Source organism: Pristis pectinata, chromosome 30 (assembly GCF_009764475.1).
Source record: "Pristis pectinata isolate sPriPec2 chromosome 30, sPriPec2.1.pri, whole genome shotgun sequence".
NCBI lineage: Eukaryota > Metazoa > Chordata > Chondrichthyes > Rhinopristiformes > Pristidae > Pristis > Pristis pectinata.
The window spans coordinates 11,234,482-11,522,839 of NC_067434.1; the positions used below are offsets into that span (position 1 = coordinate 11,234,482).

Consider the following 288,358-nt stretch of genomic DNA (forward strand, 5'->3'; position numbering starts at 1 on the left):
CATCTCGGGTTATTCTGCTTTCACCCTTGTTGCCATTTATCATAACTGCACTCAGAGTTGAGCCATTTTTGACAGTTGCATCTCTTGAGTGCAAAGCTGTTAACTTTGTGTTTTCATCAACCACTAGAGGGAACTGATGACAATATAATTACACCTCTTAAAGGGACTTGGCCCAATAAGGATTACCACACTGTCACACTTAAAATACCAGATTATCACACATGCATATATTCACACACATGCACACATACACACTATTCACTCACACAAATAAACATTAACACACACATGTACACACAGATACACACACAGCAGAGAGTTGTGGACACAGCCCAGTGCATTTACAGACACCAGTCTCCCCTCCTTGGACTCTGTCTTTACCTCTCATTGTCTTGGTGAAGCAGCCAGCATAATCAAAGACCCCACCCACCCGGGACATTCTCTCTTCTCTCCTCTTCCATCGGGTAAAAGATACAGGAGCCTGAGGGCACGTACCACCAGACTTAAGGACAGCTTCTACCCCACTGTGATAAGACTATTGAACAGTTCCCTTATATGATGAAATGGACTATGACCTCACGGTCTACCTTGTTGTGACCTTGCACCTTATTGCACTGCACTTTCTCTGTAGCTGTGACACTTTACTCTGTACTGTTATTGTTTTTACCTGTACTACCTCAATGCACTCTGTACTGACTCAATGTAACTGCACTGTGTAATGAATTGACCTGTATGATCGGTTTGTAAGACAAGCTTTTCACTGTACCTCGGTACAAGTGACAATAGTAAACCAATACAAGAACATACAGTAAGCACACAAACACATATGCACTCACAAACACACACACACACACACACCACTCTCAAACACCAGCTCACCAGCTCCTCCATCACCCACACACACAAAGCTGGACCGTGTTTGGGGATTTTCTCTCACTTCAATATGCAGCGAATGCAACGCCTGTCCAACTCATCTCAACACAACAGTTGAGAGAAGCTCTGCCCAGTCAGGAAAAGCATTTTCCATGCTTATCAGTGTCTAAGTGCCAATCTCATTTATCAGTAATCATCAAGCTCCCAGTGTTCCTTGTAGATACCCAGAGCAGAGAGGTCACTGTGCAGGAGGCAATGGGGTAAATTTCAACTCTGATGCCTGACTCTGAGCCTGGCCTGGGAGGCTTTGGTGACCGGAACTGTCTGATTTAAGTTTATGAAGGTGCATTGGGTGCCCCAGGCCATGCCTCTCCTGCAGACCATACTCCGGTCTATAGCAGTGAAGGGTGGAGCTGTGTGCAGCACTGATTGGTGGAGGTGAACATCCTTGTCCTGTTCCTGCTGTTGACATTAAGCTTTTCTGGCAAGTCAGGCTTGAAAACTGTGAAGGTAAATGCATGATTGTAGAAAAAAAATCCGTATGTCAATCCCCAGATCGTCTTATAAATTAATTCCATCTCTGCTTGTTGAGTTCCTGATGTATTTGTGTCTTGACCGTCAGAAGCTGACAGGAAATAAGGTGGTAACAAAATATGGAGGATTGGACAATCCCTGTCTCTGTAATCGTGCGGCGAACTCTGAGACAACAGTCAGACCACAGGAAGTTATGATGCTGATTGCTGACATTATCTCTCTCTCTCCCTCTCTCTTCCTTTCTTTTTCTCATCCTCTCCCTGAAATATCTTAATGCAGCAGAACATCTGGGAATAGAATTCATGGGTATGAACACTTGGCTCTGGCTATACTCTCTCTGTGTGCATGTCGGTCTTCTTATTTGCCGGTTTCTATCTTTGCATTTCTGTATGTTTTATCTGTGTCATTATCTGAGTTGCTGCATCTCTGCGTCTGGTCGGTGTGTCTCTGTGTCCGTGCGCTCTCTGCCCTTGTTTGGTCTGGTCGGTGTTCATGTCCGGATTCAGTCTGTGTCTCAGTTTCCGTCTGTTCCCTGTCTTCGTCTGGTCTGCGTCCAGCCTTGCTGCCCAATCCAACATTCATCCTGTGCGGCCAATACCCCACCCCCAGCTGTTTGTCTGCTGGTCTCTGCTCCAATTTCTATCAGTCAGTGGGATTCCTTCTCTCTGCAGATTGGCGAGTGTTTGATAGTTTCAGAAATGGCAGCACTGACAGCCAAGGCTGAGCTGGTATCACAGCCCCTCCACTCTGCTCAGTTCCCACCTCCCTGTCTTTGAAGCAGCAGGTTGCCCTGTGATGCTCAGTCATACAGCACAGAAACAGGCCCTTCCCTGCACACACACATTATACACGCACATTATACACACACACACATACACTATACACGCACACACTATACACACAGAGTAACCAAACATGAAACTGCAACTTTTAATAGCTCTCAAGGCCCTGCACAGCAGAATCAGCACAGAGGAGACAGTCCGTACTGACCATCCATTTACACCAATCCCATTTAATTCTTCCCACATACGCGTCAACTCCCCCAGATTCTACCACTCACCTACACAAATGGAGCAATTAGTGGCTAGTTAACCAACCAACACACACACACACCTCAGGGAGGTGGGAGGAAGCCAGAGTACAAAGAGGAAATCCGTCTGGTCACAGGGAAAACGTGCAAACTCCACACAGACAGCACCGCAGGACAGAACTGAACCCAGGTGACTGGAGCTATGAGGCAGCATCTCCACTAGCTGCACCATTGTTCTTGCCCTGTGTCCCTTTCACATTGTTGCACTCTTAAAATCCTGGGCATGAAGACACAACAATGTCCTCACTTGATCACTGCCGACCTCACCGGTGTTTGAACCTGTCAAGTATCCTCCAGTGTGCCCGGTTCCCGATCAGAACCCTGAACTGCAGCCCTCGATCCTTCACATATAATGTGGTCCATCTTCTCACTCAGTTCTTTCGCTCATCATTTGACCCCACCAACACTGACCCCGCACATTGACCCCACCAACACTGACCCCACCAGCACTGACCCTATCACACTGACCCCACCAGTGTTGACCCCACACACTGACCCCACTCCACACACTGACCCCACCAACACCGACCGCACACACAGACCCCACACACTGACCCCCACATACTGTCTCCGCCAACATTGACCCCACACACTGACCCCATCAGACTGTCCCCACACACTGACCCCACCAACACTGACCCCCAGACAAAGTGCAATCCAATCAATCCCACCCTTGCTCTGTATCACTGCTATTTTTTCTCCAAGTATTTATCCAATTCCGTCTCAAAGACTTCCATTGAATCTATTTCTTTTGGCCAATCACACAGTTCATTCCAAATCCCAACCACCTGCCATATTGACTTTTACTTCCTGCTGCCTCTTGTTCTTTTATTGGTCACCTTTAACCTGTGCCCATCAGTTAACAACCCTTCAGCCACTGAAACAATTTTTCTAAACTCTTCCTGATTTTGGAAGCAAAAACTCAATCAGATCTCCCCTTAACCCTGCCTGGAACAATCCCAGCCTCTCCAGTCGCCACATAACCGGTCCCATTTCTTTGCAACTATGCCAGTAAATCTCCAGTTCACCCTCTCTAAGGCCTTCATGTCCCTAAAGTCTGATGCCCAGAACTGGACACCATACTACAGCTGGTGACAAGCCAGTGTTCTATGTACATGCTTAGCATAACTTTCTGGACTGTGTACTCAATGCCTCAGTATATTAAGCCCAGAGTCCCATTCACTTTATAACCTGACGTGGCACCTTCAAAGATTTGACAGCAAACGCTCCCAAGTCTCTGGTTCTGCTGCCCATTTAGAATTGTATCATTCCAGTTGGTATAATGTCCCTCCTCACTCTGCCTACCAACACATACTGATGCACACCACTGCATTAAATTTCACCTATCACACCCGTCCATTCCACCTGCACTTCCCGGAAATCGTATCACTATCACAGAGTCATACAGCACAGAAACAGGCCCTTCGGCCCACCCTGTCCATACTGACCACCAAGTGTCTATCTGCACTAATCCCATTCACCAGAACTTGGTCCAATGCCTACTCTACCTGACTGTCCTCCTCAGTCTTTTACTACACGACCACATTGTGGTTCATCTGCAGATTTTGCAGTGGTTACCCTGCACACACAAATCCAAATGATTAATATTTACCAAGAGAGCAATGGTTCAGGTGCCAACTCTTAGAACATGGCTATCCACCTGTCTCCAGTCTGAGCAACAACTGACCATCATGACTCCCTGATTCCTTTTCCAAAGCCGATGATGTATCCATGCTCCTTTTACTCCCAGGGCTTCAGTTTTGCCAACAAGAAACATGATCAGATCCCTTCTGGAACCTCATGTACACAGCAGTTAGTGTCCACGTCAAGTTTCTCTGTGACCAATCAACAAGCTCAGTCAGGATTTGCCCATCATGTGTCTTTGCCTCCTCCCCTTCATTTGTTTGTGCTTCCCCAGTGGTAATTAACTTTTCCCCAGATTAATATTTTTGAAAGCTTGCAGTCATTGATTTAAACTGACTGTCCTGTAATTATTAGATTTGTCTCTGTCCCTCTCTGTGAACAAGTGTGTTACATTTGCAATCCTTCAAGTGGAAGGAAACATAACACTTAGTGCCTCAGCTATTCCTCTGCTTCCTCCAATAGATCAGAATTTCAGTCCCTAATCGGCCCTATCACCATCTGATAAGCATTTTATTGATTATGCTGTTGCACATTCGAATTCCTTTTTACGCAAACTGCTTATTTATTCCTGCACTGACTCTTTGCCTCTCTAATTTCCTTTTTCAATTCTGCCCTGTGATACTTTTATTCACCCTGATTCCCTCTTATATTATTGCCCGCACCCTTTGCCATCCAGATATCTCTGAGTCGTTCAGCACAGAAACAGGCCCTTCGGCCCACCAAGTCTGCGATAACTATCAAGCAACCATTTACACCAATCCCATTCTCCCCATATTCCCATCAACTCCCCCTAGGTTATCACACTAGGGGCAATCTCCAGCAGCCAATTAACCTACCAACCCGCACATTATTGGGATGTGGGAGGAAACCGGAGCACCCAGGGGAAACCCAGATGATCACAAGGAAAACGTGCAAACTCCACACGGCCAGCCCCAGAGGTCAGGGTCGAACCTGCATCACTGGGGCTATGAGGCAGCGGCTCTCCTAGCTGTGCCACTGCGCTGCCAATCTGGGTTTGCTTCCCCAACCTTTACCTATATGTAACTGTACCCAAACCAGTTCCTCTTTGGACCTTTCCCCATTGTTATCTTGCTCACAACCAATATTTAACCCTAATTATTGAGATCAAATCCTCACTGCTGTTAAGAGTTTCACTCTCAGTCCAGAACAAACCAAAGCCTTACAATGATACAGTCGATGTCCTCCCAACTGTGACATTGTCCACTTAAACCACTACGTTGTCTGTGACTAGATCCACCAATACCATCTGTATCGATAAGGGAAAACACATCCATCCATTAAGACAATTCCAAGAGCATACTAGATGCAGGATAAAGCTCCCTCTGCACTGCCCCATCAAATGTTACCAGAGTGGGTACAGCACAGGTTAGGTAGAGATTAAGGCTTCCTCTGCACTGCTCCATTCAACTCTCAGAGAATAGATACTGACTCAGTTTCTTATCCTTCCTGAGTTTGATTGCAGTACTCAGCTCTCCTTCCCCCAGGACACTGGTTCACCTCCTATCCTGACCTTGGAATCCTGTCAAAGCCCAAGTGTTTGCCTGATCTCACTCTGGACCCACAGGGCAACACTCCAGCAAAAGAATAAAGGCTGAATTTTAGTTTTAAGTTTCGTGAGCTCCTTTTGTAGATGTGTGATTTTTATCAAAAGACTCCTGTGGCTAGGATTTAAATTTGAACAGATTGAGCCCATTGTCTCAATCCATCAGTCACCAGGTTAAATCCATGGATTCCTGGGATACTGCAAAGGGGATCATCCCTGAGGGGATTCCATGTGGTGCTTTTGAGCCAATTGAAGCTAAACTTTGCAAGAAGCAGAAGATGAAACTGCAGGTTGGAGAGATTGCCCCATCAATTGATACACACGCACGCACGAGCGCGCGTGCACACACACACACGTGCACACACACACACGCGCGTGCACACACACATACACACACGCGCGCGTGCGCACACACACGCACACACACATATACACACACACAAACAAGCAGATGCAAATACACACACATCACACACACAGCAACATGGGCATATGCAAGCACACACATACATATGCACACATAAGCACACACGCATCCACACATACATACATACATACATACATGTACATGTGCACACACATGGATACACACAATGCAAGTACATATGCATGAACACACACAAATCTACATGTACACACATCCAAATGTGCACACGATGCACAAATAGTGCCCTCAGATGCACACACATGCACACGTGTGAAAACAGACCACAGATATATAAATGTGTATCCACACAAAACATCCATGTTAATGAACTACTCATGAAATCAAGTGTATATACAGGCGGACCTGCATGGTCACGAGCACACACTCAGACTAGTGTGATTAATGTTGATTCTCTCTACCTGTGCTTCTGCCCACAGAGAGCGAGGATATGTACCAGCGACAGATCATGTCAATAACCTGCATCACCATCGGACTGACAGTGGTCGGGATGCTCTGTGTGGTCCTTTACTTCAAAACAAAGTAAGGCCAGCCCCACTGAATTTCTGTTACTTAAACCTTGTCTCACATTCGCCTCACTTTCCATGAGCTCCAGCATAATTTCTTTCCGCAGGTTCCCATTTATTTTGATAGTCTGCTCCCTTGCTAATGCATTTGCTGTCTGCTTGCTCAGGGTGAACACTCTCACTGGCCTCAGTCCAAAGGTTGTGAGTTCAAGTCCCACTCCAGGACCCTGGGCTCAAAATCTAGGCTAGCACTCCAGGTGCAAAACTGCGAGGATGTTTGGTGTCAGATGGCCATTGTGAGGAAATGATACAAACATTGTGGTACCTCCACTGTCAGACTCAGTACTGAGGGATGACCTTACTGCTATCACGAGTCAGTTCTGGGCACAAAACACTGACCCTCACTGGGATGTCAAAGTCAAGTTTATTGTCATATACACAAGTATATGTATGCACAAGGAATGCTATGTGCCTGTGATGCTGCAGCAAGTAAGTTTTTCATTGCACCTGTGCACACACGTACCTGTACAGATGACAATAAACTTGACTTTTAGACATTTCTTTTTCAACAGGTGCAATGAAAAAGTTACTTGCAGCAGCATCACAGGCACATAGCATCAGATAAGCAGCATTCACAAGAAAAACATAAATTAAACATGAATTATACACAGTTTCTACAAGAAAGAACACAACTGGAAACAAAAAAAGTCATAGGTCATAGTGTTGCTAAACTCTAGTGATTTAGTGTTGTGCCGGTTGGTTCAAGAACCAAATGGTTGAAGGGAAGTAGCTGTTCTTGAACCTGGTGGTGTGGGACTTCAGGCTTCTGCACCTCCTGCCCAATGGTAGCTGTGAAAAGACGGCATGGCCTGGATGGTGGGGATCTTTGATGATGGATGTGGCCATCTTGAGGCAGTGACTCCTGTAGATACTCCCGATGGTAGGGAGGGATGTGCCCGTGATGTATTGGGCTGAGTCCACTACTCTCTGCAGCTTCTTACGTTCCTGCGCATTCGAATTGCCGTACCAGACCGTGATGCAACCAGTCTGGATATGCGTCCCAGAGACACTGACTCTTCACTGGGGAAGGGGTTTCTCAGTGGGCTGTGAGTTCCACAGGTAGTGACTCTCAACGGGGTAAAAGTTCCTTCGACACTGACTCTTCCTACAGTGTGGGTTACCTCTGATCCCTCACCCAAACATTGTGTAGACAGGCTGCACTCTCTCTCCCTGCTGCGCAGGGTTACACTTATCCAGCAGAGAGTCCTTCAGAATTTTCCCTCGCTAAGCCGGGCCACGTCTCAGTATGGCCGCCTTGGCTGAGCCAAGAGATATTCTTAACTATCCTGCTCCATCTACGGACTTGTCCCTGTGCCTTAGACCAGCATGAGATCAGTAGCAGGCACGATTAATTTTAAATATCCAGGCCATTTATTTGATAAACAATCAGATGGAAGGCGGCATTCGCTTGAAAGCACAGTTCTGACGAACTCACTTCTGTTTAGGCCAGGCCATCCATCGAAGCCGCTGTCATAACCAGTTTTACAGTTGGATGCCATAACAGGGAGAAAGATAATTAAATTTAATTAAAACATTGGCGTGCAGGTTACTGCGGTAGTAAAACTCCTCATTGAAACGAAAGGCGACGGCACTCTGTGGAAGGCTTGACGATATTTCCGTGCTGATTTGCTCTGTACACAAGATGAAAATTCCCTGGTCACATTCAAAGCACTTTCGCTCTGGGATTGAAGGACTTGGGGTTCATGAAATCTGAGTTCCGGAGTCCACAACTCGTCAGAATGACGACCGGTTTGGGATTGCTGTCATGGAAGATATCTTTAATGGATTCCGATTTGTCATCCTGTCAGGATCACTGGAGATTAGAAAATACGGCCAACCAAATCTGAACAGATGCTGCAGACCGACTAAAAGTATGCAGATCAGTTTCTCCATTAGATCAGAGCTAATCCGTTATCCCTGACCATTTGCTCTACACTCTGCGCAGAAATCCGTCTGATCTCCTCCATCCATGGAAACTAATCCAGTCTCCCCCAAACATGGAATCAATAATCTCTGCACACCTGGGAATTGGTTAACTTTCATCTTTCTGTGGGAATTAATCCAATCTCTCCATCCCTAGGGATAAGTCCGACCCTCTCCATCCCTGGAAGTTTGTCCAATATCCTCCATCCCTGGGAAGTGTCCGATCTCCTTCATCCCTAAGAATCTGTCCAAACTCCTCCAATCCCTGGATATTGTCTGGTCTCCTCTGCCCATGGGTCTTGATGCAACGATGAAGTGGCTGAGTTAGAAAGTCTCCCCATTAGTTGGTGGCCCCTGGTTTCCTGGCCAGTGTTATCCCTTTTACCTTCAGCCCAACTGCTTCCACCGCATGACCTCCTGTCTCCGCCTCTCCCGCTGCCATTCTGTGGCCATCCTTTGCCTGACTCAATTTTCCTCGTGGTGCCCCCTCTTCCCAGGCCCAGTAGATAATGAGTGGCCTCTTTGTCTCCTGATTCCATCACTCCTCAAACAGTCTAATCGCCCACATCCATTATGTTCATTGGAACTGTTCAAGAAGCATCTCCTAGGGGCTTACATTAAGGTTACCAGTAGTGTTATTTCCAAGCACTGTACTTTCATTACTTGCTTCATTAGCTGACTTGTTTTTGAAATTTTTGTCATCTGCAGAGTTGAATTTTGTCACTTTCTCTGCCTTTCATCAGCAATCAATGTAATATGAGCTGAGGTTCTCCCAACAGACCGTGACTAGGTGTAACCTGTAGTAAAACACTTTTATATTACAGCTCATGTTACAAATCACAGAGATATGATTTCACTTCAGGGTTGCTAGGAGCAACGTCCTTGAGGTTACTCCCAGTCTCCAGGGAAATCCGAAAGCCTTGGCAAGCCAGCACTCTGAGCCTTAATGCCACTCATTGTATGTGGTGCCAGGTTTGTGGGCAAGGATACTTTGCAGTGGGCTTGATCTCAGCCTATGCCAGCGGGGAGGCATTGACACTTCACACCTAGTGTTCAGTGCTCCAGGATTAGTAAGAAATAACGTTACATTTATCCAGGTCCCTTATTCGCAGTGAATTACATTTGGAGTGTAGTCACTGATATTATTGAGCCAAGCATAACAGAGGGCTGGCACATTTAATCTGGGCCCATCCCAGATGCCCCATTGGATTCCCTTCACTTTAAACTATTCTCACACCTGATGTTCTCACTAGCTGCTCTAAGAGGCTATTTACACACTTTTATTGGCCTGAATTTTGATACCATCAGAAAACCTTCACCAGTTTTAATTAACAAAATGGGGAAAGGCTCAGTCACGTCTGCAGAAAAGGTAAGGTGTGGGGGACACCATTTGGTCCTTTGCTCTCAGGAGGTGTGTTTGGAAGAGGTTGGAGCCTCTGCTATTGTTGGATCCTGGAAAGAACCTGCAGGCTTCAAGTCGGCAGTTGTTAGTGATGCTGGGGTAAAATAATGGTCTCTGAGAATGCTCTCCTTCAAGCCTGAAATGCACATGTTTTGAGTAGAAGGTATTTCTACAGGCTTGTGGCTTGTTGGAGTCAGATAGATGGGCAGAGTGAAGGCTGGGGACACCCTCAGCTGTTAAAACAGGAAATGAAAGCCTTATCCTCAACTGTCATCAAATAATCTCTGCCCCACCCTCCTGCCCCAGCACACCCAAGAGTTATTAAAGAATGACACTTTGCAGGTTTGTCTTTGCTGAGAGACAGCACGGGAAACAGGCCCTTCGGCACAATTGTCCTTGCCCAAATAAAAAAACATGCAAACTCCACACAGACAACACTGGAGGTCAGGATCGAACCTGGGTCGCCAGAGCAGTGAGGCAGCAGCCTTAAATGAGCCTATTGCCAGCCATATTTGAACCTGCTTCATTGCCCCAATCATCTGATAATCTTTGGCTTCATGGTCACAGGGCGAGTCTGAAGAGAGCCATTTTCATTGGGCAGTGCTGGTCAGGAAAAGCTCCATCTTACGTGCAGTGTGCTACACTAGTGCAGGAACTACACAGCCCGTGGTTTAGCAGACAGGGTGAGTGGCTCCCTGTTACCCAGTGTGAGTGTGCAGGACACATAGTAATCACTGCTTGAGGGCTAACTGCTGAAGTTTGCTGGGTGTGAAGATGATCTCTGTTTTATCAGAAAACAAAGGCAGAAGCTGCGTGATCAAGGCAAGGAGATCCGCTTTGCAAAAAGTTACAGTCTGAACACCACTGAAGTGAGCAGACCAGACAGTCCTCGTCAGAACGTACTACCCCTGGAAAAGGTAAGCAGCTGCCAGCTGGGCCAAGGCAGTCCCTTTGGACGTGACTGAGGCAAATAGACTTTGTTAGAACAGCGTCTCATCTTCCAACTGGGTACATTGCAGGCTTCCCAACTCAATATCAAATTCTCTGACTTCTGATCACTTCCTCGTGTCTGTCAATATCAGAACTGACTTTTTTTTTGTCAGTGATATTGGCTCAGCTTTTTTATTTCTCCTTTCCAATATCGCACTCTGATTTGCTATTTGCAAGCATCAGGTTTCTTTGTCACCCTCTAACTGCCCCATTGACAACCTGACCTCACCCTGTCAGAGAAAATCCCCTTGCTCCCTACCCCTCCTTCTCTGCCACCCTAAATCTAACTTGTTTTCTCACTTTCCCAGTTCTGAATAAGGGTCATCAACTCTCCCTCCACAGATGCTGCCTGTCCTGCTGAGAGTTTCCAGCATTTTCTGTTCTTGTTCCCAATTTCCGGCATCTTGTATTTCTTTTTTACTTTCGCTTGCTTGATTAGTGTTGAGTGGTAGGTTCAGTGAGGCGAACCAGAAGCAACACATCCTGTGAGTGCCAGCACATTTCATACCTGCTCACCTCCTACGTTCATTGAAGGAAGGGACTGTCTTACTGCTGCCACCTCTAGAACATTTATAAATGGAGCACCTGGCTCCATTTTATTCCAATATTTACGGAAGTGAGTACGGTCAGATGTACTCAGCCAGGCAACCTGCAAGACTGGAGTAGTCACTGGACTGTTTGTGGGACCATAGAAATGTATGGCAAAGAATGAGGCCATTCAGTCCATCATGGTCATGCTAGCACCTTTAAATATTTTGCATTTAATCCCATTAAAGGTAGATAAACATTTACGATTGAGGACTACACAGGGCGGAGGAGAATGGCACTAGGGTTGCAGGAAGGCTTAATGACCTTCTCCTATTGGGGAGTGGCTCCTTGGTGGTGCTAACGGAGGGCTCCTGGTACAGCGCAGTTCTCGGTGAGAACCTCCCAGACCCTGAGGTGATGTTTCTCTGTTTTTCAGTACACAAAGCCTGACAACAATATAGGGGAAGAACGGCGAAAAGTTCTGGAGTCACAGTTCTCAGCTGCCGGTTTGTCCCCAGCCAAGTCTTCACCATCGCAAAAATCAGTGGGGAAACCACAGAGGTAAATCGACGTTGAAGACATTCCAGACAAAATCGACTCAACTTATTGCCATCAAGGAAAGAGTGGAAAGTTCACGTGTTGATCAACAGGGATTTATGAAATGGGATTTCATACCCAAACCCTAATGCCTCCACTGTGAATCAAAGTCTTCCAGTAGCCAAGGAGGACCTTCTGAAAATCCAAATACACCATGTCTATTTTCTATTCTACCAGTTGCATCCTCAAAAATCAACAGTAGTTGATTTGTAAAATTGTAAAAACAAAGTCAAAGTCAGAGTTTATTGTCATGTGCACAAGTAGGTGTATGTACACATGCAATGAAAATCTTACTTGAAGCAGCATCACAGGCACATAGCATCAGATACACAATATTCACAAGAAAAACATAAATTATACATTTATTAATTAACATTAATGTTATAAATTATTCCCTTCCATAAATCCATGCAGTCTATCTATCTGATACTTTTTAAGTGTCCTGTTAACGGATCCTATATAATAGACTCTAGTATTTTAGCAGATCCTTTATAATGAATGTTAGTAAACCAGTCTGTACTTCCCTGTTTTCCCTCTCCCTCCTTTGTTAAATAGTAGAACTACAACTGTCACCCTCCGATCTGTAGGAAGGGTTCCATAATCTATAGAATGTTGGAAGATGACAACCAATGGATCAACTAATGCCATAGCTTCCTCTTTTAGTAAACTGCAATGCAGATTATCAGAACCTGGGGATTTATTTGCCTTCAGTGCGTCTAGTTTCTCCAGCACTATTTTTTCACACATACTCACTTTTTTCACCAATGTTGCTTTTCATTAGTCTCTTACTACTTGAGCATTTCTGGGAAGTTTATTTGTGTCCTCTTCCATGAAATCAGAACCAAAGTATTTGTTTAATTGCTCTGCCACTTCCTTGTTCCATTTCTCCCACTTCTGACGTAAGAGATCCGCTTGTTTTCACTTTTTTTTTGACGTATTTGTGGAATTTTATGCATAATGCTTTTACGTTCCTTACAAGTTTATTCTCACTCTTTCTGCCCCCTTTAATCAATACCTTGGTTCATCTTTTCTGAATTCTAAACTGCTCCCAGTTCTCAGGCCCCCTACTGTTTATGGCAACTTTGTACGTCTCCGGTTTGGATCAACACTCCCCTTGGGATGCTGACTGGACTGGAGGGCTGTAGTTATGAGGAGAGATTGGAGAGGCTGGGTTCATTCTCACTGGAACGCAGGAGGCTGGGGGGGGAGGGATGTGGTGACCATATAGGGGTTTATAAAATTAGGGGGGGCCTGGATGGGAGCTTCTTCCCAGGGCAGGGAAATCGAGAATTAGATGGCACAGGTTAAACTGAGATGAGAGAAATTTAAAGGAGATTTGAGGGGTGAGTTTTTCATAGAGAGGATGGTGGTTCTCTGGAACGAGCTGCCAGAGGAGGTGGTAGAAGCAGATACAATTACAACCTAAAATGCATTTGGACAGGTACGTGGATTGGAGAGGCATAGAAGGTCTAATGCAGGTAATTGGGATTAGTGTCGCTAGGCATCGAGATGGGCATGAGCAAGATGGGTCAAGAGGGCTCATTTCTATGCTGTGTGATTCTATGATTCTCATGATTCTTAACTCCTTTTGTTAGACACAATTGGGTTGTTTTCCCTTTTGTGTTTTTGCGCCACAATGGAATGTAAAACCAGTTCAATTCCTACAATCATTCCTTAAATGTTCATTGGATTAGTGCAATACGTATACTTCCCTTTATATTCCCATCGAGTCTAAGCAAGCGTCACCGGGAGAACCTCCCATTACGTTGATCTGAAAGTAACATGGTACGAAGTAATTACAGGAAAAAATTATTGCTTGAAAACATTGCATAAATTTATGTGGCTGTTAACAAAATAAGTAGGCAGATTAGTGGGGGCTGAGAAAGTTGAAACAACATTAAGAAAGATTTTGGAAAGGTTTAGCAGAAGAGAATCAAAACAGCAAAGATTCTAAGGTCAGGAAGTGCAAAGGAGGGGCAGTGGTATTTCGAGCATTTTTTGGCCTTTGATTCAGAAAATGGGATCACTGGCTGTGGTAAAAGCACTCCATTCTTAGGCAGTCCCTTGTGAACGAGGATGCTCAGTTTCTGCTCCAGTTTGGTGTGTTCTCAGGTGGTTATCGAGACCAAAGTGGGAACGACAGACACTTCCACAGATGGGCCAGGAGGTGACTGACAAGGAGGGCAGATTGTTGGTTCGTGAGGTACTGCACTTCTCCCACTGCTTCTGCACAGCCTTGAGGGTCTCAATAACGTCCTGAATGTTCCTTCTCTACTTTGAAGTTCCCAGGAGGCAGTGGGAATGTTGCATTTCTTTGAGCATATCTTTTTTCCTGCACACTCCTGTTAATCTACTCCCATGACAGAGCTCAGAATAAAGAGCCTGTTTTGGGAATCTGGTGTCGGGCATGCAGCCAATGTTGCCAGTCCAAAAGAGCCGTATAAATTTTGGGGCTGCTGACCTGGGAGAGGACACCAATGTCGGTTCACTTATCCTTCCAGTAAATGTGGAGGATTTTCTGGACACAGTGTCGACGATATTATTCCAGTGCCTTGGGGTGCCTGTTGTAGATAGTCCGGCTCTCAGAAGCATATAGTCAGAGAGTTATGCAGCACAGAAACAGGCCCTTCAGCCCAATTCATCCATGCTGACTGTGTTGCCCAGTGAGCTAGTCTCATCTGCCTACGTTTGGCCCATAGCCCTCTAAACCTCTCCTATCCATGTACTTATTCAGATGGCTTTTAAATATTGTTAATATGCCTGTCTCAACCACTATTTCTGGCAGCTCATTCCAAATATGCACCACCCTCTGCATGAAGAAGCTGCCCCTGATGTCCCTTTTAAATCTCTTGCCCCTGATCTTAAACCCATGCCCTCTTGTTTTCAGCACCCCCTCCCTGGAACAAAGACTATGTGCTTTCACACACAGAATGCTGGAGGAACTCAGCAGGTCAGGCAGTATCTACGGAGAGAGATAAACAGTCGACGTTTCGGGTTGAGACCCTTCATCAGGACTGGAAAGGAAGAGGGCAGAAGCCGGAATAAGAAGGTGGGGGGAGGGGGAGGAGCACAGGCTGGCAGATGACAGGTGAGTCCAGGTGAGAGGGGGAAGGTAGGTGGGTGGGGGAGGGGGGATGAGAGGGAGTGATGTAAGAAGCTGAGAGGTGATGGGTAGAAGAGGCAAAGGGCTGAAGAAGAGGGAATCCGGTTGGAAAGGGCAGTGGACCACGGCATAAAGGGAAGGAGGTGAGGAAAGGACAGGCAGGTCATGAGGGTGGGGGGAGGGGGGCCACAGGAATGAGAGAAGACAAAGAAGAGGAAATAAAACAAAGGGGGCGAGGAGAAGAGGGGAGGGGTTACCGGAAGTGAGAGGAACCCACGTTGAGGCTGCCAGGTTGGAGATTACCAGGGCGAAATATGAGGCGTTATTCCTGAGGTTGGAAGAACAACGCCTCATATTTCGCCTCGGTAATCTCCAACCTGACCTCCTCAACGTGGGTTCCTCTCACTTCCGGTAACCCCTCCCCTCCCTTTGAGTTTCTCCCTTGTCTTCCCTCATACCTGTGGCCCCCTCCCCACTTCTGTTTCCCCTCCCCCCGCCCTCATGTCCTGCCTATCCTTTCCCTGCCGCCTTCCCTTTATCCCATGGGCCACTGTCCTCTCCTAACGGATTCCTTCTTCAGCCCTTTGCCTCTTCTACCTATCACCTCTCAGCTTCTTACTTCCCCCCACTCCCCCACCCCCACCCTCCAACCTTCGCCCCCTCACCTGAACTCACCTATCACCTGCCTGCATGTGCTGCTCCCCCTCCCTCGACCTTCTTACTCCATCTTCTGCCCTCTTCCAGTCCTGATGAAGGGTCTCGACCCGAAACATCGACTGTTTATTTCCCTACGTAGATGCCGCCTGACCTGCTGAGTTCCTCCAGTATTTGTGTGCGTTGCTCCAGATTCCAGCATCTGCAGAATCTCTTGTGTCCCCTATGTGCTTTCCCCCTGTCTATGCCCCTCATGACCTTATATACCTCTATCAGGTCACCCCTCAGTCTCCTATATTCCAGGGAATAAAGTCCTAGTCTACACAACTTCTCGTGGTAACTCAGGCCCCCGAGTCCAGGCAATATCGTGGTAAATCTTTTCTGTATTCTTCCCAGTTTAATAACGTCTTTCCTATAACAGGGTGACCAAGTCCTGGCAACATTCTCAGAAATCTTCTTTGCACTCTTTCCAACTGAATGACCCCTTTCCTATAACAGGGTAACCAAAACTCTACACAGTACCCTATGTGTGGCTTCACCAATGCCTTGTACAGCTGCAACATAAAGTCCCAACTTCTGTACTCAGTGCCCTGACTGATGAAGGGCAGCGTGCCAAACACCTTTTTCACTATGCCATCTACCTGTGACGCGGCTTTCAGGGAACCATGTACTTGTACTCTTTGGAGGACAGGGATCTCTGCTGCCTGGTAGATGATGAGTTTTGTGCCAAGTCTGAAGTCTGGATCTTCAAACACTCTGTTCCTCAATTGACCAAAGGCTGTGCTGATGCATTGAAGAAGGTGGTGGATTTCATTATTGGTGCCTGCCTTCGCCAAGAGATAGCTCCTGAGCTATGGGAATTGTCCACACATTCCAGAGTCATGCCGTGAACCGATATTGTCTGTGGGCAGGGTGGTGCAGCAGGGGCAAGTTGGAAGAGGACCTTGCTTTTGTAGATGTTGTGTGTACAAGATGATAAGAGGCATAGATCGAGTGGACAGTCAGATACTTTTTCCCAGGGCGACAATGGCTAACACTAGGCGACATAATTTTAAGGTGATTGGAGGAAGGTATAAGGGGGATGTCAGGGGTAAGTTTTTTACACAGAGTGGTGGGTGTGTGGAACGCACTGCCTGCAGAGGTTGTGGGGGCAGATACATTAGAGACATTTAAGAGACTCTTAGATAGACACATGAGTGATAGAAAAATAGGGGGCTATGTGGGAGGGAAGGGTTAGATAGATCTTAGAGCAGGATAAAATGTCGGCACAACAGTGTGGGCTGAAGGGCCTGTACTGTGCTGTAGTGTTCTGTGTTCTATGTAAGTCCCATTCTCCGGTATATTGATAAGCTTGGGTGAATGATTCAGTGATGACTTGGAGCTCATCCTCTGACTTTTTGTCAGGAGCGGTAGCTAAGACTACCTGACTAGGTTGTGATGGGATGGAGTCAAGGGCGCTCATGTCAAGGGAGGACTTGTGGTTGAGGAGATCTTCAAAGTCTTCCTCCCAGCAGGTACTCAACTGCCTCTGTGTCCCTGAGGAGTTCACCCACTGTTCTTAGCTCTCCCTTGGGTGGAGCCTTGGGTGTTGGGGATGTTGACGGCTTTTGCCGCGTTGAAGAACCCACATTGTCAGTGAGCTGGTCAAAGGCAGCAATGACCCAAAACTGAGCAGAAAGTCACGAATAGCGTTAGAGCGCTCACAGGGGCTGTACAATGGATTGAACCAGAGTAGAAAGTAAAGACCATGGTGGGGAATAGGGGAGACCATGGAGCCTTACCACTCTCCAACCACCCACAGTCCCCATAATGGCCAGGGTTTAGATCCAGGATCAATCACTTGTCTCAGTATCGAGTAAACTTGCGACCACTGTAACAGACTCATTGGCCAACAGGTATTGCCCTTCCTCGTCTCTTAGCCCAAGACAGCTGGGCAGAATGTCGTCGAAGGTCAGCCCTCGTCCCTCGCCTCCTCTACTCCACAGTTCCAAGAGTTCAGTTGGAGAAGGACAAGCCTCAATGTCTCCCAGTACCAACAGCCAGATCCAAGATCAACTTTCTTCAGCCAATGACTCGTTAGACAGCAAACGGTAGGAGCTTGCACCAGGAATCCAGTCTGTGCAGTCAAGAGTTTGTGAATGTTGATATGTGTGGAAGTGTGTGTATGAGACTTTGTGTATTTGAATGTAAGTTTTTATGTGTGGGTAAGAAGATGTTTGAGAGTGTGTGTGTGTGTAGTGAATGCATACTGAGGTGAATGCACGTGGGTGTAGAGCGCCCTTGTGGCTGTGAGTGTGTGCATGTGTGTGTAAGTGTAATTCTGTGTGTGAATCTGTATGTCAGTGCCTGTGAATGTGTGTCTTTGATTGTATGAGTGTGTTTCTGTCCTTTGACTACATGTGGTTCTGTATATTGGTGTGTGTGAGTACATGCTTTCTGCCAGTGTGAAGTTTGATGTTGTGTATGACTGAGCATGAGTCCTGATGTATGTGAGAGTGTATATGCATGCATGTACATGCATGTGTGTGCATACATGTGCATGTGTTTATGTGTGTGCAGCTGAATGCCTCCCTTACATGTGAAGACGTTTTCTTCAAGGTCTGATTCCTTTTCCATGGATCCACCTTATTCCCTTTAGAGCTGCAACCACTTGCCGGAAATCCCCTGAAAGTTCCCGTGACGTGTGTCCTGCCACCTCGCACCGACCCGTCCAGCTGTGCACATTGGAGCTCAGAGATAAAGGTACGTCTCCGCAGTGCTGGACGGCCTCGGTCCCTGTCACCCCTTTGATGGGGGAGAAGAGTTGTGTCCAGGTACAAGTGGAGAGCCAGGAATGTGGCTGCACAGAGCACGGTCCGCACTCCTACCCGGCTGACCTGATGAGTGTGAGCGCGCCCAACACCCCACTCCACGCGGCCGAGGGTCAACAAGTGGAGATGCTTCTTCAGACGGTACAGCGACAGATCCAGATCCTGGCTTTAGCCAGCCGCAAGCCAGAGGACTATGAACTGATCAACGAGTGTGAAGAGGCAGCTGGAGAAAACACTGCTTTCCTGCCCGTGGCTTCAGCCGAAGAGGTGCCGTTTCTGCTGAAGAAGGAACAATGCAGAGACTGTGACCTAGGAAAGTGACATTCTGCTGTCTGTACCTTCATTGCATTGTGAACCTGGGCAAAAGAAAAGAATATGAAAAAAAGGAAAATAATTTATATGCATTTATTTAAAGCATTTAATTAGAAACCAAATAGTCTGTTGCCCCCATAGTGGTTTATGGAAACTATTTTGTATTGTTTTATCAGATAATGTTTCTTTATTTCTGGTGAAGATCTTAGTGCCTATTGTTCGCAGTGGGTGTATATTGGGATGTGCTGTGTTTCACCAACTCCCAGCACGTCCACCGCTGACACAGCCTCACATTCTGAACAGAGCCAAGTCCTGGGGGAGGTTTCCACTGGCAGAGACAAGGGGTACAGGGACTGGAGTGAGCTGGGCCTCAAGGGAGTGATGCGCCCACCGGATATGGGAACCCTAACCAGAAACGGTTGATGGCGAGCTACACGCACGCTGTACCGCTGGCGCCAGAATGGGATTAACCGCTGAGTCTTGTGGAACAGATTTCTAGAACAGCCATGTGCTGGATCTGAGCAATTAAACTGTTAACGAATGCCCCTGTTGTTGACCCTGGAAACCCCCGGTTAACAGCTGTGTGCTGCCCTTGTTGACCCTGGACACCCGTGCATCAGCTGTGTGCCCCTGCTTTGACCCTGGAAACCCAGCATTACAGCTGTGTCCTTTGCTGTTGATTCCAGGAACCAGGTTTAACAACTGTGTACCCTACTGTTGACCATGGTCACCCAGTGTACCAGCTGTGTTCCCTTCTGTTGACCTTGGTCACCCAGTGTACCAGCTGTGTTCCCTTCTGTTGACCATGGTCACCCAGTGTACCAGCTGTGTTCCCTTCTGTTGACCTTGGTCACCCAGTGTACCAGCTGTATTCCCTTCTGTTGACCTTGGTCACCCAGTGTACCAGCTGTGTTCCCTTCTGTTGACCTTGGTCAACCAGTGTACCAGCTGCGAGCCCCCTCTGTTGACCTTGGTCACCCAGTGTACCAGCTGTGTGCCCCTGCTGTTGTGCAGTTTAGTGTGATTATGGGGCTGTGGCTGGTGTAATAAGGAGGGACATTGGTACTGGTGCCCTAGATTCCTCAGCAATAGATACCCAACTCCAGCTACCAAGACATAACTCTCTCTAAATTGCCCCTCAATTGAGTAGAATTCAGAATGAGTCCAAGTGTACACCGCTGGATACGCTGCAGAGGACACAGAGGTCAAACAGCAGATTGTCATGCGGTTCTAATGTAGCATGGCTTGATTATCGGAATAATTCTACATAGTTCCAGTGCTGAGGCTCAGAGCAGTGAAATGATGGCACTCCCAGTGCACCCCACCCCTTCCCTCTGCTCCCCTTCTACTCCCCCTCCCCACTACTCCCCTCCACCACCTCTGTCCATTATACACACTACACAAGGCAAGGTGCCCTATGGAAGCGAGAGGCTACACACCTCACTAATGCCATGTCAGAGTTAATGTGACTGAAGCCGGTAATCAGGGCCCATTCATCACACAACCTGGTGGAACCCATGGTGTACGAATTAAAAAACAGTTTAAAAACTTCGTGGAGCCTCTTTGATTCTGCATTTTCCTAAGGTGTTGCAAAAACGTGTCCATCCTCCTTAATTGGCCTGGAGAAGCTGGGAGTGAGTTGCCCTTGTAAACCTCTGCAGTCCATGGGGTGAAGGTACCTCCAGAGTACCGTTGGGAAGGGAGTTCTAGGGTTTATAGGTATCAACGATGAAGGGACGGCAACAGTCAGTGTGCGACTTGGAGGGGAATCGACAGGTAACGGTGTTCCCATATTCTTCTCACTCCTTGGTTATAGAGGGTTATGAGTTTGGAGGAAGGGGCAGTGAGTTGCAGTCGGAGTAGCCAAGGCAAACATCATGCAGCATTTTGTTGGTACACATTGTATACACTGTGTGCAGTGGTCATAGAATCATTGGGTCATACAACGCAGAAACAGGACCTTCAGCCCACAATGTCCGTGCTGACCACTGGGTACCTGTCTATACTAATCCCATCTATCAGCATTTGGTTAATAGCCTGCCGGGCGTCGGCAATCCAAGTGCTCGTCCAGGTGCTTCTTAAAAGTTTTGTTGGAGTCTCTGCCACCTTGTCAGGCAGTTGTTCCAGATTGCAACCACCCTCTGAGTGAAAAAACTCTTCCTCACATCCCCTCTAAACCTCTCACTGCTCACCATAAAGCTATGACCATTGGTCTGAGACATCCCTGTCATGGGGAAAAGTTTCCTACTATCTACCTTATTTATGCCTCTCATCATTATGCATACATCAGGTCTCCCCCCCCAGGCTCCCCCGCTCCAAAGAAAACAAACCCGCCTCTCCAGTCTCTCCTTATAACTGAAGTGTTGGAACCAGGCAACGTTTTGGTGAATCTCCTCTGCACCGTCTCCAGTGCAATTACATCCTTCCTGTTGTATGGCGACCAGAACTGCACACAGTATAGTTGGACCAAGACTTCCCCGCCCTTATGTTCTATGGCCTGGCTAGTGATGGCAAGTATCCCTTACACCTTCTTCACCACCCTATCTACCTGTGCTGCTACTTCAGGGATCTTTGTATGTCGTGGTGCCTTTAATCATCCAAACTCCTGAGGACCCAGCCATTCATGGTATACGTCCTATCCTTATTTGGCCCCCCACCCCCCAAGGTGCAGCACCTCACAGTTGCCAGGCGAAGGGAATGCGTGTTTAGAATGGTGGATGGATTACCAATCTAGTGGGCTGCTCTGTCCTGGATGGCGTTAAACTTTATCTATTGTTGGTGCTGCACTCATCCAGGCCAGTGGAGGGTATTCTATCACACTCTGGACTTGGAGAGACTTTGGGAAATCACCAGCTTATTGCAAGGGGCTCAAACTCTGTCCTTCCCAGTAATTGTGCCGAATTTCTGAATAAGTTTTTGACTGATGGTAACCCCAGGTTCTGGGAATGTCATTGAATGGCATGGGGAGTTGGTGAAACTCTCTTTTGTTGGGGATGGTCATTGCCTGGCACTTGAAGAGTACAGATGTTAGTTGACATATCTCAACACATGCCTGAACATAGTCTAGTTCTCACTGGGTGCAGGCATGGACTGCTTCATTTTCCGAGGAAAGGAATTGAACCGTGCAGACGTCAGTGAACCTCCGGCTGCATGGTGGAAGGATGGTGATTGAATACACAGCTGGAGATGGTTGGGTCTAGGACACTCCTACCTGGGGCTGAGATGGCTGACCTTCAACCACATGTATCTGTAGATATTTATTTATTAGTCACATGTATATTGAAACACACAGTGAAATACGTCTTTTTGCGATACTGAGAATGTGCTGGGGGCAGCTCGCAAGTGTCGCCGCTCTTCCGGCGCCAACATAGCACGCCCACAGCTCCTAACCTGTACGTCTTTGGAATGTGGGAGGAAACCGGAGCACCCGAGGGATACCCACGCAGACACGGGGAGAACGTACAAACTCCTTACAGGCAGGGGCAGGAATTGAACCCGGGTCGCTGGCACTGTAATAGCGTTACGCTAACCGCTACGCTACCGTGCTGCCCACCTATGCCACCGTGCGGGAGGTATGATTCCTTGGTGCTGAGGACAATCACTCTTAGCTAGACAACTTCTGGTAAACTGCTCCTCCTCTGTCCCTTTCTCCTCCTGATCTACCCAGTCCTTCCTCCACTCACCCCAGCCCTCATCACCCTGTTTCTTTCCCCTCCTCCCCCCTCTCCATCTGCCCATCACCCACACACTCCACCCCCCCGGTTCCCCTCTCCGACTGTTTAAGCTCCCCTCCCCACCTCCCTCCCTCGGTCCCGTGCTCCCCTCCCCACCTCCCTCCCTCGGTCCCGTGCTCCCCTCCCCACCTCCCTCCCTCGGTCCCGTGCTCCCCTCCCCACCTCCCTCCCTCGGTCCCGTGCTCCCCTCCCCACCTCCCTCCCTCGGTCCCGTGCTCCCCTCCCCACCTCCCTCCCTCGGTCCCGTGCTCCCCTCCCCACCTCCCTCCCTCGGTCCCGTGCTCCACCTTCCTCTCCTTTCAGATTCCATCACCTTCAGCCCTTTGTCACCTCCACCTATCACCTCCCAGCTTCCGTCCCTGTCACCCCTCCTCACCTGGATCCACCTATCACTTGCCAGCTCTTGCTCCGCCCTTTCCTATCACCTCTTTGTCCTGGCTCTCTCTCCTCTGATAGTTCAGTCCAGATGAAGGGTCTCAACCTGAAACGTCAACTGTCCATTTCCCTCCACAGCTGCTGCCTGACCCGCTGAGTTCCTCCAGCATCTTGTGTGTTGCTCTCTTCTCCATGTTTGGACGAAGGCTGTGATGAGACTGGAGCTGAGTAATCCTGGCATAACCCACGATCATCAATGAGTGGATAATTGATGAGTAAGTGCTGCCTGACAGCTCCATCAATGACAGCTCCCATCACCTTCCCAATGAGTGAAAGTAGATTGATGGGTGCTAATTTGCCTGATTGGATTTCTCTTGCTTTTTATAAACGGGACATACCCAGACAATTTCCCATCTTGTCAGGTAGGTGCCAGAGACGTCATTGTACCGGAACAGTTTAACTCGAGGCATGGCTAGGTCCCCAGCAATGCAGCAGAATGTTTTCAGATCTCAACAACCTTTGCTGGATCCAGTGGTCACGGCCATTGCCTGATATCACATGGAGTGTATCATACTGGCTGAAGGTGTAGACCTGGAGAGAAGGCAAGGATCCAAACACCGCTTCTGGAGGAAGATTGTTGCAAATAATTCAGCCTTGCCTTTGCCATAAAATTCTTGGTTCCACTACAGTTGAGGGTGGGGTTATTCTCAAAACTTCTACATCCAATAATTGTCCACTACATCCATGACTAGCAGAGCTTTCGTTGGAGGAACACTCAGCTCTCGTATTGCATTCTGATCTGCTCTTAAACACACATGGAACCCAGAGTTTTAGCTTCACCATGTTGGCACCTCCTGAAGCATACCCAGTGCTACTCCTGGCACGCTGATCTATGCTCCTCATTGGCCCTGGCATGATGGTGGTAGGGTGAGGAGATATGCCAGGCTGTTAGCCTGTAGATTGGGGTGGGGTACTGGTGATGCCCACACCATCTCACTGATGCCCAGTGCCGAGTTGCCAGATCTGTTCCAAAAGTGATGGACGGTGTCTTCGGCGTGAAGACAGGAATAATTCCAGAGGAAGTGGTGAGGTGGGGAGGGGAGGGAAAGAGGGATGAGGAAGAGACGATGGGAGGCAGGCAAGGAGGGATGTTGAAGGAAGCAAGAAGAGGCGAGAATAGTTGGGTGAGGGAGGCGGAGGGGAGGCAGAGGAATTACTGAAGGAAGGGAGTAGAGTGAGGAGGGCCGGTGAGAGCGAGTGATGGTGAGGGATGGGTAATGGGGAAGGTGAGTGTTATGGAATGGAAGTGGAGAGGGGAGGCAGTGGTTGGTGTGAGGGGGAGGGAGGGAAGCAGAGGGTGAGGAATGGGGAGAGTGTGTGGGAGGGAGAGTGGGTGGTAGGAGGGTGATGGAAGAACAGCGGGATGGGCTGCATTGAGCCCGTGCCCAGGTTCCATGTCTCCATGTAGCCAATAACAGGGAAAAGAATATGAAAAATACAGCAAGAGGAAGCCACAGTGCCCAGTGAGCCTAACTTCAGGCCTCCGTTTCTTCTGCCAATTACCAATCGTTTCACCGTAACCCAAACATCTATTTTGGTTTTGACTCTACGTAATGCTTCACATCCATCGCCTTTCGGAGCAGTGGTTGCCAAATACTCAGAATTCCCAAAGAATAAATCCTTTCGCTCGGTCAAATGTACAGTTCCTTATCCTGAAACTACCCGCCCCCCCCCCCCAGTACTGGACACCCCTACCAGGGGAATCTTCCCCACAACACCTACACTGCCAAGCCACATTACATGTTCCAGTGTGGCCTCCAGTCATGTTATATCTTTAGACTAATCTGCTCAAATGACAACTTCTTCACCCAAGGAACCAACCTCAAGAATCTCTGCTGCATAAGAGGCAGATGTGGAGACTTCTTCATTGCATGGTGCACGAGATGGAATCTGGTAATCCATAGACAACGGACAATGTCTAAGAGGATGAGGAGAATGGAGCAGGACTGCTGAACAGAGAGGAAGAAGAGGTATCTATGGGAACGTCCTTACTCAGCCTCCACAGCCCCATCTCCCGGCTGGGTGGAGGGGCTTTAGGGGGCTGCCCGACAGAAAGGTCCTTCGCCACCAGAGCCTGCAAGATCGTAGTACTCGATGCAAGTCAAGTGGCTGTTCCACCCTCCGATCATTACCACCAACCAGGTGGGGGGATCCCAGATCACATGTAAGAACCACACACCCACACTGATTACAACTCATGGATGAGTCAATCCCTGCCCCCCTTTACTGTAACGGTTTGCTACAACATCTCTGCATTTCCTCATAAGTGGCATCGCGCTCAAATAAGTCAACTGAATAAAATGCACTTGCTAGTGAGGATCTTCAGTCCGCAGTGTAAAGTCATGCACACGTCACCCGGGCATATACAGTTCCTTGTGAAATTCCTTTCAGCTTCTCCTATTGTGCAGGGGTGATCACTCTTGGAGGAGATAACTGTCACCTCCAGACAGGTTCATCATTTAATGTCTCCTGGTCCCTTGATGGACTGGATCCTTCTGGCATCTGTCTCATTGACCAGGGATTGCATGTCCCTTTGTGAAAATACAGAAAACCTCTCCCTCTCCCTTACAGACTTTGGCCGTGGCAGTCACTGTGATGCTGGGATCTGACTGACGTGGGGATTGTCCATTTACGGACTGATGTCCGCCTCTGGTTGCAGTGAGGAATTGCCTGAAAGTGGCTGAGATCCCATCGGGAATTGTACAGGTCCTGTCTGAGTTTTTGTTTCTGAGTTAAAAACACGCGAAAGCTATTTCAAATGTCTTCTTAACCAATTTCATAACCGTTTTGCGGGGGAACAGGTTTGGACATTAGAGTATAATAAACAATGTTTGAGTGCATCAAAAATGGTTAAAATTTAAGGCAAATATGTTTCATCCTTTCATGCTTTTTCCTGCATATTATCGGACAGGGGTGACAACAGATAGAATAGATCCTGGTGGAATATACCCTGATGGGCTATGCCCTCATGTAGTATACCCCAATAACGTATATCGTGATGGCTTATACCTGGTTGAAGGAATCTCCCAGGATGGAATACACCTTGATGGAGTATACTCATCCCGATGGAGTAAATCCTAATGTGTTTGGGATTCTTATTTTAAATGGTGCAGGAATAACATCAATCACTGTTGGAGTATGGTGGTGGTGTAATGGTTAACCCAACAGACCAGTAATCCAGAGGCCTGGACCAACAATCCACAGACCTGAGTTTAAATCCCTCCACGGCATCTGTGGAATTCAAATTCAATCTGGAATTTGGAAAAGTAATAACTAGACATCAGTAACTTAAGATTGTGGTAAAAATCCATCGTGTTCACTAATGAACTTCAGGGGAGGAAATCAGTTATTCTTAACCAGTCTCTCCTGTATGTGACTCCAGACCCACCTCATGTGGTTGACTCTATGGCCAAGCAAACCCTTGACATGCACCATTACTGCTACAGAGGAAGAATAAAACCATGGTATCGACCTCAGCACCAAATTCAAACAGATCAAAAGCATTCCCAGCCAAACTTGCAAAGAACCCCTTATAAGCATCAGGGACCTGGAGACTAAAATGGGACAACTGCCCCATAGACTAACCAAGCGACATTCTGACAAGGTCATAATCACAGAATGATACCTGCTGACAATGTGTTAGACACTCCATCACAATCCCTGGGTATACCTTGTCAGGACAAACCCACCAGAGGTGTCAGTGCAGTGATATACAGTTGGGAAGGAAAAGCCCTTGGAGCCCTCAACATTAACTCCAGATCAGATGATGTCTCATGGTTTCAAATCATGGGCAAGGAAGCTACCACCTATCGTCCTCCTTCAACTGATGCACCAGTATTCCTTCATGGAAGACGACTTGGAAGAAGCCTTGACAGTAGCAAGGGCACAGAAATGCCTGGGCTACTCTCCCAAACCCCAACCTTTACCACCATGAAGGATGTCAAAAGGTGTCACTACCTGCAGGATCCTCTCCAAGTTACTCACAATCCTGATTTGGAAATATATTGCCAGCAACACCCAGATCCCAAAATATGAATAAATACCAAAAAAATAAGTGACATAGAGAATGGTCATCACGTGGGTATTGTTTATTCACCATCTCCAACTGTGTATGTATGCTAATATTATACAGATATCACACATTTACATACACTACAGACTGCACACATGATAGAAGTCAGCGTGATGGAGTTTTCTTTTTCATCCATGAGTTACAGATGTAACTGGCAATGGCACTAAACTGATGAGGAGGTTAATAGTCAACAACATTGGTGGGACTGGAGTCACACATAGACCAGACCAGTGAAGGACCATCGACTTCCTTCGCTGAAGGACATTCATGAAGTAAAATGGCTTTGACAACAATCCAGTAGTTCCATAATTGCTTTCACTATTGTAGGGACCAGATTTCTCTTTGAACTTCAGACTTTAATTATTTGAATTTAACTTCACCAGCTACTTTAGGGGGATTTGAACTCACGTTGCTGGATTAATGGTCAGGAATCTGGCTGCTCGTCCAGTGACTTAACCACTAGACCATTGTCTGCCCATGGTTAAACTGTGATGGAGCAAAACATGATGGAGTGCCAACCAGTCTCAGAACCTTTGGCAATAACCCAGGGTTAAAGATTAAACTGTCCATTCCAGTTCTATGAAAAGTGTATCCTCAAATCTTATTGAACTGCTGCTCCAAGTCATTAGTAACTGGTCTACGGCAGACTCTTCCACTTCAAACCCCCTACTTAAAGTCAACCTTCCCATGCCTAACAACCTAGCAGTTCACAACAGCCCCTCAATGCAGTGCTTCCCATTCCCACCAGCCCTTCCCAATCCCAGCAAGCTCTCCCATTACCAGCAGCCCCAAAGTGTGACAGGGTTAGAGCCATTGACGGAACAGAAGGATGATTATGGAACAACTTCTGTTCTTTCGAGAGTCCAATAATTCTGGGAGCTCACAGTACAAGTAGATGCCTGGAAATTCAATTGTAAAAGACTGTTTTTTCCTGTGTGATGCTGTTGAATTTCCAGAGATGTGCTCTTTCCATGAGAGGAAGCACAATTATAACTGGTTCCAGGTCAATTTGCGTCACTTGGAGAATCCAACCACCCTGTTGCAGGTCTCCTTTACGACCACATTACAATTCCTGCTTTAGGGATGCTCAGGATGACACTTTTCCCTGTGCAACGTTCTGAGGGAATGGAGCAGGGAGTCCGGCCCCTGACATTGGGCGCAGGCAGGACAACGTGGTCTTCACACTGCGTCCTCAGACTGGGAGTGAAATACTTCCCCACATTCTTGGCCACTCCTTCCTCTTTACCCGCCCCCGAAAACACACCCCATCTCTCGTTAAACACCCCGCCACAACCTGCAAGTCGGCCTTCGCCCTATTTGCTGCCAGTGCTGATTCACCCCCCACCAAAACTTTGCCATCTCCATGCCCACCTCTGAGCCCTTGGGGTGTGCTGATCATCCTCCCCTCCACCCCACTCCATCTCCCCTGTAGCGCGCAGTCCTCCCCCTGGCTGATCTCAGACCTCACCCTCCCCAACGTCTAGATGCCTGTGTGTGATGTACTTGTACGTGAGAAGGGAGGGGATATTGTACACCAGCACCACACGGCCTGAACAGAGTGAGGTCCTGTCCAATGAATGAGGGATCCAGGATGACTGGAGACCAGGCTCTGACGCACAGACTGAGCACACACACATATATGGACAGACAGGCACACACACATACACATATATGGACATACAAACACACACACATACGCACACGCGCGCACACACACACACACACTCATGCACACACGTGCGTACATACTCGCATGTATGTGGACAGACACACACACACATGCACACAAGTATATGGACAGACAAACACATGCATGCAAACACACGTGCACACATACACAAACAAATGTACACAAACATGCATGCATATAGGCACACACACATGTGCACACATGCACACACACATGCAGACACATGCATGCACGCACACAAGTATATGGACAGACACAAACATATATGCACAAACACATGCACACTCATGCATATACACAAACAAGTGTACACAAGCACACATGCATGCACATAGGCATGTACAAGTGTGCACACGCACACAACAAGCACATACACACATGCAACATTGAGTGCAGCAATGTGTTGGATACAGCAACAAGAAGTGGAAACAAGTGTATAGCAGAAGTTGTCGTACCGCAGCCTATAGATCAATGAAAGTGAAGTGAGAATTCTGATGATAATCGTTAATGGTCACCGTGGCAACACAGGAGGGCCCAGGATCCCACATAAAGGGCCAAAGGGAAATGAGCTGATTCCACACAGCAGTGCCTTACAGATAAGGCAGAAACCAGTGGAAGTGTCCAGTCCCAAGGAGCACGGCCCTAGGGGTCAGACACAGTCACGCAGGGCAGGGGTCTGACAGGGTAGGGGTCCAAGGGTATGGTCTCCAAGGAAATGGGTTGACAGGGAAAGATCAAAGGGGTACAGGAGACAGCAAAAGTTTCTCAATGAAAAAATTGGTAATTAGATAGATCAAAGGGCAGAGAGTGAGGAGAGAGAGTGGACGGGATGGTGGATGGGAGAAATTGGTGGGGGTGGAGAGTGGAGAGTATGGGAGCCAAGAGGAAAAAGCGGGAGGAGAGGAGAGAGACTGCAAGGGGAGAATGGGTGGGAGAGAGTTGGGGGAGGAGAAGATCCAGAGGAGAAGAATACACTGGATGAGGCACTGCACAAGAGCAGTGAAAGTACAAAGAGAAGGATCAGAGAACGAGAGGAAGTTTCAGTGAACCGAGAGCCTCCCATGGTGAGAGCAGTTGGAGAGCGAAGCTGGGAATTAGAGATAAAAAGGAGCCAACCACAGTATAAGGCAGCATGGAGATTATGTTTTCAGTGTGATCATTATATTAGAACATCACCATAGTAACCAGGTTATGTAAAATTGCCAGTGATAGGCATTCCTGGAAGTAACACCCAATAAAATTCCTGGCTGTGCATCCAATAATTCCAAAGTGGCAAGAGTTATTTAGTTAGCTATTTATTAAATTATTTCCTTTCTGTTTCCATGAGTCAGAGGGTCATAGTTTCATGCAGTTATGCGGCATGGAAACAGGCATCTCTCCTCCATGCCAACCAAGGAGACCTCCTCAGCTACTCCCATTTGTTAGGGTTTGACCCATCCCTCTTAACCTTTCCTACCCGTCTACCTGTCTGAATGTCTCTTAAATGTTTTGATCGTACCTGCCTCTACCACCTCCTCTGGCACCTCATTCCATACACCCACCACTCTCCGTGTAGAAAAGTTGCCTCTCAGGTCCCCTTTAAGTCTTCCCCTCTCACCTTAAGCCTACACCTTAATAGTTTCAGACTCCTCTACCCTCGGAAAAAGACTGTGATCATTCGCCTTATCTCTGCCCCTCGTGATTTTATAAACCTCTATAAGGTCACCCCTCAGCTTCCTCTGCTCCAGGGACACAAGTCCCAGCCTTACCAGTCTCTACTTATAACTCAAGCCCTCCATTCCCACTAATATCCTTGTGAATCTTTATTGCACCCGTTCCAGCTTAAGGACATCCTTCTTATAGCTAAGCGACCAGAACTGCACACAAAACTTGAATTGCAGTCTCACCAAGGTCTTGTACAACTGTCACACGATGTCCTAACTCTTGTACTCAAAGCCCTGACCAATGAAGGCAAGCATGCCAAACACCTTCTTCTCTGTCTTGTCTATCTGTGTCACATACTTTCAGGGAACGATGTACTTGTACCCCTACATCTCTCTGTTCTACACACTCTCCAGGGCCCTGCCATTTACCGTGTAAGTCCTGCCCTAGTTTAACTTACCAAAATGCAACACCTCACACTTGTCCAAGTTAAATTCCATCTGCCATTCTTTGGTCCACATTCCCAATTATCAAGATCCTCTTGTAATTTTAGATAACCACTGCCCACTAAACCACCAATTTTGGTGTCATCCGCAAACTTACTAACCATGCCAACTACATTAATAGTTAATATAGATGATGGACAGAGGACCCAGCACGGATCCCTGCGGCATACCACTGGTCACAGGCCTCCAATCTGGAAAACTACCCTCCATTACCACCCTCCGACTCCTACCACCAGGCCAATTTTGTATCCAATTGACCAGCTTACCTTGGTCCCATGTGATCTACCCTTCCAGACAAGCTTACCCATGCAGGACCTTGTCAAAGGCCTTACTACAGTCCATGTAGAGAACATCTACCACCCTGCCATCATCAGTCCTCTTGGTCACCTCTTCAAAAAAACTCTATCAAATTTGTGAGACATGATTTCACGTGCACAAAGCTACGGTGACGATTCCTTATAATTCCTTGCCTTTCCAAATGCTGTCTCTCAGAATCCCCTCCAGTAACTTTCCCACCACTGACGTTGGGTTCACCATCTGTAGTTCCCTGGCTTGTCCTTGCGGCTCTTCTTAAATATAGGCACAACATTAGCCACCCTCCAGTCTTCTGGTACCTCACCCGTGGCTGACAATGACACAAATATCTCCACCAGGGCTCCAGCAACTTCTTCCTGTGGACTGTGGGGAAGATGCTGGAAGATCTCAAGGGGATATGGACAGGTTAATTGAATTAAAGGAATGAGGTTTTGCCTTCTGAAACTGCACAGTCCCGGTGTGACTGGCATAAATCTTACAGTTTGGCCCAATGTACAGACTACCCCAGGGAGAGTGTCCATTGCAGGGTACAGTCTATCCTGGGGTCACAGTCAATCCTAGGGAAATAAAGTCTACCCTAGGTATACAGGCCATCCTGGTGAGGTACAGTCTATCCTGGTGGTACAGTTTACTTTGGAGTAGAGTCAGTTCCAGGGAAGTAAATTCTATTCCAGGTGTCACAGAAAATCTTGGGAAAGTACAGTCTATCCCAGTCTATCCCAGGGACACAGTTTATCCAGAGGAGATACAGGCAATCCCAGAGTACAGTCTATTCCAGGGTAGTACAGTGTTTACTAAGATGCTGTTCCACTCACCCTATTTGCCAGAGGATATTGCAATTCCCCAGGATAGACTATGCCCTAGGGATACACCGCACACTGGGAGAGATTCTACCTTCGTAGAATGGACCGATTATCTCTGGATAGACTAATGCTTGGGGTAAGGTCTCTCCCAGTGTATCCCAAGGGCACAGTCTATCCCAGGGAATTGCAATCTCCTCTGGCAAATGGGATGAGTGGAATAGCTTCTTGGTAATTACCTTGTATCTCCGGTTGCAGTCTATCCTGGAGCACACAGATCATCCCAATGCAGCCCAGTCTGGAACTGTGCAGTCGATTCTCTTTTCTTTCATTCATTACTACAGGATCTGGGAATTGCTGACAGGACCAGCATTCATCGCACATCCCCAGTTGCCCTTGGGCAGGTGGTTTTGAGTCACCTTGTCGATCCACTCAACTCCTTTTAATGTGATGGGGGTTTTGCAGGACCACTTTTCAGAGCAAGTAGGAGCCACCCTGTTGCTGACGGTCTCCAGTAACCTGGCCTGACTGGGAACAGGCAGCAGAACCCCTTTTCTGACGGACGTCAACCAGACATATTTTACAACAATTTGGCAGCTTTGTGATCACCAAGACCCATTTATCTATTTATTTACATGTTTTTTTTAAATTAAGCTCACTTAAGAATTGAATTTGAATCCCACAGCACCACGGTGGGACTTGAACATTCCTCCAGTTTGTAGTCCAGTCCACAAGATTACTTGTCCAATAACAACCCCTCTGCTACTGTACCCAATGTAATAGTGTGTATTTGGGTGCACAGTCAGTCCCAGGATTCAATCTATCCTACAAAACAATTCAATGATTGAATCATAGAGAGATACTGCACAGAAACAGGCCCTTCAGCCCATCGACTCTACACCGACCATCAAGCATCCATTTACACTAATCCTTTTAATTATTTATTCTTCTCACATTCTCATCAACTCCCCCCCAGATTCCACCACTCGCCAGCACACTACTGGACAATTGGGATGTGGGAGGAAACCAGAGCATCCGGGGGAATCACACCTGGTCTCAGGGAGAACGTGCAAACTCCACACAGACAGCAGCCGAGGTCTAGATCGAACCTGGGTCATTGGAGCTGTGAGGCAACAAGTCTACCAGCTGCTGAGGTGAACAATCTATCCCAGAGTAGACTATATCCCAGAGGTTTATAGCCTCTCCTGGGGGTACCCTATCACCGAGCTTGCTGTCTGTTTCAGACCACCAGACAGGGGCAAGTGTGGCGTGTGGCATCGAGCATAGAATTTCCAGAGCTAGTCAGAATTCCAGGCTGTGAGAGGGAGGAGAAGATTGTGTAAACTCGCTGAGAATTTTATCTGTGCTAAAACCATCATCCTATCACACACTATCCTTATCCGATAAACCACTCTCAGTAAATAATGCTCCTTTTCAACAACTTAATCTCTGCCTCAGCACGTTCCCGAGGGAGATGCTGGGAAGGAATAAAGTTTGGAGCAGGAATTATTTGGGGGAAGTCAGTCAAAGACCGTGCTTTCTGAATCAGCTTTCACATAGGTGCCTCAGTTGTTGTTGTCCAATCCCCATCGTCATGTGGTCCATCACCAATGTAAACAGTGGGTTAATGATGACATAGAGGATCACACAGCCAAGTTGGCTCCCATAGAAAGAAGCCAGCAAGGGTTTACGGGACAGCGATGGGATACCTGCTGTGGATGGGACACTGGGAACTGAACACTGGGGCACTGGGATGGGATGGAGGGGAAGGAGCCATCAGCACAAGGCCCTGAATCCAACTTCACCGGCTGAGTTGCACTATGGGAGAAGTGGCTGCTCTTGACAAAGCTCCTATATTTGGGATTTTGTTTAACTTTCGCCAATTCACCCCAGTACTAATGTGCTTTTGGTTGTGTTAGGTTACAGACAACATGTCTATGTGATCACTCAGACCACCACTGTAACATCAGCCAACACTACCCCCACCTCAGCTTGTTTGTGTGTGTGAATACGTGTGCAAGGGTGTATATGTATGTGTACGCGTTTTGTGTGCATGTGAGAGAGAACATATGTGTGTTTCTGTTTGTGCAAAGGTGATTAAGTGTGTGTGTACAAACATGCACATTCATGTGAAAGTTTGCAAGTGTCATGGGTCCGAGTGCTGGTTCTCGATTCTGCCCCTTATCCCCATTGATGGGGCCTTGTTGTGCAGTACATGGTTTCCATGCCCTACTATTTGCCTAATGACACACACCTGAGTGCCATCAGGAGACTAGTATAAGAACCCTCGTTCCACAAACATTGGTTGCCAGATTATTTGTCTATCTTTGGGTATGCTCTGGTTCTTGGCTGCTTAGAGCTGGTAACTCTAGAGCAGTCCTTGTTTCACTGTTTTTCCTGGAAAACCCTGTTTCTGTGTTGGGACTCAAGAGTCCTGAGGCAAGATTCCTTCTGTTTGCTCTTCTGTGTTTGGGACTGAGGTAGCATCCTGACTCCAGTCGTGTTCTGCATCTGATTTCTCTGTGATCTTGCTCTTTGTGTGACATTGTAACAGCAAGGGTGTGCATGAATGTGTTGGTGTGAGAAAATGAGTTTGCCTATAAGAGTTCTTTAATGTGCATGAGGGCATCAGCAAGTCCCTGGGTCCTTCCCATCATCCCATGGCTGATAAATCTTAGAGGTTTTTGAGTTATAATCAGCAGAGTAGACAAGGGGCAGGTGTTTAATGGGGTGTGTTTTGACTTTCAGCAAGTCTTCCATTGAGTGCCACACAAGATATTATTGTTATTAACATTAGAGCCCACAGGATTGGGAATGATGCACTGAACAAAGGCTTAGGATCAATGGACAGAAAGAAAGTAGGAATAAATGAGTCATCTTCTGTTTGGGAAGCTGTGGCTGGTGATAGCACCAATCCCTGTGGTAGGGGCCCAGATGTTCACCATCTGTATAGATGATTTGGATGAGGGAGCAGGTGTGGTACATCCAAGTTTGCTGATGTTAAAGCTGTATGCCAGTGTGGGCTGTGGGGAGGATGCAGGGAGACAAAGTGATATAGAAAGTGAATCAGCTAGGACATGGCAGCTGGAATAATATGTGGACAAATGTGAGGTCACTGACATTGGTTGAAAATATTTTCTAAACAGGAAGAGAATGAAAAGTGCTGATGATCAGACAGACCCAGCTACCATTGTACATGAAACACTGAAAGTTCTCATAGGTGCAATGAGTAATTAAAGGCAAGTGGTATGTCGGCCTTGATTATCCATCAGGATGGAGATACCTTGCTCCAATTATGTAGGGTCTTGGTGAGGACCACATCTGGAATATTGTCTATGGTCTGGTCTCCTTACCCAAAAAGGATGATTGCAATAGAGGGGACTTCATGAAGGCCAAATGGACATATTCCTGGCATGGGGAAAATTATCTCCCTGAGGAGAGATTAAGCAGTCAAGGCTTATCCTCTATGGAGTTTAGAAGGATGAGAGATCATGTCATTGAAATGTGTTGAATTCTTATGGGGCTTGGCATGGTAGATGCAGATATGTAGCGTTTTTAAGGTTTCAAATGCAAAGTTTCTCCTGGTTGAGGTTTTAGAACCATGTCTCAAAAGACCTCAGCCATTCAAGACTGAGGTGAGAATGGAGACAGACTGCAGATGCTAGAATCTGAAGAAAGAAAATGAACTGTTGGAGGAACTCAGTGGGTCAGACAGCATCTGTGGAGGGAAATAGATAGGTGACATTTTGGGTCAAGACTCCTCACTTGGACAGGCATCCATCCCTCCTTAATGGCTATCTCCCTTCTACTCTTTCATTCCCAAAAGTGTCCTGACCCGAAACATCAACTTTCCATTTCCCTCAACAGATGCTCAGTTCTTCCAGCAGCTTGGTCTTGAGATAAGAAATCTCTTCACTCAGAAGGTAGTGAGTCTTTGGGATTCTCCAGAGGTTCAAGGCAGACTGATAGTTATTACTGTGGGATGTGGGGTTAGTGCAGGAAAGTTGTTTTGAGGTGTAAGATGTTATTGAATGGCAGAGCAAGCATTGGGGGGGGACGATTGCCTCCCACCATCCATTTGTTCTTCCTATGTGAATGGTGTGATGTCCCTCCCTCAACCACAGCTCATTCCCCAAAGCCATGAGCCAGGCTTGGAAGAACATATCATAAGTCTGGCCAGGGAGTATTTGAAGGTGATGTCTGGGAGCCCATAATTCACTGGAATTTAGAATGGTTACCTGTTAATGACACCTTTCACATGACTGAGGTGGATGGAGGGTGTGAGTGAGACCTAATTAGGTCAATTTGGAATACAAATCATATTCACCTGCTTTGCAACCCAATTAGATATTTTCTTGGATTTATTAAATATGCTGTTGATAAATATTTTAACTGTGGGCATTAATATTCAATTCTTTGAAGGCTCTTGCAACATTCCCTCAGGGGTCCTTCAGGCAGATTGCTTTTTGCTGCAATTGTTAGGTTTCAGACCAGAAATATTAAGCTTCTGTCTGGGATTTTTCTTGCACTAAACTCAAGGCTCTTATAATCCCAGGTAGCACAGATCAAACAATCTTTAGATAGTGGCAGCATATCTAATCTGAAGGAGTTTATTAGAAGTACAGAAAAAGATGGGAAAAATCTGTAGATAGTTCACCAAAGCACTGACAGCAGAATCCCCAATGTATATCTCACAATGATAGGATTGGTTCTTATTCCTCTGTTTTCTTTTCCTTTCTGCTCCTGTTTCTGTTCATCCCCTTTTATTTACATCTCCTCCAGGCAAATTTTCTGCAATTAGCAAACCTTTACTTCTCTATCTTTTTGCTGACACCTGTGTCATTCAGTATCTCTAGCTCCACCCTATCACAGGTGCTGCCCTTGTTCTCTACACATCTCCCTCTTCTCTGCAGCTTAAAAGATGTTTGATATATAACCATGCTCTTAGTTCTGATGGAAGGCCATCAACTTAAAACTTTACGGAAACGCAAGAGACTGCAGATGCTGGAATCTGGAGCAAAAAATACTGTTGGAGGAACTCAGTGGGCCAGGCAGCATCTGTGAGGGAAATGGACAGACAACATTTCAGGTTGAGACCTTTCATCTGGACTGAAAGATAGTGGGGAGTGTACAAGATAAGAGGCATAGATCAAGTGGACAGTCAGACTTTTTCCCAGGTGACAATGGCTAGAACGAGGGGACATAATTTTAAGGTGACTGGAGGAAGGTATAAGGGGGATGTCAGGGGTAAGTTTTCAGAGTGGTGGGTGTATGAAATGCACTGCTGGCAGAGGTTGTGGGGGCAGATACATTAGGGACACTTAAGAGACTCTTAGACACATGAATGATAGAGAAATGGGGGGCTATGTGGTAGGGAAGGGTTAGATAGATCTTGGAGCAGGATAAAATGTCAGCACAACATTGTGGGCCTAAGGTCCTGTACTGTGCTGTAGTGTTCGATGTCTATGAGATAGCTGCTATCTAACAGTATAAAGCAGTGTGGAGCAAGAACTGCCAAGGGATAGTTGATATTTCAGGTTGAGACATTTTATTTTTTGTTTCTTTCCACAGATGCTGCCTGATCTATGAGCATTTCAAGCATTTTCAGGTTTTATTTCAGATCTCCAGCATCTGCTGTTTACTTCATTTTAAAATCTAAGCAGGTGGCTGGATACAACAGCCCACAGCTCAATGCAGCCAAACCCAGCTCCAGAACCAGTGAAGATGATCCTTCTTAATTTTCCTTTATGGTGCTGATAATGAAGCTGCAGGGCAGACATGTTAAGCACAACTCGTGGGGTTAGCAACAAGGAGCAGACTGGATTGCAAGCTGACTGCAAAACAGAATTATAGATTAGGTGTTAAATGAAGTTATTAAGATGGAAAATGCTTGGAAGCACTATTCCTTGGGGATCTATATTAGAGCACTGCTATTCACTATATGCATAAATCATTTGGACTCAGAAATTGAAATACTAATTTCATTATGCATTTCACACCAAATTGGGAGATTGTGGTTAATGCAGAGAGACTGACATAAAACAGGTGAACGTTAATAACTTTACTGGTCATTGTATCCAGCCAACTTTTCTTAAACAAGGAAGAACATTTTGAGCATCTATACTCCTAAACCGTCCAGCAGACAGATGGTATCCTGCTAGAAAGAATAGAAACCGCACATCATTTGGATAATGTCTAAATGGGGTAGACAAGCAAAATGTCAGAGTCGCTAATTAATGCAAGTCAGGCACATTAAATTAAGCCATCAAACCCAGCAGGCAAGAACTGGAGATCATTCTTCAAAGGAAATGGCTGATAAGTAGATGGGATATTAAACTTGTACCATATCTGGGTTAGAGGATAGTTGTGTCCTCTGGATGGTTCTGGTCACATTATACACAGAATTAAATTCACAGGAGCCAGGATAATAAAAAGGGGGATTATGACAGTCAGAAACAATTGACAGGCTGAGCCCTTCCCTCTAGAAAAATGAAGATGAGATGAGCTGATGGAGGTCTCTAGGGTGAAGGAAGTGTTTGATGGGATGGATGGAGAGATGTATTTCCATTTGCAGGTGGAACCAGAAACAGAGCGACTGAATATCAAGCAGTCACTGCTAAATCTGACAGGGAATTCAAGGAAAACCTCTTCTTCCACAGAGTGGTGAGAAGGTAGAGATACATTTAAGAGGAATCTTGAACACTCAGTGAGGGGGGAAGAAAACAGAAGGATTTGTTACTCATGAAATGAAGACAGGTGGGAGGTAACAGATTATAAACAGTGGATATTGGGCAGAATGAGCTGTTCCTTGACTAATTACTTTGCAATCTCATTGAACACATTAATGCATCCATAGCTTCACCACTTTATCTCTGAATGCTGCCCTCTTGATTTTCACTCAAATAAATTTCCAGGCCCCACAATCCCCTCCCCAACCTCAAATGCTGGTTGGTTTGGCCAATTGGCCTGGTACAAATAATTCCTGGACGCAGCTCCAAGGAGCACAGCAGCCTGAGAGACTGGCAGTGGGGAAACAGTTTCACTGTTCACTGGACAGGATACTGGCCCTTTTTAAACAGTCTGCACAGGGCGAGGTTAATTGCCAAAGATGTATTGTTAGCTGAGACTGTCATAATTATCATCCTCTCAGTCCTGCCTCTGTGTTCACAACCGTAGCTAAGTCGCTCTTTTGGATGTGTGCGACATTTAACTGTTAGAGATCTGGGCCCTCTAATCACACAGTGAAAGCAATGCCTTTTAAATTTTGAAATAAAAACAGCTAAGATAGGATGAAGGTTCTTGGACCTGAAACATTAACTGCTTCTCTTTCTACAGATGCTGCCTGACCCACTGAGTGTTTCCAGCATTTTCTGTTTTCATTTCAGATTTCCAACATCTGCAGATTCTTTTGGTTGACATTCAAAGTTTTAATCTGTTGGCATATGGTCTCTTTGATGAACAATTAACCTGCTATTTTAGATGTTCCTTCATTGTACCCTTCGCCACGATCAGTGATCCACTCCATGGTAGTGTAGGCACTTATAGCCTCTGGTGAGTGAGCCATCGTTATCTGCCCTCAAGCTTCCCTCTGGGAAAATCTGTTTATTTGGCAGTGTTTGATCAGCTGCACATTTAATGGTTCAGTAATGAGAGGAGTTAGATTTATCCAACAAAGTGTTAATCCCATCTGTAAATGTGTTTCAGTGAGAGGGCCCATCATGGGATCCAACAACTCCAATGCAAGGATGTGCAAGCTCAGACCAGCTGGGCAAATATTTCTGAGCTGACTTCCAGCGCAGAACACTCCTTAGGTGAGATCTGAATGAGGTTCTGGTGCAAGCTACAGATGAAAGAGTGGGTTATAGAGAGATAAGTGGGGGATGAGATGGATAGGATTGCTCTGAGAACCGGCAGAGGTTCAGTGGGCTGAATGGCCTCCTTTGTTGTAAGAAAGTGTAAGAGAATAAGACTTCCCAACCCTACAATGAATAAATCCCACCGGAGATTAGTGAAGTTTTGGCAGCAGGAAAAGACCTTCAGCTTGTGGAAGCTCATCCTGTTTTTTAACCTACCCTATCTTCCTACATTGCCTCTTGCTTTCGTTCCCACGTACACACACCCTCATTCTCTCTGTTCATGCCTCTGTCTAACTTTTTCACTCGCTCTGTCTGACTCGTGCTCCCTCTAACTCTTGCTGTCTCTAACACGCCCTCAGTGCCTGTCCCTTTCTCTGTCTCCCTCTGTTTCCAAACATTTAAATCCAATCAGACAAAAAAAACACATTAAAGGTTGAGTCACATTCCAGTATAGTACCATTGAAGAGTACCCAGCACTTGGTGATACAGGGTAGCTGTCAGCTCCAACCAATGGCAGACAGTGCCTTCAGGAGATCTGGGCTGAACATATCAGCATCCTTTTAGAACAGAGGCTGCCTGTGTGTGGCTGAGTTTCAGCATCTGACCAGCCATCGACTTAAAGTGAATAGCCACCAATGAACCTGCCAGTCAACATTGCTACCGTGGTAACTGCTACCTGCAGGCATGTTTCAAACATGCTTTTTCCAAAGTATTTTGTGAGCCAGATTTAAGGTGCTGCTTCAGTGAAAGTCTCTAATCAAAAGTTGTTTGCTCATTTCATGGCCTGTCAGATGAGATTTCAGTAGATGTTAAAAGATGAAGACTGGACCAATCCACACTGTGGAGAGAAAGAAGACGGCCTTCAACTCAGCCGTTAAAACTAAAACCAGGAATCAGACCTAAGGTTTTAGGATGATTCAGGTTATGTCATCAGATCCCCAATAAAAACATACCAGCTCATTTCGATTCCTACCCGACCCCAATCCCACCATCAATTCAAACCTAAACTGGTGTCTCCCATAGTTCTACCCACCTGAACTGCAATCCCAGACTCCAATCCAACCTTAATTCTAATCTGGATTCATGTTCCACCAGCCTTGTCCTAGATCCCAAACTTTCATATACTACAGCAATCCCACACTCAATCCAATCCCAATCGCCAAGCCACCCTCCGCCCTATCTGAGACATCTTTCACCCTCAGTTATATCTCAGACTCACGACTAAGTGCAAATCTGTCAAATCACAGGCATTATTCTGCATGAACATTTCCTTGGACCAGAAACGTTTGGTTCTGAATGAGCAAGTTCTTGTTTTATGTAAAGAAAACAGCATAAAATGTCCACTGACTCAGTGAATCTGAATTGTTTGGATGATAAGCAAACCAAAGTCGGTGTGTTCTCCCAGCCAACATGCCCCTCGTCGAGGTCCTCCTACCCTCAGCTGGCTCTGATAGTCACTCCGAGCTTATTTAGGGCAAGAGATCTCCAGGAGTGTGGGGAGAAAAGCATCAAAGATGTTCTTGATGCCTCCTTAAACAAAATGATTAAAAAGCAAAAAAACTACAGAAATCTGTAATCTGAAATAAAAACAGAAAAATACTGGAAATACTCGCCAGGTCAAGCAGCATCTGTGGAGAGAGAAGCAGAGTCAAGGGAAACCAGGCATGTTTTAGGTTGCAAGAAGGTGGAAGGGTTGGAAAGAATCGAAGGGAACATCTGTGACAGGGTGAAGAGGAAATGTCCGATGCAGAAGTGTGGACCGAGAGGGGGTGGTGAAGTCTTGTTCATGATAGCTCATTGACCTAGAGGACGTGTAAATAGTGGGAGAACAGAGGGGACAGTTAAAAATGCTTGGACAGAGAGTTGCTCTGAAATAAAAGAGAAAGTGAGAGAAGACCAACAGGTCCGGCAGTATCTCTGGAGGAAGCAAAACCGAGTTTACATTGCAGGTTGATGACCTTACACCAGAACGGTCTGTCCTCACACATACTTGCCTGGATGACTGCAGCTTCAACAGTACTCAATAAGCTCAACACCATACGGGATATAGCAGCCCATCCACTACCATTCATTCACTCCACCACTGACACGCAGTAGCAGCAGTTTGTATCGTCTACAGGATGCACTGCAGTAACTCACTAAGACTCCTTAGACAGTGCCTTCCAAACCCACCACCTCAACCAGCTAGAAGGACAAAGGCAGTGAGAACATGGGAACACCACCACCCAAGCAACACACCACCCTGACTTGGAATTATATCCTCGTTCCTTCACCGTCGCTGGGTCAAAATCCTGGAATTCTCTCCCTAACAGTACAGTGGGTACACCCACACCTCAGGGACTGCAGCGGTTCAAGAAGGCAGCTCACCACCACCTTCTCAAGGGCAACTAGGGATGGGCAACTAAATGCTGGCTCAGCCTGCGAAGCCCACATACCTTGAATAAATTTTTTAAAATACTGGTAAAGCTGGTCATCTGACATTGTTGAGAAAATGTATTTATGACTCCGGACCATTCAGCCCATTGGGTCCATGCTGGCTTCCAGCAGAATAATCCCATCAGTCCCATTGCCCCTCTCCTTATTTCCCTGTACCCCTGCAACTTATTCTCTCTCACATGTCCACCACCTGCCCTTTGATTCTTTTACCACTTCCCCACACTAAGAGGTAATTTCCGGCAACGAATTTAACCCAGAGCCACGGCTTTAGATGCAGTTACAGGGAGAATGTGTGCAAGCTGTGTATTAGCATCACCAGTGGTCAGGATCAAACAGAGGTCCTTGGAGCTGTGAGGCAGCAGCACTAACTGCTGCGCTACTGTGCCACTCTGTAACATCCCTGGCTCATGGGAAACTCTGAACTATTCGAAATGGAGAAGGAATGTGAAAAAGGAACGGAACACCTTGCTCCTCTTCCACAGAAGCCAAGGGAAAACAGCGGGAGAAGGATAAAGCCATCCACCGGCCCTTCAAGCACTTCTTGCCCCACTTGTGGCAGAGTCTGCAGATCCTACACATCAGCCGGAGAGCCCACCGAATTGTGGCAGAGCAGCACAGCCGAAGGAGACACTGGCTCACAGCATCAGAGACCCGGTTCAATCCTGACCTCCGGCACTGTCTGTGTGGAGTTTACACGTTCTCCCTGTGACCATGTGGGTTTCCTCCAGGTGCTCCGGTTTCCTCCCACAGCCCAAAGACATGTGGTAGATTAATGGGCTGCTGTAAATTATCCCTGGGGGGAATTGATGAGAATGTGTGGAGAATTAAAAGAGCATTTCTGTAGGGTGAGGGTAACTGAGCGGTTGATGGTCAACGTGGACGGTGAGCTGAAGAACCTGTTTCTGTGTTGTATCTCTCCATGACTGTGAGACTCTGACTGTGACTATTACTGTGCAAGGGACTGCCTAATGTGGAAGAGAGTTTACAATCCACACATTTCCCACCCTGTCTGACTCTCTTCCCATTCTCTTTTGTCATATATTCTTCTATTATTTCTTTTGATGAGAGAAAATGACGGCAAAATTCAGTACAACCAAGTCAGCAGAAGAGCACTTAGGATCAGTGTACTGGGCCCAGTCAGTGCACTGAGGATTAATCAGTGTGTTGTGGACCAGTCCATGTACTGGGGAATGGTCTGTATACTGAGGACCAGTCAATGTACGGTGCCCCTACCTCTGATCTCCAGAAGGACACTCCCTCTCCATACTGAAGCAAGAAACTGCAGATGCTGCAAATCTGAAGCAAGAACAGAAAATGTCAGGAACACTCAACAAGTTAGGCGGCATCTGTGGAAAGAGAAACAGAGTCAATGTTTCAACTGGTGTTCTGATGACCTGAAATGTTAACTATGTTTCTCTCTCCATAGATGCTGCCTGACATGCTGAGTGTTTCCAGCACTTCCCGTTTCTGTTTCAGCCTTTCCATATATTTGATTAAACAGAACGACGGGAGATCTGACCATTCCCTACAAGAACTTCCCCTGCTATAGTTCCATTACCATAAGGATCTGTCTCACATTTCTGGCCCTTACTCGGGCCCTTAGTCCAGCACTCAGTCGAGCCCACTGAGTCCGCGTAGTTCCTGAGGGACTGTATGTTTTCCCAGACCAGTGACTGTCAGGTTTTCACCCAAAATCAGCCCACTGAAGTCCTATCATCTTTTGGTTCAGCTTCACGAGGTTATTAAACCTTCTCTGCCTGTGTATGAAATGACATTGGCATAGAGGTGTGGGGACTATCCCTGTGAGTGACCACAAGAGATGATTCTCTGAGCGACTGTGGATTTCTGTGGTTGGGGCTAAGGTTTAAGATAACTTTTATTATCTAAAAGTTCCAGAATTCATTGGTCTTATCATTGGATCTTGACATCTTGAAAGTGTCAGAAGATTATATCGTCAATGCAAGTGAGTGAAGCTGTAACATACCAGGCCTATGTACTATGGGCTAGCACCCCTTTAAGAATTGTGTCATGTGCCCAGCAGCTCTCTGTGTTTTTGCTATGTTTTGTAGTATGGAACTTGCCAGGGAGCCTGTCTGCCTCTGTGGGGAAAGGCACTGCGGGTTTTCTCTTCATTTAATAAAGGTCATCTAGTTGCAGTTCTGATGCAGGGTTTTGACCCAAAACTTCAACAATTCCTTCCCTCCCACAGGTGCTGCTCGACCCGCTGAGTTCCTCCAGCAGATTGTTTCTTCCTCCAGATTCCAGCATCTGCAGTCGTACTCTCACTGTTGGTTTGCATTACCAACTACTTTATAATATCTTAGAGAGGCTGATACTGAGACATGGTGTCAGAAGTGCTGGTTGATGGAATGTAGGCGCTGTGCCTAAATCAGAATACAGAATGGCAGCTGTGATCCTTCTCTATTGAGACAACAGAAGGACACATGGCAGTGAGGCAGGGAACTGTGAATGAATAGACAGCCTGTCTTGAGAAGGAAGACAAGAGTTTACACTCTGTTTTGAGACACAAGAGATTCTGCAGATGCTGGAATCTGGAGCAACGCACACAAAGTGCTGGAGGAACTCAGCAGGTCAGGCAGCGTCCATGGAGGGAAATGGACAGTCGAAGTTTCGGGTCGAGACCCTTCATCAGGACTGGAAAGGAAGAGGGGCAGAAGCCAGAATAAAAAGGCAGGGGAAGGGGGAGGAGCACGAGCTGACAGGTGATAGGTGAGTCCAGGTGAGGGGGGAAGGTAGGTGGGTGCGGGAGGGGGGAGGAAAAGGAGTGACGTGACAAGCTGAGAGGTGATAGGTAGAAGAGGCAAAGGGCTAGAGAAGAAGGAATCCGATAGGAGAGGGCAGTGAACCATGGAATAATCCCTTTACACTCTGTATTGAGCTGACTATGCCAAATAAACCAGAGCAGAGGGAACAGAACCACAAAGCCCTCAACCAAGACCCCGGAGAAAGCATGGTATCCATTATAAGCACATTACCCACAGCTAGAAATGAAGCAGTTGACCATTATACACAACAGGAGAATCCCTTAATAATGAAGTTATCTGCAGCTTCACAGGTTTTCTCATCAAAAATCAGATTATTGGTGGGACCTGGAAGTCCAGACTGAGGGAACAGTTCCTGCCCAAGAGACCTAACTCTAGAAAAGTGAATGCAGATGTGGAGTTCTCCCAAGCTGGGCTAGAACTGTTGGATGGTCTGTAGCAGGAAAGGGAACATACAGTCAGGAAGAACAGTCTTGGCTGATGATGTGAATCCTGATGATGTCAGCATCTCAAACCTCCCGTCTATGGGAAAAGTACAGGGAATGGGGATTGGAAAATCAGTTCTACAGAAGGCAAACAAGAGTAAGAAACCATTACAGGTCCTCCCAGGTCTGTCCCCGTGAACCTTTCATAAACTGAAATTGGAAATGTGGCCGTGAATCGAGTTCCCATGTGGCAGAAGATGCCTGCAGCTCCACAGCAGCCAGCAAATCCACTCCGCCGGTCTCCCAAACACTCGTTCGTACGTATGGGCTGTAGATAAGTCGAGTGTTCGTAAGTTGGGGAGGACCTGCACTCTGTTAAGATTCTATATTTTGTTTCAACATAGGAGACCATTTGTCCCATCATGTCTATGCTGGCTATCAGAGCAGTCCCATTTCCATTTTATTTCCCTGTAACTTATATTCGTTTTCCCATTAACACCCCTCCTGTTCTCCTGCCACTCACCTACACACCAGGGGCAACTTACAGCAGCCAGTTAACCCATCAACCCGCTTGTCTGGAGTATTGTGTGCCCTTCTGGTCACCACACTACAGGAAGCATGTGACTGTGCTGGAGAGAGTGCAGAGAACACTGGGGTCATGTTCCCTGGAGTGGAGGAAGCTGAGAGATGACCTGACGGAGGTACATAATATGACAAGGGGGATAGATGGGGTAGAATGGTATCATTCCTTCTCCCATTGTAGGGGTGTCTAAGACAACAGGGAAAGGATTAAGGTGAGATGTACGAGGTTCAGTGGGGATCTGAGCAGGAACTTTTTCACACAGAAGGTGGTTGGAGTCTAGAACTTGCTGCCTGAAGAGGTGGAGGATGCAGATACTTTCATGACATTTAGGAGACATCGAGACAAGTACTTGAATTGACAAGGCATAGAAGGCCATGGAGCTAATGGGGGTAAGTGGGATTGCCACAGGTAAGTACAACAGCTGACATGGATGTGGTGGGGCCAAGGACCTGTTCCTGTGCTGGATGACTCCACGTCTTTGGGATGTGGGAGGAAACCAGAGCACCCGGGAGAGTCCCACGCAGTCACAGGGAGAACGTGCAGACTCCACACAGGCAGCACCAGCGGTCAGGATTGAACCTATGTCACTGGAGCTGTGAGGCAGCAGCTGTGCCACTGTGCTGGGGCTAAGATGGTTAGATGCTGTTTTGCCGGATATGAGCAGAGCAAACAGTTTCAGTGTGCTGGGTGAAAAGAATGGGTTCTGGCACTTGGAGCTTAATGAGGAGGACTGTTCAAACACATCATTCAGTGGGTAACACTGGAGAAGGACACTAGTTATAGTCCACACAGCACCAGAGGAAATGCAGGGTTGAAGATCTCCATTGGGTAACGACCACAGCAGTTGACATGTTGGTCTTTGCCAGAGAAGCAATGGAAGAGGCAGTGACAGACCTTGCCTGGAAGCCGGGAGACACACGGAGGATGAAGCCCACACTGGATGTGACAGATGGCAGTGGTGACTCAACACACCCCTCACCCCACCCCAGAGCACATGAGGTCAAGACAGAGGACTCATCCCACCTCAGAAGAATGTACCACCACAGGAAGACCTCTGAAGCAGATATCCAGGGTGCACCACGAACCCTGCAGAACAGGAACACCACTGCCAGATAAAAGGTCCTTGGAGAACCCAACTGGTTTTCTGAAGGGACATTCTATCGACCCATGTATCTGAAGGACTGCTGCTAAAGTAAATCTGGACAGCTATTTGGATGCAAGTTTTTCTCTCTGTTTTTCATTCTTTAAGTAGCGATGTATTATATATAGTATTGGTTGGTACCACTTTAAGAACTGTATAGAGTCATACAGCATGGAAGCAGGCCCTTCGGCCCAATTTGTCCATGCTGTGTTGCCCAGTGAGCTAGTCCCATCTGCCCGCGTTTGGCCCACAGCCCTCTCAAGCTCTCCTATCCATGGACTTTGTCCTGATGGCTTTTAAATGTTGCTAATGTGCCCGCCTCAACCGGTATTTCTGGCAGCTCATTCTGAACACGCACCACCCTTTGTGTGAAGAAGCTGCCCCTGATGTCCCTTTTAAATCTCTCGCCTTTGATCTTAAACCTATGCCTTCCTGGTTTTAGCTCCCCCTCCCTGGGAGAAAGACAATATGCTTTCACCCTGTCTATGCCGCTCATGATCTTATACACCTCTTTCAAGTCACCCCTCAATCTCCTACGTTCTGGGGAATAAAGTCCTAGTCTACACAACCTCTCCTTGTAACTCAGGCCCCCAAGTCCAGGCGGCATCCTGGTAAATCTTTTCTACACTCTTTCTAGTTTAATAATGTCTTCCTTATAATAGGGTGACCAAAACTGTATCATGTGACCAATTGCTTTCCATATTAAGTCCATAAGACATAGGAGCAGAATTAGGCCATTAGGCCCATCGAGTCTGCTCCGCCATTCGATCATGGCTCTCAACCCCTTTCTCCTGCCTTCTCCCCGTAACCTTTGACGCTCTTACTAATCAAGAACCTATCAACCTCCGCTTTAAATATACCCAATGACTTGGCCTCCACAGCCGTCCGTGGCAATGAATTCCACAGATTCACCACCCTCTGGTTAAAGAAATTCCTCCTCATCTCTGTTCTAAAGGGACATCCTTCTGTTCTGAGGCTGCGCCCCCTGGTTCTGGACTCTCCCACTACTGGAAACATCCTCTCCACGTCCACTCTATCCAGGCCTTTCAATATTCAGTAGATTTCAATCAGATATCCCCTCATCCTTCTAAACTTCAGTGAGTACAGGTCCAGAGCCATCAAACGCTCCTCATGTATTAACCCCTTCATCCCCAGGATCATTCTTGCAAACCTCCTCTGGACCGTCCCCAACACCAGCATATCCTTCCTTAGATATGGGGCCCAAAACCGCTCACAATACTCCAAATGTGGCCTTATAAAGCCTCAGCATTACATCCTTGCTTTTATATTCTTGTCTTTGTTGCAACATCGTGTAGTGAGATGGAGAGAGCCATTAGAAGCTTTCCCTGTATTTAATAAAGTACTTTGTTGTTATCTTGCATTAGCAACTATTCGTCAATTTTTCCAAATCAGAATCAGAATCAGGTTTATTATTACTAACATATGTCATGAAAATTGTTGCTTTGCGGCAGCAGTACAGTGCCACACATGAAGACAAATAAGTTACTATAAGTTACAAAAATAAATAAATAGTGAAAAAGAGGAATAACGAGGTAGTGTTCATGGGTTCATGGACTATTCAGAAATATGATGGCGGAGGGGAAGAAGCTGTTCCTGAAACGTTAAGTGTGGGTCTTCAGGCTCCTGTACCTCCTCCCCCATGGTAGTAACGTGAAGAGGACATGTCCCGGGTGCTGAGGGCCCTTAATGATGGATGCTGCCTTCTTCTAGAGAGAGAGGGAGAGGCTCAGCCTGCACTGCGTTCAGGCAATGCACGGGAATGGAGTCACGGAGAGTGAAAGGAATAAAGATATGGATCAGCCGTGATCGACCTGAACAGCAGGGATAGGCTCAGGGGGACTGAGGGGGCTCCTCCTGATCCCATGTTTGTGCAAAGCCCCTGAAATGACTTTATCTGTCATCTCCTGGGCTTTTTTCTGCATCGATCTAGAATAGTGGGGCTCTTTGCATCGACCTGGTTCGGCCCCTGACAGTCCTGCTTGTTCATTACTCTCTGAATCTCTCGACTGCTTCTCTCCCTCCTGTAATCTCTCTCTCTCTCTCTCTCTCTCTCTCTCTCTCTGGAGTTGGGTTTGAATGATGTTGATGAGCTGTCAGCGTTTTAGGAAACCGACCCTGAGCAAACAGATTGCAGCAGCTCGCTCCCTCTGCTGGAGTTACATAAAATATTCACCAAACCCTCTCCAACGTGGGAGCTGTGACCTGAGATCAGGAGCAGGGTCTGGGCTGTGATCAGGATCCCAACCCACCCCCCCCACCACCCCCCCCCCCCCCCGGCAATCGAAGCCTTCAACCAATCTCACAGAACCATGGAAGGCCAGGGGCAGATTCTCAACTGAATCCAATGTTAGTGACAGTGCAGAGCAAGGAAGTCATGGGGTGATATCCCCTCTCGTTCTACCAGCCCTCTGCTCTTCCTCCCTCCCTCTCACCATTCCTTCTTTCCACACCTTTTCTCCAACCCTTTTCCGTTCTTCCCTTCTTTCCCGACTCTGCACCTAGGTGTGCGATGCTAATAGTGCCCAGTGTAATATCGCATCAGTGATAGAGTGGCAGGGGGATAGACAGTAATGGAGGGGGGAGACTGCACCCCAGGTGCTGCAGTGACGGGGGTAACAGAGTGGTGGGTGATCATGCAATGTGAAAGAGTGATGGGTAATATTGCACTGGCTGTACAGTAATACTCTGATAATCTGCCATCTGATTGCTCAGAAATTGCTGATGGTCCAGAATCCACCACACTCTTAATTTGGAATGTGAGTTGGGGGTCCGGAGTGCAAGTGGTGTGCGTGTGACCAAAGGTAGGGGTCTGGAGAGTGACGGGGACGGGATTTCTGGTGTGTTTCCCATTCCCTTTTACACTCAACAGGTTCACTGATATTAATGTGCAACATGTGAAAAAAAAGTGGAACAAAAAGTGTTTGATATCAATAGGAGTAGCATCCGACAGTCGGCAAAATCTGCTCGTCTGGCACTACCTAAGACGCAAGGGTGCTGTATTATCAGTGATTTACTGTACAGCATAAAATTCAATCACAAGAAAGGCAGGTTAGTGTCTTTACTTTCTTAAAAGGTTAAGGAGGTTCGGCTTGTCACCGAACACTCTAACAAGCTTCTACAGATGTATTCTTGAAACTAAACTGACTGGTTGCATCATGGTCATGGCAATTCGAATGTGCAAGAACATAAGAAGCTGCAGAGAGTAGTGGACTCTGCCCAGTACATCACGGGAACATCCCTCCCCACCATTGCTAGTATCTACAGGAGATGCCACCTCAAGACAGCAACATCCATCATCAAAGATCCCCACCATCCGGGCCATGCCATCTTCTCGCAGCTATCATCGGGTAGGAGGTACAGAAGCCTGAAGTCCCACACCACCAAGTTCAAGAACAGCTACTTCCCTTCAACCATTTGGTTCTTGAACCAACCTGCACAATCCTAATCACTAGAGTTTATCAACACTATGACCACTTTGTTCACTTTGCACTAAAATGGATGGTTTTGTTTTGTTCTAATTGTGTTCTTTCTTGTAAAAATTGTGTTTAATTCCTGTTTAATTTGTGTTTTCCTTGTGAATGCTGATTATCTGATGCAATGTGCCTGTGATGCTGCTGCAAGTAAGTTTTTCATTGCACCTGTGCACACATGTACTTGTGCAAATGACAATAAACTTGACTTTGATTTATTACGTGTTAATATTGCACTAGGTAATATTTCACTGGGAAGCCGTGTGCTGGGTAATGTTATATTTAATGATAACACTGTCTCGACACTGTGGTAATGGAACCCCAACCTATTTCTTCCCCTTCCAATGCTGCAGAGCTGATGTTCCCAGGAGCTGAGACCTCAGGGAGTTCAGAGCACGGCCGCCTAATTGAGAGAGGCTTGATGTCACTTCCATCTTCAGGTTCAAGGTCAGCCGGAGCTCTGTGGGGACTGGTTAAAGGAACAGCGCCACGTTTGATGACTGAGGCAGATTTATCGGCACTCTTTAACCGATTCCTGGATGTCTGGAACGTCAGTGCTTCGCCTTGGGGGAAGGAAAAGCTTCAAATTCTGCAGAGATTAGAAATGTATCTCTACCCTGATCTCTCAGAGCTGGAGTCAATGACAATCTCAATAAATTGTGATGGATTTGCAGGCTTCCAAGGCCTATGTTCCAAACTGCATTTTATATCTCGGTTTTAATAGAGTACAGGAAATACAGGGGCATCAAGTGCTGATCGATGGCTCAGTTTGCTCACCAATCAAGAAAATCTGACTGACTGCTCGAAGATGGCATCTGGTGGCAAACGAGAACCGACATCACGTTAATAAGCTAAGGACAGGGCTATAACTCACATTTGCTCGCCCAGTGACGGAGACTCAGACGCACCCCGCCAGAATGATTCCAGTCCAGACAGTGCCTGTTACACAGGAGCAGACACTGGCCGAGGTCTGACCTGGGCGCTGTCAGTCTCCCTCTCAACTCTGGCAGCTGTTAACCATTGAAGCCTCAAGTCTTGTCAAACAGGCACCATCAGCTCTTTTCAGTGCATCTACACGCAGCTGATCACTATAAGAGACGTCAATTTGCTCAACAAATCATAACGATTTACAGTGAAGGTAACACAGGACACTGAAGGAGATTTACCCCTTGAGCCATAGGGTACTCTCCTGTCATTCCTTCACCATGTCAGCACTCAGTCTGGACACACAGAGAAAAAGCACAGCTAATATTAACAGTGTAATTCTCCAATGTTAACTCTTTAACCCTCGAATATTAGCTCCTTAATGCTGCATTATGCAACACTTCAATTATCTGGCTTTAAATCTTAAGCATATACTATTTAATAGTGTAAAACCAGCTTTGTAACACTCCAAAATAAGACTGCATTATAAATCCATTCAGTTCTCCATCACTAAGTATTCAAAACTGCAATGTTAAAGCTTTATAACATTAACACTGTAATGCTAATAGTTAAGTACTTCATTGCCCTTTCGTACTGGAATTCCATTCCTTTAGTTCAGTCGCATTAATACTGCAGTGCTAAATTTATAATTCCTTTGAAGGCTCCTATTGAATCTGTGTCCATCATTCTGTCAGGCAGTGAATGGTCCTGACCACTCAATGCTCGACTGCAATCCTGAAGCAATACTGCAAGGTTAACACTTTCGTTCTCCAAAATCAACCACTTAATCTAGCCCTTTAAACCCATACGACCTGAAAAGCTTCAACATTAACTCCAGGCTTAACATATGAGGGGCATTTGATGGTCCTGGGCCTGTACTCGATGGATTTCAGAAAGATGAGGGGGAATCTCATTGAAACCTATAGGATACCGAAAGTGGATGTGGAGAGGATGTTTCCATTAGCAGGAGAGTCTAGGATCCAAGGGCACAGCCTCAGAATAAAGGGACGTCCCTTTCGAACTGAGACGAGGAGGAATTTCTTCAGCCAGAGGGTGGTGAATCTGTGGAATTCGTTGCCACAGAGGGCTGTGGAGACCAAGTCATTGGCTGTATTTAAGGCAGAGATTGATAGGTTCTTGATTGATAAAGGCGTTAAGGGTTACGGGGACAAAGCGGGAGAATGGGTTTGAAAAAAATCAGCCATGATTGAATGGTGGAGAAGACTCGATGGACTGAATGGCCTAATTCTGTTCCCGATAATGGTCTTATTAATCATTTACTACTACCATGTTAATGCTTTAATGCTCTTTCAGTTATTTAATGTAGGACTAAAACTATTTAATTCTCCTGTAATTATAAAATCATGGAAAGAGACAGCTCAGAGGCAGATCCTTTGGGCCACGGTACTTGTACCAGCTCTGGTAGTGGGGCCGACTAAGGTCTGCTCCTCCTCGGCTCCTTCCCTCTATGATTCTTCTGCCATCCATCTTAAATTTGTGCCCTCTTCTTAGTGACCTTCCTGCCACTGGAAACCAGTCTAATAAATCTCCCCTTAACTTTCTCTACTGCAAGAACAACCGTCCTTGGGTCCTGATGAAGGGTCTTGGCCTGAAACCTGGACTGTTCATTTCCCTCCATAGATGCTGCCTGACCTGCTGAGTTCCTCTGACATTTTGTGTGCGTTGCTCCAGATTCCAGCATCTGCAGTCTTCCCTGTGTCTCCTTGTGTCCTCCCATTCCATCAGCCTGTGTTTGGCTTCCCGAAATCTGTGTTCATTTTCCTCAAATATTTACTATGTTTCTGAGTTCTGTGTCATCTTCAGACTTTGAAACTATGGCCGAGTCAAGGTCGAGTTTATTGTCATTTGACAATATGTTGGGGAGAGCAATGGTTCCCAACACCAAGGCCTGAGGAACATGATTCCTTGCTCCTGTTTGAGAATGACAATCAACTCTCTCTTTCTTCCCCTTTATGCCTGTGTTACCTCTGTCTCTTACACCCCATGGGTTACAGTAGTGCTGACAAGTCCACTGTGTGACACTTTGTTAAAGATTGCTTTGAAATTTCATTTACACATCATTGGCCACACCATTACTACATCAAATTCACTGGTTAGATCAAACACAAAGTGTCTTTAACATGACATACCCCTACCTGTACCTCACCACTGACAAGCATGGGCACTGAGGTTATTATTAACACGTAAGAAACATTGCAGCTCACTACTGCCACTGTGATGGATACTGGAGCTCACTATTGATTCTGTGACAATCCAGCTCACTATTGACACTGTGACAATCCAGCTCACTACTGATGCTGTGACAATCCAGCTCACTAGTGACACTGTGACAATCCAGCTCACTAGTGACTCTGTGACAATCCAGCTCACCATTGACACTGTGATAATCCAGCTCACTAGTGTCATTGTGACAATCCAGCTCACTAGTGACACTGTGACAATCCAGCTCACTAGTGACACTGTGATGAACACTAACACTCATCATTGTCACCATCACAGACACTGCGGCTCACTGTGGACACTATGAGGAGCAACGTGTATTTACTTACTGCAGCAACAAACAGTCTGCTGGAGGAACTCAGTGGGTCAAGCAGCACCTGTGGCAGGAATTGTCAATGTTTCAGGTCCACAGATGCTGCTCGACCCGCTGAGTTCCTCCAGCAGATTGCTTGTTGCTCCAGGTTCCAGCACCTGCCGTCTCCAGTGTTGACACTAACTTACTCCCTTGCCCCAAACCCCTCGATGATCCTTCTCACCCAGTCCTTCCTCTCCCTCTGCAGAGACCCACTGAAATCTCCCCCCATTCACCTGCCCCTGAGGGAATGCATGCTGGTTACTCCTTTTCGTGGGAAGGTTCCTTATTTCATCCTCCTGGCCTCTGAGCGTTTATGAACATTACCTCACTCAACAAGTTACCAGTGGGGGTCCCTCAACCTCCGCTACAACTGCCTCAGCTCAAAGCTGGCTGCCACACAAAACAATCCCCCTTTCCCCATAAACTGTGGCTCTCCATTCTATGGCCGGCATTGTACTCGAGTTACTGCACAGGGTTGTTGTGGAGGGTTAGGAAGTTGTGGGCACACTATGTTGGCGCCAGGAGCGTGGCGACACTTGTGGGCTGCCCCCAGAACACTCTACGCAAAAAGATGCATTTCACTGTGTGCTTCTATGTACATGTGACTAATAAAGATCTTATCTTAATACCTTTGTGAAGACATTACAAACCAGCCACGAGGAAGTGATTGCAGAAGGTTTTTCTTTGGGAGTGTTGAAAGACGTTGATGACTTAATTGGTCTGATGAGTTTGTGGCACCAAAATTTCTGCTTTCCAATGACTGCAGTCATTTGGCTAACACCTCCATGTGTATCTACAAAAGTGGTAATTGGTTTATTATTGTCACATGTACAGACATACAGTGAAAAGCTTTTGTTTGCACGCCATCCAGACAGATCATTCCTTACATAAGTACATTGAGGTAAAACTAAAGGAAAAAAAACAGAATGCAGCATATAGTGTTACAGTTACAGAGAAAGTGGAGAGCAAGAGAGAGAGAGAGAGAGAGAAAGAGAGCAAGAGAGAGAAAGAGAGAGAGAGAGAGAGAGATGGCTGGGGTTCCCTTCAGACCTGTGTAGATCAGTTCACTGTGGTTGATAAATATTCTTTGTATTCTATCATTCTGTACTTTTTGAAGTGGTTAATGAGTAGTTTTCATTTCATCCCAATAAAAGTAGTGTCTTTATAACTTTCAACACGTGCACAGTCTGTTGTGTTTGCAAATACCTCTTGCTGCTGAATCAGAAAAGAATAAGGAATAAATTTTAAAATATTTTTATTACAACATACCAAGTTTAACTTAGTAAAAGTGGGACAACATGCTGCCATGATTGGCCATATTGAGTCAAGGCCTGTATGACTGAGCACAGGAACAGTTTAGCATGTATGTCGAATAGATGGACGTGTTCTTTGAAGTAGAAGGTGATATTGTGACGGCCCAAGATGATGTGATATCTGAGCATTTACAAAAAGAAACGTTCCAGGGGCAAAAACAGAGGGCACATTGAGAAATCAAGTCAAAAGTTGTCTTGTTCGAGGATGTTGTGCTGAAGCAGCAAGGTAAATTTGATCATAAGTTGTCAGACAAAATTGAAAGCTTGGGACAAGAAGCCAACAGCAGGGTGAGATGATCAACAAAAACATTCGTTCATGAAAAACGTACACTGAAACTCCAGATCACTCAGTCTCTGCGCTGACAGGAGTCCTTCCTCTGCCTCAGATGGTTAATATAAAATCATTTGAAATATTAATAAACAACCATTAATCATCAGCAAATCCTTCCTGTCTGTTTGAAGAGTTTCTGTTCCCCTGGCAGTTTGATATTTTACCAAATCAATCTCAACTTTTAATTTCATGGCTATAAAAATGCAACAGACTGGTGACTCTGGAAGTCTGCTTGACGCTTACTGACTCTCCGGTTCTTCAACCTTACACAGTCCTTCGACTCATTTTAATCTCTTTCAATACCACGAAAGGAAAGCAAGTGATAAGTTGGTGGTGGTGAGACACATTCATGGGAAGCGCATCCACCTGAGTGTTTCATACAATCACGGCAACGTACAGCACAGAAGGGCACTTTGGCCCAGCCTGTCTATGCTGACCATAGTGGTTATCTACACTAATCCCATTTGTCCACGTTAGACCTGCAGCTCTCCACTCCTTCCCTATCTGTCCAAATATTGAAATAATAACTAGGTACATGGGTAGGAGAGGGAGACACAAGAGACTGCAGGTGCTGGGATTTGGAGCAACACACAAACTGCTGGTTTAGAGGGATGTGGACCAAACGCAGGCAAATGGGAGTAAGACAGGCCTTTTGGACGAGCTGGGCCTGTTTCTGTGCGATATGAATCTATGAATCGACCTCCCCTGGTAGCTCACTTCCTGTGCCTTCCTCTCCTGGGGCGCAAGTTTGGGATCTCTCCTCCGCCTGCACCCTGTAACCAGACCTTTGTTTGGAACCTTGACGTGCAGCAGCGTCTCGTTCCCAGCGGTGTGAATGTAAGCCAAGGCTGCCCAGCAACGTGAAGGCTCAGACTCCCCGACGCTCTGTTAACCTGGTCAGACGTTTCGCACCGTGAACCACACCAGCATTGAGGAGGTGCCTTCTGCCATGGACAGGTACGTAATTACATCACTCCCTGTGACACTTGTATCAGAGCCATCGAGTTATCCAGCATGGAAACAGGCCATTCAGCCCATCAGGTCCACGGCAAACATCAACCACCCATTTACCATAATCCGACACTAATCAAAGATCCCCACCTTCCGGGCCGTGCCATCTTCTCACAGCTACCATCGGGCAGGAGGTACAGAAGCCTGAAGTCCCCCACCACCAGGTTCAAGAGCAGCTACTTCCCTTCAACCATTCGGCTTTTGAACCAACCTGCACAACCCCAATCACTACCTCAGTGTAGTAACACTGTGATCACTCTGATCACTTTGCACTACAAAGGACTTTGTTTTCAGAATCAGAATCAGATTTATTATCACTGATTTACATGACATGAAATTTGTTGTTTTGCGGCAGCCGTACAGTTCAAAGACAGAACATTTTATTTTGTTCTATTTGTGTTCTTTCTTGTATAATTTACAGTATGTTGTTAATTTATGTTTTTCTTGTGAATGTTGTGTATCTGTTGTTCTGTGCCTGTGATGCTGCTGCAAGTAAGCTTTCCATTGCACCTGTGCACACATGTGACAATAAACTCCACTTTGACTAATCCCATTTTTTAATGGGAAGAAATGTAGTTGGGTTGATCCGACGTGTTTCTGTCATTGGCACACAGCCCAGCTAGCCTTGGTGCTAGAAGGCCCTTCTGCACCCCTAGAGAGGTGCCCACGTGGGCGGGGAACCTGGGTCAATCTGGCCCACCATCACCCAGCCCCCACTGGTTCTGAGCACACCTCCCGCATTCCCCTGCCTCCTCTCCTCCATCGGTCAGCCAACACGAGCTCACCCCACTGCCCATCAATACCCTCCCTCAACTGCCACGGGGTTACTGACCCCCTCCATCACCGCCCTGTCACCGCTTGTAGATATCCCTCACCCCAAACCCCGTCCCAGTCCATGACCCTCTCACCCAGCCCAGACCCTGCCCCCCCCACCCCCCTGCTGGACCCCAGCACTCACCCCCACCTCCCAGCCCATCCCAGCAGGTTTTGTGCAAAGCTTCCCCTGTGAGACAGATTCACCACACACAGCGTCGCGGGTGCTGCCGAATTTCCTGGCGGATAGCCAAGCTGGTCATGGACATGTTATGTAGCAAATGCCACACATTGTGGGGCTGAGGCCGTTCTCATTTCACAAGATCACAAGATCACAAGACAAGGGAGCAGAAGCAGGCCATTTGGCCCATCGGGTCTGCTCCAAGGAAAAGGGAAAAAATGAGAAATGAGAAATGGGGGGGAAGGAAGAAAAAAAAACTATTCTAATCCCAACTTCCGGCCTTATCCCCATATCCCTTGATACCCCAACTATTTAGATATCTATCTATCTCTTCCTTGAACGCCCCCAGTGATCTGGCCTCCACTGCTGTACCTGGCAAGGAATTCCAAAATTTGACCACCCTCTGGCTAAAGAAATTTCTCCTCATCTCTGTTTTGAAACTGTACCCTCTAATTCTAAGATTGTGCCCTCTGGTCCTGGACTCACCCACCGAGGGAAACAGCCTAGCCACATCTACTCTGTCCATTCCTTTCAGCATTTTAAATGTTTCAATGAGGTCCCCTCTCATTCTTCTACAGTCCAAGAGCTGACCATCTTTTGCGTAGAGTGTTGTGGGGGCAGCCCACAAGAGTCGCCACGCTTCCGACACCAACATAGCATGCCCACAACTTCCTAACCTGTACGTCTTTGGAATGTGGGAGGAAACCGGAGCACCCAGAGGAAACCCACGCAGTCACGGAGACAATGTACAAACTTCTTACAGACAGTGGCTGGAATTGAACCCGGGTCGCTGGCGCTGTAAAGCGTTACGCTAACCGCTACACTACCGTGCCTGCAAACACATCTCACAAACACATACACACAGATATACACACACACACACATATACACACATATACGTAAATATACACACATACATACACAGATACAAATGCACATACACACAGGTACACACATATACTCAAACACACACACACGTACACACGCATGCACATATTCAGACACAGACATCTCTCACACATGATACACACACACATATATACACACAACTCATAAGCACATTCCACTCTCTTGAATCAGTCCTATTCCTGGAAATTAGAGTCATTGAATGTCAGGGATAATACAACTTGCTCCATAATATAACTTCACCAATTTAACTTCGAATTATTTCTGTTCTTAGTTTGTAGATTTCACAGTGCAGCTGCAGTACTTTGCTTACCCACCAGATGGCATAACTGTGCATGAATTCCTGAAGCAGTGACACCCAATGGCTGGAGGATTGTTTGTGCGACCGTGCCCACTGACACGGACACAGCTGACACAGTGATGCTGTGCACACAGACACCAATGCTGCAGTCGTGCATCCAAACAAATAACACAGCAACTGTGTGCACACTGACACAAGTGCTCCAAGCCCAGGGTTTGGGAGCACGGGCAGGAACTGGTGTTACTGAGTGCATCCATGGGGCTGAGAGCTGTGTGGCTGGCTTTGCTCTGTGTGTGTGTGTGTGTGTGTGTGTGTGTGTGTGTGTGTGTGTGTGTGTGTGTGTGTGTGTGTGTGTGTGTGTGTGTACGAGTGTGTGTGTGTGGGTGTGTGTACGAGTGTGTGTGTGTGTGTGGAGGGAGGGAGGGGCGTGTGATTGTGCGTGTATGAGTGTGTGAGTATATGACTCTGTGTGAGTGCGTGTGTGTGTGTGCACACGCGCGCCAGTGTCTCAACACTCTAACAAACTCCTACAGATGTACCGTTGAAAGTATCCTGACTGGTTGCATCACGGCCTGGGACGGCAATTCGAATGCGCAGGAATGTAAGAAGCTGCAGAGAGCAGTGGACTCTGCCCAATCCAACACAGGCACATCCCTCCCCACCATCGGTGGTATCTACATGAGGCGCTGCCTCAAGAAGGTAACATCTATTATCAAAGATCCCCACCATCCAGACCGTGCCATCTTCTCGCAGCTACCATCGGGCAAGAGGTACAGAAGCCTGAAGTCCCCACACCACCAGGTTCCCTTCAACCATTTTGTTCTTGAACCAACTGGGCACAACCGTAATCACTGCAGTTCAGCAACACTGTGACCACTTTTCACTAAAAAGGACCTTTTTTTGTTCCAATTGTGTTCTTTCTGGTAAAAATTGTATATAATTTATGTTTAATTTGTTTTTCTTGTGAATGCTGCTTATATGATGCTATGTGCCTGTGATGCTGCTGCCGGTAAGTTTTTCATTGCATCTGTGCACACATGGACTTGTGCAGATGACAATAAACTCGACTCTGACCGGTCTCCAACCCAAGGGGACAATCCCCCAGGGGAGCACAGTCAGAGTGTGGTCCGTGGCAACACGACTGGCTGTATCGGCCAAGAGAAGGAAAGCAGGGAAAGCTACAGTGAGCAGGGGTTCAAGAGTTTGGAGGCAGAGGGTGTTACAGAGACACAAGAGGCTGCAGATGCTGGAACGAGGCGCAACACACAAAACGCTGAAGGAACTCAGCAGGTCAGGCAGCGTCTGTGGAGGGAAATAGACAGTCGACATTTTGGGTTGAGACGCTTCATCAGGACTGAAAGGTATAGAGGAGATAACCGGTATAAAAAGGTGCAGAGAAGGGCTGGAGCAAGATGAGATAAGATATTTATATATTAGTCACATGTACATCGAAACACACAGTGAAATGCTTCTTTTAGCATTACTGAGAATGTACTGGAGGCAGCCCGCAAGTGTCACCACTCTTCCGGCGCCAACATAGTGTGCCCTCAGCTCCTAACCCGTACGCCTTTGGAATGTGGGAGGAAACCGGAGCACCCGGAGGAAACCCACGCAGACACGGGGAGAACGTACAAACTCCTTAGAGACCGTGGCGGGAATTGAACCCGGGTCGCTGGCGCTGTAATAGCGTCACGCTAACGGCTACGCTACCGTGATAGGTGGATCCAGGTGAGGAGGGGAGGGGGGAGATAGGCAGATAGGAAGAACCAGCAGTTGACGGCGTGGATCTGGTGGAGGACGAAGTGGAGGAGAGGTGAGTGACGGGTGGTGGAGAGCGAGGCCCGGAGCTGTGGGAATGAGCACCAGAAGGTACCAGCGCACGGTGCAGAGGGTAGCACTGAGAATACAGAGGAAGTATTTCCATCTGCCAACCACTCCACTCACCTGCATCCACCTATCACATGGGTCGAGATCCTTTAACTCCCCACCGTTCCTTGTGAGAGGCAGATTCATCGCACCCAATGTTCTGGGTGCTACCGAATTTCCTGGTGGACGGCCCAAGCTGGTTACGGACACGCTGAGCAGCAAAAGCAAATCCCCACCCGACAGCAGTGTGGGAGCATCCTCACCAGCAGGACTGCAGTGGTTCAAGGAGGCAGCTCACCTCCGCCTTCTCCAGGGCAGTTACAGACGGGCAATAAACACAGGCATTGAAACATAGAACAGGACAGGAAGAGGCCCTTCAGCCCACAATGTCTGTGCCGACCATGATGCCAATTTAAACTGCATATCTGCCTGCACGTGGTCTATACCCCTCCATTCCCTGCCTGTTCATGTGTCTGTCTAAATGCCTCTTAAACATTGCTACCTTAGTGCATATGGTTGCTGGCAACATCTGGATCCTGAAAAATGAATAAATTAGAAAAGAATATTTCACTCTGGTCCAAAGATCCAGGTTCATTCCAGACCTCAGGTGCTGTTTGTATGGAATTTGCACGTTCTCCCTGTGGTCGTGTGAGTTTCTTCCAGGTGCTCCAGTTTCCTGAAGGCACTCTGGTTTGCAGTAAAATTTCCCACTGTAATTTGCATCTATGTAGGTGAATAGAAGCATCTGGGGAGTGTATGGGGCAGTGGGGGTGATGCTGATGTGACTGTCAGGAGAATAAAACATGATGAGTGCAAAAAGTTGCTTAATGATCAGCACTGGTGGTACTGAAGGGCCTGTTTCTATACTGCATGACTGTGTGACCTTCAAGGATTTACTCCTTGGCTGGTGCCAAGTTGAATGACTCTAAGACATTATTTACTTAGGAGCTACCAGCCAGAAACAAGCGCCCAGGATCCAGGCGTTAATAGCAAACAATATCCGCTCATAACTAACCTCTGAGTTCACTGAAATTTAATCTAATAACAATCCTACTACTAACTACTAAAAATCTGCTGGGAGTTTCTTGGTAAAATAAGCTCTGCTAACACCTTGCCCTTTACGTTTGAACTTCAGAGTTGCTGGCCCTTGATTCAGTGTCGGTGGCGTGGGACTTCAGTGCTGGTGGCATGGGACTTCAGTGTCGTGTGTCTTTTTTGCTACTAATGTCTTTTTTGCAGAGTCTTTTTTTCTTTGCTGTCTTGTATAATTTATGTTCCGTGTTGTCTGTACTTATGTGTTTGCGATGTTGCTGCAAGTATTTCATTGTACCTGCACCTCACCGTACATGTGCATAAGGACAGCTATCCTGCTGTTAATGGACTTCGTATGATAAAGGTGAACTCTTGACTTCACAATCTATCTTGTCATGACCTTGCACCTTATGTCTGCCTGCACTGCACTTTCTCTGTAACACTACATTCTGGATTCAGTTCTTGTTTTTCCCTTGTACTACCTCCATGTACTGATGTGGTGAAATGATCTGTATGGAAGGCATGCAAAACAAAGTGTTTCACTGCACCTCAGTACATGTGACAATAATATGACAATAAACTTGACTTGACACAGGTCAGGCTGGAGCAACACACACACAATGCTGGAGGAACTCAGTCCTGATGAAGGGTCTCAACCCGAAATGTTGACTGTTTATTTCCCTCCATGGACGCTGCCTGACCTGCTGAGTTCCTCCAGCATTTTGTGTGTGTTGCTCCAGATCCCAGCACCTGCAGAACCTCTTGAGTCGCAGGTCAGGCTGGGCTGGGTCATGAGCTACACAACCTCTCAGGCCACAGGGACACAAGAGATTCTGGTATTGGTTTACTATTGTCACTTGAACCAAGGTACAGTGAAAAACTTGCCTTGCATACTGATCGTACAGGTCAATTCATTACACAGTGCAGTAACATTGAGTTAGTACAGAGTGCATTGATGTAGTACAGGTAACAACAATAACAGTACAGAGTGAAGTGTCACAGCTACAGAGAAAGTGCAGTGCAATAAGGTGCAAGGCCACAACAAGGTAGATCGTGAGGTCAGAGTCCATCTTATTGTATAAGGGAACCATTCAATAGTCTTATCACAGTGGGGTAGAAGCTGTCCTTAAGTCTGGTGATATGTGCCCTCAGGCTCCTGTATCTTCTACCCAATGTAAGAGAAGAGAGAATGATCCGGGTGGGTGGGGTCTTTGATTATGCTGGCTGCTACACCAAGACAGCGAGAGGTAAAGACAGAGTCCAAGGAGGGGAGGCTGGTGTCCGTGATGCACTGGGCTGTGTCCACGACTCTCTGCGGTTTCTTGCGGTCCTGGGCAGAGCAGTTGCCGTACCAAGCCGTGATACATCCAGATAGGAAGCTTTCTATGGTGCATTGGTAAAAGTTGGTCAAACCGAATTTCTTTAGCGTCCTGAGGAAACATCCTGATAGGATGCGACCTGGAGCGACACCGGCACTGCTGGAGGAACGGCGGGTCGGGCAGCGTCTGTGGGGGGGGGGGGGGGGGGGGGGGGGTGAGGGACACACCTGGGGGGGGGGGAGGGGTTGGGGGGGGACTGGGGGAGACGGACCGGGGGCGCAGCAGCCAACAGGGGCCCCTCCCTCATGGGATCCTCCTGTGCCCCCCCTCCCCCTTCCTGAGCTGGGCGCCTGGCAACAGCTCACGTCACCGGCCGGCCGGTCCACGTGATCTCCCTGCGTCCGGACTACAATTCCCAGCAGGCGCCGGGGCCTCACGTGACTCACATACGGCTGCACTACAGCTCCCAGAGGGCATTGCGAGAGCGGCCGGGCGCCAGGCACCGATCACGTGTCCGTTTGCTGCCCGCTGATTGGACGGAATGTCTGACGGCCTCCTCCGGAGAGGCAGAGACCGGAACTGGAAATAGTCCCTTCCCCGGGCTGCCTACAACTTCCAGCAGCCTTTGCGCGCTCCGTCGCCGCAGTTTATCAATTTTATGAACGTTGCATCTCCCCCGTCCTCCCGCCGATTCCGAGCCCGGTCCTTCCGCCTTTCCAAACCTCGCTCTCCCCATCCGGAGCACTACAAGTCCCGGCAGGCTGCGCGGCCCGCTGCGCGGCACTTTGCGATAGGCGGGACGCGATTGGCTCCACGGCGCGGGGCGTGCGGCCAATCGGCGCGGCCCTCAGAGCCGGGTGGAGCGACGGGAGTAAAGGCGCCGCGGATTGGCGCGGCGGCGGTCAGGTGACCGGGCGGTTATGGCGGTGAGGTGTTTTTTCTGTTAGGCCCGAGCGGAGCAGCGAGGCCGCGGGCCGGCGTTTGACACGGAGCCGGGGCGGCGGTGAGTGCGGCCGGGGGCGGGGGCCCGGAGCCGGGGCGGCGGTGAGTGCGGCCGGGGGCGGGGGCCCGGAGCCGGGGCGGCGGTGAGTGGGGACGGAGCGGCCGTAGGGATCGGGCGGCTCCGGGCTCCGATCTCCGGCCGCCGGGGGCTCGGCTCCGGCGGTCACCGCGCCCGGGGGAGGGGAGAGCCCGGGGCCCGGCCCGGGCGAGGGGGGACCGGCACCGGAGGGCGGGGGCATCGGACACCGACCCCCGGTCCGGTCCGATCCGATCCACCACCCGGCGGCGGTGAAACGTGGGCGGCCGCTTCCCCCCTCCCGGCACCGTTCCCCGCTGCATTGCCTCCGCTCCCTCCCTCCCCCTCTCCCTTCCCCTCTCCCTCCCCCTCTCCCGTCCCCCCTCCCTCCCCCTCTCCCTTCCCCCCTCCCTCCCCCTCTCCCTTCCCCCCTCCCCCTCCCCCGCCCTCTCCCTCCCTCTCCCTCCCCCTCCCTCTCCCTCTCCCTCTCCCTCTCCCTCCCCCTCCCTCTCCCTCTCCCTCTCCCTCCCCCTCCCTCTCCCTCTCCCTCTCCCTCTCCCTCCCCCTCCCCCTCCCCCTCCCCCTCCCCCTCCCCCTCCCTCCCCCTCCCCCTCCCTTCCCCCCCTCTCTCCCCCCCCGGAGCTGTTGCAGGAGGTTTATCGCCGCGCTGCCCCCGCGGACACCCACCCCTGGGCCCGGGGGAGGGGGAGGACTTCCCCACCCGGAGCCCGGTGTCAGCCCCTCCCGACCAGGGACGGTGGGGGTGGGGGGGGGGTGTGGGGAACCGCTGAAACCTCCTGTCCTTAGATTGTTCACGGTTCACGGACGGAGGGTCTCCACCTGAAGCGTCCCTTCTCCTCCACAGATGCTGCAGGTTCCTCTTAAAGTTTGTTTCTTTGCTACAGGTTCCAGTATCTGTGCTCTCCTGTCTACTCAGTTTATTTGGTGCAGGGGTTGGCAGATGTGATTTATAGGTGGCTGGTTAAGCAATGCAGCAGGTAAAGTTGTTCAAAGGCCAAATTTACTGTGCTTTCCATGGCCAATTATGGTATAACCAGGATGAATTTTGATTCAACATCTGCCTGGTTATCGGACGGAGGAATGCTTGCTTTTGGCAAGACTGGGAGGTAATATTTGGCACAAGAGATTGGGTTGGAAAGGCCACCTAAACAAAGTTCTTCATGTTCTGATGTTGAATCCTGGATTCTCTTTTAATTGGCAAAGTACGACAGTGGCAATTATTCTTCCCCTTTGGAGAGATTCCACTTTTGGCTCGTTCTTGCTTGATTTGGAGATGTTTGTGTTCTGATGCTGTTATACATCCAAGTGGTCATCTGACGGTTACTTACAGTTACTACTCCTCTCCATCAGATTATATGTTGCAATAGTCAGGATTGTTATAGTTAGGATTGTCACTCATTGCTTACCACACACTGATTAGGGACCCGTGTTCTGATCTTACTGAAAAATATCAGAGACGTGGAATCATTGTAACGACAGCGTGCGTGAAGAGTCACAGTACTGAGGAACAATGTCTGTAGTAACTACTTAGAGTGGCAGTGTTGATGGCAGGTGCTTCAGTCGTACTTTGTCTTGTGTCGAGGCAGACTGGTGATAAGGGGCAAGCTAAAGTTTAACAACATGGCATTCTAAATTCAAATCTCAAACAGTAACTGGTCTTTTTATTACGTAAAAGAACCTCAGGAGCTGTGGATTTGAATTCTTGTGGTCTCTAATGTTACATAAAAACAACTCTGCAGGGTTTTCTTGCTATCTACTCTCACCTGTCCACCTCACCATTTACATGTGCTGATGATTGTATCTTAGAACTTTGGGCGATGTCATTGAAAGTTGTAAAATTTATCGGATGGCAAGTTTGTTGGATATTTGAAAAGATTAATCATATAAAATAGAAGCGTTGTCAGTATCAAGTATTTTTTTGTGCTTCTACCAAATTAGGGATTGTTTTATTCTCAGAACTCGTTTTCTACTCTTTGGGTTGGGCTGAAATTAAATCAGTGCCTTTTTTACGTAAGTGTGACCATAGAATCATGTGAAGGTTGCCCTGCTTCTTGTGTATTCCACCTTTCAGTATCTAGTTAGTCAAATCATGGCTCTCTGTACCTTCATATATGTAAGTAAGAACTCTGGAATCAAAGACCCATTGATCTGATTTCCTCAGCTGATGCCCTCTCTCCAGTCCCAGCAGCATTTTGAGGGTGAAATTGCGAGGTGGGTGGTGGGGTTCCAGATATCCTTGACTTTTTGTGTGGAGGAGTGTGGAATAAATGTTTCACTAGGCACAGAATTGCTCATAATTCAGTATGATCAGTCTGTTGGTATAGTGCGTTAACATTTAGTTCAGGAAAGGGGAAATGTCACACGGGTGCTGATTCACCTGAACTCAGCATGAAAGTATGACTGCACCTGCATTAACTTGGCAATTAAGGGCAGAGATGAAGCAGCAGCCTCATGTCTTATTGCTTTGTATTCCGTTACAGGGAATATGAAAGAAGTGCCAACATGACATCAAGATATGGGAAAACCTACAGCAAGAAGGGAAGTGCTGGCAATTCGAAGTTTGATGAGGTGTTCTCTGGTAAGCGAGCGAAAATCAGCACCAAATGGGGCGAGAGCACCTTTAAGGCGCAGCTGACCCAGAAGAGACCGAATGTGAAAGCAGAGGCAGTGGAGCAGCCCAAGCGGCAGAAGGTTGAAGACCAGTTGCCAGAGGACCCATTTGGGTTTGACAGTGACGATGATTCTCTCCCTGTGTCGTCGCGGAATCCAGCTCCTGCCAAGGCACCGCAGTCCACGGAGTCTCTGAAACCGGCCGATGGAGATGGTGTGACCCCGTTGGATGTGAACAGTAGGATGAGTCGGCCCATTGGCGGTGAGGCTGTTGTGTGCAACAGGTTTGCGTCCTTGGCTGATACAGTCCAGGAGAACAGTTCGGGTCGAGGTGTTGCCTTGTGTCCGGAGACCAAAGAAGACCAAGTCTCCGGCAACAAGTTGAACTCGCTGGGTGAGTCCGAGTTTGTCCATTCTGGAGACCAGTTCGCTGTGAACAGGATGTGTCAGTAACCATAACATTTACCAAGGCTGAATATGAAAGGGCAAGTGTGAGAAAGAGGGGTGCTGATTTCATTGTACGGGTTAGGGGGGTGGTGTGGGGAGGTGGTGGCCTGTTTGGGCTGGCATTGGGTGATGTCACTCAGGAGGAGAGGTGGGGTTAAGCAGTTTGGGGAGGTGTAGGTGTTGTCATGGTGCCACATGGGCAGTGTTGCTGCCCACAAGCTAGGAGCTGCAGTAAAGAATGCCAACATTATGTCCCAGTGATGAGGGTAGGTTTTGACTGTGGTTTGAGATGGGGCTTGTTGTAGGCAAGTCCACGACAAGTCCCTCTGAGTAACAGAGGATCTTGAGAGCTGAATGTGCAGAGTGTCAAATGTGTCTCCAACACAGTGGGCATGGTATGAAATGAGGGAAAAATATCATCATTGGGATCTTACCAATTATCCTGAAATCTGACTGCGATTTTGAAACCATTGGAGTCATCAATGTATGTCCATTCAGAGGTAGATTCTGCTGCAGTCCACCCTGATAAGTACTTAAAGACTAAGTATTATTTCTTCAAAAAGCATGCTGTTCATGGCTTTCTTTCAAAAGGCAATGATTTCCCATTCCATGTTGGGATCATAGAAGCCATCCATTTGGCATTAGCTGCAGTGACATACCCAGCTCTTTCAATGCGATACCCAGCATTACTTCACCTCAGTTTCTAGGGTGATAGAACTGTACCCATCAACACTGTAACCTGATGTTAATTGTTGATGTACTGCCCATCAGGACAGTGCTCCTGGGTCTGTAGTTAGATATAGACCTTGGTCTGGAGTTGGCCCTTAAGATTAGATGGTGCAGTTGGGTCTCTGGTGCTAGGCCCAGTCTGGGGCTGGTCAGCTTGGAGAGTTCCATTCTTTCCTTGAGTCTTTGGTAGTGGCTTCCATGGTCACCGCACAGTCGGAGTTGGACTGGTGATCAGGAGGCTCGAGTTAAATTTGTTACAAGTTTTTTATTCCAATAATGGCTGTCATGAAACTGACAGATTGTCATTAAAAACCCATCTGGTTCACTGGTGCCTTTTAGGGAAGGAAATCTGTCGTCCTTACCGATGTGCAAACCATCCAGCAGCAATGTACTGGACTTTTAATTGATGTTTGAAATGTCACTCAGTTGCACTGGACTCCTGCAGAAAATCAATAATGTCATTGAGACAGAACAGATCACCTGGCGTCGACAAAGGTGTCAGACGCACAGAGGCATGCTGAGCTCAGTTGATACTGCTGAGTCCTCCCATGAGCACCTGGAGATGTGCCTAAATTGGGAGTGCTGTCCAACAGATGAATTAAATAACAACCTGACAGAGTCCAGACATAGATTCATATCTTGCAGCCAGAATTTTCCATTACCATCCCTGACTCTATCCTGTCCCATTGGTGCATTGGGCTCACCAGAGGTGGTGCAGTCATATGCAGATAGGAGGGATGGGCCTGGAGGGATCCTCAGCATTGACTACAGACTTTTTTTTGTTTCAATGTATTGGGTCAAACATGGGTAAGGAAACTAAGTTGATCACCATCTCCAACTGGTGAGACACAATGCAGGAATTCAACCTGCTTAATCTTATCCTCGTGGATCTACCTTTGCAGATGAATCTGTCCCTGATACCATTGTGGAAGTGACCAGTGGCGAGAATTAGTGGTGATATAGTATTGTCTTCACTCTGAGGACAAGCTCGGTTGCATTACATGGCTGAGCACCCATGAAGCACTGAACCATCAGTGGCAGAATTGTATTCCACCACAATCTAACCTCATGGTCGGGAATATCCCTGAAATAAGGTGAAAAACCTCAGTTCAGTGAGGTGTAGAAAGCCAGACCCTGAGTGGCAGCAGGCGTAAATGAGCTCTGAACCATGTGAAGCTACAATCATTCACCTTCATGCCCATTGCGTTGGCCAGAAGCCTTCACCTCTGATGGTGAACCTTTCCATCTGTCTCCAGAATTCCCAATGCAACCAGATCCCAACTCCTGGCCTCTTGCCCTCACTAAATCTATTCATTGTTAACTGCCAATGTGACGTCGACCGTCTCAATTTTTTCCACTGCCTATACTCGCTGCCCATCTCTGAACTTGCAGCACTCTGCTATTCAGGACCAATCCTGACATCAACAAACCTTCTGACAAGGGCAAGGCTCTTGTGCTTTGAAGTAAGCTCTGCTTCACAGAAGTGTGTAAGCTCTCAGACATCTCATAACTCTCTCTGGACTATAACCATACTATTGATCCATCAGGCCCTTGTCTTCCAAGCAGTCACTGACCATATTTTCTGGGGCAATATTCCCTTTCCAGCCTTCAGTCTCATGGCTCCCCAATCCTGTGCAGCCCACTTCTACCTTCTCTGTAAGCAAGACTATGTGGGCAGACTCATGGTTTCAGTATGCTCTTGCTCCACCGAACTCATTTCTTGCCAACTTGATTCCATCCTTGCTACTCTAATCCAGTTCCTTTGCCAGAGTTACAACGTAAGGGGCCAGTCATTTAAAATCGGTGTTAACATTTCTTTCAATCATACCTACTGCATTTCCCGCACATCTGGGCTCAGCCCTCTTTTCTGGTTAGAACGCAGGTAGAGTTCCTCATCTTGCACTTCACCAGCTTCCATATTCAATGGATCATCCTCTACAGGATTCCCCCACCTGACAGATCCTTCATTCCTCCCCACTTTCTATATTCCAAAGACTTCCTGGTCCACGCTATCATCTCCACCAGCCACTTCCCTTTTCATGGCGCTCTCCCATGCAACTGGAAGAGATGCAATTTAGCCTTTTCCTTTCTGACATTCAGGAACCCAAGCAGTCCTTCCAGTGATTCACTTGTATTTGTTTCAATTTAGTTACTTAGGAGAAACCAAATATGGGTTGGGTGATTGCTTTGTAGAACACCTCCATTTGAGTTTAGTCTCCAGTCAGTTTAATTCTCTGTCCATTCCCACTCTGTTATCTGCCTTCAGCCTGCTAAATCGCTCTAGGATGTTCAATGTAAGCTTGAGGAATCACACCTTATTTTCCATGTAGGTATGTTGAAGCCTTGGGACTTAATATTGAATTGAACAATTTCAGGTAACCATTCCATTGTTATATTTTCTTCTCTACAAGTGTTGCTGAAATTCATTTCAATTTGTTTCTTTTCTGTCCTTTGGTTTTTAAAGTAATTGTTTCCATGTCAATTTCAGTCTGCATCCTATCACACACCTCCCCTCAGTTCGTTCCACCTTTTCCTCTCTGCAACCTGCTTGTTTTCTCACTTTCCCATTATAATGAAAAGTCTTTTGCCCGAAATGTTGACTTTTTTTTCCCTCCCAGCTGATGCGAGCTGAGTTGTTTCCAGCATTCTGTTTTGGTTGAGGTTTCTAACATAGTTTTCTGCTTCAGAAGCTGTGACCATGCTAAACAGCATTGAATGATAGCAAAGTGATCCCACCACCAAAGGAGCCAAGAAAACCTCTACAGTCCCTCCCATCACATCCACTCATGATTGGTGGTGATAATTAAGCTTAACAGGAGTAGTAGGCTCTGTTAAGGTGTGCACTTTGACAGTGGAGTCTGGTATGTAACTACCAAAAGCAAGACCAAAGCATTGGCAACCATCATCAGCTTCCTTCTGAGCTCCCTACAGTGACAGAAGCCAGTCCCCTGATAAATCAATTCACTACAAGTGAAATGGCATGCTTGTTACAGCAAAGGGACCCCAAGAGCATCCAGCTAAAGGGTGTGTTTGCCCAGAACTGGCAATGCCTCTAGCCAAGTTGTTCAGGTGCAACATGAGATTTGAGGCAGCTGTGGGAAAATTGCTGTGGTCTGTACTACTTACATATAGGACGGCAAATACCTTGTTGTCATTCATCAACTGAGTGACAGAAGAGATTGTCAACAGTGCCATCAAGCTGTCTTACTGCTGGGACCTCTTCAGGACAATTCATCTTAACTATTCACACTCTCCACCACTGGTGTGAACTAGCTACGATATGCACCATCTGCAAAGTTCAGTTCTGCATGATGTCTTCTACAGCACTTCCAGAACTGTGATATCTACCACATGGGAAGTCAAGGGTAGCAGGCGCAGAGGAATAGTGTCACCACTTGTGATTTTCCTCCAGCTTGTGCAGTATACTGACTTCACCATTTCTTCTGACTACATTTTGAAACTTGCTCCCACAGGGTGTGGTTGAGGAATGTTGCATAGTACTTTTAGGGGCGACAAGATAAAGATAGGTGAAATGAATCAAAGGATATGCTGATGGGGGTAAGATGTAAGGATAAGAACATGCCCATGTGGAGTATATGCATTGACTTGTTTTTATGAATTCCATGTTCTCTTTTTAAGAAATTTCTTATGAAGTACTTGATTTTGCACTAACCATATTGTATTGTCTTTGCATTTGATCTCTTCTAGAAGTAGAAACATTTTTTCAGTCTACTCTTATCAACCCTTTCATTATCTTAAATAACTCTACCAGGTTAACTTTCAACACATGGGTGTGAGTCATTCAGGAAAAAAGCTCCCTAACTTAATCTAACCTACCAGCAGCACTTCTTGCCTTGCAGTCAGTGTTTATTAAATGTGATGAGGGCTTTGCTTCTACCATCCTTTCAGGCTCTGAGCTCTAGGCACCTACCACTCTCCGGATTAAAAAAATCTTCCCTCCAGTTTTTCTATGTCTTAACTTTAAATCCATGCCCTCTGGTTTTTAACTCCTTCAAGGGATATGGAGCTTCCCAATTTACTTTTTCCTCTGCCTCTCATAATTTTATATAACTTGATTGTTTCCCCTCAATCTCTGTTGCAAATAACACTCAACATTCCAGTTTTTCCTCGTAGCTACAGTTTTCCAGTCCTGGCAGCATATTTGTAAATTATCTCTGCCTTTAGTGTATTTACACCTTTCCTGAAATACAGCGACTAGAAGTAGATATGCAGTATTCCAGCTGCAACCTCGCTCGAGTTGTATACAATTCCAGGATAGACTCCATTGTTTGCTTCAACTAATGAAGGAAAGCACTGTGTTCCTTTTGTGTGTGCCTTGTTATGTTCCCTTATATGGATCTGTGGACATGCACTTGCAGGGTGTCTCTGTTCCTCCATACTAAGCAATATCATCCCATTTGTTGTATATTCCCTTGTTTTTGTTTCAGTTGCCCAAATACATAATATCTCACTTCTGTAAAAAAAAAATTCAATTTGCTATTTTTCTGTCTATAGCCCTCTAGTCCAAAGCCAATCATGAGGCTGTTTTTTTTGGTATAATCTGCTAACTTATTTATCTTGTCCCCTAGCTAGAGGCCTAAATCATTAATAAACAAGAACCTTATCTTGTTTGTTTTTCCTAATGATAATTTCTAATTTTTGGACATGCTCCCATGCTTTTCTATTGTGTTTGGACATGGGATTTTTACAGGAGATCTTTGAGTATAAGATCAATGTCTCATCGTTCTCCCTTGATGCATTTCTTTGTTGCCAAAGAGCACCATAAATAGATGCCATGTGGTTTGGACCCGAAGCATGATGACTTGAGATACAAGGTCTCTGCATGTACTGTAGTGTTAGCAGTCAACGTTGGAGGCAGTTTTTTGATTGGCTGTGTGCTGTTGAAGCCGAACAGCATGATTATCTCCAAAATACAATTTCCAAGAGTCATTGCATTGGTAATGGTTTATTTTGTACAATTATAGTATTTAGTACTTAATTAAATATTATTTTAGTGTAATTTTGCCATGGAGGAATTTACTTGTCCTCTCCCTAATACTGAAAAGAGGCAAGTTCTTTTAATACATCATGTTCTTCGTTTAAATGCTCTTTATGGACCACGACAGCACTTGGTTGTACAGTTTTAGTTGCACTGGCCATGGATTTTTAAGTTCACAGGAGAGCAGGACACATTGCATTATCCCTGCTGGTGAGTAGTGCCTTCAAACTGTGTATAGTTTATACGAAGTGTATAACTTTTCGCAGTGTGCTCTTCCTTGTGGACTTGCCTCTAATTTGCACAAATTACTTTCTGTTAATGGTCTGCTTGGTTTCTACACATTCAATCTGTCAAACTTTCAGTGCATTAACAAATGTTTCATTTGGACTATAAGTTAAGAATTAATTGTTTTTGGTGTGCCCAAATCCCGATTGGTGCCTGGCCTCGGTGGTGTTTCACGCTTTGTCACGGGTCAGATGTTTTGAGGTGACCCCAGCATATTGACTCTCCATTTTAAAACAAAATGTTTGTGAGGTATTTTGTGCTAAGTGATAAGCACTTAGTGTTAAAACAAAGAATGTTGGGGCCTTTTTCAATAGGTGCAAAGGACTAGGATTACGTGATTAATTTTTCACTTGTCAAACTTCCTCCATTGCTAGTTTGGGGAAAGCAGCAAGAGGCAGAGAGTAATGTTGGCATGATATACTAGATCAGTTTGCATTTGAGGCGACAGATGGAAATTGAAATACATGACTGGCAAGGTTATACTGTTAGATGCAATTGGGTTATCTGAGGTAGAGTTGGGCACTTGAAAGTAATGGTAGACTTGTGATCTCATCTCTACACTAAGTGGTTGAAGCTAACAGCATTAGGATTTCCAACCAGGGCAGCCAAGTCTGAATGCATAGTGGTTCACCTGATAATTTGACAATGAGTGAGGAGGCATCCTGAGCTGCAGACAGTCTTGAAAACAAAAGAGAAACTGCAGATGCTGAAAATCTGAAATTTAAAATTAGGGAAAAAGTTGGAAGTACTTAACTAGTCAGGCATCTGCAGAGAGGAGAAAAAGAGGCAACTATTCCGGTTGACAACCTTTCATTAGAACTGATGAAATATTTGCTGTTTCTCTTAGATTTTGCCTGACCTGAGTTTGTTCAGCATTTTCTGTTTTTACTGCTGCAATTCCACTGCTTTGTTAATACCTTATGGTAAAGATGCTGAGAAGAGCAGCAAGAATTAATTCTGCCACAAACTGAGTGACTCATGAGAAAGCACTACAGAAATTCAAGCCTGTCACTGTAGAGAAAACAAGATTGCGGCATTCAGGTTTTGGCAAAATTCTGGAAGCACCCTTGGTTTATTTTCATCAAGTAAAAAGTAAACTTGCAATGCATATTCTGGATTTCTCCTTTGCTCTGTAAACTTGTAGGATGGTATTAGAATGACAGAATTCCAAATTTGTAGGATACAGATGTGAGTAGCTGTATTCTTGCTTGACTCTTATGTTGAAAGAGTGCCATTGGACAACTGAGCCTGGAGTTATTTTAGCTGTTAGTTCAGATAGACTTTTCCCCTTCCTGATTTTTGAAGTGGCCAATTGCTGACCAATTGAATACTGCTTGGAGCAGAGTCCATGTTGAGTGTAATATTAGCTGATGATGCTATGTAACATCTATAGTTCAAGTTTTGTTTGGTGGAATTATATCATTGGCTAAAGTTGATTTTGTACAATGGAGAAATTACATAAAATGCTGTCTGTGCTATGGAGTATGACATCCTGGGGTTTCATTGGTGACGTTACAATTCCTGATTACAAATAATCCCCTATCTTCATCTTGCATTTAATCACATGCTTTTGATTCATAGCATATAGAGTTAATGCCTGCATGCTCAGCAGAATAGGATCTTAAAGCTCCCATGTTCTATAGTGGGCTTGTGAAATCACTGCAGGAAACAGTTTCGGTTTCTCCCTGCAAAGACGAGCAAAAGGACTTAAATACAGGAAGTGAAACAAGCCGAGCCGCTTCCTGTTGGCTTTCGCCCTCCACATGAGCAAATAGACCTCAGCTTGTTTACCTGTTGCTTGTTTATCCCGTCACTTGCCTGTCCGATCCAATCTTAAATGTGTTGGATACTCCACTGCCAGACAGCTCAAGTTTCTCATGCTGTCTATTACCCCTCCATTTAATCTAATGTAGATTCTTGAGGTTCTTGATTCCTTTGTTTCTCTCTACTGTGTGCTTTCCTTTTATAGAACCATTCTTAGCTGGTGAAATACATTTCGAGTGTAATGTGGATGTGTACACCTATTTTGCAGACATTAATGTCCCACGGCAGCAGGAAGCAACAACCGACCACTTTGGTGCCTGAGGGATTAAAACTTGGCCAGGTTTTTAGGACTCTGCTCTTCAGAAACATGGAACTGTTTAAGGATATCATTTTTGATCATGTCTTATTCCTGATTTTGACAAGCATTGCCATTGAGAAAATCTGGGCACCTAAACGTGTTGAACTTTGAAAATAATCAGAATCCCGGAAATTCTGGTTCAGTGCTACGTTAACAAATACTGTTCATCCCTCATCCCTTCTCCCTCCCCTCCCCTTTCCTAGGTTTTATTGAAATAACATTCTCAGCTTCATTATCTTTTGTGGGGATACTTTGCTTTACACAGGAGGTTAGAGGGAGGTAATGGGGAATGATAGATAGGATACTGAGCTGAGTCATGGTGGATCTGGAAAATTTGGGAAGGGAGAAAGTAAAGGCGATTATGGTGTCTTGAAGGAAAGAGCCTGATTTGAGGATGAAGGTCAGGATTTTAAATTATTCCCCATGCACTGCAAGTACTGGGAATAAAGATAGATATCTTTATTTGTTACGTGTACATCGAAACACACAGTGAAATGCATCTTTTGCGTAGAGTGTTCTGGGGGCAGCCCGCAAGTGTTGCCACACTTCCGGTGCCAACATAGCATGCCCACAACTTCCTAACCCATACGTCTTTGGAATGTGGGAGGAAACCGGAGCACCTGGAGGAAACCCACACAGACGTGGGGAGAACGTACAAACTCCTTACAGACAGCAGCCGGAATTGAACCCAGGTCGCTGGCACTGTAAAGCGTTACGCTAACCGCTACATTGTGCGATAAACCGATAAAGTTCTGGAAAAAAAATAGAAAAGGAAAGCATTTAATGCTCTTACAAGTAGCATATCTGAGGTGGGAGAGGGACAGAGCAGGGGTCTGGTTCAATGACGGGTGGGGGGCTGCTGAACAAGGGCCTGCCCCAGACAGAGGAGGGATTCTTTGCCAAGAGTGGCGATAATTAGTGGGGATCTGAGAAAGAGGCAGCCTGCACTGGAAGGTAGGCTGTGAGCTGCAGCGCTAACAGCGGATGGGCTCCGTAAGTTTAATTAGCTCCGGAAAGCTGGCTTATTAATTTTATTGTTTGCAACATTGTTTGAGTTTATCCTCAAAGTTGTTTAGTAACTCTGCTATAACTTTTAAGAACTTGTGAGTGAGGTTAAAGGCGTAAATTGACTTTCATCCTGCCACTCTCTCAGACTGGACCAAGGTTTACCTGCAGTAGCTGCTCAGAAACTTGAAATTTACTTTGCCATGGATATTGGTGAATGCACTTGTAACAGTATACAAACAGAATAACATGATGGTCTACAGCTCAATTTTTGGATCCACTTGATACTGAAAAGGGCAGGCTGATGGGATCTAATTTGTAGATTTGTTCCTGACAACAGTTTTTGCATGAATTTATATACTAATTTGAATTACGCATCCAAGTGAAAATGTTACACTTTTTTTTTGCTATTTAACAATGTGACTGAAATGATTTTACTTTTAAGTAGACTAATCTTCAATTGAGATCTTGTCATTTTCACTTCCCTTTGTTCTGCTTGTTATTAGTGGAGCAAAGATCATCAATCAAGATTGCCAGACTGCAGTCAAGTGGTTCACCAGTAGTACCTCGAGGCTTGCAAGTTCCAAGTGGTGTGGGGTGTTGTACCATCAGCTGAAGAGTAGATACTGTTCAACTAATTCTCTCATGTAGGGCAGATTATTACTTGGCTTTGGAATGGTACTGTACAGTATCAACAGTAAGAAAACCTGGGGGAACCATTGCAGACCCACCATTTTCCCCCATCTCATCCAGCAATATTGCTTTGCTCTCCCCTTTTAAATTTTTTTTTATTTACAGTGTGGTAACAGGCCCTTCCGGCCCAATGAGTCCGCGCCACCCATTTTAAACCCAAATTAACCTACCTGTACGTCTTTGCAATGTGGGAGGAAACCGGAGCACCCGGAGGAAACCCACGCAGACGTGGGAGAATGTACAAACTCCTTACAGACAGCGACAGGAATCGAACCCCGATCGCTGGCACTGTAATAGCGTCGCGCTAACCGCTACGCTACCGTGTAGCCTCATTCTGGCTCATTTCTGTTTCCTATGACCTTTGTGTACAATTATCAAATATGACCTCGTATGCAGAAGTATAACATTTCCCTGTCATTTCCTATTACTCCCTTCCAGCAATCCAATCGTTTCATCATGGTCATTGTGTCAGCTGCTCACTGACCAGGGCCCTCTGGATCACTTGGTTTCAGATGCAGGGAGTGGCACTCTGCCTCCCTGTTCTCTCCTTCCCCCATCATCTATCTATTGGGTTGATGTATTCAGTAATCCTGCTCAGCGCTCCGTTTACCTGTCTCTGATCAATTATTGCATTTAGCTACTTGGGTGGAATTTTAAAAGAATACTGTAGTAAGACTGAGCCACTCAGAGGTGAGAAAGGTCAGTAATCAAAAATGTGCTTTTTGGCACAATGGTACCCCTTTAAAGTTGTGCAGTGTTCGTGGCTGATTAACTACCAGCTGAGGCTGATGTCTTGTGGCTGGCCTGACCGAATGTTTTTGCAAAGTCTGGAGTTGTAGGCTTTTGCATAGCAGACGTGAGAAGGTGTCAGACTTTCGTTTGTATACATAGTCATTTGGTTCACTTTCTATTTGAGTGGTGTTTTGGTGCAATTCTAGTGATTTCCTTCTTTATAAAGAGCAATTCCGATCAATTGGAAAGCATTTGCTCAGGATGTTGGAAAATTTAGGACAAATTGATGTGCTTAAAAAAACACTTGGAAAAGATAACTCAGTGCAGCAGTCTTTCAATATCTTGTATACTCATGGATAAATTTTCCTCTAAGAAATAACTTGAGAATTATTTGCATATTCCTGGTTTTTAATACAAATGCGGTTGTTGTTCTTGGTGTAAGCATGGTGAGATGCTACTCTTCAAAGATTAACTTTAGCCATTGGAGGTCTTGGATAGTCTTATACTCAACAAGCTGCTACCAGTGAAGATCTGAGATTTAAGGCAATCGGGGCGAGTACTCGAGGGCAATGTAGAGGGTCTGCTGCATTGACAGGTTTCACCTTTTGATTGGGGTATCGGATGGGTTACGGCTGCTAGGGGGCCACACAGTGGTGCAGCTGCCTATGTTCAATCCTGACCACCAGTCCTGTGTGTGTGTGCAGTTTGCACATTCTCCCTGTGACTACATAGGTTTCCTCAAATGTACCAGCTTCCATCCACATCCCAGAGGTGTGTGGGCTGGCAAGTTAATTGCCCCTAGTATGTAGGTGAGTGATAGAATTTGGGGAGTGTTGATGGAAATGTGGAGAGAATAAAATATGGGATTAGTGTAGGTTTAATGTAAGTGGATAGTTGACAGTTGGCATGGACTGCTTTGTGCTGAAGGGACTGTCTTTCTGTACGCACGCTAGCTTTATTTATTCAACATTAATTACATGGAAATTTGCTGTTGTGCCCTTCATTAAAGCAGTGACTACACTTTGGAAAGTACTTCATTGACCATCAAGCACATTGGAATTAGTTTATTATAGTCGCGTGTACAGAGATACAATGAAAAATTTAGTTTTGCGTGCCATCCATAAAGATCTTTTCAAAATAAGTACATTGAGGTAGTACAAGGGAAAAGCAATAACAGAATGCAGAATGTTACCCTTGCAGAGAAAGTGCAGTGCGGGTAGACAATAAGGTGCAAGGACCACAATGAGATATTTTGTGAGGTCAAGAGTTCATCTTTAACATACAAGGGGTCCATTCAAGAGTCTTATAACAGTGGGGTAGAAGCTGTCCTTGAGCCTGGTGATGTGCTTTTTCAAGCTTTTATATCTTTTGCCCAATGGAAGGTGGCAGAAGAGAGAACGTCTGGGGTGGGAGGGGTCTTTGTCGGCACTTCCGCTGCCTAAGAAGTGACACTTTAGCAGCCAGCCTAATCAGAGTCCATGGAGGGGAAGCTGTGTTTTGCAATGGACTGAGCTGTGTCCACAACTCCCTACAATTTCTTGCAATCTTGGGCAGAGCAGTTGCCATACCAAGCTGTGATGCATCCAGATAGGATGCTTTCTATGGTGAATCTTTTTTTTTAAATGGTGAAGGTCAATGGGGATATGCTGAATTTCCTTAGCTTTCTGAGGAAGTAGAGGTGCTGATGTGTCTTCTTGGCCATAACAGTCACATGGTTGGACCAAGACAAGCTATTGGTAATTTTACACCTAGGAGCTTGAGCTCTCAACCATCTCCACCTCAGCACCACTGATATATACATGTGCTCCGCACTGTTTCCCAAAGTCAATGACCAGCTCTTTTGCTGGCATTGAGGGAAAAGTTGTCATGACACCATGCCAGTAGGCTATCTCCTTCCTGCACTTGTTATTCGAGATCCAGCCCACTACAATGGTGTCATCTGCGAACTTGTCGATGGAGTTAGAGCAGAATCTAGCCACACAGTTGAGTGCATAGGGAGTAAAGTATGGGGCTGAGGATGTAGCCTTGCAGGGCACCGGTGTTGAGGATAATTGTGGTAGTTGGAATATCATGAAATTATGAAAACCTATACTATGACTTTTTTTAACTAGGGCTATTACCCAAAGCTTGCTGAGATCTCCAGCCATTGGTCCTTGTTTCAGTTGAGAGGTGGGAGTCACCTCTGAGCAAAACAAAATACTGAACCTTTTCTCTGCTGTGAGATAGTGGCATCTGCAATCCTCAGCATTTTCCCATACTGGGAATTGGAAGTGTTGGTTTTATGGGTCATGATTATGGAGTTTGGCTGATAATGCACTGGGAATTTTACCCATCAGAGAAAAGTTGGGAGCCATTGTTGTAATGTATTTGATGGGAAAGTATTTTGTCTTCACTCCTTTGTGCACCAGCCCAGGTGCTCTTTTGTAGCCAAACAGGTGCCATACTGCTACCTACTTAATTTTCCAATCAGTATTAATGCAGTGTGATGAAGAATGGGGATTATGCAAATATCAGAAGCAGGTGTATTAGCCTGCTCTCCAGTAATCTGCCAAGAGCCCATTTGAAGTATTGTTCTCTAGTTTCAACATCTTGTTTAATCTCTTCTATCATATGTCCATGTAAGCTTCTCTATCACTGGCATCCTTTCTGTCTGTGAACAGAAGTTAGAGTAGTGCAATTCATGGTATCAATATCTCTCAATGCACAATACAAGGTCCTCACCCAGTCACACATTAACAATTGCTATTTACGGCTTGACCAAGCAGTTCTGTACTGTAACCTGGTTAACTATATGACAGCTGCTGTTGAGTGATATACTATTCTACGGATGAATGTATACTGGAATGGAGTAATCTCTTTCAATAAGTTAAGTTTGAAATGGCATTGTGCTTTAAGTGGGACCATACCTGTGAATCTTCATGTGTGCTCTTCAATAACTTTATTTTGATATGCTTGGCAGGTCTACTTTTATTGGCTGTGCTTTATACAAGAAAGTAGTTTTATCTTGACTGTGTACATTAGCAGTTATGAAGATGTGCATATTGAGAGTAGTATTTAAAAGTTAATGAGATTATTCATTTCACAGGTGGTATGGAGTGGCCTTGGATGAAGGCAGAGATGGATTCTTTCTGGTAGTGAGCATTTAAATATGTAGTCTCCAAGGGAGGAAATTCATTTTAAAAAGTATGTTAGCAAAGTAAGTTGAAGTAGCATTTTGGGTGGTAGGACTGCTAGGTTTCATTTAAATGTCTGTTTTTTCAGTTGAAGTTTAATCTCCCAGGACTCTTGTTTCTTATTTATTTACTTCTATTGGATATGACCATTGCTGGAAAGACCAGGATTTGTATCCCATTGCTAAATTGCCCATGGGAAGGTTGGGGAGAGACGCTTTGAACTACTGTAATTCTTCTGGTGAAGCTATCGGCAGTGTTGTTGAGTTGGGAATTCCAAGATTTGAACCTAGAGATGGAAGAATAATCTATTTTCAAGTCGGGGTTATGTGTCATGGGGGAAAACCTGATCTCTCTGGTGTTAGAAGTCATAAGTTTGGGATATGCTTTAAGAATAGCCTAGGCAAGTAACTGCAGTGCATATTCCAGATGGTAGATATTTAAGCCACAGTGCAATAGGTGGAGAGAGTAAATGTTTAGAGTGGTGGTTGGGGAAATGATCAAGCTGACTGATTTGTCCTGAATGTGTTGAGTTTATTGGGTGTCTTTGGGAGTTGCACCCGTCCAGACGGATGGTAAGTGTTGTCACGCTCCTAACTTGTAGGTGGTGAAGTGACTTTGGACTAGGAAGTAAGTTGCTCACTGTAGATGCCAGCCTTTGATCTGCTCATGTAACTATATTATTAATGTGGTAGATCCAGTTTATCGATGGTGACCACCTAGGTGAAGTGGCCAGCAATGATCAAATATGTCTTTGGATATGGTCATTGTCTTTTATTTGTCACATGTTGTCTAGGTGTCCTTGCATGGAGGCCTATTGAATGGGTATGGGTAATATTGAATATTGTGTGATCAGTGAATGTCCCCACCTTGATTGAAGGGAGGTCACTGAAGATGGTTGGGCCTAGAACTCTGCCATGAGAAACTGCTGCAGTGATCCTCCTGCGACTGGGTTGATGAACCTTAAACATTCTGTCATGTAAGGTATGACTCCAGCCGTTGGAATGTTTTCCCTTGAGTTTTACAAGATTCCTCACAATAATCCCCAGTCCTTTGTGACATTGATGTAGTCAATGTTACTTTCCTCTGAAATGAAGTTCTTTGATCTGAATTTGTACCAAATCATTCGAGGTTTTGCACTAAGTAGTCCTGACAAAACCCAAATGTTACTTTGATGGGTAGGGCAGTGACATAATGGATAGGCAGAGATGGATGTAGTGTTGTGCTGTGTGTTGATTGTATTGAGGTTAAATATCATGCACACCATAGGGGATTGCTATTATTGGCAGGAGATACCTGGGAGTCTTTCCCTATGTAACCAGAATGAGGAGAGAGTTTAGGGGAAGGGAAGATGTTCCAGTTTCCTTGTCTTGATGATAAAATGGTGTTTATTTTCTTCCTTCTTTTCCCAAACTGGAACAGAGGTTAAGGGGTGATTATGTTTGCTGATTTGCAATCAAAAGGAGTGATATATCAACAATTCCATATCGTTTTACTTGTCGCAAACAGAACTAGAAGATTCTGCTTGTGCTTTCAGTCGTTGAGGACGTGGGGGGATGGTATATGGCTAGGGAAATGAAAACTAATTTCAGAAACAGTATTTCACTAAGAGAGTTGTCAGTTTATGGACAGGCACCCTGGAGAGATGGAGGAAGCAGAGAACATCAATTTAATTAAATGGAGACTTGATAGATTTCTCATTATTTTGGGATCCAATTTGAGTAATTCAAGATATCACATATTTGGAAGAACAGGAGAATTTTGGATCCTCTGATTCCTGAAGCTCCTCTGCACTTTTTTTTCCCACCTATTGTCGAAGTCTGATGTAGACTCATTAATGGCGATTGATCACTGATAGCGAAAAGCAGTTATACAGCACCTTTTAATGTAGCATGAACATCCCAAGGCTTTTCACAAGACCATTATAGACCAAAAATTGGTTTTTGCCTAGTCTTTGGAATTCTTCCCCTTCCGCACCCCCCCCCCCCCCCCCCCCAAAATAAACCGTCTACCACCTTCCTTAACCAAGTCTCTTTTTGAAACCTAAATATTAGGGTTCAAGAGAGTCTCAGTGAAGGAAAGTGATTGAGAGGTTTATGGAGGGAAATGCAAAGCCTTATCAACTGAAGGGAAGCCTGTGATGGTAGGGCCAGTGTCTGGAAATGGAGTGGTGCTGGTGGGGGTTAGGGTGGAGGTGGGGTGTTGGTGGCTGAAGGAGGTTTGAAATGTAGAGGGTGTGCTTTAGAGGGATTTAAACATTTTAAAAGAGCCAGTAGATCTTTGCATATATTGGTGGCAACCACTCTATGCAGTAAAGCTATCTCTGGCATGTTTGGGACTTTGGTGCTGGACTGGTGAACTTTCTAAACTATTGGATATTATTCCTATTAATACCTCACAAGATTTCACTTGGACTTTTTTTAGATTTACACTATTATAATTTTTTGATGAACCCAGTAAGTTTCAGGGGAGCACAGAAGACATCCACCTGGTGGATCAAGTGCAGATCAGGATATCCCAATAGTGAGATAGAGGGTTATTGGGATTTTACTGCACTACCAGAGTGGTAGAAGGCATATGGATCTTTAATCTTTTTGACCTAAGGCATCTATCTGTGATCAATGAGCCATGAAGCATGTAGAGATTTGGTATCTTATCTTCAGCTCTGATTGAGCAAGTGTTTGACATCTGTATTCTGACGTTTGCCAAAACAGTCACGTGGTCATCATGGAGAGGAAGGAAAGAAAAGCTCCAAACTTTGGGTTGGTGATTCAAGTTGTATGTAGGAATTTTCATTGACTAATCAAGTAGAAACCTTTCCTGCAATTTTTCAATTTACCAAATCATTCTTTACAGTGTGGTAATAACACAATTTTGCCCTCATCTCACTGAAACATTTAAATTAATGAAAGGTTCACACAGGTTAAACGTTATTAGTAGAAACTCCAGTGTTTTAAAATAATTGTCATTCTTCTAATGTATGAGTATGTGCATGTCATTATTAGTTGAAATGTAAAGCATGGAGTCATAGATTTTATCCTTCCAAAGTTGGTTGATTGGTATAATAGGATAAAGTACTAGAAATGCATTTGCTAAAGTGGTAGAAGAATTTTTTTAATAAGTGAATTAAGAGTATGATGCACAAAGAAAATAGCCTTTGGAACAATATGCTCTAAAACAGCTATGCCAGTTCCCTGAAAATTAGTGGGGCTATGGAGAAGTATTGAAGATCAATTCCAGAACTCTCTTCAGAATTTTTTTTTAAACCTAAAAAGAGAAACTCATTTGGGTTTTCAGCAGACTAACAAATTCTCTTTTACTTTAATCTCTTAGAGATCCATTGACTGTGCTTTTCACTTTGCATCTTTTTTCCTTTCCCCTCCTACTTGTTGCATGTGCCCTGTAAACATTTAAATACAATGCATCCATACAAATTGAGTTGTAGAACTATGGAATGAAGTCATGTTTTGTGAGCCTCCACAGTCATATTGAGTGGAGAACTAATCGAACGAAGTCCATCTTCCCAGAGCAAGAAGAGAGGACTTGTATTTCTTCAGTTTCTTTGTGCAATCCTGAATAGGTTGTTAAAGCATTTAACTGCTAATGAAGGACTAATCAAGTGTAGCCATTATTGTAATATAGGACATATAGCAACCAATTTATGCATTGTAAACTCCCATAATGTAATCATTTATAGTTTTGGGAGAATAAATATTGCAGCTCTCTCATCGCCCAGAGACTGTTGGCTGCTAGCCTCTCAACCACGTATTTTTGCCAGCAGTGCCTGACACTGTCTTCTGTTATGAGCTCATTGCACAGCATCACTGGGTGTAGCCTGGATGTATGAGCAGAAGTGGACAGCTACATTGACAGTGGTTTTGACAGCCAGTGGAGGTTCTGCATCCCCTTATGAGCTGCCAAAGCCACCATTGCTATTGGGGCTATTCAATGTAGGTGAATACTTATGACATTCACAGACATTCTATAGCACTTGGGATTGGTTTAAAACAAAAAGACTGTTTGAATTCAAACAATCTTAAACAAAAACCACTAAAATAAATTAAAAATAGAAATGAATTAAAATTGCTAGTCTTTCTTCCAACAACTAATATTTCCTATTTATTTCAATGGGATCTACTAATTTTGCCCAGGCAAAGGCTCAGCGGACAAATTTCCTAACCTGAGAGCTGGGAAGTCGTAAGTTTCCGTTGGCCTGTTGGAGTCTGAATAGTCTTCCTTTTCCTTTTGCTGTGTATGATGTTTTGAAATAGTTTTCTGCACTCAGGACAGTAACAAAGTTCCATTGAGCAGGTAGAATTCCAGGGGTTGTGCTTACTGCTTAATTTGGGTCAGTTTGTAAAGCCAAATATGTTTTAATGTGTAGCAGTTCAAGGAAGTGACTCGTGATCAAGGCGTGGATGATAGAAACTGAGTTTTGCTAGCAACGCCCATATCCCATAAAGAAATATGTCGTCTACAACTGTTTAATGCCCAGTTGTCCATTTCTAGTCTTGGAAGGATCTTTTTGGCCTGAATTTAAAAGTAATGGGCCTGGAATTGATTGACAGAGCTGAACTCTGGCGGTGCTGCTTTGTTGTAGATAATGGTGTGGTTTTTATTTTTAAATCAACTGAATTTTTAATTTTTTTTGAATGGACTTTTTTTCATTCCTTAGGGACAGGATGTGTGTTCTTCCATTTGGGAAGAGTGATTCTTTTAATGCAATTGCAAGTGTTAAGACTTCAGATTCCTGTTTCCAACAATGAAAGCTTAGTTTTAATCCACTGCCTATTTTGTTCTGTGCTGTGGCGTTTGCAGGCACAGTTGTGTCGTGACACAGTTCTCATTATCCAAGGCCCATCTCGAGTTGATTCATTCAATAAAAAAAAATTCAAATGGAGATACAAGCATCCATTTTCCTGCAAACAGTGTATGTGTGTGAAATGATGCATGTTCAAAGAACAATGGCGGCTTTTATAGACCATACCAGACTGATTCTGCTGTTTATGGCATGAAAGGAGACCATTCAGCCCTTTGTGTCTGTGCCATCTCCAGTCATTCATAGCCTTTGGTTCCAAAGTCAGCATAATAAACAGTACCTGGTATAAGCCATTAGGCACCCTGCAGGTGCTCCGCCATTCACAAGGTCGTGCCTGATCTTTACCTAACTACCACTTTCCTGTATTTCACCCACATCCTTTGATTTCCTTTAATATCCAAAAATCTATTCCCATATTTTGGATATACTCAGCATAACCCTTTGGTTAAAAAATACTTCAAAGATTTACTGATCTCTAATCTGAATGGCCAACCTCTTATTTTGAGATGGTGACCCCTGGTTCTACACATGCCAGACAGGTTAAACAGCATCCTTGCATTTAACCTATCAACTCCCTTAAACATTTTGCATGTTTCTCTGAGGTTACCTCTCATTTTTCCATCAATCCAGCCTCCGAACAGGTAATCCTGTCGTCATATGAATCAATCTGGCCACAAGAATATCTTTCCGAGGTTTGGGAATCCAGATCATTAGATGGTGTTTCAGATGCTATCCTTCCAGGGCCAATTTACTTGCAATAAGATGCCTGGACTTTTGTACTTGCCTACTTGTGCACCTACTACTTGCCAATATATCATTTGCCTTTCTAATTATTTATTGTACTTGCACATTAACTTTGTGATTCTTGTATTCCCAGATCTCTGAACACTAATACTTTTCAGTTGCTTGCCCTTTAAAAAATACTCTGCTTTTCTGCTTCTCATATCAGAATGGATGACTGCATTTTTTTTTCACAATGCCATGACCTCCCCAGTTCACTTAATCTGTCTTTAGCCTCTGAAGCCTCCCTGCATCCTCCTCTCAACTTTCACTGCTACGCAGATTTGTAACATCAGCTGGATATCTTGCACACTGTGCACCTCATCCAGGTACTGTGCACAGCTGTAGGAAAATCAGTCTCCTAACAAGAGTGTCCAAACTGAGAGTTGGATATGTTTTCCAATCTGTTGCCTCCATCTGTCCAGAAAACCCAACACATCCATTAACAGTCCTCTTCCAGCCAGTAACTGGAAAAAATTGTCCTTTAAAAACAGAAATGTTTTTTAAAAATGTATATATTCTCAAAATATAATACAGATGGGGCAGGATTTCTTTATCCATCTCTTATTCAGACAGAAGGCTTTGGATTTGTGTGAAATATTAGATTATATGATCCCTCTCTCCTTGAAGGACATCATTGAGTGAATTATGATATCTGACAGCCTTGAATGATAACCTTTCTAGCATCTGTCCAAGAGCCACCACTTGTCTTGAGGTCAGTTTTACAAACTACCACAACTGGATTTAAAGTTCTAACTTTTGAGTTGGATCCTTGTCATAGCTGCTAGGTTGCTGTTCCTTTGGAACATCATGCATAAACTTACTAAATGGATATCTCAGAACGTTACCATAAATGAGAGACAGATGGAAGCTTGCAAATCTTGTAGGTTCTTTCTTCCTTAGTATTGATCATCTCGAGCTCTGGATGAGATGGTGCTGAACGGAGCCCATTTTAAAGAAGGCATCCTTAGAACCTCGTCCAATTGCTCTGATATGTTGCTGTTCATCCTGCTTCAACATTGGTCAGATCAAAAACCTCCAGGACACTGAGAAGCACTGTAGTTTTATCACCTGTGCATTAATTGCTGTATTTTCTTCATCTAGGTCTTAAAGCATTGCTGGTTTTTAACTTGAGACTTTGAGCAATGTAATAAAAATTCAATCTGTGATTACACAATGCTTAATGTGGGAATTAGACTTACCAAGAATGGGGGAAACCAGCAATAAGAAATCTGCCATAGCATGAGTGTTGCATGCTTTGTTTGCATTTCTTTTTTGGGAGCTAAGTGTATTGATTTCCAGCAATGTTAGGTAACTGATAAGCCATTATCTTGCTCAGTTCCAAAATGAAATTAGCTCTATGCTGGCAATGGGGAAGTGGTCTCTGTGATGCAATGTGAAGGTAAAGAAAAATTCTAGATATTTCCTCTAATTTACAAAGGGAAATTAATTTTGCATGCTTAATTTTGTAATCCTTTGAAGTAACCAGTTCTGTTCTGAAGAACTTGGCAGCTGTGATCACTAAGCCCATGCCATGACTGTGAGTATAATTGTGCTTGAATGGCTCTCAAGCCAGTAGTGATGTTGGTACAAGTGAATGGTGGGTTTCCTAACCTTCTTTCAACCACTGGTGCACAACAGTTTTGTTGGGGAGGAGCAAATTAACAAATGAATCATTACTGAGAGCCACTTGTGTGATCATAGAAGCTCTGAATGTCTCGAGAGGTCCTAATGACTATAATTCTGACTTGGTGGTTCTGCTGGACTCCATGCTTTCAATGAAAGAATTGGTTGAATAGAAAAGGTCGTTTTGATTGGAGTCAGTCATGAAGTTATGTATTACAGCAGTGGGTCCTACTGCCCACGACATCCACGTTAAACCCATTTTCCCCACATTAGGTCCATATCCTTCTATGCCTTGCCCCTGCAGTTATATAATGCAGGCCCACCCTCTACTGTCTCCACACCAAATTTCTGCCCATCTGAAATGCCACTTCCCACATCAGGTCCGTACACCATAGAACAGTACAGCACAATACAGGCCCTTCGGCCCACAATGTTGTGCCAACCATTAAACCACGCCTAAGATGTTCTAACCCCTTCCTCCCACATTTCCCCCTATTTTAAATTCCTCCATATGCTTATCTAACAATCTCTTGAATTTGACCAATGTACCTGCCTCCACCACTACCCCAGGCAGCGCATTCCATGCACCAACCACTCTCTGGGTGAAAAACCTCCCTCTGATATCTCCCTTGAACTTCCCACCCATTTCTTTAAAGCCATGCCCTCTTGTATTGAGCATTGGTGCCCTGGGAAAGAGGCACTGGCTGTCTACTCTATCTATTCCTCTTAATATTTTGTATACCCCTATCATGTCTCCCCTCATCCTCCTCCTCTCCAATGATTAAAGCCCTAGCTCCCTTAGTCTCTTCTCATAATGCATACTCTCCAAACCAGGCAGCATCCTGGTAAATCTCCTCTGCACTCTTTCTGACACTTACACATCTTTCCTATAATGAGGTGACCAGAACTGGACACAGTACTCCAAGTGTGGCCTAACCAGAGTTTGTAGAGCTGCATCGTACCTCACGGCTCTTAAACTCGATCCCACGATTATGAACGCTAACATCTCATAAGCTTTCTTAACTACCCTATCCACCTGTGAGGCGACTTTCAGTGATCTGAGAATATGAACCCCCAGATCCCTCTGCTCCTCCACACTACCCAGAATCCTGCCATTAACCTTGTACTCCGCCTTGGAGTTAATCCTTCCAAAGTGTACTACCTTGCACTTCTCTGGATTGAACTCCATCTGCCACTTCTCAGCCCAGCTCTGCATCCTATAAGTATCCCTCTGCAATCTTCGACAATCCTCCACACTATCCACAACACCACCGACCTTTGTGTTGTCTGCAAACTTGCTAACCCACCCTTCTACCCCCTTATCCAAGTCATTAATAAATATTACGAAAAGTAGAGGTCCCAGAACCGATCCTTGTGGGACACCGCTAGTCACAGCCCTCCAATCTGAATTCACTCCCTCCACCACAACCCTCTGCTTTCAGCAGGCAAGCCAATTTTGAATCCACATGGCCAAGCCTCCCTGGATTCCATGCCCTCTGACCTTCTGAAGAAGCCTACCATGTGGAACCTTGTAAAACACCTTACTAAAATCCATGTAGACCACATTTTACTGCACTACCCTTGTTAATCTGCCTGGTCACCACCTCGAAGAATCCTATCAGGCTTGTGAGACATGATTTTCCCTTCACAAAGCCATGCTGGCTGTCCCTAATCAGTCCGTGATTCTCTAAATACTTTGATACCTTGCCCCATTTAAGTGCCTGTTAAATGTCTCTTAAATGTAGTAATTGTATCTAATTCCACCAACCCCTCTGGCAGCAAGTTCCAGGTATTAACCACTAATTGTGTAAAACAAAAATGTGGTCCTGTATCAAGATAAAGGATCAGTCATTTAAAACTGAGAACAGGAGATGCATGAAGGGAATCAAGGTATCAGTTATTGGGCAGGAAAGTGTGTTTTTAAAAAAAACATACTAAATGTATTTATTAACAAAACATCTATGTGTGTCCTAGTATTGTCTTAATAGTTCTATTTTAATAATCTTTATAATGCAATGATTTAATATTTAAAATATTTTTAAATGTTGAATATTCACATGTATTTCAATGTCTTTTACTCCTTTCATGGTAAAATGTCTGGGAGCACTTCTGGGAGTACTGTTTGTATTTCTGGTATAAAAGCTTTGTTCTACAATGCTTAGTTGATCGTGCTAAATTTAGAGAAACAATTTGCCATTATGGATGGGGAGAAATAAGCATGAATGGCTCAACACTGAGGCAGATCAGATTAATCGCAATCATCTTGGTGAGCTGTATGCTGTATACCACTGCTTTAATCTCTCCTTTCTCTTTAAATATTCAGTGTAGATGGGTGTGAAACTTAATGGCCAGATGTGATGTCAGGTTGAAATAAAGTTGCACTCCTCTGTTGTGGAGGTACATTCTATGCATATGTGCGTAAACTGCCTGCTGGGCTAAGGTGCTCTGGCACATTGTGTAAAGAACAAACTGTTCACAGTCGGAGATTTCGAAGACGCATGACTTTTTCTGCACTGTCGAACATTGGAACAAGTAAAATTTGGTTGAATATTTGCAATTTATAACTAAAACTACTGGAAGAAGTCTGCGGTGCAGTCAGCATTTGTACAAGGAAATGTGTGTTGATGGTTCTGTTGATGCTTTTATTGCAGGTTCTAATTGAGTCAGAGGTTCTAATTTATCCAAAGAATTTACAATGGGCTTGTAGACATTCAGCCCCACCAGCCAGGGAGTCCAGTTATCTGAAGACATTCCCTGTCTGGTGTCCTCTTCCCATGTTATGTTTTTATTTTTCTCATACCATCTATTTTTTTAATGTTGACGTTTAATGTTAAGGTCTTTGCTTTATTGACTATTCCGTTGCCTCCACAGCTTCAAAAACCTTGTTTCTGCTCTTGCCTATATCTCTCGAATTTAACTTGCTATGTTCCCTTGACTTTCAAAAACTTTTAAGCTACTCCTTTCAGTTTAAGTATCTGCTGAACAACCTGTTCTGTAAATGAAGTGAACCAGAAAATTTAGGGTAATTCTCTTCCAAGCGTTGCCCAGCTTCTCTCCCATTTTAATCATTCACAGTATAACCCCTTGTCAAAATCTATCACACCAAAATTATTGAACGTGAATTCTCATCTTTGTCCATTACACAGTAATATCAATGTCTAATTGCAACCTCTGATAGTTTTCAGAATCATTTACTTTTCTTGCGTTTTTGCACAACCTTCAAATTTAGAATCGGCTTCCTGTAGCCTTGTATCTAAATGATAGATGCATACAAAGCAGATACAGTTCCAGAACAGGATTCAGTACGTGCCCACTTTAGAAAAAATGTTCTCAGCTACTGTCTCTTTCCTCCCTTCCAACCAGCTTTTGATGCAGTTTGCTACCCTCTCATTTATATAATGCTTTACTCTGCAATGTGATATCTTGTGAAAAGATTTTCTTGGAATCAATACACCACATCTCAATGAAAGAACTCAAGGTTTATGGAGCATTGGAAAGAGCAACATTTATTGGCCATTCCTATTTGCCCTTGGGGCAGTGGTGTACCCAAGGGGTTGGTCCCTTTGACTTCCTAAATCGTGGAGGTTGTGTGCTTAAAAAGTGTTGAGCAAGCTTGTGAGTTGTGGCATTGCACACTACAGCCAGGATTTACCATTTTAAATTCTCATTGAGTGTGTACTGCCAGATACTGTGTATACATCGTGTGATGGCACATATCTGAGGTTCCCAAACTTTTAATGAAAGCCCCACTTTTTTTTACATTCAGTAAAATATGCTCCCTATCCCACTTTAAACGCCTGATATCATGGGCTACTGCTTTTAAGGTGTTTGGGATTCCAAATGACCACGGGCAGCCTCATTACTAGAGCAGCCAGCATGTTAAGTATATTTTTATATTTACATTTGTTTTCGTTAACTTTAAATCATTAACGTCTCAGACCACCTATAGTCTATGCCTCTCCCCATCCCCAAGAATGTTGCATCCCTAGGTTCAGGACCACTGGTGCAAATGATATTATCTTTTCTACTTTAAATAAAAACAATCTCTCTTTACAGCTCAACATTGGCCATGCTATTAATAATAAATGAGTAACATTTAATGCTAAGATTGCTGAAATTGTTCATGTTGCCAACTTCACAGGGTATGGAGAGATCCTCGGCAGGTATCTAGGATTTGTTCTTCAGATGCAAGTGAACTTTCCAAGCTGCAGATGAAATACTGATGCTAGGAATAATTGAGTACTGTGCCACATCAGAAGTAGTAGAATTTCTCTCTCGGCTATTTTGTCCAAGCTTCACACAATCTTGTGACCATTTGTCTTTAGTTATTTTTCAGTATGTGGGTCATGCAGGCTCCACTAGTATTTATTGACAATCCCTAATAGTCCTTGAGAGGGTAGTGGTGACGGTTTGCTGTCCACCTGAAGATGTTCCTACACTGGGGTTGGTTAGCGGGAGTTCTAGAATTTGGATCCGATGATGATGGTTTGGTGACTCATCTTCAAATCTAGGATGAGAGAATTTTGGAGGGAGATTTGCAGGTGGTGGTGTTTCCAAGCATCTTCTGCCTTTGTTTTCCTTGGTGGTAGAAGTTGGCAGGTGCTTTTGGAATAGGATTTGAGCCTCAGCAGTGCAGTAAATGGTACCACTTGTGGTCCAGTTGAGCCATTGTGCACCAGTGGTCAAAAGGAATGCATGTTTAGTGTGGTGGATCAGATGTGAGTCAAGTGGGCTTTTTCTTTAGATGGTGTTGAATTGCTTGACTGTTTTAAAGTTGTACTCATCTAGGCAAATGAAGACTATTCAATCACACTCCTGACTTCTGCCTTGTAGACAGATGTTTAAAAAGAGAGTTACTTGCCTTGGTTCCTGACCTTCCCCTTGCAACCACAGCATTTCTAACTGGTTCAGTAGGTTTTCTGGTCAGTGCTGACCCCTGGAAATTTGATGTAGGGTAACTCAGTGATGATGATGCCATTGAATACCAGTGATAGGTGGATAGCAGTTCTCTTATTGGAAGTGGTCATTGTCTGACACTTCCATGGCGTGAAAGTTAGTTGCCATTTACCAGTTTGTTGTCTAGGTTTTACTACATGTAGGTGTGCACTAGTTCATTTGCTGAAGGTTGGAGTTGAACTGAATGTGTAAACTTGGTGATCATTCCCATCAAAGTCAGAAAAGCAAGAGGTTACTGAAAATAGTTGGGCTTAGGAAACTGCTGTGAGGAATGTCTGCCATGATATCCTGGGACTCCCCTACAACAATCACAACCACTTTCCTTTTTGGGACATCTGATTCCAACCATTGGAGTGTTTTGATATCCATGGTCCAGCTTTACAAGGCCTCTAGATGCCACTCTCATTCAGGTACAACCTTGATGTCAAGGGTTAATCACTCTCACCTCTGGAATTCAGCTCTTTGGTCTCTTTGTGCCAGTGCCATGAAGAAGTCTGGAGCTGACTGGTCCTGGTGAAATCTGCTCGCCAGCACTCAGTTTGGGTTATTTAGTGCCAATTGATACCATCTTTCATCACTTTGCTCTTGATTGTGAGGGAGAAAACTGGATGGTACTAACCAAGCTAGATTGTCCTTCTTTTGTGTGAACATGAGATACTTGGCTAATTTTCCACATTGGTCGATGCATTGTTACTGTACAGGAACAGCTTAGAGATGCAATTAGTTCTGGAGCACTGATCTTCAGTACTACAGTCAGAGCATTGGCTGGTCCCATAATCTTTGCTATATCCACTACTTTTAGCTATTTCTTGATATTGCCTGGTGAATCAAATGGGTGGAATATTGTCTTCTGTGATGGTGGTTATCTTGGATGTAAGTGTGTTCGACAACAGTTAATGTTCAAAGGTATACGACTATATCCATAGGAGATTAGACAGTGATGCAGTTGCCTGCAGGGTGAGTAAATTCAAGAGGGGATTGTTCTTCTCGAGTTCCTTTACGTAGTACACATTGATGCATTGCTACACTTACATAGCCTTTCATAAAATCATACGGTCTGCCCTCAAGGATTTCAAAATGCAAGTTTATAATTAGGTGTCCAGTTTGAAAGGAAGTGGGTTGGTAGCACAGCATATTGTTCCTTCTTTGATACTTATTCAATTTTTTGGTGATGTCTGTGATCTTGTAGTTTGTTTCCAAAACTTGAGAAGCTGCAAAAATTTTCAGACTGTTGGATTTAATCGATAAGAATGCTCTTTTGCAAGTGCATTTTGACATTTGTGTTCAGTGATCATAGCTGAGGGATAATTTAGGTAAGTACAGAATTTACGTCTAGCTCTTAGTTCTCTTGAATGCAAGGATGACTCTACAAAATGCATTCTGTCTGCTTTGTTTTCTTGTGTTCTAAAATGAGGAATATTAGAAATAAGAAATGAGTAGGAGTAGGCCATTCAGTCCATCGTCTGTCATTCGGTAAAGTTATGTCATGGTTGACGTTTTGCCTCGGTGCTACTTTCCTGCACTAAGCCCATATCTCAATTTCATTAATATCTAAATATGTATTGGTATTGAATATACTGTCAAACTCTAATCTGCTATCCAACTATTTTGAAATCCAGATGGTTCAGCATCTGACTCGGTTGATGTTTCCCGTGCTCCTTTGAAACGCACTGGGGCCCCAGTTCCTGCGCTCTCTTCCCACTTACCTCGTGCACTAGAAAATTTCTTATAATGCGGTGTAACATCTAAAAGTGAATTAAGTGTGTTGGAATATTAATATGGAATGACATCCAGTAGTCTGGAAAATCTGCAGATATGACACCAGAAGACACGAGTGTGCCTATTATTGGAATTTTACTGTACCCAGTGACTGAGCCTGCTCGGCTGTCTTGGAGGTGTATTCCAAACAGTGGTGAAATTTCTTCTTGTGTACTAAATGGCTAATCCTTTGCTTTGAAGCTCTGACCCCTGTTTCTAGATACTTCAGTCAAGGGAAACATGAACTTTGCACTACCTTTGTCAGGTCCTGTAAGAATTTTGTACAGTTCAATGAGATCATCTCTCATTCTTCTGAACTCAAATATGGGCCCAGTTTGTTTGATGTCTTCTCGTATGCAATCCCAGGAACCGATCTGGTTAACCTTGTACTGCATTCCCTCTATCTCAAATACATCCTCCTTCATGCTGGAATCATGGCCATCTTCCGAAAATGAATCAAGTCAACAGTGTGAACTACAGAAAAGTCTCCCTGCTGTTTGCCACAGGGAGAGCCACCACCTCCCAGTGGCCAAGGAGCTGCTCCCGAATCTACCTCCTGGATTTCATCAGAGTAGAGGCACACTGGGCATGATCTTCACTGGACAACAGCTCCAAGAAAAATGTAGGGAGCAACATAGTCACTAGTGATGGCATTTTTTTTTATTTCTTCATTGGAAAGAGACATCCTCTTCAAATTCAGCTGCCCACAGAAATTCATCTCCACCTTATTGTTCCATGATGGCATGCAAGCCATGATATTAACCAGTAGGTCCTCAGCCACTGCTTCTGAAAGGTGCCAGACAAAGCTGCAACCCTGCTGTGTTGAGCAGACTGCATTGTTCATACGCCCAACACCGTACTCCCAAAACGCACCCTTTACTCTGAGATCTGTCATGGGATGAGATCACCAAGTGCACAGAGGAAAAGATTGTAGGGTGTGCTCAAAGCCACCCTGAAGAAATGAAATACCCATACTGACTCTTGGGAATCTCTGGCCCAAGCCCAACCTGTGGTGAAGGAGCATTTCAAATAGTTTTGAGAACCTTGAGGCCATGCATTGGGAGTGCACAAGCCCTGCATAAGCAGTGAAAGGAGCAGACCACTTCACAAACTATCCATGTGCCCAATCCATTGGCTGTCACCTGTCCATTTGTGGAAGTCTGTGGTTTCCACATTGGCCTTATTAGCCACTTCTAAACCACAAAACTAGAGGGGAAGACATAATTTTCAATACTGAGGAACTGCCCAAGAAGAAAATGTAATCACAACAGCAATTTTTACTCCTGAACTAAAATCCTTTTGCTTTCAAAGCAAGCATATCACTTGCCTTTAATTGCTTTGGTTCACCTTAACTGCCTTTTGTTTCTATCAAAGTGATGACCTCACATTTTTCCACATTATATTCCAACTGTCTTTTCCTGAACATATGTTTTGTAGCCTTTCTGCATTTTCCTCAACTTGCACTGCCACCTAGCTTGATACCATTAGCAAACTTAGATATTTTGCGCTTGTTCCCTTAATGTAAATTAATCTTACGGATTGTGAAAAGTTGAGCCATCATTTCTTGTGGCCACTCACTAGTCACAGCCTCCCAACCCAAAAATGCTCATTCCTACTGCTTTCTGTCCCTTAACCAATCCTCAATCCACATTAGTATATTCTCACAATTTTATTTCATTTCTGGGTCATCCCATTGAAGACCTCCTGAAAGTCCAAATGCATTTAGCTTTCATTTACTATTCACATACTCATGAAGTCAGCCCCAGGCTCTGTCTTGAATTTTTTCAAATATAATCTGTTCATGTACAGGTTGAGGAAAGAATTGTGTGTAAATACTGTGATCAGTTTCCAGACCACTTGTGTCAAGTGGCTGTGTGCTGTTTAATAGAGAGGGGTCTTTATTTACATAACTGTGTCTTGCAATTTCAAAATTCATGCTGGAAATATTTTAATATAGTTAGTAATGTGTGTTAGTGCTGTTGGGAATATTATAGAGCAGTTGTATTTTTTTGTGGGGGTATATTGGATACAAGGGAGAGAGCCTTAATATCACTTTAGGCTCTCTGCAGGAAGTTAGTGTCCCTAACCCTCGTGGATTACAAAGACCATGTATCTGTTCTGCTAGTAGCAAACCTCAAAAGAACTAATTAAATGTATCTGTTGGACATAACCAAAAGGGATTTATCAGATCATATTATTTCTTAAGTAGACTGTTGCTATTTCCTTAATGGATTCCAGCATTTTCCCTACTACTGATGTCAGTTTAATTGGTTGATACTTCCGTTTTTATCTCCCTCTCCCTTCTCAAGTTGCTACTGTCTAATCTGTATGAACTTTATAGAATTTATGGAATATTGGAAGATTCCGTCCATAGTCACCTCCTTTAACACACTGGGATGCAGTTCCTGATAATTTATTGCTTTTTCAGTCCCACTAATTCATCCAGTACTAATTATTTTTATTTATGGAGCAACACAAAATGCTGGAGGAACTCAGTGGGTCAGGCAGAATCTAGGGAGGGAAATGGAAAGTCAACGTTTTGGGTCAAGACCCTTCATCAGGGCTGGGATTTCAGTCATTGACTGTCCATTTCCCTCCCTAGATGCTGCCTGATCTGCTGAGTTCCTCCAGCATTTTGTGTGTTGCTCGAGATTTCCAGTATCTGCAATCTCTCATGTCTTTTATTTTTATCTGTAATTTCTTTGACCACCTCACTCAAGAGCTTTTTAATCCTCCATTATTTCTGGAAGGTTTTGTGCTCAATAGGGATACTCACAAAATGTGTCTAATTTCTCTGCCATTCCCTTATTTCCCAAGTCTGGCTCCTTTTGCCCAACTGCAAGCGCTATGCTGTGCAAATGGGAAGTGCATGGTCTTCCAGGACTAAGATGATTGAGCAGATAGCGAAAATAATTAAGTTGTGCATTTGAAAAATTGTATCATAACTCCAATGTTGCGTGGACTGCATTTAATTTTTGCCAACACATGGTTGTTTAAATGTACAAGAAGATTTTGTCAACGGACGTGGAATGTTGGTTACTCCCATGTTGTTGTGAAGTGGTGCCATGGGAGTTTTTAGATCTACCAGAGTGTCATAGAGTCATACAACATAGAAACAAGCCCTTCAGCCCAACTGGTCCATGCCGACCAAGATTCCATCTAAGCTAGTCCCATTTGCCCACGTTTGGCCCGTAGCCTCTAAACCTTTCCTGCCCATGTATCCAGGTGGAACCAGGTAGTGTAATGGGGGAAGGGAGAAAGCAGAGTTTAATGTCCTACCTGAAAACAGCAGCTCCCACAGTTACAGCATTCCCTCAGTAATGCACTGTTATTTCAACTTGGATTTTTGTGCACGAGTGTCTGAGATTTGAACCCCCAACTTGGTTGGGCAAGAGTGCTACCCACTAAGCCACAGCTGACACGTATTAAGTATTTTTGATAACAGTTGCTGCCTTCTATCAAGTGCTGATTTTCTAAGCTTTAGTTAATTCTAGTTGTGTTTGCACTGAAACTGTAAATATTTAATCCAAACTAGCAGTCAATGTTTGGTGGGGGGGGGGGGGGGCAGGGTATACCAGCTGCATGTTAAATAATACTAAATGTGAACAGTGTAATGAGCAATTATTATCTAACATGAGTTAGAATCGGTTTGAAAGATTGCATAAGGGGCTGGCTTTGTGCATTGTCATCTGTTTATATTCCATGTTCCATTTGTGATACTAATAAGTGATACAAATACATCTGGTAAACTGTCACAACATTCTCTACTTCAGCAATGTAAGGGAGCAGAACTAATGTTATTAAAAGTAGTCACTGGGAGGTTAATTTCCACAAAAGAAACGAGGCTATTTCTACCAATTTGATCAGTATATGTTTAATTAGCCATCATCGTTAAAGCAAGACATTTTATTTGTTTTTAAGGGGATATTATTGAAACTGCTTTAAGAACCAGTCTCTTTTAATCTGACTTAAAACTCTACCTCCCGCTGAAATCTAGGTCCTGATTATGTGCTTTTAAGGATTTGGCAGTACGACCATTTCTTCACCCTGTCCCTGCAGCAACTTTGGTAGATCTTGTATGAAAAGAAAGCCTGTAGGTGTCATGTGCAAAGATTGGGTCTCCGTGAATTCAAGTTTCTGAAGGCTGCAATCTCCTTTGTAGCCAACTCTCATTGTCCTTCTTTACAAGTGAATCTGGCTCATGGAGAGAATAAATGAATAATAGCTGACCTGCCCTTTCTTTGTTCAGTGGGTGGGATCTGAAACGACAGTGGTTTAAATTGTACAAAGGTTTGTCAAGGGGAGCAGTTTGAAATGTTACCTACCAATTATCTTCAACAGAAGTAGTGGGTGTTTCCCTCTGGAGTCTTGGAGGTGATTGAAGTTGAGAAAGGCAGATTTATTTTGGTTTTGATCAAGCCTAAAGGAGAGCAGTATTTTGGGTAAGACATACAGGAAATTATTATGTTCCACTCTTTTTAAAAAAAAATGCACTGTACTAAGTAGCATCTGGTTACATTGATGAAATTGGAGTGATGCATAAACACCATATTGATCTTTCACCATTGCCTTGAAATTAAGTGGGACCAGTCACAAACGTGCTGGCTACTAGAGCAAGACAGAAGTTGGGTATTCTGAGAGAATGATTTTTCTTCAAATCTGTTCCACAGTCTACAGAGTACAAGTCAGTAATGTGCAGGCATATGGAGAATATTTCAACACGAGTGCTCAGAATGATACAGTGCAAAGCAGGATGTTTGATTAGCACCAATCCACTTCACGCGTTCATTCCCTCCTGCTTGTGCATTCATTCCCTCCGCTTCAGGCATTGTGGCTGCAGGGTGCATTATCTCCAATCTGCATCATCTATAAAATGCACTGTGACAACTTGCCTTGTATTCCTGAAACCTATACATTCTGCAGTTGGGGGAAAAAAGAACAAGAAGAATGAGCATGTAGAACAGCACCACCTTATAAACTTCCTTCCACGATGCACACCATTCTCCCTTTGGAAATGTATCACCTTTCTTGCTTTGGGTCAGTATTCTGGAAGTCGCTACTCAACATCTTCATTGGATTACCTTTATAATGTGATCTGTAATGGATCTGTATCACTTTGTTTCTGAGGGTCATTCAGGATGTACGATCTTTCCGTCTTATAAATGAAAGAATTAAAACTATAACTTTGGTATGCTGGGTGTGGTGATATCTGAAGACCAATTAACTGGTTAGATTGGAGGAGGATGGAAGCACTGTACTTTGAAACCTTGCTGTTACTTTTTAAATGGGTTTGCTTTACTCCCAACTGGTGTTCATGGATTCTAGCATTATTGCCTGTCTAACATTTCTTGCCAAACTTATTTTCAGACTCTTGAAGTCTGTTTAATTGGGTGCTGGTAGTGATGCTAGAGTGAGACGAATTAGAGCTGAGTTCAGTTATTTCACTGTCCGTGCAAGGGCTGAATGTTACAGGACGGTTTTAATGCTTCATGCTGTCAGCTTTGATTTTAGATTGGATCATACTGTGAGCAAATGACTTTAAACTTTTCATTGCTAATTAAATGAGAGGCTGAATGCATGATGGGCTAGTGTGGGAATCTGCACTTGTCACTTTCAAATGCTAACAGATGTACCAAATGGTATGGTGTTACTCAGCATTGATGCAGGTTTGAGTGCAGCTGTAAACACACAACAGGGGGGGTTAGAGGTTAAAGGTATTCTGCAAAAGGTGTTGGAAAAATAAATGAGAAAATCTCTCCCACAGAGATAATGGATATTGTTTCCTAAGAAATTCAAATTTAATTTGGTACATCAGTTGAATTAAAAGTTATGACCTTGTGTAGGTTTTGCAGGGGCTTTCGCTTATGATCTTATGCATAAATTGCGGAACTTTAGTTTTGGCCCAATCCCCAAAACTGTCTACCCTCAACTTGTGAATTAATCACCTTTTGGGAGTCTCCACTAATTGAGGTTCATTTATCGGCATTCAAAGCGGCCTCTAAATTAAGCCTTTACAAAGGAAGGGTGTTAGTAGATTTTCAAGTTTTGTATCCTAATTTAATTAGAACTGACCACTGTATCCAATCAAGGGGATGGGGGAGTAGAACTTGCACAAAAGCAAAATGCTGCAAATATTGGAAGCTTTAAGTAGAACTGCAACGAGATCCAATGACTCAGTAGGTAATCATATTCTGGTCATTGACCTGCAAAGTTTCTCTTCAGCAATGTTGTTCAACCTGCTGAGTATTTCCTGCATTTTGTTTTTAATATTTTGAACAGTTCATATTTCAAGGTTATCTCCAGCCATTTAAAATTGGATCTCTTGCAGGTGAATTTACATATTTGAAATTATTATGCTTTTAAAAATAATTTAGGCTATTAACTTTGTTAACGTTTTCCCATATTAGAAGATCTCATTTAAAGCAAAATTTAAAGAGTACATTTCTGATTATGTTGGTTCTGTGGGAGTTTCAGCATTTACACTATATACAAGAGTAAGAATATTAGAATTAGGAGCAAGAGTAGATGGCTTGACCCTACTCTGCCATTCAATAAAACCAGGGCTGGCCTTTTTGTAACCTTACTTGACATTCCTGCACATCTCTGGTGTTCTTTCATCCTTTGTCGAGAATTTACCTACCATTTTAAAAAAAATTCAAAGATTGCTTTCACCACCCTTTGAGAAAGAGATTCCAAAGACTCATGACCCTCAAATAAAAAAAATTTGCTTCCTCTGTCTTAAATGGCCAACCCAGTATTTTTATAATTCTAGATTCTCCCACAAGAGGAAATAAACTCTCCACATAAATTGTCTCAAGACCCCTCAGAATCCTGTATGTTTAAATCAAGTTCTCTCTCACTCCTAAACTTTCAAGGATACAGGCCTAGCCTGTCCAATCTTTCCTCAAGTCAACCCATCCATTTTGGCTGGTCAGGGGATGGTCTGGCATTGGGTTACTGGCAGGTTGAAAGACCTTTCTCCTCAAAATGTTACTTTTTGCCCATCCTCGATGATTTGGAGTTCAGCCTCAGTGTGTATGTATAGAAATGTCATTACTTGCTGGAACTCTGCTTCCCACAAAATCAGGACATTTCCCAGGGGTTTCAACCAGTGAGGTACTTTAGAACAGTTTTCACTGATGAAAAAAATGTGGCAGCAGGTTTGCATATAGTGAGATTTCACATCAATAATGTTTTTAATGTTGATTGGAAATACAAAACAATTGCTGAGATGAGTACTCTGCTATATGGAAGAAAAATGTAATGGGATCTTTAATGTTACTGAGTTGCTGATTGATAAAGTGATCTTGGGTAGACTGCAGAGTTTTAGCGTTTTTGCTCTGATATTTGTATGGTTTGCTGACCAGGACCTTTACCAATTTCACCAGCTGTTTGATTTATCATAAGGTCATTTTTGGGCTAATTTATGTGTAACACTGCTACCTGAAGCAGCATTCCAGCGCTCAACATGGAATGATTTCCCTTCTCTCAGGTGAATGAGCACTTTGCTATCGCTGTACCCGATCTTGTGTGAAATCTTGAGCCTTGATGTTGTTCAGTGTCGTGTGAGCTGTAAGATTTGGAGTTTGTATCCTGTTTATATAATGGTTGTAAGAAGCATCATAACCCAAAAATTAATCCTCGAGCTCTTTTCGTTATCATACTCATCATCATTATGACTCGGGATGAAATGAACTATGAAAAGTTGACATTTGTTAAAGTGTAACTAGTCTTTTGTTGGAAGTAGTCTTATTAAACACTTAGAAGTGATTTAGGTGGGTGTGGGAAAGAGACAGTGTTTGCAGACTGCTAACCAGATTTCTTCTCACCTCATATTAACAGCTGATCCAGTAGCCTGTGGCTTGCGATAGCTGACTAGGTTTAACGTGATGTCTGTAACATTGTACAATATTCAAGGGCGGAAATAACTATTGGAGAAGAAAATGTATTGTGATAATTTATTGGTAGCCCTGACCTTGTGAATGTAGTGGATAGCATTACTGACCTTCAAAACTGTAACACAAACAAAGCTAAGAGTATTTGCTGACTCAGTGGTAAAGTATAAATTGCTGTTTGTTGCTCCAACTTCTCATTAATTTACCAATTTGCCACTGTGCACAAGTGTGAGGCCTTTGAACAGAATTAACCCCTTGATGGATACTGAGCTGTGGTGTGATTTAGGTGTAAATTGCTGGAACACATTCCTGATATTGAAATCCTGTTCACATTCGTGGTATGATGGCATGCGAGAGGGCAGAAAAAAAATGCATTAATTCCTAAACCTTGCCCTTCTAAATTACCAGACTAGAAACAAAGCCTGCATTAAAAATCCAGAGACCTGTACTCAAAACCCACCATGGCTTCTGTAGAATTTAAATTCAGCACCTTATCTGGAGTTCAGAAAGATGGCAACAGGTGACGATGACAGGAAACTATCCAGTTGCCTTAAGTGTCTGATTTACTAATATCCTTTGGGGGAGGAAACCTACTACCCTTGCCTAGTCGAGTTTATATGTGACTCTTGATTTGCCCCATGTGGTAGACTCTTAATGTTCTCTGAAGTGCCCAGCAAGCTACTCAGTTGGGCCATTAGCACCTGGTTCAAACGGAGACAAACCAGACAGATCACCTGGCTGCACTATAGTTGACCAATGGCCTCGTACTCAAAATCATAACCTTACGGGCAATGTGCCAAACATCTCCATCACAATTTCTGGGTACATCCTGTCCCACTGGATGGACAGACCAACCAGGTGTGACAGCGCAGTAGTACACAGTGAGCAGGAGTGGTTCTTGGAGTCCTCAATGTTAACTGCAGCCTCTATAAAGGGTCAAGGCATGAGCTTAAGCATGCGTAAGGAAACCTCCTGTTTACCACCTCCCATCCACATTGAGCTAATGAATCTGTGCTCTTCCATTTTGAACAACACCTGGAAGAAGCACTGAAAGTAGCAGGGGCACAGATTGTACTCTGGATGATGGACTTCATTATCTGTCACCGTGTGGCTTGGTAGCTTGATCAAGCAGGCTGAATCCTGAAGGGCTTTGGTGCCTGATTGGTACTGCAGCTGGTGGTGAGGAAATCAACATGTGGGATTAAACCATCAATCCCATCCTTGCCAATCTGCCTGTTCCAAATGCACCTGCTGAATATAGCATTAATACAAGGGTGGGAAATGGCTTCCCAGGGGAGAGCAGCAGCAACAGCCCAGTCTGTGACACTACTTTGGGCATTGCTGTATCGAAGGAGGGAGGGAGAAAGCAGGAAGAGCACAATAGGATAGAGGATTCTGCTGCGGGGGAGGGAGGGCAAAAGTGACTCCGGGTTGATATATTGCCTTCCTGGTTCTGGGGTCAAGGATGTCTTGGAGTGATTACAGGACAAGGGGAGGGTGACCACCCAGAGGTCATGGTGCCTGTAAGTACCAAAGACAGAGGTAGAAGGGATGAAGTCCTGCAATGTGAGTTTAGGGAAATAGGTAGCCATTTAAAGAGCTGGACCTCAAAGGTTGCAATCTCTGGATTGGTTCCAGTGCCACAAGCTAGTGAGTATAGGCGTAGAAGGATAGGTCAAATGAATGTGTGGCTGAAGAGATGGCGCAGGAGGATGGGATTTAAGTTCCTTGATCATTGGGGAAGATGGGACCTGTACAAGTGGGACAGGTTGCACGTTAACCATAGTGGGACCAGCATCCTTGTTGGGAGGTTTACTGGTGCTGTTGGGGAAGCTTCAAACGTTGGCAGGGTCGGGGGCTTAGATGGAGAGGTACAATCACCTAGAGGAGAAATAGCAAGTCCAGTGAGTACAACAAGGGAATTCAAGGCTAATTGCATGTATTTCAGTGCTATGAGAATAACTAGTAAAGTAGATGAACGCAAAGCTTTAACTAACATGGGAGTCTGCAGTATCTTTGCCGTCGTTGAGACATGGTCGAAAAATGGCCAGGACCAGCAGCTCAATATCCCAGAGTATAGAATTTTCAGTCAAGACCAAGGGGGGAGTGAAAGGATTGGAGGTATTGAACTGTTAGTCAAAGATTGCATTCCTTCAGTACTGAGGGAGGATATGGAGGATGCTCCTCAAATGAGGCCATATGGGTCGAAATGAGAAACAAAAAACGTAATGTCACTTTGCTGGGGGTGTATTACAGACCCCCAAAAGTCAACTAGTGATGGAGGAACAGAAATGTAAGCAAATTTTAGAGAAATGTAATAACAAAAAAAAATAGGGTTATAATACTGGTGGGGGGAGTTCAGTTTCTCGATTATTAACTGGGATTGCCGTAGCATTAAAGGATCGGGGTGGGAGAATTTTTGAGGCGTGTCCAGGAGAGCTTTTGATGCAATATGTAAATAAACCAATGAGGGAAGGAGCATTATGAGACCTCGGAGAATGCAGCTTAATGGGGTAGACTCAGAACAGATTTGACAACTGAAATCTGGGCATCCATGACCATCAGTAGCAGCAGAAATATATCCTGTAACCTCATGACCTGGCCTAACTCTCTGGCATTATTATTGGGCCAGACTATAAACCTTGGTTTAATGAACAGTTCAGAATGGTATGCTGAGAACAGCTCCCGATATACCAGAAACCTAGTGAGGCTGCAACACAAGACTTGTGTGTTGACCAGCAAGCAGTAAGTGCTCTCAGAAGCTAACAAGTGACAGAGGCTCCAAGGATATTCTCGATGATCAGCCATGATCTTGTGGAATGGCAGAGCAATCTCAAGGGGGTTGAGTGGCCTACTCCTGCTCCTAACTCGTGTGTTCGTAACTCAACAACACTGCGGAACTATCTTCACCAGAAAGATTGCAGTAGTTCCAGAAGGCAGCATCCTGCCACCTCCACGAAGACCAATGGGAATGAATGATGATTGCTGGCCTTGTCAGCAACCTAAACTCTGAGCCTTCACCAGTTTGATTTGAGACTGATAACTGCACAGGAAAGGTTTGGGTCTGTAGGATTATAAAAGCTCTGTGCACCTGATCACAGTTTCTGTGTTTGAGATTAACTCTTTCTGTGGATCCTAGCATATCAGTTTTGTACCCTTTTCTCAGTAACATTTAGTTTGCATCTGTCCATGTTCTAAACTTCAATACTTATCGACAGTCGTAGCAGTCTAATATTGGAAGTCAGACTAACTCCGTCATTTTAATACTTAACTCCATATATGTAGTCGAAGTACTGTAGAATTCACGCATAAGCGATCCTTTTGGTCTGTGCTTGTCCTTGTGCTCCATGAGCTCCCGTCATTCCCACTCCATTCTGTCAGAGTAACGTATTGACATTTATGTCACAATGGGAGGGATACCATGAGACTCATTAATGACCTGCCAGGCAATAAAATGGCTATTTAGGCTATTCCTGCATCCCTAGTCCTAGTTTGTGACCTTGTAGACCACAGCACATCAATTGCTCATCTAGATTTTTAATGGATTAAGTGTGTCTGCCTCCATTACGCTTTGAGTTTCAGACTTCCATTACTGGGTGAAAGCTGTACTTTCTCTAATCTTATTAATTGCCTTAAATTTTTGAGCCCTAGTTTTAGCTGAGGGATATAGACCCCGCCTGTCCAACATTTCTAGGTCTCAGTTTTATATGTTTCCCCTATTCCTTTCTCCCTCTTTGTACTTGGCTAGCTTCCTCTTCATTTTAGACTTGCAAAGAAAATACTCCCTTCCTCTGCCAAGTGGAGTAACTGATCTGCATGCTTGTACTGAGTTGGTTCCATTATCTAATTCGTAAACTGTTGAAGCTAGCATATTGTAACGATTTCTATTTCCACTCTTTAGTGGTTAATTTGTTTTACTGAGATTCATGTCACTTGTAAAGTTGGATTGCTTCTACAACAATGCCCAAACATGGTAGAAACTTGGGTATTCTTCAAAAGGCAGTGGAAATGCTTTAACATGGTAGTCTGGGATAAATTAATTAGAATTATAGCTTTGCCTGTTAATGGATTGCTTCAGTTGCCATCGCCTCTACAGGTTTGGTGATGGCATCTGAAGTGTGCCTATCTAGCTGTTAGAACACTAATATTATGGCAGTTTTATTGGTCTTGTTCATCTAGGACCCCATCAGTGCCAAAGCTTGAAAACACATGGAGTAGATGAGCATCTCAAGGTATTTCCTGGGAACTTAATGAGATGCAAATGTGACACTGAGCCAAAGTACCGGATTCCTCCTCCTTCAGCCCTCGGCCTCTTCTACCTATCACCTCTCAGCTTATTACATCTTCCCCCCTCCCCCACCCACTACCTTCCCCCTCTCACCTGGACTCGCCTATCCCCTGCCTGTGTGTGCTTCTCCCCACCACGCCCCCCCCCCCCCACCTCCTCCCACCTTCTTATTCTGGCTTCTGCCCTCTTCCTTTCCAGTCCTGATGAAGAGTCTCAGCCCAAAATGTTGACTGTTTATTTCTCTCCATGGATGCTGCCTGACCTACTGAGTTCCTCCAGCACTTTTTGTGTATTGCTCCAGATTCCAGCATCTGCAGAATGAAACATTAGGGCAGATTTCCTAATGCTCGTTTAAAGGTTGGCTTTAAGTTGGGTCACTTGTAGACCAAATGACAGTGGAAAAACAGTGAGCTTTGAGTGATGACTGAACAGGTTTATCCTGTACTTATAATATGGTTTATCGTTAGAATAGCCAACATATTCAAATAGATGGCATATCAGGCTGCCAAATATAGCACCTGAATGGTTGAGACAGTAGGTTACAGAAGCATGATTGAGTATTTCAGCAGAGGCAGAGTTGAGGATATTTCAGTGATCGGAAGAAGTGTTTCTTATGACATCGAATGAGATTGGAAACTTAAACTCGGGAGCAGCAAGGTTGCCAACAGTTCGACTTGAGCCACTGGGCAAAAAATTGAAAGTGGCTAAGGTTAGGAGTTGGTCATGGGAGCTAAATGACTTTATGAAAGGAAAATTGTATTTGACTAATCTGGAAGATGGATAAGGAGGACTCTATGCGAAATGAGAAAATGCAGTTGGGCCATGACTGGTCAAATGTCAATGCAGGCGGTAGAGGTGTTGAAAGACGTGATGAGGTACAACTATGCCGTCAATGGACATGCAGAGCCTGGTGTAGTTGTGTATTACCCCAAATGCCCCACTATAGTTTAGAAGCAAGAGACTCGCGATAGACACTTGAAAGATTGCTTCTCTAAATGTTCTAACAGATTAAGCAAAAGATCAGTGGAGTTTTTCTAAAATCAATTTAACATGATACAGAAGTGGTTTACCCATAACAACTCTGAGGAGCAACCTGCCCAAATTGAGGTGGTGAGATTAGTGTGCAAGTGATACACAAATGCAATTCCACCATTTAAGAAGGAGGGAAAGAGAAAATGGGAGACTATTTCAGACTACTCCAGAAATCTATCCATCTATTTTGAATGGATTCAGGTGACTGAGCCACTACAGACCTCCGGCATAGAGAATTCCACAGATTCACTGCCCTCAAGTTGTTCACAATTTCTCATTTCAGTCCTAAGCGGTGTATTCCATTATGAGATTATGAACCCTCATTCTAGATTCTTCATCAGTGGAATACCCTCCCAGCCTGGCAAGCCCAATAAGAAGTTTAGAAGTTCCAATGAGAGTCTCATTCTTAATTGTATAGAATAAGGCCTAGTCTCCTTGATCTTTCCTGCTTTCCCTGGAACCAATCCAGTGAATCTTCTGTGCACATCCCTCTATGACATCCTTTCTTATTTAGACATGGAGACTAAAATGGAACACACTGCGATTTCACTAGAGCTCCATACAATTGCTGTACGACTTCCTTATTCCTACATTCAACTTCTCTCATAAAGGTTAACATTCTATTTACTTTCCTAATTGCATTTGCTTTCTATGATTTGTGTATGAGAACTCCTAGGTTGTTTTGGGCAGAGAAAAACACTTCTCATTCTTCCACCATTTTTTTTAAAAGAAAGGATTGTCTTTTGAGATTTGACATTTTATTTCATCAGCCACGTCCTCACCCATTCACTCAACTTGTGTATATGCTGTTGAACCACTTTTACATCCTCCATAATCTCAATCCTACCTAGTTTAGTAACAACAACAAACATGGAAATTGTGGTCTTATTCCCCTCAGTGGAATCACTAATATAGATTGTGACAAGTTGGAGCCCATGCGACAATCCCTGCAGTACCGGACTAGTCACAGTCTGCCAGACTGATAAGGGTCTGTTTACTCCCAACACAGCTTTCTGTGTAACCAATTCTCAATCTTGGTGTATGATCCCCAATTGCACATGCGCTAAGTTTTTTGACCAACCTCCTGCATGGAACATTATAGAAAGCCTTCTGAAAATTCATTCACCACATCTACTGGCTCCTGCTGATCTATCCTCCAGATTAGTTAAATGATTTTTATTCGGTAAATCCTTGCTAACTCTTCTTGATCCCATCATTCCTTTCAAGGTATTGTGTTATTACATCCTTCTTTAGAGATTCCGGTAGTTTTCTTACTACTGATGACCAAACACGTTCTATAGATGTGTAAAAACGATGGACATAGGTTTTTAAGGGAACCAGGGACAGAGGTTAGATTTGAAGGGCAGTAGCTGAGGAATGAGCTATTTGGTTCAACTTATCTGAGGGCTTGGAAAATGCATTGGATAATCAGCGTTTTCTGGGACCAAGCAGCAATGACTGCTCGCACCATGATTATCTTGGAGCAGGTGCGCAACAAAATAGGAGGAAGAAAAATGAGACACAAGCAAGTTCGTGACAGTCCATATAAAGCCGGCAAAGTTGGAACACAAAATGTGTATGTCAGTGTTTCTGTTTGGGACACAGCGACATGTACCTTGTGCCTCCACAGATGCTGCTTGGCCAGCTGAGTTCTCCCAGCATTCTGTTTTTTTTTAAAAATTCTGGATTACAGCATCTGCAGTCTCTTGTCCGCTGGCAAGATTTGGAAGCACTTTGGGGCAAGAGGGTTGTAGAATCAATCCCCAGGAAAACTAGAGACACAAGAAACTAGATGCTGGAACCTGGAGCAACAAACAAAATGCTAGAAGAACTCAATGGGTTGAGCAGCATCTGTGGAAGGAAAGGAATTGTCAATATTTTGGGTCAAAACACTGCATCAGTCCTGAAACTTCAATAATTCCTTTCCTCCCAGATGCTGCACAACCTGCTGAGTTCTTCCAGCAGATCGTTTATTGCCCCAGGAAAAATAGATTTCTAACTCTGGTTGCATGAAAGAAGACAGTTTGGCATTAGAATGCCTTCAGTCATTTTTTCTGACTCTCAGGTTTGTAATTTTACTTATTGAGGATCTCTAAGTAAATCTCAGATTTGGCTGAAGAGTATTTTTGCAGTGTGTGGAGCATGTGATGGCTGATGGAATTCTGTGGGTTAACTCCCCAATGATCTTGAATGGTATTTATGATGGACTTTTCAAAAAAGAAATCCAGCTATTCTCGGGAAGCTTCTTCTGCAGACACTTAACTATTTGCCTGTAGCAAATGTTTGTGTATTTGAACCTTAGTGATGGCTTTCATGGCCTGTAGTGGGCCACTGATTTTCAGTGTGTCTGTTTCTGTGGAGGAATGGCCTTGCAGTTGTTTATGTCAAAGTCCAGCACTGTGACAACATTCACTGCTGCATGCTTATTCAAGCAGTTTGACATTGAGTGACATTTGGGTATGTGAGACACTGGCTCGATAATGGCTGTGGATATTTTTAACTTGGTGCTCAAAATAATTAGTAGTAGAAAGTTAGGGCAGGCAGCTGTTCCCCCAACTCCAGGATCTGCTGACAATGTAAATGAAGGTGATATAGCAGACACCGCCCTGAGTCATGAAAATAGTTGTGGAAAGCCCAAGATTAAAGTGGATCGTCTAGGTTAGTGGCATTTTGTGACAGTATTTTGTAGTTTATCTTGAGAATGTCATCAATTGCTTGATACTTCGCTGCCGATATACAACTGTGCAGAACAGTTTACAGTTTGATAACGAGCATCAGCTAATCAGCAATATTTGAATCTCCAGAACAGCTTCAGCCTGAGAGGTTACTGTTTCGTTCATCACAACTCTCTGAAGATCCTGAATGGATATCTTATTTATGACACACATTTGGGTTTAGCTGGGATGATCTTCGTGGTATTAAACAGACTTGATGAAAGGGCCCTGTACTTCTGTTGGGTTGCTTACACCAGACTAGCAACAGATCATTGATCTGGCATTGTTTGAATTCCACTGTAGCAGATGGGGCATTTAAATTTAAGAATTAAATAAATTTAGAACTTTTTTTTAATCCAGCTATTCTCCATAACATCCACGAAGCTATTGGATTGTTATAAACCCATCTGGTTTACTAGTGTCCTTTAAGAGTAAAAACTCTACTGTCCTTACTTGATCTAGCCTAAGTGACTCAATGTGGTTGACTCTTAACTGCCTCCATTTATGGAATAAATGTAAGTGTTACCAGTTACGTCAGTGAATGAATTTCCTCCTTGGCCATTTAATTTGAGTATAGCACGTTGGCTTTTATTCAGGTGCTAATTTGTACTCTGCTTGGAGAGTTAAGTGAGTGCAATCCTATTCTTGCCCAATATTGCCTTCAGAGTCAGCAAAATCACATCGCAGTGGTTGGTTACCAGGTCACTGACTTCACTATTTCATCTGGCCAAAAACCAGAGAGCAGGGCAAATTGTCACCCTGGCTCATTAGCATCAGGAATGTAATAGCCCACTTGCTCAGCTAACAACTGATCCAAGTTGCTCGTTCAATGGGAAATTTTGTGTTTTAACATGTGAAATGTCGATTTGTGGTCTCTTTGGTGAAGTGGCATAGTTTATGGAGAGTGACTTATCTGACTTCATGTAAACTGGGCTTGCATGCTCTGGCACCTGTTAGAGCTGTGATTTACCCTGCTTTTTTGTTTTTCCTGGTCCCAGAACATCCCAAAGCTTTTTTCAGCAACTAAATGATTTTTGAAGTTTTGTCCTTTTAAATGTGAGAATCACAGGAAAGTGTGCTAGTGGCTAAGAATGCAGGCTTCAGAGGGTCCTACTGCTGCAGGACATGTTCTTGCTGCCATTTTTGGATGTATCCTTGTGTAGAGGTAAACCAGGCACTTGGATTTTTCACTCTGTAAACTTTCCCATGCAATCACAGGAGAAGCAGCACTTGTCCTTTTCACCTCTTCTCTTTCCACCATCCAGGGACCTAAACAGTCCTTCCAGAAGAAGCAGTGATTTACTGCATTTGTTCACATCATGGTGCTGTCTACACACGATCACCAAAGATTGAGTGCCACTTTGCGGAGCACTTCCAATGAGTCCGCAGGGTCGACCTACAGCATCCTGTTGTCTGCTACTCTAATTTGTCCACTCCTACTCTGACTAGCCTGTCTTTCTGTGGCCTCCTGCACTGTGGTAATGACGCCCAAATTAAGCTTGAGGACAGCACCTCGCCTTCTGCCTGGGCACACCGCAGCCTTCCAGACTAGATATTCCTAGTATATCTAGATATTCTTGCCCAATATTACCTTGAGAGTCAGCAAAATCGCATCATTCTACAACTGCGGATAATTTGTTTTCTCAGTCTATAAGAAAGAGCTATTTCTGTTGTAAGTCATCTGTGTGTGATACTAGCTCACATTTTCTGTCCACTAGCATAGCCTGAAATGCTGGGCATGCCCTATGTCCCAGCATTTTGCAGTTTTACATGCTGCTTAGTATTCTCACTCCTATTGCTCTAGTTAATCCGTCGACTGGAATACTTCTCCGACTGTTCCCATAGCAGCCCTGATGTCACCCTATCACTGTAAATTCCTCCCCACCTTGTATGGAACTTGTTTTCTCTTTCTCATTCTTTGACCTGAAGCAATAACTCTGCACCTTTCCACAGATGTTTCCTGATGTACTGTGATCCCATCGTTTTCAGTTTTTATTTCTGAATTCCAGCATTTTTCGCTTTGTTTTATATAAATGAGTGACTACTTTGGAATTTAAACAGTACGACTTTAAATAGCACAATTCAAATTGTCTGCCCAAACCCAACTGGGTCATTTCCTCCTATTTTGGTGTAGGATAACTAATTTAAAAATCAAAACTTTTCTTTATCCTTTTTAAATTTGTGTTCAAAATAGGCACCAGCTATCCTCCAATTAATTGTTGTCTTGAATCGTTATAATACAGATTGACTAAAAAGCGGCATCTTCAGATAAGAATATCATGAGGATAATGGGATGCCACTTGTCTCCCTGCATTGCTGTTCTACATTTAAGTGTATAGCAGTTACATCTCTTTGAGAGTCTTTCAGATCAGAACACATCATTAAAAATAAAATCTATTGCCCAGTATTGTATAGGGAAAATGTGTTCTAATGTCATGAGTGCTCAGCTAAGAACAATCATAGCATTTCAGAGGTGGATAATCTATTGTCACCAGTCATCACTGCATGCTGAGCTGCTGGACATTATAAATGTGATTTTTAATTGGGAGACTGCACATTTTCCTTGAATTCTAAAACTAAAATAGTGGATGCAGGTTTGAATGTCATAATTTAAGTAAACAGTACAGCACATTCTGTTGCCAAAGGTGAACAATTTTGACAGTGATTCCGTGAGTGGAGCTAATTTCTCTTTGAAACTTCTTGTGAGGAAGTATGTATAAACACCATATCCCTCATCATTGTTTGTAACATCAGGTACATTGACTTTTCATGTGTGCTAACCGCAGGCTGATGTAGAACAGTACTTGTCAAAGCTAGGAGCAGGTCAATTAAATACACTCGAAGTTGTGAATCTACTTGTAGATTGTGCAGAGCAGAAATGGTGTACTTGGGAACAAGAGATTCATGTTCTGATGGTTGTGCCATTAGTGAAGAAAGTATAATCGGGCCAAAAGGTTAGAAAGTTGATTATTGAGCAGCCTGGTTAGGATGGAAAAGGACAATTCATGTAAGGTCAAGCATAGAAAAATATGTTGTATTTAGTTGTCTATTAAAATAACCTCTTCTTCTGATTTCAAAAAGATGCCTCCTCAATCCTCGTAGATAAAATAATCTCTCTGAATCCTGCGCAGTTGTTTCCTGCCTCTGCAACCTGACTGGTTGCAGGGTTTCTTGAGCTCTAGTATTGTTTTGACTGGATTAATAAAATGTAAGTCTATTTGGGTCTTGAGTTAACCAGTATTATGGTTTAGAGAGATTAATTCTATCAATATTTCTCCATTTTTTTTATCTGCTCCCCTGATTTTTCTAACTCTTGTGCTTTGAGTTGTTGCCAATCTCAGAAACCTGTAATATTAGATTGGCAGTTTTAAAGTACCACTTTTTCTCATAAATGATCACAAAGTAAAAGAACTTTGCTTAAATAAAAAGTGATCTCCATCTCAGAGTTATGGCAGGTATATAAAATTTTAAATATATGAATAAAACTTTTATTTCAATTATTTATTCATACTACTGTATCAAAGATAGCATGATTGGTTTTGCAGTGTGCTCTTTAATTGTGTCCTAGTTTGCATAGAATGACATGCAATTTGAACAGTGGGCCAAAGTAGGAATCTTGATTTTTTTTCAACAAGACTTCCCTCAAAACCTTTTGTGTTTCAGCATTAGTGGTGTGAAGGACCTCAGTGAGAAACAGCTTAATGGATGGGTTTTTGCCATGCTTCTTAACATGAGCAAGTTGTTATGATTCTTTCATCAGATATTCATAACACTGATAATATAGTGTGACTTCATACAGACAGTATTGAACCTCCAGCAAAATGGGGTAATAGGTATCTCTGTTCTGTTCTCCTGCCCCAAATGAACGTTGCCTACACATGTACCTGGTCCTGGAAACCATAATGGAAGTGCAAGAGCAGCTTGCGAAAGACTGCAGAAGCTGCTGTAAACTGGAAAATCTTCAAGTTGCTGGAAGAAGATATCCAGCACTAGTTGATGAAAAGATGAGTAGAAAGATTCCACAAATAAAAGGATGGAATTGAAGATCAACATGTATTCCAGCTATGATCCTCGTTCAACCTTTGGCTCAGAGATGGCAAGACGGTGAGGCTTCAGCCAGTGAGGATATTGGGTATCGGAAAGGTAAATCGTGTAGTGAGAGAATTGTCTACGTGTCTGAAATTACTGCTATGGTGGTTAACAATGTAGGGTGGAGAGCTGAGGTTGTGAAAGCTTGTTGTGTCATTAAACAGTGGAAAATACTTTTGGTTGAAATACTGTAACACTGAAATGAAAAAGGTGAGACCATGAATGTACTAATCACATTATTATGGTCTCCAGGACCAGCTGCATGTGTAGGTAACGTTCATTTGGGGCAGGAGAACAGAAGAGATACCTCATCTTACCCCATCTTGCTGGAGGTTCAATGCTCTGTGTATGAAGTCATCACTAAGGTGTAGTTGTGAGAAACATCAAGAACGTGCAAGGTTCATAAGCTATAAATTATTACTTTCAATATTGGCTCCCTCTCCCTGCTAATGTGGGAGTATTCAAACTGTGATCTATGGAATATATGTAATCCTCAAGACATTCTGCTTTATTTGTTGTTTTGGAAACTATAGATAGAAATGGCTTTCTGTTGGGGAAAGGGCTAAATATGGGAAAAGCTAATTACAAGTGTTAAGTAGGAGCTGAGGAGAGTTGATAAGAAGCGGTTGTTATTGGGCAAGTCCACATCTGACGTGCAGGAGTTGTTTAAAGGCCAGCTAGAATTCAAGACCAACATCTTTCTGTGAGGAAGAAAGGCGAGGATGCAAAGGTTTGGAAACCTTTGATGAGAGATGTTGCAAATTTACAAGATCACAAGATCACAAGATAAGGGAGCAGAAGCAGGCCATTCGGCCCATCGAGTCTGCTCCAAGGAAAAGGGAAAAAGAAATGGGGTGGGAAAAAAAGAGAGAGAAAAAAAAAAACTATTCTAATCCCATTTGCCAGCCTTATCCCCATATCCCTTGATACCCTGACTATTTAGATATCTGTCTATCTCCTCCTTGAACACCCCCACTGATCTGGCCTCCACTGCTGTGCGTGGCAAGGAGTTCCACAATTTCACCACCCTCTGGGTAAAGAAACTTCTCCTCATCTCTGTCTTGAAACTGTACCCTCTAATTCTAAGATTGTGCCCTCTGGTCCTGGACACGCCCACCAAGGGAAACAGCCTAGCCACATCTACTCTATCCTTACCTGTCAACATTTTAAATGTCGCTACGAGGTCCCCTCTCATCCTTCTGTACTCCAGCGAGTACAGTCCAAGAGCCGACAAACGCTCATCGTACTTAAGCCCTTTCATTCCTGGAATCATTCTCGTAAATCTCCTCTGAACCCTCTCCAACGTCAGCACATCCTTCCTAAGATGCGGGGCCCAAAACTGCGCACAGTATTCCAAATGAGGCCTCACTAGCGCCCCGTAGAGCCTCATCAACACTTCCTTACTTTTATACACTATACCTCTCGAGATGAATGCCAACATAGCATTCGCTTTCTTAACCACCGATCCAACCTGGTGGTTAACTTTTAAGGTATCTTGTATAAGTACCCCCAAGTCCCTTTGTACTACCGCACTATCAATCTTCTCTCCTTCTAGATAATAATCTACCCGCTTATTTCTACTTCCAAAGTGTACAACTGCACATTTCTCAACATTGAATCTCATCTGCCATTTTCTTGCCCATTCTCCTAAACTGTCTAGGTCCCTCTGCATTCTTTCTATTTCCTCTATGCTCCCTACTCCTCCACTTATCTTGGTGTCATCCGCAAACTTAGCCACACAACCATTTATTCCATCATCCAAATCATTGATGTACAAGGTAAAAAGGAGAGGCCCCAACACCGACCCTTGCGGCACACCACTAGTAACTTTAGTCAAAAAGAAAAGTGTATGTAAGGTTTAGGAAGCTGAAATCGGACAGGACCCTTGAGGAATATGAAAGAACTTAAACAGGGAATCAGGAGGGACTAAAATGGGCCATGAAGTATCCTTTATAAGTAGGATTGAGGAAAATCCCAAGGCATTTTGCACATACATTAAAAATGAGGGAAACCAGGGAGAGGGTGGGACCAGAGCGAGTGGGTGAGGTACTAAATGAGTACTTCGCATAAGTATACTGAGGAGAAGGATTTGGAGGATAGTGAGATCAGGAAGAAGTATGCTGATATTCTAGGATTTCTAGAAAGAGGAAGTGTTGCGCCTCTTGAACACTTAAGGTGGATAAGACCCCAGGGGCTGATGGGATGTATCCCAGCTTATTGAGAGAGGCAAGAGAGGAATTCTCTGGAGCTTTAACAGAGATCTTTGTATCCTCTATAGCCACAAGTGAGGTCCCAGAGGACAGGAGAATAGCCAATGTTGTTCCTTTGTTTAAGGAGGACAGGAGGGATGAACCAGGAAGTCGTAGGCCAGTGGGCCTTGCATCGGTAGTAGGGAAATTATTGGATAAGATTCTTGGAGATAGGATCTACTCTCATCTGGAAAGCATGGCTTTGTGTGGGAAAGGTTATTTCTTAAAAATGTGCAAGTTTTTTTGAGGAGGAGACAAAGGTGTTTGAGGGTAAGGTATAGATGTTGTATTCATGGACTTCAGTAAAGCATTTGATAAAGTCCCTCATGGTAGGCTGATCCAAAAGATTAAGGCACATGGGATCTATGGTGACTTCATGGATTCAAAATTGGGCTCGTCCATAGAAGACGGTAGTGGTGGAGAGGTGTTATTCTGACTGGAGGTCTCTGACCAGTGGTGATCTGCAGGGATCAGTGCTGGGACCTCTTGTTTGTGATATGTATAAATGATTTGGTCAAAAATGTAGGTAGGTTGATTAGTAAGTCTGCAGATGACATAAAGACTCGCAGGGTTGTGGGCAGTGAGAGAGGTTGTCAAAAAGTACATAAGAATGCGGGCAGAGAAATGGCAGATGGAGTTTAATCTGGACAAGTGAGGTGTTGCACTTTGGGAGGTCAAATGTAAGAGGAAAGAACAGAGTAAATGGCAGGACCCTTGGGAGTATTCATGTACAGAGGGATCTTGGGGTGCAAGTCCATAGCTCCCTGAAAGTGGTGACATAAGTAGATAGTATGGTAGTGGTGGTGTATGGCATACTTCATCAGTTGGGGCATTGAGTTTAAAAGTTGGCCAGTCATTTTGCAGTTGTGTAAAACTTTGGTTAGGCCACATTTGGAGTATAGTTTACATTTCCTGTCACTGCATTACAGGAAGGATGTGGAGGCTTTGGAGAGGGTACAGAAGAGGTTCAGCAGGATATTGCCTGGATTGGAGAGTATTAGTTACAAGGAGGCATTGGACAAACTTGGATTGCATTCTCTGGGGAACTGGAGGTTGAAGGACAACCTAATAAAGTGTGTAAGAATTGAGAGGCGTAGAAAGTAGAGAGTTGGAGTTTTTTTCTAATAGTGTTAAATACAAGAGTGAATAGCTTTAAGGTGTGGGGGGAGTGGAGTTTAAAGCAGATTTAAGGCAATTTTTTTTACATAAGGTGATAGGTGCCTGGAGCGCGCTGTCAGGGAAGGTGGTGGAAGCAGATACCATAGAACGCTACAGCACAGAAAACAGGCCATTTGGCCCTTCTAGTCTGTGCTGAAACTTTATTCTGCTAGTCAAATTTACCTGCACCCAGTCCATAACCTTCCTGACCTCTCCCGTCCATGTATCTATCCAATTTATTCTTAAAACTTAAGAGTGAGCCCGCATTTACCACATCAGATGGCAGCCCGTTCCACACTCCCACCACTCTGAGTGAAGAAGTTCCCCCTAATGTTTCCCTTAAACCTTTCCCCTTTCACCCTAAAGCCATGTCCTCTCGTACTTATCTCTCCTAATCTAGATGGAAAGAGCCTACTCACGTTAACTCTGTCTATACCCCTCATAATTTTATAAACCTCTATCAAATCTCCCCTCATTCTTCTACACTCCAAGGAATAAAGTCCTAACCTGTTCAATCTTTCCCTGTAACTCAGCTCCTGAAGACCTGGCAACATTCTAGTAAATCTTCTCTGCACTCTTTCAATCTTACTGATATCCTTCCTATAGTTAGGTGACCAGAACTGCACAGAATAATCCAAATTTGGCCTCACCAATGTCTTATACAACCTCACCATAACATCCCAACTCCTCCACTCAGTACTTTGATTTATGAATGCCAGGATGCCAAAAGCCTTCTTTACAACCCTGCAATATTTAAGAGTCATTTAGACAGGCAGATAAACAAGCAGGGAATGGAGGGAGAAAGACCATGTGCAGGCAGATGTGCAGTTTAAATTGGCATCATGGTCGGCACAGTCATCATGTGCAGAAGGTCCTGTTCCTGTGCTGTACTGTTTTGTTCCACATTCTGACCCTGCCCCCACTTCTCTTCCACATACCCTGCCCAATCATTTACTGGTTTATCGGATGCATGCAAGTTACTGGAAGCATTGATCTAAACTTGGACCGCCAAGTCTGCAGCTTGTATCTCTGGTCTACAAAGGATGCTGGAATATCCCTTGACCATATTAACGATCGGGATGTACTAAGTACATAATATTCTGTTTTTGCCAGCTATTGATTCTGTTCTCCATTAAAGTTATCATTTGACCTTGAACCAAGTACAGCATGCAGGAAATCACTGGCATCATGGTCTGCTTTCACTTTACACCATTGTTTTTTTTGTGTGTGTGTATGTGTGTGTGTGTGTATATATATATATATATATATATATATATATATATATATAGACACACACACACACACACACACACACACCAATTTGATCTTGGAACTGGCAGGCATTATCAAATAAACATGGGACATAGAACAGGGACACTGTTAGTGATTGAAATCGCATGCACGTTAAGCTTGTTATGGGTGTTCTGTATTTCTTGAACCTTTGACCTTTTGTTTTGTGTGCTTTAGTCTTTTCCCCCCCACATGCATTTTATCTATCAGATCCTGAGAGTTGTAGATTTAGTGCGACTCTGGCCTGTGATGTTCAGCTGGGCACTGAGACAAAGGAAGAGTCGTGAACTTGAAGTGCACGGGGACAATAAAACAAAAAGTACCGGAGGGACTCAGCATGTCAGGCAGTATCTATGGAAAGAAACAAGCTGCATTTTAGACCACTGACTCTTCAGTCCTGATGAGTCCTTAAATGAAACTTTTCTTCTGTTCCTCCATAGATGCTGCTTGACATTCTAAGTCTCCCCTTTGTTTTCTGTATTTATTTCAGATTTCTGCCATCTGCACTTTTTGGGCTTTGAAATGCATAGACCTTAAGATACAGGAACAGAATTGGGCCATTCGGCCCATTGAGTCTGCTCTGCCATTCCGTCATGGCTGATTTTATTCAACCCCATTCTCTTGCCTTCTCCACGTGACCCTTAACCCCTTTACCAATCAAGAACCTATCAATCTTTGCCTTTAATACATTCAATGACTTCATCTCCATAGCCCTCTGTGGCAACAAATTCACCATCCTCTGGCCAAAGAAATTCCTCCTCGTCTCAATTCTAAAGGGATATCCCTTTTTATTCTGAGACTGTGCCCTCTGATCCTAGAATCCCCTAATGGAAATGTCCTCTCCACATCTACTCTATCCATGCCTTTTGTATCTGGTAAGTTTCAATGAGATTACCACCCCCCAATCCTTCTGAACTCCATCGAGTACAGGCTCAGAGGCATCAAGCACTCCTCATGTTAAGCCTTTCATTCCTGGGATCATTCTTATGAACTTCCTCTGAACTCTCTCCATAGCTAGCACATCTTTCTTTGGATACAGGGCCCAAAATTGCTCACTGTATTCCAAATGAGATCTGACCAATGCCTTAAAGCCTCAGCAATACATTCCTTGCTTTTGTGTTCTAGTCCTCTCAATGAATGCTAACATTGTATTTGCTGCCTTTACTACTGATTCAACCTCCAAGTTAACCTTAAGAGAATCCTGACCTAGGACTCCTAAGTCCCTTTGCATATCTGATTTCTGAATTCTCTCCCCATTTAGAAAACAGTCTACACTTTCATTCTTCCTAGACCTGTGGCAAACAACTACATAACCCCACACTTCCCTGCGCTGTATTCCATCTGCCACTTCTTTGCCCACTCTCCTGACCTGTCCAAATCCTTCTGCAGACTCCCTGCCTCTGTAACATTGCCTGTACCTCCACCTATCTTGGTATTGTCTGCAAACTTGGCCACAATGCCATCGGTTCCTTGGTTAGTTTAGTTAAACTTTGCAAACAGCAAAGTGGGCTGGGAGTGCGAGTTGTAATGAGAGATGTTGAGGCAATTTCAAAATTGTTTTGTGGAAGGGTTTTGATGGGTTTAATGGGGGAAAGTTGGCGGTGGTGGGTGATCGTCAAAGTCAGAACTTAGTAAAATGGTTAGGGGAAAATTCTCTCAGTGAGGATTGTTATTTTAAATTGGGTGATGGCTAACCTCCACCTTGAACTGTTGCAACCGGTGTAAAAGTTCTCATATTGCTGTTGGGTAAGGAGTTGCAGGAATGTAAAGGAACAGTAATGTATGTTCACATAGAATGGTATGCAACTTGAATGGGAACTTGATATGCTGAGCAACCTGCTGTCCTTGATGCTCCAGTTGGTAGGGGTCACAGATTTGAGAGGTGATGTATGTTGCTCCATTTCATCTTGTGCACGTTACATATTGTGGCAGCAATGTGCTTGTAGATGAATGTTAATAGCAGTAGATGGGCCATTGATCAAGGGGCCTGTTTGGGTGGCACCAAGCTATTTACGTGTGCTTTACACTTTTGATTTGTCTTGTAAATGGTGGAAAGGCTTTGGAGAGTTGAAAAGTCATTTGTAGCAGAGCATTCTATCTCTGGCCTGCACTAGTAGCCAAAGCTTTATTTGGTCCAGTCAAATTTGTATTCAGTCATAGTTTCCATTAGACTTTAGTGATAATGTCATGAAGAGATGGTTATGCTTGTTGGAGATTGCTGTTTGTTTTGTGTGGCATGAGTGTAACTTGCCACATATCAGTCCAGGTTTAGATGTCTTCCATGTGTTTTTTTTGTTAGTGCAGATGTACTGCTTAATAATCTGTGGAATTTCAAATGGAGCTGTACTCTTCAACTAGCCAGTTGTTTGCCACAGGCAGTATCCAGTGCACCTTTTAACCCAAAATTGGATATAAATTTCAAGCCACAATCCACGCAGAGCCAAAAAGAGATTACACATCAGTGATATTAACATTGGGCTACTTTAACAAAAAGATGTTATAGTCATAAATTAAATTTTTAATTTTATTTACAGCATGGTAACAGGCCCTTCTGGCCCAACGAGCCCGCGCCACCCATTTTAAACCCAATTAACCTACCTGTACATCTTTGCAATGTGGGAGGAAACCGGAGCACCCGGAGGAAACCCACGCAGACACGGGAGAACGTACAAGCTCCTTACAGACGGCGGGAACCGAACCCCCATCGCTGGAGCTGTAATAGCGTCGCGCTAACCGCTACTTTACCATGCCTGAATCGCCTCGTATCTTCTCACTATTATTCTTCAGTCCTAATTTTAGGTAGTTTAGCGGGCACTGGTGTTCCTGTATTTCCATAATTGGTTTTCTCCGCATAAATCAAAATCTAAATAAGAATAGAAAATTCTGAAAATACTCAGCAGGACAGGCTGCATCTGTGGGAAGAGAATCCCACAGATGTATCCTGACCTGACTATTTTCCAGCATCTTCTGTTTTTATAACTATTTTCCTCTGTTCGAATCTTTCGTTTTGAAGATCCCAGTATAGAACAGTACAGTGGAACTTTGTGTTAATTTACTTCTATCTGAAGCAATATGATGATATTTTACCCATACTTGTCTCATAATGTCTTTGCTTAAACTCTAATTTTAAACTGCTCTCAAGAATGCTGGTCTCTATTACATCTTGAATAAATAAGCAAGCCAGCAAAAGTGAAATTGTGGATTGCATCCAAAACCGAAAGCAACATGGCAGAATTTCAGTGTACCTAATAGTGGAATCAGTTCCATTGATCTCATTCATCAAGGAACTCATCAGCAACATCGTTTTGGTGAATAAACAAATACAAAAAGTATTATAACTTGAGAGAAAGGAGTAGAAGTAGATCATATGGTCCTTTGGATTGCTCCAGTGCTGAATAAGAACATAGCTGATCTGATCTTAGCCTTGCTCCAGTGTCCTGCTGGATCTCTATCACACTTGACTGCCCTTTGCACCAAACATCTCTGTCTTGGCTTTGGATATATTTGTGATTTCCAGCTGTGCAACTTTCTGGGCTGGAATATTCCAAAGATTCACAATTCTCTGAAAAGAAATTCCTCCTCATCTGTTTTAAATGGACAACCCATTATTCTTGATCTTTGTCCTCTAGTTAGATTCCTTTTCTTCCCTGCCTCGCACTCTGCCATCACCACAAGAGGAAACATCCTCTCAGCAGCCTTGTCAATCCTCCTCTAAATTTCACGGTATGTAAGTATTTTTTGTGTAGTTTTTTTTAATGTCATCAACGCTCTGAAGAGCTTCAAACAAAGCACAGATGGCATAACTGGGCCAAAGTAGGTTTTAAGCAGTGTCTTAAAGAGAAAAAGTAGGTTTGTTAATATGTACAGTGACCAAGCCACTACTATTGAGCACTTAAAGTTCTGGAAGATGAAATCTTTCTGACATCCATTTGCTCTGGATGCCAGGAAGTATTGACATGAAAGTGTGCTCACAATCCATTACAATAAAATTCAGTGAGGCTAATCAGAATACACTGATGCAGACTTGAGATTAGAAATGAGCAGAGATGTGAAATTTTCCGATTGCACAATGTTTGAAGTTTTGGGCTTTGCATCATCACTGCTTGGTTAACAGAACCTAATTTGAGCACAATTCTGTCTTGCCCTCTAGGAACACATTTTAGATTAATGTTTTGAGGAATCAAATCATTATTTGATTATTATTTTTTATTTGATTATTTGATTATTAGGGCTATGCTGCCCTAATAAGCCTCCAATAGCTACCACGATTTTTGGAAGGAAGACTTTAAGTTTAACCTTGGTCTTCACCCTGTCACAGACATTCACTTTGTTCTCTCTACTCTTTCCCCCTCAGCATCTTTAAAACATGCTTGTTTTCTCACTTTTCCAGTTCCACTGAAGTGTCTCCAGTGGGAAATGTCAACTGTTTCTCTCTGCAGAAGCTGCCTGACTTGCTGAGTATTTACATAATTTTCTGTTCATGTTTCAGATTCCCAACATTTTTTTTTGCTTTTTGTATATTTTGATTATTAGTTACATAATGTAATTGTGGTACTACTGTGCCATTGTAGCTGTTCATTCTTTGTATTTCCTGTATCAAACATTACATTACTGTCCAGAAAATTTCTCTGTATAGGCCATCCCTGCATTGAGTGGGAGGGTTGCATTCCTGGAAAGTGGGTCTTATCGTGATTTTCGGTAAAGCGTAGTCACGTCAACAGTGCATGCATCAAGAAACGAGTTGAAAAAAAAATTAGTTGACTTACTCCCCCGCAAATTTTGCAAGAGCAAATTTTATTCTGTATCTCAAGTTATTGGTTAATTTGTGAATCTTTGTAACTTGTATGTCCATAATGTGGTTGTCGCCTGTACTAATTAGCACAGAGTGAGTATGTAGGTTTGGTGCTGGTCCTGTTCCTCCATTAGAAGGTTGAGGGTTTGTCTCACTCAAGATCCAAGCAACTACAGTAAAGTGGGGGTGTGTTGCTGCTGGAGGAGTGGTGTTGATTGGGTGCTGTGTTGTTTATTTAAGTGGAGATTTTGCTGTCCTCTAATCCCCTGGCATTTTTTTTCAAAGAAGACTGTCATTCAGATTCTCCCAGTATTCATTTCATATATTATTTTATTTAAGTACTTTTATTGGTTGTTTTGGAATGTCATGGGGTCAGGATAGTTGCTGTGTGAATGCAACTTTCTTCCCCATAGTAGTTCAATCCACTCCCCCATCCTAAGGAATTGCTAATTTCACTTCCATTAATATGAGAGGTTTCTATGTAAGTACAGATATTTAAAGTAGTTTTGCTTTTGAAACCCTTAAAATGGTCATTGGTTGAGCATTTGTAATACTCCCATATGAATAAAGTTGAGAGTACAAGAGTGAATTACTTTGTAACTTAAGTGCTGCTTAGTCAGTTTTGGATATATAACATGTAACACTTTTTTTTCTGATTTTGATTGCTCTGCTGTGGCCTTGTGAATCAGTGAACAGTATACCTATAGTGTAATCTTGAAGGGTTTACCATGAAAACAAATGAGTTTTTTTTTCACTCACTCGCAGGTTGTAAATCATTAGCCCATCAGAGGGCAAATCAGCAATTAGTATTCAAGGCTGGGGTTGACAAGACTTTGAAATCCTGGGGATATGATGATCAAATGAAGAAAGAGTACAAGCCATAAGGGGATCAAGCATGATCTTATTGAATCCCAAAGTGGCTTCAGGATCTATATAATTGAGGATCTGTATAATCACCTCATGGTATCTTCTGATGAATAAGTTTAACTGATTTTTGTTGCTTTCTTGAAAAATGTATCTGATCATGTTGGCACCACTGACTAACATTCCAATACTGGAAATCCAAAAGTAAAAGGAAAAAGACTGCTGGAGATACTTCACTGGTGAGACAATGTCTGAGAGAGTTAATACTTTCAATCAAACTTCTGGTGGAGGTTATTGACCTGAGACATGAACATTTTGTCTCCGCAAGTGCTGCCTGACCAGCTGAACATATCTGGCATTTTGATTTTAATTCCACTATTTACTGAAATATCAGTTACGCCCAATGTGAAAGCTCCTCTTTTGATCCTTAATGAAAACTAAATGGATTTAGAACCATACTTTCTCAATAACATCATCTATGCTAATAGTTCTTTTGATACTATCTCTCCCTATCTCTTTTGAAATTTTCCCTATCTTTCCTGAATACGTTACAAGTTCCTAACCCTCCCTGAGGCAGGTCAGTATGTTATTGCCCCATGTGATTATTTGGGCTTGTATCTCTCAAACCTTGTTTCTGACTATTTCTGTGCATTCACTTCTCACCCATCCTGGATGACTTTGAATTTCTCCTGAGCGATTCTGAAGTATTATTACTGAAGTTCCAGCCTTCTAACATTTGGCTGCAAAGGGAAAAATGTAGATGAAATGCATTTATCAAGTAATTAAAGCAAATAGTTTGCATTGACATACAAGTGGTTTTCCTGGCTAACTGAACTTTTACTGAGTAATTAATATGGTTGATGTTTTATCAGGGAATGTTAAATTTGTGAAGGGCATTAACCTGGAAACTTAAGTGGCATCCAAGCCAACATCTGTGAACAGCCGGGTTTGAAATGTGTGTGCTTACAGATGAACAGTATGGTGTTTTGGGAAAGAATGAAAAGCAGGAAGGAGTAGCAACCTGGTGGTAACTTCATTCCAATTCCTTAACTTAATTAGAAATGCATATGCATCTTGAGCATAGAGTTGTAAAATGTCCTACAGATCATGCCTAAGAATTAATGTACCCCACAAGAACAATTTATCTTGGCTAAAAAATTCAAACTGTGATTTAAGAGTAACTTCACTGGGTACAGTTGCATTGTCACTGGTCAAACCATTTAAATCTGGATAAAATCCCTGTTGGAGAGAGAGACTCCATATCTGAGCAGAATGAAACGTGTTTGAATGTCCACTCTGTTGAAGTTCGTGGATTCGATATTTTACTGCAACGGTCAAAAATGTTGCATTTCGGATTGGTTATTAAGTGGTTACCATGTTACAGACCCATGGCTGAAGAATAGTTTTTTCTCACAGCCTAGTGTACTGAAAAGCAGTTAACTGGTTACTCATCTGTTTACCCAAGTCATTGGATTTGAAAAAAATTAATCACACTAGGGTTGAGAAATCTGGATTGACAAAAGCTGCAGTGTGGATGGAAGATCAAGTTGTTTTCGTGAATCGTGGATTAAGTCTCATTTTGACCTTTCACATATTGCCTTGGGAATTCATTGTAGTGTGGTACTGGTCTTCCAGCTGATAGTGATTTCAAAAGATAGGCTTGAGTGAGGGGTAATTTGAAATTGGAATTTAATGTCGGCTATAATTGAGAGGGGAAGTGTGGAGATAAGCTGCAACATGTTAATTGAAATGTGTTTCATTTTGCAGGGGGTAAGCACCAAGATCCATTGAGAGAAGGAATTGAAAAAAATAGTTTTCCCAAGAACAAGAATGCAACCGAAAACGAAAAGAAAGCTGAAGTGACCAGCACAAGACAGGCTGGTTTTAAAGCTGATGAATCGCCCTTGGATAGTTGGGATGAGATCATGAAGAGCTCAGGGTCACCCTCTGAAATGCATCAGAGGACAGAATTCCAGCCATGGGTTGGTGGACTTGGCCGGATGCCGTGTGTCAAAAATGAGGCTTCTGATGGAAGGCAAGGCAGACATGGAGATGCTTTATTAAACCCCGATAAGCCCCTGGAACTTAAAGGTAACCAAGGAATTTTTGAGCGGGCAGAATATTCCAGCTTCAAGGATGAGGAGATAGAGAATGACTCCCAGCCACTCAGGTCAAACTGCAGGACATACTGTCGCTCCAATAAAGGTAAATCAGGAAGTGCTGGCACAACAAATTTTGATAAAATAATTGATGGCACTGGGAGATCTGCTCAAGCTGACCTGATGGCCAAGGACAGCTTAAAACTAGACACCAAAACTTCAGGGACAACAGGCAAGCCATCTACAGCTCGGACTGCAAGAGACACCATTACCTTGCCCTCGTCTTATCTATCACCTTGCAATGTCACGCTTCAGGACACCACAGACAGGAGCATGGATGAATTCACCACCAGTCCAGCTGACCTGGGAGAAGCAGGCCGCTTGCGGAAAAAAACAGAAGCTGCGGCGGGTAAGACTGCTGTCAGATTTCGACCAACCCAGTCCAAATCCAAAAAAGATGCAAAGCTGGAGTTTTTTGGGTTTGATGAGCAGGAGGGAGAGGAAGGTGCCTTCCAATCAACTGGCGGTGCAGCCAACTATAAAATCAAGTACTTTGGTTTTGACGATCTGAGTGAAAGCTCTGATGAGGATGAAGATTCTGAATCAGAAGGCAGGCACCGGAAAAAATCTTCAGTCAGAATGGGTGATATTGGGGATCTTCTGTCGAACTCTGAATCAACAGACTCTCAAGGAAGCCAGTCGCAGTCTCAGCACAGCACAAATACAGGTGGGTGAGCACACTCAAAAGATGACAGCTTGGTAATTCCTCAGCATTTATGTTCAGTTCTGCTTGCTGCAAGGTAGCTGGATTCGGTTTAGTTTTGTGTCTGGGGGAAAAACCCAGTTATAAATTGGACATGGGTTCAGGAGTAGACAACTTAACACCTTCAGTTATTCCACTATTCGGTTGGAATTGGATTATGGCTAATGCATTTCTTAAAATTTAGTAAAAAGTGGAGAATACAAATACAGTAAAATACAGCTGCCACAAGATTCCACCACTGGCTACATCTCTTCCCCACCCCTTTCTGCCTTCTGCAGGGACCACCCCTTCTATGGCTCGCTGGTTCACTCATCCCTGCCTGCCCACTTCCCTGCCTCCTGGCACTTTTCCCTGCAACTGAAGGGGGTACAATACTTGTTCTTGTACCTCCTCCCTCGCCACTATCCAGAGACCTAAACAACCCTTCCAGGTGAGGCAAAAATTCACGTGCACATCGTCCAACCCGAATACTGTATTCGGTGCTCCCAAGTGGCCTTCTCTACATTGGCGACACCAAGCATGGACTAGGCAACAGTTTGCAGAGCACCTGTTCTCTGTCCACAATGGCCATCCTGAGCTCCCATTTGCATGGGTGAGGAACAACACCAACTAGACAAACAACATCTCATTCAGCCTCGATACCTTACAACCCAATGGTATTAACATTGAATTTTCTAATTTCAGGGAACTCTCACCTCCGGTGAGTTTTTTCCCCTGTTCTCCCATTTTTGTCCCTTCCCCCATACCCCTCTACCTGCCATTTTTCCATTTTTATGCTACCTACTATCGACACATTTTACCAATGATGCGTGTGCCCCCCCCCCCAAAATGAAGATTTGGTACCATCTGCCCTTCACTTCTCTCACTTCTCCCCCAGTGGTTCCTATTATCACCAGATTCCTGCACTGGCTATTGGTTATCACTGCATTCTTTCTTATCACTCTCCTAGCTGTTTCTGTCTTCACCCTCTCCATTCCTCACCTGGCTTCATCTGTCTTTTCTGTCTGCCTCCATCTATCATCCCCCTGCCTCCCTCTATTTCCACCCCTCCCCTGCTTTGCTCAATCTGCCCGTCATCCTTCACCCTTCCCTGGTCCACCAATTGTATCTGGCCTGTCTCACCACTCCCTCTCTCCTCTTTATACTGGCTATGTTCCATCTCCACTCTTAGTCCTGATGCAAGTTTTCAACCTGAAATGTTGACTCGCACACTCACCCATACCTGCATTTTCTTGTGTCTGCAGTACAAACCTGTTTTCCAGACTATCGCATGTTACTCCTATTGATACCCCAGTGTACTGCTATTTCACTTTCCCTAACGCTACAGAATAGTTTAACACATTTTCCAGTGAACCCAGTAAGTTTAAAGGGTGGGAAACTGAACCCTGGTAAATTTCAGCAGCTTAACTTCTAATTTGTACGTTTCAGCTTGTACTGACGAGCTGAAAAATAAAACGCTCAGGACCCCAACTCCAGCCACAAACTTATGTCTCTGGCCACACCCTGGCCCCCAATCCAGATCCCCAGATCACACTCCGGACTAATGTGCGAGCTAAATGCCAAACCATCAAGATTTACAGACAGTTGGATTCCAGATTAGCAGAGTTTCACTGTATTCAAAATACTGAGGCAATAATTGTTTAACAAATGTTCATTATAAGGAATCTAGAGCAGAACTAAGCACAAGAGGAAAATAATTAGCCTAGTTGCTGTAAAGTTTGCCTCATGTGAAATTGTATCCATGGAACTAATTAGTACTAAAATTATAGTCAAATGTTCAGTTTTTTTACTTGTGATGTCACACTTTTAAGCTTTTGCAATATTCTGGTCCATCCAGCAACATACACATGAAATCAGCTGCTGTGCGACATCAGAAAACATTTGTCGGGTTCCAAAGCACATTCAAAAATTCTTTTCTGGGTCTGCTGAGTGATTTTTAAATTAGCCTTGATTAATTGTGCAATTAAAGTTATTTGCAGTTTTGATTGCACTGTTAAACAAAAATGAAACACTGTGGGTGGCACAGTAGTTCAGCGAGAAGAGTGCCAGAAACCTGGGTTCAATCCTGTCCTTGGGTGCTAGGTTGGTAGTTTAAATAGCCATGGTAGATTGCCCCTCTTGTGTTGGTGAATGATATAATCTTGGGTTTGGTTTTGGGGGGGGTGGGGGGGTGGTGGTGATGGGAATGTGAGGAGAATTAAAAATGGGATTAATGTAGGGTTAGTGTGAGGGGTAGTTGATGATAATCTGCAAGGACAAGGTGGGCTTATTTCCATATAATATGCTTCTGTAACTCTGATACTTCTATAACTCTGATATTATTCTAATACTCTGATTATTGAGTATATGTGAGATTTTGGTGGAGCTGGGCTAACAGATTTTCTGGTCTATTCAATATTCTATTAATATCCCAATAGATTTTTAACTTTTTTTTTCCAGACGTTAGGCAGTATTATAAATTTTCCAGTGAACCAAGCAAGTTGAAAGAATGCAGGAGCCCAGGGCCAAGTGAGCCAGTAGCCAAACCATTAGGATTTCAAAGTAGTTGGATAGCAGATTATCTGAGTTTCATTCTTTGACTGGTCCATGGGAGGAAATTATGTCTTGATGATCCCCAAAGGTTATATTGTGGGCTTGCTCACTGGCTGAAACCTCCCTTGGGTCCTATATTGCACAGACCCCAGCATTCTCCAATTCTACTGTTTGGGCATCTCCAATTTCCCTTGCCCATCACTGGTGGTACCTTGGAGACATTAACCTCTAAGCTTACACAATAGTAATTTCATTTTAAATTCTGCCAGCATCCCAGAAAGAAAAGACCAGGTATGTCTGGGGTTACTTGCCCTTGCACTTCCAAGTGTTGATAACATGAAGGGGGGAAGAAGAGTAGTGCTGAGGGGTGGGGGAGTGTGAGTGAGAGGAGAAGCAAGTGAGAGATGGGAAAGGGGGACATGTTGGAAGAGGGAGTGAAGTCTGAGGGAGGTGATTAGGGTTGAAGCAAGGAAGAAAGTCCAATAATTTTGATGTTACTCTCCCTTTTGTAAATTTGGGCAATGTCTCAGTCTTTTAAACATGTTAGTCATGTAAATTTGTTGGCAGGTTTATGTACGTTAAGTCTCCCTGCTGTTTGTTTTCCAATTATTCTGAGTAACTGTAAATTCCACCTTTGGCCAAAGGTAATCTAGGCTTGCAAGCTGTGCAAGAATGTTTGGTACAGAGGAGTTCATATTTATGGACCCAACCACTTCCAAACATTTGGAGTATTATTATAAAACACACCCAGGACATTTAATGCATCAAATGACCAAACTGGATGAATTCTCTTTTCTTTTAATGTTGCCATGGGATCTTTTAAACATTTCAATTTATGTTTCATTCAAAAGGACCTTTTATACAAGATTAATTTTAATAAAGCTGTTATTTATAGTTTAAAATCTATAGCTGTTATAGTTTAAAACATGTTATTGAATGAAATTTGCTCAGAAAATGGAAGTGTAATCATATGCTTTCACAAATGAAAGAATACAGAAATTGCAATGTCAATAAGGCCTTAATTTGCATTTGTGCACGTGTCATCAAATTGCACACGCTCATTGTACTGTCAATGAGCACCACTAGTGATGCTCTTACTGGCAAATTAGGACGGAATGTGTCAGTTTGCTCAGCTGCTGGACCAATCGGGAGTTTGGTGGTGAAGCCCTTTCTTGCTGGGATTCTGAATTGTGTCTTAGATCCTCCTGGTACAGAATTGGTGACCTCCCAATGGGATTTTAGTGCAAAGATTGAGGAGGCAAGGTAAGTAGCATATTTTATTTTTGAAATGTTTAATCCTTAAAAGTCAGAATGTCAGACTAAAGAGAGGTTTTGAAATCAGCCTGCTAATTGCACACTGAGACTCATCTGCAACTTAGACCATGCCATTGGGCTATAAAAGGTCAACAAGATAAGTCCTGCATAGTATAACAGCCAGCAGAGCTGCTGCATCACAGCTCCAGCGATCATGTCCTTGGGTGCCATCTGCGTAGAGTTTGTGCATTCTCCCTGTGACTGCGCGTTTTCCCCCAGGTGCTCTAGTTTCCTTCCGTGTACCAAAGACGTACTTGTACGTTGATTGGTTACTGCGTTACCCCCTAGTGTAGGTAGGCAACAAGAAATTGGGGAGGGGGATGGTATTGGGGCATGTGGGAGAGAATAGGTGACAAAAATAGGTAGTGGGAATGGAATTGAAGGGATTGTACAGAGAACCGGCAGACACTAAATGGGCCTATGAGGTAAAACTGTGAAATAACCAGACAAGGCTCCTGCAAGGTTCTGACATGAGCCAGCAAGATCTGGTGTGTTTAATTTTCAGCAAAGCCGTTTAAGCTGTGACTTGGAATTTCTAAGTGTTGTAGACTTTGGTGCTCAGCTTAAAGAACACGCACAGTTTTTAAAAAAAAAAGTGTTTTTGAGGTCGATCCTGCTATTGACTTCAGTGAATTGATTTAAAGCAGGGCTCGTTGCATAAGTATATTTTTCAAGAAGATGCAACTCTATTTTATAATTGCTTATCCAGAAGGGGCATCTTTTAAGCCTCGTCACTTAAAGAGACTTCTCAAAATGCAGAGCTTCAGGTTATGAAGTCATAGTCGTACAGTTATACAGCACAGAAAAGGCCCCTTTGGCCCAACTTGCCCATACCACACAGGGGTCTTCCTGAGCTAGTCCCATTTGCTTGCGTTTGGCCGATGTCCCTCTAAACCTTTCCATGAACCTGTCCAAATGCCTTTTAAACTTTGCAACTGTACCCACCCCTACCACTTCCTTTGGCAGCTCGTTCCATATACCCATCACCCTCTGTTTGGAAAAACCTGTCCCTTGGGTCCTCTTTCCCCTTTTCATCTTAAACCTATTCCCTCTAGTTTTAGACTCCCCCACCCTGGGGAAAAAGACTGTGACCATCCCCTCATTGTATAAACCTCTAAGGTCACCCCTTGACTTCCTTCACTCTAGGGAAAACAGTCCCATCCTGTTTAGTCTCTCCTCGTAACCTGAGCCCTCCAGTTCTGGCAAATTCTTTGAATCTTTCTGGCGTCATCTAGCTTAATCCTATCCTTCCCATAGTATGGTGAGCAGAACTGCACACATTATTCCAGGTGCATTCTCACTAATGTCCTATACAGCTGTAATATGACGTCCCAACTCTTGTATTCAGTACCCCATCTGATGAAGGCAAGCACATTATGTGCCGCCTTCACCACTTTGTCTACCTGTGTTGCCCATTTTGGGGAACTTTGTACTTGTATCCCGAGATCGCTCTGTTCTGCAACACTCTCCAGGGCCCTACCATTTACTGTGGCTGCCCTGCCCTGGTTTAACTTCCCAAAATGCATCACTTCGCACTTGTTTGAGCCCTGAGTTAAATTCCAACTGCCATTCTTTTGCCCACTTTCTCAATTGTTCTAAATCTTGTCATCTTAAGCAGCTGCCTTCTTTTGGTGTCATCCACAAACGTACTAACCATGCCATCTATATTCTCACCCAAATCGTTAATATGTACGACAAACCAGAGGACCCAGCACTGATCCCTGCAGCACACCACTGGTCACAAGCCTCCACTACCATCCTTTGACTCCTTCCACCAAGCCAATTTTGTATCTAGTTGGAACCTGGAACCCAAGTGATCTCACCTTTCTGGTCAGCCTACCATGCAGAACTGTGTCAAAAGCTTTGTTAAAATCCTTGTAGGTGTTTACCGCCTTGCCCTCGTCAGTCCTCTTGTTTGTCTCTTCAAAAGAACAATTAAATTCATGGGACATTATTTACCACACGTAAAGCCATGCTGACTATCCCTAATCAGTCCTCGCCTTTCCAAATGCAGATAGATCCTGTCTCTCAGAATCTCCTGTAGTAACTTAACCAGCACTGATGTTAGGCTAACCAGTCGGTAGTTCACTGGCTTGTCCCTGCAGCTCTTAAATAAAGGCATAACATTAGCCACTGTCTAGTCTTCTGGTACCTCATCTATGGCTAAGGAAGACAAGGTTTCTGCTAGGACCCCAGCAATTTTTTTTCCCTTGCTTCCCACAATGTCCTAGGATACACTGAGTCAGGCCTGGAGATTTATCCACCAGCAGACCACCAGCACCTTCTCTTTTGTAATGTGGATGTTTCGAGACACCGCTGTTCTCTTTCCTGAATTCCTTAGCTTTCCTGAGCTTTTCCACCATTAATACAGACCAGAAGTATTCATTTAAGACCTCGTCTATCTCCCTCAGATTCTTATGCCATTAGCTTCCAATTGGATATTGGTCTGATCTGGTCAGGAAAGAGTTAATCAAATGGAAAAATGGCTCATTTAGTTATTCGATGGTTTTGCTGCAATATATTCTAAAATACATGGGTCAGCTTGCCCAACTGTTGCATACTAAGACAATGTGTAAAGAAGATTTGTTGAATTTCATTTGTGCCATGCAGTGATTTTGTGACCCCTATTAATCCTTGGTGTCTTTAGAAGAAAATCAGTCGTACTAAATTTTTCTCATTTCTAGATGTTTATTAGCATGGTCCTTTGTAGCCTCTTTTTAAACCCTGCTCACAGCTTATCTTCTCACTAGCCTTGTTCTTTTCAACAAACTTGGATAAATTCTACGGTTTGCCCAATTACCCCTCAAGCCAGCCCACATTCATAATCACTTTTATTGATCGTGAAAGATCAAGGCTCAACCATTCATCTTTGTGGTGACCCATTGGTTGCAGTATGTAAACCCACAAATTACCCATTTCTACTCTTTTATGGCTCGAGTTCCATGCTGACCCATTATTCCAAATTCAGATGCATAACTTTTTTCTCATATCTGGCCAATGTTGGCAAAGCAACATTTGTTGCTCGTTAGTACTTGCTTGGAGCTGATTTAAACCAATTCAGTTCTCTCCGATAGAAAGTAAGTCTATCAAATCTTAGGTGGGGAGTTCAAGAAAATCCTATTGGCTTTGATGAGGAATAATATACCTCCGTCAACAGTGCAGGAATTGTCCATTGACCTGACATTGGTTGTCCTTGCCAGCTGTTACTAAGTCTTTAGCTGTCCAACTCTTTTTGCCTACTAGATTAGTGGCTTGTCTGAGGCAAGAACAGAAGTCCACAATTGGGTCAACTTGCATCTTTCAGTGACTGATAATAGTTTTTCAGAAGTCACCAGAAATGTGTCTCTATAAAACTAGAAAACTGAAAACATGCAAATAATTTAAAACTTTTTTCTTGTACAGTCTCCAGATGCAGTGAATACTTAAATCAGAAGTTATACCATTTAAAATTTCCATCTGCCATGCTATCGAGCTGATGGTGGCATTCATTGTGATGTATATGATGGCATAAAGTTCTTTAGACAGTGAACTGAAATTAACCACCAGCAGATATCAGCTGTAGGCCATATAGAGATGGCACAGAACGTTTCTGACCTAATTTGAGCTCCACTTTAGAAGGTGGCATTTTCCCTAATGTCCTAGTCAATATTTACCCCTTAATGCCTGAAAGAAATCAGGCTTTCTTACAATTATCACATTGTTAGAACTTGTGCTGAAATTGGCTGTTGCAGTACTTACAAGAGGATGGTTTGGAAGGGTTTTGACTTTGGGATGTTTTAAGATTGTGAAAAGTGCTGCAAATATGTTGGACTTCGTTTTTTTTAAATACAATCTGAGGAATTTGTGTCAATATTTAACTGATATTCTAACAGAAATTGGAAACATTTTCATTTCCAAGCAATATTACCACAACCCACTTAAAATGTGCAGAAGAAAATTACTGCACATATAAGATGACCCCATCATATCCTATTTTCCTTAATTCAACGGAAGATCGGACGTAAGCCCTTGATGGTAAATAGCCGAAGAGCATATTTATCCTTTGGATCATGGCAATGTTCTTGAAAGTATTGTAAGACAATCAACAATGTGCTAAACTTGCTTCCTGATGTTGTAAATTTAAGTTACATGGGGAGATGGGAAAAATTTGGGCTTTTCACCCTTGAAAGAAGGGAAGAGGGGGTGATCCTGGAGAAACAAGTGTTAGCACAAGTCTTGGGTGTAGTACTGTGTAGCTTTAGGGTCGATAACAGGAAGTTATCATGATAGATGCTTCGTAAGGGTGGGTAGGGGAGAAAGCAAGGGTTGGCCAGATTGGCTTTCCTCATGCAGAAGTGTCCTGTTTTAAATTGGAGATTGTCCAAAGGTATTGCTAGCTAATCATATCCAGCCAAAAAATGTACACTTATGACAGAAGGAAACAATTCACCTATTTCAGTTGAAAAGAGCTACCAAGCTTCCACCATATGTCCAATAGGTCTCCAGCCCATGGCTCTTCAAGTACATATCAGTAACCTTCATTCAATCTTTGAGAGCCTGGTTGATGCTAATTGCCTGATTAATCTGACTTTGTTTGCAAATTGCCCTACGGTAAACTTCAGTAATTAATCAGAAAATCCATGGAGTTCAGAGCACTTTGACCTGCCACATTCAGTCTTGATGTACTGTGACTTGCTATGACGATAGGGACTGGAACATTCTTTACAACCCTGTATAAATCTGCATCATTGTCCATTAGAGACAAACCTGCAGTGCAACCTGTGACACATTTGACCACCTGCACTGGGAAAAACAGTTGCAGAAAGGTTTTGTGAACAGCGCACTGCTAGATCTACTCGTGACCCTCTGCAGAACCAAATTATGGTCCTCGGTCAAGAATGATCATACTTCTGGCAGGTCACAGACTCTATTCTGTGGATAAGAGGGAAGTCATTTGTCATCTAATTAAGAATCCTGGCCATTCATCCAGCCAAAAGTGATGAATTATCATGGAGTATATTTCTGATTAATTCTCAGTATGTCATTGGGTATTAGGATTTTTGACATGCAAAGATCCCTTGTTTTAAAAACACATTGTTAACCGAAGAAGCCTATCTCAACCTTGGGAGCCAATTTGCACACAAGAAGCACCCACGAATGACAATGCAGTCATGCCCAGTCAAATCGTTTCATTGAATTTGTTAAAAGAGATATTGGTCAGCAAGTGGAGGTCTCTCTCCTGCTTTCTGTATAATGCTTTGGGACATATCCTAGATCATCAGAAAGGAGTAAGGGATTTGAATAATGAGGCTGCAATTAATCTTTACAAATGACTGGCATCAGTGATCAGAAAGAAAATCTAAATGAATCGCAGTGAATTTCCTATAAAATAACTAGATAATGTTGACCTTACTACTATTTCAATATTTTATTGAAGTAGAATTTAATTTAAATTACCTTTTGGCGCATCAAAAAATTACTTGTATGAAAGTCTGCTAATCATAAACTACATATATTGGAATATGGCCAGTATTTTGCAGTGCTATACCCTAAAGTTACTGCATTATATTACATTGTTGATAAGAGTTATATAAGCAGCCTTTCTGTTTCATATTGATTGTGGTAATCTGCACTCTTTCAGATCCTCTGGAGTTCAGTGATGAGTCAAATCCCAACTTCCCTGATGTTGGTAGGAAACAAATGAACAGACAGGAAAAAGCCAAGGAAAATACCAGGAAAATCTTCCATGGACCTAAACGGGTAAGTATTCCAGATTGCTGGAATACTCAATAGGTTTTTCATTTGTACAATGCTTGGTCTTCATGCTTGGTGTCCTGCTTGGCTGAGTGGATATGCGCAATGCTTTAAGAACCACATTGTTTCAGTCACTGTTCCCATTCTTGAGAGCATAGATAGCAGGATGAGACCATTCTGACCTCTAAACCTGGTGTACCTTTGGATAAAATCATGCAGTTTCCAGCCTGACTACCTGATTTCCCAAACCGGCGAAGATTTCCCTTTTTAAAGTTCAAAAATCTATTAATGCCAACCTTGACTCAACAACTGAGTTACTTCAGCTCGCTGAGGTAGAGAAGTTCAAATAATGACAGGTATCAGAAGTATAATACAAGAAATAATAGAAGTGGCCCATTCAGTCCCTTGTCTGCTCAGCCATTCAGTAAGGTCGTGGCTGATCTTTTGTCTTAGTGCCACTTTCCTGCACTGTAACCCAGAAGTTCCCTTCGTGCATCTCCTTTTCTCAGTTTTAAATGGCTGATCCTTTATCTTGAGATAGAGCCCTTTTTTTTAACACAGATAGTGGTTGAAATCTGGAACTCGCTGCCAGAGGAAGTAGTGGAATTCGAAACAATCACTATATTTGAGAGACATTCAGACAGGCACTTAAATAAGGGCAAGGTATAGAAAGATATGGACCTGTTGCGGGCAAATGGGATTATTGTAGCTGGGCAAGAATTTGGCAGAGAGGGTGGCCCTGCGCTGTGCAACCCTATGGCGCTAGTTCAAGACTCATCCTCTTGGTAAACATCTTCATAGAATCTACCCTGTCAAAAAAAAATTTCAATGGGATGCCTTTTCATTATTCAAAGCTCTAGGGAGCATGGGGCTAACGTATTGAATTGCTCTTCCACACACTCACCAAGGTCTTGTATAATTAGAGTAAGGGTTTCTTATAGTTAAGTCCCTTTATATTAATGCCTAACAAACTATTTTCTTTCCTAATTGTTTGTTGTTCCAACGTGTTTGAGATTCACCTACGATGTCACCCAGCTTTCCTCTATCGTGTCAGCATTTCTTTGCCTCTCACCACTTAAGTATTAACTTTGCTTTTTCTATTTGTCTTGCAGACATGGATAAACCATACTATATTCCATCTTGCCTGCTTAACATGTTCCTTTGTAGCCTCTTTTTAAACCCTGCTCACAGCTTATCTTCTCACTAGCCTTGTTCTTTTCAACAAATTTGGATAAATTCCACAGTTTGCCCAATTACCCCTCAAGCCAGCCCACATTTATAATCACTTTTATTGATCGTGAAAGATCAAGGCTCAACCATTCACCTTTGTGGTGACCCATTGGTTGCAGTATGTAAACACACAGATTACCCATTTCTACTCTTTTATGGCTCGAGTTCCATGCTGACCCATTATTCCAAATTCAGGAGCCCTAATTTTCTTCACCAGCTTTCTGAAAATCCAAAAATTATTTTATCTGGGTTCCCTGTTATTTAGTCTGTTGCACTCTTAAAACTTGAAATAGATATATCAAACAGTTTTCCTTTCATAAGTGCCTACTCAAACGTCTGTACGCTGTAGTAATACTAATAACGTTACCAATAATAGACTCCTGGATCTTCACTAGTCAGGCTAGTTGATGATTCCCCATGTTCTATAGTCCTTCTCTCTTGAACAAGACTGTTTGCTATCTTTAATTCCATGGGGCCATTTAAAATATTTAGGGAATTCATCTACGTACCTCAACATTTGTAAGTAATCTGATGCCTCTAAATATTCAGTATCAATCCTCTACGTTCTAAGGTTCATGTAATGACACTTCACAGCATGGAGTCTTCTGCCAATTGGTGAGCGGGAGAACCTGTTAAACTGCTCTGCACATAAGTTTCTAATAGGATAGGTAATCTTACAATATCACATGTCTGCTCCATGACTAGCCCTTCAATCAATCAGTTACAGGTCATATTAGTTTTCGTACAGGAATCACTTGAACCGACATGAGAGCCTGCAGAAAGACAAGCCAGTAAGATTCCAAACCCAGCAGTGCAATTTCACTTTACATGTCGGGCTTCTGCGTTTGTTGTTCTAATATCCATGCCACAAACTGTTTTTTCTTGCATGCTGAGTCAGACTAATCAAATAGTATCCCTGTCCTGAGTCAGCAGCTCTTGTCTCTTGTTGAATACGTGATGAAAACTTAGACTGATGGAAACAGTTGTAATTTCCTGCGGCTATTTGAAATTCTTAACCACTTTTGCTTGCTCGTCAGTCCCCAGCTGGTGGAGCTGGTGCCTTCCCCCATGGCCCTGGTGCTGCTGCATAATGGGATCTGTGCTGGAGTATGAAGGAGCAGCAAGGATTAAGGAGGGATCAGTGTCTCGAGTCCACTATCAGTGACCTTTCTGAAATTGGCAACGAGATGGGATGGCAGGGAATAAACAGCTGTTGCTCTGGAGTCTGTTAATGATGGTTTTGATTTCAGATTTCTTCAGACAGCAGCAGATTCAGCTCTGCACTTGCCTGAATGAAGGCCTCTGTGGTTCTGCCAAGAAACCTTGTGTTGCTATGTAAACAAAGCTGCTTGCTACTGTCAGAGGATTAGCCTTAATTCTCATAGCGAGATCATGTATTCATTTGACTTCTGTTTGGATGCAGTAAAACTTCTGTTAAACCTCTTCCACTGACAAAGTGCCTTCAATGGGGGGCCCATCGATGCAGTGGATTCATCAGGTTTTTAGCATTGGAGGGATGAGGGAATGTGAAAACCTGAATGTTCATGGTAAGGGAAGAATTACTGAAGTTGTGGTTAAATGTAACTGGGCATTTGCAGACAACGAAAGTTTCCAAATATTTTTTAATAAATTACTCGTTCACCACTGCCTTTCATGGAAGGACCTGGACGTGTGGCCTTCCTCAGTTTGGCCTGCATGCCTTGAGTCACGTGCAACTGTCATATCAACTAAGGGTGGACCTTGTATACCAGTGTCCCACATCTTGCATAATAAAGGGAGATATGATTATGGAGCACACTTGAACAAACTTCATTCCAAGTGAGAAGGTAGAATCACATGCTGCATTTAGGCACTGGAAGCATCCTGTGGAGGCTGAGTTTTGTACTCTGCCAAGAGCCACTTCATTGATAAGTGCACAAAGTCCATTAGTAAATGGCTCTAGAGAGTTATAATATTAATTGCTGTTTGGGATGCTGGAACATTTTTTGAAATTCATTAAGGATTGAGTGCCCTGCACAGTTGTTCTGAGCTTTTTATATAAGTGGCTACAGTTAATGGAACATTGCAGTGCCAAATGTTGAATCTCCCTGGGCTGCAGACAAATAGAGTTGCACAAACAAAACTGTGGTATGCCCAGAAAGATTTAAGAACTATTCTGATATCTTTTCTACTCTAGTAATCTCATCATCCTGCTGCCATTGTGTGTTGCCCTCTGTGGCAAAGGCCATATATAGCAGAAGCTTTTCTCTGACTCGCCTATTGAAGGTGATGGAATATGTGATGCATGAGTATTGGGGGTGGGAATCAATATGATATGCCTCGGTTTTCCAAAGATCCTACTGACATTCCTTATTGAAAACAAACCTGGGGGTAGGGGTTGTGAAGAGTCAGAGCAAATGTCATTTGGAAGTACCAGCTGTGTGGTAAGATGCATTTTTATAGTCGCTTATTTAATCATGTAGATTCATGCCTTCACCAGCATTATCCCAGGGATGAAAGACCTCTGTGTGCCTAGTGCTTTTTACAATGCTGGGGCATCCATGGTACTTAACACTCACTGTTACATCATAGGAAGGAGCAAGGAAAGCTGGAGAAGAACACAGTCATGCCCTTTCACCTTCAGCTGCTAACGGCAGCAGTGAGGAGATGGAGAATAGACTGGCTGACAAACAAGAGTGTAGGCCTGGAGAAAGATGAATCAATGCATTTAAGAACCATGGTTAGGGAAAAACTGCATTAGGTACAGCATTTGGGAAAACTGTTTTTAGCCATATTGAGTTTTAAGGCTTTGACCCCGTACTACTTCTAGGGAGGAGAACACGAGTCAATATTTAGCATAGATTCAGGAAGACTTGTATATAGTGAAGTAGTCCAGATCTCTGGTGAAATGGAATAGGTTTCTTGAAGGACAGCTGGGAAGATACTTTGGTTGAGAATGTCTTTGTGCCCACTTCTGGGGCACACCCTAATGTTGTACAATATAGGAAATAACAATGGCAATTGGTGATTTTTAGATGCATGTGGTTTAGCAAAAAATTGTTCTGTTTCCAACCAAAATATTCCCGATAATGGAGTATCTGTGGGTTGTGCATGCATCCTTTTCAATTGGAGGCATTTGATGTGTGCAGATTGTTTCTGTATCACAATGCTAAGATTTTGTTTTCAGCTTTTGAATGTGAACCCTTTGCAATCCATTTTCAAGTGTTCATAGCCAGCTATGGAGATACTTGAGAATTTTGCTGAACATTTGGTGTTGGTTGTCAAGTGCTAATAAAAACACAAAATGCTGCAAGCTCTCAGCAGGTCAGCCAACATCGCTGGAAGGAAACTTTTTTTCTTTCTCTCTCCCAGTTCTGATGAAGGTTCCCAGACCTGAAACGTTGGCTGTTTTTCTTTCCACAGATGCTGCCTGATCTGTTGATTGTATCCATTATTGTTTATTATTTCAGTTTTTCAGCATTTGGGTAGTCATTTAATGTCAGGATGTAATACTGAGTCAACTGTCAGTGCAATTGAGACATCCAGAAATGCAGATGATACACACCCTGCTGCAACATTTATTTGACGTATTTGGAGGGATTAGAGATGCAAGTGAACAAATGTATTTCCCTTTTTGTTTTCACTGTAATCTTCAAGGTTTGAGAAAATTGGCAGGAGTTGGAAAGTTATTTGTATCCTTCAGCTCTTCAGAATTTGTGTGCGATTGACTGAAGCATCTTTGCAGAAATCCAGATAAATGCGGAGGTTGCTACTTCTGGAACATAACAAACTTCAATTATATACTAGTACAAGAGACCATTTGGCCCTCGATCAACCAAAACACCACTGCTGATGATTTGTTTTCTTCCCAGAGTCCTGCATCTTGGTCTGCTCATATGATTATACATTGTCAAGATCCAGACCTGACACATGCTTGGCAAATGGTCAAATAATTTCAGGTTGCTAAATTTCCATTTTAACATTTGTTCCTCCTCCAAGCTCTTGTCTACCATTGCAGCCAGCCAATGCTCATTGTTAAAACAATAATTCAGAACTTTGTACAGTAGTAAATGTACTAAATATTTTGAGCTATTTGCAGATCTGTTTTCGGTCTAATATGGAAGTTAATCAGTTAATTTCTAGTATCTTGCCTTTTGGGGTTAAGATAGAAGTTAAAACAGAATTTTAATAATGTCTCAAAGCAAAGAAATGTAAGGTCTATAATAAAGATGTAATTGCAAAGATTGTAAGGTTTCTGAGCTGTGGACAGGAGTCGTATTTTAATGTCAGGCTGATTTGTGTCCCATTTCCATCTGTATTCCATGTTAAAAGGAGAGTTTACATTGAAATGATCTATATATAAAATAGTGTCTGTACTAGTGCTACATGCATGTGTAAAGTTAATAGTTCACACCATCACAATGGCTACAATTAAGTCTTCATATGGATTGGTCTAAGAAAAACCTGTCAAAGAATGTTGCATATGCCAGCTTGTAATAAGGTTTGGCTGAAATAACAAGATAAGGGGCAGGTCACTTAAAACAGTTGTGTAGAATTTTCTTTTTGCAATGGGTGGTGAATCTCCGGAATTCTCTTGCCCAGAAGGTTGTGGAGGCATAGCTCATTAGAAGTATTTAAGGTAGAGGCAGATAGGACCAGGGAATTGACAGCTATGGGGAACTGGCACAGAAAAGGTGTTGAGGCCAGTGTAGATCAGCTGTGATTACATTCAATGAGGAGCCAGGTAGTCCACTCCTCTTATTGTGTTCTTGTGGGGACATGTTTCACAGTGGTTACTATTCAGCAAAGGAAACTAGGGACATCACACCCAGCTTTAAGTTCAGCTGCTGGTCGACGTGCTTCACACAAATTAAATCTTTCTGAAGTGCATCGCTCACTCTGGTAGCTGGTAATGACACAAAATCCCAAATACAGCAGTGGAATGAATGGCTAGTTAATTTATTTTTAGTGGTGTTGGCTGAGGGGGTTGTGATCAGGGTACAGAAAGAACTGCCCAGTAAGCTCATCTAATTTATGAGATATTTCAATATCCACCTAAACCAGCTTTCTTTTTTTTAAAGAAAAGAGATACAGCCATGTATCTGCAATATTGTCTGTAATTTGGTACTGTGCTGGGCTGTCAAAATGAACTGTTTAAAATCTCGGCGTATGACCCTGCAATTATTTGAACTTGGAACAGGGTCGAGCCACTCAGTGTCCGATGTGATAAGGGACTGGACAACTACATGTCTGTCTTTACCTCCCATACACACAGCAAGAACAATTGTTCAGAACACCACAAAGCTCAACTGCAATTTTCCCTCTAGTTCCTGTTTAGGAATTGTCGCCATTCCTGAGGAAGTGTTTATTAAACTATTTTGAAGACACCAATTTGTGATCTGAAGTTACTGAGCATTTCCTGAAGCACCCCCCAGATGGGCATTGGGGATTATATCTCTCCTTTGCTTTATAAGAGCATTGATATATTATCAGAATCAGATTTATCATCACTGACTTAAATAACATGAAATTTATTGCTTTTGTGGCAGCAGTACCATGCAAAGACATTAGCATAGATTACAAAATAAATAGTGTAAAAAAAAGAATAATGCGGTAGTGTTCATGGACCATTCAGAAATCTGATGGCAGAGGGGAAGAAGCTGTTTCTGAATTGTTGAGTATAGGTCTTCAGGCTCCGGTACCACCTCCCCGATGGTAGTAATGTGAAGAGGGCATATCCCGGATTGTGATGGATGTTGCTGCCTTGAGGCACTGCCTCTTGAAAATGTCCCAAATAGCATTAAAATAAGAGGTCACCAAGTAAACAAACTTATTTTGTTGAATCCTTATGTACCCTGTCCACTGAGCCACTGTAAATTAAGGATGTCAAATCAATATGAATGACTTTAGTTAACAACTGGAATAAGGAATATTAGGTTATATATTGCATTTAAGTGTTCCATGTTGCCCACCATCTACTCTGTACCAGTAAGTCTGAGACAGAGGAAGTGGGCAAGCAGTGGGTGAACACAGTCCAATCTTGCCATCTCCAAATTCCTCTCAAATTATAATCTGTAGACACATTATCCCCTTCTACCTCTGTCCAGCAAAGCTATGGCACCATGTAAAACTAATGCAATTACACCTATGGCACCATGTAAAACTAATGCAATTAATATGCTATTACTGTCCCCAATCACCAAGAAATTGAGTTGATGTTAAAAATCTCGACCCAGCACAAAGAACATGCTGCCCAAATTACAGGTGGTAGACAGACTAGTACAGGGCCTGTCACCCACTCGTTTACTTGCTGTAGCCACCAAATCAATCCCACAGCGATCACTTTAAAGCTGTCATTTAACTTCTTAAAGGAAAATAATGCACGTGCTGAAAATCTAGAATAAACTGAAGTAGAACGTAACAGGAAAAAAATCTTCCTGTAGTTTTGTTTTTAACACATCAACAGCTTTGAATAAAGTGTCAAAAGATAGTGATGTGGTTTCATGCTATTGTCTTTAGTGGCCATTAAATTTATAGTGACTAGGTTTTTTTTGCATGGCGATCTGAATTTTTTGCTATTATTTTGGGGGTCATTTTAAGTGCAGAGAGTTCTGGCTTTTGGTTTTCATGGGGAGGTTTTGCCTCTGAAGCACAGAAAATGCTGTTGCCCAATGGCAGAGTAACAAAATGTTATAGTCCCAGTCTTTCAATCAAGTTTTAGGATTGCATCCTACGATACCATTTGTTTAGGGCAATACTTTAAAGAATTTGTAAGTAAACTGGTAATTGAACAATAGTCTTCAAAGAGAAGAGTGTGGGTAGGAAAAGGAATAGGTTAGAAATTTGCATTTGTTTGGCTCTATCTTGATAGAGCATCCCAAAGCATTTTATAGTCAGCGAAGTCCTTTTGAAGTGTTGTCACATTGTAATATAAGAAAAGAAATGTGACGGCCAATTTGCACACCACAAGTGTGATAATGAACAGATTACTGTTTTTGTGATGATAATTTGAGGGTTCAATATTCCCCAGGACAACGGGTTCCCCCTGGGGCTTTTTAAAATGATGCCAAGGTGTTTTTGTGCGACTGGGGGCAGTGATGAGGATAACCAGACACATGGATACCAGAGAAAAGGAGATGCTTGGATGCAATGAAGGTGGCCAACATAGGCTAAATGGTACAATTTTTAAGGTGCAGGAATGGAGATAGTGGAGGGTGTATGTACCCAAAATGTTGATAGTGACGTATTGAGAGGGCATTGTAAAAACGTGTAGTACCTATAATATGGAAATGGAAGAAAGGAGATCCCAAATCTTTACAAAATCTTTATTAATACTTAGTTGGAGTATTATATCCAGCACTTTGAGGATGGCCAAAGTGTATAGAATGGTACCAAAGATGGCAGATTTTAATGATGGATTATTCTTCTTGGAGTTGAGAGATTTTCAGGGGAGATGTTAAAAATAATGTATGTTTTGATAAATTGTTTCCAATGATAGGATGATCTGGAATCAGAGGGAGTAGGTTCAAAGTGATTGGTTTTTCAAAGAAAAACACAGGTGACATGGGAGTACCTTTTGTTTTAAATACAGCAATATACACTCTAGTATGGATTAGCTGAAAAGGCAGAAAAAGCAATGAACGCAGAAAAATATTGTGATTTTCAAAAGAGAAATGAATAAAAACTTTTACACTGTTTTTGGAGAGAGCTCCGTGGGAAAGGTATACCCCTGCCTATTGTGTCTGAGATATCATTACATGAATTCAAACTTAATAATTCCATCATGTTAATAAAAATGGAAAAGTAGTGGTCTTGGTTGTTGAATTCAAGTTTTGCAGTTCTCATGGCTCATCAAATTTGGATTAAAATCATTTAATTATATCTTGTTACCTCTAACACAGGTCTATGTTGTCAGAATTTGATTTCTTGGAGTCACCTGATTTTGCTGAATGTCATCAATCTGGCCACATTATTGCTTGCATATTAGGTGGATAAAGACAAATGGCGAGGCAATGCTTGAAATGAACTGAAGTGGGGGAAAAAGTAATGTGATCCTCGGGATTACTGAATGTGCCAAAGAAGGCTGCAAAATTAACACACAGATCAGTTTCCTGCATAAATGAAGCAATGCAACATCAAAGCATGGCAGTTATTCTGAACCTTTTATAAAATTGGCATGGCCTCAGCTGAATTCTAGAACGGTACAGCATTGGCAATAGGCCCTTTGGCCCACGATGTTGTACTGAACTAATTAAATTAGTAATCAAATGCCCAACTAAACTAATCCCTTCTGTTTACATAATGTTCATCTCCTGCACATTCATGTACCTATCTAAGAGCCTCTTGAACGCCTCTATCATATTTGCTCTGTTAGTGCACTCCAGGCACCCACCACTCTGTTTTGTAAAAAAAAACTTGCCCCGCACATCTCCTTTGAACTTGCTTCCTCTCACCTTGCATGCATGCCCTCCGGTATTAGACATTTCAACCCTGGGAAAAAGATATCAGCTGTCTACTTTATCTTTGCCTCTCATAATCTTGTAAACCTCTATCAGAACTCCCCTCAGCCTCCACCACTCCAGAGGAAACAACCCAAGTTTGTCCAACCTCTCCTCTAATCCAGGCGACATCCTGGCAAACCTCTTCTGTACCCTCTCCAAAGCCTCCACAGCCTTCCTGTAATGGGGCGACCAGAAATGAATGCAGATGTGGCCTAACTAGAGTTTTATAAGCTGCAACGTAACTTCCCAACTCATTTGCGTGGGAAATCCAGAAATTGGGACTTTTTCTGGGACCAGAGAAATTTAAGTGGAGGCTTGGTAGAGGTGTTCTGAATTATGAATGGTTTTGAGCGGCTTTTGAGAAGTTGTTTCAGAAGTGTGGTTTATAATCAGAAGACAGATTTAATGTGATTGGCAAAAGAGAATGAGAAGTTTTTCCCCACAATATTATGATCTGATTAAAAGGGCAACAAAAGCAGATTCAATAGTGACTTTCTAAAGGAAATTAAACAAATACCTGAGAAATTTGCAGGCTCAGGAAATGGGATGATGAACTGAATGAACTCTACTTGTATTCTATAATAAAATACAAAATGTTCAGCGGAAATCTAGCTGATGATTGTATTTTAAGGTGAAGGGGAATTAATGTTTTCTCTTTTAGCCCATGCATGATGCCATTCAGCCTCAAGCCTGCTCCAAACTTTATTAGATCATGATTCATCTCTATCTTAATTAATCTGCCTTGATGCTATAATCCTTAAATCCCATACCCAACAAAAATCTATCCTTCTCAATTTTGAAATTTTTTATTAAATCATCCTCTCATTCCACATTCAGGAATACAAACCTAGTATTGATACCTATTCATCACAGTTTAACTCCTTTTAACCACAGAATTCGGGTATATCTGTGTGCAGACTGCCCTGCGTCTTCAAGGTCAGTGTTTATTTTGAAGTAGAGTGCTCAGAACAGAACACATCATTTCAGGCCTAACCAGAGCTTTATCCAGCTAACATGAGTTCCAGTCCTTTTGAGATGACAGCCAGTATTTCAATTGGGTTTGAAATAATTTCTAATCCCTCTGTAGGCTTTAATTTTATCTACGTGGTGCCCCTCTGTTCCTCCATAGTATCCAGATGTTCAGCATTTTGCATAATATTCTGCTATATCTTGGTTTTTAGTAGGTGGCCACATTTCTCAACAGAACTTCACCTGTCAGTTTGATCATGAGCAATCTACCCATATTCCTTTTGCAAATTGAGTTTAAGCATGTCAGTGGAACATTGTATTGTGTGATAAAGCTACAACCTAGCACTTTAATTGGATTCTCCATGACCACAGCTTTGCTGAGGTCAGTTATTCCTCTGGGCAACTGTTCCAGCTGTTGGAGCCTGTACTTGTGTGGTCATTTTCTCCAGGTTTTTGTCATCTCAAACACCTAAGAGTAACTTCATTTGCATCCATCACCCTTTGAAATGTGCTTGAACTGGCTACATTTTTTAGAGAGCAGTGAAGCTTCTTGTGCAGTTGCTGGTGGGGAGTTCTTTTGGGGTCACTGGGATTTTGGAGAAATATATTAATGTAAAACCAGACACCTATGCAATACTCTTAAAGTATAACTGCAGTTTTAAGATCTGCAGCATTGAGTGGTATTCCTCTAAAGCTGCATAGTGCAGAAAACGTACACCCCATTGCACAGATCCAAAAGCGGATTAATTTAAAGCAGACTTTCAAATTGCAAATGGTGCTTGGCACAATGCTCTGCGCGTGCATTAAAACTAAATCCCAGAATTTGGGAATTGGGAGTGAGGGCTTCAGCCAGCTAAGAAACACAGTATCTGTACTGCTGTACAAGTTCAGTGTGGAGCATTATTGACTTCTGAATGAAATGGTGGGCAGAAAAGGTGATCAAAGAACTCCACCTTTTTCCATCTCACCTGTTTTTAAAGCAAATGGTAATGTCACACGCTCGTGCTACGCACTCAGGTTTCCTGGCCCACATTGTCTTCTGTCTGACGTGCACTAACCCCTGGTTTGCTGTAGTATCTCAGGTGACTGAGGAGTTGAAGGTGAATTGAGCTTTTGAGTTTCTCAGTAATCTAGTGTGCCTTCCACTCTGGCATTTACTGTATTTACTTTTGTTTCAGTGCAAATGGCATGTGGGGGCAAACCAGCATGGACACGGTATGGAGGCTAATTGACTGCACACATTTAAACCCATTCTAACTGAGGATTAGGAGCAGCAGTAGACTACCTGGCCTTTCAAGCACGTACTTCCATTCATCATGATCATGGCTGATCTATTAGCTGGGCTCCATTTTCCTACACTATCCTTCCATTGATAATTTTTTAATATCCAGAAGTGAATTGATCAATCTCTTTTGAGTGCTGTGTACAGTTTTGGTCCTCATATTTAAGGAAGGATATACTTCTATTGGAACGGTACAGCAAAGGTTCAGTCGGTTGATTCCTGGGAAAAGAGGATGATGTTTGAAGGGGGTTGGAGCGGACAGGGCCTATCCAATGAATTTAGAATGACAAGTGATTTTACTGGTGTAAGATTCTACGGGGGTTTGACAAGTTGGATGCTGAGAGGATGTTTCCCCTAGTGGGGCATATCTGGAACTAAAGTACATAATTTCAGAATAAAGGATGACCCATTTAGATGGGAATTTCTTCTTTTAGAGTGGTGACTCCTTAGAATTCTCTACCCCAGAGCTGTTCAGTGGAGTCATTAAATATATTCAGGGTAGAGATTTGCAAACTTTTCAACAGGCGAGTTGAAGAATACGAGGAGAGAGCAAGAAAATGGTACTGAGGCTAACTTTGGATCAGCCTTAATCTTATTGGGTAACAAAAGGCTTGAGGAACCAATTATCTTCCTTTTGCTATTGGTTCTCGTGTTCACCAGGGCCCAATATGATTGCAGTACATCTTTAATGTGTTCCCTTTCTTTATCAATTTGTGCATCTATTTTGCTTGAACCTCAGTTCAAAGCAGTGATTTGTATTATATTTTGGCTTTGAAATAAATTTGAGTACATTTAAAAAAAAGTGAACTGGACTGCAAAAGCCAAGCAATAGATTGGCATTATTTGCTTTGAAGATGAACCTTTCTGGCCTTCTCACCAGCTCCTTTTTTTCTCTGAAGACCAGGCTTTTGTTTTTTGGCTTTAAAGGTAGTTGTATTTTCACACCAGTGCAGAATTTAAACATTGGTCTACTACTTCTAGTCTACTGGGGAAATAGTGTCACATGTAGTCCTGTGCTTGCTTATTATCCCTGTGTGTGGAATCTGCAGTGAGGTTCAGACTGCCAGCAAGGTCAGGTGAATTTTGGGCCTATTGCCACTTTTCACTCATGATCCAGATCTCTGTAGTCTTTAGTTAATTTGCTGTGTCATGGCTGGTGCAAGTTGGAGAACTTTTGGGATTCAAATAGCATCAAAGTGACTGGAAATGAATAAGTAGGTGGATGCTATAATACAGATTAGTCTGATCTAATGCATAATTAAAATCCAAAGCTATATTTTCTAATGCTATATTTTTGTCCCTTCTGCAGTCTCCTACTAAAGCTGTGTATAATGCCAGACACTGGAATCAGCCTGAGGCAGAGGAGCTCCCTTCAACACTGTCACAATCTCATAATGTAGCAGGGAGTGCCGCAAGTAAGCAGCCACTGGCGCAGTCTCAGACAACACCGGTGAGTAGTCTTCACTGCCAGAATCCATTATTGGCATGTGAGAAATGAAAACCTGCTTGTGTGTCAAGTGGATTTCTTAATAAACACAGCTACCCTCTACAGATGGTGCTGGAGAACATTTAAAAGCTAAACTTTGGTGTTGGTCTCTTCATGTAAGAATTGCACACCTTTTACTCAGTATCTTGCTCCTGCCTCCACAGTTCATGTGTAACTCCTAAAAAGCTATCTGTCAATCCTCCAGATGTTCCTTTGGCTCCTTCCTGCGGTTTTCTCCATTTCGTCTGCACCGCAACCTTCTGATGCACTCTTTCCTAAAGAGAAGACCATATTTTGCCTAAACCTCTCCAGTTACTGGGCAAAATCTGCTTTCTTCACTGTCACTGAAATCACCTAGTTTGTATGTGTGGAGGTTTCAATGCAAAATAAAATGCTGTTTAACCCAAACAATCCATGACATTTAATTTCTTCCCAGGCATCATAGCTATCTACCCACGTCCTTTTCCCGATATCTTCAATTCACCTCTCCAACCTATTTTTGAGTGTTGGCATAGTTTCAGCCTCGCCTTCTAGCCTAGGAAGCAAATTCTTCAACTCTAAAATAAATTTGTTCTGCTCTCTTATACTCTCATCTCTAGCCCCACATTTTGTTTTAGCCCCTCATTCGATCACTAGGAACCATCTACTTTTAACTACCCAGTACTGCATTCTGTATTCACATCATCCACTAAACCTGATTCTGAATTGTTGACTGGTCTCTCAAATGTTTGCTCAAATGGAATGGGGTTTGATAGTGTTTAACTTTAAAACTCTCACATCAACTACATCTAGCAGGGACGAAATTACTGTCCCTTCCTACATTGTCACTTTTTGACTAAGTTCGTACAATTTTTGTTTTAAAAAGAAGAATCCTTTCCTCTCGGCATTAAATTGCAGTCTTTGCTAGGTTTCTGAATAAAACACAATGCTGAAAATACTCAGCAGGTTCAAGCAGTAATTTTGCAAAACAAAACAGTTATAATGAGCTTTCAGTAGATGAAAGGCCATCAATTTGAAATGTCACCCCTCTGCTTCTGTCAACTGATTATTTGCAGAATTTCCTGTTTTTTCAGTTTACCAACATATGCAGTACTTTGCCTTCTCCATTCCAATATTAAGAGTTCTTACTCTTGCACTATTACCTCCTCACTCCATGTCCCAGCTCATACTCTTCCAACTTGTTCTATACCTTTGTAAATGTAGACCTGTTTCAGATGATCAGTCAGTCCCAACTGCAGAGTATCTGATTAACACCCAGCCGGTGACCTACTTACAGCTGAGTTATGGTTTGCTGCCATCTGACTCACAGTTACATAATCTAACACTGAACTTGAATTTCAGCTTGACTATCTGTCTGCACTGTCTTATCAGTCTCATTCCAGGCAGATATTTATTGTGATGATACTTGAAAAAAGTTAATTCTGTTAGCTTGCACCTTGTTTTAATTTGCCAGATGAGGGTATGCTGTCAGCATTTATTGTTCCTAATTGGAAGGAAGTGGTAAACTGCTGCCTTGAACTACAGTCTGGTGAAGGTACCCCTTCAGTATTGTTGCATAGAGAGTCCAGCTGATATGTTCCACATTGTCCATCCATTGAGTAGACTAGGCCTTTTTTTTTCAGTATCTGGGCATCACTGGCAAAGCCATCATTTATTGCCTATCCCTGATTGCTATTGATTGAGAACGTAACAGTGAGCCACCTGCAGTTGAATAGATTGCTAAACCATTTCAGAGGGCACTTAAGAGTCAACCAGATTGGTGTATCTGGAGTCGGGCTGGATAAGGATGGCAGATTTCCTCCTCCTAAAGTACATTAGCAAATCAGATGTTTTTTTCTTTTTCAATCTTTTTATTAATTTTCAAATTAATACAGATTAATACATATAACATCGGTAATTATACACGTAATACAAAGAGATCGGGAGGACAATCATGACATAGTCATAAAGAATAAAAGATATATTCTAGGCCCCACGGTTTCTTGGTAAACGAATATATTACAAAAAAAATCAAAAGGAGAAAGAAAAAGATTTATTATATTAAAAAAAACCCAAATTGGGGAAAAAAAATTGTAAGTAATAAAACGAAACAAACTTAAAAAAAAATTTTAAAAGAAAAAAACTGGATTGATATTTCTCGATGAACAAAGAGCATTATTATGTTGTCAACTCCACTCCTCTAAATTCAAAGATTATTGAAAAGGGATCTATGTCATATGAAAATATTGAATAAATGGACTCCGAACTTCCTCAAATTTAAGCAAAGAATCAACAGTGCCACTCCTAATTTTTTCAAAGTTTAAACATGATATAGTTTGAGAAAACCATTGAAAAGTGGTGGGAGGTATTGGATGCTTCCATTTAAACAAAATGGATCGCTTGGCCATTAATGTAACAAAGGCAATCATACGACAAGCAGCAGCAGATAGGTGGCCAGATTCCATCACTGGTAACACAAAAATTGCAGTGATTAGGTGAGGTTGTAAATCAATATTCAATACAGTTGAAATAATGTTAAAAATGACCTTCCAATTTTTTTCCAAGAGAGGACAGGACCAAAACATATGTGTCAGGGAGGCCACCTCCGAATTACATCTATCACATGTAGGATTTATATGGTGATTAAAAACGGGCTAGTTTGTCCTTCGACATATGGGTCCTGTGAACCAACTTAAATTGTGTAAAAGAGTGTCTGGCACACATTGAAAATGTATCAACTAATTGAAGAATTTTCTTCCATGTCTCTGTAGGTAAAAGTATCTGGAGTTCTCTTTCCCATTCATTCTTAATTTTATCAAGTGTCTCTGGACGTATTTTCATAATTAGATCATAAATTATTGCTATCAAGTCCTTCTGATAGGGATTAAAGCCTAAAATTTTTTCCGTAATTTCAATTTTATATGGAGTCGGAGAAGAAGGCATAGTAACTTTTAAATTTCTAATCTGTAAGTATCGAAAAAAGTGTGATTTAGGCAAATTGTATTTATTAGACAACGGTTCAAAAGATGAAAAAAAAAGTTATCAATGAATAGATCACGAAAATATGTTATTCCCTTCATTTTCCATAAAGTAAAAGCTAAATCGATTCTGGATGGTTGAAAGAAAAAATTAGATTGAATGGGGCTTGATAAATTTATTCAATCCAAAGAATTTACGGAATTGAAACCATATTCATATTGTATGTTTAACTATTGGGTTAGTCATATGTTTACTTAATTTAGTAAGTGCAAAAGGAAGTGAGGCTCCTAAAATAGAAACTAATGAAAATCCTTGCACTGATTCATACTCAAGGTATACTCATTTGGGACACTGAATTACATCTAAATCTTGTGCCCCAAAAAATTAAATATCTGATATTAATTGCCCAGTAATATAATCTAAGGTTAGGCAAAGCCATGCCACTATCCTTTTTTAATTTTTGTAAATATTTCTTACTTAACCTTGTGTTTTTATTGTGCCATATATATGAAAGAATTTTAGAATCAATAGTGTCAAAAAAAGATTTTGGGATGAAAATTAGAATCGCCTGAAATAGATATAGAAATTTTAGTAAAATATTCATCTTAACTGCATTAATTCGGCCTATCAATGATAGGGATAATGGGGAGTATTTCGTAAATAATTGTTTAACGTGATCAATTAAAGGTAAAAAGTTAACTTTAAACAGGTCCTTATGCTCCTTGGTAATTTTAACACCCAAATACATAAAATGGTCTGTTACTAATCTAAATGATAATTGCCTATAAATTGGAGTTTGCATATTTAATGGAAAGAGTTCACTCTTATTAAGATTTAATCTATAACCAGAAAAAACACTAAACTGAGCAAGCAGTGATAATACTGCAGGGATGGATTCCTCCAGGTTAGAAATATAAAGTAACAAGTCATCTGCATATGAATCCTCTGTCCGTGAGTGATACCAAATATATTAAAAGAATCCCGAAGGGCAATTGCCAAGGGTTCCAAAGCAATATCAAATAATAGAGGACTTAGAAGGCAACCCTGTCTAGTACCTCGAAAAAGCCTGAACAGAGGGGATCTCTGATTATTAGTAAGTATTGAAGCCATAGGTGTATGATAAATCAATTTGATCGCAGATATAAAATTGGGACCAAAATTAAATAAATATTCCCATTCGACTCTATCAAATGCCTTTTCAGCATCTAATGAAATAACACATCCTGGAATTTTAGATGAGGGGGTATATATAATATTCATTAACCTCCTAATGTTAAAATGCAAATAACGATTCTGGATAAATCCTGTCTGGTCATCAGAGATAATGTGTGGAAGAACCTTTTCCAATCTAGAAGCCAATATTTTGGAAAATATTTTGGAATCCACACTTAATAAAGAATTAGGTCTATAAGATGCACATTCAGTGGGATCTTTCTTCTTTTTAAGAATTAGATAGTAGCTTCATAAAAGGATTGTGGTAGTTTACCCACTGATAGGGCATCTTTAAAAATTTTTCCTAACCAGGGAGAAAGAAGATCAGAAAAAAAATTTTTTTAAATTCGACTGTATACCCATCAGGACCAGGTGTTTTACCCGAATTCATTGAAAAAATTGCCTTCTTTATTTCTTCCTCCAAAATGGGTGCATCTAATATTGAATGTTCATTACATGATAATTTCAGAGTCTTCAGGTCCCTTTAAAAATTCATGCATTAATGTAGAATCCTCAGAATTCTGATTGGTATAAAGAAGTATAAAATTCTTGAAAAGATTTATTAATTTGTTCATGGTCCACCGTATGGTTACCATCTGGTTTTATGAATTTTAATAATCTGATGTTTAGTTGAAGCAGCTTTCAATTGATTGGCAAGCAATCTACCAGATTTGTCACCATGTATATAAAACTGACTTCTGGTTTAAATAATTGATTTTCGATTGGAGATGTTAATAGTAAACTATGTTGTAATTGAAGTTCTGTTCTCTTTTTATTGCTATTGATTGAGAACGTAACAGTGAGCCACCTGCAGTTGAATAGATGGCTAAACCATTTCAGAGGGCGTTTAAGAGTCAACCAGATTGGTGTATCTGGAGTCGGGCTGGATAAGGATGGCAGATTTCCTCCTCCTGAAGGACATTAGTAAATCAGATGATTTTTTAGGCCAGTCCTTAGTTTTATGGTCATCATTGCTAAGGCTAATTGTTATTCCAGATAATTAACTGAATTTAAACTGTTAGTCTAGGCATCTGGATTATGAATTCAATGACTTAATCATCAGATCTGTTTCTTTTTGGAATGAATGACGGGTGATCTCATCAAAACTTAAGGCCCCACAGGACTCAACAGGTTGGATGCAGGGAAGATGTTTCCTCTGGCTGAGAGTCTATAACTGGGGTTTAGTCTTGAAATAAGAGAGAGGCTATTTAGGACTGGGATGAAGAGAAATTTCTTCGCTGACAATGGCAAACCTATAGACTTGTCTACCTCAGAGGGTTGTAAAGGCTGTTGCAACATCATTGCTGATCTTTTACCTCGCCACCCCTTCCCTGCATTAACCCCATGTCTCTTGATTCCTTTAATAGCCTCTTGAATTGCAAATTATGGTGCCACTTTGCTGCTGCTTCTATCCTGAATCATTGTATATTGCTTTGTGAGCAGCTAGCTAGGTATTGTTACGACATTTCACAAACTATTAAAAGAAAATCATGACATCAAATTAGCTAGTAAATATAAAAGAAAAACAGACTTCAAGATGCAATCTTCTCATCTTGGATTTTCACAAGGCAGTTATCTCAAACCCTACCACAATCCTTATCAGCAAATGCCATTTTAGTGTTATACCAAGTTTAAAAGGGACCTGAGAGGTAACTTCTTCCCACAGAGTGTAGTGGGAAGCTGGAATGAGCTGCCAGAGGGAGTGGTCAAGGTGGGTACAATTTCAACATTTCAGAGGCATTTAGATAGGTACATGGAGGGTAGGGGCTTGGAGGGTTGTGGGCTGAATGCGGGCAACTGGGAGGATGCTGTAGTCAGCATGGACCAGTTGGGCCAAAGGGCCTGTTTCCATGCTGTATTACTCTATGACTAAGCTCACTACTAGATTGCAGTCTTATTAGTGGCACATAGCCACTACTTCATTTGAGAGCATGTTTCTCAAAGCAGCAAACATTGTTATAAATTTATGTATAATGCAGCGTTCCAGGATTTTATTTACTTTTCAATTACTAACCAAGTAGGATGATGGCCACACCCTGGGCTTGATGCTCAGCATTTTCTGCAGGCCAACGATAATCCAATAGTGTTTCCAAATCTAAATGTATGTCATTTCTATTCATAATTGGGCATCTTTATGCCATGCGTGATTTTCCTGCATTCTGATTAAGGCTTGTGTATGGGGCAGAGGTAATAGTGGGCAGTATATTGCAGAGCAGATATTACTGCTGCCTTGCAGCTCCAGTGACCAGAGTTCAACCTGGAGCTTGCAGGATGCAGATATGCAGGTGCCTGTAGAAAGAGGCTGCCTGGGATCCCAGTGACCAACAACAAAAGAGAGGCCTCCCTTAATCGCAAAGGCATGCGGGCTGGTAGGTCATTTGGCTACTATAAAGTACCCCTAGTGTAGGAGAATTGGAAAAGGAGTGAAAAGGATTGGCAGTTACAAGAGAGGGAATAGATTGTAGGGAAATAAATGGGAGAATGTGATTACTCTGGGAGTCAGCGATGACTGAATAGACTACTCATTTCATAATGAAGTATGAAATATCATGAAAATTAATGTTAGAATAAGACAATATTGATTTAAAGGGATTTGTTGCGCTCTGTTTTTAACTGCATCTTCCTCTTTCTGACGTGCTATTGGTTTTCAGTTTCATCTTGTGTATGGTTAGATATTTACCATAGCATTCCCACTACTTACGACACTTGATGAGACCAGTTGCATAACTGTTGGGTAACATGTAGTAGTTGAAGCTTTCTCTGTTTGCAGCCATTTTGTCAGCAGCTTTGTCCTTGAACTGATTTTTTTTTTGGACTTTGCTCTTAGGTCATAGCCACCACAAAGGAAACTGCTCAGAAGGATGAAGGTGTCTTCAAAGCCCCTCCTCCTCCTCCCCGTGTGATCAAAACTGTAACCATACCAACCCAGCCATACCAAGACATTGTGACTGCACTGAAATGTAGGAAGGAGGATAAAGAGGTACTGGGCTCATCTCTCAGATCAACTTAGCTGATAAAATCATACTTGGAGGGAATTTCTGGAAAGCTTGTAGCTGTTGAACGTTTGTACACGCTGCTCTTTTAGCAGTACTGAAATACTGAAGGTGTTGCTGTGGTCAGTGCAGTTTACATTTTTTACCACTGCATTAACAGCATTGTCCCAAACATGTTGAATTCCTTGCTTTCTCTGTCCTCCTCATTGAAGCTGTAACTGACAATAACCTGATGTGGAAAGAAATGTACAGTTCCTCCAGAAGCAAAAAAAATGTGGCACATTAGTGCTGCTGTCTCACAGCTCCAGCAACTCTGATTTGATCCTGACATCTGGTGTTCTCTGTGTGGAGTTTGCACATTCTATTCATGACTGTGTGGGCTTTTGTTGGGTGCTCCCATTTCCTCCCACATTCCAAAGACGTGTCAGTAGGTTAATTGGCTACTGTAAAATGTATCACTTAGTGTAGGTCACCGATAGAAAAAGAATCAAAAGGTAGTTAATGGGCTTATGAAAGAATAAGTGTAGGAATATAGGAAAATAAGAAGTAAAGGGATGGAGTTGCTCTGCTAGGAGCCGGCATGGACCAAATGGCCTTGTATATGATAAGTAATGAGACCATTAAACTCATCACGTTTGTGCTGAGTTCAAAAAGAGCAGATTGGGCGATTCCCACATCCCCACTGGCACCCCCGAGGTGTCTGGGTTGCAGTGCATCATGCACATCAGGTACATGTTATGAGTCGGGAGTTTCTGCCCCCACAAACCTTTTAAGAAAGTGAACCTGCACTACTCTCTGGTTTTTAAAAAAAAAAGGTTCTCAACTCCCTTCTAATCCTTTTGCAAATTATTCTCCCCTTATTATTCCTTTCTCTATGAAAGGAGATGGGTCCTTTTTTCTCCTGTCTCCCTTTATAATTCAGTGTCCATTGCCACCTCCATTGTGCAAACTCTACTTTTTTGCTCTGGATCTCTGTGTCCCATAGGTTGGAGGTGTCTAAAGTAGAGCTGTATCCTCCTAGTATAACATCTTGTTCTGATGTGATGGTTTCCTAAAGACAGGCAGAGAGCTTGCAGGATATAGATCTACAGATGGGAGCCTGCAGAAAGAGGATTTGAGAAAGTAAAGATGGTCTACTACAATTATATAGGGGTTTGGTGTGACTACACCTGGTTGGTCCCTGTCCCTGTAAAAGGATATACTTGCTATAGAGAGAATGTGGCAAAGATTCACCAGACTGATTTCTGGGATGATGAGTTTGTCATGTGGGCAGAGATTGAATGGGCTGGACCTCGGTTCTTTAGTGTTTAGAAGAATGAGAGACTACCTCTTTGAAATGTACCCAATTCATAGAAGGCTTTGTGGGTAGATATGGGGTGGCTCTTTCTCCAGGCCAAAGATCCTAGAACTAGGGATCATTCTCAAAATAAGGGGTGGACCATTTAGACAAAATGTTTCTTCACACCTGTTGACTGTTTTACTGTTATTACTTACTGATTTGGGGGTGAAAGGATATCTACAGTGAATTGGAGTCAAAATTCTCCTGTAGTTGTAATATTTTATTAGGGCAGAAGGCTATTTTTAATTTCTATAACCCCAAGAGAAGAGTTTCCACAGCCGAGTTTAAGAACATAAGAAATAGGAGTGGGAGGAGGCCATTTGGCCCCTTGAGCCTGCTCCACCATTCAACAAGATCATGGCTGATTTTCCACAACACTTTTCCTGCTTTGTCCCATCTCTCGATTCCTTTAATGAGCAGAATTCTTTTCAAGTGGAGTTCATGTGCTTCACGGCACTGCATGCACAAATAGACAAGGCCCAAAGCCTTCAGATTACCTCAGTATTGTCTGCTTCCTTGCATTTGCCATGCCTGAAGATGATTAGTAGGGCCCCAAGGTTATTGTTTTAAGGGAAAGCTGCATGCAATAAGCCCTCTTTCTAGGTTAATTGGGTCAGTTAGCGTCATTACTGAGGTGTGGTGTACCAAGTTACCTCTTCCTTGCATTTAACTGATAAATCTGATGTTTTTTTTAAAATTTCAGTTGTACACTGTGGTCCAGCACGTGAAGCACTTCAATGATGTGGTGGAATTTGGCGAAAACCAAGAGTTTACAGATGACATTGAGTATTTGCTCAGTGGATTGAAGTGTTCTCAGCCTCTCAACACACGCTGCCTTAGGTATGCTATCGTGCGTGGTCTCTCTATGCTCAAATGTTCCTCAGGATTGGTTGATGTATTCTATATGATTGTTTGCAATATGGAACAGATTTGGCTTTGCTTTGTTGGAATCCCCACAGATTTTGCCTGTACTGTAAAAGTAATTCAGAAGGAAGGAGATTAGTGTACCCATTGTACAGAAGAACGGCAGTGGTTGTGACATGTGATTGGCTTTGGCAAAGCTTGGAATTTATTATTTCTCCAGTTTATCAAATGGTTTCACTCCTTTATTCTGGTCTTAGGTGGGTAAATATTTCACTAAATCAAATCATGAGTTCAAGCCCCACACCATATCTTAAGCAATAAATTGACGCTTCAGTGCAGCTGGAATGGGATTGCTGCACAAATTCACGTCTGCATGTTAGTGACACAGAGATCTGGTTGCTCAAACTGGAGTTTCCCTACTGTCCTGGCCAACATTCTTCCTTCAACCAACATTTGCAAAGTTACTAACTGCTCATTAATCTTGTTTGTGGAACCCAATGTGGTTAGGCCACTGGGATTAGGTGAATTACTTGTAAAGTGCTTGGAATACCCCAAGGATGGGAAAGGTGCTGCATAAATACAAGTACTTCATGTACCCACATCTTCTAACACATTTCAATATTGATTATTGCAGGTTATTTTTAAATTGTCTTGCACTGTACTTCAGGTTAAATTCTCTCTCCTATCTGAACTTCTAGCTGATGTTCCTTGTCAGACACTGCCTGGACCATTCTTTGTCTGAACTGTAGAAGTTGATGCAGCTTTTTCTAGCAAGCTGGCCACCAGCAAAATTACATGGTGGAGCATGATACCGTCACGAAGCTGAAATCATTTTTGTACTAATTATGCTGATTCATTGTTGGAAGCGGATTTCAGAGGAGGCAAGCCTGCACACAGTCATTGATGTGTCAGGGAAGCGCTGGATAGGAGGAGATTTAAACCAACTGTCATTGTTTAATCCACATAATTATGCTAAAACGTCACATGCTATGGGAACCTGTGATCGTTGTTCATGCTGTACTCTCTGTTACAGATCATTTACCACGTTGAAAGTCCAGATTCACGTGGACTGTGGTAACCAGTTACTCTTGTGGTTGTTTGCATTTCAGCATTCACCGATATGTTTGTGTATTAAACTGGCTGAAATCTGATATCACTGCGCTGAGCAAATCTCTGCTTAGTCATTGTGTACTAATTGAACACAGTACCTGGCAAATCCAGCTCAGTTATGACTAAAAAAAATAAAATTGGTGGTGGCAGTCGCACTGCAGCTGAGCGTGGAGTCCAGGCCTTTTGTTTATTGGGTTGCCAGGCAATGGTATTTAAGATGGTCTTATTTCACTGGGGAATTCATTTCTGGAAGGGAAGATGGAGTAGTTCAGCTTCAATCCACAATTTAGTACTATTAGTATATAAATGCAGTTAATATGTGTTTACCTATGTTATATCAGTGCCTGTCAGTATTTAATAGGCCATTGTCTGTCAGTGCCAGCGCCTTCTATCTTGAATATTGCTTTCTGTGATCTAGTATTTGTCATTAAACTGGAAAGGATACAAAAAAAAATTGAGGATATTACTGGGACAGGAGGGTTCGAGTTGTAAGAAGAGCATGTCTAGGCAAGGACTTCTTTCCCCTGGAGCATCGGAGGTCAAGGGGTGACCTTATTGAGGTTTATAAAATCATGAGGGGCACAGCTAAGGTGAACAGCCAGTCTTTTCCCCAGGGTAGGGGAGTCCAAATCTAGAGGGCAGAGGTTTAAAATGAGAGGGGAAAGATTTAAAAGGGACCTGAGGGACAACTTTTTCATACAGAGGGTGGTGTGTATATGGAACAAACTGCCAGAAGAAGTGACAGAAGCAGGTACAATTGTGACATTTAAAAGACATTCAGGCAAGTACATAGATAAGAAAGGTGTATAGGGATATAGGGCAAACACAGACAGATAGGATTAGCCTAGTCACACAACTTGGTCGATGTGAAAGTGTTGGGCTGAAGGGCTGTTTTCTGTGCTGTACAGCTCTGTGACTTTATGCTATACACTAGATTGAAAGAAGTACAAATGAATTGCTGCTTCCCTTTGGACTGTTTGGAGCCCCGGATGATGGGAAGGGAAGAGGTTTAAAGAGCAGATGTCGCACCTCCTATGGTTGCATGGGAAAATGGTATGAAAAGGGGAGCGGTTGTCGGATATGGAAGAGTGGAAGGAACAGCCCCTTTGAATGCTGAAGGGGGGGCAGCGTATAAGATGTGTTGGAATTCCATTGAAGGGAGAGGCCAAGGGGAACCCAGTTGTTCCAGCTGTAAGAGAAGAGATGAGAGCAGGAAATGAATGCACAGATGAAGGTTAAGGATAAAAGAAGACATCTTAAAGGCACTGCTGTGGAAAATCTCATCATCAGAGCAGATACAACAAAGATAAAGCTAGGGAATAAAATAAAGTTCTTGCAGGAAGCAAGATGGAAAGAGGGTTAATGGAGATAGCAGTGGGAGTCAGCAGGCTTATAATGGGTATTAGTCACAAATCTATTCACCAGAATATATACGGATAAATCAAAGGGAAGACTCTCAGACTCATAGTCCATGTGAAAATGAGAGTAGGTTGGATATTCCTTGCAAAGTTAATGAAATTTTCGCATTCTTTGTGTGTAGGAAGCAGCGGCAATACACCTGGTAATATAATAGATTTAGGGGAGAGCTGTTGAATGGGACAGAAACAAGGACTGTTTCACAAATACCTTGAGAGTTGCATAGCTTGGGCCCATAAACGTTCACATTGCTGTACCTTTTGTCCTGGAGAAAATAAGTAGGGTTGAAGGAGAGCTTGCTCAATGTAAGAGAGAGTTCAAGGGGTTAAGGAAAGTGGTGATCGAAGAGGACTGGTTGGACCTCTGTTCAAGAAAAGTGAAGGATCCTCAGACTATTCTGGTATGGGATGATGTAGAAAGATCAATATACATGGTGAAAATCAGCAGATTGGGGCCTGGAAACTATCCAAGTGGTGAAGGTCGTCAGAGGTATCATGGATGTAAGTGGGAAGGGACAAAACAAGGGAAGGAAGAATATTTGAGTTTTGTGGGGTGAGAGCAGGCTAAAACAATGGGTCTACCAGGATAGTCCTAACTGTGGATCTGGGGGAGGGGACAAAAACAGGCTCTGCGGGGTTGTGGGATGTTGATCTACTGGTGAAGTGAGGTCAGTCGATGGCCCCGTGTTCAGTGCTGAGGTCATGGTGTAGTACACAAGATATGAGGAAGTGTCTGAGAGCTGATACTCCTGTGAAAGAGGGGAGTTCACCAAACCACAACAGCACTGCCCTCAGTAAGCAGATTGCTCCAAGATTGGAATGGGGGGGCGGGACTCGGAATCCAAGAAATGGCATGGTGACAAAGCTCAACAATGTGTCAGGCTTGGACTTCTTTAAGATGGTGACATAGGGGCATAAGTGAAAACCCCTACTGAGGACTGAGTGTTCGAAACCAGAGAGGGAAAGAAGGGTTGGTGTAAACATAATGGGGTGTGACTGCAGGGAGAATGGGTCAAAGTAAAATGAAGGAGTAGACGGATCTGGGGGAGGACTACAATTCGGGAGCTGTTGGAGTTTGCAGTATTTGATGTCTGAAAGAGGAAAGATTTTTTGTTGAAACAATTTAGTATATTACATTTGGTGCTCAGTGTGGTCTCCGCATTGGAGAAACCAAAAGGAGATTACGCGATTCCCTTTGCTGAATCCTCCAAGGGAGATTTCAGTTGCCTATTATTTTTAATTCTCCATCTTTCTCCCACTTTAATCTCTCTGTCTTCAGCCTTCGACAATGCCCGGTGTAAGCTCAAGGAACAGTGCCTCATTCTCTGGGCAAGTTGCTGCCCTCAGGACTCTGAAAAACTGACTTCATTTATCTCTTCGCAGGTACTCTTTGTCCTGTGGAGTGCTTATGGGATTTTCTGGTATTTTTTGTCTCAGATTTCCAAGATCCACTGTTTTTTGCTTAAATTCGTAATGTGCTGATTTCTCCTGAAAGGGTTTGTGTCTCCCTTTTAAGTCTTGCATTTGCTTTGTCTTTCAGTATTATCAGCTTGGCCACCAAGTGTGCCATGCCCAGTTTCCGAATGCACCTGAGAGCTCATGGGATGGTAGCCATGGTCTTCAAGACACTGGATGATGCACAAAAGAACCAGGTAAAATCTTCTCAATATTTAGAGGAAGTGTCTATCAATAACAACTTTTGTGGCACATCATTTAAGTTCCAAAGTACTTTGAGTATTACAGACGTGAATTCACATGGTTAAATAGGCAAGGTTTCAGTAGGGACTTGAAAATAGAGAGACCAGGAAAGATTTAAAAGGGAGAATGCTAGAGCTTGTAGCTTTGGCAGCTGAAGGCATGACTGGCAACGGTGAAGCAATTAAAATCAGTGATGGGCACAATAAGTAGAACAGGAAGAGCACAACGATCTGTAGGTTAGAGGAGATTTTGGGGATGATGGGTGGTCAAGGATAGAGTAGAATTTAAACAATGTAGTATCAATGTTTTTGTTGTCATCTGTGGGAAGTCCGTGCCCCCAATGAGAATTTTTAGTGTACGTGCTTAATGTCCTACTTTTGTCAGTACGTGCCCGTTTGTTGAGTGTCTCTCACAGTTTTTGCATTGAATTGTCAGAATCTAGCTCTTTGCACGGCAGCACTAATGTACATCCTGAGCCGAGACCGACTGAACATGGATTTGGATCGAGCCAGTCTGGACTTGATGATTCGCCTCCTGGAGTTGGACCAGGACCCATGCTCACGTCAACTGAATGAGAAAGAAATGAAAAAGATAAAGGAGAAAATCCGCAAGCTCTGTGAGACTGTTCACAACAGGCATCTGGACTTGGAGAATATCACGGTAAGGAGATGCTGCCTCGTATCTGTCTGCTTTATCACAGTTTAAAAGAGGTGCTTCACAGTCAGTGGCTTATTGGTACTTCCTAAAGTCAAAATGTTGCTGAAGACAACTCTACTTGACCATTGTCATCGGGTGATTGTTCATGTTCTTGGCTCAGCTCCAACTGCTGTCCTATACCAATACTGTGAGGCTGCCTCCCAGGCCAGTAAAGTACAGTGACTATAATGTCCCACCCTGACCTTTTACAAACGTCTCTATACACCTTGTTACCTTTGAAGCTTTGCTGTTGAGACTCTGACTCGAGCATTGCAGCAAAGCCCAGCTAAAGCAGCATTATGGAAAGTCTGTCGTAAAATTTGCCCTGTTAATACAGCACAGTGGTGACGAGGCAGTTAAATTACTGGAGTAGTAGTCCAGAGGATAATCTCACCAAGGCAACTGTGGAATTTAAAATCACTTAGCAAGCTGGAATTCTGTGAAGAGATTCTTATTAGTGAAGATGTCAACAAAAGAAAAGCTACTGGGTAGCTTTAAAACTTCACCTGGTTCACTAATATCCTACTGGGTATGAAGTCTTACGATCCTTGCCTTGTCTGGCTTGTTTGTGACTCAAGACTCACCAATGTGGTTGGATGTTAAATACCCTCTGAAATGCAAGCCACTCAATTCAGGGACAATTGGGCGTGGACAATGGATGTTGTTAGTGACGACAAGATCACAAAAAAAGCACTTAAAATTGCATTTTTATAGTGCTTTGTCTCCTTTTGCTCTATACGCTGTTATCTTGGAAGACCCTTTACAGAAAAACCTCTTGACAAAGCATCAGTTAATCTAAGTGGACATTCTGCACTTGATGCTAAGGCTGGCTGACAGCTTGACAGCTGGCAGTTAAAGTTGCTAGTCTGTTTTAAAAATGGTATTCTAAGCTCAAGTGAAGAACTCGGTCAAAGATCTTTTCAGACATCCTTACCCAAGCCGAGCAAACTCGGCTTTGCGTGCCGGGGTGTAAAACCGTTGCTGGAGTCACATTGTGAATGGTGGGTGGAGGAGGAAGTAGAGCTTGGCGATGGAGAGGGAGGAGGAGGGTGCTCGCGATGGTGGAAAGAGGAGGGGAATGGTGGGTTTGATTTATAAGGTAAGTAGGGTTAGAGAGAGGCTGATTAGGATCTTTGAAGCAATTGTTATAGTGGACAGTGTGTGCGTTGTGGAAGAAATGGATTGAGGAAGAGGAGGGGGGCCCCCACAGGGAGGAGATGCTGGGGTGGAGGATGAAGCTGAAGGTGGGAGAAGGGATGAAGCTGAAGGTGGAAGGGGCGACAGATGCAAAACTGCTGGGGGAGGAGAGGGCCACAGGAGACTGATAGACTGAGCAACCACAGAGCTAAGTTGTGGGAGCGTGCAACTGTTCAGGAGCTGCAGCCTTTCTGTGATTTCCACTTCCAAATTTGAAACAAAATTGCTCCAATTCCACCTCTCTCCTCCATCTCTCCCTTTTTATCTGCCTGTTGTGTTCTTTTGAACGTGAGAAGTCATTTGAACTGGGTAGTTGAAGCTATTCATGCAACCATCCAACTGATTAGAGTTCTCTGCTTTGCCATCATTAAAGCAGCATGTTTCAGTAAGTCCACTGAGTTTTTATATCCAAAAGTTTTAACCCAAAACTGTTAATTATCCAGTTACAAATGATGGGTAAACTTGTACAATCAAACTGGAACAGGAGGGAAAAGGACAGGTTTATATTTTGGGTGCACTGCACTATTGCTGGCTTTGTGGATTCTGTCCCACTAGCATTTTCAATGTTTTGGGGCTATCACCTGTCTTGAGGGGGTTAAACAATACAAACCAAGGCTACTACATCAGGATTTGGCAAGGACTGGGAAAGGTAGTCTGAAATCAAGATTTTCTTAATCATTACCAGCACAGAAGGCCAGGTGAGAAGGGAATCAAATGAGGTTGGACTTCGGATGTTCATTGTTCATGTTCGCGGGTATCATACTCTCAAAGGTCAGGAAAAGATCGAAGTGTTAAGCTAGGAGAGGGGAGAAGAGACACAAGCTGTCTGCTGTAGAACAGTTAGGTGGTTGTGGATATCTGACTAATGTCTACTGCTAGTGTTGCCCAACAGAATGTTGTGTTATTTTGTGGGACCAGGTGCAATTGAAGAATTTGTGGGAATGTGCTGTGCCTTTCTTGCTTTTAGAGCTGAATCTGTTTTCTCTTGGACAGACGGGACATTTGGCAATGGAGACACTGCTTTCCCTCACGTCCAAACGGGCAGGAGACTGGTTTAAAGAGGAATTGAGACTCCTGGGAGGATTGGATCATATTGTGGACAAAGGTACATGCCTACATGTGTACATTTAGAGTGGATACTCGTAGATTTACGCAGAATCTCTCCAAATACGGGCAAAATTCTCCCTTTTATCATATGCCAGTGGTAGCAATGGTTATATATTAATGTCCAGGTTTTGAAGCTTGTTTATGGCATCTGTTGTAATTGAGTGGGCAGTGTTTGATAATGTGTTCCATTGACTTCTTTAGCAGTAATTAGGGTTTTTGAATTTTCATCAATTTCCTGATCCAGTTCAGGGGGTGTTCATGAGTTATGATTGAAAAGCGATAAAACGCAGATGCTGGAAATCTGAAATGTAAGCAGAAAATGCTGGAAATATTCACAGGCTGACAGCATTTGTGAAGAAAGATGCAATTCTGAAAGGTCATCAACCTCAAACATTAACTCTGTTTCTGTCATCAGTTGCTGCCTGGATATTTCTAGCCTTTTCTGGTTTTGTTCATAAATTTAGTAGTGGATATCTTGTCCAGGTACTGCTTCTGTCAGGTTGCTCCAGACATTTTTGCTCCATTGAGACTTCCATTCGTGTTTGGTATTAAACGTGGTGTATCCCTGGGATCTCCCACAATTTGAGCACGATGGTTGAACATTCAGCATCTTACTATAGTGGCTGTCTATCCATACAGGAATACAATATGCTCTGCAGTTGAGTATATCAAGGCCAATGTGGCCATCCTCCCTTATAGATGTGTCCATCTGAGTTAATGGTGCTGGGCATATCTACATGCTGGATGATTGCTTTCACTACTTTAGATGGTGGAAAATATTGCCAAGACTTGTTTTCTCCTCTTCATTTATGAACAATGGCTTTTAGTTCATTGGCAGCATACAACTCTGGATTAATCCCGGAGGAGTTCAGCTTCATTGTCCCTTGTGACTAGTATCTAATATGGACAGTATGAAGCAGACGTTGATGTCCTGGTGGAGAGGTGTGTGATCCTGGTCTCCCATGGTATTGGGGTGGTGGTTGGTCCAAGTGTTTTCTGGGTCTCGTGTCTAATATCAGTGAGCGAACAGAACGGCTCCAAAGGGTGGGTGTGGGTGGACAGTTGAATCATCCTTTGGGCACTCCTATGAAGTGGAATTGAGGGGAAACAACAGTAAAGGTGGTTCTGGTCTTGAGGTGAGCAGCTCTATTGTGAGGAGCTGGTTCAGGTTTCCCAGGTGGTCCTGGTCTCAATTGAAGCAGCCCTATTTCAGGGGGTCCTGGCTTCTCAGGCCTCCTTATTAAGGTAATCAGTTATGTAAAATTCATATTTTTGGATCTAATTTTATTTGCTTAAGAATTATCTGTTGGATGTGTTGCAAAGATTTTTCTTGTTATACAAATGTATCTTTACATGCCAGTTCAGTGGATTTTGATACGACTAGGGATTTCTGATCTTGTGCCCTTTGCCCTCCTAGTGGGAATTTTCATTCGGGTCATTTTTCTAGAATTGATGGTGTTCAGTTTTCTGATCAGTAACTTAAAGAGTTCAGTTAGTCTGAGAGGAGAACAAGTTTATCCTAACCAAGTTAAATCTTATTCTACATTAACAGTAAAAGAATGCGTGGATCAGTTAAGTGAAAATGAAGAGCAGGACAAACTGGTTGCATCATTATGGGGCGCGGAGCGCTGTTTACGTGTGTTGGAGAGTGTAAGTGTCAGTGATGCACAGCATCCCTTTTTAATTTGCATTTGGAACATAACTCAGAACAGTGTTTGACAGAATAGAAGAATGTTTCTTCCAGATATCCAAACAGCATCACTGAATATCATCCCTTGTCTGTAATTGGTACACAAGGACTCCATTTATACTGCTTTCTGATGTTAGAGGAGTTCACAGAATCAAAAGTTTACAGCGTAGAAGGAAGTAATTTGCCCCGTTCTAGGAAGCAGCAATCTATCTAGTCCCACTCCCCAATGACCTGTAAATTTTTTTCCTTCAAATTTTTACATAATTCCCTTTTGAACACACTAACTATATCCATCTCCACTACTCTTCTGAAAGCCTTTTGAGGTTCTAACTATTCCCATTTAAAAAAGTTTTCCCTCATCTATCTGCAGATCAAGTAAAGGTGATCACCTTTCCTAGGACTGGACTCCACACCCCATTTGTCACAGATCAAGAGTATTATAACAGTTCGTGACTTTCTCAATCTACACTGCCATTTATACATACACCCCCAGGTCCTGTTACTGTATACAGTAGAATTATGCCCCTTCATTTATATTGTTTCTTCTTGTTCTTCCTATCAAAATTAATACTTCACATTTTTCAGCATTAACTTCCAGCTGCCTCATGTGGCCTTTTCATTCCTACTAGTCTGTCCATTTTAGGCTCTGTTACTATTCTCTGTTACTACATTTCAAAATATTGTCAACTGCATATTTGAAAGTTATGCCCCTTGCACCCAAGTGTAAAGCATAAATATAGACTAAGAAAAGCAGTCTTCCTAGTACCAAACCTAAGGAAGATCACGGTATGCTTCCCACTAATCTGAAAAAACTGCCTCACTGCTACTGTTTCCTTTCTGTGTTACAATAGCCCTTTTAATTCCATAGATTTTAATCCTGATGGCAATTCAAACATTTTTTTAAATTTGTATACACGAGGTCAACTGCACTTTCCTCTTTGTCCTCTTTTAATATCAGTCTACACTTGTCCATGCGACTGTTAATTCTGTCCCTGATTATCATTTTTGAAGTTCTTCTTCCACTGAGGTTGACCTGCCTGGCCTATAGTGCTGGGTTTATTCTTACACGCTTTTTGTTTTGAGCAAATGTATTAATATTTGCAATTCATAGTCTTTAGCTACCAAACCTGTACCAGCAGATGTTTGGAAGATCACAGCCAATATTTCTGCAGTTTCTACACCTTCCTCAGTGACCTAGGATGCTTTCTATTGGACTGGGTGATTTATCCACTTCCGGGTACCTCTGCTTTATCAGTTTTTAACTCGTCCATGCCCTCTGCTTCCATGATTGCATTTTCTTTTTAGTTTCTGATTGGCCTCACCTCTCCCCTTTCAGCCCATTTCCTGTTTCCATGCCTCATGGTAGATTTTTTTGGATACTTTAAATATTGTGCCTGTTTATTCTAGTGCTATTTTTTTGACTTCTGAACTTGTTTAATTAAAGGCCTGGCTATTAACCTGACGTCTGCCATACCCTTTTATTTTAAAGTTTTATCTCCTCAGACGTCTAAGGAGCACAACTGCCCTATTCAGTCTCCCTCTTGAGAAATGATCTAGCAGAAACCTGGACCATCTGCAGTGCCTCCCTTGTTGAAATGTCCTTTTGCTTGCTAGTCTTTAATTCCAATTTATCCAGACCAGGTCCGCTCTCATTACATTACAATGGTCCCTTCTCCTGTTGCTGTATACCTTGGTGATCCATATCCTTTTCCGTTGTACGATTGCTCATTCTTAAATGTTTGTCCCCTGATATTTGTTCCACTTGATATGTTTCATTCGACAGAACCAAATCCTCCAATCTGTCCTTCCTTATTGTTTCCAAAACATATTGATCAAAAAAGCTTTCTGAACACTCCTCTTTACCCTCTTAATATTACCTTCTTGAAGTCCCCCATTATCACTATTCTATCATTGCACATCTGTAATTTTCATGCAGATAGATCCTACTATATCCTACCCATTCATTGAATTTAGTCCTTGCTATTTTACTGTAGCCAGATCTTTGCTATTGCTACATCATAATTCACATAGTTAACTGCCTGCAGCTCTTCAATCTTGTTTGTTTTGGGTGCCAATGTGCATCTGTCTTATACTTACCTTACACCCATATGTAATGTCTTTTTGTCTGGTCTAAAACCATTCTGTTTCTTCCTCTGGTGCTATTTCAGTCCTTTATTGCATCTTTTTTTTTCCTCTTCTTCTGTGTAACATCCCAGTGTCCATTCCATTCTTTCCTTCACCGTTCCCCCTCCCTCCAACAGCATGAGCAGATCTTCCCACAGACACCTTGACTGCAATTCTATTGAGGTTAGACCTGGCTGATCTGTACTGGCTCCAGCTCCCTCAGCTCTCCTGCTAATACCCTGGGAATCAGTCCCTCGTTTCTGTCGGCTCCTCAGTCATCTGTACCATCCCATTTCTGTACTTGCTTGTACATATAACGAAGGAAAGCCGATTCTGAACTTTATGGGGTGTCTCATTTGGCAAAACTGCCATCTCTGCCCCTACCGTAGTGGAGATGCATGCTGCACTCTTATCACTCATCCAACTGCATTTTCCAAAATCCAAGGTTTAGTTACGAGGCCAATCAGCTACACAAGTCAAATTGTGCTGAACTTTTCCAGGTCAAAAGTGGCCCTGTCCTTGAGGACTACAAGCTACTTCTCTGGACTGGGCATGTTGCCAGGTCTGATGCTGCTTCACAGCAATATTAGCAACTTAACCCAGTGTTGGGATGATGGATGAGATGTTTGAATTGGGTCCTTTCAAATGGTTCAGTATGTAACACCAGTATACGTACAATCCCAATTAGGGGTTCTGGGTTAGAAGATGATGGTTTCCCCCTCTTGACTGGAACAAAAACAATGAAGGGCAATGTTTCTATAAAGATTAAAATTCACAGGCTCTCTACACAGTGGAAACCAAGATGCCATGCACTTTGTAAGTGATTGGGCTGCTGATCTCTGTTACACTGTGTTGCATTTTGCTGTCCTGTTTTCCTTGATTTAGAAGTTGAATACTGAGATTGAATTTGTGGTCTGTAGACCATTTGCCAATATGGATGTTGTCTTGACTTCCCTCTAAAGGTTTGAATGTACCACCTAGGTAAATGTACTAACTCCCTTAACTTATTTGTTGAAACAGGTCACAGTTCACAATCCAGAAAACCAGGGTTACCTTATAGCGTACAAAGACTCCCAGCTCATCATCTCTTCTGCCAGGTGAGTGTGTGAAGGAAGAAACCCTCGACATGTTTGGGTGGAAGATGAAATTTACCTAGCTGCTGTTTGTGATAGAAATGAGATTTGTCTGTGCCTCGATCCAAGAGTTCTCTACCCTTATTTCTCAGATCATCTGAAGGTATATTTAGTTTTAGTTTTCCATCAGTACAACAGTTGTAATTAAAAGTTCCCAGAGGAGTTCAGAATTCCTCTAACTCCCTATGTTTCACTTGCAGAGCTTGAGAAAAAAATTGCCAAATGTCTGATTTGAAGTTTTTAGAATCCACTGATCAGAACCCCCTGCAACAGGATTTTTTTGGGGGCAAGAAGGGGGGGAGTGGGAAACCATTTTGCTTTCAATCTGCCAAGTGTGACGTTTACTGCTCAAAGTTTCAGACAGTAAATTGTACTGGGTAATGAGAGACGGTGGGCAACCAACTTCAGTTAATACAAAACCAGGAGATTTGCTCCTTGTTTATGTGTGTAGCCTTATCACAAGTATTTCCAGGACTTGCACCCAGCACTTCAGGTCTGTCTGTACAGGCTGATCTTGGGATCCAAGTCCATTGCACCCTGAAAGTTGCTGCACAGGTTGACAGGGTGGTAAAGAAGGCATATGGCTTGCTTGCCTTTATTAGTCTAGCCATTGAGTTCAAGAGTCAGCAAGTTATGTTGCCATCAGGAGGCAGATTTTGGAAAGGTGTAAAAAAAATATAACAGGGTTGTTGTCATGGGTGATTTCAACTTCCCTAATATTGATCGGCACCCCCTTAGTGTTAAGGGGATAGATGGGACGGAGTTTGTTAGGTGCGTCCATGAAGGATTCCTGACACAGTACGTGGACAGGCCGACTAGAAGAGAGGCTATATTCGACCTGGTACTAGGCAATGAGCCTGATCAGGTTTCAGATATCTCGGTGGGAGAGCATTTTGGAGACAGTGACCATAACTCCTTGACCTTTACCGTAGCCTTGGACAGGGATAGGACCAGACGATATGGGAAAGTATTTATTTGGGGGTGGGGGAATGATGATGCTATTGGGCAGGAACTTGGGAGTGTAAATTAGGAACAGATGTTCTTGGGGAAGTGCACAGCGGAAATGTGGAGGTTGTTTCGGGAGTACTTGCGTGGTGTTCTGGATAGGTTTGTCCCATTGAGGCAGGGTAAGGATGGTAGAGTGAAGGAACCGTGGTAGACAAGGGACATAGAATATCTTGTCAAGAGGAAGAAAGAAGCTTACCTAAGGTTTAGAAAGCAAGGATCAGACAGGGGTCTGGAGAGTTACAAGGTAGCCAGGAGGGAGCTTAAGAATGGACTTAAGAGAGCTAGAAGGGGACATGAGAAGTCCTTGGTGAGTAGGGTTAAGGAAAACACCAAGGCGTTCTACACGTATGTGAAGAACAGGAGAGTGATGAGTGAAGGTAAGACCAATCAGGGATAAAAGAGGAAGCATGTGCCTGGAGTCAGAAGAGGTAGGGGAGGTCCTTAATGAATACTTCAGTATTCAACAGTGAGAGAGAACTTGACGTTTGTGAGGATGGTGTACAACAGGCCGATACGCTAGAGCATGTCAACGTGAAGAAAGAGGATGTGCTGGAACTTTTGAGAAACATTAGGATGGATGTCACCAGGACCAGACGGGATATATCCAAGGTTCACAGGAAGTGAGGGAAGAAATTGCTGCGCCTTTGGCCATGACCTTTGCATGCTCACTGGCCACAGGACTAGTGCTGGATGGTTGGAGAGTGGTAAATGTTGTTCCTTTGTTCAAGAAAGGGAGTAGGGATAACCCTGGGAATCATAGGCCAGTGAGTCTTACTTCAGTGGTGGGCAAATTACTAGAGAAGATTCTTAGAGACAGGATTTATGAGCATTTGGAGAAGCACAGGCTGATTAGGGACAGTCGGCATGACTTTGTGATGGGCAGGTTGTGCCTCACGAGCCTGATTGAATTCTTTGAGGACATGACAAAGCACATTGATGAAGGTAGAGCAGTGGATGTGGTGTACATGGATTTTAGTAAGGTGTTTGATAAGGTTCCTCATGGAAAGCTTATTCAGAAAATCAGTAGGCATGGGATCCAGGGAGACTTGTCTGTGTGGATTCAGGGTTGGCTCGCCCATAGAAGACAGAGGGTGGTTGTAGGTGGAGCGTATTCTGCCTGGAGGTCGGTGACCAGTGGTGTTCTGCAGGAATCTGTTCTGGGACCCCTGCTCTTTGTGATTTTTAAATGACTTGGATGAGGATGTGGAAGGGTGGGTTAGTAAGTTTGCAGATGACATGAAGGTTGGTGATGTTGTAGATAGTGTAGAAGGTTGCTGTAGGTTACAACAGGACATTGATAGGATGCAGAGCTGGGCTGAGAAGTAGCAGATGGAGTTCAACCTGGAGAAGTGTGAAGTCATTCACTTTGACAGATCGAATTTGAAGGCAGAATAGAAGGTTAATGACAGGACTCTTAGCAGTGTGGAGGAACAGAGGGATCTTGGGTCCACGTCCATAGATCCCTCAAGGTTATCATGCAGGTTGATAGGGTTATTAAGAAGGCGTATGGTGTGTTGGCCTTCATTAGTTGGGGTATTGCATTCAAGAGCCACAAGGTAATGTTTCAGCTCTATAGTACTCTGGTCAGACCACACTCGGAGTATTGTGTTCAGTTCTGGTTGCCTCATTATAGGAAGAATGTGGAAGCTTTAGAGAGAGTGCAGAGGAGATTTGCCAGGATGCTGCCTGGATTGGAGAGCATGTCTTAGGAGGATAGGGCTTTTCTCTTTGGAGTGAAGGAGGATGAGAGGTGATTTGATAGAGGTGTATAAGATGATGAGGCATTGATCAAGTGTACAGTCAGAGACTTTTTTTTACCAGTGTGAAAACATGAGGGGGCATAATTTTAAGGTGATTAGGGGAGGGTATAGGGAAGATGTCAGAAGTTTTGTTTTACACGGAGTGGTGTGTGTGTGTACGCATAGGCAGATACATTAGGGACATTTAAGAGACTCTTAGATAGGCACATGAATGATAGAAAAATGGAGGGCTGTGTGGGAGGGAAGGGTTAGATAGATCTTGGAGCAGGATAAAATGTCAGCACGATATCATGGGCCGAAGGGCCTGTACTGTGCTGTAATGTTCTATGTTCTTTATAAAACTCTGGTTAGACCACATCTGGAGTATTGAATTCAATTCTGGTCACCCCATTATAGGAAGAATGTGGAGGCTTTGGAGAGGGTGTAGAAGAGGTTTATCAAGATCCTGCCTAGAAGGCATGTGCTATGAGGAGAAGTAGCACAAACTTGGGTTGTCTTCTCTGGCATGGTGGAGGCTGGAGGGAGACCTGATAAAAGTTTATAACATTGAGAGGCACAGACAAAGTAAACAGCTGGTATCTTTCACCCAGGGTCAAAATGTCTAATACTAGAGGGCATGCATTTAAGGTGAGAGGGGGCAAGTTCAGAGGAGTTGCAGAGGGCAAGTTTTTTTTCCCCACACAGTGGTGGGTGCCTGGAATGCGCTGCCGGGGGTGATGGTGGAGGCAAATATGATAGAGGTATTTAAGGGGCTTTTAGACAGGCACACGAATATGCAGAGAATGGAGGGATTTGGACCTTGTGCAGGCAGAGGGGACAAGTTTAGTTAGGCGTTTAATTACTAGTTAATTAGTTCAGTACAATGTTGTGGGCTGAAGGGCCTGTTCCTGTGCTGCACTGTTCTATGAATCAGAGTAGTAGTAAAAGGGCACCCAACATAACACCTTGTATTCCACCTTGGTAGTCTCCAACCTGACGGCCTCACCGTTGATTTCTCTAATTTCTGGTAACCCCTCCCCTCTTCACCCCCTCCCCTTTGTTTTCCATCATTCCTATGACCCCCCCCCCCCTCACCTCTTCTCTTTTCCTTCCCCTGCCCTTATGATCTGCCCTTCTATTCCCCTCCTTCCCTTTATTCAATGGTCTACTGTCCTCTCCTACCAGATTCTTCCTCCTTCAGCCCTTTGCCTCTTCTCCCTATCACTCCCTTTCATCCTCCCTTCCCCACCCACCTACCTTCCCCCTCTCACCTGGACTCGCGTATCACCTGCCACCCTGTACCCCTCCCCGACCTCCTTATTCTGGTTTCTGCCCTCTTCTTTTCCAGTCCTGTTGAAGGGTCTTGGCCCAAAACATCGACTGTTTATTTTCCTCCATAGACGCTGCCTGACCTGCTGAGTTCCTCCAGCACTTTGTGTGCGTTGCTCCAGATTCCAGCATCTGCAGAATCTCTTGTGTAACCTTAATTCATTACATACTGTGCACCTTATCAGAAGTTGGGTAAAGGTGGCCTTAGCCCCATTGTTCACCTTTGCATTTTTCTGCTCAAATCCTGGAATCTGCAATGCAGGAGGAAGCTATTCATCCCATTGCATCAGTGCTGGCTCTTGGGTATAACTATATGATTAATTCCATAGTCGTGTGAATACTTTTCTTTGAAAAATGTATGTAATAATTCTCTTTGGAATTTACTATTCAATCTGTTGCCACTACTTTTTAGGGTAATTTATTTCAGGTCACAACTCCATGTGTTCATTTTTTAAAAAAATCCTTGACGATGAAAATCAAACTGCAGATGCTGGATATCAGAAATAACAGAAAATGCTGGAAGCACTCAGTAGGTCAGGCAGAATTTGTGGAAAGAAAACAGTTGACATTCGAGTTGAAGACCCTTCAATTCTCTTGTTCTTTTGCTGGTCACCTTAAATCTGTTGCTAACCTTCCTGCCATTCCATTGAAACCATTCATGATTCTGAGCACCTCATTAAACAATCTGTCAACTCCTTTGCTGCGCGGAAAGACTGACTTAATTTTCCCTGGTCTTTCCATGTCTGTTGTATCACATCTCTGGAACAATTCTGGTAAATCTCTTCTGCACCCTCTCCCAAAACCTTCCCATTTCTACTAAAGTGCAGCAGCCAGAATTGAACAACTATGATCCATTCTAGTGTTTTAGAAAAATATTAAACATAAATTTCTTGCTTTCTCTTCTCTAAAAGACGTAGATCCATTGTGCTGTTTTAACAGCCGCCTCTGTGTGCTGCTGTCCTCTAAGATATTTGTGTACAACTTGAGGTGAACATGTTCATGTGCCCACTTTAAAGTTATACCATTTATTTACATTGCCTCTTCATCCTTCCTACTGAAATATCCAGGCGCAGATCTTCTACAAGAATGTAGATGAGTATCCCTGTAGAAATGCTAGCTGCCAGTACTGTGTTGGCATCTTGCGCCTTGTTGTCACCAGATGCGGCTGCCTCTTGCTGCTTCAGAGTCCACAAGGCAGCACTTTCTCAGGTTGGGAAGCCTGTTTGTCTGCTGAGCCTGCAGGCACAAGCACTATCCTCCCCATTCAGATCTCTTTGGATGCCATGCCTTTCTCCCTTCATACGACTGTCCAGTTTGTATCTGAATCATCTCTTTAAAGTACTCCCACTGTGTAATCACTTTTTGTTACCAATTTTTGATCATTATCTAACTGAGCCAAATCCTTTTGCAACGTGAAGTTAGCTGCCTTCCAATGAAGTAATTTCTTTAATCCAGAATTATTCTAAATTTACTCTGATTTTATGATCACCCAATAGTCTCCCACTGAATCACATCATGCCTACTTCATTGCCCAAAGCTAAATTTAGTAGCTGCTATAAGAAAAGCAGATAGTTGTTTTTTTTCTACTAGTTTTAGGTTGCTATTTCATGTGTGAATGTGTTCCTGTTTTAAATATGAAAAAATTTAATGTTTTTAAATTGTCCTGTGTTACTGAATGTTGAAAATGAAAAACATTCACAAGCCTTTGGTTTCCTAAATCTCTCAGCTTTGATGACCTGAGAGTCTGCGATCAGTGATTCACCAGCTGTCAATGGATTTATGAATGCAGCATAAAGCCAGTGCTGAGGCTAGCCCCTGTGCTTCAGTCAGCCAGACAAAAGTGTTAAACTGAGCCCTGGGGAGCACCACTGCATACTTCTCTCCATTTTGGGAAAATAATCATTCAACAAGAACGTCTGCCTTCTGACCCCAAGCAGATTTTGTATTCAGACCACCACTGTCCCTTTAATCCCATGGGCTTCAATTTCACAGACGTCCATTATAAAAGGCCATATTCACACCCATTTCTTGATCAAAGAACTCAATGAAGTTAGTCAAACACAATTTGCATCAAAAAATCTTGCTGGTTTTCATTTATTAGCCCATATTTTCCCAATTGGCAATCAATTTTGTCACAGATTTTGACTTTGTCCCATTAACAGCATTAATCTGAATGGTTTTCAATTGCTGGATCTGTTACTTTTTTTGTTAAATTTGTGTTTAACGTGTCTTCAATTGTATGGCACACAATGTATCTAAAGAACATTGCAAGACTCTGGTCAGAATCTCAGCAACACCCACACTTTTCCATAACTTGGGTTGCAACTCATTCAGATAGTGTGGCTTCTCTATTTTGAGGACTGCTTCATTCTTTTTATCTTGTGCACTGTCTCTAGTGCTTTTGTTATTCCTTCACAGGCAGAACTAGATACAAAGCCCTCATTTAGTACCTAAACCATACTACATCCTCCAGAAAATAGTCTCCTTTCATTCCCTAATTGAGTCTACCCTCCCCACTTGTGATTCCTCTTTTGTATATATTCATAAAATACTTTGGCTTTTCCATTTTCATTGGCCAGTAATTTGTTTTTTTATCCCCCTCTTCCATTTTTTAAAAAATCTCCTGTTTACTATTCACTTTCTTATGTACCGTGTGATTTTTACATTAGTTGCAAACTTACCTTTGATCTTCCAATCTCAACTATTCTTTAATCATCCAAGGAATTCTAGCTTTGGATGCCATGTCTTTCTCCCTCAAGAATTAATTTGTAACTGAATAATTTCTTTGAAAGACTAGTATTGTTCAACACTTGTTTTTACCTATCAATTTTTGACTTTTATCAAGCTGGGCTAAATCACTTTGCAATTTGAAATCAACTGCCTTCCAAAGAAGTAATTTTTTCTGCAATTCTATGATCTTATGATCACCCAGTTGTCCCCAAATGAAACATCTCTTGCCCCATTTCATTGCCCAGAACTAGATTTAGTTGTGTTGTTTTCTGTTTGGGCTGGAAACACACTAATTGGTAGAGTTTTCTTGTTTACATTCCAGGTAGCCCTGGCCCTCCGAACGTGCTCTGTTACTCTCCAAGTATATGTTTGGATAATTAATGTCCTCTTTTATACAACTCTAATTCTCACATCTTTCTGAGCTTTCCCTGCTAGCTTGTTTCTTTGTCTCCCACTTGTCAGCCTATTGAAGGCATCCAGCAGACTAATAGATTTTCTGTTGTTTCTTAATTCTACTTGGGCTCAATATTTTATTATTCGCCTCCCTTTCAACTACATTATTCTTCAGCGCTGTTATAGTTTGTTTGATGAATGCTCCATCCCTCTATTTTCCTTCCGTCTTTCCTGAACACCTATAGCCCAGACTATTAACTTCCTAGTCCCTTTTCTGGAATCATATTTCTATTATTGTCAGCGCAATAGTTCCTTTGGTGAACTGCAGACACAAGTGACCACATCTTATTTGCCATGCACTTTTGCACATACAGTCCTCTCTGTGTGTCACGTTGGATCTCCTTATTTCCGGATTTCTTTACTCTAGAGTATTTTTCCTCTAGTGTCCTATTTCTATTTCGTTCTGGTACCCATTCCCACCAACAAATTTACAAATCTATCCCTTAAGCACTGGGTAATCCTTCTGTGAGGGGGATCCTGTCCGTCCAGTCATGTTGTGATGCATACCATTCACCTTCAACAGGTCTGACCCAAAGTGAAGCTTTCCCACTTGTACCATTTGCCCAGCATATGTTAACAAGTTTTATTCTCCTTCTGTGCTCACTGTTCCCCTGTCTGCTGTAGCCTTTAATTTACTCATGACTATGTCAAAGAGCAGGATGTGATCAACGTCACACACAGCTCCATGTCCTGAAGTGGTGTGATATTCTCACTGTAAATCAACTGTACTGTAAGAATTCCATGGAGGTGGTTGAAGCCAGCACTGGTAGTGGTTGTAAAATTAGTTCTGTCTTTAACATGTATTTAACCATGCTCCATAACGTGAGTTTGGTAACTAATGACAAAGCTAAGTCAAGGGCCATATAATTGTGCAGGCTTTACTCGCATAAGTTGAATATAAGCTTCGATGAGCTTGAACCTGGAGAAGCAGGCCTTCAACGTTACCGCAGTGCAGGCGTCACAAATTAGAGGGTGTCATCAGCCTGTCTGCCCACCCCTCCCTTGGTTAAATTTTCATTGCCAGGTCAGTGAGTTTATTCCACTCCCATTAATCCAACAGGCTTTATAGTGGAGTAACAAGGGTCAAAAACAACTTGAGGCAAGGAAATGTTATTTATTTTTTCCTTTGCTGCTCATCACTCATGAGTTGGGGGGGGGGGGGGGGTGCGGAATCATTTAAAATCTTCAGTCTGGTCTTCTGCCAAAGACCTTGCTTCTGGGCAGTTACTCAAAGCTGTTCTGCTGGGCGACTTTTTATGCTGCGTTCCTGCTCTGATCAGTCGTGTTCATGTTTCCTTTTTTGAAACTGCTACTGTGTACAGCTGTTTTTTTTAAAGAAAAGGATATTTGTGTTGCCAACAAGTTTCTGGTTGCCCCAGACAGTTGGCTGAATCTAGTGGTTGTCAGCAGCTTTGAATGACCCTTGCTCAGTGAAGCATCATTTTACATCATTGTTCTCTGGTATCTGACCCGAGTCAGGTGTGGAGACTGCAGCTTACAGAAAACTTTAATTTTCTTGTTGCTTCTCTTTGCCTAAGTTTAGCTGTCCGTGTGCTCAGTGCCTCAGACAGACAGATATGAAAACCTGGTTTCTATTAATCTGCAGTGTTTTGTTCTGAATTTGGTGGCCTCTGCCTGCCCTCGCTTCCCCTCTCTGGCACACAAAAGGAAATATTTATCTGTCCCAATTGCCTGCCTTTGACCAAGAGGTGGTGCAGTTGGAACCTTGTGGGCTGTGTTTTCTCTACCAGTTCTGTCAGCTTTCTAGATGTAGCCACTGAGTGGCACTCCATCCAGTTGCAGGAAAAGACACCACGCAGGCATGCACTCTGAATTTCTTGGGAAAGGAACTGTCTGATAGACTAACGTATTAAATGGGCAAAAGTTAAATCGTGCATATGCACTGTGAAAGCTTACCTTTTTTCTATAACTTGCCATGTCAGATTGCAGTGCAGTTGCTTGAGTTTCTGATGCAAATTGCTGCATTTCACCGGCTATAATAAGTTGTAAGTTTCTCTATTGTATACAATTTAGTAGCTCTAAAATTATACTGCAGTCAAATTTTGTCTGGTGGGTATTTCTTCAGAAGATATTAAAATCCAAAGAAAAATAAAGAGCTTGCAATAATTACGGGATTCAGGCTTGGGTTAACTCAGAGCACTTTATGGCTAGGATATACTTTTAAAGGCTATTTAATTTGTAATATGGGAAACATCACAGTCAGTTTGCACAGATCAAACCCCCACAAATAGCAACCTGATATTTCCGCCAACATCCATTTCTGCCCACGCCTAAGATGTGCTGATGGTTAAATGGCTACTGCAAATTGCCCCTGGTGTTGATGGCTGGCAGAAACTGGGTGGGGAAGTTGATGGGTATGTGAAAGAGGATGGGGTGGGGGTTGGGGCTGAAATAAGTGGGGGGATGGGACTGATGGAAATGTTCTGAGAGCCAGTATAGATTCTTGGGCTGAATGCCTTTTGTGTCATGAAAAATAATGGCCAGGCACCCTGTTTATTGATTGTAGGATAAATAATTGGTCATGGGATAACTCCACTGCTCTTAAAAGTGGTGTCGTGGGAGCTTTTACACCCACCTGAGAGAGCAGGTGAAGCTTGGTTTAGCATCTCATCTTAGTCAGTACCCTGACAATGCATTGGCCCCACCAGTACCTCTCTGGGGCATCGGCTAAGATCATGGTGTTCAAATCTGAATGGAACTTAAATCCACAACCTTTTGACACAGGCAAAGGTGCTACCCATTTAACCATGGCTAACAAATTGCAAATTATTACCCGCGAAGGCATTAAGAAAGTACAAAAAATTTCTGGACGTTTCTGTTGAACCCTGGTGAGACCAAGCAATTGTACACAGGTTTAGCTTCAGTCATGTTAAGAATCGCTAGAGAAAGTGCTTTTTTTTAAAGTGCATGAAACAGAACTGAGAAATTATACCTGAAGAAAAATGAACAATCTGCGGTTCTTTTCTCGAGAAACAATGCTGTGTCATAACAGAGGTCTTTATCTACCAAATCAAACCTCTTAACTTTATTACTACTCCTGGGGAGTTCAGGAAAAACTTTTTATTCATTAGTTAGATGTTGGCACTAAGAGTGGTTGAGGCAAATAGCAGAGGTGCATGTACAGGGAAGCTTGATTAAACATGAGGGTGAGAATAGAATTTACCAATTAAAGGGAGGGAAGATGGCTTGTGTAGTGTGATTATAAGCATGCACTAGTTGAACAAAATGGCCTCTTTCTCTGCTGTAAAATTCTTTGAATAACTAATACTTAAAAGATAAGCTTCCATACAGCAAAGTAGCACAGATGCAGGTTATTTGCTGCACCTTCCTTTTGTCAGCAATTTAATAGTTATCCAATTAGTCCCATTCCTTTTTTGATAACACTGTAAAAGTTTCTCCTTTGAGTATTTATCCAGTGCCATTTTGAAGCTGTTACTGAATCTGCCACCTGTCCCCTTTCAGGCTCTGTGCTCCTGTTGCATGTGTCATTTCACTTTCAGTCTACTTGTCCTGACACAGTACAGATCAGCAACTTAATGTGAAGCCTTTCATGTGAAACTGTCATACTACTTCATAATGACTATCGGCATTAATACTTCATTGAGTCACCTGCGTGGAAACCTAGAAGTGCCTCTTCATTGCCTCTTCATGGAAACAGAAGTGTTGATTACTTTGTTTCTTTAGATTATTACATTAATTACTTGATGTCAGTACAGACCCACCAGAAGAATACATTCAAGAAGGTTTAGTCCTCAACATTGACAGGTATCTCATGGAGTCCGGCCAAACACTTGCAAGGAAACCTGATTACCACCGCCACCCTCCCTCAGCTGATGAATTAATACTTCTCCACATTAAGCACCAGTTGAAAGAAGCACTGAGGATATGCTTTGGGTAAGGTCATTGCTCAAAACCAAGGCCAAATACTGCAAGGTAAACAAGAGAAGCTGCCAGCAATAAATGTTCTCCAAAACAATCAGTACGGTAGCATGATCAGCCAATGTGGAAAATTGCCCTGATATGTTCTGTAATCCAATGCATGAGAAATCCAAATATTGCACTATTTATCTAATCTTAGATGCAAGTAAAGTGACAGTCAATACTGCTAAACAGTGCCACATACATGTTTTATAATCATTATAACTTTAGTCCAGATGTAAGGGGGGATAAAGGCAGAGTACCAAATGTGAAGAGTGAATAGTATTACGGGTGCATTGATAGCGTTAAGAAATCTTAACTAAAATCGAAGCCAATCATATACAGAAATAGGTTCATTATTGGAGGCCAGTGAGCTTGACCCCAGTTCATTGCTGCAGGATTTCATCAAGGCATTGTCCTTGGACAGTTGCATGCAGCTGCTTCAACAATAACCTTTGGGAAAGTTCACCATGCACAACTTGGATCATGAAATGAAACATGCTTGAACGGAGCAGGTTTCTGGACAACTTTCAGGTTTGGGCTGACGTGGCGATTAACTTCACCTGATTATTCACTCCTTCCACTGCTGGGGCACCCTGGTTGTTCTGTGAACGATCAACAAGATGCTCTACAAAATCTTGCTAAGCCTTTGGAAGCATCACCTCTCAAACCCGTGACTTGTACCATAAAGTTAGCTGGCATCTGGAAGTAGCAGCACTACTTCTAAGTCGTCGTTTTCACCACCAGTTCACGCACCATCAATTTCTTCTTTGTTAATGAGTGCAAGTCCTGGAACATCTACCCAACAGCACTGGGAGTACAATCACCACCCAGATTACAGTGGTTCAAGGTGATGGGTCACAACCACTTTCTTAACCAGTTAGGGACAGGTAATAAAATCTGACCTGAAAAACGAAGCTCGTGTCATTTAAATGAATTAAAAATGATCTATTAATTAGTTGATTGGTTTATTATTGTCACATGTACCTAAGTACAGTTAAAAACTTTGTTTTGTATGCCATCTGTACAGATCATTTCATAACATCAATGCATTGAGGTAGTACAAGGGAAAACACTAACAGATGCAGAATAAAGTTTTACAGTTACAGAGAAGGTGCTGTGCAAGCAGACAATAAGGTGCAAGGTCATATGAAGTAGATGCTATACATCTATGTAGATTTTGTAATTCTGCCTCTAGGGATGTCAGGCTTTGATTTCCAGCCTGAAGTGACTTGGTTATTCCCAATCTTAATATTGTTATTTGTTTTGTCAATTGTGGAAACTGAATTTGAGCAGTGTGGTAGCAGTTGCCTGTCTCAATCTCAGTAGATCAGTTTTCTGCTGAGATATCTTGCAAAGGCCACGGGGCTGGTGGAGAAATTCTAGATTTAATAAAAACATGGGAGACTTGAGTGTTAGTATTGAACCCAAGTGTTGCCACCTTCTGCTTTGAGGCCTCCAAGTATGTTCCTGAATTATTTTGTGCAGCATATATATTGGCCCATTGTGAATCTGCTTCTCTCTAATTTCATCAAAGACTGGAGCTCCTCCAGACACTGAAACAGATCTGACATAAAGAACCCTCCCTGTGCTTCCTATTTCAGTAACTGTGCCAACATTTATATTGAGAGGGGATTAGATTATCAGGAAGGTAAGGACCAGTAAAAAATAGTTAATCATATTCGTGTCACATTTTTAAAATTATTTCTATCTTAAACTATGTTGAGATTGTAAGTTAACTTCATTACTTGTCCACCAACTCTTCAATGAGCCTTTTTTTGCCTGGATGGCATGGATAGCATTTTGTTCTTTTATCTCCACTTCTAAGCTTATCTTCAAGTACATTGCTTATGTGCTCAGCTCTCATCATCGTCTCCTTCCCTACAATTCAAAAAACACTGTCGCTTGGTCTTTGGAGGATTGTGGCTGCCTCTTCCCTGTAGCAAGCACCTCCAAAGCAGCTCCACTACTGATTCATGAGACTGATTTATTGGGATGGTGGTAAAGCTAGCATGGTTGACATCTGTTGCCTAATCTTGGGTCCCTGGGTTGATACTGGCTGTATCCTTGAACTGCTTCAGTCTGTGGTAGTGATTCCTTTAGTGTATCACTCAAGTTGTGGTTATTCCCATAATACATTGCTTGACTTTCCTTGGTAGAAGTCCCAATGCATTAGGTGGTAGTGAAGAAATGCTCAGTGTGCTGGCATTCACCATGTAGGTTGTACACAATGTTCTGGTTGAGGAAGGGATAAATAGAGTCCGGTAGAATTGGTGATGATCCTACTTGTTGTCAGATTCATCAGGCAAGTAATGAATATTCCAACCTATTCCTAACGAGGTATGTGGTGGCGAGGCTATGTAGGTGAGCCAGCTGTCAGGGTACTCTGACTCTGCTTTTGAGGCTGAACCAGTTTAATAACTGATCAGTAACTACCATGATTCGACTTTTCATATCAACGTCTTTACTTATTACTTAGAGTGCTTGTTACTTGGGCATTTAACGAAATCGGATCATAGCAGTGAGAAAACCAAACTCACCTTTCTAAACTTGTTAGCTTAAACGGGGTTATTAGAAAGACTGGAGAAGCTGGGCATCCTCCTCCAAGCAGGGAACATTAAGTGGAGATGTAATAAAGTTGTTCAAAATTCTGAGGGATTTTCAATGAATAAGGAGAAACTGTTTTCCACAGTGCTAAGGTGATTAACCATAGAGCACAAGGTAAATAACAGAAGAACCTGCAGAGAGGTGTTATAATCTGGAATACACTGCATGAAAAGCTGATGGAAGTGGATTCAATATTAACTTTGAAAAGGAAATTGGATAAATGCATGACAGAAGAAAAAATTGCAAGGTTGTGGGTTAAGAGTAAAGTAATGGAACCAAGTGGATAGCTCCTTCAAAGAGCTGTCTGTGCTGAATACACTGGGAATAAATTATTATTGACTGTCAAACACTCATTCAGAAGGCCGCAGTGCTTTACGTTTGTGCAGTTTGTCATGTCTTTTTTAAAAATGCAGAATTATTGAGAATATGCAGGATGTTTTGGTAGTCATGTCATCTAGAGAATTAGACTAATGACCTCGACATACGGGTTCACACCACATCAGCAGTGCGGAAATTTAAATTGAGTTAATTAAATCCATGGTAAAAACTAGTATCAATTTTGGAAACCAGAAAGCTGAGACTATCTCAAACTTAGTTACTCGTGTTCTTTGGGTAAGGTGCTCTGTTATTTTTACATTGTCTGTCTGACCAGTATGTGATTCCATTTCCACAGCAATATAGTTAACTCTTAACTGGCCCAAGAAACTACCCCATATCATAACCCCAGTGCAAACTATTCAGGTCCAAGAGTTGGCATACCACCACCTGCCTGGGGACTATCAACGCTTGTCGATCATGTCCACATGGTCTGGCTGATTAAGAACACAGCTTGCTCTTCAGATTAGGTGTTTAAATAAGCATGGTGTGAATCCTTGATATTTGTAGATGCCAATTTGTTGTAATATTTTTCAATTTCCCTCCATCCTCTTTGAAAAGCTCATTCGTGTACATCCATTGAGCAATTACCTTGTAGGTGTGCTGCCAATTTATTTGGTCTGTTCCTATATCTTCCATGGAAGTGAATGGTTTTAGTTCACATAAACATGCTATGAACAATATGGAATCATTGTTATTTGCTCAGTGGCCAGCTGTCATGTACACTTAAGCTGATGAGCAATGGGCACTACAGTCCTATTGTTAGCCTGCCCTGCAGATTTTCATTCTTAGAGAATTGAAACAAAACCTATCTGCAAGTGGCTTATTTTTAAACAAGATGCATTCATTTATATTGGTGGTCGGAAGTGCAGTCAGACATGTACCTATGGATATCAGCATTAATTTGTAACTCCACTGGACCTGAGAATAACCATCTGCATATTCCAGGTTGTTGAAGCCAATTGGTAATATAACTTTGGTTACGTGCACAAAGGCCAGTGACCCCAAATTCTGCATTAACCAAAGCTGCAGTAGTCACCAACAAAATATACAAAAGGAAAAAATGAAAGTGGTGGCTGCAAGCTGGGTTTTGCAATAACCTAATCAGTCCAGGAGTTATGTTTTGACTCCAATCCTGCACTTCAACAGTCTCCAAATGTGGTATTGGCTTCCTTCAAGCTTACCACAACTCGAATGCCTCCAAGCCAGCATTTAATTTTTAAAACATGGCTTTAGCCTTTCAGTTTTGAACATGCATTCATATTTTCAGTATGTACAGACCTTTTCAAAGTCTTAAAATATGAAACTTTAACACATTTATTTAAAAAAAAGGAAATATTTTGCTCCGCTGATTGCAATATCCAGAGCTTATCATAGAGATGTCCCTACATTGGGGACACATTTCAGCTGAGGTCAGCCCTGTTAATCATTTGATCTGGTGCATACAATCTCTAATTATGCTTTAACACATCTTCCAATTCTCAGTGCTTGATGGACTATGAATTGTTTTACAGTGTAGTGACTGTAACAAAACCCAGTGCTGCATTTCGTGTAATTGAAATCTGGCATTTAAAAACATCTGTTGGTGTTTGCAAAAATCTGATTGTCTGTTCATTAACAAGCCCAGATTGTGACCAACAGTTTTCCTTCATGGCTTAATGCTTGTGGTTTTATAGGTTTTTATTACTGACCAGGATGTGTTTGCACCCTGTGACTGTGGACAGATGATTGCTGAATCAGTCAGTCTTCAAGCTTTGCCTAGATAGATAGCTTTGCCACAATAGAACACAGTGTATTTGTGTTCTGTTGTGGCATTGAAGCTAGTGTGTGGATTACTCGGTGCTTCAGATAGGAAGGCAACATTCAAGGCAATGCCAGTGGTAGTTCAGTTCATTGTAGCAATTAAGTTGTAGTGAGCAAATTGTTTTCAATGATGCAAGATGTGAGATTGCCAGGCTGGGTAATCTCTGGTTCAAGGTCTATAGGAAATAAATGTGTTTGAAGAGTGGAAACAAGTGTTCAAACTAATTCAACAGCTCACTCATCTGTGGAATTTGATGAGAATCATTTGTGGAGTGGAAGGAGAAGTGAGTTGACCTTGTTCCCTATATTTGCTGGTCTTATAATTTTGTTAATTGATTAAATTGTCAAATATTTGCAGTTTGTCAGGCTTTTACTTTGCCTTTTAAAGCTTTTAAAATGTAGAAATCTGCTGCAAGCAGTAAATGAAAAGGGAGCTGGGGTGTACATGTTAAGTGTGACTCTGAACCACACTGATCCATAGGGTGGAAAGTTGAATGTTGCAAAAAAGTTAGCCAAGGTCACTCTAGCATGCCTGCAGCTGCCTCATTGTTAGAACATGGTTACTTTAGATGTTGAAAAAGCCAAAAATAAACTTATTTACTAGTTAGTCAGTCCCTTGGGATTGGGGATGACTTGCTTCCTCTCCAATTTCATCAGTTCTATGCTGGTTAATGAGGCCAATGTGGGAACCACAGACTTTCAAACATATGGCATGAGGTAGCTGGTGGAAGAGTCAAGTAGGAGGTTTGTTAGATGGTGCACTCCATTTGCCACTTTATGCAGAACTTCTGTGTGCTCCCAGTGCATGCTCTCCAGGTTTCCAATACCACCCTGAGTGTTGCTTCTCCACTTTGAGCAGGAGCTGCTGGGGATGTTGCTCTTCAAGGAAGCTTTGAGTACGTGCTTGAATCTTTATCTCTATCTGCCTCTTAATCTCCTGTGACAGAGCTCAGAATAGAGCATCTGGTGTCGGCCACTTGAATGACGTGGCCGGCCCATTGTGGCAAAATGGAAGTAGCAGGCTTTAATATTGGCCGGGAGTGGATGCTGACATTGTTCGCTTAACCTTCCAGTGAATTTGAACAATTTTGCAGAGGTGCAATATTTTTCCAGAACGTTGACATGCATTGCATAGGTAATCCAGATCTCAGGAGAATATAGAAGGGCAGGGGTCACTGTTGCATGTTAGGCCATGAGTTGGAAATAAGGTTCTGATCTTCGAAGACCCTTCTCAATCAATCAAAGGCTGTACTGGCACATTGGTGGTGAAATTTATTGCTATCTGTCTTCGCCAAGAGGTATCTTCTGAGATATGGGAGGTGATCTATGTTTTTAGGAGTCTCACCATGAATCTTTTCTAAAGAGCACAGCTGTGGCAGGTTGGAAGAAGACCTGGGCCTTGTTGATGTTGACTGTAAGGTGCTTCCTCTTGTATACTTCAGTGAATAAACCAATGTTTTGAGCTTGGCCTCTGAGCAAGAGGACATTTTGTTGGAGGTGAGGCATAATTTTTGTGGTGAGAAAGATTGAGAAGAGTGTTGGAGCAATAACACAGCCTTGGTTGTCGCCAATCTTCACCGAGATTGGTTTTGTTATGGCCGGTTGGTTAACATCATGCTTGCATATCATCTTGGAGCAAATGTAAAATGGAGACAAATTTCTTTGGGCAGCCAAATTTAGGGAGATGTTCTCAATTGATGGAGCAGGATTCACTGAGGTCAAAGAAGCCTGTATATAGTGGCTGCTGCTCCCTGTATTTTTCTTGGTATTTCAACACATTGAAGAACTGTCCACCGTGCCCCTAGATGGATGGATGGACAGACAGTAGTGTAGCAGTTAGCGTAATGCTTTACAGCGCCAGTGACCCGGGTTCAAATCCGGCCACTGTCTGTAAGGAGTTTGTACGTTCTCCCCGTGTCTGCGTGGGTTTCCTCCGGGTGCTCCGGTTGCCTCCCACATTCTAAAGTCGTACGGGTTAGGAAGTTGTGGGCATGCTATGTTGGCGCCGGAAGCTTGGTGACCCCCCCCCCCCCCCCAGAACTCTATGCAAAAAAGATGCATTTCTGTGTGTTTGGATAAGAAACCTTAATTTAGGAGCAGCTCTTAGGAGGAGGCAATTGAGCAGAATCCTCTCAATGAACTTACCACAGTTGAACTTGTCTCCTTTCTTGAAGTTAGTCATGATTAATGCACATCTGAGGTCCCTTGGTATATCCTTCTCTTTTCCAGATGTGGAGAGGGAGAATGTGTATTTGTGACTGAAGCTCTTGCTGCCAAATATTAGAATTTCAGTGCAGGTGCCATCTGCTATTGAAGCCTTGTTATTTTTGAGTTAGGGTATGACTGCCTTGATGACTTGTCAGTCAGGAATGACAGCACAGCTGTGCCGGATAGGCTGCTGTAGGGTAGAGTCCACGGTGCTCACATCAATGTTAAGGAGGTCTTCGAAGTTTTCCTTCCAGTGGATTTTGACTGTCTCTCTGTCCATGGTAGTTCAGCTCCTTTTCTTGGTTTGCATTGGGTTGCGGCCTTGGGTGTTTAGACAGTAGATTGCATCTACAGCACTGAAGAACCCATGCATCTTGTGGCTGTCAGTGAGTTGCTGAGCTTGCATTTTCTCCATCCACTCCATCAGTTCTTTAGATCACAGGTTTTCTGCTGTATCTCTGCCCTCGTGCCTGTAGAGCTGTTTCATTTATCTTGAATAAATGTTGAAATTCCAATCCAGTAGGAGTTAATCAATCTGTTTACAGTTGATTAACTGCTCAATCTTGTTGTCATTCTCATCCTGGTTGTTCTTGGAAGAGAAGCCAAGAATTTCTTCACTGCTGCCAATTGTGGCAAACTTCAGTTAGCCCCAAGCCGTAGACACTGCAGTCCCTGTAGACAGAGTTGTCAGGTTGTGAGGCACTGATTGAGAAGTGCTGCCTTTGGGGTCCTTGAGCTTTGACGTTGCCACAAGAATGTCAATGCTTCTGTTGACGCTGATGTTTTGGAGCCAGATTGATGGATATATTGTAGTGTCTATTAGGCAGTAGTCAGTCCAGCAATCAATAATTCTTCTCATGCTGCATGCGATTGGGACATTTTTTGCAATCCCTTACTTGGATGATATCTAACGAGTGCCAGTGCTTGGACTGGCGGTGTTGCCTGGCGTCTTGTGCTTGTACCTCTGATAAAGTGAGTTTTATTACGATGCGGCCATGCTTCAAGCAGTTTGCTCAGTGAATGATCATCAGAAAGTTGGTCTCTTTCCCTCTGCTGCCATCCTCCCCTCCCCTTGCTGATGGCACTTTTGAAGTCACCAAAGAAGGTCACTTCATCTCTCTTTGGGATGCAGACCAGATTTTTGTTTTGCAAAATCAGAATAGAAATCCTCTGACCTCATCTGCTGTAGCTTCCAGGGTTAAGGTGTATGCCTCATAACTGTAGAGGGTTAGGTCTGTGTCAGTGAGCCAAAGGGGAGTCTCTGAAGTACTGATTTAATTTATTTTGGATAGAGAACTTCATTCCATGAAGATGGTATTCCTCTGGAAGTTAGTGTACCACTGTCTTGTTCTTTAAACTGGCACCTCCTGTTCAGTGTATCTCACTTTGCCCTGTTCCCAAGCCATGCCAGCATGGTGGCATTCAGGTCTGTTGCTGTTCAGGTTGTTCATGAGGGTTCTGATATTCCAGGTCTTATATTATGGAGTAGAAGATATCTGTACATTATTTCTTTTAGCATGGGTAGAAGACTAAGCAAAAAGGGAAAAGAGATTGCTTTGTAAATAAAGTTGAGTTGTGCTTAGAAGATCAAGATGTTAAACCAGCTTGGGTGAAGGTGATTTTAAAAAAAACAAGGATAAAGAAGTCACTGGTGAGAATAGTCTTTCGGGTGCCTAACTGTAGCTGTAATCCACAGTAGAATGTAAATTGAGAATTAGTGGAGGATTGTGAAAAAGTTACTGCAATAATTGTGGGTTTGTCCAATCTTTCTACCAAGTTTAAGTTTGCAAAGGCATCCTTAAGGGCAAGCTCAAAGTGAATTCAGGCCAGTTTATCAGAACAATAAGTTGTGGAATCAGAGTGCAGGCTATTTTAAATCTTGTCATGTATAATGAGATGGGATGAATTAATGATCTTATAGTACAAGATCCTCAGGGAAGGGCGATAACATTAGTACAATTTCACAAAACATCACCTTTTTAAGGAAACAGTGAAGAATTTCATTTCTCCGAGGGTCATGATTCTGTGGAATTCTGTCCCATGGATTTGTGGAGGCTGAATTATCAAGTACGTTCAAGGAAGTGATCAACAGGTTTTTTTTGACTCTAGAGGAGTAGCAGATTATGGGGGACAGGTGGCAGAATACAGCTGAGGCCATGAGCTTATAGAACAGGGGAATAAACACGAAGGGCTGTTGAGCCTACTTTTCTCATTTATGTTCACTACCCAAAAAGCAGCAGCTTTTAAACTTTCCTGATTTATATCCTTTGCAATAAAATGGTGTTTCCATACTTGATCATCAGATTTTAATTTTTTTGTTTCCAAGTACTGCAGCCTTCGATATATTGTCATCATTGTGTCATTTAGGTTTATTTTCAACGTGATATGGATCTACCAACACACAGCCCTTCCTCTCATAATATCTTGTTGGTGTGCTTTATCTGCAGGGCGTTACGACACTGTGAGCAGTTGATCACACGGTATAACCGGGAAGACAGCAAGATCTGCCTAGCAAACAGCAATTCTCTGCCAGAGTATAGTGCCTCTAGTCACATTGGCAAAGCAGTAGAGGACTGCATGAGAGCAATCTTTGGTGTCCTGCTAAACTTGACCAATGACAATGGTAAGTTTCTGTGGAAGAACCATGCCTGTTCCCCGCCAGCAAGTTGAATTAATAAATAGGAAATGCTGGGGCTTGAGACTGTATCTGTGATTTCCGTAGTGTATCACAGTAAACCACGTGTTGGGGTGAAAAGGGGTGGGTGCAATATTAAATTGAGAGGGACTCTAAAAGAGAAGTCGTGTTCAGCCTGTCCTCAATTCCTCCAAATTCTTTGAGATGTATTCATTCCATTCTTGGCCCCTTGCCTCAGTCCTTAGATTGAAAACTCGTCTTTAAATTGACCTAGCTGCCCAACAATTAACGAACGAGGAATCGGTATGCTTACGACCTTGGCAGGTTTGCCATTTTCAGTGCTGCTACATAAATAGCACTTTACAATAACAGAGACACCTGCCAAAGGCAGAAGTGAGCAGTCTGCAATTGTTCAGTGCTGTTCATTTCAACTTGGTGCTACCTGCATCAAATATCTGGTCTAGTTAGTGCAGCAGTCTGCTGCTGTCAGGGTCTTTGTGCTTCCCTCCATTGGAAGACCACGTCCATAAAGGTGATGGGGCAGGTTCCTGACAGGCTTACAGAAGCAATCTGGTAACATTTAACAGTGTGCTTTCAATAAAGCCACTTCCTCTCCTTGCTCTCACAAGTTACTCATTAGGGAAGGTTAAGTTTTCAGTCAGCAACCAGTTAAACGACTGAACCAGAATTTGTAATGTTGGAGATGTGTCCAGAATTTAATTAAAAGTACTGGCAAAATCTCTAGCTTGATCATGTTTATTGTGTTTGTGGGCAATTACTCTGGTGCTTCCCTACATCCGTGATGTAAAGTCAGATTTTACACACTTATTATTGGATTGATAACAAAAGGCAAACATGACTTAAAATTCACAGAACAAATAAAACTGCAGATGCTGGAATCTGAAACAAAAACAGAAATGCTGGAAGAACTCAGCCAGTCAAGTAGCATCTGTGAAAAGAGAAACCAGTTAGCATTTCAGGTCGAAGGCCCTTCATCAGAACTTAAGATTCTCGATGAAGCATAATAATTAGGTTTGCTGCAGGTATTCACAACACTGCTTTTATCTGATAGGTATTTTTGCCTCATTTATTTTTTTTAAGTTAGTTTAAATCACAGACTATTAGAGGGATCTTTATTGTTAACTGACAAAGTGTATTCTGATGAAGGTCTTGGACCTGAACTGTTAACTGTTTCTCTTTCCACAGATGCTGAATGTTTCTAAGGTTTTGTTTTTATTTCAGATTACTGGCATCTGCAATTTTTTGTTATGTATTTCCATCTATTGTTATCTGCAACTATTTGCCTTCCTTTCTCACTGGGTGGTAAAGCAAGGTGAAAATTCTTCTCAACTGTACTTGAGCCAGTTTTCAGCAGCCACTTATGTGACCTGGCGATTTCCCTCAATCCCACTTCCTGTGCTGTAATGTTTAACTGTTGGTGTAGTTGCTTCATTTAATGCATTGAAGAGGGGTCTGTGCTGGTAGGGATCAAACCTGCAAATTGCAAGATTAGCATCAGCATTGAAAAGAAAAAGACAGCAGATGCATAATATGCGTCCACAGTTTTGACTTATGGGAGTACCTTCCAAACCAGAATGATATAAAACATTTGTTCTGTTATTCAGTGGGGGAGTAACATCCACTTTTCTTAATTGTTTGGGCAGTGCTTGCAAAGCCTACAGTTATTGCCCATTGGTCTTGAGCAGCTGGTGGTAGGCTGTTTCCTTGAACTGCTTCTTGAGTGTTGTAGGGATTGTACTCATCCAGGTAAGCAAAGGGTATTCTGTCACACTGACCTGACCATTGTGGATGGTGACTTCTGATCTTAATAATGGTAGGTCATTGATGAAGCAGCTGGAGATGGTTGGGCAAAAGACACAGGCAAATTCCGGCAACAATGAGTTGGGACTTGGATGATTGCCCTCCCGCAACCATAAGCATCTCTCTGTGTGTGATGACTCCAACTATTTGATGGTTTTCTCTTTGTTCACTCCCAAAACAGTCACTCTGCCCATGACAGAGTCGGAATACCAGGCAGATGGGAAAAGATGCAATTCCTAGAAGAAACGTAACATCCCCAATGATTCCTGTAAATCTCTAGCCCTGAATGCCCAAAGTAGACAAGGAGCATTCAGATGGTATTGAGAAGCTAGAGTCCATGTATGAGGAACACAGAGGCCCTGTGAAGGAGCACTGCAACTCATAAACTACCCACCTAACCACCCTGTCGGGCATCCCTTGCCCCAACTCTGCAACTGTCTGGTTCCCACGTTGTCCTTGCAGGCATTCCTCAGGTTACGAGAAGGTTCTGTTCCTGAGAACTGTTTGTAACCTGAACTCAAACAGTGTGTGGGAGAGGATCACAGAAATATCTGTGACGGGAGAGCGGGAAGGTGTGGGAAGAGGGGCCGCCAGCTGACCTCACCGACTCGGTGAACGAGCGAGTGAGTCTGCTTAGTGCTCCCAGCTCTGCTCGGTTTGACGCAGCCCCCAATTGTTGTGGTTCCAGGGGTGCGGCTGCACTGGGGAGAGAAGGCATGCACAAATGTCCTGTTCCCACCTGGCAGAAGATGCCTGCAGCCCCACAACAGCCAGAAATCCATCCTGCCAGTCTCCCAAATGCTCGATCATGTGTGTGGGCTGTCCATAAGTCAGACGTTTGTAACCTGGAGAAGACCGGTATTAGTCATTTCAACCTACAACGCAAGAGTAGGAGCAAGTCATCCTTGATACTACAAGACTGTCTAAGATAAGATATTTATTTATTAGTCACTTGTACATCGAAACACACAGTGAAATGCATCTTTTGTGTAGTGTGTTCTGGGGGCAGCCCGCAAGTGTCGCCACGCTTCCAGTGCCAACATAGCATGCCCACAACTCCTTAACCTGTACGTCTTTGGAATGTGGGAGGAAACCGGAGCACCCGGAGGAAACCCACGCAGACACGGGGAGAACATACAAACTCCTTACAGACAGTGGCCGGAATTGAACCCGGGTCGCTGGCGCTGTAATAGCGTTATGCTAACTGGTTGTTCTACGCAACTACAGGACTCTTTCTCCACAAGGACCATGTGGTAGTCATTCCTATCAATGCTGTCATGAATAGATATTTCTGCTACAAGATTGGTGAGGAAGAGTTGAGATATGTTAATAGCTTATTTTAGTTCGCTCACCACAGTCTTGCAGCCATGAGCTGCTGCTGCTTTCGGTGCTTTTTCCCAAGTGGAGCACAGATTCATCAGCAGAAGGAGGACAATAGATTGGTTAGGTGGTGGTTTCTTGGCCCACGTTTGACCTGATGCCATGAGCTCTGGAGTCAATATTGATGATTTTCAGGGCTGCTTCCTCATTTCCTGCCACTCCACTGCCAACTGTGGAGAGTCTTTGCTGCTGGTGGGACAGGATGCACCTCGGGTTCATGATGGAGGCTGCATGTAGTCTGTCAAGTATGAATCTGTGAGTGTGACTATCTCAAGCTGTCGTGTAACAACTACAGTTCAGCTCTCCCAATTAAATCTGGAGCCCACAGATATTTTGTGAGGAGATTGACTGAGCTGGATGCATTTCTCCCATGTGTGAAGTTGGTGTTTGTCTTTTTGTATTCTCTTCAGCAGTTGTGATGCAACTAAATTGTACCCTAATGATTCAGAGAACATTTGAGAGCAGTGTTCAGCGGGCAGTGACTTGGGGCATCTGGAGTCACGGGCCAGACTGGGTTGGAGATTTTCTCCACTAACGGACATGAGTGAATCAGATTGTTTTTTACGAGGCTTTGGCAGCTTCATGGGTATAATTGTTGGCACTAGCATTTGTTTTAAAATTCTGAATTTATTTAATTACTCAAAAGCATACCACTATCTCAGTACATGTGACAAATATGTACTGAGATAGTGAAATTTAAAATGTCCAGCTACCACGTTGAAAAGTCCTGACCTGCCATCCTGCCTGTCTCTGTCAGGAGTTCTGGCTGCTGGCCAGTAACTTAACCTCTGCATTTCTGTGGGTACCCAAAGATGTCTCACTTACTAGTGAGTGCCATTTACTTGCCAATGACCTTAATTCAGATGTAAACCTATTGGTCATTTCTTGCTTGTTTTACTATTCATTATATTATTCCTTTGTCTCTTTAGAGTGGGGCAGCACAAAGACTGGTGAGCAGGACAACCTCATCAGTACAACCATGAACTGCGTGCTTCAGGTGCCACAGTACATACCTCAGGAACAGAGATTTGATATTCGAGTGCTGGTAAGAAAATTACATTATTTCCAGCTCAGTTTCTCTCTTCTTTAATAGAATTTTATTTACAAGCTAAGCTCATTCCTCAACGTCTCTTTCAATGTGAATATAATCAACTTCTTTAAACTACCTGATAATAGATCGCCTCTGTGGGCATAATGTCCACTCTTTGTAAAGGTCAGCAGTATCAGTGCTTTGCGGTGATCTTTATGGAACATAATATGCCAGATTGGACACCAGATTGTGTCTTAGTCAGTTGATATATTGTTTTGATATGAGTTATCTGCCAGCACAACACAGTAAATATGAATGTTTTGCTGAAGATTTACACTGGCTTACAGTTCACTGATTTTCCCCAATAACATGTTCACTTTCTGATCTGTAAATTGTTTTAGTCAAAAAAAACATGCATGTCGGTACACGATAGCAGCAGATGTGGTCTCCATCTGTACTCTCTTCCACTCCTTTTATGGCTTGCTGTTTCTTTTTCAAATTGAAAATCTTTAATTCTGCATGAAATTACTGCCCAATTTTGTTTTTCTTTGGGAATCTGAAGACTCTTTAAATCCCTTTCTTAGCATTAAGCCATATAATGACCCAGATTGTGCAGAAGATGTAGGGGAAGCATCCCCTTGGTTGAGGGTCTGCCTTTGTGTGAAGTGGGGCCCCAGGATAGGCAGTAAGGAAGCGCATAGGGTGAGGGGAAAATTCCAGATAAAAGGCTGAATTTGGTGTTTTGTCGTGCAATAGGTTAATTCGTAAATGGAGTATGGGCAGAGAGCGTGGAGATAGGCTTTTGAAGTTTCAGGAGACCCAGCTATATCTGCATACAATGTCAATGGAGGGTCAGAATTTGTGCAGCTAATTCCTCCCAGTCACAATGGTGTGTCTGGTAGGCTGGTTAACTATTATTCAGCTATCCAATGAACACTTCGACAGCAGAATCACTTCACCTGAAAGTATTTTACTTGGCATGCTTTCTGCCCATTGCCTTCACTGAGCCAGCCTAGTGATAACGGTGCACAATGGTATGGTCGAGCCATGACCACAACCAGCAGAACGAGCAATTTGTTGGTATCTATTAAGCATTACGACCAAGATCTGTATTCAGCCTAATCCTCTCAGTGCTCAATTTAAATGTGTGAAGAAGCAAAAGGTGGTCTGTCAGTAACAGGAGTAAAACGTGCCAAACCCTAACCATTAATAATCTCATTTTCCATATTTATGCTGTCTTTGAATTGATGCGCTGCTAAGTTCTCTCCTGGCTCTTGAAACCTAAAAGGAGGTATCCAGATCAGCACAAAACCAAGGTGACAAAACAGTGGATAGGGAGATTTTTTTTGTTTCAGATTTGTTGCTTATGTCCCATTCAGGTGTTGAACACCTACCTCTGACTTCAATGTTTCTATAATCCTCTGACTTACTACCTTCATCAACTTGTAGGATGGAATCACCAAGTGGGGTCTCAAAGAGCATGCATTGTCCTTGCTCATTAGACTAAACCTGCACTAATCAGGCAGGCTATCAGTATAGAAACCTCCAATGTGCTATGAAAGGTGCTAAGACTTTTGATGTGATGGCAAAATGACTAGTACACGAACCTAGACACTGAACTATAAACTTCATAATAATGTTAAAACAGAAAATGCTGGAAGTACTCGGGTTAGGCAGCATCTAGGAAGGAGAAACGGATAACTTTCAGGTCACTGATCTCGCGTGAATTCTGATGAAAGACCATCGATCTAAAATATCAACTCTCTTTCTCTTCACACAGGTGCGAGCTCGCCTTTGGCATATTTCATGTTTTCTGTTTTTACTAATATGGTTGATGTCATGACAACACATTTGCAATTTAAAAATCTAGTGACAGTAAAGGGCCAAAAGGTGGGGACGAGGTAGATCAGGAATTGCAAAGGCAAGATCAAGTTCACTGTTTGGGTGAAGACATTTGACCAAAGAAGGTGGTGGAGGCAGCATAATATTGAGCTTGAAATTCATTGAGTTGGGGATGCGCGGGATTGCTTGGGATCGGAAAGGTAAAGTCAGAAGGGTTGGTGAAATAAGAGTGAGATGAGGAGAGGAGTCAAGTGGTAGAAAAATTTGGAGGAGCATTTATATCCAAGAGTTGTTGAAGCCTGTGATTTTTTTGACACCTGAAAGAGAGCAGCCTTTTATTAAACCACCAAATGAGGCAAAAAATTAAAATGTACCTGCAAATCAGGACAATTTTAACAAAGGATTAATCAGTGCTGTCGTGAGAGGTCAAAGGCATGCATTTGCTGGTGCATGGTATGGAGTGTGGATCTTGGAATGTGGTGAGAACAGTGATATCTGTACACACCCAAAATATGCAGGGTGGCATTTCAATTGGGATCCATGTGCAGCAGGGGTCAGAAAAAGGGCTGTGGGCTTTGGCGGATAACCAAGACTTCAAGAGAAGCTGAGACTAGTTAAGGTGAACAAGGTAAAAATGGCAAATGGATGTTCCCTTGGAGATGGTGGGCAACAGGTACACCAGAGGCAGGGTTCCTGATGCCTCTGTCTCTGACGCCTTGGCCCGGTAGTGTGGGATATATCCTCAGCAGGTCTTGACAGTGGATTGGCCAGCTTTTGTGATCAATGGAAACCATTCCCAACTTGACTACACTAGCACTGCCCTTTAAGAGTCTCTTAGACCACCAGCTGGTTTAATTTCACATTTTGGTCACAGTGGGAGATATTGCCCCGTACCACATGGATTCCATTGCTGAGTTATAAGAATTATGCAGAGATAATTTGCCCTGTTAAATGGAGCTGATCTTGCCAGTAAATTGTTTTTTTTTATTATTTTACAGTATCTGTGTGCTGTGAAATGAGCTTTGTTGGTATGTGGGAGGAGTAGCGGGTGGAAAAAGAAGTCAGTTAACAGAAGGCCAGTGAGTCAGTGGTGTCAAATCAGGCTTCAGGAACAGCCTGCTGGAGTGTACGCAGCACTGACTCATTCAGCCTCCACGCAGTAGGATGTGCAAGCCAGCCCAAGGGTGAAAACTGTCTCCACATTGTTAAAGGAAATAAAGTACTTAAGGTCATCAGATCAGTTGCCTTCTCTTCTTCGTTGCCCTTGGCTTTTGTTCTCTAACCTGCAATAGATCTCAATTGTCACCTACCTTAGGGAAAAAGAATTCTCAGATCAGTTTTCCCTACCCACAAATGCTATACTAGCGGCTGATGGCTTTTGGATTTAATATTTTATTCAGTGTCATAACTACATTCCAGCCTCCAGTTCTAACATCTTTCTTGCATGTTTGAAAATGTGAATCGTGCATCAGACTGCACAGGTCTGACTGAAGCTTTGGTTGTTGCGACACTGGCAGTGTTTTTCTGCGCCTCTCACTCGGGACGTCAGTCTGAGTATTTGCTGCAGTTGTCGAAACTTAAAAGTACGGCTTTTAAATGAGATTTGATTAAAATTTAATGAGACTATACCTTTATCACTGCTTCAAGACCTTTGAATCCATACTCTGATGCCATAGGGTAGCACCCTGGTTCAGCTCTCTCCCAGCTCCAGCGACCTGGGTTTGATTCTGTCCTCCAGTGCTGTCTGCGAGGAGTACGCATGCTCTCTATGCATGCTATGATAGAAAAATAGGAGCTATGTGGGAGAGAAGGGTTAGATAGATCTTAGAGCAGGATAAAATGTCGGCACAACATTGTGGGCCGAAGGGCCTGTACTGTGCTGTAGTGTTCTATGTTCTCTCAGTGACTGCCTGGGTTTTCTCTGGGTGCTTTGATTTCCTTACAGATCACAAAGACATGCTGCTTGTTAGATTAATAGTCTTTGTAAATTATCCCTGGTGTAGGTGGCTGGTGTGGGAGAATCATAGGGGTGCAAATCGGCACATCAGACAGGCTAGGTTGGCCAAGTGCAAATACGAAAGGAATAATAGACGAAAGAAATGTCAGCACAGCTGCCTTCTCAAGGTGGTTTGATTACAAACGCAGCCACGTCCTGTGATCAATGCAATAGAAATACATTGATGTTGCAGTTTTACAATTTAAGCATTTTATACCACGTGCTCTGGTATCTTGGCTTTTATTGGTCCTGCTCTGTTTCAGTTCTCTTACTGCTGGCAGTTCACTGTCTCTTATTAGTAAAAGTGCTAACGACAAGCAGCATGTGCAGACCAAGACAGACAAATTTGCATTTACATAATGTCTTCCCAACCTCTGTTGCAAAGCATTTTACAGGCACTTGAAGCACTATTAATGTTCTGATGTAGTGGAATGCAGCCTGGTTTTTTTTGGGGGGGGGGGGGTGGTTGTTGCACGCACTGGGATAAGTTGTCTCTTTAAAGACTGCCATGGGATCTCTGAGCAAACTGGAGGCACTTGATTTTAAAATTCATTGCTACCAAGAGATGTTCCTGCAGGTGATTTCCCTGTGATCAGTTGTATGCTGTTTTACATCGAGCATTGAGGGTCATCTCTGTATGCTAGACTTGCTCTCAAATCCAAATATTGGACTCCTGTCAAACTCCACCTCCTGACTGCTTTACCCAAAGATAGACCTCTTGGCATTTTTGCATTCCCCTGACATTATAATGAAATGAATGAATAAAACAAAATTAAGGGTGTTTCGTTCAGTTTGGAAGCTTTCTAGCATTTTTTTAAAAATCTATGAATAACTCAACATTTTCCTTGCAGAAAGAACTAAATTCCAAAAAGATAATTCTCTCTGTGTTCGTAATCTCCTTAAAAACCAGTGGGAATCAAGTGGGATTGTTGCCCTTGAATTTAAGAGTGCCTAGTCCCCATTTCTTTTCCGTGTCCCCTAGAATTGGGTTGCCATAAGTTCTGCATCCCCAATCTTCACCAGTTTCGGATGGAAAAAATAAGCTGTGGGCCAATCAGATAATTAACTCAGAATTTCATGTGTTTGTATTCTCAGGGTCTAGGCCTGCTGATTAATCTCGTGGAACACAGTGCTCGCAACCGACATTGTCTTGTTGACATGGAAACACCGTGCTCCTTTGATTCATTCTGTGCTGTGGATGGAAACGATAGTTTGCGGATGGAAGGACAGGTGGGAGCTATCGAGGCCTTGGTGCAGGTGAGTGTCTGTTATATAAAGAATTTCTCTAAGTGAGCCATTTGATGAAGTACAATGTGACTTACATATTATGTAAGTATTGATATAATTAAGCCAAGATCATTGATCCTGATCAAAACGTAGACAATGAACACTTTCCCTGTAGAGCACTTTGTCATGCCTTTCCTGTACAGAAGATAAATGTGCCAGCTGGTGAGATATGCGGTCCAACTCACTGACCAATGGTCTTTTCTACAAGGTTAGATGAAGAGAAATGGAAGGAGGTTCATGTAGACCATAAACAACAGCACTGCGTAATTGGTCCAGATGATCTGTTTCTGAACTGTATATTTTGTGTTTTGGTCTCTGGTTTAGTTCATTTCTGGGCATGTCTAGATTTCTTGGTGGTGACAAAAATGAAAAAGGTAAGACATTTTACTCAAGAAAGGAATCAAAGCTTGGATCTGTCTGGGCCCAGGGTCCACATTGGCAAATTAACAGTCCTGTGCGTTTCAGCTCATCCAGTGGTACAGTGGCTCAGTTCTCTTGCTACCTGTTGCTGCTTGCATATTTGAGAGAGTTGAAACTCTAGAATTAACCTCCTCGTGGAGATGGTATCTGGTGCACTATACTCAGCATGTATACTTCATTGTTTAAAAACTCAATGCAGAATTGCATCCCCTAAGTATCTAATGTCCCAAACCCACTTCCTGGGCAAATGTCTGGCATGGGATCATCACAAGTTGATAGCTTCAAAGGTGGTCATTCAGACTACTGCAGTCCCCTAATGCTAGTTCTCAATCCTAGACTTGCAGGTTACAGTGCATCATCTTTTAAAGCAGGTGCTTTTCAAATGTGATGGTTTCTTTCTCAGCCACTCCTTCAGTCCTGTGGAGCTCCTCTGCAGGCAGCTTTTCATTCACCGCAACATCTTTCAATGTCTGCTTCCTGCACCTGGGTGATTTTGCATGTAATGTGGCAATTTCCCTTGGATCCCCTATCAGTCTGATAGCTGGAGCCTTGTAAAATGTCTTGTTAAATCTACGTGGACTACTACATTGTCCTATTATTGATCCATCATGTTAGCTGCTCAGAAAATTCAGGCAGGTTAGTCAGGCAATTTCACTTTATATATAAAAAGAAATAGACATCAATGTTGACTTTCCTTAATTAAGTAATAGTGAGAATGTTTCGTTTTCATTTCAACTTTTATTAAATTGCAACATTTTGAGAATGGATAATTATTTGGTATGCCTTTGTATAGGAACTCGAGCTGTTGTACTGAAGTGTACCAAATTTTCTTGGGTTGTTAGCTGTACATGTTTGATAACTGGTGTTTTATATACTCGTTATGAGGCACTGACTCATTCTTAATCACCTATTACTTCATTTGGTTTTTTGGCAAAAGTTTAATTTTCTTGCTCCTCCAGTTGTTTCTGCAGCGGGAGCGAGCTGCCCGCCTTGCTGAGACTGAGACTGACGATTTCATCAAAGACACACCAGCACCACCTCAGGACCAGAGTGGCCAGTGGCAGGAGACTGCTGGGTCATTGGAATGGGTACAGTCAGAAAATTGTACCAAGAATGACAGTGAAAAGAAGGAGGAGGAGGATGAAGAGATTGACCTGAATAAAGGTATGAAAGAGACATTCAGCAAGCAAATGGTTTTGATCAAAAGTGTGCCCTTCCCTCCCCTTTCCCCTATACTGTTCATGTTTCAAATAGTTATTTGTTATTACTCGTTCATTGGATTAGGGCACTGTGCTCACTTGAAAATTCTCAAGGCATCTTCACTGAGGTTTGTAATTGTTAACACGTTTAAGAATTTCTTGCCTCTTGTTCAAAATCCATTTCAGTGTTAGATTTGTTCAAAGAACATATCAGCCCTTCACTAATTGATGGTGGCTTGAACCACGTGCTGTAACTGGCATATATTGTGATGCTGGTCTCCGGTGGACTTCTATGAGGATAGGGGGCTTTCTTAAGATGTTGTACGAGATGTACAACACAAAAATAATTAAACAGGTTTTGGGGTTTTCTTGGTTTGTGCCCTTTACATTGTGAAGTCTCTATAATATCACAATTTTAATTTGTCCGTACTGCATAAAGGATCAGCCCACAATAAAACCATAGTTTATTTTGTAGGAAACTCATATTAGTGGGATGTCATGAGTCGTGGGATCGAGTTTAAGAGCCGCAAAGTAATGATGCAGCTTTACAAAACTCTGGTTAGACCACACTTAGAGTACTGTGTCCAGTTCTGGTCGCCTCATTATAGGAAGAATGTGGAGGCATTGGAGAGGGTGCAGAGGAGACTTACCAGGATGCTGCCTGGATTAGAGAGTATGGATTGTGAGGAGAGACTAAAGGAGCTAGGGCTTTACTCATTGGAGAGGAGGAGGATGAGGGGAGACATGGAGGAATAGATAGAGTGGACAGCCAGCGCCTCTTTCCCAGGGCACCAATGCTCAATACAAGAGGGCATGGCTTTAAGGTAATGGGTGGGAAGTTGAAGGGAGATGTCAGAGGGAGGTTTTTCACCCAGAGAGTGGTTGGTGCATGGAATGTGCTGTCTGGGGTGGTGGTGGAGGCTGATATGTTGGTCAAATTCAAGAGATTACTAGATAAGCATATGGAGGAATTTAAAATAGAGGGATATGTGGGAGGAAGGGGTTAGATAGTCTTAGGTGTGGTTTGAAGGTCGGCACAACATGGTGGGCCGAAGGGCCTGTATTATGCTGTATTCTATGGTTTTGTAAGAAAATCTCATTACAGCCTATTCTGCTGAACTATTTCAGAATGCTACTTTTTCCAGGATGTACAGCTCGTCTTGCCTTCATCGACCCTGCTTTGAGTAGACATTGCAGCCTACAACAGTCTGCTTACCCCATCCCAGCGACTGGCTGCTTTCTGACTACTTCCCACTGCACTGGTTGCTGAGCCACCTGATCAGATTCAATTAGTCATCAAGGGAGTGTAATAGGCATGTAACATAACAAGATAGGAAACTCTGTCCAAGTTTTACCGGTTTAAACTCTCTGCAACAAGCAGTAGAGGACTTGAATCCACTTAAGCCTGATTGGGGACTCTGGAGCAAGCACACCAAAGGCTGACATGGAGCAGGAGAATGTGTCAGAAAAGGTGAAGGAGAGATCACCCCAAAAAAAACACTTAATCAGATGGCTTGAACTGTTCAAGTAGGAAATATGACTGGAAATTTAGAACAGTGTGTATTTCTCAGATGTCTTAATCTCAAATTTTGTACATCTGTTTGCATTGCTGCTGAGAATTCTGACCACATCTGGAGGTCAGTGACAGAAATTCCCAGCCAGCAGCTTTACTTTGTGCTGTAGTTGTCAGAGACCCTCATTCACTACTCCTGCAAGCTGAATTACTGTGCTTTCATGCAGAACCTAAAGGGTCGAGTCCTTCCTGGTTGCTTCCTCCCATCTCTCTCCAGACTAGGAATAATTTGCACAACCACAGGTTCAGACAAATTCTGACTTCTGCCTGAAACCATCTGGCAGTTTAGCATTTCATTCTAATGAAATGGGAAGCATTGGGTATTTTCTGCTTATTTGTAAGATTTTATAATGAGCTTTGCTGTCTGTAACAGTGGCTGTTTGGAGCCAGTGTTCATTAAACAAAACTGCTTCTGTTTGTCACCAAGTGTGCATGTGCCCTTTTTGTTGTGCTGTAATTTCTGATGCAAACCAAAGGTGCCATTCCTGCATCATCATTTTGTTGTTTTTGATACAAAGAATTTTTTTCAGTAAATTAAGACTCAAAATATCTGTTAGTTTGCAAAATGTTGTTTCATGTTTATGGTATAATATACTTACCAAAACTGACTAAAATGCTGGAGAGCACTGCACAGTTTTTTGCTGGGGAATCTGACTCACTAAGAATTTTTTTGTTCTGTATCACACAGGGTAGTTGGAAAAGAACGACGGGTAATACGCCATTGTAAATCAATATGATTAAGGAAACCAAAGAGCTGGCTTAAGAGTTCAGAAAGAAAAGCCAGTCTGAGACCAAATATTTAATTGTACTTGTTGTAAATCTTCCTAACCAATAGAATCAGCATATGATAGAGAATCATAATTTGCTACAGAACAGAAACAAGGACTTTCGGCCCATTGAATCCATGCTGACCATTAAGCATCCATTTTTACACTAATCCTACCCTAACCCACTGTATTCTCCCCACATTCCCATCAACTAGCCCCAACGCACTGCTCTCTCGCCCAGATTCTACCACTCAACGCTTTACAGTGGCCAGTTAACCCACCAACCCTCACCTTTTTGAGGGATATGGGAGGAAACTGGAGCACCTAGTTTAAAATGTCCCTGAAATTGAAATCCAGTGTTCTGAGTCTACTCTCCTTTTCCACCCATCTTTCAGTCTGGTCTTGCCTTCAGACCCACCCCTCTGTACCAGGTGCACCATCGCTGATAATTTGTACCTTCTTTTGCAGCCCTGCAGCATGCTGGAAAGCACATGGAGGATTGCATTGTGGCCTCGTACACAGCACTGCTTCTGGGCTGCCTATGTCAAGAGAGTCCAGTGAGTAACTAAATTATGAATATGTCTTCTTGAAGATGAATTTTAATCAAAGCTTGTTTTGTGTGCATTTTTAATTGTTTCACTTCATCTTTGAATAACGTCTTCAGTCAGATGCTCTGTCTGCATGATTTGAGCAAGGCGTGTGTGAATCCATTCATTTTATCGAGGGAAGAAGTGTACAATTAATCTTGCAGCTCTCTGAACACAGTCTCTAACTGGGATTCAGTTCCAAGGCATTGGAAATGCTTCAGTTATCATTTGCTTGCCTGTGCATTGAGTGTCAACAAATATGTTGACACTCAGTGCACTTGCCGAAGTGAGTACAGCTCAGCGCCATCCAGGTTTAAATAACACCCCATCCACCACACTAAACAGTCATTCCCTTCACCACTGTTGCACTGTCACTAGTGTTTGTGACATTCACAAAGTGCACTGCAGTAAGTTGCCTGGGTTACTCTGACAACATCACTCAAATCCATTACCTCTGCCACCAGAAGGACAAAAGCCACAGGTGCATGGGAACACCACTACGAGCATATTCTCCTCTAAGTTGCACAACCTTGGCTTGGAAACACTGCCGTTCATTCACTGTCACTGGAGCTGAATCCCCCAAGCAGCACTTTGGCAGTGCCTTCACCAGAAAATGATTCAATACGTTGGTTCACCAGCAACTTCTCATTCCCAGCTAGGAAAGGGTAATAGATGCTCTCCTGAAAAATGAATAAACTAACCTCATTTGCAGAATATTGAGGCTGAGGTGTGTACATTCCAACAGGGATCTGCATCATACTGGGCTTCCCATAACTCATCCATTCTGAGATGCAAAGTCTATTTGTAGCTGATTAGATTGGATGCTGGCTGTGGGAAGGAGGGGCTAAAGCTAGTATTTTTGTTATCACTGCTAAATTGGGAGTCCCTGAATTGACTCACGTAGACAGTGATGCCAACTACACAAGTCTTATTGAGACTGAACACTAGGTCATTTACCTTGGCATTCTTGTTCTTTTAGGTGAATGTTACTACTGTGAGGGAGCTTTTACCCGAAGGAGACTTCTCCATAATGACTGAGATGTTGCAGAAGTTCTTGAATTTCATGAATCTCACTGTAAGTGTGCCACGTGCTCAAATAAAGCAAGTTGAGGATGTCTGTTTCAGTACTGGTGGGAAATTGCATTTATTACCACATGACTCTATCAAGTGGAGGGATGGAAGAATCTGTCAGGTGGTATGGGAGTGGTGGTCACGTTAGTCATTGAATCAGGAAGAGGTGGGATATATGGAAGACTCAGCTGGGGAAGAGAGGGCTCATCTGATGAGTGAATGGAGGAAGGGTAAGGACATCGGTAGGAGTTGGAGGTTCAGTAGTTGGGGTCAGTCAGTTACCTGTCACCACAGATGTTTTCCTCCAAATCTGGAGTGGTGGGATCCATTTCCAATTGAGGGACTGAAGCAAGATCCAAAGTCAATGTATAGAGCAGCAGGTAGTTTCTGCAGATACTGGACTGGGTGAGGTGGCACGATAATGACGTGAAACGTCAGTGAGGCTATGCTTGTGCAGAGGGTGAAAGTCGGGAGCTGAATCAGCTTGTCCTGTAAACCAGGGAGCTTGATTTATGAGTAGAATTGAAAATTAACGGTAGCTAAGTTGCTGGACTGGCAATCCAGAGCCTGGAGAAGTGAGTTCAAATCCCTGGAGAAGTGAACATAGATGTGGTTAATTCAGCCAAGTCCAATGGTGTTTGAAGCTACCAGATTGACACAAAAAAATTTGCTCCCTTGAAGTCTAACCTAAATGTGACTCCAGGCTCGTAGCAATTTGGTTGCCTCCAAACTTCTGTCTAAAATGGACCAACAAACTACTAAGTTCAAGTGGAATTTATATTGAACCTTGCCAATGGTTCTCATTTCAAAATGAAATTTAAAAAGTGAGGACGTGGAGTGGTTGCTGTCCATTTGTTTGCATCCAACATAGACACACAATCTTGTGAAATTTCAAATAGTGACCAAATATAGCAAGATCATGGGAGAGCAGTTGTTCCATAGGTTTAGCTTTTATCAGAATGTGCCTTTCCCTTTGGACTGGATATTGTAAAAGCCAGGGTTACAGGGGTAGACAGAAGCTCATCACTGGATGTAATGAAGAAAACCAATGCTGAGCTTCAGAAGCACTTGCCTGTGCTTCTAATTGAACTTGCCTCAATGGGTTTCCAAATCAGGGGGTCCTGAAAAGCGGAGGGATCTGCAGATTGAAACACTTAATGACCTAGCGCTCGAGAAAAACAAGTTTGTGGGTGAGCACAGCACGTTGTGTGGGAATTCTGCCAAAAACCACATCGCTGAACATTAAGAGATTCTACTTATTTTCTGAGATGCAATGCTTTATTCATGAGTTCTGACTAGTTGCTTCAAAATGACAAGGACAAAACAAAATCTCCAAATTAGCATCTTCAGGGATATTTTGTATGAAAATTGTTTTACTGAAGCTGATGCATTTTACCAAAAGTTGAATATGAATGGAATAGGCCCTTCACTTCGAGCAGTCGGTACTAGCTATAGTTAATTTATGTCATATAGACCAGGGTGCAATAAAATTCCTTGCTCACGTGAAGGTCATAGACTAAACAGTGGACATTGTAATAATAAATACAACAATCAAAACAGCAACTACAAAGCAACAAAATGGTACAAAGATTAGGAGTTTAATCATGTAGCGTTTCACAAGTTTTGATTTAGTGGAAGGATTGCCAGTGATGTTCCGTTTCCATGCATAAACCACCACGTTACTGTGTCTTGATCGGGCTTGCAGCTTGCTTTCATTAATGACTCCAAGACGGGAGTTAGAGTTGCATTCGTGTGAAACTGGTGCAGAAAAAAAAGGTTATTGACCTTGAAAGGAAGACATCAATTGTGCAGAAATGTCCTTGGGTGACTGTGATATACAACTGGTAGTGGACCAAGTGCTGAAATACACAAATACATCCTGAATGCAGCTTTAGAGCTAATGGCTGAGAGCAACAGTCTACTAATATATTCCGGAAAAGGATTTATCCAGCTGACACCCGGTTTACAAAACTAATACCTTATGCGCACAGATGGTAAATGATTTTAAAGTTTGTGATTTAATTTTGTTGCTAAAATGACATTTTTACAACTTTCAACAAACATTGAGCAACAGAATAGAAGTGTATTGTTAAGGTGGAAATATTTTTTCAAAACCCATCCATTAGTCGGCCATCAGCAGTTGATATAATATTTTCTCTTTTGCTTTCAGTGTGCAGTGGGAACGACAGGACAGAAATCCATCTCTCGAGTGATTGAATACTTGGATCACTGCTAAAGAACACCAAGCTTCAGCTACAGATAGGCTATGTTCTGTCCCTTGGGGTTAAACCCCCTTCCTCATCAACCGATTCATATGGGCAAGACCTACCCTAAATGAGCACCAAGGGGAAGCTCACTCTCTGCTCTGTCAGTGACTGCTTCCAAAGGAGCTCATGTCCATTGTATAGTCTGATCTACAGGCAGTACCAAATGAATGAACAGGGTGAATCTGGTTGGAGGCAGAGACAAATCTGAGGATGAATGCCATGTGCTTTAGGTATCAACAACTGATATTAATTGTATAGGTCAAATTATTCCATACCCACACAGGTATGCAAATAGCCCCAGTATTGAGAATCTTTCCTGCAAGATCAAAATTCAGAGTTTAAAAAATACTAAATGGCCTTGTGTTTCTCAGCAATACTACAGTGTGTTTTCATCGGTCAGGCTTGTTATGGTTTAGTGTGGGTATGGAATAAATCCTGCACCCCACATGTTTTATGGTTACTGAGACATGTAGGCATTACTGTGTCTGGTAATCATTGCTCCTGAGCACAGTGCATGTGGTCGATTGACAACTAATTCATCTGACACCAGAAAACCATGCAACCCTCCAAAACAGCTATTTGTTTTACTACAAGCTGAACAGATTGATGTGGTTTATGTTTTGACTCGTGTTCTATATATAGAGTTAAATAACACAGGTATATAATTATATGATAAGACTATTTGTTTTAGTTGCCCTGATCCATTCAGCTTGTATTAAAATGAATGGTACAAGTTAAGCAGCCAATTACAATCTCAAGTATGTCATCAATACTGTAATATCACTTATTGGATGAGGGTTTTTTGTCTTAAAAAATCTTCATCCTAAGTTATCTCGGACATGTTTTTAAATTGGGAAAACACACCAGCAGTATCCAGGTCCCAACCTGATTTGGTTACCTGCAGTTATCTCTGGGTTGGAGTCTCACTGGATCCACAGAAAATATGTACAAGATGCCTATTTCAAGATGACTGAGTGTTGCTGTGAAGCTAGTTGATAACTTTCAGTACTCAGTTGTCATATTTGATTGTGATTAGTCTTTGATTCCATTTTGGATGTTTTCGGTGCTGTGGTCTGCTTTTGAGTCTATGTAACATTACCAGAGGCCATTTAGAGCTCCTGAGAGTTTGAACACTGGAGTGAAGCAACGTCCATTTTCTTCGTCTTAATTTAGGAAATTCCTGTCCATGCTTGTATTAAACACAATGAAATGGCCAATCAGAACAGGAGAGGAGAAAGCACTGGTACATGAAATATATTCCAAGATTCTCAATTTTAATGCATTAGTTTCTTGCTTTGCTGAAAAATATTGAGTTTACCTGAGCGCAGGGCTGTGTAAAAATCCTACCTCCAATTGATAGGCATTTTTGAATTTGGAGCCATTTTCACCATCTGCATAGGTAACTTCAGGATGTAGAACAAATGTGCAGAGCAGGAATAATAGTCATTAGCCTTTGCCTTCTCCACTGCCACTCCCTTCTATTCCTCTTTTCCGGTCAATGACAAGTTCACAATACCTGTAAAAGTTTTGCAGTTACTCCAGGAGAGTGGTGAGAGCAGATGTCTTAATTTTGATATTCAACTAATATAGTAGGGAGAGGGTTGGGGAATGTTCAGTGAAGTTAAATCACTATATGCAGTCAATCCAACAAAGCTGTGTTGAATATTATAATGTGAACATTTTAAAGTTGATGGTTCTTTCCACACATTTTAAAAACCAAATTTGCTCATGCAGAAACCAGTAATGTTCTGTGTCTTTACCAGAGGAATTAACAGTTGTGACAAAGTTTTTACCTTAAGGCTGAATCTCAGCAGCATTTCCATCCTTCGAGGTGTGATCCGTTGAAGTGCTACAAAAGTGGGCAATTTGCTTCAATTTGACTGGCTTATCTAGAGAGCTGTAGCTAGTAAACCTGGCTGGTAAATAATGAGGAAAATTTCAGTCTAGTCTTTAATTTCCTCCAGGTATAGAAATGGTAAAAGTAAGGGGGAATTTGCAGAAGAATGAAGAAATGATTCTCTGCATATTTTAGGATCAAAGTAAAACTGTGGAAAATGACCAGCTGAGCCTGCCAGTAAGCAACTGCATTGGAAATCTTCCCTTTTGTGTTTCTTGGTGTAGGGTTGCATTTTACCTTTTCCGCTTTCCATCTGCCCAGTAACATCATGTGCCTGTGTTTAATTGCTGCACATCCATTGCAAAAATGCCAGCTCACATCTCCATTGTATCAAGGACTGCAGTGGAAACTGAATTAGAGTTTAAGCAGAGAAGGAATCAGCAACATAAAAATATGTTGGTGGATGTCATTTGGACAGCCTCAATATCCCATTGAGCTCTTGTGAGATTTGCGGATCATGGAACTGCAGTGCAGGTCAAGGTATTTACCTCCCCATACTAATGCCCCTTAAGTTTTTAATTCCAATGGGTTTTGATTGGGAATGCTGCTTTAATATTATTGGAAGGAGCTGGCTGTTCTGAATTAGTGAGCCAGCTCCCAAGATCCAAGGTGCACCTTCAGTGTTCTTTGTGGATGATTGTTATTAACTATTTAAGTGTAGAAGACCAAATGACTGAAGAACTAGAAAAATCTTTAGCGTCCTCGTTTTCATGTTAATTAACTGGGTTTTGCCCTACCCGTGTCATTTTTTTAACCCAAAATATAATTGTCTCAGAATTTTAATTGCTGCTTTTAGTTAGACGGAAGTGTATGTCTGAGTTATCCAGCTTTGCAGAACCTTTTTTTTATCATCTGCAGTAGCAAATTGTCTTATGGTTTATTGAGACTTTGGTATATTTTTCAAGGTGGATTGCATTCTCTGTGATGCTAAAGTCTTCATAATGTGAAATAAAAGCTATTGAGAATTAGGAGGCACAAGTTTTAATCTCTGGAACCCAACTTCAAACCAGCGTGGACTGAGGGATCCAACATTCAACACTGGTAGCTGCTGGTTACACAATATTCGGTAAGGGATGGATTGCTGCAGCAAATGCCTTCAAGCTTAATGAGATTTGATTCTGCATTTGCTCGACTAGTTCTCCAGTTTGCCAAAAGAGGTGTTTTGTTCCCTCCACTGACACATCTCTTCTTGATGAGCACTGGAAAATATGGATGGTAGAGATTATTGACAATTCACTGTCGGGTGTCCACCAAAGATACTTTGAGAGCCCTTTCGAACTAATTACCCCCTCTGCTTTAACTTTGTTCCACCAGGCCTTGTCTCTTTGCTGTTTGAGCAATCTTTAATTTCTGTTTGCTTAGGCTGGCCACAGGTAGCTAGCTGCTGGTCAGCGAAGTTATTTCCATTCAGGTCAATAAGAACTATGCAGAGAATGTTATATTTCAATAAAATCTTTCTCCCCATTGTTTCTTCCCTCTTTGATTAACCTTTAGTATTCAGTATCATTCTCCATTGGTGCTGATATTGTTCGAAGGATTGGGAGCTGTGCTGTTTATAATTCAGGAATCCTAACTAATGTTCCTTTTCCTGTGGTTAAGTGTCCAGATTCCAATCATTGTCTGCCTCTGCTATCAACAGATTGGATGTTGTGAAGTTAAAATCCTTTGTTCAAGGTAGAACTTATTTTGATGTGTACATTTGGTTTATTCTGCCCTCTGAGAGGGAGCTATTCCCATTTCCCTCCAATCTCACACAAACTACCACAGACTGTAACCTATCATACCAATTGCATGTGTCCATGCCATGCATCTGTGTCCTGGAAGAGTGCAGATGCTATTCCTTTCTGCACGTGACTGGGGTCAGCTGAATTAGTCTTTCCTAGAAGATGTACTGTTCCGGAGAAGGCACATGTGGAAGTCTGTCTCAAGGTGTTTAACTTTTGCATTCTTTTGCTCAATGCTCTGCTGTACTGCTTGATGCCTGCTATAGAAGGAGTATCTCCCATGGACAACCTAGTTGATGTTGAGTTTTCTACACTACTGCTTGTGACTGTTTCCTGAGAAATGTATATCTATGCTTTATATTTTTAATTGTACAGCTGACTGAAGCCTCAGTGATTTAACTTGACTAAATCTGGCTATAAACTCCATGGTGCCAATTTGAACACTCATGGATACAGGAAAATGTGTGTGAAATAAGTTGTTGGAGCCAGAACATGCTTAGTGGGAAATGAATGAAATGTTTTACAGGAGCTGTAGAAACAGTTCCTGATTTGCTTCAGTTAGCGCTTGGAAACTGGTTTTCCGAATACAAATGATGTCAGCTGGATCAGAGTATGAAATGTGCTTTTTCTCAAATCCTGCCTCTCAGGATTAGATGAGATTGCAGATTATACTTTCAGAAACTCCTTAGAAAGTTTCCATTCTTATAAAGGTTGCTGCAGGTTCACCAAGCAGTAGACTGATCAGTTCTTCAGTCTTGCTATTGAGAGCTGTCACAATTTGAGCACAGACACTCAGAGTTCTTTTAATCCCTGTTTTTTTATAACTCTATGAATGTTCTTACTAACTGTAATCGTCTCCAGTTTGAGATTTTAAAGCCATGTTTTATATTTGTCAAAGTAAAGCTACTTAATATTTTTAATCAGATGCAATTTGTTTAATTCTAGTCTGCAGTTAACAGCAATGCAGCTTCTATCTATTCTAGTTGGGCTTGCTTTTAGATAAAACGTTGGTCTGGTTGTGGTGAATCCCTAGTTACCCTGTCACTCATTTACATGAGCAAACCCTATGGTTCGTATTTGAGTTCTGATGATGAGGCTTCATCTTGTCCTTGCTCCATGAACCAGGATTAGATGTGCCAAATGCAGCATCCTAGCTCCCCACAGTTCTACAGCATTAATGAATGTGAACCTGCTCCCTTCAGCATACTTGATACGTTAAGTTAGTACTAGACTTCCATAACTGAAAATGGGGAAGACCTTTTACTCATGTCTTCATTTACAATCACTCTTTCACTTGCCACAAAAATCAATTCCAGAAAGCAGAGGGATGTTGCTGTTATTGTGAACATTGGATCTAGTTTCTAAATTGTCCGACCAGAATGGGTGTAATTGACTATCAACACTGCATGTATTTCCATTCCCTGCCCTCCCTCGTGTTGAATCAAATGGAGTGAATGAGTGATGCAACTGAGCCCCGGTAATGGAGCTCTGTATTGGATCCTGATTGCTTGCATGTACCTCGGGCAAAACTCCCTTCCAGGACAGACTATCAATGCTTCATAGCTTGGGGGAGGTGGAAACAAATGTCGCAATGCTTAAAATAGGGCATTATCTCAATCCTGCAATCATGAATCAAGCTTAAGTCAAAAACCACTATTGGCAAAGTTGTATTAAAGTTTTTAATTCTATAGCCTGTCCTGCCAGGTGGTTGGATGCCTTCTGGATTCACTTTAATTACATCAGTGACCTGTGTTGATCAGAAATCCACGCAGTATATTCTGGACTAAGTAGCTGAGTATGTCTTAAAGAGCATAAACAATATAGGTGATGATTCATTGAAATTCTTGGAAATGCTTTGAAATCATGCTTTGAATTTGAGAACTGAATTCGATGATGGGGCCTTAACTCTGATTCCAGAAATGCCAGAGTCTTTACATGGGGGGGATAGGTCCAATTAGGTGATGGTTTTGTTTGTTGTGTATAAGGACTGGAGAATGTTGTTCAGTAAATTTAGCAATGGTTTTGTTTGTGCTCAGCTTCATTTATCCTTTATCTTTCTCTTGCTCTTCTGCCCTGCAGACAACTTGATAGAAATGTGAAATTTGTTGGGTTGGGATTAATGAGTGCCACAGGGGGAGCCTCATCCTTATGTCCACAACTTGAAGGAGAAAACCAAGTAACTTGGTCAGCTCTGTCCTTTATCGTTTTACATTTTGGATAAGCTTTCATAGCTGCACAGATTTTGATTTTTTTTTTAAAAGGCAGCTGCCCTTACAGTAAGGATTGTTGTCATGCATTTGTGTATTAATAGGGCTCTTCGAACACAAATGCCTTAATAGGTGGGCTTTGGTTATTTATGTAAATTAGAAATATATGAAATAAACCAAAGTGGAAGGTTTGAGTTTCCAGATCTGTCCAGAGAGGAGGGAGAGCAAGTTGCAGTATTCAAAGTAAATGTTTTGGTATCCTTGGTAAAAACCCAGGAGGAGGGTTTAACTGGAAGGTGTTGGCAAGTTCATAGTGAGTGTTTGGCCCCATGGCTGCTGCCACTGATAACGGATAACATCTTCACATCCACTGATTTGGACACAGTAGCTTTTCATGGGTTCCCCTCCGTTGCTTCCATTTGTTTTCCACGGGACTGTGCAGAGGGAAAGCAACTCAAATGACTGTTGCTGGAATATCTGAAGATGCAGATGACAAAATCCATTATTCAGCTTTCAACAAACCATTTTCCTCAAAGTTATTTTTTTTAAAGTTTTAATGAGAGTTAAATTTGTGTCTATCACATTTTGATAGTTTATAAAATTACAAAATTTTGCTATGGAAACTATTGCAGTAAGTTAAGATCCTTAACACAGCACACAACTTTTCTGCACAGTGGTCATACCCAAGGTTTCATCAGTCCAAAATCATTTGAAATGTCCATGTGCTTTCCCCAAACATCCATCCTAGATGCTTCTACACTCAAGCCCTGATCTTTATTGATTGATCATGTATCCAATAGATGTGGTGGGCTGTTACTCAACCGAAGTGTGAGAGAGCCAAATACATCTCACCAGTCAGCAGTTCTGAGAATTCGACACAATTAAGCCAGTTAATTGGAGTTCATCAGGTTTTAGCAGCATTTTAGTATGGATTTAGTACCTCTGCAATGAACTGGTAACTGGGAAAGTGTCTAATGTTTTCATTGATCACATATTCTGTAAATGGCATCAAATGACTTTGTAGTACAAAATCCTGTTCGCACTCAATGCCTGTGCAATAGTCCCATTCATCGAATATTCTTTATAGCTGCCGGTTTGGTTGGGGGAGTTTCATTTCATTACTCCAGGTAAAAGATTCCCTGAAATCAGGTGAAATTGCAGATACTATCCACCTCTCTCAACTCAAGTTGATCATTCACACAATTTTCTCAATTACTTTTCGCATTGCTAGCCTGTGGTGCGTTCAGTTTCATTTAATGGCTGTCTCCGCAGAAGCAGACTTGCTCTGCTTGCATGAATCCCATTTGGAACCCACTTGGGCTTCTGTGTTAATATGCACGCAGTCTAAAAGTGCTGAACTTTGCATGAGGTTTCTTGTTTACAGTGATGGGAGTTTGGGGTTCTGTTCCATTGTGATGGTGCACGCACACCACTTCTGGCAGTTCTGGGGACGAGGTTCATCCTAGGAATGAAAATGTGGTCTTCTGAAGTTCAGGCTCTCCAGTGTGAATAGAGAGTGAAACATAACTTTCCTATTCTCATCTAAATTGTTATTTCAGTCAAGTACTATTTTAAAGCCTTCCTGTTCTGATAGGAGGGGTGCTTCAAGCTTGGAAGAGCTCATGTCTCATGATCTTGACCCTGTGTATACCTGATCCTCCATGACAGGTTGGAATGGGAGATGTAGCTACCCTTGGGCTGCAAGGTTTCCCAGTAGTTGTGTAGACTTCCAATGTAATTTAAGCAGCAAATCTCTAACTGACTAATTGTGCAGGCTTCTAAAGGTGCATTTATGAGGATTCAAGATGTGTTCTCTGATGCATTTAAACTGTTTCAGTCTGAAACAATCCCAGCTGAGTTCAGGTTTTGTAGATGAGAGGCATGGCTGAGTTATTTTAGAAGGTTGGTTACCTCCGTAGTTGCCACTTTTCTCCAAGTTTCACTCTCAGCACTCCTGTGCACTCTGTCATTACTTGTGGCTTCCCCACAAGTAAAACACCAATGTCTACATTTGCAATTGTTTTCATTCCATTCCGTTGTAGTAATCACATGACTGCGGAAGGGTACATGAGGGCCTGAACAGAATGGATTTAAAATAAATTTTAAATGACTTTCTTTGTGTAAATAGTTGTGTAAATATTGGCAATTGGAAATTTAGAATGGTAGAAATACTTTTCAGATTCCGATCCTATTTTTATTTTATACATATTTCTCAGTTTCAATCTTCAGAGTAAAAGCCAAATGGCAGGAAATAGAGTTTGTACCAGTTTCTGAAGTATGTCTTTGGTTACCTGTAAATAATTTTAACTCGAATAAAAGTTGCTACTTTCAGTACAGTTGGTGCTGTAACTTGTTTCCTTGCACTTGCACCCTTTAAACCCATTGATGTACCTGTTGAATATGAAGTCATGGTCACAGCAGCTTCACTTAGGAGTTCTTCTCACAATTAGATCCATTTAACCTGGGGTACAGTGAACAATGACCACCTTTGAGCAAACCATCTTCATCCAGAGGTGGATGCTCCCATGTCCTGATCATCGACAAAACCAGTCTGTTGCCAATGTGCCATGTGATGTCAAGAGAGTACCAGATTCGGCAAAGGCTGTGGAACTTGAAACCACCTTGGCTGTTAGTTCCAAAGACTGTTCTCCAAAACTATATCCAAGCTACCCAGTGCAGCAAAATCACTAACCTCTGCCTAAAAATGTGGGGAAGTACCCTGGTGTTTCTCAAATCAAATCTCACCAGTTACTACCCTATCAGTCTGGACTTGATCATCATGAACATGTTGGAACACTGTTAAGTTCCACTTATACCTCATGACCTCCTCACCAGTTTGGATCACTTTGCTCCAGACCTCATTAAAGCCTTGGTGCAAATATGGGCAGAGAGTGAAGTTCTGGACAGGTGAGTGACTCTTCCTTAATATCAGGTAACATTTTACAAAACCATATAACAATACAGGCCCTTCAGCCCACCATGTTGTGCTGACCTCCAAACCATACCTAAGCCTATCTAATACCTTCCTCCCACATATCCCTCTATTTTAAATTCCTCCATATGCTTATCTAGTAATCTCTTGAATTTGACCAACGTATCAGCCTCCACCACCACCCCAGACAGTGCATTCCATGCCCCAACCACTCTGGGTGAAAAACCTCCCTCTGATATCTCCCTGGAACTTCCCACCCATTACCTTAAAGCCATTCCTTCTTGTATTGAGCATTGGTGCCCTGGGAAAGAGGCGCTGGCTGTCCATTCTTATCTATTCCTCTTAATATTTTGCACACCTCTATCATGTCTCCCCTCATCCTCCTCCTCTCCAATGAGTAAAGCCCTAGCTCCCTTAGTGTCTCCTCATAATCCATACTCTCTAATCCAGGCAGCATCCTGGTAAATCTCCTCTGGACCCTCTCCAATGCCTCCACATTCTTCCTATAATGAGGCGACCAGAACTGGACACAGTACTCTAAGTGTGGTCTAACCAGAGTTTTGTAAAGCTGCATCATTACTTTGCGGCTCTTAAACTCGATCCCACGACTCATGACATCCCACTACTATGAGTTTCCTACAAAATAAACTATGGTTTTATTGTGGGCTGATCCTTTATGCAGTACGGGACAAATTAAAATTGTGATATTATAGAGACTTCACAATGTAAAGGGCACAAACCAAGAAAACCCCAAAACCTGTTTAATTATTTTTGTGTTGTACATCTCGTACAACATCTTAAGAAAGCCCCCTATCCTCATAGAAGTCCACCGGAGACCAGCATCACAATATATGCCAGTTACAGCACGTGGTTCAAGCCACCATCAATTAGTGAAGGGCTGATATGTTCTTTGAACAAATCTAACACTGAAATGGATTTTGAACAAGAGGCAAGAATTCTTAAACGTGTTAACAATTACAAACCTCAGTGAAGATGCCTTGAGAATTTTCAAGTGAGCACAGTGCCCTAATCCAATGAACGAGTAATAACAAATAACTATTTGAAATATGAACAGTATAGGGGAAAGGGGAGGGAAGGGCACACTTTTGATCAAAGCCATTTGCTTGCTGAATGTCTCTTTCATACCTTTATTCAGGTCAATCTCTTCATCCTCCTCCTCCTCCTTTTCACTGTCATTCTTGGTACAATTTCTGACTGTACCCATTCCAATGACCCAGCAGTCTCCTGCCACTGGCCACTCTGGTCCTGAGGTGGTGCTGGTGTGTCTTGATGAAATTGCCAGTCTCAGTCTCAGTAAGGCGGGCAGCTCGCTCCCGCTGCTGAAATTTGAATGTGGCATCAGTGCCGAGGTAAAACTGATACTGGTGAGAATCGAGGGGGGACTTTGCATTGGTTGGGGTCGTGACACATACACAAAGGGAAATGGTTCTGGTGGTTGGAACTCAAACTTCTCAACCCCAGCTGCTCCTGCCACGTTCCAAAGGGGCCATGTCCTGATCCAAGCAGCTACAACTGCTGCATAATTACCCCCCAAGTGATGGGGAAGGTGTTTGCTGATCACAATTTCTCAGAAGCTGAAGCAGCCCACACATGCCTGCATCAAGATCTGCGTTCAAGCTGGTATGTGGCAATTTACTACCACGCAATGACTAAATCCACTGAAGTCCACAGTCCTGAATAGCCCCAGGTAACATACCCTCCCTGAACTGATTTAGCTGCCAAGGCTGCATAATGAAAACGTGATGGCATACTGTCCACTTACCTGAGTGCAAGGAGCTTGGCACCAACCAAGGCAAAGTATCTGCTGCTTTGACCATCCTATAATTTGTGATAGCAGTGTGTGCAGGGACTTCGATGTAGTGCTAACTCCTGCTGTGTCTACAATTCCCGTGATGATGAACACTCTCAATATGGGCTGAATCAGTCTCGTGTACAATGGATTTAAAAAGAAAGCTGCAGATGCTGGAAATATGAAATAAAAAAACATGTTGGAAACAGTCAGCAGATCAGGCCGTATCTGTGCACAGAGATACAGAATTTATGTTGCAATTAAGTTCTCATTGGAATTGGGATAGATTTCTAACCTAGCTCTATTTTCTTTCTCACCGGGCTGTCTAAGCTGCAGAGTATTTCCAACATGTGTTGCTGTTGCTTGACCACTGGGAACTCTCTGATGGAACCCCAGTGACGTCCTTAACTTGCAATGCCCCAAAAGAGGTCAAGCAGGAGGTAGGTGTTCGCATCTTGAATCGTCCAGAAGCCACAGACCAATGGTAAATGGGATTAGTATAAATAACTATTCGATGGTGGGCAGAAGACTTTGTTTCTGTGCTGTATGACTCGCTCGATTTGCAACATAACGACTTCTAGGAATTTAGGTAGTAAATATCCTCGAAATTCTTTGCTCAGCCTCTCTCCCAAGGGCTTTGCAGAAAGTATTGCATTTACACAACCTGCGAGCTGGTTTTGGAACAACTCCGGATAGTCTCACAAGTCTGATACTGAATATCGTCCATCAGTGGCAGTCTCTGCGCGGAGAGACCTCCGTCCAAGAGCTATCGCAGGGCGTGGTGCCAGTGTTCGGTGTCCCACCAGGGCAGCCGTTGGAATCTAGTTCCAGCAGTAAGAAGCTTGGCTCTAGAAATCGAGCCGAGCTCAGCAGAGTTCCAATGATTTGGGTTATTTCTTAATCGTGCGGTGGGTATTATGTATCTGTTGACAGTTTTGCTCTCTTCCTGTCCAGCCTCAAATTATGCGCCGGTTACCGTTGGAACGTTTTCTCTCGGTGCAGCTCCCACGGGCGTGCGCCGGGACCGTACCCCGCAGCCTGCGGGCGGCGGAAGCGAACCCGTGCTCTCAGACCGAGTGTGGACCGGGAACCGGACCCGTTCCAGGCCGCGGTACAAAGCCACCCCGCCGGCTTACAGTGCGCCCTGGGCGAGCGGGGAACAGCCGGGGATTCCGGGGGCTCGGTCGCCGGCTTTGGCTTCAGTGAGGTGGGGAAGTCACCCCGACCCGACCCCAGTGCCGATTGGGAGTGGCAGAGCGCCGGGACCCTGATCCGGGGGTAGGGGGTTCGCGCCCTCCTCGCTGCCAGTGCGCCGTGGGATCACCCTGTGCAACTGGCCCTCACTGGGAGGCGAGTTAAAGTTGGAATGTGCGCGGCTGCCGGCGGGGTTTTATTTACAATTATTTTATTTGTAATTAATTAAACGTTAAAGAACGGCAGCCAAGAGACAAGTCCCCGGCACGCTCTCCCGCCTGTCCCAATCCGGGCGGAGGCGCAACTCCCGCCCCGCCAACCCGGTCCCGGCCGTCCCCAGGGAGGGACCGAGCGGCCGGTCTGCGCCCGCTTTGCGCCCGTTCTGCGCTGGTTCTCACGCCAGGTCGGCGCTCCCGGGACCCAGACAACCCGACCCCACCCTCGCCGCCGGCGGGTACCTCGCCGAGGGCCCCGCTCTAAGTCTGACCATCCGCCCGGGAGACACCCCGCTCCCTCCGGCGTCCACGGGCGGACACTGACGCTGCTCAGCAGCGGGGAGTCCACGGCTCCGTCTCTCCGGGCGGCCCCGCTCCGGCCACCGCTTCTCTCCGTCCCGCCCCGCTCTCAGCTGCTCCCTTCCCCGGGGTAAACTTCGACCCAACGTGGGCCAAACTTCCCGGGAGTTTACAGGTCACCCTGTGTGGGAGTGGAGACCCCATCCCCCTAAACTTCCTCAGTCCTCACCTTCAACCCTCTGGTTTCAGACGTTTGTTATGGGGGGATGTTTCTCACTGTCTGTCCTATTGTCTATGCAGAGAATGGAGGAACATTGAACAGTACAGCACAGAACAGGCCTTTCGGCCCACAATGTTGTGCCGACATAGCTATTCCCTCCTACCCACAGAATGTCCATGCCCCTCTATTTTCTTCTCATTCATGTGTCCATCCAAGCCCCTCTTAAAAGCCCCCAATGAATTTGGACCACCTGAAGGCAGAAGGAATTAAGATAAGATTAATAAAGATATCTAATAGTTACCTGTACATCGAAACACACAGTGAAATGCACCTTTTGCGTAGAGTGTTCTGGGGGCAGCCCGCAAGTGTCGCCACACTTCCGGCACCAACATAGCATGCGCACAACTTCCTAACCCGTACGTCTTTGGAATGTGGGAGGAAACCGGAGCACCCGGAGGAAACCCACGCAGACACGGGGAGAACGTACAAACTTCTTACAGACAGTGGCCGGAATTGAACCCGGGTCACTGGCACTGTAATAGCGTTACGCTAACCGCTACACTACCGTGCCTGCCATGTACACTGATTATAGTGTAATCAGGTGTCATTAGCTTAATAAGTTTGGCACAATATCGTGGGCAAAAGGGCCTGTTTAGTGTTCCATTTATACCCTTCATAATGTTACACACCTCGATCAGGTCCCCCCTCAGCCTCCCCTGCTCCAAGGAAAACAAACCCAGCCTCTCCAGTCTCTCTCAGCAACACACAAAGTGCTGGAGGAACTCTGAGAGGTCGGGCAGCACCCATGGAGGGAAATGACCGTCGATGTTTCCGGTCGAGACCCTTCATCTGACTCCCTTCACCAGTCCTGTGGAAGGGTCTCAACCCGAAACGTCGACTGTTCATTTCCCCCCCATAGATGCTGCCCGACCCGCTGAGTTCCTCCAAATGTTTTGTGTGTTGGTTCAGATTTCCAGCATCTGCAGTCTCTCTTGTCTCTCCTGATAACTGAAAACACTCCATCCCAGCAACATCCTGGTGAGTCTCCTCTGCACCCTCTCCAGTGTGTTCACGTCCTTGCTATGGTGTGTACGTTGAGGAAGAGCCTTCCTCAGAGGGGTGGACTTTTTCAATGCATGTGAGCAGGGTCTGGGTGAAAGTAGTTCATGTGCCTTCCCTTCCAGCATTCCAGTAGTTGTTCCCTGACTCCCTGGTCCCCCTCCCATCCCCACCAACACCCACTCCCCTTCACATGCACCTGCAGGAGATGCAACACCTGTCCTTTTACCTCTTCCCTCCCCACCGTCCTGGGACCCAAACACTCCTTCACTTACACTTCTTCCAAACTAGTGGGTGGTCTCCTTTACAATGGGAAAAATGAATGTAAATTGAGTGAGCACTTTGCAGAACACCTCTGTTCACATTGCAAGGATGGCTCCAAGCTTCCCACTGCCCATCACTTTAACTATCCATCCTGTTCTGAGCCCTCTTGTCTTGGCTTCTTACACAGTTCCAACAAATTCCAGTGTAAACTCTGGAAACATTTTCCACCTGGCCACGTTACATCCCTCAGGACTCGACCCTGAATTCAACAATTTCAATTTCCGACTTGTATCAGAATTAGCCAACTCTGAAGGTTCATCAACCTGCAACATTGATTCTGTTTCTGCCTCTCCACAGATGCTGCCTGACCCGCCGAGTATTTCCAGCAGTGTTTGTGTATGGTTAAGATCGCTGACAGTTTGCAGGGAACACTGAGAATTCATTTTCGGTTTTGCCTGCAAACTGAGAATGAATTCAGTGACTTGTCCTGAGTAGCCAATGAGCACAGCTGTAGGATAAGTCTAAATGGGGAATTGATGTTCAGCATGGATTCGGTGGGCTGAAGGGCCTGTTTCCATGCTGTATCTCTCTATCATTCTATGGTCTAACTTGTGTTTCTGCTCCACTTGAATCTCCTTCCACCTTTCCTCATGTAAATATATCACCTCACCCTCTCTTCCCCACTGCAACACAGGAGACCATTCAGCCCAGCTGATCCATGCTAGCTTCCAGCAGAGAAGTCCCATTAGTCCCCCATTCCCTATCTCCTTATTTCCTGTACATCTGCAATGTATTCTCTTCCATCTGCCCGTCACCTCCCCTTTGATTCTTTTTACCATCTCCCTACACGAGGGTAATTCACAGTAGACAATTAACCTCCCCACAAGGCTTGGGATGTCAGAGGAAACCAGAGCACCTGGGGAAAACCAACAGGAAGAATGTGCAAACTCCACACAGACAGCACCTGAGGTCAGAACTGAACCCAGGTCTCTCGAGCTGTGAGGCAGCAGCACTAACCGTGGCACCTCCGCCCCACAGCTTTTCTCTCATAGTCCTGTCCCAGTTCTATTTAAATGCATCCACACTGCACCTTGGCCACCCCTGTGGCAGCAAGTTCCACGTTCTCATTGCCCTTGGGGTAAAGCGTTTTTTTCTGAATTCCTGACTGGATTTCTTGGTGACTGTCATATAAATATGGCCACTAGTTATGTTCTTCACCCACCCCACCCCACCCCCATCAAAACTCTCAGCATCCACTCCATCAAAATCTTCCCCAAATTTGAAGAGCTCTATAGATTATTCCTCAACTCTCTTTTCTCAGCAGGACAGAGACCCAGTTGAGCACTGGTGGTGTGATGCAGTCAATGAGCCACATTGCAAACTCCTGGCCTGAAGTTGCATGTCCTGGAAGCGACTAATGTCTTCCAGCTCCAAACTCATCAATTGGCTGTCAAACTTCAACATACAACTTCAACATGCACGTTCCTTGCCTCAAGAAAGTAGATCTCAGGAACTCGAATCAACATTCTAAATTCCAGGAATACAATCTTTGTGCAATTTCTTCCTGTAATTTAACCCTGGTTAATTTATTTAAAATCAATATTTCCAAGGCCAATATTTAAAAAAAAATTGTTCATAATTAAAAATATACACAGAGGAAGCAGTGGAAAAAACATTTACATTCATGGTCGTTGCTTTCAGTAGTGTAAACTTTTTTTTAGAAGGAAAACCAGACAAACAAACACAGCACCATGCCACGTGTGTGGCCCCCCAAGGCCAATATTTCTTTTATTCCAAAATAAACATTATATCATAAAAAACAAACTATCTACAACCATAAAACAGTGCAAACCTTTACATTCATGTACGGATCAATCATTAGTGTTACCTTAAAAAAACACTCTGAGGAGCCTTGCTCAGAAGTGCTCATGGTCCTACAGGAGTGGTGTAACCAGGAGAATAGCAAACTTTGACACACTTCTAGATTAGTGTGACATTTTCCAAACCAAATCCAGGTACACACGAGGTGGAAGCAGAGGACTGAACACATACATTACACAATGCAGTGAGAGAAACCTTCAGTGCTCTACATTTTACAGTTGCTCATAGACACTATACATGCAAAACAAATGCGGATGTAATTACCACTGATGTGTTATCACACTGCTGAAGTCTATCGAGACTCCATTAATAATTCATTAATACAGCTTGGGTTGGATTACAGCACTTCATATCAGGGAGTGCTGCAGGGTGTGGGTCTGCTGAATGCAGGATGTGTTCTTTCTTCCCTCCCCCATAAAAACTGGGCTCTCCTGACCTTCCTCATCCCTCCACCCATCTCCTCTGACCCCTCCAGGGTTAATAGTAACTTGCACTTCTAAACTGGTAAATTGGTCTATTATTGTCACATGGTACTGGAAAACTTTGTTTTGCATGCCATCCATACAGATCATTTCAGTACATTGAGGTAGAACAAGGGAAAAGTCATAACAGAATGCAGAATAAAATGTTACAGTTACAGAGAAAGTGCAGTGCAGGCAGACAATAACGTACAAGGCCATGATGAGGTAGATTGTGGGGTCAATGGTCCATCTTATCATACAAGGGGACCGTTCAGTAGACAGCGGGTAATCACATGGTGCACTGGCCTGAGCCTGTTTTATTTCACCACTTCTGCCCTCCTGTCTCCCCTCCTCCCCCCATCCTCTCTCTGCTCTAAGGCCCAGGTAAGGATGGTGATGGAGTTGTGCTCGACTCACCTGCAGCCACAGCGCTGGTTGTTCAGTTGCGCCTGCCAGTGGGCTTCCCCAGCTCCCTCTCAATTCACACGTGGCTGAGAATTGATACATTTGGACCAGCTGTCACCTCGGGTACCAACTACTCTCCAATAGTTCTGCTCAATAAGTTTCATGCAACTGTGGACTTTAGTTTTAAAAAGCATTATGCTGCTAGATTATTTTCTGTACGTCCTGACAGTTTAATGATCTATAAACATGGACCTCCCATTCGCTCTGAGCCTCCACTGATCCTAGCTTTCCCACTTACGTAGTGTGCTGTTCTATACCATTGAAACCCAAAGTGGAACCCTTCGTATTTGCCTGCAGTGAAATCCATTTGGCACAGTTTTGTTTAAGATATTAATATCATTGTAATTTAATGCTTCACTTTAAAGTGCTTATTTCTGGTGCTTATCTTTACATCATTGGTTAGCTTTGACTTGTGGCTCACTACCCCATCACCTAGATCAGTTACAAACGAGGTGAACACATGTGGGATCAGTGGGACTCTGCTAATCACATCCTGTCAACCCGTCTATTGCACCCCCACTGTTCCTCTTCCAATTTCCTAGCAAGGTAAATAACTTCTGATTCCATCTGCTTCAACCACAGCTGAGCTTAGCCGTATAAATGATATCCAAAGATATTCCCTGCACTATATTTCAGTTACTGATTCAGAAATTCAATCACGTTTATCAGGAATGACCTACCCTTAACAAATCCACACTGATTTTCTCTAATCAACTGAAAATTTTCAAGGTGTTCAGTCACTCTATCCTTAATTATAGACTCTACTAATTTGCCAACGACAGATGTTAGGCTAACTGTCTATCGTTCCTTGATTTCATTGTGTGTTTGTACATGTACAATAAACCTTTCAATGAAGCGTCCCTTGACCTGAAATATTCATTGCTTTGCTTTCCACAGATGCTGCCTGACCTCCTGAGTGTTTGCTAAATTGATAAATTGGTTTATTGTCACATGTACCGAGGTGCAGTAAAAAACTTGGTTTTGCATGTCATCCATACAGATCATTTCATCACATCAGTGCATTGAGGTAGTACAAGGAAAACAATAACAGAATGCAGAATAAAGTGTTACAGCTACAGAGAAAGTGCAGTGCAGGCAGACAATAAGGTGCAAGGCCGTCACGAGGTAGTGTTTCCAGCATTTTCTGTTTTTATTTCAACAAACCACAATATCCTGTTGTGGAATACTGTGGTTTGTGAAATAATTTCTTGACAGTGTCCTGTGTTGATTTGCTCTCTTACCTTTCTTAAACAGTAGAGAGGTGTGCACAATGTTTAAATCCAAAATAACCATAAACCCTAAAGTTTTAACTTCCAACTATGTAACCTGCACCTGAGCTACAACAAGGAGCCACTGATTGTCTAAAGTCTGATCCGTCCCCAACCCACTGCATTAACGAGAAGGGATTTGTCAGCCTATCCGGTATCCTCCCCAGAAGCAAAATACTGGAGAGGCTCGAAATCTGGAATGAAAGAAAGAAATGCTGGAAACATTCAGCAGGTAAGGCAGCATCCGTGGAGAAAGAAACAGAGTCAACATTTCAGGTTGATGACACTTCATCACGACTGAAGCATGAACTCTCCATCTCTCCCCACAGTACCACCTTCTTCCCATGCTCACCTGGACGGTTTCCAACCCCCTCCGCCCCTACTGAATGCTGACCACCAACTCAGAGAGTGATGGAGCTGCACAGAAACAGGCCCTTCAGCCCACCACATCCTGACTGACCTTCCCACCCATTTACACTAATCCCATTTACCTGTATTGGGACAGTATCCCTCTCTGCCTTGTCTCTTTAAATGTCTGTCTAAATGCCTCAAACCTCGCCATCGTATCTGATTCCACCCCCTCCGCTGGCAACCACCCTCTGTGTAAAAAAACTTACCCTTCACATCCTCCTTAAGATCCCTCATACCTCCCATCTTAAACCCATGCCCTCTTGCTTTTGATATCCCTACAATGGAAAGATCTTGACTATCTACCCTCTCTATGCTTCTCATAATCTTGTATCCTTCTGTACTCCTTTCCATGCATCTGCCAGTCTTCATTATCCATTTTAGAGATTCGCAGAGGTATACAGCACACAAACAGGCTCTTTGGCCCAATTCATCCATGCTGACCAAGATGCCTGTCTAAGCAGATCTCGTTTGCCTGAGCTTGGCCCGTATCCCTCTGAACCATTCCTGTCCCTGTACCCATCCAAATGTTTTTATATGTCACTGTACCTGCCTCTCCCACCTCCTCTGGCAGCTCGTTCTGCATACCCACCACCCTCGTGTGAAAAACCTGGCCCTCAGATCCTCTTTAAATCTTTCCTGCCCTCACCCCACCCTAAACCTATCCCCCCCCCTCCAGTTTTTAGACTCCCCCTACCCTTGGAAAGGACACTGTGACTATTTGCCCTATCTTTGCCTCACATAATCTTATAAATTTCTACAAGTCACCCCTCCGCCTCCTTCGATCCGGGGAAACAGTCCCAGCCCATCCAGTCTCTCCTTATAACTCAAGCCTCCAGTCCCGGCAATATCCTTGTGCATCTTTTCTGCGCCCTGTCCAGTTTAATCACACCCTTCCTGCAGTGTGGCGACCAGAACTGCTCACAATACTTCAAGTATGTGCACACAATACTAGTTCATTGAAAAACTCTGCTTCCCTCCCCGACCATCGGCACAGTCGATCCCTCACTGTGCAGTGACCCGGGTTCAATTCCCGCCGCTGTCTGTTAGGAGTTTGTACGTTCTCCCCGTGTCCGTGTGGGTTTCCTCCGGGTGCTCCGGTTTCCTCCCACGTTCCAAAGACGTACGGGTTAGGAAGTTGTGGGCATGCTATGTTGGCGCCAGAAGCGTGGCGACAATTGCGGGCTGCCCCCAGAACACTCGATGCAAAAGATGCATTTCACTGTGTGTTTCGATGTACATGTGACTAATAAAAATATCTGCCGGCACCTTCTTCCCACTGCACCGAGTGACACAGGTTCTAGAATGAAGACCTATCGAGATCTTTGGAAGAGACTGGTGCCTCCAAGGGTTTCATTAGTTGGGACATTGCAGAAAGGGAAGGGGGAGGAGGTTGTGGAGCCACTCTGGTCCATGAGCCTCCCAGGCCCAGAACTGACTACTGCCCTGATCGTGGTGACACAGGAAGGAAGCTCCACCAGAAACTGCCTCTTCCCATTTGCCACCATTTGCACTTGGTGAGTGAGGAGTGAGCTCTAAAGCCGCCTGACTGCGCCATTTCCCTACAACCCTGCTTAATGGTGGCGGTAAAGTCGAGACCCCTCCCTGCAAATCCATGTGCAAATTGGCTGCAGCAATCCAAAAGAACTCCCTCGGTGCACCGCCCTGCAGCGTGACACACGGTGGTCGCTAGGACCCTGCAGCGAGAAACACCTCACACTCCATCTGGTGGCTGAAGAGAGAATTGCCCAGAACTGGGATTTAACCCTTTCGGAGAACCGAACACGACATTTACACACAAAATCTTAAATCGCTGCCTTCCAAAATAATAGTCCTTAAAATGGGGAATAAACATAAGTAGATACCTTCATAATAGTTTTAAGTAGTCAGAGTCTGATTGCCTTCAGATGCAGTGTGCAGAGTCACAGAGTGGCAGATTCCAGGCCACAGAACTCACTGTGGACACAGTGGGGAATGGTAGGGTGAATGCAGTCCACTGTTTCTACCGGCTATGATCTAAGATCGGGGCTTTCAGGAGTGGTTAGGAAATAAGCTCTACACACAGAAAGTCTCTCCCACAGAGAGAAATTGATGCAGGGTCAGTGGTTAGTTGATATGCAGCAACACAAAAAAAACACTGCAGGAACTCGGCGGGTCAGGCAGCATCTGTGGAGGGAAATGAACAGTTGACATTTCAGGTTGAGACCTTTCACCTGGACCATGAAGGCCACAGATGCTGTCCGACCTGCTGAGTTCCTCCAGTGCTCTTTGTGTTGTCCCAGACTCCAGCACCTGCAGTCTGGTTAGTTGATATATTGTGCTCATCAATGTCATTTGGGGACCTGGGGAAGAGACAGTTATTTGGGGTTAGGTCAAACCGAGCCGTTCAATGATGGGATAGCATCAAGGGAGATGAATGGCCTCCTGCTCACATGTCTCTCGATCAGACATTAAGAGTTTTGCATCACAAGTTGAACTCATCCTCAGAAAGTTGTGTCTAAGCCGCTGCTGCTGTGTAGCAGCCAACGCAGTCTGTGATAAGTGAGTGGACTCAACACTGGGAATGGAAGAAGGGAGGAGGACAGAGGACAAGAGGGAGAGATAGATCCACTGATGTCACCACACCGTGTCCTGGGTTAGAGGATGATTTAGAGTCAAGGAGTCATGCAGCCCAACGATGGGCCCTTCGGAACACCACGTCCAGGCAAACCATTTTGACCACCTACACTAATCCCATTTGCCCACATTGGACTGTATCCCTCCATGTCTGTCTAAATGTCTCTTAAACATAGTGACTGTATCTGATTCCTCCACCCCTCTGGCAGCATGTTCCAGGTATCAGCCACTCTCTGTGTAAAAGAACTTACCCCTCAGGTCCCCTTCAAAACTCCCTCCCTCTCACCTTAAAACCATGTCTTCTTGTTTCAGGTATCCTTACTAAGAGAAAAAGATTTTGACTATCTACCTTATCTACGCCTCTCATAACGTTTTATACCTCTATCACCCCTCAGCCTATTTTGCTGCAGGGTAAACAAGCCCAGCCTATCCAATCTCTCCCCATAAAGTCCTCCATTCCAGGCAACATCCTGGGAATCTGCTCTGCACCAATTACCATGTGTGTCCTTCCCCTATTTGATTTCCCAAAGTGCATCATCTCACATTTGTTGGGATTAGATTCCATCTGCCACTGGCCCGCCCAACCTACCAGCTGTTCCATATCTGATGTAGCCTTGGACAACCTTCCTCGTGATCCACAGCACCACCAATTTTCATGTCATCCACAAATTTACTGATCCATTATACGAAGAAGCTTTCAAGCACCTTCATGCTTTTAGGGTAACAACTCAGGTCGATGACTCATGACTGATGATTTTGCTGGGGATCTGCTTAGTATTGCCAGATGCTACAGGTGTGTTTGTTGAGCCGGAACCTCAGACTAATCCTACCCTCTTCATAGGGGACAAGAGTCTTTATTCAGTAGTTTAATTGACAAGGTCAGCCCCACGTGAGGGTATTGTGTATTGGTGTAAAAAGTACTGCAGGTTTCCCCTTTTATTGCTCAGAATGCGTCCTTTTGTTTTTGGACCAGGCTTTCACTCTCCACACCAGCGAGGATCTGTCAGGAACAAACAGAGCCTGCTCCAGTGAAACCAGATGGAGGAAGAGTGAATGTGCTGAGCATCTGTGTCCAAGTGTGAGGAGGTCACAGTTTCATATGTACAAGTTATGTTTCATGTGTTTGAGAATCTGTGTCATGTGTGTGCACATGCACGTGGTCGCAGGTTAATTTGTAGACCATAGTTTCCTCTATCTGTGAACTAATGCTCAAGAAATCCACTGGTATTATATTAAAAACACATGCCTGCACACACAGATGTCACACTTTGAAACACATGCAAAGCAGCTTAACATTGTGGTTCCTTTTACTAACAGCCTTTGATGACTGTGGCAGGCTGTCGGGACATGTGATCATTGCTGTAATTTAGGAAATACAGCAACCAATTAGATTACAGTAAACTCTAAAACCCCAGTTGATCATTTGTAGGTGTTTTTTGGAAGATAAATATTGTCCACGATACCGGAAAAATGTGACATGGAGGCGTACAGGAGTGAGATAGGTCGGCTGGTTGAGTGGAGTCGCAACAACAACCTCACACTCAATGCCAGCAAGGCCAACGAATTGATTGTGGACTTCAAGAGGGGGAAGTCGGGAGAACACACACCAGTCCTCATTGAGGGGTCAGCAGTGGAAAGAGTGAGCAGCTTTAAGTTCCTGGTTGTCAACATCTCGGAGGATCTGTCCTGGGCCCAACATGTTGTGTGCCCAACACATGCCTGTTCCCTATTTGATTCTGCCAACTGCTCTGGCAACAACTTCCATATATCAACCGCTCTCCGCGTAAAAAAACCTTACTCCTCGGATCCCCTTTAAAGATCCTTCCTCTCACTTTAAACCTCTACTCTCTTGTTTTTGATACTCCTATTGTGGGAAAAAGATTATGAATATCTACCCAATCTATGCCTCTCATAAAGTTATGCACTTCAGTCAGGTCACCCCTCAGCCTCCTTCACTCCAGGGAAAACAAGCCCAGCCTCTCCAATCTCTCCCCATAACTGAAGCCCTCCAATCCAGGCTACCTCCTGCTGAATCTCCTCTGCACTCTCTCCAGCTCAATCACATCCTTCCTATAGTGTGGTGACCAGAACTGCACACAGTACTCCAGGTGCAGTCTGACCAGTGTTTTGTACAATTGCAACATAACATCTCAACATTCTGTGCACCAAACTCTGAAGGCAAGCATGTCCTATGCTTTCTTCAACACCTTATCCACCTGTGTTGCCTTCAGGGACAATTCACAGCGGTCAATTAATCTATCACTCGCACTAAAATTGACTTTTTTTTGTGCTGATTGTTTTCTTTCTTGTAAAAATTGTGCACAATTTATGTTTAGTTTATATTTTTCTGGCGAATGTTGCTTATGTGATATCGGCAATGCTGCTGTAAGCTTTTCATTGCACCTGTGCATACCTGTACTTGTGCATGCGACAATAAACTCGACTTTGACTGCCAACCATATCATCTTTGGGATGTGGGAGGAAACCCATGTGACCACAGGGAATATGCACAAACTGTGATTTTGCTGCTCCTTAAAGCACGTACTTTGTGATGAGTGAGACGGATTGGCCAACAGGTGCCAGTGCTTTTACCCTGCCCTCATTAACAACACTTGTTCTGTTCTAATCTTTCCCTGCAGAGTCCGGATTCAGTCGTCACCCTGAGGCTGTGTGAGGCCGCCCTCCTCCTGCTTGGTGATCTACCTTGTAATGTGATTGTTGTTGAGCAGCTGTCAATGGTTGCCATGGATTCGTGATCCGAGACACACTCCCTTCAGGAATATAGTTGACCCAGTGTGTGAACTCTGTGCTGCAAGTTGTCTTTCTTAAATATCAATTTATAAAGCAACACACAAAATGCTGGAGGAACTCAGTGAGTCAGGCAGCATCTGTGGAGGGAAATGGACGGTCGATGTTTCAGGTCGGGACCCTTCACCTGGACTGGATCCCATCTCAAATCATCCTCTTCTTCGACACCCCCTTCTAGCCTTTTGCTCTCTCTCTTGAACTTTTCATTTCCAACTGCTGACGTGACATCAATCGTCCTGACTTCTCCTCTCCCCTCACCCACTCCAGCCTCACCCTCTCTGCAAACACTACTCTCTGCTCTCTCTCTTCACTAATCCCAACCTCACCATCAAACCCCCAAAGAAGGGCGGACTGACCTCTACCTTTGCAGAGGCCAGACGGCAGCTCTCGGACACCCCCTCTCACCCACTCTTGGACCGGGACCCTCCCGACTATCATCAGTCCACAGTCTCTCCTGATTTCTTTTTTCAAGTAGTCCAGGTGAAGGGTCTCGACCCCAAATGTCGACTATCCGTTTCCCTCCACAGATGCTGCCTGACCCGCTGAGTTCCTTCAGCATCTTTCGTGTTGCTTCAGATTCCAGCATCTGCAGTCTCTTGTGTCTCCGATTTATAAAGCATCTTATTCCTGTTGAGGCAAAGAGATAGTCAACGTTTTAGTTCCAGGTCCTGAGTCCTGATGCAAAACCTCAACCATCCCTCTGCCTCCACAGATGCTGCCTCACCCACTGAGTTTGCCCAGCGGTTTGTTTTTTAGCTCCAGATACCAGCATCTGCAGTTCCTTGTGTCTCCATCCCTGCTGAGTTCTTTGAGCACTTGTTTCTATCCCCTGTAATGTTCAGCTCTGCTGCAGGAACGAATCGGCAGGGTCTGAATCGAGGGGCACAGTACAGTTGCTCCATGGGGGTCACAGTATGGATGCAGGATGGAGTGTTTGTGGGGAGGGGGTTTATTCTATGAAATGCAGTGTCATGAAAAGAGGGAATTTTAAAGGGAGGTAAACAAATATCTTGAAAAATATGTGAAGGAGCATAGGAAGAGAGCACGGACACCAGCACGCAGCTCCAACTGAACAGGCAGCACAACCATCAGTGATCTTCAGAGCTGAGACATGCCAATTTCTGTTTTGCAAAGACAGACGGCTCCTCCCACAATGGGGAGGGACGTCCAATCCAATTGGTGAACCTCGGATCACGTGAGAAAGAAGCGATAGTCAATTGGTGCGGCCACGCCAGGATCCCGCCTGTCAAACCATGACACGAACCAATCCTGGTGAACTGGTTGATTGACAGCTCCTCAGAGACGTCAATCAGAGCGGCTGCGCCGACCCTGTCACCGCTAAATGTTTCCCTTAAACACCGACTGATGACCGTCCCGTGAAACTGCATGGTCCAGAGCACCTGTCACAGTTGGGAGGGAGGCTAATCGGCCCTTCAAGCCCTGCTGGCTCTCTGGAAGAGCAACATCGTCAGTCAAGACGAGAGGAATAAGAAGCTGCAGCTGCTGGTAATCTGAAATAAGACACAACAATGCTGGAAACACTCAGCAGACCAGGCTGTTTATAGCTATGGTTAATGCTTCAGGTTAATGTTTTGGGTCAGAGACCTTTTGTCAGAATTCTGATGAAGGGTCTTTGACCTGAAATCTTTCTGCAGATGTTGCCTGACCTGCAGAATGTTTCCAGCATTTTCTGGGTTTATTTCTATCTATCAGCAATTTCTTTTCTCCCTCAGGTGTCCTTCCAGTCCTCCTTTGAAAGCAAAATCTGCTTGCATCAGACTCTCAGGCATTGAGAGCCACATCTTCACTTCTCTCTGCTATTTTTCCTCAAGTTACCCCATGCTGGAGGATGCCGGAAATGCCGGAGGATCAGTAGGTCAGGCAGCATCTATGGGGGGAAATAAAGGTTCTCAACCCAAAATGTCGACTGTTTATTTCCCTCCATAGTTGCTGCCTGACGTTGAGTTCCTCCAGCACTTTGTGTGTGTTGCTCCAGATTCCAGCATCTGCAGAATCTCTTGTCTTCTCTTTGTTCATTAAAAAAAAATAATGTTAATTTATCTTTCAGCTTTCTCTGACAGCTTTTCCAGATCTGTTACTCTTACTTTGGAATATTCTTGAAATCTTTCTAATCACCTGACTAGATCTTCGTTTAGAATAATCAGAGAGTGTCGGCATGTACTTGTTAAGGGATATTTGTGTTTGATTATCTAGTCTGGATGGCATGCAACTAAAAGTTTCTCACTACATGTGACAATAATAAGCCAATTACCAATTGGATTGAATGTTTTTGAGGGCGTGACAAGGAGGGTGATGCATTTGATGTAGACTTACATGTTTCAGCAAGGCTTTCGACGTAGTCCTGTCTGAAGGCTGGTCCCTGGGATCCAAGGGAGAAGAGTTAACAGGCTCAAAATTAGCTCAGTAGTAGGAAGCAAGAGTTAATGATAGATGTTTTTGTGACTGGAAGGTTGTTACCTGTAGGATTATAAAGGACTCATTGCTCAGTTCTGCTGTTTTAGTAAAATACATGTAATGGGTTTTGTGATTTAGACCTAAACATGATAAAGAGGTTACAGCTGATACAGACATTGGGCAGAGTGAGGAGCAGGTCTGTAGGCTTCAGGGAGATAGAGATGGTCGAATCAGTTGGGCAGAAAAATGGCAAATGAAAGTTAATTCAGAGAAGTTTGAGATTATGCGGTTGTGGACGTGCAACAAGGCAGGGGAATGTACAATAAATGGGAGGGTATTGAGTGTCGTGGAGCAACTGAGGGACTTTGGAGTGTGTGTCCGCAGACCTAAAGGCAGCAGAACTGATAAGTAAATGAAAGACACGATGATGCTGGAGGAACTCAGCAGGACAGGCAGCATCTGTGGTGAAAAGCAGGTGGTCAACGTTTCGGGTCAGGACCCTTCTTCTGGACTGAAGATAGGAAAAGGGGAAGCCCAATCTATAGGAGGGAAAAGCAGAGCAGTGATAGGTGGACAAAAGAGGGGAGGCGGGGTGGGCACAAGGTGGTTATAGGTAGATGCAGGTAAGAGATACTGATAGGCAGGTGTGGGGGAGGAGGGGAGAGCAGATCCACCAGGGGATGGGTCAAAGGTTTCTCCAGAACTGATAAGTAACTTGGTTAAAAGGACATAAAGGATTCTTTCCTTCATTAGCCACAGCATAGAATGTAAAAACAGAGAGATTATGTTAGAACTCTATGTTAGAACATTTGTTAGTCCACATCTTGAGACCAGGTCTGTCTCTAAAGAAAACCCAAAGATGTTTTATGATTACATTAGAACACGAGGATATCTAAGGAAAGAGTACGGCCTATTAGGGGCCAAAAACGTAAATTTTGGAGGATGTGGATGAGGGTCTGAATAAAAGTTTAGCCACCTGCATACAATTTGCAAATTGGTAAACCATTTCTAGTTTATGTTTAATATTAACTGCCCATCTAGTTTCATTCCACATCCTTGTCAGCCTTGGTTTCCCCTCTCATCTTATTGTATGTAGCCTGTTCTCTGCTGTGGAATTTACCTGACTTGCACTGCACCCTCTTCTATTTTTGTGATGGAAGTGTCAGTGATCTCGAAGCCTGTTTATTCATGAATCTAGTTGGTTCAGTGAACCAGATATGATTGAGAGCTTCAAACTTGTGAGACATTATTTTCAGATTGTCTTGCAGCTGGAAAAAAGTATCACATCTGTGCATGCAGATGTGCTTTCAACATGAGTGAATTCCCAGTCCACTCATAAAAAAGGGTTACAACACAGAAGGAGACCATTTAGCCCATTGTGTCCATGTTTATAAAAAAAGAGCTCCAGCTGAATGCGAGTTGGAGGACTGGTATTGTGAAAGTTTAGTTCACTGTGAGGGGCTCAGACCTTTTAAAGAAAGCAGCAGTAACAGGGTCTTTGTAATGTTAATTCAGGAAAGAACTGAGCCCACCCTGAGAAAGAAGCCACTATAGCAGCCATTCAGCAGCCCCTATTATAGTGTTGTGCAGCATGGGCAAAGGCCCTTCAGCCCATCTTTGACAACCATCAAGCACCAATTTACCCCAATACCTAGTTTCCTCTTCATCCCAACCAACTCTTCCCCCCTCCCCACCCCAAATTCTCCTGTCACCCATTAACACCAGGGGCAATTTACAGGAGTCAACAAACCTTCACCTTTGGATGTGGAGGGAACCCACACAGTCACGGGGAGAACATACAAACTCCACACGGACAGCATCCGCAGCCAGGATCGAACCCTCGCGGACTGGTGCAGTGGAAGTGTGCTGGGCCCATACCCAGAGGTTGTAATTATTCTCTGCTATTTACTCTGTTATCAATAACAATTTTCCAGTCTCTGATGCTATAAGGCAGCGACACTAACCACTGCACCACTCAAAACCTGCGTGTGATTCTTCAACCAAATTACCAGGATTCTTTCTCTTAAAGTACTCCAGTAACAGTTTTAGTTTACAAGTGAATTTTCCTACTTTTTCAACAGGAATCACTGAATTCTAGGATGAAGTTGCCATGGAAAGAAAACAATAAGGTTGTTTTTCTTATTGTAACTCATGTCAGCCACGATCCACCCAGAGAGAAAACATTACATTCCTGTCACAGAAACCGGGGCCTTAAATAAAAGTTTATTTTTCTCTGTGGGTGTTCTACGTAAAGTGTCTAAAATGCAATGACTTCTTTTGTGGAAAAGTAATTGTTAGTGACATCACCTGTTGAGCTGTGGAAAGTATTTTATGTTTTACTGGTGAAGTCACATGAAAATATCTCAGGTGGAAGCTCACTTTAAATTCCTGCTTCCATTCCTGAGATTTTCCACTCTTTATCAGATGATAGATCGGCAGTTATATTAACAGAGATTTCAGATCCGATATTGAAATCCAGCAGGAAATTCAGGAGAAACTTCCCTATTCAGAGATGAGGGAACAAGCACAGTGAGGTGAATAATGTGGAGAGAGTTCAGGAGAAGTGGGATAAACAGAAGGAAAGATTTAAAGGGGACCTGAGGGACAAGTTTTTCACACAAAGGGTAGTGGGTACGTGGAACGAGCTGCCTGACGAAGTGGTAGGGGCGGGTACAATTGCAAGGTTTAAAAGACTTTTGGACTGGTAGGAAAGATTTAGAGGGATGTGGGCCAAATGCAGGCAAATGGGACAAGCTTAGGTAGGCACCTTGGTCAGCATGGACGAGTTGGGCTGAAGGACCTGTTTCCGTCCTGCACAACTCTCTGAAAGGTTATAAGGACAGAGTTAGATGCAGGAGGGTGAGAGTTCAGCAATAATGTTGACACAAGAGTGGTGTTGCCTGTGCAGTAAATCCTACATGGTTCAGTATTTGAGGTGACATTCATTAATACAAGCTAGCCCAATAAATAAAGGGCCTCTGGCAGTGTTGGGGGAGGGAGGTTGTTACTCGAGGAATGGGCACCGTAGGAGAATGGATGCTCCAAGAGGTAACCAGATGGACTGGGTACTGCCACTTGAGGGACAGGAGAGTGCTGCAGGTTAACTGAGGGAATGGGCACTGCTCGAGTAACTGGGAGCTGCAAGTTTCCTGAGGAAGTGGAAACTGCAGGTGGTGACTCAAGGTGCTGGGCGCTGCTGGGGTCTTACAAGCAGCGCAGACCTGCTGTGGTCACTTGAAAGTCTAGGCACTGTAACAGATTACTTCAGGGCTAGGTACAACGGGAAGTTACGAAAGAGAGTTACTAACTCAATTGAGTTTTTCGAGGAGGTGACAAAGGTGATTGATGAAGGTAGAGCTGTGGATGTTGTCTGCATGGATTTTCATAAGGTGTTTGACAAGGTCCCACATGGGAGGCTCATCCAGAAGATTAAGATGCATGGGACCCACAGTGACTTGGCCGTTTGGATTCAGAATTGGCTTGTCCACGGAAGATGGAGGGTAGTGGTTGATGGGACTTATTCTGGCTGGAGGTCTGTGACTAGTGGTGTTCCACAGGGATCCGTACTGGGACCTCTGCTGTTTGTGATATATATAAATGACCTGGATGAAAATATAGATGGGCGGGTTAGTAAGTTCACAAATGGTACAAAGATTGGTGGTGTTGTGAATAGTGTAGAAGATTGCCAAAGGACACAGTGGGATATAGATCAGTTGCAGATATGGCAGAGAAATGGCAGATGGAGTTTAATCAGGCCAAATGTGATGTGTTGCACTTTGAGAGATCAAATGTAAAGGAAAAGTACTGGCAGTGTTGATGTACAGAGGGATCTTAGGGTCCAAGTCCATAGCTCCCTGAAAGTGGCTGCACAGGTTGATCTGGTGGTAAAGAAGGCATGTGGCATGCTTGCCTTTATTAGTCGAGGCACTGAGTTCAAGAGTTGGAAATTATGTTGCAGTTTTATAAAACTCTAGTTGGACTCTGTCTGAAGTATTGCATTTGGTTCTGGTCACCCCATTATAGGAAGGATGTGGAGGCTTTGGAGAGGGTGCAGAAGAGGTTTACCAGGATGTACCTGGATTAGAGGGTATGTGCTATAAGGAGAGGTTGCACAAACTTGGGTTGTTTCCTCTGGAGTGGCAGAGGCTGACGGGAGATCTAATAGAGGTTTATAAGATTAAGAGAGGCATAGATAGACAGCTGGCATCTTTTTCCCAGGGTCAAAATGTCTAATACCATAGGGCATGCATTTAAGGTGAGAGGGGGTAAGTTCAAAGGAGATGCGTGGGACAAGTTTTTTACACAGAGAGTGGTGGGTGCCTGGAATGCGCTGCCAGGGGTGGTGGTGGAGGCAGTTATGACAGAGGCGTTCAAGAGGCTCTTAGACAGGCACATGAATGTACAGAGAATGGAGGGAGATGGACATTGTGCAGGCAGAAGGGATTAGTTTAGTGAGGCATTTAATTACCAGTTTAATTAGTTCAGCACAACATCATGGGCTGAAGAGCCTGTTCCTGTGCTGTACTGTTCCATGTTCTATGTTCTAGAGCTCAGAACTGCCAGAGCATTGTTGTAGTTTACTGGAGGGAACTGGCTACTGCTGGTGACCGTGAAGGAGGTAGACCCTGCCGGAGAATGCCAAGAAGCTGCTGGAGATGGCCAAGAAACTTGGCACTGTTGCAAATTCCCCAGGGGAGTCGACGATTCTCATCATACACTGCAGGTCACATCAGTGTAAGCAGCAATCGCTTGTGATTAGTTTGTGATTAGCTTGTGATGCAGATTATAGCTGTCAGTGAGGAGTGTTATCTTGACTCCGTTGGAAAGTTTGTGAGGTGAGTCACTGTTTCTATTTGCCCGTACTAATTTGCCTTCTTTCAGTGAATTGAGTTGACAGGTGCGGTTTGCAGTGATTTCTTTGTACTCAGTATAACCGAATTCTCGACCCATGCTGTCAGACTATTTCTCTACAGTGGGCCCAATCCGCTGTCCAAATATTCAGTGTGAGCCACTTTCATTTGTAAGAACCCCTGCAGTGAATTACTCAGTCTCACAATTTTCTTCCAATCTCTCAATTTGTATTAACGCGCCCTTATCTTGACCTCTGTAGTGCTGGAAGCTGTTTGCTTCTATCTACCCTTCCTATCGTTTAAACATTCCAGACACAGGCCCGTAAATCTGTGTTCTGTAGGAGGAGGGTGAGCCCAGACTGATTTAGAATAGAGCTTAAACTCAGTCACCTACAGGTCAGAAGTCCATTTATTTTGTTCCCTGATCTACTAAAGAACCAGCCTGGACTGGCTCAACAATTATTCTGGTGCTCGAGGACACCTTGTGTTTTGGGCGGCACAGTGTTGCAGTTATTAGAGTCACTGCCACCCAGCTCCAGTGACCCAGGTTCAATCCTGACCTCTGGTGCTGTCTGTGTGGAGTTTGCACGTTCTCCCTCTGGACTCGCCTGAGCTTACCTATCCCCTGCCTGTGTGTGCTCCTCTCCCTCCCCCCATCTTCTTATTCTGGCTTCTGCCCTCTTCCTTTCCAGTCCTGATGAAGGGTCTCGACCCGAAATGTCGACTGTTTATTTCCCTCCATAGATGCTGCCTGACCTGCTGAGTTCCTCCAGCACTTTGTGTGTATTGCTCCAGATTCCAGCACCTGCAGAATTTCTTGTGTCTCCCTCTCACTCTAAACCTATGCCCTCTTGTCTTGGACACCCCCACCATGGGAAAAAAGATTTTACTATTTACCCTACCCATCCCCCCCTCATAATACTATGTACCTCTGTCAGGTCACCCCTCTGCTTCCTCCACTCATGGGAAAACAGGCCCAGCCTATCCAGTCTCTCCTTATATCTGAAAGGCTCCAATCCAGGCCACATCCTAGTGAAGGTCCTCTGCATTCTTCTCAGCACAACCGCATCCTTCCTACAGTGTGGTGACCCAGAACTGCACAGAATGCTCCACATGTTCCAAAGGTAATTCAGATCAAAGCAAGTTACTGCAAGAGCTGAAGGTGACATGTTACTACCGCAGTCTGTTGGAAGCTCCCCAGCAAATCCCATGCCCTCAGTCTCTGCTCTCTCAGTAGACCCAGGTTCTGCTCCTGCCAGCAGCTGTGGGTTATACAATCCTCATTGTTATTCCAGCCATATCCTGCAGACATTTTCCAGCGGGATTTGTGCTCCATGAAAACCTCATTCAAATTCCTCATCACATCCCAACTAATTCAAATACTGCCAGGAGTTTTAATTAGGGTTTCCTCTCCACGCCAAGGAAGAAATCGAACATTCCTGCACCTGGGAACAAATGGGCCGATTGCAAGCGATCAGTTGTCTCACCTGAAGGACTGCAAAGGATTTGTCTGACATTCTGAACCATTTGGTAGAACGAGAGACAGCAGACTGTTGTTTCTGAAACAATCTCTGGAGATCACCAGGTTGTTTGATGGTTCCAAAGTCACTGAAAACCATAATCACTGCCTCCACCCCAAAATGTGTTCATGTAATCGAGTGCCAAAACTAAAGTACGACACCAAGTGCAGCAAATGCTGGTGATCTGAATTATATAAAAAAAACAAAGTGCTGGAAAGACCAAACAAGTCATGCAGAATCTGTGGAGAGAGAAGCAGAGTTGATAGGCCAGAATGTCTGAACCCTTGATTATCTCAGTTACACCTGCAGTGCTTGGCCACACCTCCCAATGGCAAATCCCACGCCATCTTGGTGCCTCTGGGAAGTCCCTTGTGTGCACTGAAGATGTCAGCATAAACAACACCCCTCCCCACTCTCACAAGCTTGTACTTCACCTTATCCAAACCTGACTGTGGTTGATGTACATGGCTTAGTTCTGTTCTGTAGCACCCACTCTGTACAAGTGCATTCATTATTCACAACAATAGGTCAATCGTTTGCATTTATACCAGTACTTAAAGGAAAATGAATTTTTAATTAATTCTATTGCATATTAGAATTCCCAAATTGTCTTAAAGCATATGATAGGTGCAGTTTTATTAAATTCCTTGATTTTCTCTGCTCTCCTCTTTATCTAATTTTTCAGCCAGTCTTTATTTCTTTTTATTTGTTGTATATATCGTATAATCAAATGGGTGTTCTGGGGCATATGAATTAGAAAGGCCACTCAGCCTTTCCAGTCTGTTCTAGCCATTCAATAACATCAGAACTGAGATGATTATAACTCTCACCTCTGCATTCCTGCCAACACTGGCAACCTTGCATCCACCTTTATCAAGATTCTACTTCTCCCTTAAAAATATTCAAACACTTGGGACACACATTTAAGGTAAGGGGGGGTAATGTTTAAAGGAGATGTGGGGGGAAGTTTTTCCGTACAGGGAGTGGTAGGTGCCTGGAATGGACTGCCAGGAGCAGGTACGGTAGTGGCGTTTAAGAGGCTTTCACATAGGCACATGAATATGCTGGGAGGGATATGGACCATGTTCAGGCAGAAGAGATTTAGTTCAATTTGGCATTGTGTTTGGTGCAGATATTGTGGGCAGAGGGCTGCTCCTGTGCTGTAGTTCTATGTCCTATGACTCTGCTTCCACTGCTTTTTGAGGAAGAGAGTTTCAAAGACTCAGAGTCTTCTGAGAGAAGAAGAATTTCACTTCATCTCTGTCTTAAATGGACAACTGCTTATTTTAAAACTGACCCATAGATCTAGATTCTCCCACAAGCAGAAACATCTCCTTCCCCATTCACCCTGTCAAGATCTCTCAAATGGCTCCATACTAGATTTCAAGGTGTTTCACTGATGAGCAAAATGGGGAAGTACCCTTGTCTACTTCAATCAAGTGCTCTCTCCAATAGGAACAAGTCTAACCTGTTGAACCTTTCCTCATAAGACATCCCGTTCAATTCAGGTATCAGTCTAGTCAACCTTTTCTGAACTGCTTCCAATGTATTTACATTCTTCCTTCAATGAGAAGACCGATTCTGCACACAGTATTCCAGATGTGGACTCACCGAAGTCCGATATAATTGAAGCACATCCATCCTACTCAAAACCCTTACAACAAGCTATAACATTCTGTTCACTTTCTTAATTACTTGCTTCACCTGCATTACTGACCTTTTGTGAATTACATACACCCAGACCCAGATATTACAGTGACTGTAATACATTCACTGGTTCTCACAGCACATGCTATTTCTTCAAAGAACCCCCATAACTTGGTCAAACATGATTTCCCTTACACAAACCTTGTTGACTTGTTCTGATAACTTGTGTTTTTCTAAGTGCCCAGCTTAATGTCTTTAACAACAGCTTCAAACATTTCTCCTATGACAAATATTAATCTAATTGGCCTCCAGCTTCCTGCTTTCTGTCTCCTTCCCTTTTTGAAGAATGGAATTACATTTGCTATTTTCCAGTTGGGTGAAAACTTCCTTAAATCTAGGGAAGTTTGGGATTCTTGGACAGGGGTGGAACCATTGCCAGAAGCCACAAAATATTCCATGTGTTTAATGTGCTTAATAGAAAAGCTGAAGTCCTATTCACCAATAGTATTCCAGCCTTGGGAATACATTTCCTTGTTCTAAATCAAAAACCGAATTATCAATAGCCAGTTATTGTAATATCATATTTAATTTGTTGGCGTAATTGTGCATTAACTGATGATTATTTGGTTAAGATTACTATTATATATAAAACATTCTTCAGTTGCTTGATTATTCCATGTGTCAGTGTGGACATTGATTCTTCTTTGGTAATATTAATGTGTGTTACTACTTTAAGCATCGGAATAGTCATGGACCTTTGATGAAGGATATATGGGAGCTTGTCATACTATTGACCCCTGCTCTGTCCAGCTGTTGTACAACAACCAGGAGGGGATAATGTGCATTATCGAGGTTCATACAATCCTATTTTGAGAACGGTGATCCTTTCTGTGGTATGTGTACAATCTGGCAGGCAACTTGAAGATTTTACAATTGCTGCTGACCTGCACAATATAAGTAATAGTCGAGCAGGCACGGTAGTGTAACGGTTAGCATAATGCTATAACAGTGCCAGCGACCCGGGTTCAATTCCGGCCGCTGTCTGTGAGGAGTTTGTACATTCTCCCCGTGGCTGCGTGGGTTTCCTCCAGGTGCTCCGGTTTCCTCCCACGTTCCAAAGACATACGGGTTAGGAGTTGTGGGCATGCTGTGTTGGCACTGAAAGTGTGGCCACACTTGCGGGCTGTCCCAGCACACTCTACGCAAAAGATGCATTTCACTGTGTGTTTCGATGTACGTATGACTAAAAAAGATAAAGATATCTTAAAGTGTTGCTCAGTTCCAGATTCTAAAGTACGTCCCTTGTGCTTGAGGAGGGGAACAAGACTATCAACGAGCTTGTTAATATCAGGATAAGGTGTATAGACTAAATGTCACCAGATTTGATATCACAGTCATTATCATTGTAATGTAATTATCATTTAAAAGACATTATTTACATAATGTATTACAACAAAGACAGGAAATGCTGGAAAAACGGCATCTGTGGGTCACAGATACAGTTAATGTTTCAAATATGGGAATCTTCATCAGAACTGAGAAAGTAAGAAACAAGTGAGTCATGTAGCAGATAAGGTGGGGAGGCTGATGGCTGGAACAAGGGGTATTTAGGTGAAATAATGTGGCTGTTAAGGGGCAGTTCAGCTCCTGCATCTGTACAATGTTGTAAAGCATCCTGAAATATTAATTGTCGCTCTTTCCACAGATGCTGCCTGATCTGCAGAGTGTTTCCAGCATTTTCTGTTTCTCTTCAGACTTCTAGCATCTGCAGCTTATTTTTTGATTTTCATTAACATCGTGTACTTTAAATAAAAGTTTAGAGAAAGGACCACAGATGCTGGAATCTAGATGAAAAAACAACAAGACACTGGAGGAACTCAGCAGACCAGGCAGCATCCGTGGAGAAAAGCAGACGGTCAACCTTTCGGCATCTGCGATCTGCATCTCCCTGTTGCCAGTCATTTCAACTCCCCCTCCCACACGATCACTGATATGTCAGTCCTCGGCCTCCTCCACTGCCAGGAGAATTCCAAGCGCAAACTGGAGGAACAGCACCTCATTTTGCATCTTGGAACCTGGCAGCCTAACGGTATGAACATTGGATTCTCCCACTTTAAGTAATCCCCACCCCCTTTCCCCACAACTCCCCCCCCCACCCCCACCCACCAGGCTTCTTCTCTTCTTTCCCAGCCTATCTCTCTTTTTCTTTTACCCTTTTATTCCCTTTCTCTCCTTACCTTTGACCCATCCCCTGGTGGATCTGCTCTCCCCTCCTCCCCCGCACCTGCCCATCACTATCTCTTACCTGCATCTACCTACCACCACCCTGTGCCCACCCCTCGTCCCCTCTTTTGTCCACCTATCAGTGCTCTGCTTTTACCCCCTATATATCGGGCTTCCCCTTTTCCCATCTTCAGTCCAGAAGAAAGGTCCTGACCCGAAACGTTGACCGCCTGCTTTTCTCCACAGATGCTGCCTGGCCTGCTGAGTCCCTCCAGCATCATCGTGTTTTTCATTTCGGCAAACACTATCATCTTCCTTGTAGTTGGGTTAGTGGTAGAATCTGAGGGAATTGATGGGACAAAGAGGAGAATATAAAATGGGAAGAGGGTAGGATTAGTGTAACAGTGGATGTCAATGGTCGGTGTCAATTCAGTGGGCAGAAGGTGTGTTTTCCTGTTGAATGATTGTCTATAATTGACAAGGCCAATGTGAGGTTAATATTCCCCTGGTCGGAGTGTCCAGAACTGGTGGTAGGAGCCTCAGAATAAGGGGTCAGCCATTCAGGGCAGAGATGAGAGGATAGTTCTTCACACAGAGGATGGTGAATCTTTGGAATTCTCTACCCAAGAGGGCTGTGGAGTCTACTCACAACAGAGATCAATAGATGCTTAGATGTTAAGGGAATCAAGGGTAATGTGAAAAGTGGCAGCGAAGTAATAGGTTAGCTATCATTGAAAGGCAGGACAGGTATGGGGGATCGAACATGCCTGCCCCTGCTTCTATTTCTTATATTCTCATGTTCTGGTATGCAACGTTAACGTAGGTTTTATGACAGCTGAAAAGTACAGTGACCACTGCTCATCTCCGTGGTGTGTTTTGCTCCAGAATAAAGCTATTTCTTTCCACATCAATCTCTTGATGTTTTTCTCTCTCTCCGATCCCAGTGGGTTAGACACCATACTGACGATATTCAATCTTAGTCAAAAATCTTTAAAATTTGGAAGAACATCTGATTTAATAAGAACGGAGTCTCTACTCCCTCCATCCAATCCCTGCTGAATTTCAGACTGAACCAGAGACCATCTTGCTTCCTGGGGTCTCTCTCAACCAGAGCTCTCGTGACACTCAGAGGTCCAGGGGTTCCAAGAAGTCATAGAGAAATACAGCACAGAAATAGGCCCTTCAGCCCTGCTTGTCCATGCCGACCAAGATGCCCATCTAAGCTAGTCCCATTTGCCTGTGTTTGGCCCATATCCCTCTAAACCTTTCCTATCCATGTACATGCCCAAGTGTCTTTTAAATGTTGTTACTGTACCTGCCTCAACCACTTCCTCTGGCAGCTCGTTCCATATACCCACCACCCTCTGCATCAAGAAGTTGCCCCTCAGGTCCCTTTTAAACCTTTCCCCTCTCACCTTACTGGGGCAGGCACGGTAGTGTAGCGGTTAGCGTAACGCGATTACAGCACCAGTGATTGGGGTTCAATTCCGGCCGCTGTCTTTAAGGAATCTGTACGTTCTCCTCGTGACTGCATGTGTTTCCTCCGGGTGCTCTGGTTTCCTCCCAGATTCCAAAAGACGTACGGTTTAGGAAGTTGTAGGCGTGCTATGTTGGTGCCAGAAGCGTGGTGACACTTGCGAGCTGCCCCCAGAACATTCTACGCAAAAGATGCATTTCACTGTGTGTTTCGATGTACATGTGACTAATATCTTATCTTAAACCTGTGCCCTCTAATTTTTGATTCTCTTTTCCTGAGAGAAAGACTGTACGCATTCAGCCTATTTATGGCCCTCATGACTTTGTACACAGCTGTAAGGTCTCAGAGGAAGCTGTACTGCTGCCACTGGAGGGTGCCCCATGGAAGCAGAGGCCAGGAGATCCCTCATTCCCAGGGCAAGGGACCGGTATCGCCTGAAAACAAGCATTTGGGAGATCAACAGCCTGGTGAACTATTCGGCTGATGCAGCCATCTTCCAATTGCCAATAAAGGTGGGAGGAGAGGAAAAGTGATTTAAGAATGCACAAAGTAGGAGAGACTGGTGGTGGGTGAGCCTTGCCGAAGAGATGATCCGTTTGGAGAACATGGAGTGTTTATGGTCAACAAATCCCTGATTCTAACTGGATCGTGAGCACTGTGACCAGGCCCAGCCACTGTGATGGGGACCCCTGCAATATCAAACTCCTCAGCCTACAGATCCAGGGTATCGGGGAGAGGAGAAAGGACAGGACCGACCTCCTCCTGGAGACACAAGAGAGACTGCAGATGCTGGAAATCTAGAGCAACACACAAAGCGTTGGAGGAACTCAGCGGGTCAGGCAGCGTCCATGGAGGGAAATGGACCGTCGATATTTTGGGTCGAGACCCTTCATCTGGACTAATGAAGAGTCTCGACCTGAAACGTTGACTGTCCGTTTCCCTCCATGGATGCTGCTTGACCCGTTGACCCCGTTGAGTTCCTCCAACGCTTTGTGTGTTGTTCCAACCTCCTCCCGATGGGTTTAACCCAGCAGTTATAGAACAGCAGGCACTTCTTAACTTCCAGGTAGTCATAAGGCTATTAGGCACAGAAACAGGCCTTCTGGCCCACCATGTCCATACTGATCCATCTGCACTCATCCCATTTATCTGCACCTGGTGCGTAGCCTCCTGTGCCTTGGCCATTTGGGTACTTCTTAAATATTGTCAGAGTATCTGCCTCCCCCACCTTCTGAGGCAGTGTGTTCCAGATGGCAGTCACCCTCTGGGTGAAAAAGTCTTTCCTCAGATCCCCTTTAACTTACTTGTTCCTCACCTTAAACCTATGAATCCAGTGCACCAGGCCATAGTCTCTGTGGGTTGGGTAAGAGTTGCATACGATGGTTTGTTGGTGGAATCAAACCCTGCAGCTGCATAATGCAGCAAAGCACAAGCTCTTACAGTTTCCACAGTAACTTGTGCATTGTTGTCGGAGTCCAGAGGGAGATCCCAGGATTTCACGAGTTCTCCAAAAGCCAGCCTCCTCACCACTCCCAGTCCCTACTCCACCGGGGGTCGTGCAGTCAACCACTGGAGGCCCTTCATTGCTGAGCTACTAGCCCACCTGATCACGGGAGCAAGAAAACAGAGCCAGTTCCCTAGGCCCTGCTTATCCGCATCCATCAGCAGCAGGGGTGGGAAGATTCCAAGCAGAAATAGGGAGCAAGGAACTTGCTTCTGTCGCCCTCCCCACCTCTCCATCTCACACACCCACAATTGCAAAGTTACAGGAATGTTGCCAGGGCTAGAGGGCCTGAGTTATAGGGAGAGGCTGGGCAGGCTAGGACTTTATTCCTTGGAGTGTAGGAGACTGAGGGGTGATCTTACAGAGGTGTATAAAATCACGAGGGGCATAGATAGGGTGAATGCACTCAGTCTTTTTCCCAGGGAAAGGGAATCAAACACTAGAAGGCACAGGTTTCAGGTGAGAGGGGAAAGATTTAAAAGGGACCTGAGGGGCAACTTCCGCACACAGAGGGTGGTGGGTACATGGAACGAGCTGCCACCGGAAGCGGTTGAGGCAGGTACAATAACAACATTTAAAACACATTTGGATAGGTACATGGACTGGAAAGGTTTAGAGGGTTAGGGGCCAAGCGCAGGCAAATGGAATTAGCTTAGATGGGCATCTTGGTCAGCACGGACAAGTTGGGCTGAAGGGCCTGCTTCCCTGTCGTATTACTCTATGACTCTAATTGTCGTCAAGTTTGAGATCCGGCAGCTTGTTGCTCCTGATTTGAAACTCTACCTGTCTGTCACTAGGAAATGGGAAAGAGCGTGGTGGAATAGGGCACAGGTTCTCACCCCTGCATCTCACGTAGAGAATGGCTGTTGAGTTACAGGGACAGACTGGGCAGGCTGGCACTTTATTCCTTGGAGTGTAGGAGACTAAGGGGTGACCTTATAGAGGAGTCTGATTGTAGATCAGGTGCCTAGTATGAATGACCACAGACTGTGTAAGAAGAGCAAGGGCAAAGAATCCAATTCAAAAATGCCTCCTGCAAGCAAGATAACCTCCAGCAGAATAGAGCAGCAGTTTCTGAAAACAAAACTGCCTTTGTTTCTAATTAACACAAGTCATAAATTGGAGGTGGACATTGACATAATTTGCCTCCTCTGAGTTTCGTAAGGATGAAATATGCCTTTTCATTGGGAGGTTTTTCAAGGTGCCATCAGGAGTTTTGATTTTCCAAGCTAGTTTTGAAGTAATTTTCCAAGAACTGTCTGCAGCACCATTTTAACAGAAGCAGTAATCTAATTAACCATATCATGACTTCATTATTCTAGCAGAGGCGAAATCGTCTCATTGAATGTTTTGCAATAACATTATAAAACTTGTGCTGAGAAATTGGATCAATTAGCATCTTATACTCATGAATGCAATTTAACCTGAGTTAGATCATTTCCTTTTGAGCAAAATCACAGAGAAACTGACCCAGGTATTTCCAGGTGTAATACACCTTAGCCCCTGGGATATTTCTCCAGTGTCGGTTGCACAGCTAACGATGTCGCTAGTTTGCTAAGGTCACATTTCCACCTTTGCCGATGTAAATTGGAGGTGCAACCTGCAGCCATCAATGAACACTGGAAGTATAACTGAGAGTTCATCACACTACCTGTTGCAGTTGTGTCTATTAGTTAGGAGCAGGAATTGGCCACTGAGCCCCTAAAACCTGAACTACCTTTCAACTGTAGCAGGCACGGTAGTGTAGCAGTGAGCGTAATGCTATTACAGCGCCAGCGACCACGGTTCAATTCCGGCTACTGTCTGTAAGGAGTTTGTACGTTCTCCCCGTGTCTGCGTGGATTTCCTCTGGGTGCTCCGGTTTCCTCCAACATTCCAAAGGCGTATGGGTTAGGAAGTTGTGTGCATGCTATGTTGATGCCGGAAGTGTGGCGACACTTGCGGGCTGCCCCCAGAACACTCTACACAAAAAAGATGAATTTCACTGTGTGTTTCGATGTACATGTGACTAATGAAGAGATCGTAACTGATCTGACTGTCTGACTGCATTCCCCCAAACCCCATTGCTTATCAAGAATCTATCTACCTTTGCCTCTGCCCCCACCACCCTTTGAATTCCAAAGACTTGTGACCTGCTGAGAGAGAAAAAAATCAACACACCCGTGGCTCAGATGGTTTACTCCCAAGAGACCCCAGGGCACAGACAATAATCCCTCACGCCCTCCTCTCTGGGACCACCTGCACTGGTCAATGAATTGACCCCTGATCCATTCACTGAAGTGACTCACTACAACTCAGACTGGTGGGCAGCTCATCCCCACACTCCCCGTGAGGACAGGAAATTCATTTCTGCATTGTGTGAATGAGTGGGGGTTCTCACACCTGAGGAGACATTGGAGCCACCTCTTCCTGGGCTCCTTCTGTGGTGTCCCAGTTGATCTCCCACCCTCCAGCAATGTCCTCCATCCTGTCATTTATAGAACATAGAACATAGTACAGTACAGCCCAGAACAGGCCCTTCGGCCCACAATGTCGTGCCGACATAGCTATTCTCTCCTGCCTACAGAATGCCCATATCCCTCTATTTTCCTCTCATTCATGTGACCATCCAAGCCCCTCTTGAAAGCCCCCAATGAGTTTGCCTCCACCGCCCTATCAGGCAACACATTCCAGGCATTCACCACTCTCAGTAAAAAAACGTACCCCTCATGTCTGTTCTGAACCTACCCCCTATCACTACCCCCTATCACTACCCCTTATTTTTCCCAATAATGGGAAAAAGATATTGCTTGTCCACCCTATCTATGCCCCTCATAATTTTATACACTTCCAACAGATCACCCCTCAGCCTCCGGCACTCCAGAGAAAAGAGCCCAAGTTTGTCCAGCCTCTCCTGATAGCACATGCTCTGTAATCCAGGCAGCATCCTAGTAAACCTCCTCTGTATCCTCTCTAAAGCCTTGACATCCTTCCTATATTATCTCACAGATCTCCACTATCTCACAGATAAGAATGTCCAGGGATCATTTGCTAAATCTGGATGCTCCTCTCTTCCCTGTGGCACCTGCTTCCCCCTCGGCAATCATAATATGTGTTACTGTTGTCTGCCTCCCCTGCTAATTGTGCCTTCAAGGGCTGAGACACTGTTAAATAGGTGTGCAGCAAGACATCTAAACAGGAAACACATCAGTCCTGTTTTAGTACATGAACCTGCGTGCGAACAACCATAGCACTGTTCCTAACATGCTTTTGACCAATTTTCTGCAAGGGATCTGATTGGATGTCAGTGCTATCGGCAGCACAGTATTTAGCGCATCAAAGAAAGATGAAATCCAGTTTATAGACATTGGTTTCAATGCATTTCTGGGATCTGTCTGTTCGAGTTATATTTTATGCCACAGCAGAATCTGAAGTCACTTGGGTCACTTAATTTTGTTCAGTTTAGCTGCAAATACATTTAAAGAGATAATATCAGCCAACACTGTTTTACAGTTTCTGGTAAAATGAAGCCTGACATGACAGTTTGATCAAATAAGTTTTCTTACCCTTTGGCTGATGTTTCTCTAACTCTGTAGATGTAACTGTTACAATAAAGGACTCTGTGTGTGTGTGTGTGTGTGTGTGTGTGTGTGTGTGTGTGTGTGTGTGTGTGTGTGTGTTTGTGTGTAGCATCAGAAAATAAGTGAAGCCAGCGACATTGTGTCCAGAGCAAGAGTGGATTAAGGGAAAACCCACTCATCAAAAGTGCTTGTTGTGAAAAGATGTTGGCTCCCTGACTGGTAACAGAACCTGAAACAGGCACCCAATCCCAAGGAAAACCATAGCAAGAGTGTACCAGGTGGACAGTAATGATTCAAGGATGTGTTCAGGATTCCCTGAAGCAGTGTAACACCTCATAGTCGGGCTACCAAGAACAAGAGGGCATCAGTTTAAGGTGAGAGGAAGGAGCTTCAAAGGAGATCTGAGGGGTAGGATTTTCACACAGAGAGTGGTTGATATCTGGAGTGTGCTGCCAGAGGAGGTGTGGTGGAATCACTGAATCATACTTAAGAGGTATTTGGACAGATATTTAAATAGGCAAGGCACAGAAGGATACAGACCTAATGCAGGCAATGGGATTGTGTAGATGGACCAAAGCTCAGCATGGATGAGGCATGGATGTGGTGGGCTCAGCATGGGTGTGGTGGGCTCAGCATGGATGTGGTGGGCTCAAGATCTCGTTCCGTGCTGTACAACTCTGGGACTCGATGATTCCAACCCTGCTGACTCCTGGGAATCGGTGGCCCATGACTGCTCAAAGTGGAGAAGGAGCACCTGGGATGAGTGTGAGACCCTGGAGTTCATTGACCGGAAGCACGCAGAAGCCCTGCGTTACTGGGGGGAAGGAGGGCACCCCCTCACGAACAACACACCCACTCGCCCTGTCAATCGCCTCCTGCCCCACCAGTGGAGGAGTCTGCAGTTCCCTCATTGGCCTTATCAGTTACCTCAGAACCCACAGAACCAGAGAGGGGACAAATTATCCTCCATCCTGAGGGGATGACTAAGAGAAGTGGGAAGGTCATACCTAAACTGTGTTTTCTGCTGTCAGTTGTATTCCCAGTCCTTTAGTTTCTATTTTGTACTTCCACAATTCATGATTTTAGTTTATCTCTTTTGCTCTGGCTATTGCATGAATGAGGTGAGGGCCAATGGGGAGTAAGCAAAGCCATCTCATCTCCTTGATGTCTAATTCCTGGATACATTGAAGGATAATGTTTAACAGGGAATGCTTGCATGTTGCTCGATCAGGACATTTACACACCTACCTCCTTAGGTACAACCCTCCATCTCACAATCCTACCTATAAATACAGTCCTAAGCTACAGCTTGTCTGGAACACCATTTGAGTCTTTGAGCATCTTGCTACATGCCAGTATCACTTTGGGATGAGGCCCAATAATCCCATTCAGAGTGAAACTCGGTAGATTAAATATTCTGGCTGTTGTAACCCTGCAGCTCATTTAGATCTTAGCATGTAGCTGTATAATTTTTCTCTCCCTTCCAGTGTAGACTCCTACTGAGTAACAGGGGAAGCCAAGAAAGACACCCATGGAATTCAGTCTACACCCCCTATCGTCAATAGGAAAAGATTCCTAACTTAAAGACAAATGGACAACCAAAAACTGATAAACTCCTTCTAAAGCAACACATTATTTAAAAGCCACACACAAAATGCTGGAGGAACTCAGCAGGTCAGGCAGCATCCGTGCAGGGAAAGAAACAGTCGACGTTTCAGGTCGAGACCTTTCATCAGGACTGGAAAGGAAGAGGGCAGCAGCCAGAATAAAAAGGCAGGGGGAGGGGGAGGGGTTGGAGCACAAGCTGGCAGGTGATGGGTGAGTCCAGGTGAGGGGGGAAGGTAGGTGGGTGGGCGAGAGGGGAGTGAAAGGGAGTGATGTGAGAAGCTGAGAGTTGATCGGTGGAAGAGGCAAAGGGCTGAAGAAGGAATCCGATAGGAGAGGACAGTAGACCATGGATTAAAGGGAAGGAGGTGGGGAACCAGAGGGAGGTGATGGGCAGGTCGTTATTTAAAGTGCTGTTGCTCAAGTTGTAGGTTTAAAGTCTTGAGTGGTTGTGTAAGTGCCTGACTACACTCAGCCTTAATGGCCAGCGCTGTTATTATGATCTGTAATGATAGGACATTGGAGGCAGAATCAGTAGAGAGTTTCAAATGGGAATTGCTATTGATTCTGTCTCCAATGTCCTTCCAAGTTTCAAAAGGGAATCGGATAACTACTTGAAGGGGAAACCTTTGGAATAATTCTTTGGGGAAAGAACAGGGAGAGTGAAGTGATTTGGAAAGCTTGTTCAAAGACCCACAACAAACATCAATGGTGAATGGTGAAATCAGTAGCAAAGTGTTTTATTGAGCAAACCAGATGCCTGGATTCATGAACCAGAGCCAAACCTTCCCATAGCAGCAAAGGAATTTAATTTTAGTTAATTAAATAAATCTGGAGTTTAATAAAGAGCTAGTCCCAGTTCACTTCTGAAAGAAACGAGGTGACATATGTGACTCCAGCTCTGTAGGATTGCGCTGTCTCAATTGGCAAGCGTACAGGTGACCCCCGTGTTATTGCAGTTTGGGTAATGGAGATTCACCCACACAGAATTCACAAATCACTACCCAGATATTTGAGATATGGAATAAAATTTGCTCTCACAGAATTTATTTGGAATAAAAAAGTAAATAAATAAACACAAAATTTATTCTTTTTCAATTTGCTTTTCTTAACATATGTGCAGACGATGTGGCTCTGTGTTGCAGGAAATCACGATGGGAACCACCTTCCAGGAATGCGATCCCCTCATAATGCTTGTATAAGGACCAGTGTTGGTAGCAATGTCCACATCTTGTGAATGAAGAAACAGAAAGGCCTTGTTTTGTGTTGGAATCTGTCTTCAGTCTTAGAGCTTCTACAGGTCATTAATCTGTCAAAATGCTGCTTTAAATCCACTTGATAGTGGAAATAGATAAATGTGTGGCAACTGCTAACAGCATGCATAATCCAATGCTCGAAGGTCAAACTAGGTCCTGTGGCTGCCACCAAGGTGGACAGAACTTTGAAAAGGAAGAAGAAAATGTGCAGATGATGGAAATCTGAAATAAAAACAAAAGGTGCTCAAGGTGCTCAGCTTGAAGGAATTCTGCTCTTCTTCCTGAAGTCACTCAGCCACCTTCCCCTGTTTGTAAGAACTGGCCAGGTATTTCCAGCGTTCTCTTTCGGCAGGTCAGGCGGAGTGAGAGACAGAGAGAGAGAGAGGGAGAGGAGAGCGTGAGAGAGAGAGAGAGAGAGAGAGAGAGAGAGAGAGAGAGAGAGGGAGAGAATGAATCAGGATCTTCAGACAAGTTTATTTTAAGTTGCAGATGTAGGAAGGGGTGGAGAGAACAAAGGGAGTGTCTGTGATAGGACGCAGACCAAGGTTGCCCAGGTGACCAAGGCTGTTGGTGCCACATAAGTGAATCGCGGCTGGGTCTGGACAGGTATAAAGAGAGGGATTTGAGTGAGGGAAGCGGAGAGGAACAAAACTGCAGAACACAGCTGGCTCAGGCATTCCAAGGCTGCTGTCGCTGAGATGAGATGGCACGTGCTGCAGCTCAGAGCTCCATCGTTTTTCCTTCTCTCTACTGCTGTTACTGACCTCCCTCTGCTCACACTCGGTGGCAAGGTTAGGTCTGGGTACCTCCAGCATTCCCCATTTTCATTGTCGGTAGGACTTTGACCAGTTTTCAGTTGCCCCACATGTTACCTGGTGGACAGTAACTCCATCTTAGACATTAAGAGAAGTCAAAGTCGAGTTTATTATCATATGTACAAGTACACCTATGCACAGGTGCAATGAGAAACTTATTTGCAGCAGCATCACAGGCACACAGCCTCAGATAAGCAGCATTCACAAGAAAAACATAAATTATACACAGTTTACACAAGAAAGAACACAATTAGAACAAAAAAAGAAAAGTCCAAAGAGAATCAAAGGATGTCGGGTTAAGAACATAAGAACAAAAGAAAAGAGGAGCAGGAGTAGGCCACTCGGCCCTTCAAACCTGTCCCGCCAGACAATATAATCATGGCTAATCTGCCCCAGGCTTCAGTTCCTCCTGTGCCAGTTCCCCTTAGCCCTCAGTTCCCTGATCTTTCATAAAGTTTATCTACTTTTTTAAAATACCCACAAGGAGGAATGTGGTACTGAGGTAAAAGATCAGCCCCAATCTCACTTGGAGTAGTCATGAAGAACCTACTCCTGCTTCTGTCTTTTACATCCATACCTTCAACTGGGGAGACAGGTTGAAGCAGGAATTGGAAGCATTAGATTTCTCACGGGAAATGAATCGTTCCAGTTTCAGAGAATGCCACAAACCATAAATAAATCCCAAATCGTTTATCATTTAACAGTGAGGCAAAGTTCCAGCTGTTGTGAGCCTTCTTGCAGTCCCAGCCCAATAGAGGCCAGAATTAACCTGATATGAAGAAATTATTATTTTGTTAGCTGAGTGTGAAGTACAGTTCCTGTGAGTGACACTGTCCAATCAGTTGAGCCATGAGTCGCACATTCTGGGTCTAATGTTTCCCTAGAATTGGATTTGCCTTTATTTTAGTATGTTAAATGTGTGTTACAGTGCGAGCTCTCAAACAGATTCCTGGCAGAAAAAATAATGAAATTAGCCAAAAACACTTTGGACACAATGCTGTGGTGGTTTAGACTCTAAGAGATGATCTGCACAGTTCCTGGAGGAACCTCATGCAATCTAATACAGCTGGAAACACTTTGCTAAATAGCAATTGAAAGGGGTCAGTCCTTAAAGACATATTTTTTATTTCAAAAATAAAGTTTATTCATAAAGATATAAATAGGAAATAAAGTACAATCAGTGCACATCTTTTTTCACATGTATTGTGTCATCCAATCAATACATTCATTGTGTCATCAATCCTGTACGTTCTGATGCCCTGTCCATGACAGCCACACAACAGCAGCTCATGTTATGGCTGTCATGGAGGAGAAGGAGGCTGCAGGAGAGAGGGAGAGAGATCCCGGATCACTCAAATGCAGCAAGAAAGCCTTGGTGAATGAGGGAGCTGCGAAGAGGAGGTTCTGTGTGCAAGGGGCAGGAGGGATGGTCGGGTGGGCGCAGGACTGCTATTGAAGGAGGTGACTGCAGTGGACACCTGGAGTGAGAATCCCCAGACCTCCCAGCAGCACAAGAGAATGTTTCACCACCTCACACAACACGTTACGGTGAGCTCCAGACCCAGACACACTATGTTTTACTCTGAGACTCAGAGCCTCTCATACATCCACACACCTACCCACCCCCACACACGCACACACACACACACACACTCACATGCACATATTGACACACACAGTGACACACAACACATACACACTCTGTCTCACATGCACACATTCAAACACACTTTCACATTCACACACACATACACATTCAGATTCACAGGCATGCACACACAGAGTCACATATAGACACACACACACATTCTCACAGCACAGATTCACACACACAAACACACACACATATTGACACACACAGTGATACACACACATACACACTCTCTCACACAAACACAAACACAATTTCACATTCACAGACACACATGTTCAGATTCACAGACATGCACATACAGTCACATATACAGACACACAGACACACACACACATTCTCACATTAGCACAGATTCACACACACACACACACACACACACACACACACACACACACACACACACACACACACACACACACACACACACACACACACACACACACCACAAACATCCAACTGCAGATAAATATTTCAAGCTCAGTGGACTTTGGAAGATGCTTGAGCAGCCAGCAGGTGGTTCTGAAGCTGCTGCAGGTCCCCTGATGCCTCCAGAATGCCCCTTTATATGGACATAAATGTCACAAATTTCTATCGTTGGTGTTCAACAGGGGTTGTAGGTTGCACCCAGAAACTCCACTTCACACTGGCAAGGGCAGAAATGTGCAGTGCCTGACTGGTGATGTCATTCGGTGCACAACTGATGCCAGAAAAGCATCAGGGGCACTAACATGAGGAGCACATCGAGGGCCTGGCCCAACTTCCTGACCGATGTCTTACCCCAGTTACTTTGGGGTGTAATTTGCACCTGAAATTTCTAGCTCCCGTTAGCAGTAGAATACTTGGAAAGTTAATATTTCATCTCTCGACTTCTTTAACAAGTACTCTCTGTTTTCTTTGCGAAGGAGAAACCCTGACTTGTCCTCACGTTGCCTCATTATTAAACGATAAATCATTTTTATCCACACTTCTTGGCAACAGCTACAACATTATTCTTAACTTCAGCCATAGGAGAGCAGAACAGTGCAAGGATCTGCTCTGTGCAGGATGGCTGTGTATACAGTTCAGGCTAGATCGAAGTTTAAGTTCATTTGGGCTCTAACTTACAAAACCATCAATCAGGAGCCCTGACATACAATGGCAGCTAGCTGTCCACTTGCTCTTTGTCTGAGTAATGACATCAGGGTTGAGCTGCCTGCCTATTTACCCAGAGTTAAGTCCAGTGAAAGGGGCTGAGGTTGGATAAGGCTGAGGGGCTGGGGCGATGTCAACCCCTGTGGAGTAAGAAGGACATTCCAGTTACCATGGGTCACTGGACAAGTTTTATCTCACAATTTGTCTTGTCTCTTTCAGCTTGTTTTGGAGATTCCAGGGCAGGAAGATCACCCCATTGATAAACTGGTCTGCCTTGCATCCATTTTTAACAACATGCCAATTTCGAACCCTGTCTATCTGCCAAACCACAGTATTAGTGTGCGTTTGTCTCCAGTATAGTGACTAACAGTCTTGGCAACATTTTGACATTAACCTGTGTAACCTTCAGTGTGCACTAGTGTGTTTTGTATCAATGGTTGCTTCCTGATTGTACTGTATTATAGAAACATGGAATCATTACTGCATGGAAGGAGACCATTTGGCCCATGAAACTTGCTGTCACTCTCTGCAAAAGCAAGCTAGTCCTGTTTCCCAGCAGTTAATATTTTCCCTCAAGAATCAATCCAATTCCACTTTGTCACCAGATTTTGCAGATTTACCTCCCTGTCTGCTCTCAAAGTTCAAAGGGATTAAAATTTCCTTTGACATATCGCATTACAAATGTCAGAGTACTGAAGCACTAATGCTCCATGTAGCACAGATATAAGGAACTGCTAGGGCACCAACACAGGGAAACATTGCACCACTAGAATGATACCAGTGCAGGGGGTCACACGAATGCAATAATGATATAGTACAGTACTGGAACAACAATGCTAGTACTGACTTAAGAAGCTGCTGTTGTACAAAGCAGTATCAATGTAATGCCACACAGCAAGAGCACCAATGTGACACAGAAATAGTGCAGCAATATGGGAATCCAATTAATGTATTATGTTCTACTGGGGGACCACCTCACATCTCATGTACTTATTAAGATACAGGAGGCAATTCAACCCATTGAATCCATGCTGGCTCCCAGAAGAGCAATCTATCAGTCTAATTCCCCCTTTCTTCATTCCCATGTAGACCTGGAAGTTATTCCCCCTCACGTGTCCAACAAATTCCCTGGTCCAGATGAAGGGTCTCAACCTGAAACATCCACTGTCCACTTCTCTCCACAGATGCTGCCTGACCTGCTGAGTTCCTCCTGCATCTTGTGGGTATTTTTTGCTCCAGATTCTTGTGTCTCAACTTCCCCTTTCTTGTGACCCACCTACAAGAAGGGGCAATTTACATTGGCCAATTAACAGCATATCTGGGATGTGAGAGGAAATGGAAGCAACCAAAGGAAACCCAGGCAGGAGAATATGCAAACACCACACAGACAGTCGCCACACTAGCTGTTACACCACTGTGTCCCCGACCAATAAAGGGGGTTACAAAGAGCACCAATTATGGTGCCTGTGTATTTCCAGTATCTTCTGTTCTATTTAACAAAATGACAAGCTCTGCCGCACTATAGCACCAACCCCGCGTGTTATTGAAGCATCAATACAGCTTGACACCAGGGTGCTCTGTGAATATTACCTTTCTCTGAGCTTCCTTAACTGCTAAATTATGTCAAAGAAATGTATGAAAAGTGTTATTCATATGAATGCTTGAAAAGCAATCAGTTGTAATTTGGAAGGATATTTATAAACGTGTTTTGGAGACAACCAAAGTGATTTTAAGGCTTGCATCAGCTCAGTAGGAAATGTGCGGCAGGAACGACACAAGAAATGACGGGGTCAGACAATAAAGTATGTGGAATCCAGTACCTTGAAGAGTATCGGAGATTTGAGATGCATTATGAGAAATCCACAGAAAATGAAACAACCACATTTTGAATCACTGGCTCTTCCCTTTATGTGTGAAGCAACATGGGTTCAACTGCCTCCTCCCTCCCAACTCAATTTTATTTTAAATCTTAGTTTTGGTTAAAGCAGGGTGTGTATGTATTGGGAATTTTTAAGCCTCTCTTTCCCTTCTGACAGTTAAGCAAGCCTACATTTTCCATTTATTATGACTGAGCGGGTAAATGCACCCACTGTTCAATTGAACCAGGTGTGAAGTTACATCCGCCAGAAAATATTACGCTTCAGAAGAGGACAGATGCTGTACAAATCTGAATTTTCTCACTTTTCAAACCATCACGAAAAGATAAGAAACCATCCTTGTTCTCCTGGGAATGAGACGAACAAACAATTTGTGCAAACTGGTTTGAGATTGGTCCAATTCAATGCCCCTGGGGCTTTTCAGCCAGCAGATCTCCACTGCCTTTGATGTGGATGGATATGAACCCATGTCCCAGTGGAAACACATCTCACCACTAACGTTCAGACACAAAAACTGATTTCACATCTGTTGTACGTGTTTTCATGTATTCGTATACATGCAATATGAACAAGGGCTCCATCTGTAGAAAAAAACGGAAAATGCTGGAGACACTCAGCAGGTCAGGCAGCATCTGCGGAAAGGGAAACAGGGCTAATGCTTCAGGTCAAAGACTCCCCATCAGAATGGGGAAAGAGAGAAAATGAGTACAGAGAGGAGAGGGAGGGGGGGAGTGGAACAAAGGCAAGATCTTTGATAGCGTTAACAGAAAATGCTGAAAACATTCCATCTGTAGCCGTTACCTTGTCTGTAATAAATAGAAGGGATTGATTTTGGACAAGTGACTTGCCAAACCTGAATTCTACGAAACACCCTCCAGCTGCTCCTGTCACAGTTGTAGATCAGCTGGACGATGGCTGTCAGCTGCCAGTATGATCCATAGCGGAGAGCTTGCGTTGAGGTAGATGCCAGACGCCAATATTGCAGACATAGAGTTGGGCAGCATGGAAACAGGCCCTTCAGCCCACCACGTCCTACACCAACCATCAAGCACCCTTCCGCTCTAACACGATGATGTTGGAGGAACTCAGCAGGCCAGGCAGCATCCGTGGAGAAAAGCAGGCAGTCAACGTTTCAGGTCAGGGGTCTTCAGAGGTCCTGAAGAAGGGTCCTGACCTGAAACATTGACCTCCTGCTTTTCTCCACGGATGCTGCCTGGCCTGCTGAGTTCCTCCAGCATCATCGTGTCTTTCATCTAGATTCCAACATCTGCAGTCCTTTGTTTCTCTACCCTTCTGCTCTAATCCCGTTTTCCCTCTTGCATGTCCGTCAAATCCCCAGCTCTCCATTCTCCTGCATCCCACCTACTCCAGGACCAATTTACAATGGCCACTTTGCCTCCCAACCACCATGAACTTAGGGATGTGGGATGAAATCGGAGCACACAGGGGAAACCCATGCAAACTCCACACAGACAGCAGCAAAGGTTGGGATTGCAAGGCAGCAGCACTACCCACTGCACCACTGTGCCACCCCTAGAGTTGGATTACGCATTATAAATTGCTTAAGCCTGGTGCTTTTAATGCATTGACAGCATTGTTTAATGCATTGACAGCATTGTTTAATGCATGAGCAGCCAATAGCCATCGCTTACACGTGCTTGACTTATGTTACCAGTGCAGAATAATCACAGGACAAATCATCTCCCTTCAAATCCACCTTACTGAGGTTATTCATTCAAATTCACCATATTGAGGTGGCTTCATTCTAGCCTAATGATTGCTGATTTCCTTTGTGCGGCAGGGAATCTGGGTCTTACCGATGATGGAACAAATTTTGTCATTCCTCTGAGTTGGTAGTTACCATTGTTGGAAGTGTTCAATTCTCCTCAAGGTCATTGAGAATGGCCAATGAAAAAGATAACTGGCCAGTGTAAATGAATATGTTCATACTACTTCAGGTCCCCAATACTCACTGATAACCTCATAATACTTTGCTGCTGATAATCTTCCTTGGCAGATAGCCTTTCACCAGGAACTGTATTGCCTGTATCAATCACCTATTAGTCAGAGGAATTCTCAAGACTACAGTCAAACTTTAAGTTACAAAGTGGATATGTTTCTGAAAATCACTGCTGAAGTTGAAGTCATGTAATTCAAGTATTACATCTATGGAAAATAGGGGGATAGGGACCTTGTACCATGATTTGAAAACTGCATCTCATTATGAAGGGATAATTAAATACAAGGTAATGGAATCATTAAAATCTTTACCCATAATTTATAACTGGATGAAATTACAAATTAATTTCATTTCAAGGGGCAGGAGAGGCTTGAAGGAGGAGGTGATCTTTTGCTGCTTTACATTTGTGGCCATTTCTTTGTGGAGATTTTAGTGAATGGAGGTGATCTCAAAGTCAAAGTCCAGTTTATTGTCATATGCACAGGTACATGTATGCACAGATGCAATGAAAAACTTACTTGTAGCAGCACCACAGGCACATAGCCTCTACTAGATACTAAAGAGCCTCTACTGTCTACTGGAGGCAGTCTCTACTAAAGATGAAACTCCTTTCTGGAATGGGGTTAGATGTGTGATCTCTCCATTCAATGCCTGAAGTGGATGTGGCCAGGTTGGCAGGGACTATCTCTTCCCTCACGATTGCTGGTGGATGTAGCAGACTACTTCAGTTCCTCAGCTGATAGTTTTGGCACCAAATTGACAACTGCCCCATGCACACCACACATGAAGCAGGATATTGCGTGTTGAAACATTGCCCCCTTTATATAAAACACATTTACATGAATCAGTGTAACTCAAATCCGTATAATTGGGGGTCCAGGTATTTCTGTCTCGGATATTCCTCTGTCATAATGCAATATTTCCTGTAACTGGAGGATAATTTATACATCATTACTAAAAGATTTGTTATAGCTTGACCAGCATCCTTTGAATGTTTTTCATATAAAATACTGCAGAAAGAATATTCTTGATGTGAATTTGGGATCAATGGAAATTCAAACAAGAGATTGAGAGATCTGTTTGTACATTACCAAGTTTATGTATCATTGAAGAAATTCAGTTTAAGTAAAGTGTTTAAACCTTTAAGTTAACTTCTAAGCTAGGACTACTTCTCCTAAACCCCACCCAACAGGGGATCTTCCTGACCTGTCTAATTGCACAGTTTTCATGTTACATTTGAAGTTCTATGATCTTTAACACAGTAAAACATTCCAAGATGTATGTAGTGTGATGCAGAAAACAGCAAGAACATAGAACATAGACCACTACAGCACAATACAGGCCCTTCGGCCCACAATGTTGTGCCAACATTTTATCCTGCTCTAAGATCTATCTAACCCTTCGCTCCCACATAGCCCCCTATTTTTCTATCATTCATGTGTCTATCTAAGTGTCTCTTAAATGTCCCTAATGTTTCTGCCCCCACAACCTCTGCCGGCAGTGCGTTCCACACACCCAGCACTCTCTGTGTAAAAAACTTACCCCTGACATCCCCCTTATACCTTCCTCCAATCACCTTAAAATTATGTCCCCTCGTGTTAGCCATTGTCGCCCTGGGAAAAAGTCTCTGACTGTCCACTCGGTCTATGCCTCTTATCATCTTGTACACCTCTATCAAGTCACCTCTCATCCTCTTCCTCTCCAAAGAGAAAAGCTCTAGCTCACTCTAACAGCAAGAACTTGATTTAGTATGGTGATGTTATACATTCTAACTGACTTATTAAAACTTTGTGACAAGTGCAACTAATATTGTAAAAAAAACTTGTGTGGCAATGGTTAATGTGTTAAACAGCATCTTTAAAGCTAGTTTCTATAGTGATCTGCCATGTGACAGGATGTACTTGTCACATGACAGGAAGGTATTTGATAATTTGTATAAAAGAGGGAATTTTTCCCTAATTGAGAGGACTTCACCTTTGGATTGGGATGGTGGGTGATGCCATACAGACAGAGATGATGCTCTTTATTTTCTGTTGCCAGGAGTCCCCACCATCAGAAGGAATGTGAGAATACTGTTTTATTTTATTACTTCCGTACTCTTACACTCAGTGCCTTGACTGATGAAGGCAAGCATGCCAAACACCACCTTTACCACCCTATCTACTTGTGCTGCAACTTTCAGGGAGCTATGGACTTGGACCCCAAGATCCCCCGAACATCAATGCTCCCAAGGGCTCTGCCATTGGCTGTGTATGTTCACCTTCCATTTAACCTCCCAAAGTACAGCACCTCACACTTGCCTGGATTGAACTCTGTCTGCCATTTCTCCACCCATATCTGCATCTATGTCCTGCTGTATCCTTTGGCAACATTTTTCACTCTCCACAGCTCCACCAATTTTTGTGTCATCTGCAAACTTACTAATCAGCCCATCTACATTTTTGTCCAAGTCACTTATATATCACAAGCAACAGAGGTCCCAGCACTGATCCTTGTGGAACACCACTGGTCACAGACCTCCAGTCAGAATAACGCCCCTCCACCACTACCCTCTGTCTTCTATGGACAAGCCAGTTTTGAATCTAATCTACCAAGTCATCATGGATCCCATGTATCTTAATCTTCTGGAGCAGCCTACCATCAGAGACCTTGTCAAATGCCTTACTAAAGTCCATGTAGACAATACCTACTGCCCTACCCTCATCAGTCATCTTCATCACCTCCTCAAAAAAACTCAATCGAGTCTATAAAACATGACCTGCCCCGTACAAAGCCAAACTGACTATCCCTAATAAACCCATGCTTTTCCAAATATGTGTAAATCCTATCCCTAAGAATCTTCTCCAATAACTTCCCTACCACTGATGTGAGGCTCACCAGCCTAAAGTTTCCTGGATTCTCCCTGTTGCCCTTCTTAAACAAAGGAGCAACATTGGCTACTCTCCAGTCTTCTGGGACTTTACCTGTTGCTAGTGAGGATACAAAGATCTTTGTCAAGGCCCCAGAGATCTCCCTTCATGTCTCTCTCAATAACTTGGGATGGATCCCATCAGGCCCATCAGGACTTATCCACCTTAATTTTCTTCAAGAGACCCAACACCACCACCTCCTTGATCTCAACATGCCTGAGATAATTAGCATACCCCACGGTGATCTCACTGTCCTCCACGTCCTTCTACTTGGTGAATACTGATGCAAAGTACTCATTTAGTACCTTGCCCACATCCTCTGGCTCCAGGCATAAATTCCCTTCTTTATCCTTGAGTGGTCTTACTCTCTCCCTCGCTACCCTTTTGTTTTTAATGTATGTATAAATTGCCTTTGAATTTTCCTTAATCCCATTCACTTTGGACATTTCATGGCCTCTTTTGGCCCTCCTGATTCTCTGCTTGATTTCTTTCCTGCTTTCTTTACATTCCTAAAGGGCCCTGTCTGATTTTAGCTTCCTAAACTTTACAAAAGCATCCTTTTCCTTTATGACTAAATATACAACATGTCTCATCCTCCAAGGTTCCCAAACTCTGCCATCCTTGTCTTCCCCCTTACTGGAACATGCTGGTCCTGAGTTCTGAACTCAGTAATAAACTGGTGTTTCACTGTGAGGGGGGAGGGAGGCAGCGAAAGAGGGAAAAGTGTGGACGCGGTGGGGGGAAAATAAGAATCAGTGGACACAGCCAAAGCTATTGAAGATTAGGAAGGTGAAGTTTGGTTTGGGTTCTTGGAAAATAATCTGAATGCAGAATTATAAAATTTATGCCAGTGTTAATGGCTGGAGGACACAACATACAGAACAAAGTCTTAAGTGCAGGTTGTAACAAGGTGACAGCACTGTAAAGGATGTGGGTGGGAGGATTTAGAGTGAATTGCAGGGTGGAAGCTGATCAGATGGATTGGATCAACCCCAGTGACCATAAGTGTTGCAGAGAGTGGATGAAGTGGATACGGGGCAATCAGTCTTGCGATGGTGAGAAGAGGCAGTTCTGGTGATAAGTGGTAGATGTAATTTGAAACTCGGCTCTGAGTTCAACACTTAAAAGGCCGATTTCTGCATTGAACATGCATCTTAGCAGAGTGAAAGTCTTTAAATTCAAACAGAAAATGTCACCATGGGTAAGCAATGTATCTCCTATCCTGAAAGGTAACGTTACTCTGTATCTAAACCATGTTGTACCTGTTGTGAATGTATCTGATGAGGTAGTAATCAGAATCAGGTTTACTATCACTGACATATGTTGTGAAATTTGTTGTTTTGCAGCAGCAGTACAGTGCAAGACATAAAGACATTAAAATTACTATAAATTAGAAAAATAAATAGTGCAAAAGAGGAATAACGAGGTAGTGTTCACGGGTTCATGAACTGTTCAGAAATCTGATGGCGGAGGGGAAGAAGCTGCTTCTGAATCATTGAGTGTGGGTCTTCAGGCTCCTGTACCTCCTCCTCGATGGTAATAATGTGAAGAGGGCATGTCCCGGGTGGTGAGGGTCCTTAGTGATGGATAACCTAACTCATTTCTATCTTGCATTTTATTTTGTAACATTATACGTCAAGGCATTAGATGAACAGACCAATGTTCAGGATCTTCTCACATCCAGCACTGAAGAGGCCCATACAAATTGTTGATCTCAGTGGAACAATTATGATCAGGTGTCTGGAGTCCATTTGTTCTGTAAGTTTCAACAAAGTCTGCTCAATATTGCATCTTCAACAGTGGTTCACCTCGACTTCTCCTTCATCTTTTGCTTTTTAGACATCACCTTAGGTTTACCCTTCTGCCACTACTTGGCTTTCCTGTCGACGGTGACCATGCTGTATTGGTATTGGTTTATTATTGTCACTTATACTGAGGTACAGTGAAAAACTTGTCTTACATACCGATTGTACAGGTTAATTCATTACACAGTGCGGTTACATTGAGTTAGTACAGAGTGCATTGATGCAGTACAGGTAAAAACAATAACAGTACAGAGTAAAGTGTCACAGCTACAGAGAAAGTGCAGTGCAGGTAGACAATAAGGTGCAAGGTCACAAGGTAGATCGTGAGATCAGAGTGCATCTTATTGTATGAGGGAACCGTTCAATAGTCTTATCACAGTGGGATGGAGTACCTGATCTGGGTGTTTTTGATGGGGCAGTTTTGAGGGAATTGTCTTCTTTGTGTAACCTGTGCAGTCCCTGCCCTAAGAATGCTTGGTGGAACAGTGTAGAGAGAGTTTTACTCTTTATCTAGTTCCTGCCATTTCTTCCCTGTAAGTACTTGATGGGAGAGTGTAAAGGAGCTTTACTATGTATCTCATCCACCCTGTCTACGCCTTAGGAGTGTGTGATGGGACAATGTAGAAGGAGTTTGACTTTATCTCTATATCATCCCTGCTCTGGCTGTGTTTGACAGGACATTGTAAAGGGAGATTTACTATGTATCTAATCCATACTATCCTTGCCCTGGGAGTGTTTGATAGGACAATGTAGAAGGAGCATGACTCTGTATCTAACCTGTGTTCTCTCGTCTCCGGGAGTGCTTGACGGTACAGTGTAGAGGGAGCACAAATTTTGCTCTAACCCATGTTGTCTCTGCTCTGGAAGCATTTGATGGTATACTGGGAAAGCAGAAGTAACACAGCCTTCCTTTGCACTACCAGTCCTCACCTTGATCTGCTCATTTTAGCTCACTTTGCTCCCCTATTCAAAAATGCTGATGTAACTTCATCTGGGGATGAAACATGCCTTTAGACAGTCCTGGGAAAAAAATGGTGCTGTTAACAGGGCAAGTTGCCAAAGTCCTGCCTGCCAGTCACTCTCTGAAACTCTCAGTCGACATTCACCAGTGAGACAACGCATCGAGTGAATGCTTTTTGCAAAGCTTATCACTTCCTGGCAACTCCAGGCATAGATGTCATTTTTCAATTCAAGTGTTGCTGGCCTCGGAATGATTTGGCACAGTCCATTGACAAAACAGGCTGAGAAATCAGCTCCCTTGACTATTTGGATGATACGGAGCAGATGGGATTAAGCTATTGAAGTCTCCCTTTGAACTGTGTGATTGATGAGGAATCTATTCCACCCAAGTTCCTCACTGGTTGGCCTTTCCATTGTCACAGATCCCCGGCATAAGCCAACAATGTCCCTGATGTATGAAAGACCCTTTATGCAGAAAAGGGAGAAATTTCTTGGAATAGAAACACATTTTTCAACAAGAAATACTTAGGATTACATAATGATTGCTTTCACGATGTGAGCTATTGTTACTTACTGGTGAATGGAGATTTAATGTTTTTTTTATTTTGTTACCTTTTTAAGCTTGCTGCAGATTGCACATTGTTCTTTCTAATCCCTACACTGTCTGACCTTCATTAATATTTAATACTGCCTTTAAGTAACAACAAGAGCACAAAAAGATTGTGAAATGTATATTTTTAAAAAATTCTTTCCCCCTCCCATTTCTTTCCTAGGGCTGGCTGACATTTAAAGATGCACTTGTTCTGATTATTCTTAATGGACAAATGTAATGCAGAAATGGTGCCATAAAGGCAAATGTTGAACTGATGAAAGTTCTTGCCCTTCTTTCCTCCCTGAAAACCACTTGAATTATTAAGTTTGTATATTTTACAAAGCCAGGCAAGCTAACAGCATGTTATTGTTTAAGTGGAATTGAATACATGGTCATATAGCAATGTTGCATCATGGCCTGGTACAGCAATTCCACTGCACAGGAACTCAAGAGGCTGCAGAGATTAGTGGGCACAGCCCTCCCCGCCATTGACAGCATCTACAGGAGGCACTGCCTAAAGAAGGTGGCATCTATCCCTACTACCTTGGCCATGCCCTCTTCTCACTGCTACCATCAGCAGGAGGTACAGAAGCCTGAAGTCCCACACCAGGTTCAGGAACAGCTACTTTCCTACAACCATCAGGTTCTTGAACCAACCTGCACAACCCCTAACTCTACCTCAGCAACGGAACATTACAGACCACCTCTTGCACTACTATGGACGTCTCTGATTGTGTTTTATATTTACACTAATGTCTTGTTTTGTGAAGTTTGCCTTTCTTCACTGTCTTGTATAATTTATGTTCTGTGTGTTGTTGTCTGAATCTACATGCCTGTGATGCTGTGCAAGCAAGTTTTTTATTGCACCTGTGCCTCACTGTACTCGTGCACATGACAATAAACTTGAATTAAAACAGGCCCTTCGGCGCAGTGTCTATGCTGACCCATTTACACTAATCCCATTTTACTTCTCCCCATATTCCCATCATCTGCCCCCAGATTCTATACTCACCTAGAGAGTAGGAGCAATTTATAGTGGCTCATTAACCTACCAACCCACATGTTTTTGGGATGAGGTAGGAAAGTGGAGACCTGGAGGAAACCTACCTGGTCACAGGGAGAAATTTCAGAGTTTCCTTATTTAACGAACAGTGTTAGTGTTAGAAGCAGTTCAGGGTTACGGGGCAGATATGTAGATTGGGCAGGTTGTCTTATGAAGAAGGAATGGGCAGGATAGGCTTGTACTTGCTGGAGTTTAGAAAAGTGAGATGATTTTATTGAAAGATCCCAAGGTCTTGACAGGGCAGGTGTTGGGACAATGCTACCTCCTGTTGAGGGGATCTAGAAGTTAGAATCTACATCACTGCTTAAAAATAAGAAGTCAGCCATTCAAGGCAGAGATGAGATGAATTCTTTTTCTCTCAGAGAATCGTGTGACTCTGGAGATCTCTTCCTCAAAGTGCAATGGAAACAGTCTTTGGTTTTAATGCAGAGGTGGATTGGTACTTCATAAGCAAGAGGGTGAAAGGTTACTGTGGGTAGATGGGAATGTGGAGATTACAATCAGATCAGGTTTTGACTTGATGGCAGGGCAGGCTTAAGGGGCCTACTCCTGCTTCTAATCAGTGCATGTCAGAGAAACAGGCCCTTCAGTCCAACTCGTCCATTGCTGACCATTGTGCTAACCAAGCTAGTCCCATTTGCCCTTGTTTGGCCCATATCCCTTTAAACACCTCCTATCCATGTACTTATCCAAGTGTCTTTTGAATGTTATTTTTGTACCTGCCTCAACCACTTCCTCTGGCAACTCATTCCATATACCTACCACCCTCTGCATGAAGAAGTTGCCCCTCAGGTCCTTTCTAAATCTTTCACCTCTACCTTAACCCTATGCCCTCTAATTTTTGATTCCCTTTCCCTGGGAAAAAGACTATGTGCATTCACCCTATCTATATCCGTCATGATTTTATACACCTTTCTGCTCCAAAGAATAAAGTCCTATCCTGCCCAACCTTTCCCTATAACTCAGGCCCTCTAGTTCTGTCAGCAGCTGGGTGAAATTCCAAAGAAAGGGATCAGTGAGAGCAAGAGGGGGGATTCGAACACAGGATGAAAAGTTATGAGACTGGAAGCTGGTGGGGATCAGCATGGGATGGGTGGCTGAATGTGACAAACAGATTCACAGGGCCATTATCATATGCACAGACGCACATTCAGATACAGAGAGACAGACCCACACATGCACTCAGACTCTCAGAGAGACAGACACACATGTCAGATCTGTTGATCAGGGTGGATTATGGAATCCAAGATGGATTATTGGGCATTCTTCCAATCCACTGTTTACTCACCATTACTCGTTATTACTTACTTACTCATTTATGTTCCTCCAAAATTAAAGTCTCCATAAAAGGGTGAACACTTCCGGGCGGGCAGTTCTGTTGATGTCAACTGTTTAGGGAATGTCTGATTCTTTTTTTAAAAAATACACACACACACACACACACACACACACACACACACACACACACACACACACACACACACACACACACACACACACACACACGCGTGCGCTTTTGTTTGGGGAGTGGGTGGGGAAAAATGCATTACATTTTGCCATTTCTTTGTCATCACTTGGTCCAAATTCTGGAACTCTCTCCACAGCAACATTTTGGGGGGGTGGGGTGGTGGTGGGGGTGTGCTTTCACCAGAATGGCTCTGTGGTTCAAGAACAGGGCTCACCCCCATCCTCCCATGTACAGGTAGGGATGGGCAGTAGATGCTGGCCCTCCCAGCTACACCATATCTTGGAAATTGATTTCAGAGGGCCCATCTATGTGTTCTATTCCTTCCGTCCAGCGGAAGTCCACAACACAAAAATCTAACAGTCCCAAATGGCTGACCATTAGCTGTCCTTGGGGCTCATAACTGCAAGTGAGGAGGTGGAAGTAGTTTGGGCAACACCAGAAAGCAGGCAAAGGAGAAGCATTAGCCTAGTTTGATGTCCTTCATGGAAAGAAACTGACAGGGTATTAATCTGGCTATTTTCCACAAAAAGCAATTCCCGTTCATGCATTTCTCTCAGTTGATGTTTTTATTTTAATTTTTAATTAGATCCATTTTGTATATTTTGGAAATGCTTGTTTACTGAGTCACTGTCTGTGGACGATGTCATTGAGGGAGATATAACAAATTAAAAATGAGCCAGCCCATATATTGTCAGCAAAGAAACAGTTATTAGCATGGAATGCTTCCAGATATTTGTTTCAACTGTGTTTATTAATTACCCAAATTCAACCACAGGCAATACATGGAGCACTGTGCCCATCTGCTCTCTGCAGCATGTATGGTTCAATTCCATAATTAACATACACTGTTAAAATGACAAGTTTGCTGAAACATGTAGGGTAATGACTGTGCCTGCACTAATATTGATTCACTTCAAACCAACTGTCGACCTCTGTGGAGTAAGTGGAATAATTTTTCAGTGATGTTAAGCAGAGAGCAAGTGTTGTTGGAAAGACCTGTCCTTTGGGCCTGAAATATATTAATGTAGAGCCTGACTGTCTAACACAAGCCTGATGGGAGCAGATTATGTGGGATGAGTTTGGTTTAGGTATCAAAAGAGTTCCACGTCCTAGTGCTTGGGACTAGCCACAATCGAGTTGGGTTCAGTTGGATTTGGACTGGCCATGTTTGAGTAGTGTTCTGGTCCAGTTTGCACCAATTGTGAGTTGGAAGGATAGGGCTTGAGTCAGGTCTGGTCTGGCCACAGCTGTGTCAACTGGCTACAGTTGGGATGGGATCAGCTTTGGGCTGACTACTGTTGGATAGGATTCTGATTGGGTTTGGACTGGCTTTGGTGGGATCAGGTTTGGGTTGAGTGTGGCCTGGTTATTTTTGGGTAGGTTTTGGTCAGGGTGAGACAGGCCATGATCAAGCTGGGTTTGGGCTGGACACAGCTGGATAGGGTTTGTTGATCACAAAACGCAGTCTTTTGGTTAGCTGGAGAAAACAAAGCAGTTCGTACACAAGGTTTACTTCTATCACCTGCCAATCCGACCTGATGGCCGCAACATCGATTTCTCTAACTTCCGGTAACCCCGCCCCTTTCTTGTCTTCCCCCACCCCCACCCCCACCCCCTTGTCTTCCCTTATTCCTGTGGCTCCCTTCCCCTGCCTTGATGACCTGCCCATCTCCTCTCCTCCCACCCCCCCTCCATCCTTTATTCCATGGTCCACTGCCCCCTCCCACCGGATTCCTTCTTCTTCAGCCCTTTGCCCCTTCTACCTATCACCTCTCAGCTTATTACATCTCCCCCCCCCCCACCTTCCTCCTCTCACCTGGACTCATCTATCAACTGAACTCACCTATCGCCTGCCATCCAGTATCTGCAGGATTTGTTGTGTCATGGTTTACTTTAAACTCTGTATATTTATTTTCTTTAAACAAATCACTAAAATCTAGTCCATCACTGGCGTGTTCAGGGTTGATTGCTCCTGACATTTGTTTCAGGTGAGTCCCATGACCAAGTCTTCCCATCCAGGCATTTCACTGTTTTAACCTAGGCCTCTGGTTATCTCTTTTACCATTGTTTTAATGAGCCCTTCTTCCTGCTGTTGAGGCCTTTGATACCATGGGAGATGTTTCAGAGATTCTTAGTACAACCAAACTGTCACTGTCGTGTTGTTTTCAGTTGCCTCTTAAAGCAGCTCCTTATTCACAATTCTGTGATTAATCAATCAATACTGGAGAACACTCTTCCAATGAAGCTGTTAGCAATTCCCCCAGTATTCTCAGAGAATTTTACAGACCATTAACTATCCTGTATGTGTCCTGTTCTATTCACAAACACTATCCAGTCTTCTATTCTGGGACGGTTGTTTGCAAGTCACCATTGTACTGTGCTGTTCCTCTTCTCACCATAACCTGTTGCTCATATAAAGTTTCCTCCTTTTCCCATTATGCATTGTAGAGGTTTAGCTGCAGCCATGTGGCTTCAGTCAGGGCCTTGCAGTTTGGGCGGGGTTTGCATTGGCTGTGGTTGGGTAGGGTTCTGGTCGGAGTGGGACTGGCCCTGTTTGGTCTGGGTGCAATTGGGTGGGGTTTGGATACAGGTGGGTCAGGTTGAGTTCAGGTCGGGTTTGGATTGTTCAAAGTGACTCATGCAGCATCCCTTGCACTTTTGTCAGCATCACTCTGACTGGAGTTTGGAGCAGAATCCACTCCTTGAAAGCTATGGAAGAAAGCCTTACATCATGGAATTGACCTGCTTGTGTTTGGAAGAATTTCAGTGACCACTGTTGGAATTACAATGCGGGCAGCAAAGAGAACGCTTCCTTCCTTCCCCTTCCCATTATCTGTTCCAAACATGGTATAATAATAGCACAACTATGGCTCATAGACTGAAAACTTTCAAATGCATAAAAACTCCAATTATCTGTAAGGCAACTTGGTTATGTGGCTGCCAGATTAAAGATGAGTAGTTATCTGGAGAAACCAGGAATGTTGTCTGGGATATCTTTTCCAAGGATATTTGAGTTCCTTGCTGTATAACACTATTTATTCCATATTAGGAACTACTTCTGAGGCACAGACATGGCAATGGTTTGAATGGTATGAATGGACCCTTGGTACGAGCAGAAGCTGTGGAGCAGGATGCTGACTTTGGGATGAATTTCTTCAGCTGGAGGAAATTCGGACACACCCTCAGGGTTGATTGACAGGTGAGAGCTTGCATACAAAAATGGGTGAATATTTCTGAAGGAGAAAAATATGAATCAATGCTTTTTTTGTCTTAAATCCTGTCATTTGGCTGTTGAGGGAAAAGGAAGCCCTCCCTTCACTCCAAGTGGGTTTTGGCCATAAATCAGTGTGATGTCAACTATATCTTTGGAAGCTATTCAGACACCAGGTTAGCATTCTTCCTGTCATGAAATAAACATCTAATTCCCAAGAGAGAAAAAGACCCTGAGCTAGCAGAGGGTATCATTACAGCACAATAGGCTTACACAGCGGTTTCTATTATAAATGAGTATAAGAAGGTGCATCTGGGCATTAGTGTTCATGTATACTTGTCTTCTCTTTTTATACCTGCATATCAAAGTCTTTTTGGGGAAATGCTTTTTTCAAATAAACAAAACAATGATGATAGCACTAGCCATCTGTTCCCTGTCATATTTGGTAAAAAAAATACAAAGCATATGGGCAAAGACATTTCACTTGTTTTAAATTGGAGCTTTAGAGCAGCATTGCGCATAGTGCTAGTGCCTGTTTTGGTAATTGGAAAGGATCACATTCTTCAGCTGTGTTCCTTGTGCCACTGCAAAATACGTTTCTTCTTTGTATGTTAATTCATTTAGGCTTACAGGTATCATGAGGACTCTAAAAGTTGAGTTAAAAGAGACTGAAGGAAGACCCGATAGAAGTTCATAAAATTATGAGAGGCATAGATAAGGTAGAGAGTCAGAGTGCAGTGTTAACTCAATTTTTAAATCCCATCTCAGGGTTCAGGATATCCCTCAAAGAGCATGCAGTCATGGTCTCCACTGCATCATGACTGCATGCTCTTTGAGGGATATCCTGAACCCTGAGATGGGATTTAAAAATTGAGTTAAGTTGGCTTACAGAGCACACTTGTGCACCCGAGAGTCGAGGGAACAATATCGAGAGAATAGATAAATAGGTTGGACAAACTTGGGTTGTTTCCTCTGGAATGTCAGAGGCTGAAGGAAGACCCAATAGAAGTTTATAAAATTATGAGAGGCATAGATAGGGCAGACAGTCGGAATCATTTTCCCAGGGTAGAAATATCAAGTACTAGAGGCCATGAATTTAAGGTGGGAGGGGTAAAGTTTAAAAGAGATGTGCGGGCCAAGTTTCTTTACACAGAATGGTCGGTGCCTGGAATGGGCTGCCAAGATTAGTGATGGAAGCAGATGCATTAGTGGTGTTTAAGAGGCCAAATAAGCAGGGAATGGAGGGATATGAATCATGTACAGGCAGAAGAGATTTGGTTTAATTCACATTCGGGGGCTGAAGGACCTGTTCCTGTGGTGAACTGTTCTCTATTCCATGTAAGGTACAGAAAGAGAAGGAGGATTGGCATCAACACATTGCTATTCTGCATAATCAGTTGTCCTGGGACCAGGAAGCATGCGAGAGATCTCGAAGGTAACAGGACCAGAAGATTGAGTTACAAATGGAGAACTCCAGGCTGCGTTACAAGATGCCTGAGGGACCTTGAGTGAAATAATCACACACCAATCAACTGCACCCGCACCAACAACAGTCACTATGTACCCCAGCTCCCCCAATCTCATGCGATGGTGGCATTTTTAAAAAAAATTACCCTCCCTGAGCTGGACATGTGTGAGCTTGAGGGATTTCTTGGTCTCACGATCATCAGAACTCAAGCAATGGCTGTGTCGGGGGAGAATGCGCAATGTTAAAAACCTGAAATAAAAACAGAAAATGGTGAAAATGCAGAAAATATCTGGCAACACCTGTGGAGAGAGAAAGCTCGATGGCATTTCTTCAGAACAGGAGAAGGAGGGGTGGAGGGAACAAAGCAAATGTGGGTAGGGTGGAGACCAAGAGCAGACAGATGGGACAGACTGGTATCAGCTAGGAGAGGGGACATTATAATGACAACTAATCTGTCTGGAAGAGTCATAGAGTTACACAGCAGAGAAACAGGCCTTTTGGCCCATCTGGTCAATGCCGACCAAAATTCCCATCAAAGCTAGTCCCATTTGCCAGTGTTTGGCCCATATCCTCTAAACCTTTCCTACCATGTACCTGTCCAAGTACCTTTTAAATGTTCTTAATGTACCTGCCTCAGCCACTTCCTCTGGCAGCTCGTTCCACATACTGACCACTCCCTGGGTGAAAACTTTGCTCCTTAGGTTCCTATTAAATCTCTCCCCTCTCACCTTAAACTTGTGCCCTCTAATTCTTGATTCCCAAACCCCGGGGAAAAAGATTGCGCATTCACCCTATCGGTGCCCCTCATGGTTTTATACACCTCTCTATGAGATCACCCCTTATTCTCTTTCACCTTGTCTACCTACATCGCCAGGTGTATAAAGCGGACAGACGAGGAGAAAAAAAAATTACAGAACCTATCAGATATTGGGAATCTGAAATAAATGTTGGGGTAACCAGCCAGACAAAAGCAGAAAATGCTGAAAACTCTCATAGGCCAGGGAACATCCGCGGAAGGAGAAATGGAATTTGTGCTCCAGTCCAGCGACTCCCCACCTTGAGAGGTCATCAACAGGAAGTGCCAACCCTGCCCACCAACAGATGACATCTGACTGCCACGCACTGCTAGCATTGCCAACTCTTACATCAGAATGGATCAAACTGGAAAGGCCGGTTCTGTGAAATTACTGAATTCTGTGAGCTTCGAGGAATAAAGTGCCCAGATAGGAGATAACAATGTTGGCCTGGAACCGGAGTTACATAGAACGCTACAGCACAGCACAGGCCCTTCGGCCCACAATGTTGTGCCGACATTTTATCCTGTTCTAAGATCTATCTAACCCTTACCTCCCACATAGCCTCTATTTTTCTATCATTCATGTGTCTATCTAAGAGTCTCATAAATGTCCCTAATGTATCTGCCCCCACAACATCTGCAGGCAGTGCGTTCCATGCACCCGCCACTCTCTATGTAAAAAAACTTACCCCTGACATCCCCCTTATATCTTCCTCCAATCACCTTAAAATTATGTCCCTTCGTGTCGGCCATTGTCGCCCTGGGAAAAAGTCTCTGATTGTCCGCTTGATCTATGCCTCTTATCATCTCGTACACCTATGTACAAGATACTAAAGTCAACATAGCTATGTTGAGCTATGTTGGAACAGTGTAAGAGGCCAGAATGGGAGTGGGATGAAAAATCCAAGTGACTGGAAGCTCAGTTGCCCTTGTTCTGCAAAGCGATCACCCAATTTGTGTCTTGATGCAGGGTTTCGACCCAAAACATCGACAGTTCCTTTCCCCTCACACGTGCTGCTCGACCTGCTGCGTTCCTCCAGCAGATTGTTTACTGCTCCGGGTTCCAACATCTGCAGTCTCTTGTATCTCCACCCAAGCTGTGTTTTGTTTCTCCAGCACAGTGGAGTCCACATGAGCACCAAATGCTCATTGGGTGAACATCACCAACAACCTGTCCTGGACAAATCATGTAGATGCCATGGCCAAGAAAGCTCACCAGCGCCTCTACTTCCTCAAGAGGCTAAAGAAATTTGGTTTGTCCCCTTTGACCCTCACCAACTTTTACCGATGCACCACAGAAAGCATCCTATCTGGATGTATCACAGCTTGGTATGGTAACTGCTCTGCCCAAGACAGCAAGAAGCTGCAGAGAGTTGTGGACACAGCCCAGTGCATTATGGACACCAGTCTCCCCTCCTCGGACTCTGTCTTTACCTCTCGCTGTCTTGGTGTAGCAGCCAGCATAATCAAAGACCCCATCCACCCAGGACATTCTCTCTTCTCTCCTCTTCCATCGGGTAGAAGATACAGGAGCCTGAGGGCAATTACCACCAGACTTAAGGACAGCTTCTACCCCACTGTGATAAGACCATTGAACGGTTCCCTTATACAATGAGATGGACTCTGACCTCACGATCTACTTTGTTGTGACCTTGCACCTTATTGCACTGCACTTTCTCTGTAGCTGTGACACTTTACTCTGTACTGTTACTGTTCTTACCTGAACTACATCAATGCACTCTGTACTAACTTGATGTAACTGCACTGTGTAATGAATTGACCTGTAAGATCGGTTTGTAAGACAAGTTTTTCACTGTACCTCGGTACAAGTGACAATAATAAACCAATACCAATACCAAATGCAACATATTGCATAGAAAGGAATTGCTGATTCACTTGGAAAGAGTGGGTCCCAGGATGGTTGAAGGGAAGGGGTAAAAAGGCAGGTGGTGAACTGCCTAATACAAGGTTCTTGGAATGGGGAGCATTGACTTTCATTGAGTTCTGGCCAATATCAATCAGAACTCCAATGAGAACCCAAACACTTCTGCAAACAGACTCCATTTTTGGGAAGAGGTACTTTGTTAGAATTTAACAATTTGACCCAACCCATGCAAAAGATACTTAAAGTTACCACTGATACTAAAGTTACTGATGCAAGAAAGATGAATCATGATGTATGAGTAAGAGGAATCTAGATTTAATTTCTGTGAAAGTGATGAAGTTTGTTTTTTTAAATCTGTTAAACTTTTAAGTTTGCATAACCAGATGGGGGAAAATTGAAGTGAAGGCTAAAGAGTTTTAAATTGAAGATATCAGCATGTATTTTTCTTAACTGCGGACTTCTTGATTGCTGTGGAAAATTAAAATTTTGTTTTTTACAAAGATAAGATGTGGCCTTGAAACGCAAATTCTGATCCAGCTGCAGAATGGTGTCTGGTTTTAAATCAAATGAGCTAGAAGTATAATTGGGCTGCAACTCAAAATTGCTTTTGTTTCATGCAGTTTAAATTAAAATGAATGCATTGAGGAAAAATGGCCTTTCTATTCTGCTCCAACTATGATAGCGCTCGTACATTACTGAGCAGAATGGGAAGGGCTGACATCAAAGCTTCTGTTTCAGAGAGCGAGTCCATACATTGGTGCTGTTCTGAAGAGATTGTATGGGGACCTTGAGAGGGAAAAAGCTAGTCAGGGTGTATAATGATCTGCAAGGTGTTGTCCGCCTGTGAGACTGAAGGTGTGAAATGGCTCGGCTGATGGAAAGGTTCATTCCACAAGTCTCGAGGTCATGAGGAGCCCGGAAACTATCTATTCTGTCTGGAAGTGACATGTAGTTCTTGCGGCAGCTACTGTCAGCACTTGGATGGCGCAGTGGCACAGCTAGTGGAGCTACTGCCTCACAGCTCCTGCGACCGGGGTTTAATCCTGACCTTCGGGGCTGTCTGTGTGGAATTTGTATGTTCTCCCTGTGACTGCATGGGTTTCCTTTGGGTGATCTGGTTTCCTTTCACATCCCAAAAATGTTGCTAGGTTAATTGGCCGCTGTAAATTGAGTGATAGAATCTGGGGGAGTTGATGGGAAGGTGGGGAGAACAAAATGGGTTAGGGTAGGATGAGTGTAAAAAGCATGGTTAGCATGGACTCAGTGGGCTGAATGGACTGTTTCCATGCTGTGTCACTCTATGACTTGAGCAACATGGCGGTTGATGGATCAGGTTTCTGCTTGGCTGGTGGCACAGGCCAGAGCTGTTCAAAACCTTCCTGCTACCATAGTGTCTCAGACAGACCCATCGATAGATTTCTGTTCCGTGAGCCTCACTGTAGCCCATCATGGTTAGCAGGGGTCTGTGGACTATCTGGACATTGGTGCAATGTGGGTCTGTTTCTGCCCAGCCCTGTGAGAATGTGGTGCTTGTCTTGGCCAAGGATGTTGTGATTTCTCCTCCCAGTCCCGGGTCTTGGTCAATGATCTTGTCCCAGACTGCAGCCGCTCCAGACATTAAGCAGCAGTTGGAGCCAGACCATTACCTTTCCTTTTCACATGAGATGAAGACACCGTGCAGAGCGATGAGTGGGGGAGCTGAATAGAGATGGATGGGTGGATGCTTCGTAAGGTAAGCCTTGTTGTAAATTTTCAGCTGCCACAACATGGAGGGAGATTACAGATCATCAAGGGGCAGGCTTGTGTCTGAGAGTTCAGGGTGGAACTGTGGCTGACGTCTCCACTGTACCCATGGAATGGGGGAGGTATAATCGTCTCCCATCATGTGATGGCGCAGAAGGTAGCGACCTTCACAGGAAATGCAAACTTTTAGACAGTAACCCTGACCCTTGGATTTTGTTCTTGATAGACATGACCACATGACCTCTTGTAACTTGTGCAGTATTGGTTTATTATTGTCACTTATACCGAGGTACAGTGAAAAACTTGTCTTGCATACTGATCGTACAGGTCAATTCATTACACAGTGTAGTTACATTACGTTAGTATAGAGTGCATTGGTGTAGTACAGGTAAGAACAATAACAGTACAGAGTAAAGTTTCACAACTACAGAGAAAGTGCAGTGCAATAAGGTGCAAGGTCACAACAAGGTAGATCGTGAGGTCAGAGTCCATCTCATTGTATAAGGGAACTGTTCAATGTCTTATCACAGTGGGGTAGAAGCTGTCCTTAAGTCTGGTGGTACGTGCCCTCAGGTTCCTGTATCTTCTACCCGATGGAAGAGGAGAGAAGAGAGAATGTCCTGGGTGGATGGGGTCTTTGATTATGCTGGCTGCTTCACCAAGACAGCGAGAGGTAAAGACAGAGTCCAAGGAGGGGAGGCTGGTGTCCGTGATGCGCTGGGCTGTGTCCACAACTCTCTGCAGTTTCTTGAGGTCCTGGGCAGAGCAGATGCCATATCAAGCTGTGATACATCCAGATAGAAAGCATCCTATTGTGCATTGGTAAAAGTTGGTGAGAGTAAGAACTCAATATTTGAGTACTAAAGCACTCTCCAACATTATTACTACAGAAGTAAGACTTTGGCACACCATCCCTAGAGATGGAATCTATGCCATAGTATCTCACATCACAATTGCCATGATTCTTACTATTGGAACAATATGGTTGGATGGAGCACACTTTCAGATTCAGGGCTGCATGAGTTACTGGATGGTTTCACTCCCATTGCTGTTTCATTATTAGAAACTTCCAATGTCTGCTGCTCAGATGCCAGTGTTGTCTGTTCCTCCAATCTGCCCCATACTAGAGAATGCAGCAGGGACTTCAGTAACAGGGTGAATTGTACTTGGAAGTGCCCATACTAGCCCACTCACTGAGAGATCACCTTTAAATACAGCCTTGACTAGCACAGGTTCAACTGCATTTCTGTCTTACTTAATCAGAATATGGGTGTGCTGGTAAAATGTGAATGGGCTTCACCTGGCAATGCTATAAAAATGGGATTGATGTCATCATGTGCTATCCATGCAAAAGCACATAACTCTGGAATTATCTGGTTGTGTGTTGGGAATGAAGCAAAATGACTCAGAAATGTTTGTACACTCATTATCACTCAGGGAAATATTTTAAACCGCAGAGTGCGGGAAAGAACAATAATACCCAAATGAAATTCTGGGTCATATTGTTTTGCATTTATAGTTACCTCCTGTTTTTCCTTTCCATCTGCTTGGCAAATGGCCCTATTCGTGTTCTTTCAACTGTCCATTTAAAACCTGTCTGATCATAATTCCTTCTGTGGGCCAAATCTCTGTCCCCATTGTAAGCGAGGCAGTGCACAGTTAACGATGCACATCATGGCAAGCATCAAACCATGGCCTTCTCTGGTGGAGACAAACACCACAGATGCAATGTTGTGGCATGAGTTCACCAGAGCAGTCACATCCTGGGTCTCCCATTCTAAGACCATGTTTCTGAAGTTGCTGTTATATCTGCTGTGATTAAAAACTTGATTGTGGTGTATATCACATACAGATATTCTGTGTTCACTTTTTTCATAGACCCATAGCATTACAGTGTTTGAGGTCTCCCAGTAGTGTAGCGATTAACGTAACGTTATTACAGCACCAGTGACCTCGGTTCAATTCCGGCCGCTGTCTGTAAGAAGTTTGTACGTTCTCCCCGTGTCTGCGTGGGTTTCCTCCGGGTGCTCTGGTTTCCTCTCTCATTCCAAAGACGTACGGGTTAGGAAGTTGTGGGCATGCTATGTTGGCGCCAGAAGCGTGGCGACACTTGCGGGCTGTCCCCAGAACACTCTACGTGAAAGATGCATTTCACTATGTGTTTCAATGTACATGTGACTAATAAAGAAATCTTATCTTATCCATTATCAGGAAAATTACACCCATTAGCTTGAAAATGGGTGTAATTTATTGATTATATTGAATGATCAAAGGGTCGAGTCCATGCAGGCATTGGGTAAGTAGCACCATCATTTGAGCAGCATCTTAACATGTGCTTCAGTGTGTGAAGCCACCTTACTCTTGGTTGTCATCCAGCCACCAGCAGGATTTGACAACAATTCAATCACAGTGCATTGAAAGGAACCATTTAAAAGGAACCATCATCTAGAAATTGGATTGCACACATTTTGAGTGTGGTAAATGAGTGCTTCAGCTAGTGCCAGCTCCATAAACTGCAGTCTTCACAGAACATTCTAAAATTGGGACATGCTTGCTTTAAGACTTGCACACTTTAAGAGGGGTTAATACCCAACCTGCAGCTGAGGCAGTTGCCTATAGTGTGTCCCTGGTTATGGATGCCGGATTTATGGACACCCCGACATTCGAATGAGCTCCCATAATATTATTAAATTCAGAAGTCTGACGTATGTACAGTACATATGTTTGTTCCTATGTACAGCAAAACTAGTTCTCTCTCTCTCTCTCTCTCTCTCCACGTTTAGTAATTGTTCTTTCTTAACAGCCTAGAGTGCCTTTGGTGCCATTCATTACAACACTGTGGAGGTCTAGTTACCACATCCTGTGATTTTTGCGTATTTTCCAACTTGTGGATAAAATTGACTTATGGATGTCTGTAAAAATGGAACCTGTCTGTTACTCGGGGACAGCCTGTCCTGACCAATGGGATGTGGGTCAATGATGTTAAAGAAATCTCTGCAAGGCAGTCCAGGCGATGAGTGAAATGGGCTGTGCCGAGCAAAAGGAAGGTGGGGGAAAGACAATCAGTAGTGGAGGGTTATCACAGTGCACAGACCCCCCTGAGTTACGGAGGAGCTCAGTCAAGGCCAAGGTAGCAAGAAGGGATTACAGAGCAGGGGCTGAGTGCTGTGATTTGCTGTGACTGAGCCAGGTGATGAGCAGGGAGCTGTAACTGGACCAGGGATGCGCAGTCCCCTCGTGTGACAGACGTTTTTATCATAATTACAGTCAGTGGATACAGTGAGTGAATATTTAAAATGAATGTTCCTGCAAAGTCCCTTCAAATAACATTTCACAGCTTTCAGCATGATGTGCTCTTTGTTAGAAGGTATGCTAATCACCGGCTGCAAATGGTGACCTGTTGATCCAGTGTTTACCAATAAGTAAATAAATTGCCTGCTGATGTTGTCATAACATGGACAATACAACAGGGACTTAGGTACTAAGGATGAATTGTACCTGGAGCTGCCAGGTTCAATTTCCTGATGGGTACAACTACAATGAGAAATGGGTAAAAACAGTTCAAAAGAGGCACAAGGTACCTCATCATAAAAAAAAGTTGCAATTTCTCGCTACCCGTGTCTTAAAAGAATTCTCTAAACTACAGGTACTTGCATGGCAGTCCATATATACAGCTTTCTTCATATTGAGCCATCTAATCAACATGGAGATTTCCTTCCTTTGCGACAATCCTTACCCCTTGCCACCAGTTCCAGCTGTAATCATTAACTCTAACCCCTCCTGTGTCACTCTCCCATGCTGAACCAGACTGTTTGCAGCCTCAGCGCTGGTCTGGTTCCCTCGTTGACTGTGGAGCTGTCTAAGTTCATTTGTTACCAGCCCACAAGATCCCAACACCGGGGCTCCTGGTGCAACCTTCCCATTGGAACTGTGGAATATCTGGCCTGCTAAGTTTGCTGTAACTTGGGCTTGAATGCTGATCCCACCCCTCAATAGCTTTTACCTTTGCCATGCTCCTCAAAACTGATTGCAGACTGAAGCCTTCCTCATGAGGTAAATATCTGACATGCCCTGACATCATCCCATGCCAGTTATACTGTGTCACTGGGTGCTGCAGAAGCTATTTGACTCAGTTGGTTAAAGTGGAGATAATCCAGTCCTTGCAGAATCACAGAAAATTTATAATACAGGAGGACATTTCGCCCTAATAAAAACAAAATGCTGGAAAAACTTGGGTCAGGCAGCATCAGTGGAAGGAGGAACAGTTAACATTTCAGATGTGAGAACCTTCATCAGAACTGAGAAAGGGAGAAAACAACTTGATCTAAGTGGTAGGGAAGATGGGGAGGTATTGTGAGAAAGGTTCTTTTGGTGTCTTAAAGATAAAGGTCTGGACACACAGTCTTTGTAATTTAAAAATGGTTTATTAACAAAGACAAATGTGGGGACAGAATGAATGGGAACAGATGCACACGCACACACTCTCAAGCAGGAGCACGAATGTGGAGAGAAATTGCGACAGAGGGTGAGGTGCACACACACACACACACACACACACACACACACACACACACACACACACACACACACACACACACACACTCATAAACAATAACTGGGTACAAATGATCAAGGAATAAACAGTACAATGTTTGGACACCTGATTCTGGACAAACATTGGCTCTTTGGTCTCAGGAGTCCTTAACTAACTGCCCTGAAGTAGCGCACAGCTCACCTCAACATCCTCGGAGACAGAAAAAGAGAAAGAAAAACCAAACATGCAGCACTTTTATGCTGCTGGGGGGCTGGGTGGCCCAGCAAGGACAAAGGTGTTTTAAATGGGCCAATAGTAGATGCACCCAGGAACAAAGGTGCTCGCACAGACCAATCCGAGGGGTCCAGCAAAACAAAGGTGTTTACCTAATGGTGCAGAGCCGGACCCCTGATTGACAGTGGTATAGCTTCCGACCTGATAGGCAATGCTATCATCCGACCAAGGGGGTCAGTAGTGTTGTCACTGTCATCTGACCCCTGGCCTTTGATACAACAGGAGGGTAGGAATATTTGGCCCTTTGTGTCTGTGAACGTCAAGCAAAAAATCACCCCGCCTGAATCCCACTTTCCGGCTCTTGATCCATAACCGGACTGGTCACGGCTCTTCAATACACATCAGGCACTTCTTAACTGTGCTGTGGGCTTCTGCCTTTACTTCCCTTTTTTAGGCACTGACTTTTTATTCATTCGCATTCATGGCTGTGGGCTTCACAGGTTGACCCAATGTTTAATTGCCTATTCCTAATTGACATTGAGAAGGTGGTGGTGAGCTGCCTTCTTGAACTGCTGCAGTCCTTGAGGTGTGGGTACACCCACAATGCTGTTGGGGAGAGAGTTCGGGATTTTGATCCAGCGACAATGAAGGAACGGTGATATATTTCCAAGTCAGGATGGTGTGTGGTTTGGAGGGCAACTTCCATTTGGTGGTGTTTCCATGCTTTTGCTGCCCTTGTCCATCTAGCTGGTAGAGGTTGCAGGTTTGGAAGGCACTGTCTAAGGACTCTTGATGAGTTACTGCAGTGTGCCCTGTAGATGGTACAAACTGCTGCTACTATGCGTCAGTGGTGGAATGAGTGAATGGGGTGCCTATCAAGTGGGCTGCTCTGTCCTGTGTGGTGTTGAGCTTCTTGAGTGTTGTTGAAGCTGCCCTCACCCAGGTCAGTGGACAGTGTTCTGTCACACTCCTGACCTGAGCCTGGTTGGCTTTCTGGAGTTAGGAGACGGGTTACTCGTCACATTCCTAACCTCTGACCTACTCTTGAAGTGGATATGGCATCAGTTCTAGAACATAGAACAGTACAGCATAGGAACAGGCCATTCGGCCTCTGTGCTGACCGTGATGCCAATTTAAACTGCAGATCTGCCTGCATGTGGTCCATATCCCTCAAATCTATTTTAGACACTTACCACTGTCAGGTGAAATGTGTTTGGTTCAACTTGCATTCCACCAATTACTTAAAATCTATGACATCTTTGCTAAGGGAAATAGGTTCTTCCTAATTATTCTAACTAGG

At 43.6% G+C, this 288,358-nt stretch overlaps 2 protein-coding genes across 7 annotated transcripts in view; both read left to right on the plus strand.

The window, feature by feature from the left end:
* LOC127584658 (pro-neuregulin-3, membrane-bound isoform-like) overlaps positions 1-20,586 on the plus strand; it is a 304,705-nt gene extending 284,119 nt beyond the window's left edge. For 2 of the 4 annotated variants that reach the window (XM_052041509.1, XM_052041510.1), the window contains exons 4-9: positions 1,687-1,713; positions 6,570-6,672; positions 10,835-10,958; positions 11,996-12,120; positions 17,809-18,003; positions 18,552-20,586. In XM_052041509.1, coding sequence (XP_051897469.1) covers positions 1,687-1,713; positions 6,570-6,672; positions 10,835-10,958; positions 11,996-12,120; positions 17,809-18,003; positions 18,552-19,044 — 1,067 coding nt within the window. In that variant the 3' untranslated portion in view covers positions 19,045-20,586. The remainder of the gene's footprint in view (positions 1-1,686; positions 1,714-6,569; positions 6,673-10,834; positions 10,959-11,995; positions 12,121-17,808; positions 18,004-18,551) is intronic. The other 2 variants (XM_052041511.1, XM_052041512.1) reach the window with 2 other exon arrangements.
* Positions 20,587-64,369: 43,783 nt separating this feature from the next.
* Positions 64,370-219,314, plus strand: LOC127584612 (wings apart-like protein homolog). 3 transcript variants are annotated; one of them, XM_052041401.1, is made up of 19 exons: positions 64,370-64,539; positions 67,056-67,579; positions 127,445-128,503; positions 138,006-138,124; positions 151,389-151,529; positions 158,563-158,715; positions 160,771-160,907; positions 164,997-165,108; positions 165,590-165,814; positions 168,041-168,152; positions 169,707-169,804; positions 172,989-173,065; positions 193,740-193,915; positions 198,058-198,173; positions 203,092-203,253; positions 204,663-204,867; positions 207,711-207,799; positions 208,809-208,904; positions 211,071-219,314. In XM_052041401.1, exons 2-19 carry the CDS (start codon positions 67,078-67,080, stop codon positions 211,134-211,136), a joined length of 3,645 nt encoding a protein of 1,214 aa, XP_051897361.1. In that variant the 5' UTR covers positions 64,370-64,539; positions 67,056-67,077; the 3' UTR covers positions 211,137-219,314. The 3 variants fall into 3 exon arrangements, with proteins under 3 accessions (XP_051897361.1, XP_051897362.1, XP_051897363.1); XM_052041402.1 differs by having other exon boundaries at positions 64,463-64,580; XM_052041403.1 differs by lacking the exon at positions 64,370-64,539 and adding an exon at positions 64,612-64,621.
* Positions 219,315-288,358: the final 69,044 nt, after the last annotated feature.

What these genes read in the sequence shown, in the direction of transcription:
- LOC127584612 (XM_052041401.1), top strand. Translation starts at nt 67,078, where the DNA reads ATGACATCAAGATATGGGAAAACCTACAGCAAGAAGGGAAGTGCTGGC. An exon ending in ATGATGCACAAAAGAACCAG is followed by an intron (nt 165,109 to 165,589) that starts GTAAAATCTTCT and finishes TTGAATTGTCAG; the next exon opens with AATCTAGCTCTTTGCACGGC. An exon ending in GGATCATATTGTGGACAAAG is followed by an intron (nt 168,153 to 169,706) that starts GTACATGCCTAC and finishes CTACATTAACAG; the next exon opens with TAAAAGAATGCGTGGATCAG.